At 39.9% G+C, this 231552-nt stretch overlaps 2 protein-coding genes across 8 annotated transcripts; both read left to right on the forward strand.

Moving 5' to 3' along the window:
* Positions 1–4799: 4799 nt before the first annotated feature.
* On the forward strand, positions 4800–124732 carry MYO3A (myosin IIIA). Of its 7 annotated transcripts, none has more exons than XM_051802273.1 (36): positions 4800–4835; positions 13302–13484; positions 18095–18229; positions 36841–36945; positions 37697–37796; positions 51812–51888; positions 53256–53401; positions 54996–55061; positions 55453–55608; positions 66131–66230; positions 68489–68605; positions 69337–69441; positions 69524–69607; positions 70382–70584; positions 73650–73748; positions 73849–73963; positions 77237–77363; positions 78305–78515; positions 80540–80687; positions 87806–87959; positions 89162–89250; positions 90975–91104; positions 91224–91394; positions 93490–93569; positions 94178–94255; positions 96912–97117; positions 99227–99338; positions 100849–101011; positions 101664–101750; positions 104701–104824; positions 105996–106914; positions 108486–108624; positions 117618–117727; positions 120261–120301; positions 122081–122184; positions 124059–124732. In XM_051802273.1, exons 2-36 carry the CDS (start codon positions 13317–13319, stop codon positions 124262–124264), a joined length of 5175 nt encoding a protein of 1724 aa, XP_051658233.1. In that variant the 5' UTR covers positions 4800–4835; positions 13302–13316; the 3' UTR covers positions 124265–124732. The 7 variants fall into 7 exon arrangements, with proteins under 7 accessions (XP_051658233.1, XP_051658232.1, XP_051658234.1 ...); XM_051802272.1 differs by lacking the exon at positions 4800–4835 and adding an exon at positions 5258–5413; XM_051802274.1 differs by lacking the exon at positions 4800–4835 and adding an exon at positions 5709–5739.
* Positions 124733–127135: 2403 nt separating this feature from the next.
* On the forward strand, positions 127136–168720 carry GAD2 (glutamate decarboxylase 2). The gene is made up of 16 exons (XM_051802437.1): positions 127136–127326; positions 127593–127652; positions 127774–127926; positions 129007–129240; positions 134089–134179; positions 134999–135111; positions 138930–139045; positions 150216–150295; positions 153390–153444; positions 154882–154998; positions 156108–156172; positions 160001–160079; positions 161774–161923; positions 163688–163795; positions 165410–165499; positions 166157–168720. The coding sequence occupies exons 1-16, from the start codon at positions 127251–127253 to the stop codon at positions 166328–166330; spliced, it is 1761 nt and encodes a 586-aa protein (XP_051658397.1). The 5' UTR covers positions 127136–127250; the 3' UTR covers positions 166331–168720.
* Positions 168721–231552: the final 62832 nt, after the last annotated feature.

A 231552-nucleotide genomic window follows, 5' to 3' on the forward strand; every position in this document is an offset into this window, starting at 1 on the left:
CAAAGAAGAACAGCACATATAATAAATACATGCACATATCAAACATAAATTTAACTGCTTCAATTATCAATACAGTGATGCTGCTTATACTTCACTATTTCACAGTCCTATTTATATAACACAGTACATCTGTGTTTAGTAGTGTCAGTAGTGATATTGGTTTAATGGGTATTTTGCTTAATGCCAGACTGCTGATTACCTAAACCTTCAGGGGCTATAAAGAAATACAACTGTAAAGAAATACACATAGCATAACATAACACTGGTGCTTCTACTCCAGGATGTGAGACATTCTGTACAACTGATTCAAAGATACATTGTGAAAAACTATAAAGTGCCAAATCTGAAATCTCTAAGCAGTTAGTTTGGGAACAGCTGTATTAACAAGATAACTATCAAGATGACCCAAATGACCCAACACCACCTGACTGGTGTTGTTTATTGCTTAGTTTAGTTTTGTAATCGCACAATTTTCAAGCCATGACTGAGGGATCTGTTGTGCACACTTGCAAATGGCAGTACTACAACCCCGATCTTTACCAGCACATTTTCAATACTGGCACTTTATGTTGCCCCCAGGTATGCAGAAAGCAGCAATCCTCAGATGTCCCAGCACCTTCTTACTAGTTGACATCACTGCACGTAAGCAAAATCCTTTAAGGTTATTTTAGTGATCAGTGTGTTCCAAGAAAAGGATAAGGGTACTCTCCAAGTAACTGCTGACACTAGAAGACATTTTGCAGCATAGATCTTCTCTGTAGTTATCACTTGGTCCCTGAACTTCTCTACTGCAATTTTTTTAGAACTGTGGAAGGTTTTCTATGCCAAATTTTCCAATACATCTTGTCCTAATATTAAAAAAAAATAAATTAAGAGCACTTTTGAAAAATTTAGTTTGAGACAACAGTTCAAACTGGGTCTGACTTTGAACTTTCTTACATGGAAAACAACACCTGCAAACCCCTAAAACTTTGGTACCTCAAACCCTGTGAAATAAAAACAGATGTGAAATTTCAACACAATACCTTGCACATGTTTGCTTTTGTAATTTTTTTCCCTACTGAGTATGAATCAATAAGCATGAGTTAGGCTATCACCATCTAAAGGCAATACTTTTGTGCTAGATCTGCAGCTCCTGGGTCTAATGACAGCATCTGATACAGGAACATCTTAGTGAAAAACTGTCAGTTTTCTAAATCACTCTACTTTCCCACAATTTCTGCTTTTTGATTACTAAATACTCACCTGTGCTTATGGGCTTGTTGAGACTGTGAAGTCGGTTTTGGAGAGGGAAATTTCAAAATTCTTTAGACTGCAGTTTTAATTGGATTTATTAATTACCACTGAGCTTTTTAATTTTTTTCCTGTTTTTCAAATGTTCTGTACTACACATGCAATTAAAAAAATCTGAAAACCACATTCTGTGAAGTTAAAGTAATACAAATATTTCTCTTTTAGGAACTGTGTTAGGTCATGAAGAAGCTGGTAAATAGTCACAGCTTTTCATCTGCAGTGATCTGGGTTGGATGTGAAAGGTTTTGTATCCTATTAACAATCTCCTGAGCTAACCAGTCCCTTAAATGTGATTACAAGGATCACGCCTCTAAGACCTTCCAAAGGGGTTATGGAGCTCTTTTGATCAACTGAAGAAAATATCTGGCAAAGCTCAGGGTTGCTCCAGAGAAACTTATGCATTCAATAAACAACTATGCTTTTGGACATCTTTGGTAATTCATTATGGTGGTTGGTATTTATGATCAAAAGAATACTAAGCTAGCTGTAGACAAATTCTGTGGTGATTTTCCTAGAGGATATTTACTCAGGTGTTGCAGGAAGTATTGCTTCTCTGTAATAAACACCAAAAGGGGAGGAGTTCCTTATATTTGCTACAGGCTGTGCTCAGTTAAGCAGCCAGAGAGGTCAAAAAGCAGTTCCCCAGAGAGGTAAGTTCTTTGATTCTTATAGTGGTGGTCTCTCTTCTGGTAGTTAAACATGCTTGTTTATTTTCTTGAGTTATCCTTTATATATCTGCTGATCTTTTTGTGCATCACTTGTTATTTGCATACATACGTAGTTAGACATCAGAACACCTCCTTATGGGTATAATACTATTAAAAGATCAATTACAAAGAAAATAAAATAGCTGAAAAGAGGAAACATGTGCCTTAGGTCCCACAAGCCCTCTGTGGCTCAGCTCTGCCCAGAATTTGGAGCCGAGCAGCCGAGGACCTCTTTTTGTAGGGGGTTCCATGGTATCTTGCACAGCTGGATCCTAAATTTGTTCAGATGTAGTATGGTTTTTCACAATATAGAAAGTACTTTATTAAGTAAATTATAGTCTTAATTTGGTGCCTTAATCACAAGAGCATCTTCCCCCTTTTTGTCATTAGAAGCTTCTAAGAATATAGAAGTCTGAATGTATCAATTCTGAAGTAAAAGAGGTCCATTCTACTGATGTATGTTTATGGTCCATTATATTTCAATGAAGAGTAAGATTTATTCTATAAGCAATTGTCTAGTGTGATCTAATACTGAAGATGCTTTGAAAGGGTATCTGTTCATACTGCTTTCATATTTCTCACACAGTAATTTAAAAATAGTTTTTGGACTTGCACCCACAATACTTATAATGAAGTTAAAAACTATGTTGAAAAGCAAGGAGAGAGTCTGAAACTAGTCTAATCACAGTCTGTTAAAAAGATAGCATAGTATAGATGCTGTCTTATGGCATTAAGGGCAATTTATCCTCATACCAGGTACAGCCGGAGATGATGACACTTCATGCATCTTTTAATACATATATGGATGTTGTCAATACATAATATTTGTCTTTAATTATTTCAGATTCATTTGGGGGGAGAGAAAGAATATACTAGTACTTACTCAGGAATTTTAAAATCTTATCTGAAAGGCTTCCTAGATAAAAGCAAAACAATAACTTTGGGGAAAATGAGGGGCAAAAGCCAAGACGTTGAGATGGAGAAAGGACATGAAGGAGAGAAAATAAACAGAAAAGAGGAGTGTGGCTAGGCTGCATGACACCAAATGTGACTTAATCATTTCATGCCTAACTTTTTCAGCACAATCAGTGTCTATTTGACATGAAAATTGTCATTCCCTAAGGACTGAAACTCTCTGATTGTTCAAACAGTGCCTACCTTCATAGGCCTTGGAGGCTGGTTGTGACTTCTACTTGTTTAAACTAGGACCCTTTCTGCAGCAACAGGCTGCCATTACTTACACATCATTCAGGATCATCTAATTGAAGTTTTTTTAAGTTTCACAGACCAGGTCACCTGAATAATTAATTAATATAAAAAACAAGTGTGTACAACACTCCAAATTGACTTAATTTGTTGAGTACTATCACAGGGTTTTGCCTTTGAGGCCCCTTTGATGGAAGAGGGAATGCTCACAGGGAATTTCAGGTTTTCAGAGCTAAGGGACAGTGACTTTGGCACACAGGTATTGAGATGTAGACAAGGTGGGCAGCAGTGGTTTTAAGACAGCACCGCTAGAAGTGGAAGGGGACATATCAACCAGCCACTTAAGTTATTGTCTTTTCTGGTTCCTATGACTGTGTCTAAGCACTTAGCTCCTTGCTCAGCGTCTCGGATGCATGCCAGTTCTGCCTGGGAGGAGAGGTATGAGTGCCCACCATCCCCTTTTTGTACCTGGGTTTCCACTGAGAGGCTTTCAGCCTTTTTTTGATCAAACTCGAGTCAAACTTCTGCATGATCAGAGAATTAGACTGTCGTGCTTCTGCATGTGATTTGCCATCCATCAGACATGCAGCCAGAAGACAGGGGGGTGCCAGGCACTCCTAAGCACAGGAAAAAGCAATAAGAATTTTCCTCATGGAGGGGGAAGCTTTGCAGAGTGTTGTTCAAGCCTAAAAGATATGGATATTTTTACAACTGAGGCCCTATTTTGCCAGTGCTTCCAACTCCAATTAGTAAAATGGGATTATAAAACTAGGAAGCTCATTTTGTATTTTTATAGGGTCTCCTGCAGGAGAGGAGGAACAGTTATTGAAAGGACAGAACACCAGCAACAAAAGGAGTTATTAAAGGCTATATGGGACCTTAAATTCTCCCTCATAAATGTCTATGTGCACAATGCAGCACACTGTCTAAAAATCTTTTCATACAATAAAGTAGTAGTGCTTTGATGAAGGAAATTAAAGAGGCTTCTTGTCCTTATATATATCTGGCTCCTGGCTGTTTAGCTTTGGGGTTTAAGAAGTTTCTATTGATGATTTTCCCACAGTGAGGAATTTTATAAGGTTTCTTGTCCATGTGAACTCTTTGATGTCTGGGATGGAATAAGCAGCCTTTCCTGTTACAGACACATTCACATGGAAAGGCCATCCATGAACTACCTACCTGGTGTCTACTCTGCTTTTGGGAAAGACATAGAACATAGATAGCTCTGAAACAGCTCCCCTAATGTCAGACCTGTCTGAAAACAAAACCAAGATTTAAATACTATTAGAAAAATAGAGAGACAAACAGTGCAATAGCAGAAGTCTCCAACGAAGGTACATGATCCCTGGTGCTGACTGAGTTTGGCTGCCCCTTTGCAGTGAATGTGCAAGGGATCTTCCAAAGAAAACTTAAGCAGCATAATTAAAGTCCTCTTGTACCACATAGGAGCTGCACTAATAGAATTCATCCAATTCCCAACTCTTGACTACTTTGTCTTGCAACTTCACCTTGCTATTATTACACCTATGTTGCGCTGCTGCTGTGTAGTCACCCCCCCCCCCCCCCCGAAACGGGTAATAACGTGAGCTCGGGGCATGCACCAGATCTGAATTATATTCCGCGGTCCAGGTAGGTCCATTAGGTTTCCTCAGGGCAGCGCAGCCATGGGCAGCCCCAGGGCCACGAGCCGCAGCTCTCCCGTGCCAGGACCGCGGCCCCTCCGGGCCGCCCGGTGCCGTGTAATCCCCGTGGGGCGGATCAGGGTGCGAGGGCTGTGACCTGGCTCCGAAGGCGGCCGACCCGGGATCCCCGGGGGCCGTGTCCCGGGATCCCCGGGGGCCGTGTCCCGGGATTCCCGGTGGCCGTGTCCCGGGATTCCCGGTGGCCGTGTCCCGGGATTCCCGGTGCCTGTGGCCCGGGGCGGCTCCGCAGCCGCCGCTCCCCCGCCGGGAGGGGAGCCCGGGCCGCCCCGGCGCCCCCACCGCGCCCTGCCCGGGGCGGGCCGAGCCCTCCCGGCTTTGCCGGCGCCTGCGGGGGATTAGCGGGGCAAAGCGCTCATCCGCCGCTGACCCCGAGGCAGGACCGCAGCCGGGCCGGGGCCTTCCGCAGGAGGAGGAGGGAGAACCCGAGGCACGGCCGCCGGCGGTGGCGCGGCCCCGGCCCCCTCTGCGGGGCTGGCTCTGCGGAGACCGGAGGTTTCGCTGCGGGTAATCCCCGGCCGGGGAGCGGCGGGCAGGGCAGGCGGGGTAGACCCGGGGCCGGCGGCTGAGCAGGGTCTCTCCATAGGGCCACGCCTCGCCGAGGATTCGGGACGGCCCGGCCCCCCCGGGATGGTGGCCCGGCCCCTGAGGGTGGTGCGGCCCCTGAGGGTGGTGCGGCCCCGGGACTGGCCGGTGCCTCCCGCCGCGGTGTCGGGACGGGACGGGACGGGACGGGACGGGACGGGACGGGCGGGTGGGGGCTCTTCGGAGCCGGGATGTCCCGGCACTGGGTATGTGAGGGTGCGGGTTGGCCCTTGCGCTCTTTCGTTCAGGTGAATCCTGCTTGTTTCTACTTTTTTTTCTTTCCTTTTTTTTTTTTTTCTTGTGAGTGAGTTTCTGGGTAAGGAACGCGTACGGAGTAGTCGGGAGCGATGCCTGGAGTGCGTCGTGCCCGCGGTGGGACCAGCCGGGCGCTCCCGGAGCAGGGCAAAGCCGTGCCCGCCGGGACTGCGGCGTGACCGTGGCCTCGGCAGGACACGCGTGAACTCTTACTATGCCCAGTGTACACCCACGCCCCGTAACTTCTTACTTGATAATGCTAAGGGGTAGCAAATTTTCTTGTTGTCTATAATGCCTTCCTTATCTTGCTATCAAATGACTATATCACGTTAATATCAAGCCCTGCCAAAACTCATTGGTACAGCTGCTAAATTAATTTTGAGTTGCCACTTCGCTACGGTTAGAAGTTCTGAAAAATAAGGAGTGAGTGAGGTCGCACATATTGATTTTTATGGCCTTATAAAGTTTTACTGTGTTAAAATAGGAAAATTGAGTGATGCTTTAGCTTTGAAAGCTAAGTTATTTGCTAATATATTGATCTAGTGTTTAGTCATTGAAAAATTATTCTCATCACTTGCATTGCCTCTCTTCTGGGAGCCACAAAATGAGCTGGATATTATTCAGTTCATGGATTACTAGTGTCAGTTCATTACTTCTGGTGGCACAAAGTCCAAATACAATTTGATAATGAACCATTCCCCCTTCTGTTATTAATCTTGTTTTCATGATTGTAATACCCCTGCATAAATATTATCTGTTGGATGACAATTGCCAAAAAAATCTTTAGCTCTCATTTGTTTTCAAAATATCAGAGCTTTTAGAATTGACTACAGTAATTAAATTTAGCATTTTGTTTCTATGTTCTTTTCATACCCTCTTCCTTTAACTAAAAGTTGTCTTAAGAAAAGCTGGTGTGCTGTACTGGTGTCACGTTTAAACTCTGAAGGATTGTCATCCAGTGGGTAGCCCCTATGCACAAGATTAGATTGAATGCTTACAGCCCTTGCTGATCATTTAACCTGTTTCTTAAAAAAACCCTCCTCAAATGGAGTTTCCTGAGAACTGTAAACCTCAGCATGCAGTGAGACTTTGACTGTTGTGGTGCATGGCAGGGAATGGAAGAAAACCAAGGTGGAACCTAACAATGAAGTAGATCTCTTGCATCCATGTCCCCTGAAAATGTTCAGAGAGAAGAGCTGGAGCCTCCCATGAGCAGGGCTGGCCAATTCAGTCTGCAGCAAGTCAAAATGTCATGATCAGCTGAATAATAATCAGCAGATGAAATGTCAGTGTGGACACCCAATATGCATTTATCAGTAGAAGGAGATCAGGTACCAATACCACACAGTACTGTTTCTTTACTGCATGTAGAAGTTTTAAAAAGGTCAAGGAGTCCAGAGGCATCAAGTGTCTCTGAAAGCTGTCTTGCCTTGTTGGGAAAGTTGTCTCTGGATGTCAGCAAAGGGAGAAAGTGTCTGCAGAAGAAGCAGTTACCCAGCCTTTCAGAGAGTAAACACTAAAAAGTGGCCTCAAAATTGGATCAGTTTCTTCCTTGCACAGTCCTAAGTTTGAAATATATACTTTGAATATGTTGTCTGATACTAGGTTAAATTTATCACCACTCCTTGCCACCAAATGCTTTAAGTAACCATTTATTTCTGCATTAACATTAATTTAGGGTTTTGTTGTTGAATTCAAAGTTTGCTTGGCAATGTCATTGCATGCTTCTTGCCTTTTCTGTGTATCATCAGAAAACATCCAAGTTACCTGACAGCTTTCAGGTCATAAGATGTGACTGGCTTGCCGTTTTCCCAACTGTAGCATAGGGCTGATATTCATTTTGTCAGTTGTCAAGCTATAACTCTCTGTTTCCAGCATTTAAGTAGGATAGAATTAATTTCATCGAACGTGTCTGCAACTGAAGATGTGTAACTGGATTCGTTTCATAGTCAATGGAAACTTAGCAAGTAGAATCAACAGAGTCTGAAGACCAAGTGTTTTATCCTAAGATAGATACTAAGCTGGTCAGGTGAATCATTTTGATTGCTTTGATTGACTAAATTGAAATCATAGCATTTAGCTTACGTTCCAGTATGTGTATTCTGCACACCAGTTTAGATGAAGCCCACCGAAGCTGATGTGACTTGTGTCTTTTTTACTCACGTAAGCACAAAACAGTGAAAGAAATGGACTGACTATTAGAAAAGCTTGTTGATTTTTACTGTTCATCTACCACAGCTGGGACTAAAGAGATTTTTTTCCCCCCATGGAAGGTTTCTTGCAGATGGGAAGGACAGTTGTTTAGTTCTGGGAACACACTGGGAAAGTAGTAAGCCAACTAATGTGCAGTCAAAGAGGATAATTCAGATAGACACATGTGTGAAATTATAATGCTAAGTGCATTGAGCTATTGACAAATTCAGTAAAAAACCCACCCTGTTGTGTTCCAAACACTTGTCTTTAACTAGTTGCCAAACTAGATAATCTGCTCACATTGAGCTTAGATTTGAGTATAGTTCCCATTCAGATATAGGTTGTATCATCATTGAAATCGGAGGCCAAATATCCCCCCAGAATTAATTGGGGGTGATATTGGAATTTTCAGGGCAAAACTTACTCTTTGAATGATGGATAAGATAATATACTGCGTAAATTACTCATTACAGCTGCATCTATACAAGCTGAGAATCTGAGCTGCAATCCGTGTTCTAAGTTGAATGATCAAATTATTTGGACATTTAGCCAGAAATTTCTAGGTGCTAGTATGATGAAGGGCATATTGTAGCCTCATGCTCTTGGCTTGTTTTGAGAATTCCATACCTTTAACTTTCTTATATTTGCCAGTGTGGCATAAACTCATGAAATAAGAAGAAATGTGGTTTTGGATTTTATTGTGCTGTTACATTAAGCATTTCAGGGTCTCACTTTGCTTCATGATCACTACCAGACCAAAGAACTTCTAAATTAGATATTGGATAAAGGTGATAAAGGTGGTGAAAAAGGGAGGTAAGGTTTTTTTTTTTTTAATTGGATATAACAAACCTTATGAGTGTTTTTTCTGTTTGTTTGTGTTTTGGGGTTTTTTTTTGTTTGTTTGGGGTTTTTTGTGTTAGGGTGATTATTTTTTCTGGCATCTGTTAGGCAAGAGACTTAAATTTCACAACCTGAGGGAGTGCAAGTGTCACATACAGAGAGGTAACAGACCTGACAGGCAATGTGAGCTAGTGTTCCTGGCACCTGACATCTACCAGTCATGGCACATGTGAAGATGTCTGGCAAATTACAGGGTAGGATATGTGCAGGAGCTATCTGTTTACACCCAAGTGATATTTGCAATGTGAAGGAGAGAGTGATGTGGACGAATAAAACAAAAGATGACCTCAGTAGGTCTGTTTTGAACTGGTTCCAGTTTTCAAAACTTTAAGATTGTGGTAGCCAGGAGACAAGATGCTGGATTCGTTGTAGTTATATATGAATATGTGTCTGCTTTGCTAATCATGTAGTCTCCCTTTGTGGAGAAAGATGAATAATATGAGGCAAGGTGCCTCTCTTGTTTCATTAGCTCCTTATGGAGGAAACGAATATCTTTTCATCCAAGTGGGATGAAGGGCCATTCAGAAACTGTTGGGAGGAAAGGTTTAGAGAGAAGTTGCACACTTAGGTGGTATGAAACAGTAGTAAAAATATTGGATTAACATGTAATATTCTATGTGAAATTCAGGCTCCATTGTGCTTTCAATGCAAACTTATGAGCTTATTCCCACTTGATGGTGTTGCCTGTAATGTTCTGTGGCCTTGACTGTAAAGCCTCCACAGGACAATTGGTTTGTGTCTGAAGCTTTAGGTGTGATAAATGTACTTAATTGAATTGCCTTTGCAGCAATCAGATAGTCCACAGGAGATATACTGCGTTCTTCATGAGCCTTCCCCTTCCCTTTCCAAACTCACTAGATACTGAAAATGATGGAGAATGCAGTGGTCTGCCAGCATGGATGCTGAACAGGGCATCTTGGGGTATCTCTAATACGTGGCTTGAGGTCTGCTGCATAGGGTGTGAAGCAAAAAATTATGTAGGACTGGCTCATAAGAATTCTCACCCAATTTCTTCTTATGACTGATACTAGATCCCCCTCTCAGAGAAAAAAAAATTCAAAACCAAAAATACCAACCAACCAACCAAACAAAAGAAAACAAAAAACAAAACAAAAAACCCCCCAACCACACTGAGTTATTGTCTTGGAACTCCAAATCTACTTTTTCCCTGCCCCAAATACCCTGAATTTGATCACTGTGTCACAGTCTGTTTGGCTCTCTCAAATTTACAGGACAGTGTACTCTCTGATTTAAACTTTATTTCATGAGAACTGTAACAAACACAACAAACAGGGCTCAATCCCCTTTTGAGCAGGTCAGTCTATCACGTGAATTAATTTATTCACCATTCAAGCCATAAGTATTCATAACTTATAACCCATAACTTAACTCATGAACTTATGAGCAAACACAAAAGAACAAAACCTAGCTGGGGGTAAGAAACTGCTTATCCCTGCTCCTCAGTCACAGTGCAGGTGTCTCCTGTGTCACACCAAGGAGCAGGAGAGCCTCAGCAGTCCAGCTGCTGTTGGATCGGCTTCAAAAGCTTTTGGGGTAAGCTGGTGTTTTATACCTTCCAGCTTGGACATGGTTTTTTACACCTCCGGCTTGGAGGCCCTATACATTTTTATAAGTTAGCAGATTCTGGGGAAACTGCAGTAGGAAAGCTAATAGTAGACAGATTTGCCAGTGATGATGGTGCATAATTGGTCTTGAGCATTTTCAGGCCACCTGTCAGTCTACTTGGTGCTCTTGCTTTGAAGTACTGACAGTGCTCCCAGCATGCATAAGGTCTTAGCAGGAGCCAGGTTAGCCAAAATCTGAGCAGAAGTGGAGTGAACTGTCACGCTGAGCACAACAGAAGTATTTCGAAGGGTTTTTCCTAGTGGTTCAAGGGTACATTCCCATCTTAGGGGTTTGGATCAAGTTGTAAGTTGTGGTGTTTTTTAAGTAAATTTTTAATGGTGAGGGGTATGATAAAATATCTAGGTGGTTGGGCATCCAGACATATTCCAGGGACAGTCCAATTTATTGTTGAAATATGAGGCTAAATCATTATCAGCTTTCTCAACTTCAGTGAGATGTAATAAAACGTTATTCATCACCCAGAACAGAACACTTTAAATCATTCTATTTAATATATTTTTAATAATAGAAGTGGAAGCTAAACAATTTATCTGCAGGGGCTTGTTCTTAAACTTGGTGAAAGTGAGGAAACACAGTGTTCAGTATAATTTATTCAAGTTATGATTTTGAAGCTGTTAAATCAAAAGCAAGAATTCACACTAATTCTTTCTGGAATAGTACTCTTAAATTATTGAACTAAGTATGACAGTTATTGAACGCATGTTTTGTGAGATATGTGGCGACTTTTCTTGAGACAAGATGATGTGCAACTGGTATGATTTTCAGAGGAAAATGCAAGCATATGGCAGTTTCTCTAGTACTTTTTTCTGATAGCCAAATAGCACCTGTAGGATCATATTTCCTCAGCCCTTTAACAGTTCTCATTGTACCAGTCTCTGCAGACAAATAAGCAATTGATACTGCAAGTCAATGGATTTCAGATGTGTACTGTCATAATATAGGGAGTTAATGAAGCCTGTCTGAAACTGTAGGTTTGGTACCTGTTTTTTCTTAGAATGTTCTGCTTGATATAAAACATCTGTGCAGAGAGGTGGACCTTTGTTTAGGGGTGTATTTGGAGACTGAAGGCATCAGAGTTTCCTGCTTGGCTCTGGCATAGGCTAAATATACGAAACTGTTCTTTGAGTTCCTGCATCCTAAATGCTCATCTTTGAAGAGGAGAAGATAAATCTTCCTTTCTTCAACTCTGCATATCTTCTACTGTAAACTGCGTCAGAAGCTCCTGTGTTTTCTCGTAATGAGAGACATAGCAGGCCCTAGATTTTGATGGAAAATTACATATTCTGTAGAAAATAGTGTGTATGCTGACAGGTTTCGATATGATATGGATGCCTCCATTCTTATGAAGGCACCTATTGATAGCTTTTTACTTTTTTTCTCTTGAAAAAATCACTAGTTACAGATTTCATATACAGTAAAACCTTAAACTAATAGCCTCAATTCTAAAAACTAAAGTTCAGATAGAGAAATTTTGGAATTCCATTAGTATTGAATCCCGTGAAGCAAGGGTTTGGGATTATGAATCCTAATCCCTTTATCATCCCCTTTATCAACCCAAATTTGGTTATTGTTTTGTGTATTCCCAAATATGAGCTAATTACAAAGCATTTATATATGAAGTGATTAAAAACCTCAACAAAATGATTGTATTTGAGCACTACTTTAAAGGCAAAAGAAATTAAAAAAAATGTTGTAACTCATTTCCATTTTTTGGGGGGGAAGAAATGGTTTTCCTGAAAGTGGTGAAGTTCCCAAGGCATGGATAAAGACTAGGCATGAGATGGAAAGGTAATGCCTTAGGAAGAGAGTGAAGTCGCTGTCCTGACTGAGTTGAGTCTATGTGAATCCCAGGGGAAGGGTTAGACAGAAGAAAGAAGCAAATTTTTAATCTGGAATGGGAAACCGAGGATTTAGTCGTTACAGCTATGTGTCTCTGGATCTTGATCCTCTGTCTTTGCTTTGACTTTAGCCTGGAGTAGAGTTGAGGGAGATTTCATTGTTGCAGGTAAAATTGGGTCATTTTGTTCCCACAGTACTTGAAATCAAGGTGGTGGGCCAGGACTGGGTGCAGTACCAAGTACACAACAAACTGTTCTAGGTTTCCTGGTGTAAGTGAATTGTATCCATCATCTACTAGGGCGTGGGTGTAACCTGGTCAGTGATGGATAAAATTCCATCATTGTAAAAGGTGTTTCCTTTACAGTACGTAAACCAGTTGCTGATGTATGTACATTGGTAAACATGTTTTCCATGGCTGTGAATCCTTGACTGTCAGAAGACCATGGAATTGTGAAGAGATCTGCCACTTTGATCTGCTTGGCCTTATGAGATGCATATAATAATTCAAATGCTAAGAGAAGGATTATAAAACTGATTATTTGCTGAAAAAGTTAGAATTAACCTAATGCTATTATTTAAGATGTTTTGTTTTGTGTGGGTTTTCTTCCCCTTCTTGCCCTTCTTGGTAATGGAGCTAAATTCTTCGGGATTTTATGAACTTGACTCTCATTCCTCTGCCCTCCCAAAATCCTAGAGTGACATTATATTTTCCTTGAAGTGTATGGGAGAACTTCCACTGGCTTTACTCAAGCCTGAAATTGGTTCAAATTTTCATTTGAATTTCCCTTCATTTAATAGTATCTTGACTGCATATACCTGTATTATGTTCTTGTTCATTATGCTTGCTGTGCATGCACACTATATGCAAAAACGTTTCTAGTGTTTGAGACTAGAATGTGTATTTCTCTTCACATTCATAGGAAACAAATTGCTATTAACCATTTGTTGAGTGAACATTGAGATCTCTTTTTCCTAGGAGCCATCATTTGAGATGCTTCCGTTGACTGGGAAAACAATAATATTTGATAGCTTTCCTGATCCTTCAGATACCTGGGAAATAATTGAGACTATTGGCAAAGGAACATATGGAAAAGTTTTCAAGGTGTTAAATAAGAAAAATGGCAGCAAAGCAGCAGTCAAAATTTTGGATCCTGTTCACGTAAGCTACTTAAATTATTTGGTTTGTGCTTATTTATTCGTGAGTTTATGTAGTCTTTTTTTTCTCTTTGTCTTTGTAGATCATTTGCATCAGAAGTGACAGTGAAATAAACTGCTTCAGCCTGCTAAGTATCAGGCTAGCTATCAATGCATTTTTCTTATCATAAGCGATCTTTGAAGTGGTTGCATTGGTAGAAGTCAGAAGTATACCTAAACTGTGTTACTTTTACTTTGGTTTATCCTTGTTTATCTCTTATTTTCAGAAGCAGAACTGATTATTTTCCTTCTAAGTACTAGAAGTCCTATCTTATTCTATTCTTACTGTTGTAAGAATGCAAAGGTAGTAGCTCCTACACACAAAGCACCAGGTGACTGGGAGGTGGAATTATTATGTTGTAGAATATGGTTTTTTTTCAGTAACTGACATTTGTTGGGTGGCAGATTAATGCCCAAAGGGTAAGGAAGAACATTAGTCTGGTTTGTAAAGGCATACATACCCCACTGACTTCAGTGGTGCTGCATGTGGCTTGGGATTTTTCTCAAGACTGGTAACCCACAAAACATGCACAAGCAGCTGTTCCTGTTTCAGTGGCCCATTTGAGTTCATCTTTTGCATTCCCAATATAGGATTGTGAGGCTTGTGCTTCAATTGCATGACCTCTGGGCAGAAAGGGAAGAGCATGTCATGCCATGTGGAACCCTGCAGTTCTGGAGTGGCACAGGGCTCTGTCTACCTCTGCATAACATGCGGAGTGTCCAATTATGTTCCCATGGCCTGAAAGACCATGAAATGTGTTGGTGAAAACATAGTGTCTTGCATTATCTTTGCTGTGTATTTTGTTGATGTCCTCTTTATTTCAGCATGCTTTCAAAGCAGCAAAAGGATGCTCCTCTCAATTCAATACCACCTATGTCTCCCAGAGTAAACATAATTTGTAGCCAAGCAAAAAGGATCTTGATGAATTCAGATGCATTGGAAACTATTTCTGACTCTGTTGCTTTCTGTAAACAAGGTCCTTGTGCTTACAATGAATAGGCAAGACTTTCTTGCCACTAGTGTTTGCTAAACGCCTGTTTAGCAGGAAATGCTTCTGCTTTCATGTGTTTCACAAGTGTTCAGGAATGATTCTTAAGTGACAGCTGGCTATGGCAGGAATTACTGAAGGAATCAGGGAAAATTTCAATGTTGTGTACACTTTTGAGGTTGTAGGAAAAGATTAAAGGATGATGATGGGAAGAAAGAAGAGGTAGTAAGGCTGATGCTAGAGGAAAGAAATAGATTAAGAAGGAAAAAAAGGAATAGAATGTAAAGAAAATGGAAGAAATAGAATGGATAAAGATGCAATAAGAAATTGAAGAAGGACAAAAGTAAAATTGATGAAAACAGATTCCTTATTTTAATGAAAAAATGGAAGTAATACAGTCAACGTCACACTCCCAAGACTTGACTCTTTTAACTGAATGTATTACTCTTTTTGTTCTAAGAATACTATTCTTTTCTCCCTTCTGTTCACAGGATGTCTGGAGTAGCTGCTGTACCTCCATTTTACTGCTAAAATGGCAATCCTATGTTAGAAATAGGGTGAAAGCAATAAACAGGTTATTTTTGTTTAAACTGAAAGTATTATTAACGGCTGCAGAGGGAGCCATTGCAATGAAGAAAAAGATACTTTATGTATTTTCTTTACATTTTACATTTTTTTTCTTTGAAGATGATTTCAGAATTGTGCCACTTGAGAGATGGACTGGAAACAAAGCAGAGGAAATGTGGTTTTATAGGACTTGGTTTAACTGATATTTCCAAATTAAACTGGGAACCTGCATTATCATGGGGGATATAAGACTAAAATTAGCATTTCATATTTAATCCTTTAGAGCTCAGATTCTTTTTGTTGAATAACAGCTCAGCTTTTTGAAACTGAAACAGGAAAGTGAAGGTGTTGAAATAAGAATATATGAAGATGGAACTGAGAAACTCTCAGTCTTGTCCTCAGGACTATAAGTAAATACCATTGTACTTTAGAACTCTTAGCCAGATTATCCTATAAATGGGATGAAAGTATTCACTCTACCATTTCTAATAGAGATACTTTAATGCAGGTAAATATATTAAATTCAACCAAACATTTCAAGTTTTCTTTCTTCAGAAAATACAGAGGAAGATTTTTATTTTTAGTTGGCATGGAATGAATATTCATGTAGTTTCTCCTTATAATTGTGAAAGTCTCATAAATTCTGAGTACCCCTCAGGAGACAGAAACCTCTATTAAATCAGAGTAGGACAGTGGGCTAATTTTCTTCCTATTTCCCCAAGGCAGTCAGAAATATTGTATGTTTTGTGTTTAGTGTCTTTGATTTTGACTGTATTTTTTTCCTTTTTTTCTTTCTTTTATTTTTGCCAGATGAGTTTTTTCTCTTCATCCCTGCTTCCACTCTTTCTCTTTCTGTCCTCTGCCATCTTCAGTACCTTGGTTCTTTCTTCCTTCCTTGTATTTCTTTTTCTGTGTTGTGCTTATGGAAAAGAATTAACTTAAAATGAGTACTTCCTTTTTTTGAAAGATGAAAATTTCTGCCGTTTTTCAGTTAATTCAATAACAAGATCGCTAAAACCCTTCCTTGTGAGAAAACTTATTCTTGTAGTCTCAGTATGAAAGCTTAATGGCCTGTTTCCTGAAGATACTGGTGAGTGACAAATTTCTTGGAGACCAGTCAAGCTGGTCTCAAGACAAAGGGCTTGTATGAGGAACTTGAGTTGGATGTTGAAGAGACACGTATAAGAAGCAAGTGAGCAAAGTCCTCTTGGGGCAGATGGGTTGAACAGAATGAGGAGCATCGTTCACTGGAAAAACAAAGCGTCCCCTTTCTCTGCCATGGTCATTTCTATTTGGCAATGGTGAGACAGTTTTTTGGCACTGAGTAGATGCTTTTCATCCATACAAAATCCACTCATATGGATGGTGGAATTCACAAGGTAACCCCCATCTAAATGGATTTTTCATTTCTTTTTGTGTAGTTGTAAATAGCAAATTGTATTAAAAATATTTTAAATCTGGAAACAAGTATATTAACATTTCTTGAGATCTAACCAGTAGGGAAAACAACTGCAGGTATTCTGCCTCCTGTGGTCAGGAGGGATTGAGTATTTTCTCAGCAGGACTGAAATACCATCTAATCATGTCCCTCAATGAGCAACTCCAGCACATAGTTGAAAAGGGTTTACCGGAGTCATCCAGTGCCTTCCATTGCTGGCATCCATATTTGATATGAAGCTTTTCACATGTGTTGGCAAAACTCATCCTCATCTCTCACCTCCAAATGGATTTCCCTCACTCTCTAGGAAACCTGAGGTCTGTAAGGAAAGAGTGACAAAAAGCCACAACTCTTATAGTTCTGTAGGAAACCTCGGAGAAATAATGGATGTCACCAGCTTCTATGACAGTAGAAAATGAAAAAAACTTGCAGATAATTCTAGAAAGTGGGATGGTAAATGAGTAAGATTTGTGACTGCAATTGTATTTCTTTGTGCACAGAGAGGTGGAAAGGTAATTCCAACTACACCATCTCTAGCTGGGGACACCCTTAAGACTAATGCAGTAACAAGTAACTTCCCAAGGCATCTGCATATCTACCTACTTAAGGATTCCACTGTCTTTGCCTTGAAATCACAGAATGGGTAAGGTTGGAAGGGACCAACTGTGGGTCATCTGGTCCAACCTCCCTGCCCAAGTAAGGTCATCCTAGAGCACATTGCACAGGATTGTGTCCAGATGGTTCTTGAATATCTTCAGTGAGGGAGACTCCAGAACCTCTCTGGGCGAATTGTTCCAGTTTTCAGTCACTTTGGCTCACCACAGTAGAGAAGTTCTTCCTCATGTTCAGGTGGAGCTTCCTGTGCATCAGTTTCTGCCTGTTACTCCTCATTCTATTGCTTGGCACCACCAAGAAGAACCTGTCTCCATCTTCTTGACACCCTCTCTTCAGATACTTATAGATATTGATGAGATCCCTTCTCAGTCATCTCTTCTCAAGGCTGAACAGGCCCAGCTCCCTCAGCCTTTCCTTGTAAGGGATGCTCCAGTCTCTTAATCGTCTTTGTCACCCTCTGCTGGACCCGCTTCAGGAGCTCCATGTCACTCTTGTACTGAGGAGCCCAGAACTGGACACAGCACTCCAGATGTGGCCTCACCAGGACTGAGTAGAGGGACAGGATCTCCTCCCTTGATCTGTTGGCAGTGCTCTTCCTAATGCACCCCAGGATGCCATTTGCCTTCTTGGTCACGAGGGCACACTGCTGGCTCCTGGACAGCTTGTTGTCCACATGACCCTTGCTCCTTCCCCATTCTCCTGAGAACTGCTCTGTCATACCCTTTATGGTTTTTAGTTGAAATTGGTAAAGACAAAATTAAAAAAAAAAGATGACTGTTTTGTACTGAGTAAACAGAACCAAGCTTTGTAGCCCTCTAAATGGTTCATTCATGTTCTGTTTGTTTTTTCCTTTGTATCATTTCAAGCTACATTTAATTGCCAGATAATGCTATGTGTTGGGGTTTTTTTAAATGGCTATCATTATTAATTTATTAACTGCTATGTATTTCTCATTTGTGACACTAGGATATTGATGAAGAAATTGAAGCTGAGTACAACATTTTGAAAGCTCTCTCTGATCATCCCAATGTAGTCAAATTCTACGGCATGTACTATAAGAAAGATGTGAAAAATGGAGACCAGCTTTGGCTAGTTCTTGAGGTAAATAATACAGAAAAATGAGAGTTTTATTCCGGTTGGCATTCCAATGTTGAGTATAAACCCAATGAATGAGATGCAAGTAATTTGTTTAGTGTTTTTTTCTAGAGTTGTTACTTGTAAAGTGATGTGCTGTTGTTTAGTCTTTTCAGTGTTCTCATTTTAAAGGTGTACTCTGAGTTCAGCATTCTTATTTTGATATTATACGGATAGTGCTGTGCCTTCAGAATTAAGATACAAATTCTAATGGGACTCATAGGATTTGCTACCTAAAATCTTTCTTTGGTGAAGGGCTTGCCATGGGAATCTTCTTCTGATAGCATTTCTTTAAGTATGACTAACACATAACAGTTAAAGAACACAGTATGGAGTTTTTTTTCCTAAATGAAAGCACAGAAATTATTTAACTGAATTCCTTTTTTTTTGGTGCAAGTAAATGCACAAATTGATAAATAAGCCAATAAAAGCAGGCTACTGCCTGCCCAAATGCTGTTGAAAATAGCAGGATTTCCTCAAATGAAGTCAGAGCAAGGTAAGGCCTGTAATTTGTGTGGTTTAGTCTTTGGTTTTGACTAACCTATGAGCAAAGAGCTTGATCATTATGGTTTTCATAGATTCACAGCCTGTTCTGCAAAAACTTCCTCTTGTACCCAGAGGAAAATGAAGAATATCTCTGACAGGAATAGTGAGCTTTTCACAACAATCAAAGCTTTTGCTGTCATTTGATCAGCGTTTGATAAAGTTGAGATTGAAGAATTGGTTGTATTTTATGATTTGTTAACTAATTAAATATAAATCTTCTGCCAAATAATCTCAATGATACAGTGGTATCTAATCCTGGAAGCAAGCTATCAATAATGCTTCAGTTCTAAAAAAAAATTATTCCAAAATCTTCTGAGTTCCCTTGGAAGATGTTTTTTAAAATAGCTTGCATTGGAAATCATAACAAATTATTAAGTTAGACTGACATCAAAAGATGTCAGCTCTTTGTGCAGTGACCATCTTGGAAAAACCAACTTCCATTGTATCTGCTGGGCATTTGAAACTCCCATCTGTGAAACTTCTGGCCTGTAAGGGAGGGATGCTGAACAGCCAGGATGGAACAGACTGTGAGGAAACAGTCAAGTGTTTACAGTTTAAATTCTATTTCACATGAAATTGTGTTCTTAGTGTGAAAAACACAAGCCTACATGTGGAATATGTTTTATATCTGCTCTTTTCCTGCCAAGCTGTACATATTAAAGTGCTAGTATAGAGTGTGTGGAACAGTCTTTGATACTTTCTGTCACTGCACATGTAGACCCATGAATGCAGTGGATTTCAGTTGGTGTGTGTATTTGTAGATATGCATAAGTAGAAAAATAAATTTCAATATTGACTTTGGTGAAGCTTTCCTTTTAATAATAGTATATGTGAAAGAAAACTGTCATGAAACAGATTTCTCTGTTGAAGTGGCACCTTCTTTTCAGCTTGCATTCAACTTTACAGGGCTGTTGTCTGTCTGCTTTTCACAGCAGCTGTTAAGGTGTCCTGCAGTTTATAAGAATGTATATCTTTTTATCATCACCTTTTCGTGTTCTGTGATGGGATCCATGGGCAGGAGATTTTGGAGAAAGTGTCACAAATTCCACTAGGAATGGATTCTGATACATGGCAAAACTCAGCATTTAGTAATGGATTTAGAACCACCACTGTAGTTTACCAACAAAGTTATTCTTTTGGGTGTTTAAATCCATATATTTAGGTGTTATCAATTTTTTTTCCTAGGGGAAAAAGTCCTCACCTCCTGTATCAATGGCAAACCAGCCTGGAAAGAAAGATTATTGCCAAGTTTCTTTTCTCCTAATTCCATCTTCAGCACTGGTTATATGAATTGCACTGTTCATTTCTTATGTCGTTCTCAGTATATACAGTGTGGTGATTTTTGACATATCTCGTAAAGTTGATAGCTCTTTTGTATTGCACTTGGTCATATTTGGATTTTAGGGAAAAGAGGCTAATCAGGTTTTAACTAGGCTAAAGTAAGTGACTGAGATACAGTTTGGAGGCCAAAAGGGACCAAGTAGCTAAAAAGACTACCCTATTATACTGTTAAGGGTTCTTGAGAGGTTTTAGTCCCAATATTGGAATTATTATTAAGTTGTCATACCTCTTAAGTTACTACCTATTCTGAATACTGGAAAAGACCTTGGATGGGTTTATAATGAAATTACTGCAGTCTTGGTGTGAAATATTCTACCCCACCTTCCATCTCTGTTCCCCAAAATTAATCTGTTCTTACATGATTTGGTACCTGTTGAACCTGTGGTCTCTGGGACGAGATAGTTGGACATTCCATTTTTAACTAAAATTTAATTAAATTTAACTAATTTTTTAACTAAAATTGTGCTTCTTGTTCTGAGGCATATGTCAGTGGATATTCACAGTCCAGGCTGAAGATATTGTCCTCTGACTAGAAATGATTAAAGCAGATGACTGCTTTAAGAAACTATTCAAGAAATAGTTACCTGAAACTAAATGGAATTTAGAGCTGACCTATTGGTGTGGGTCATCTGACAGTTATTACTATGTCTATAGAACCAAAACCAGTTGCTTCAGAATGATGGAAATTATCTTCTACAGAATAATCCTGGATAAACGTGACATTTCTTCTGAATCTCCTCAAGTAAATAATTGCCTAATAGCACATGCCTTCATAGAAAATATTTTTTTCCAATTTTAAGTGAAATTCCTCATTTTCTACTGAGCATTTGAATTTAATTTTGTTTGCTGTGTTTCTGTCTCTATTGTTATGTGCTTCTAACTGATCTTGTTAAGCATTTTGAAGTTGCTGTTCTGTGAGCTGGAAATATGCTTCTGAGAGAGTAGGAGCTGTTGTTCAGGTTTTTTTTTTTCTTTTAAAAGAAATGATTTTATATATATATATGCATATATATATATAAAATAAAGTATCAAGAGATAAGTAGCCAGCCTCATACTTTGATTTAGCTTTTCAGTGTAGCTCTACTTGGTTGAAAATGTGCATAATGATTACTGAGGAAAATAAACAACCTTTTTGCATAACACACTTCATGTTACATGCTAGAACAGTATTTGTAGGAGAATTGTAAAGTTACCATGTTGTCCTCATCTTAACACATGCAAGGACTTAAATCTGAGATTAGTATAGAATATGAGTTTTAACTACTACTTCAAAACTAGAGGAAATAATAGTGTGAGACCTTTTAGCGTCATTAGCATTGTTTTTGGTAATAAAGGAACCAAACTTTCTCAGTTCAATATTTTTAAGGAAAATACCTTTGGGAATGAAAGTGAAACAGGAATACATCTGTACAGAACAGTACTCTTGACTCTCAGTTCAGAAATGCCCTTATCTCTGTAGGCTGCACTCAGATAGACTTAACATCTGTTCCTCTTTGGGCTGTTCTAATCATGTTTGTAATAAAGAATACTGCTGGAGGGAGGATTCCCACCAGGTGCATTAAGCTTCATCACGTGCATCCAGAGATGCAGGCAGAAGAAACAGGCCCATTGAGACTGTGTTTAAAAGAAATCCCATGAGTATTATGCTTGAGATGAATCAGCTTAGCAGCTTCATGTCAGCAGACATCAGCATGATGACACAGCTAAGGCAGAGTGTGCTATAGCCCATTTCTTTCTGCTCTGGATGTTAGTTCAGAAGGGAAAATGTCTGAGAGCTGGAAATTAAATGATGGAAGATGGAGCAGAGAGGTAAATCATATCAGGCCCCACAGGTGAGCACGTAGGTCGAGGGCAAGTGGGGAGAACAAGTGGCACAGCTGTTGCCTGAGATTTGTTGCAAAGAACAACCTAGTCAAGAAAGAGTGAAGGCTGAAAATACCCCAGCAAGGTAAGTGGTAGGTGTTACACAGCTTTTACTTGCTACTGTAAGCCAGAAGCCAGAGTCATAATGCAACATATTTCCATAGTTTGTTTCCTACACAGATCAGGTAGAACTTTAAGAAGCATCTTGGTCCATTTTCAAGAGACACACAGTTATGCATGCCATATTTGAGATGAATTTGGGTTTATGAGTCACATAATTAAAGTAGTATATTTTATTGTTCTCGATATATTTTTATAAGAAATAGAGGAAACATGCATTATTTTTATAGCAGCTTTTTAAATTATTATTTAATTAGTTAAAAATTACCTTGGTAGGGAAAAAAATTTGTAGCATTTTTGTTGCTACAAAGCATTTTGTAGCAACCTCTCATTTCTGGAGAGGTAGAGGGAATTGCCAAGAAGTGTAACACAAATGAATTCCTTTCACTACTGAATGTCAAGAAGACTGACAAAATATTCTTTCCAGGTGTTTTTCTTCCTGTAGTGTGAACATTTCAAGAACATTTGCAATGCCCTGCTGAGTTAGACCAATGGTCCATGTAGCACAACGTTCTGTCTCCTGTGGTAGCACTAGAAGATGTTTAGTTGTCCAGTTTTTGCAGTCCATTTCCTTAATGCTTTCCAGCAACCATGAATGCTGTATTATGGATGTCCCAGACTATTCCATTTAGTATCCACATATGGACGCACTGAATGTGATGATGATACTGCCATGCTATACAGTCTCCTCTTAGAGCATGCAAGTTTAATTTTTGTATCTATAATATATTAATTTCTGTTTATATAATATTCCACATAATAGAATATAATGTTTTCAACATTATGTAAACATTTCCAAATCTAATTATTTTTCAGTGTGAAGAAATTTAGAATCCTGTTCATATGAGAAGGAGGAATATGTTACAGTTTCCAGTGGACTGCAGGCTCTATTTTCTGACCAGCTCTGTTGTTAGAAAGTACCTTCACAAATGTTTCAGTAGCTAGTGCAGTCTGCAGGTCCTGGTTATGCACAATTCAGATTGAGTCAACCTGATTCATCTTTGTTCTCGTGTAGAACCATTTCTTGATCTAGTGTAATCTTTGTCAGAGAAATCATGTGCAAGTGTAGAGTAGCTTATGCTTGGAACCTGCTTCTCTGAAGAGGTGCCATTTTAACCTTTCCTTTTCCCTCAACCTTTTAACATGGAAAAAATCGTTAAATAAATTGATAACTTAATAATTGTGCATTATTGCAGGCAAAGTGGTATACTTTGAGTTTCATCTTCTGGATGTTTCTTTGTGTTAACTGAACCTGCTAACCAGACACTGATAACTCAAAAGAATTACAGAAATATTATCATGATGAATTATTGTGATTCACTTGGCAGCTATGTTTACTAACTTAAAATTTGCCTGGAGTGATTCAAATTTGTTACTTACCTTTGATCTTTTAAATTTAACACTAAGAGAAGAAATTTTAAATGTACAAATATCTAAATTCTCTTTTAAGTCCTTGGGCTGCTTCTATTTGTGATACCTTTTTTCTTTTTCAGAAAGAAAAAGTCTTAAACCCAGTAAATAGAAGCTCTCAGGAGTTTGAATTAAACTAGAATACAGAAAACTGCAGTGCATCAGTTCACCTGCTACTCTTTCTGCATAGACAAAATACAAACCCATAGTTAATCAGAGTAAGGACATAGTAACTCCTATGGGTAATTGTAAAGGTAGCCCCATACGGAAAAAAAGGAAAAAAGTGCCAATATATCAAACTGCCAGCCTGTTATACCAGGGCAGTGTCGGTCCATTGCTACTAGTTTACTGCTAGTGGCTTGCCTGGCCTGGGGAAGCTTGTGCATCTAGGATGCCAAAATGCTTGTAATAGGGTAAAAACCAAGAGAGAACCTAACAGACTGTTGCTGTGTTACAGGCACAGAATAGCCCACCAGTGTAGTTCCTACTCAGTGGCCAATTACAAGGGCTGTTGCATTCATCTGGTGAGTCACTTAAATATAATGAGTGTGTAACAAGCTGAGATCCCCTGATAAAACTCCTTTCTGGGTTTGTGGAGATCCTTTAGAAGAACTACCATTCTTGAATTTGCTTCGAGATGGAGAGCCCAGCACAATGTGGAGAGTATCAATTACTCACTCCTTTCCAATGCTAAAAGTGACCCTTCATAACAGAGAGCTTTCATCAAAGGTTTAAGCAGTAGAGCAAATGGCTTTGGAAAAGGGGAACTAAAGGGGTAACAGAAGTCAGCTCTGATCTCAGGCAGCTGCTAGCATTTGTCAGCATTGTAGTACAGGAGTACTAAGGAGGAATTGAAGGAGGATAGTGCTACAATTTTCTGGGTTTTTTTGGCTGCTCCTTCAAAGCAGAGAGGAAAACATGTTTTGCCTACAGGTACAGTAATGGATGCCAGCCCTGTGAGCTGATCAGGATTAGAAGTAGGTCTCTTGCTGCATAAGAAATGGTATTAGGACTGCTGTGGGTCTTGAGAGTAAAAGCAACTAGCATATGTTTGATGTGATTGAGAAGGGGCAGCCAGTGTGTGGGTTCAAGGGAATAATGGCATGTTCAGAGATGGTTGGTTAGGGATAAGTACTCACCAAGGCCAAAAGAAGGTGTTGCATTAAATCCTGGGTAAAATTAAGAATGCTGAACAATACATGTGCACTGCTGCATCTGGCCTGGAGCGAATCTGCTGTGCTGTTGCACTGTTGTATCTGCTCTTTGGAGAGAGAAGTTTAGCAAATTAGATACTTCCAGATGTTTGCAAATCTAACTGTGGTCACAAGGAGAGCCTTAGAATTCATGAAATATGTATAAATTTTCCTCACAGATTCATAAATGAACAGTGACAGCACAATTTACATATGTGTCAGAGAATAATGAGTATAATTAATGCCCAAATCTTGTGTGGCTTAGTAGTCTTGGATCCTTCACTGACCTACTATATGCGGAAGAATTTCCGATGATGTTGCCTTTTCAACATTGTATGTAATTCTAATAAATGGTGAAACTCACTAAAGTGCATCCTTCTTTTTAAACAACAAAAGCAAAATCCTCTGCTTTGTTATATAATGTCCAATCTATGGAGTATATTTATCTAAACCAGTCTCAGCATGTCCAGTTGCCTTGAGGAAGGGAGATTTTTTTCTGCTGTGGAATTGAGATGCTAATAGTGCAATTCTAGGTTGCAGTGTGGTTTCTACAAAAAAGGAGCAACCACTGTCCAAAGATCCAGGTATTGTTATTTTCCTTTTGTTTTTGGAAAAAAAAAAAGGCTAAAATATTTTACTGCTGTTGTGTAGCTTAATTGAATGAGGCTTCAACTGTTTGAGAGCTGTGAGTCTGGGTGATGAAAAATATGAAGAGAGACAAGAAACTCCAGGAAAAACAAATACCACCCTGCTCCCTCCCCCCCCCCCCCCCAAAAAAAAACCCCAACCAAACAAAACAACCCAAACAAAACCCAAAAACCAAACAAAAAACCCCAAGCCTACCAAAGCAGACTGGGCACAAAAAAGCAAAGCTTAGAGCAAGATGGGTAGTTCTCCCCTTGTCTCTTGCTGAGATTTCCAGCACCATGTCTGAGTCCTGATGGCTGGCAGTAAAGCAGTTTTCTCTCCATTAGCTTGATCTCTTTCCTTTCTCATCTAATGGTGGTGTCACTCTTCATGACACCTCTCTGGGCGTGGAAGAGGGAGAGAGGAGCTGCAGTCAGTGTTTCAAGGCAGCTAATGCTTGTTCTTGAGCAAAGACGTTTGGCTGAAAATATCTGCAGCCTGCAAAGAAGGCACACAGCCTGAGGAGTTCCTGATCATGCAGACTAGTACATCTAAAATTTAGTGAACAAATTCATGTCATTGCAGCTGTTGGGACTTCAATTGTTGAATTCCATTTGACTGAAGATTTTGTATTAAAAAAAATAATACTGTTGTTGTACATCAAGAAGCATTTGGACAACATGCTCAGGCACACAGTGTGAGTCTTGGCGTTGTCCTTTGCAGGGCCAGGAGTTGGACTCAGTGATCCTAGTTAGGATATTCTATGATTCTGTAAGGAATGAGTAGAAGTATGAAAACTAGAGTTGTTCTTGTTGCTGTGATAGTTTTAGCAGGAGTGGAAAAATCCAAATTCCACTAACATAGTGGAAAATAACTAGTCTATTTGGGTTTTATGTCGGGGTGAGGGTGGGGGGAGGAAAGCTGTAATTTGCCTAAAAATTATTAGGTATTTCCAATTGACATATATAGAAGAAAAATTAAACAATTGAAAATTGCTTTTGCATATTTCTCAACATGGGTCATTTTTCAGTAATGTGTATGGTTATAATTGCTCCATTCAGACCAACACTGAATATTTTGATCCATTACGTGTCTGAATCAGTCTTGATTTCTCCATTTCTAAAGTATCCCTCTTTGCTTCCCAATTACAACAATTTTTCATACTTGAATCATATCCTATTTTCTCAAGACCAGAGATGTGTGACTACAACTATCATTTGATGATTCAAAGTTTTACTAAACACTCATAATTTCTCTGCATGAGGAGTATTTCATATTACATTGTGGTTTGCACAGTTCACATTTTTTAAACAACTGGTGAGCATATGTTATGGCCCACCTTGCTGGAGAATACTTACATACAAAAAGCTGGTTCTGAATAACCTCTAATGATTTTTGCCACCATGCGGTAAAGCAGAAGTCGAGAAGAAATATCCTGAGTTTTGCCATTCCGCTATGTAATTAAATAGCATGTGAATACTTTGCCTTTCACATTCTAATATTTAACATCATTTTGCTTTCTGTACGTTTTACTTTTTATCACGGTTTTACTAAAAAGTGAGGTTATTTAAAAACAAAATAAAACAAACCACCAAACCCCACATTTGCATAGGTTTGGGTTAAATCCGAGATAACCAAACGTCCTTTAGCTTTTGTGAGGAATAGCATCAGTCAACATAAGAGTGCGTGGGCTAAGACTTGTTGCTTTTTGCTTCAGACACTTGAGGATTAAACACTTTAATTCAAGTGTGATAGACAATATAGTTTTGCTGGATTTGCTCAGTTTACATGTTGGGTCTCTTTATAAAAGGGAGTGACTGAAGGCACTACAGCAGTAGGAAGAGGGATCTCATTCTCCATTGGGCAGAAGGGGCTGGAGGCTGCAGACTTTGGGAGATGAGTACTATAGTAAGGAACAAGGAGCTGGGATGTGCAGAAAGGAGACAGCCAGGTGTCAGTGGTGATGAAAAGTTTCCTGGGCTCCAGAAAGAATGTCGGCATTGGTTGCAGTTCAGAAAGGTGCTGACTTTGCTGATACCAAACCCTGGAAGTATAGAACTGCCTTGCACAGACACAGTGAGCAGAGAGAGATTTACAAAACACTTTAATTTCAATTCTATCTGATCTAGTCTCTCTGAGTTAATCATTCCAGTAGTTTATTAAAAGAAGGGGGAAAAAAGAAAAGAAAAAAAAAAAGAGGCTTTTGAGTTTAGCATCATTTTGGTTCTTATAAAATTATCTTTAAAAATGTCCTTCAGAATGTTCTTGCTCATTAGGGTCCCATGACAGAGTCTGTAGCTCCTTTTGTAGTCACCAGAGAAAAGCAGGCATGTCCTAGAGTTAAGCTAACTTGTCAGTTAGGCTGACAAGTCCTGCATGCTCCTGCAAGGAGAGGAACTGCCTTTTGGATGAGTGTGTTTCAGCTTCACTCCTTTTGTAAAACCAGCTTTTAGACAAGCCCCATTGTTTGGATTTGCACTTCCCCAGTCATGCTTTTAAACTCGATAGGGAAGATTTCTATTGCAGTAATTTAAATTACAGTGATTTATACTAAATTATTGTCTTCATGTAGAAACACACACATAAAATGAATTATGTGTATTGTGGACACGGTAGTACTTGGAATTACTGTCTGAACCCTGAATCACAGAGAAATGGTGCTACAAAAGAGGAAGGTGCTTTGAAATGTTTCTTAATTGGTGAAGACAGAACAAAAGCAATGAGGTTCTGAGCAGGCAAAAAAAGCTGTGAGGTGCTTGCTGTTACCACAGACTACCCTATTTACTTGAGATTCTGTGTTTTCTAGAGCTTCAGCTAAGTTTGCAGCAGTCAGTAGAAATACTTCTGTTGGTATTATTGATCCCAAACTTAGACCCTGGTTTTTCTCACTACCTGAGTGAATGTTTCTGATCTCTAAATGTTATGTTTACCACTGCTCCTTGTGTATAATAAAGCAATGAATTGCAACTAAGTTTTCCCTATCAAAATGTTCTGTCTTGGTAAGCTGCCTCTTGCATTTGCTCCAAGAGTCCTAGGCTCTTTACTGACCAGCACCTTAAAGTTTTGTATGTAGGTTAGCTTCGATTTTCCAAAAGGATCCTTCCATTTATTTGATTTTTAAAAAATTAAAGCTGTGTTCTGGTGTTGCCAGGCCATGAAGCTATAGTTGAAGCTCCTTTAGAATTTCTGTTTTAAATATGTCTAGATCTCAGTTGCTTTACAGAGCACTATTTGAAGTCATGGCTTGGTACCACTTCAGCTATATAACCTTTTGAGGAGGAGATGTGGGCAGGCGATACGTTAATTTCTTCATTAACAACTTCATGGGGAGGTAAATCTATTATAACATAAAGAACGTGAATTATGGGGTGGTGCAATATGAAGTTTACTTCAGGATGAGCTAGCAGGGGAATTCAGTTGTGCTATGCCCAGTAAACCTTTTTAACAGCACCGTCACCTACTTGCTTTTTTTCATTCTACTAGAGACAAAACAATATTACAAATGTTTTAGAACAGAAAAAATCTTTCTTTGAGGGATTAGTTCTCTTTGTTCTTGTGTATGTAAAGCCTTGGTAGCTTCATTCAGTTATACTGAGTTTGAAAAAAGAAATTTAGAAAAAGGCAATAATGGCAGAGTTGTGGCTTTTCCATTTTGGCCACGATGTGAGGTGGGGATATGTTTATTCTGACTGAGAAAGATAAGAGTCCGTGAAGGCTGGCATTGCATAAGATGAAACAGGCAAACTTTTCCTCTGGCTGTCTGTCTTGTCAGTGCTTGTGCGTGGCAAAGAAAATGGGAAGTTAAAAGCCAAACTGAAAGGGGAGAAGTCAGAAGCAACAAATAAACACCATGAGGCTCTGACTAACACAGCCCTGGAGGTGCTAGATGATACAAGAGAGCAAAATCATAAATACCACATGGTTTGTCATCACTGAAGCTAAATAACTCAGGAATGATATCTGTTTCAGTGATACATTTTGTTCACGCTGAACTGAAAGCAATCAACTTTACCTAAAAGCATGGAACATTGCTATGGTTTCTTATGGTTATGGATTGTCTTGTCCGGTTGTTAGGAAAAATAGAAGCCACAGTGCACATCTTTCTGCCATTTGAGATGAAATTAAAACCACACTGTGTGGACAGGAGCTGCATATTAAAGCATTTGGCCCATTGAAGAAAATAATTGAGTTCCCTGTAAGTCTTTACAAGGACCTTGAAGTATTTGTGGTAGGTCTTAGGTGCTCCCAATTGAATGTGCTCTCTGGCAGTAATAGTTGTGAAGATACATCACACTGTAGGCAGAGAATAGGAGTTAATATGGTCACAGCTGATCCTGAGAGATGGTCAGTCTATGGAGTTCTTTCTTGGAGACAGAAAGCAAAGAAAGTGACTCTGGAAATGGCTATATCAGGTAGATTCTGTTCTAACAGAGAAGATCTCTTTTGAAAAGTTGAAAATGGAAAGAAATTTGAGTGAAAAAGCCCCAGAATCATTGTGTTCCCTTTCCTGAGAATAGAAAGGATGATGGAGCAGCAGGGTAAGGATAATAGGTTAGGAGAGTATGCTTTACCTGGCTTGGGGTTCTGGTAGGTACCTGTATTTAGGAAAAATAATGTAAAAATGAAGGAAAAGTGCCAGGATAGCTGGCAGTTATTGAAAGACATTAAAAACACAATATCAAATTAGCTGATGCAGAGAAAAAAATAGAAGTGCAGTAAGAGGTGAGAATGCATCAGAGTCTACTTCTTTTAATATTTCAGAATGCCTTCAAAGAGGAGAAACAAAAATGCTCAGCTAAGGCATTTACGGATAACCTCTGAGGGGCTAATGTGGAGAGTGGTAAAGAAAAGGTTACTAGAGAAATGAGATACAAGAATATTTAGTGTATGTCTTTACAAAGTGAGGAAAAATAATGACCTAGGGAAATACAGACCAATCTGCTTGACTTTGATACTCACAACAATTTAATAGAAACCATTGTAGAAATACCCAGAACCCAGTAACATGATAAGTGGTTGATTTGGACTGGGTCAGAACAAATAGTATTAATAAAATCTCTTTGTTTAACAGGATAACTGCTGTAACAAGGGGAAAGCAATAGATGAGATGTGTCTTTTGTAAGGATTTTATATGGTCCCATGTGACATTCTTAGAGGAAAATGTGGAAATACAGAAATTTCACATAAACAATAAAGCGAATAACCTCTTTCTCATAAAACTGGACTTAGTTTACTTTTGGGCTGGGAGAATCTCAAGGTGGGCATTTGCTTTTGGTCTGTTTCCTTAGTAGTAACTTGAGTAATGGAAAAAGTCCACAAAAAAGTTGAAGTGGACACCTAGTTTAATTACAGGCACATTAGAGAATAGCATCAGATTCACAGTTGTGAATACCAGAGGAATTTTTTTGAATCACAGAAAGGTGATTCATACAAAGTACTGCTGTCTGTAGGAAGAATAAATGGGGCATACCTGACCATGCTGTGGTTATACAGAAAGAGATTCTCTGCAAAGTGGAGATTGTTCTGTTCAGCTTTCCCAGTGAGGACAAGACTTCCAAAGGAATTCTCTCTGGAATCTGGGGGCAAAACATGTCACAAATGTCAGTAGCAAATTGGAGGCAATCTAAATTGAGAAAACGTGGCTAATTTCAAAATATTACATCAACTAAGTTTGCACAGCCTAAAAAAAAGGAGGAAAAATGATTTATCGTGACAGTAGTCTGACAGAGATGATGTTAAAGAGAAAATTATGGTAATTTGTTATCAGATACTACTGGAGGGAAGGGCAAAAATAATGCAATTTTGTTGGAAGCAAAAATATTCAGGTTAGATAGTAGGAAAAATGCTCTATCAGGCTAATGAAACACAGAAACAGGCAACTTAGAAAGACTGGAATCTCCCTCAGTGGAAGACTTTTAGGAGTGAGTTAGACAAATATCTAACATGTCTGAAAGTACCAGGTCTCTATACATTACATATGCAGTGGACTAAGTAATTTCTTGAGGTCCCTTTTACTCCTCTGCTTCTGTAGTTTTATGATGATGAAACAGCAGCAAATAAGAATCTTCTGTTCTTACAGCAGTCAGTACTACAAGGAAGGTACAGTCAACTCAGAGATTGACAGTGCTGCTGCACTGCATGCTTAGGGGAACAGGTCAGATTATTGATCTATTCTAAGAACAAGAAAAAAATTAGAGATTAGTGTCTGACATGGTTTTAGCATTCTTATGTGTGATAACATTAAAGCAATGTTGAACTTTTTCATAAGTATGATTGATGCATGCCATAAGTTGTGCATATGTGATGTGTTGCCCAGTCATTTATGTCTGTGCAGCCTGTAAAGATAGGGAAGGAAGTAATTGTAATTGAGCCACTCTTTGCATTCAAGCTGCTGAAGATGAAAGTACCTTAACAACTGCAGGATGCAAGCAAACATTACCTGACAGCTTAGTACAGATGTATAAGTCCAGAGCAGCTGGATGATTAAAGGCTGTAATGGCCCCAACAAAAGCGCAATTGAGAGTTTTCTTGAAAGGGAAGCTCATACTGAATGGGCATCAGAATCAAGAAGAGCTGAAGAGGAGAAATGTATCAGCTGGGTCAGATGAAGAGTGACTAAGACCTAAAAAGAACACCAGCATGATTGTGATGTGATAGCAATTTTAACTGACATTTCATGTGTTAGGATAATTTTATTTTTTTTTCCTGAAGTTAGCATACTAATAGCTCAGTTAAAGTAGCACAGGGTTGTGGCAGATGGGTGGATGGAGGACTGCATGTCATCCCAGTATGAATCTTTGCCTTTTTGAGTGCCAGAAAATCATAAGGGAGGAGCCCTTTACTACTACTGTAGAAGAGTCATAATCACCTGTTTTGATACAGCTATGTATGGCCATCAGAGCTATAGCTCTCTAAGGGAGGTTTTTACATGGATCAAGCCTTCTGCAAAATTACTCTTTCCATTGGTTTAGGCATGCAATATTTCCTTAGTTCTTTGCCACTCTTTCTTCTATCTGAATATCCAAACTAGGAACTGAATATTTTAAAATTCAAGTATTCTGAATCATATAGAAGTACATCATGGAAGGGACCTTTGGAAGTTATTTGGTCCAGCCCCCTGCTCAAAGATTATTAATTGCAATGTTACAGATTTGCCTTTTCAATTCAAGTTTGAGTATCTCCAAGGCTGGACATTACACAGACTTACTGTGTGATCTGTTGCAGTGCTTAACTCAGTGGGAATTTTTTTCCTTTATGTCCAATAGGAATCTACTATCTTGCAGTTGGGAATTGTTGCGTCTCATCCTTTGCTGTCTTCCACTGGGAAGATGTCTCTGTCTTCTCCACCCCCTCTTAGGTAGCCTCAAGGGTTCAGTTTACCCTCCTTTTAGTTGCTTGTTGTTGCAGGTAATCTTTGCATTCTGTTAGTGCAGGCACAGAAAATACTGCTGGTAAAGAAAATACCTGTAAATCACAAGAGAACAATAGAAGAAGTGACATGTGATCATGTACAAAGTTAATCAAGATGACATTTCTAAATAGCTGCCTTGTGGGAGGATCACTGTTATCTTCCCTTCCTGTGTCTGATAGGCTGGACATCATAAGAATCTGTCCCATTAAATTAAGTATGTTCAAAACTTAAAAGAGGGTTTCTGTCTGATACAAGCCACAAGAAATGCATCTGTGTATGCAATAGAGAATGTGTGTGAATGTGTGAGGGTTTTTTAGTGTGGGAGAGAGAAATAGAATTATTACTCTCTCCTTCCAGAAGAGCCCCTGTCTCACGACAGGTGAAAGGTCATTTGACTTGGTGAGTTACTTTGATCTTTAGAGTAAGAAGCCGCCCTGTAGCAGAGCTCAGATAGACATGTAGCTTCTCCTGTATGTCTGTGTCCTGAGTTCTCTGTTCATTTGTTGGTCTCTGCTTATAGTGCCCTTTATCAAGGCATTCTGAGGAGACTTTACCAAATGATGCGGAGTAATGACACAGACTAATTAGTTATTTGGTCATGTGAGTTCACAATCCTTGCAACAAAATAATAGCTATCAGCATCTCCCTTCTCTAGATGCTCATTGAAAACTAGGAAGATCTTTTTTAAAAGTTATCTCTGCCTTCATGATTTCTTGGGATCCAAGCATTACAGGTAGCTTAACTCAAACACAGTAATTTTGGTAAGAGGCTACACAGTTTTTTTAACGTGGGCAGCATGCTACTAAGAAGCAGCAGAGATCGTAATTATAAGCTGCAATATTTAACAATACCCAAAGAAACTTTCAGTCTGACAGTACTGCTAAATAATGTTTATCCCATAATCTCTCATTAAAGGATTGTATAAGTTAAGGTAATGTGATTTTTTTAATTATTTAGGTTTTTTTATTCCTTTAAGTTTCTACGTCATGGGCTGGATCCTAGTCAACATTCCCAATAGCAATTTATCTCCCCCTCTATTCAGATTCCCAAGCAAGCGTGGTCCAGCACTGCAGTATTGTAACTTTCTGTAGCTTCTTCTTTTGAGAGGGAAGAGAAGAGCCTGACTCATTATGAGAGGGACTTTTTGAGGTGTTTGTGATACATTTCCATTGAATACACATGCAATTTGATACCCTGAGTCAGGAGAAAGAATCACCGTTTCAGCTTCAATTATGTGCATGGTTATAGGGACATGTGGCAGCTTCACCTGCAAAAAATAGACAGTAGAAGTAGGAAATTGGACCAGATACAACATTTTACCCATGAAGATAAAAATAGAACAAGGTTAATACTAGCCTGTGTCATCCTTGTCGTCATCGTTCCCCCCTCTCACCCACACAGCGTAGAGCACGCACATACAGTGTCTGCCATAATCTCCTTTTCTAATTGTGGTTGTATTCCAATAATCCCTTTTCCTCCTTATAGCTGCTTGCATTCTAATACCTAGCCTTTTTTTCTCTCTTCCTCGTATACTGGTGGTCTCAGAAAAGTACTAATTGTCTGATATAAGTAAAAGTACAACTCTTTAACACAGAAATAGGAAAAGTTGCCCTGTGTGTATGCAAGAAAGTATGTCTATGACATCTTCAGCTGAACTCTGTCTAAGCAGCCACTCTGCCTTGGGAATTGGTGGAGGATTTCCACAGTGATATGGCTGACTTCTGGGTTCTTTATTTCAAGACCTGTTTAGCTGACCTTTTACATACCAGCTTCAGTTTTGGTTTGGTTTAAAATAATCAGAGTTTTAGTATCTTACATTACCTGATATTTTAGATAACCGTTATCTCATAATGCAGATATTTATCTCATAATAGGGATTTATATATTATGAGAGTAGTAGAAAAATTAGTTAAAGCAACATGTTTAAGAACGTAAAAATTAACAATGCTGACCGAGGCAAATAAATTCAGTATTGGCTTTACTGCCTAAACATTAAAAAAGGTGGTTTCTGAGATACAGTTTCTCCCTTCATCTGCCTACAAAGAGAATATAGTTCTTTCTATGTTGTTTTTTTTACCTTGAACAGAAAGGCTAATAGGCATCCAGTTCTGTAAAGAAAAAAAGAGGATCCATCTGTAAGAAGCAAAACTTAAATATTAGATAATGAAGAAAAATTATTTGAAGAATATCATATGTGTAATTTAATTCACAGTTGATTTGTTACTAGTTAGACAGTTTCAGTGCCTTGAATTAAAGTGCATTAAATTAACCAAAATTGTTATAATCCATTTGGTTTGATTAAATATTTTGGCAATGTGGCAAAATTAAAGCAATAGAGACCCTGAAAAGATAATGTCATTGTAAAAAAATAACTAACTTGAAAAAGTCAGTGGAGAAGGCAGACCAGCATCGCTAATGACAGTAAATGAAATCCTGCTTGGGAATCTGATCCTTATCCAGCAAAGCCCTTAATCTCATCATTTAAGCATACGAGTTCTTCTCTCTCTAAGCATGCACATTGTCCCACTTAGGTAAGGGTGAGGTTAAATGAGTTCCAAGATTGTTGCCATAGAGCTCAGCATCTGTCAGACCAGAGCCCTGGCTGACCTGATGAGGGAACTCATCTTGCAGCAAGAGTTATGTATTGAATGGTATTTGTGTAGGCATTCATGTGGTGCCAGTTCAGTGCAACTCAGGGGTTCCAAAGGTAATCAGAGAATTATTGTTATGTTTGGGTACAAAGGGATATAAAATGCTTTATACTGTAAGGTGCGAGTCTTTTTGTAATTACAGAAAAAAATGTAGAGGCATAGAAGAACATATTAAAAATATACAAAAGATTCTGATGTCTGGAATTCTGCAGTTGAAAGGTTTTATGGATAAATTATGCCCCAATTTAAATATACTTCAAAAGCAGTGAAAAGGAATTACTGTTTTGTGCTGCATTTTTAAAGTGTCTTACATGGGTATTTAGTTTCATGTGAAAATCTACTGGATGATACAGTATAAAACTTACAATATGTTTTACTGTTTTATCAGAAACAGCTATGCCTTTACATAGGCAATGGCTCTTCAATCAATGAGTATTGTCAGGTGCATTATGGATAGTTTAAGGGCTTAAGTACCAATTCCATCTTTGCAGGCATGTAACAGCTATAGAGGTAGTCACTAAAGTTTCATTGTTGCTTCTTTCTGTGGAAAAATTTTAAATGATAAAAATGAACATACAAAGTACTGCAGGTCTAAACTAATCAGCTGGCAATGTGCACTCACTATCCTTTTCAGAGAGCAAGACCAGACCTGTTTTTCCCACATGTACAGGACAGGATGAGAGTTTGCAGGAGTCTAGGTGGACCTTAGACAGGAGAGAGGATTGTCCCGAGTAGTTTGTGGCTCTGCATCTGGAACAAGAAGCTGATAGGGTTGATGCTACAAGAGCTGTAGTCTTACACCAATGGCACACTTTGTTTCAGTGGGAGATGAGACCTTTCTTTCCACAGTGCTTCATCATCTTCTGTGATGCCCATCCCTTGTGTATCACATCTTTCTACACTAGGAGTTAAGTGCTGCTGGGCAAAAAGGGCATCTTTCCCCTTGGCAGGGACATTTCTCTGCTGCCTGCATTCTGATGCCTTAAATCCATTTTGTGTTGTATGTAGCTTTTGTACCTGAGAATTGATGCTGTAATAATCTGCATTACTGGTGAGATGCACATGATGAATATCAGAAGCAATTAGTGTGCCCCACAAAACATGCCTTCACAAAAAATTTATTGCACTGTAAGCTGTTTCTGTCTCAGTGAAAAGCAATCATGTATGCAGGAAAAAAAAGAGATAGACTGCTGCACTTGCGTTTGGACACGAAGAATTAAATATAGAAAGTAGCAAACAAGAATTGGCAAAAGTTGCTGTGTATGTTGTTTGTATAAATGGTAGACGTTAAGGACAAATTTGTGGATTGCCAGTTTACTAGGAGATCATTTGACTGCAGATACAAAAACTACTGAAAACCAGGTGGCTACTCCAACACTCTCTAATTCCTTTCTGTATTTCCTTGATGTTTTGTAGCTGTGCAATGGTGGATCCGTGACTGATCTTGTGAAAGGATTTCTGAAGAGAGGTGAAAGGATGAATGAACTTATAATTGCTTACATTTTACGTGAAGCTCTGATGGTAAGATAAGCTTTCAGTGAAAGTCAACATTCAGCTCATATTTTTTTCCTTAAATGGATGAAGATAGTCCCCCCTAATATAGATCACTGTCTTCTGTTATAGCAGTGTTTATTGAAATCAAGGTGATGTGTAATTCAGGTGGTTCTTTTTGAGCAGGCAAGGTAAAGAACAGTTAATCTGTTTTTTTCATTATTAAGAGAATGAACCATTTCTGACTATTGATCAGTTTTCTTAGTAAATACAGTTAAGCATCAAAATTGCTTTTCTTTTGAGAAGTAGCAGAAACATAATTAAAATACTGTCCAACTTCTTGTGTCTGGATCCAAAGTATTTTTGTAGTAAAATATCCACATATCTAGTGAATTCAAACACCACTGCAAGAATTTTTTTTGCTCATCAAGATCAAGTGTCTTTATTTATCATTTTCTTGTAACTGAAACTTTACTTTCTCCAATGAAATTTAGGCTTTAGCAGCTTTCTTTATCCTCTAAAGGTATAATGTAGGTTTATAGTGCTATTTTTTTGCTTTCATCTTAAAATTTCTATTTGACATAAAGTGGATCAATTAAAAAAATATCTATTCCCTGTGGTGTGCCGAATAGTTTTCCAGTAAGAATGACATCTCTGTGGTTTTGCATTAAAAAATGTTTTAATTTTTTTCATAGTTTTCTGCCACTTTATTGTTTCTGCAAATGTATTACAGAGGACAGAGCTGTTATTAAAAGGTTCATGTTTACATCTCACCATCCAGGGACTTCAGCATTTGCATGAAAACAAAACTATCCACCGTGATATTAAGGGAAATAATATCCTTTTGACCACTGAAGGAGGAGTCAAGCTTGTAGATTTTGGTATGTTATGTTTACTTATATATATAAACAATGTTTTACATCTGAAGTATGGAAAATAAAATAGAGTAAACAAACCAGAAAAGATTAACTATGTTAATTTTTTGTTGAGGTTTTGAGTTCTTCATTAAAAATCACTTGGATAACCAAAGTTCCTTTTTTTAACCTGATAGACATGTTAATAATTCTAGTAATGCTGTTTCAGTAGTATGGCTAACAAATAGAAATTATAATATGGTAGTGGTAAGTGCCCAGTGCTTTGGGGCTCACTGTAAGTGAGGTGGCAAAGTGAGTTAATAGGATTCCAAATGAGGTTGATGTTTAGTTCCTCCAGGACCATGCAATGGGACTCATTGAAATTAGGAGCTGATAGGAAAAAGCTTCATGTTGTATAAGAGAACACTTAGAACTTATTTAAATACATATACTCAGATGCATGTATTTCATTAGTTTGATTTCAAACAAAACAAGAGATAGCTGAAGGCAGTAGAGGGAGGAATATTATATAGGTAAGCCCCACTTTCCAAAGTCTGGGAAGACTAACAGATTTTGGCAAATCTAAATCTACGAATTGGCATTAAAAGGGTCTGTTCAAGTCTCTTAGGCCTAAAGTGATTCTTGAATGCTGTCACCTGGTGTCACCACCAAAAGGGAAAAGGAGACACAGGTAAGTGGATGGAACCTGTTATCAGCCATGCTACAGTGATTTGCCTTAAAAGTGTATTGACTTTCGTTTTATATGAGGGGTATAAAAATTTGCAATGCCTGTTGTTATGAACTATTATCTTCTGATAGCACACTGTCTTCTTATGTTTAAATTTATTTTATTGGTCACTATTTTACAGCACAGCAGACACAGTAAATATAATATTCCATTCAGCAGATGGAAAATCTTTATTTTTCCTTTGCCCTCCTATTTTTTTAATGAGATTGATTTAATTGATACATAGCAATTGTTTAAACTAATAATTTTAACTACCTTTAGTATAGTATCTTCCTGACAGTAGATAGTATTTATGCAACTCTCATTACTTCACACACAGAATCCCCACAGCTGTTAGGATTAGTAATTCTTCTGAAATGTCATGTATTTCTGTTGTATTTCTCAGATAAAATCTTTCATTGGAAAGTCTGGAAGTTTAATGTGAGGCAAAAATCAATATTTTTGCCCACAGGCTTTTAATGTGTTGTGGATACTAATTTTTTAAGGTGTTGAAGGCAATTAGAGCTGCATAGGATCAATGCTTCTGAAAACTAATTCACTTATGCAGATGTCAAAACATACAAGCTGTAGGGATGAGGACCTGAATTCTTTATTCCCCAGGTACTGCAATCTGCTGATAAGGCTGTAATTGAAAAATAATCTTAAATTCTTGTGGGAAAATTGCCATGCCAAAACACAGATTAGGTGGTGTACAAGAAACAAATATACTTACACACACATTTATGTGGGTTCAAAAGGGGCCTGCATTACCTGCAGCAGTCCTTTCTCTCAAAGGAATATGAAAATGGCACCTTAACTTAGGAATGGATTGACATTTTCCCTGGCTTTTTTTTTTTGTCTTTCTCAAAAAAACCCCACCCCAATCTTAACACAATAATTAGTAGTTTCAAGTGGAAAAAATTTATACAGTCTTCACAAAATCACCATGGAAGACATACCAGTCACCCTTCAAGCTGCTGTTTAAGGTATTCAGCTGGGATTTGGGAGATTTGTGTCTTCTACTTAAGAGGATTTAAACCCACATTAATCAGATTCTGAGATCATTTTTTAGCCAGGAATGTGAGTTGATCAAAATCTCTCATGTTGGCACTGCTACAGACTGTTGTACATAAACATTTATTGGATCAGGGATTGAAACTCATAGCCATCTTTTATTATACAAGCCTGTGAATTGGCTTCAGAATAAGATAGATGCACAGGCACAGTCTCCTTTTTACCCAGTAAATACGCAGAGGAAGAAAAATTCTTAGTTTAGAGTGAACAAATTATTACATGGGGCCAAACAAACAAAACCAACCCAAATAGTCACATCATCCTTTCTAGTGTGCACACAGGTTTTCTCTTGTGGAGAGGGGGGCAGAGGCAGTGAACCAAAGATTCCTTCAACCACCAAACACACATGACCAAGGAAGTGAACCCTTCCCAAGATAATTTTGTCTGTGCCATTCTCCTGCATACTGGATGCTGCTGAGATGTTCCTGAAGAAGCCTTTGCTGTTCTCCCCTGATTCTTTTTATCGTGGTTTTCTTCTGAATAGGAACATAAAACTTGTATCTGAAAATGGGCCTGTGAAGTGTCTTATGGAACACGAAACTAGGAAAGGACCTGTTCTCAGTCTGTGTGTGTTGTGCAATCATTTAACTTGAACTTGTGCCTTTGTCTTTTCTTTTAAGTATATTTAGGAAATTTTTAAGAGTCATAATTGAAAAAAAAACCACATTAATTAAATCACTTTTGAAAATGGCTTTTCTTTCCTTCCTTGTTTTTGTGCTCTTTGAACTTGGTATGTGGTGTACTGCCATTGTGAGACCTTCCTTGCACAGCAGTACCAAATTTTCAGAAGCTTTATTTTGTGTCACAGTTTATACACATTGCCTTACATTCATTGTACCATAAGTATTTATGTGTGCTAGGACCATATTTTTTGAACACTAAAGAGTCTGTAATGGATAACCTTCACAACACCTTTATGGAGAACTGAATTACTTTGATTCCCAGTTAACAGCTGGGGATCTGAAACTTCGAGAGACTGAGTTGCTTGAGGTGACACATCAGGTGTGTGGAAAAGCTCTCCCAAAGTCCAGGCTAACAGTCTGAACTATTCACATTTCTAGAGGTACTGATAGTTAAAGAAATGAGAAAGACTTTGAAAGAATACCATGGCTGTGCCTCACTCAGATTGTTTTGAAGAGTGAAATTTTTGCTTTCCTTAAAATTCTGCTGTATCATTACTTAATCACCCCAGTAATATTCTCGTGTCTAAGAAACACCCAATACCAGTATAGATTAATGATGAAATCAAGTCCAATACCTGGAGGGAGCCCACAAGAAAGTCAGAGAGAGACTATTTACAATAGCATATAGTGACAGGATAAGAGGGAATGGTGATGAGGCAGGAGCAGGTTGCCCAGAGAGCTGTGGGTGCCCCATCCCTGGAAGTATCCAAGGCCAGGTTGGATGGAGCTCTGAGGAACCTGCTCTAGTGAAAGGTGTCCCTGCTCATGGCAGAGCGTTTGGAACTAACGACCTTTAAGGTCCCTTCCAAACCAGGCCATTCTATGATTCTATAACATCTCCACATCAAAGCTTCTGCAGCTTAATTGCTTATCAAGGAGCTGCCAGATAAAGTTTTAGTTTAAACTGTCCAAGCCACAAGAATTTTGAATACTGTTACCAGTGATGCCTTCTCTCTCCTCACATCCATCCAGCAGAGAGAAACAAAATAAGTTTTATTTTCTACAGATTATGAGTAGCAGCCAGAGGGATCTGCTGTAAGTACATCCCCTGATCACAGATTCAGTCCCTAAATTCATTACACTTCTAAATGCATTAATAGTCCATATTTTCTTTGCAAGAGAAGAAGGCTGACTGAAAGCAGTCTCACTACCTGAACATTTGTGGGAATTAGCTGTTAAACTGTTCTGATAGAAAACCTTTGGGGTAGAATCTTATGCCTGCAAATCACAGCAATTATGCTCCAAGCAAGGAGCATCCTCTATCACATCATATACTAGCATTATATTCAAGTGTAGCTGCTATGTTTTCAGTACAAGATATGGATTTGATAGAAAAATATACATTTAAATTAAATTCCCTGCAGCAGTTTCAAGAGTGACTGCTATATAATCTATTGTATAAAAAGAACTGGAGGCAAGCAAGGTGTGAATTAAATTCCTTTTTGATAAATATTCTTAATTATATTCAGAGTTGCTTATTAGTGTTCTGGGAAGGAACTCTTTTACATCCATTTCACAGAACTCTGGTTGTATGCAGTGGATTGATGTTAAAGAGACAGGTTTCAAATGAAATTTTAGCCTCTAAAGGTGCAGAAAAGCACCTTATGAAATTTTAAAAAACTTTCAGCATGTAAATCGAAATAATTGCTGTATACCTTTTGAGAGTCGTGTGACGAATTTGCTGCCTAAATATCTGTCAGTGTCTGATCTTTTTCATCAGTTAAAAAGCTGGCCTGAAGTCACTTGCACACCTCATCTGTAATAAAAATTCATATATTCATCTGCATCTTAGAATGTGTAACCAATTTCATAGGAAGCTGAGGGTATAACATTTGCTTCTGCTGACAAATACTTGCTTCTTTGAATAGTCCCTCTCAATTCAGTTTCTTTTCTTAAAATCAGGATGGTGCACAGGGCCTTTCATGTATTAATGTTCGTGTAAGACACAGTTCTATAATGTACTGTTCTAAAATGGGAGAAAAGAAACTTAGCTGTATTATTATTGTTATTATTTTAACTTTGGTCTGAAAAATTCCAAGTGACATTTCATTTTGAAAGATTTGAAGTTATTTCTGAAATCCCCTGCCATTGCAGCAAGTCTGGGAGTTTGAAAATCAGAGCTTTTCGTGCTTATATGTTATTGAATGAAGAGAATCCTAGAGGACACAATTCCCTATCAGCAAACTGGACCAAGTAGTTGACGTGTCAGGAGTCATTGAAGAAAGAAACATTTTTCCACTAAAAGTTTTGAAACCCTACAGTCACATGGCAAGTGATTCTTTTAGCTACAATGAGGAGACTGTAAAACTGATGGAAAATTTGGTTTCAGCTATGTTTTTGAGGGTTGACCTTGTGGGCTGATCATCTTGACCAAGAGCACAGGTAGCTCATACTTCTTTGGATGAGCAGGATAAGCAGCTGTTGCCTTGGAAATGTCCAGAAAAAATAAAAGTGTAAATTAAACTCCACTACTTTGGAAATGCATAGTTTTCCAGAAGCACTTTCTTGCTGAAGGCCATGCCTTTCTATGCATCAAATAAAAGCATGTAGTTAGACTTCTGATGTTATTACTATGAAAGATCATTGGGAAAAAGAAGAAGTAAGACAGTTAGATGGATATTAGAAATATTCAAGTTCCCATAAGGAAAATAAAATGTGAGAGGACTCATTAAATCTTTAGAATTCAAGCCTTTTTCTAACTAACTATGTGAGATCCCATGATTCCCCATAGTTCGCCCAGTACTGTAACTGTGGGAAAGAGGATATTGAAAAGGATTGGCACTGTCCATTCTCAGTTGTTTCTCAAGCGTTTTCTTAGTGGTACCTAAAACTCTCCATCCCTAGAGGCTCTGGATAAACAGTGCATAAGAAACATCTTAGCTTTTAATAGGTAAAGCAGGTTCCAGTGAAAGACATGGAAAAAAGGTAACGCAATCTCACTGCTGCTGGCAGATGGTGGAAAATTACAAGCTGTGCTGTGTGCAGTTAATAGAATAGTGACTTCAAGGGTTCCTTTAGTACTGTGGATAAATAGATTGCATAATTAAAACATGTATTGTAATATTAATGAAATATATAGTGAAAGTAAGGTGATTTTTGTACTTCAAACATGCTTAGTTTCCATTTTTCTGCTTTTGATTCAGTGTTGGATTTAAAAGTTTTGTTTGAATATTGTCTTACCATTCCAAATGCAGTTTCAGGTATCCCACTTTGCATGCAACTAGCACAGTTTTATCATGGATAGTAGCCTGAGTCAATTAGAGATTTAACCTGAGTATTACTCATTGGGGAAAAAGTGGATTGGGGGAGAATACGGTATTGCTTTATTTAGACTCTGAAAACTGACATTACTTTGTTTAATACTTTAACTATTTCTTTTATCTAACTTGGAAACTGCAAGTAGGCAGACGTCAGCTTTTGTGTTTGGAGTGTAATTCAATTATTATTTTGCTGTGGAGAGAATGATTATTCTTTTTTTAAAGCTATTTGAAGTCTTCCAAAGTAAAGAGCCAAGGAAATCTTAATATTGGCCTTCTTCAGATGGCCTTATCTTTATTCAAAATTGCAATTTGGTGAAACCAGTCAATGGTCAATGGTAAGACACTTCTTTGGTAGTGTATTTTTATATTATCTCTATGTTCACTTTAAAATGCATACATAATTTTATTTGTGCAATACTAAATGAAAGTAATAATTTCATAATTCACTTGAGTTATTACAATAATAATTTTTTTTCCCCTAGAAAGAGTAATTCTGCCAGCATTCTATTGTTTCTCTGCAGTGGTGCACTACTTCTTCTTTACAAATTATGGACTGTTACTAGTGCTTTACCACTACTAGTGATCAGTAACAACTGATCAACATAAGTTAGAATACACAGGTGTTTTTGTTTTGTTGCCTGATGTTTATGCCTATTCTGATACAGAAATACAGGCCAAAATATTTAAAATTCTGTGACTGTACTAAACTTGTTGAGTTTTTGAAGTGTAGATGAGCCAGCAGCTTCTATAATGATAACGCAAGAGAAGTAAAATCGGTTACACTGTACAGCATGTCCCAAACAATGGGGTCAATCTCAATGTAATTAATGAGTCTGTGGTAAGACTCCTTCTTAATAGTTCCATCTGCTTAATTGTTCACCTTTCCTGGTTTTGTGATGCATGAGGGAGCTTTCTGCTGATCTTGTGGGGAAAAAAGTATCTGGAATCTTGGGTCAGAGATTGGTGGGGAACCACAGCACTGAGCTTCATCCTTTCCCTGTGACACCTCACCAGCCCTTGTGTTCTCTTGCTGTGACACAGTGCTGAGGCCTCTCCCTACCACAAATAGCCTTGATAGATGCAGTTTGTTGGCTGATCACAGATCAACCTGGTGAGTGTGGCATGTAGCATTGCAGAGGGAGGGAAGGCTCCCAGGACTGTGCAGAGAATGCACGTGGTACAGGTTGGGCTGCAATGGACAGGGAGTCTAGAGCCACCTTGTGCTCAATGAGTAGGCTGAGAAGTCAGTTGTGAGTGATCCAAGTTTCAGTGCTGGGGCATTTTAATCTCTGTCCCTTTTAATATACATCACGTCCAGCTGAGATTGAAGAAGAGCTTAGCATGACCTTGAGTAGTGTTTTTCCAGACTTTTGTAGATTACTTATTCTGGAGTAGTCAGAATATCCCATTTCATCCTTTTCTGCTTGCCCTGCATTAACTGTAAATGCTGTCAGAATCATTCTGCAAAAATGAAACGATTAATTAAAATAATTTAATTTGAAAGTATTCAAAAATAAAATAATTTTCTTTCTGCCCTGAGCTTACTTTAAGCAGTGAGTCATAGCAAGGCTTATATTTGCCTTAGTCATTCTAGCATGCATCCATAATAAAGCTGTCTGCTTCACTGATTCAGATCAGAACCAGACTGTTATTGTGTTGTCATTTCTGCATACCATATAGCATGGCATTCACATGTTGCTGCTAAAAAGCATTTACTAGGAGAGTATGGCAGAAGCCAATAAAAGTAGAAGACTTTGAAGAAAGCTTTCCTCATGAGCAGCTTGTCAAACTGCTTTGAACCCAATCAAAGTAATAATTCCAAATTTTTCAACCCAGGGTTAGCGGGGATAAGATGGATTGCATTGACTTGAGCTGTGGAGCCTTTTCATTGTTGAATGTTTAATGCTTTGTTGAGGGCTTAGTCCTTAAAAACTTATTTTGTGGGCCATGTTTGAATGAAAACCTTTGTGCTGCCCAGTACCAAAAAACAGAAATCATGTGGCCAAATGCTATATCCAGGATAAGCTGTTCGTTTGGTTTTTCAAATATTTTCTTCTATTAATTCACATAAAGATGTCACTGATGGCTTAAACATTAAAGAAGCTTGATGCTGAAAGCTGGTATCATATGCCAGAGACACATGAAGCGAGAAAATAACCCTTTCTGGCCACCAAAGGTTTCCTCTTGATTTTCTCATGGGTCACAAAATAGTAATCTCTTGAGGTTATTAGGAACCCTCTGATCTCATATGTGTATACTAAAGCCCATTCATTTTTTACCTGAAAGTTGTTCCCAATGACTCATTTGTACTGAAGTATTCCAGTCCTGAGGTTTTTAAATATTCTATTCTATTAGCATAGGTGTTGCCATTAGCATAGGTGTTGCCATTATCCCTGATTATCATAACAGGAAAACCATGTCATAGAATGATGAGAAAAATCTCCAGGGCTTTCCCAGTCATACAGGGAAAAAAAATCCTTTTGGGGTCTCAAAGTGGCAGTCAGTTTGAAATCTAATCTATAAGGAAGGCAGCATCTGAGGAGGAGGACTTTCCTCACTGTCATACTGCACTAGGCTGCATGTAGTTGTACAAATCCCTGAGGCTCTAGGGAAGACTAGTTCTCATATCTAAATGCATCTGGCCAACTGTGCATCAGGAGAACAAATGTTCCTGTGCATCCCTTTCAGGAAACCAGCTGAAGCCCCGAAGCATGAGATTTGATTAGAATCATTGGTGTTGTGACGCACTGAACTGTCAGGAGCATGTGGAGGGGAGTCTGTGGTCACCTGTTCTCCTGGAGGCCATGGAGAGAGGGCTCAATCAGAATCAAAGACTGAAGGGAAGCTGGAGTATGCTGCCTAACCATCCTGCCCAGTCTGTAATACAGTCTGGATGTCTTAAAGAAAGAAACTGTATTAAACCCTTTTGTTTTAAAAAGATTAAATATCTCAGAAATGTAGTGAACATCTTGCCTTTTTTTAGGTCACCTTTTGTCATTTTATTATCAGTATGTACCTAGTAATGATTCTGTATCTATTTAGGATTTTAATTTTTTTTCCCTGTATGTTTAAAAATGTCTTTTCTTTGTCTTTAATCTTTGTGGTGAGTTTAGTGTGAAAGATACTGGACTTTGATTTCTTTAGCTTCCATTTATATCCCCCTGTATTTGGTAGTACAGATTAACTTTTTTATCTCCCTTTTACTCCATACCTCTTGGTTTTGTAGTAAACACCATGGATTTTTCATCTCTCAGGCAGTTCATATACATGGTTTTCTTGGATACTAAGCTTTTGATCTTTCTAGAGTTGTAAAGGGCCATTTGGTTATCTTTTGGATATGCCTATTTCAGTTAAAAAATTGCATCTACAGTGTGTGTTTTCCAGAGGGCTTGAGAAACTCTGGTTTTCACCATTAAAACACTGTGTGCATTAAAATAAGACATAAAGACAGAGAATGTGGTGGCAAAGGACGTAGAAAAGACTGAGGCACTCAGTGTCTCCTTTGCCACAGTCTTTACTTGCAAGATTGGCCTTCAGGAATCCCAAATCCCTATAACCAGTGGGAAGGTCTGGAGCAAGACAAACTTATGCTCAGTAAAGGAGGATCAGTTTAGAGATCATTTAAAAGAACTGGACCTGCACAAGTCCATGGGATGCACCCAAGAGTGCTGAGGGAGTTGGCTGATGTCTTTGCAAGACCACTGCTGATAGTCTTTGAAAGGTCTTGGAGATTGGAGGAGGTTCCTGAAGCCTGGAAGAAAGCTATTATCACTCCTATCTTCAAAAAGGGCAAGAAGGAGGATTCAGAGAACTACAGGCTGGTCAGCCCCACTTTGATCCCTGGGAAGATAATGGAGCCAATAATCCTGGAAATCATTTCTAAACATATGAAGAACAAGAAGGTGACTGGGAGTAGGCAGCATGGATTTATGAAAAGCAAGTCATACTTTTTGACTGATTTGATCGATTTTTTTTGACTCGTCATTTCAACTTTATTTCCTGTTTCTTTATTTCCATCTTATTGGTCAGAACCTGGTTTTAGTTCAAGATTTAATTTGAGCACTTATTACTGAACAGAAGTTCTCAAGCATGCTTTTCTCACGACAGCTCACCCAAGGAAACAATATTGCCTCTGTGCTCTTTTCACTTAAAAGTTTACTTTTGAGGTCAGATGGTAGTCTATAAGGAATTCTGAGTATTGATGTTGCTTCATAAAGCCTCTGAAACATCTCTTGTAAAGTCATCAAACCAACCCCTCTTGTCCTTAAGGTCCATTAGTAACATTTTCTATTAAATATCTCTATGCTTTCTACCCATGCTAAGTAATGAAACCTGGGAGAAGCTCTCTGATCTTCTTTTACAGTCTTAGTGGGGGTGCCACTATTTGCAATACAGTTAAATGTGGTTACATGCCTGGTGTGTTGTGATGGTTGCCATTTGGACTATCAGAACTACTTTGTTTTAATCTTGTTCTTTCCCTATTGTCTTTTGTCATATGGAATATGAAGGAATTGCATTGGTTGAGGGGTTTTTTAGCATTTTTTCTGCATTTCAGCTGATCTATCTGAAATATTTTGTCTGGATATGTACCATTACTCCAATACAACCCGGAAGAACAAAACAAAGAAATGAGTGTCAAAGATAGCAGCAATTACAGAGGAATTGAGTTATAACTCCACCACTGTTGTGGGGGAAAGTAGCTATTTTCCTGTCTGCATCCTGACAAGAATGGTGGCTTCTTCTCATAGCGAAGCTTCAGGTGCTAAAGGAAAACCTGAAACCATTAGGACCTGTTACCTCCAGATCTAGTAAAAAGGTGGAGTTGAGTGATTTATTAGGGACTGCTTTCACACCTTTGGGCAAAGAGGCAAGGAAGGAGAGGCCACTTTTCGCATTGAACAACACGAAACAGGAATGGCAGGCTTAAGAGGAATGTAGTGTAAAATTCTGCTGCTGTTTTACATCTATTTCTCTAGGAGATTAAAGAAAGGTTGGGGAATAATTCAAAGCATTTTAGCCTGTTTAGATCTGCAAGGTTATCAGCGTGAGCAGTTTTTGGTCCAGAGACTAGCTTGAGGAGTGATGGAGTTACATGTTCTTAATCTAAAGAAGGTCACAAAGAGGGTGCTTTGGTAGTGAAGTTTACACTGAGGGCACAAGTAAAGAAGGGATAAGGAAGAGCTAGCCTAAGGAGTGTAAGGACCTTACCCTTTGGGGTAAGGTCATTATGTATAAATACAGTGGCTAACGTTGCAAATGTGTCTCCCTGCCATATGTGGAATGTGAATTTAGCACAATTTATTAGGGCTTGCCCTTCCCTTACTAGAATCAACCACTTAAATGTGAATACTTCTGTCACAGGACATAATCATAAAGTGATGTTGTACAGCCTCCCAATTTAGTGTCTGCTCAGACTGGGCACTATGAGACAAATCTTTCCCAATAATAAGGAGCTAATTTCTGCACTGTTTTTCTTTTATTGAGTGCTAAGGTCAGAAGTAGGTGGCTTTATTCGCAATGTTATTCCAATGTGCCAGTTTTTGCAATGAAAAGCTTGAATAATACTTATAGTAGAAGTGTCCTGCTTTCCAGTTTTTATGTCTGGAAAAATTATGTAAAATTATGTCTGAAAAAAAAAAGAAAAAATAAAAAGCAGCTATATATCCACAATATTTTCTTTTCAGTGTGCATTGGTACTATTAATGCATTTATAAAGCTCTTAACTTCCATAAGATTTATAATTTGCTTGTAATAAAACACCATTTTATGACATATTTTAGGTTTTCTTAGGACAATAATTTTTTGCAAAAAAGCAGTAGTAAACGGGAAGGGGAGGAGGAAGATGTTTTTGTTTGAAAATATATAAGTTTAAAAAAGCTGGCGAGCTATATGGTTGACTGGTTACTGAAATGCTGGAAGAAATGTTACTAAGTATGGAATTACGTCATCTTTCCTCTATACACAGAAAAAGCCCAAGGAAATATCATTTGTCATAAGACCTACACTGCATAATCTGAAATGCCACTTTAATGCTAAGAGCAGAAGGATTAAAAAACCCAACCAAACAAAAAGCACACAAAAACCCCAAGAGCTTACAGAAAGTAGTGGTGAGCAATTCAAATCAAATCAGGTTTTTACAGAAATAAAAGAAGGATGAGGAGGAAAAAATTCTTCAGTTTATTTAATAATTACAGTTCAAAGAGAAAAAAACAACAGTGCATAGACAGACAAGATTGAATACATGAATGTTCCTTATCTCTACAGAAAGTTATGATTATTTATAAAATCTGACACTGGAATCATAAAAATTCAGTTAGTGCCTTTCTTTGCCCACAGATCTGAATCCCATTTCCTTGTCCAAGACTGCAAAAAAGAGCTTTGCACAGGGAACTCCCACAACACATAGGAAGGGAGAGGGGAGAGTAGCCTCATCTCCCTCCAAACCTGGAGATCTCCTGTAATGATGTCTACTGGCATCACTGCAATGGTTTCAGACCTGTGGTGATGTGTGCTTACTAAAGGACATGTTTTTCTGAGGGCTCAGAACAGCCACAGACTCTGTGAGCCGGAAGCTGGACTTCAGACAACTCCTTGAGGTGGCAAAAACAAAGCCCCTGCTTAGCTGAGCTGAAGCAGGATTGATGGACTTTGTGCTAAGACTCACATTGTCCTGCTTTCCATGGTGCATAACACTGTGTATTGGACTTTCTGTAGAGAGAGAGAGAGAAAAAGATCCAACTTCCTCAAGGCTGGTGTAGACTAGAGGGAGGCAGCCATAGAAGCAGTGGTTGCACTTGTCTCAAAGGTACAGGCCAGGTCTTTCTTGCTGCCCTTATTTTCAGATGTTACATTCCTTTCTGTGATGGACAAATGCAGATATTTTATGAATCAGAGCTGAACACATAGCTTTAGAGTGAAAAAACAGATTAAACTCTCCGTGGTTTCCTGACTACACTGAAAAAACCCAAACCAATCAAATTCTACCTAGACAGAAGTTTCCTTAATATTTCCACTAGACAGTTAATGTGAATTGCTCCTGTTATGAACCATTGCAGGGTTTTCAGGAAGATAAGGTCAAGCATGTTTAAACCAGACAGAGTTGAAACTGGCTGCTGGTGGTGCTCACTGAAGCTTCATGTGTTTCAGAATAATGAAATGGCACTCACGGAGTGAAACGGAGTTGTCCCTTTTAAAGAGAAAGCAGATATATGTATGAAGACAAAATAAGTGAGCTTCAGTGTCAGGCGGATGGAGGTTGGAGCATGTATATGTAGAGCACAGGACCTTCCTGGCCATCCACAATATCAGCACGTTAGAATATGCCTCTGGTGGACCTCGGTGTTGGCTATTACTCAAATCCTTAATAGTTTAGGACTTGCTAGCTGAGGGGCTGTTTCTCTCCATGTGTGGACCTCACAGTTATTTGTGATTCATAAATCCATAATAGTTCAGGACATGCTTGCTGAGGGGCTGTTTTTCTCCATGTGTTGTACTCTTCCCTTTGCATGCAGTAGAGTGATTTCCAACTGAAATTGGTTTTGTAAGGAAGGAAATTGGTGGAAGGCTAGTCAGAAGTGTGCTGCAGCCCACTTGAATCCCTAGTATTTCAGTGTTTTTTAATTTAAAACTGCAAGGAATCTTTAAACTTCTGAGTTCACTTTCCAGCTCTTGGCCTGAAATAGTTAATCTATTAAACTACAGCTCATGTTGCAAAGCTGATTTGCAGGCTTATTGCTTTGAGAATGTGCTTTGAGCATGGAGAGACTCCTGCTTTTGTAAGAATTTTTGAGGTTTCACTGTTTTGTTGTTTCTTCTTTATGGCAGAGTAGTTAAGAGATGAGGATAAGTGTCTTTTGTAGTGTTAACCTGAAATGTAGATATAGATACAGATATAAAATGAAACAGGAGTTTAGTGTCAGTACTGAGCATTAAAAGCTGTGGAAGGTACCGTACTTTTCCACCCTCACTAAAGTGCTTTACTGCTCTCCTAATACATGAAAAACTCTAATTAACCAGTCAAAATATATGGAGTCAGATTACTAATCAAACACTCATTTAGGACCAAGTCCTGGTCCTACTGAAGTTACTGGAAACAACCTATGTGGAGAACATCAGCTGAAGAAGTTCTGTGTACCTCTGAGGAGTGGGCCTCTCTTTCCAGAAAACTGGAAAGATGTATTTGAAATTTGCCTGTGGAGGAAATTGTAGCATGGCAAGACAAGGACATCGCCATTCAGAAGGGCTGTCTTGGATGGAAATAGCCATTGCTCTGATTATAGCTTCCCTTCGTTCTTCTAGGTGTGTCTGCTCAGCTGACCAGCACTCGTCTCCGTCGGAACACCTCCGTGGGCACCCCGTTCTGGATGGCTCCAGAGGTTAGATTCATGTTTCAGAACATTTTGTCACTGGTATCTGAGCTGCTGTATTCTGCATTTCTGCTCTTTCTTTGTCTTTCTTCCTGACCACTGGTCTTTTCACCAAATGAAACAGCAATGCAATTTTTTTTTAAAAAAGTGTTTAAAAATGTTTTTCTTACGTGTTTGCAAGTTAAAATGGGATTTACTTTTGAAATTACAAGCTTAGAACCTGGGAGCAAGACACCGAATTGCTTACTAAAATGCTAAAGAGTATAGAGTACTACTATTGATACTTTCCAGCCTTCGAAGCACTGAAACTATGGTGTCTCATTTCCCCATGGATGGAAGGAGTGAGCCCACGGTGGTACTATGATGCTTCTATATTTTGACTTCTACACCTGGAAAGTTTTTAATACTGTATATCCATAGCTGACAGCAAGAAATGGAAGAGGTTATTATGAATGAAGTTTACTATGACACTGTGGAGATTTTTCCAGCCTGAAATTGAAGCGTATAAAGATATATTTTAAGCTGAGGCAGTGAAAATATTTCCTTATAAATAAACTTATCTACTTAAACTATTTGTGTCCACACAAGCACATGCAAGTACATCTGTTTATAGCACACGAAACTACTGTGTTTATACACGTGTTTTTATCAACACACTCTGTTTATACACATTGGTCTAGCCATGTAACTAATGGCATACATGTTGACTTAGATCTGCAGCTAATGGGATGAAAAAATGTAGATTCATCGAGCATTGTGGATGAGCTGAAATCTATATGAAGTGCTATGGTCTAGTAACCACAGCAGTGTTGGATCAAGGGTTGGACTTGATGATCTCAGAGGTCTTTTCCAACCCAGTTTATTGTATGATTCTGTGAAATACCTTTACTGTGATCTGATGGCATACGCTTTGTCCAGACCTACTTGATCTGGAAATTGGCTGATTTGGCTGAATAGGGAACCAATAAGAGATAGTGAATTCAGCTTCTGCTTTCCGGCTTGTTTCACTTCATAGAGAGAGCAGTATAGCTCCATTAATTACTTTGCAGGAATAATCCATTTAACAGAGTTGTAGGGTTGCTTAGTTTCCTTCTACTTCCTCAGCCATGGGATGCAGTTTAACACCTTTACCTGAAAGAGTCAAGAATTTGCAGCCTTTTGTCCAACCAAGGAACATCTGGCCAGAGAATCCGGTGTTCATGGACACTTGCTTTCTCTAGTTTAAACATTGCTTTTTTTCAGCTTTCTAAATGTGTGCATGTCTGTTTATTTCACTGAATATCTCCATCCTGTAAGAGATTCCCCCAGCTCTGGGAGTGCTCTTACATTCGGACATTTGACCATCCAATGACTGTCCCAATCTTTTACTCCAACAGGTGATTGCCTGTGAGCAGCAGCTAGATAGCTCCTATGATGCCAGATGTGATGCATGGTCACTGGGTATCACTGCAATAGAGTTGGGAGATGGAGATCCACCCCTTGCTGATTTGCACCCCATGAGGGCACTCTTCAAAATACCAAGGTAACATCTTCATCTGTTTATTTGTTGGCAGGTTAGACTGAACTTTTTTCTTAAGTGCTACTTTTCTTCAAACTTAGACTGTATAAGTTTGTGGACTTTCTTTGAATTATTTATACTAGGAGGAGGTTAGAAATACTTTTGAGAAATACATTTGAGAAAAAGCCGTGAGGCCTTCTCCTGAGGCCACATGAGTGCAGCACTTAGCCAAGTACAGTATATTCTTTTACAAAGAATGACTTATGATAGAAATAGTCTTAGTATGCTGCTCTGCTGAACAGGTCCCATACCTGTTTTTAGGAGTTATCTTCTGTCCTTTGAAGCAAAGGTTGTTCCAATACTCACATACATTTAGGCTTCAGCTTTTCATTAGCTTGTGCTGTTTCTGGTAGTTCCACCACTGCTGTCCTTGGGCAGTGCAAATAACAACTTCTTTTGTGTTTTCTTTGAAGCTGGAGATAAAAGTACCCAAAGTGCCACTTAACAGCATTTCAAAGAACATCAATCTCCAAGTCTGTATGGAATGATCATACTGTAGTTTGTGGATTTCACTCTAACAGCTGGAGCAGTACCACGACATCTGCTGACACCACATAGTATTCATAAGTGCTTTGAGTCCTTTTCAGCCAAGACACCCAAATTAGTTTAAATTAACTTTAGGTTTAAGAAATCTTGGCTGACTTGGCACTAAAGAAGAGTATGAATGCTCTTCTAACCCTTGCTTCCTATGAGAAAAGCAAACCACTGTGGTCAGTCATTGCAGCTAGGTCTTCAAAAATACTTCTGGCTTATACCCTTACAAGTACTAGGCACCTTTCTGCTCTGGAACAAATACAAGATCAATGTCCTTTCATTACATTAGGTAAAACCTGAAAGTGATAGACTGAACCTTAAGCAGCACTTAAAGAAAAGCAGTTATGACAATGGATTGAAAAGAGACAGCAAGTCACTTTGTCTATTGGTCGTTCATTTGTCTTCATGACCATACTCTTAAAATGCCACCTCTGAATGGAAGAAGACTGTCAAGACCGTTTCAACCAAATTACACCTAGAACAAACAGCTCCAACAATAGAAAAGAAAGAAGTCATATCTATTTACAATAGGTCTGTGTTTAGACCTTCATTTCTCATTATCTTCTGATGAATGAGAAATAATTAATAACAAGTCAGTTCCTTCAGACACTTCATTCAGCAAGTTGATTAACTCAATCTTTCTGGGGAAACTTAAAATAGAATTTCTTTTTAAAAATTCTCTTAAGAAAGTATATTGTTTCAGGCTTGAAAAAAGAAACTTGCCATTATAAGTGAATAGTGATTAATGGGTTGTTAGTTTAATTTCCGTTTATTGATTTGATTGAAAAAATTATAGTGGTTCTCAGCTACACTTGGTAGATCATCTCAGTGCTATTTCTCCTTATTAGTTACATAAAGTAGGAGAACCAGTGAGGCATTGCATCAGCTACCCATGCTCCTTTTACCAGTGGAAATCAATATCTTTTTTCGGTGGCCTTCTAAAACTCATTACTCAGCCTACCTTCACACATTGTTTTTGTGAAGTGAGTATTTTATTAACTTATCATCATACTGATCTTTGCAGGAATCCTCCTCCAACACTACAACAGCCTGAACTGTGGTCACCTGAATTCAATGACTTCATTAACAAGTGAGTAACAACTGAGACCACTCTGATTTAATATGAAACATGTGTAAATGTCATGTGTAAAATATCTCTGTATTCTTTGTGGAAATCTGTTGCAACAAGTACTCTTCCTTAAAAGCCTAATTTGTAAATCCAATTTGACTTCCAAGTGAGGCTCTAGATTTAAAACATGAAATAACATTTTAACACACTTGACGTTTCTTAATTTAAAGAATATTTAGTTTTAAAATGCAATAACTTACCTTCTTGGACTCATCAATTTTGTGAAATCTTATGAATTTTCAGTGCAGAGCTGTTTTGATTAAGATGGATGTATTTATTATGGAGGCATGAAAGAATTTCAAAACTTAACTTTGAACCCTCCGTGATCATATGTGTTTTTCTGCCAGCACAGGTGCTTGACTAAAGATTATGAGAAGCGTCCAACAGTATCTACTCTTTTGCAGCATGATTTTATTAAGCAAATTGAAGGAAAAGAAAACGTGCTACAAAGGCAACTCATGGAATTTATTGATGTTCATCAACAAATGGGAGTCACTGAAAAGGCAAGGTAAAAGTAGCTAAAAAGCGTTGATATTTTCACTGTTTCAGAATGGTTAGTGCTCAGAGAAATATTCAACTTTTATGGCTTTAGCTGGCCAAAAGGTAGAAAGCTTAATATTTGGGGTCCCAGTACAGCCAATGGAAAGACAGCAGCACCGTGATTTACATGTGGGATGAAACAATCTTTGCGACTCAAAATGCAGCCTTATCATCCCAGCTTTTAGAAAGCTAAGGTTAGGTGAAATTAATGTTTGGCATTTTCTTACATTTGCATGGTCAGCTAATGTTTAGTTCAAGCAAGTATGCTAAAAAATAGCTAGTCAGGTTCCTGCAGTAATTGGATTTTCCTGACTGAAAGAAATTATAGTGGTAGCAGACCTTGTTTTGCAAACTTCAAATCTTATGTCGTATTGAATAGACACTTTCTTTCTTCCACTAATATTTGGTAAATATCAGTTCTGAATGAATCACTTAGCACCTGATGGCTTTTATTTAAAATACTTGAAAATGGCTTGGCTCAATTTTACAATTGAAAAAATGCCACCCAGTGCATTGATGTATCAGATGTGAAATGTAGTAGATTAGTATTGATGTACTCCTGGTGTGACTGCTCCTGTGCTTCAAGGTAAAGCATGATGATTTTTCTTTTTTTTAAATAGAACATGAGTTTTAAAAGACATTTTGTCATTATCATCTGTATGGAAAAAGCTTATTAAAATCTGCCACACTTTTTTTCACACATTTATAGTAATAACATATACAGCAGTCTTCAGTTCTAATTCTGGAGAATTTTCTTTTATATATATATTATAATATTTCTATTCTCTATGTTTTGAGGATAATATTAAAAATCTTTTTCTAAATAATTTATTATATTCAAGTTTTCTTCAACTTTAAATGAATGTGGGATGAGTAGTACTTTCTCTTTTCTGATATTGCGGTAAAAAAATATGCAGTTGGCTTAAATTTGAGCCTCAGGCTGGGTTTGTATGCTCTCTGTATTGCAGACTTGACATTTGCTTAATCCAGAAAGATTCTTGAATAAACTTATCAGATGTCAGTGCTGAGCACTAAACCAGCAACATAATCCAAACTTGAAAAAGTAGTTATTTATAAAACACAGGAAAATGATATGTGGTAAAATAAGTCCAAACCACTAAATTATATGAATTAAAATCCTGATAACACTTGTGATATTGGTTATTTTAAAGCCTAAATAATTTTTAAAAGTCAAGCTTCTAAGTCAATTAGATACTCTGACCTTTTTTACCCATTTTATAGAACTCATGTTTGTTTTATATCATCATTTTTTTTAATCCTTTTTTTTATGTAAATGCTGCATAAAGCAAACTACATGAACTTCTTTTTCCTGTACAGTACAAACATAAAATGGCCCAATTTGCATGTACATAAAGAAGTCAAGTGGCACAAGAACAGGATGATCTACTGGTACTTTCTCTGTTCTGTTTAGTCTGTGTTTTATAAACTTATGGCTCTTCATGCAAACTAGAGTTTAAGGGAATGTATTAATATGTGATGGTTACCTATACTTTTACAGTTGTTCAAGTGTAACTTCTACATAAATTTTCCCAAAGGAAAACAGAATTTTCACTTTCAAAATAATAATAATTTCTTATCTGAAACCATGCCAAAAATTACTTATTTAGCTAAGTGTGTAATTCAGTTGACATGGTTAAACTGATAGCTTAGTCCATATTTCAGTTTAGCAGTTTAAAATACTAAAAAATAGTATTTCCAACCTAAATGATTCTGTGATTCTGTAATTTTGTGAAATATGCTGTAAGACTGACTACAGAATAGCATTTGGGGGGTTTTCTGCTGTGAAAGATAAAAGATTATACAAAGATCTTTGAATTCAGTAGCCGTACTTTTTAAAAAGACTTTAAATACTAATCATATGTATCTTCTGACCTTCAATCTGCACAGAGCAAAAAAGGTGTTAAAAGCAGCATCTGCACAGAAGTACCATGTAAATCTGATTTAGATTTAGACATGGGCTATGTAGTGACAAGTCACCTGGAAGAGCTGCATCTTAAAATCTCTTTGCTTTCTTTTCTTGCTTATGGTGTTCTGGGACTGTTTTTATACTGGTGCGTGAGGGTCCTACTGTGGAATTTCTGAACTTTCACCAGTTGCTGGCAATGTTCCTTGTAAACCTTCCTCCTGATCTCCAGGTCACGCTCTCTAAGTCCATAATTTGAAGGCATAACTCTCCTCTTTCTTGGCACTGGGAGGCAGGTAGTTTAAGGGATTAAAGATCTCTCTCCTCCACCAAGGGAAGAAATCCTGCTACCTATGTTGTGGTGTATAAATGGGCATGGCATATAAAGTCAAGAAATTCGGTAATGTTGAATTAAAGCTGAAAGTAAAGAATCCAGTTATTTTCTCAGTATGTGTTTACTCTCCTCGTCAAATTTGACTTTATTAATAAAAGTTTTGTATTTCAAAAGAAAAAAGAAAAATACTTGGAAATTAATAGCTGAGGTCCAGCCACTGGGTCTTCCTGTGTGCACTAGTCCTGTTTTCACTCAAAATCAAGTCACCTTCTTTGCACATTGTGCTGAGGTGTGATTTGGTTCTGACTGCCTTCTGCAGTGGTAGTCTGTTGATGTGCTTGTGATCTTATCTTGTTGTTTACAGAATGTTGTTGATACAGTTCAAAAAGAAGAGCTCATATTAAATTATGTCACATTCTCAGGGTTGTTTTTTTTTTTGCAGAAGGCCAAATCCTCTGGTCCAATCTTTGTGCTCAGAAAGTCACCTTACAGTCACTTCCATTAGCACCATTGTTCCTGAGGTATTTTCTAACACTGAGGAGTCACTGACTCGTTGGGGCCCAGTCAACTGCACCCTCAGAACCTTCCCAGTATTGTTATTCTAGTGAAGAGGACCCTAGATTTAGGTTCTGCATTGTACTCCAGGCTTTCAAGAGATGGGAATAAGAGAAACAACAAGAGGAAGAGAGCCCACCAACCTCCTGAGTAACTGAAGAAATCTCGATTTACGCTGATAAAACTTTAAATGGTAATATACCATAGTCCTGCTCCAGGGAAGATGATGGAAGATAGTACTGGTTTTTCAGTAGCCTTTGATAGCTTTGATAGCCTTTCAGTAGCAGTGTGATAGCACTAGCATATCTTCATAGAATCATAGAATCAGCTGGGTTGAAAGGGACCTCTGAGATCATCAAGTCCAACCCTTCGTCCACTACCACCGTGGTTACTAGACCATGGCACTAAGTGCCACATCCAGTCCCATCTTAAAAACCTCCAGGGACGGAGAATCCACCACTTCCCTGGGTAGCCCATTGCAATGCCTGATTACCCTCTCTGTAAAGAATTTCTTCCTAATATCTAACCTAAACCTCCCCTGGCAGAGCTTGAGACCATGCCCTCTTGTCCGACTGCTGGCTGCCTGAGAGAAGAGACCAACCTCCACCTGGCTACAACCTCCTTTCAGGGAGTTGTAGAGAGTGATGAGGTCTTCCCTGAGCCTCCTCTTCTCCAGGCTGAACAACCCCAGTACAGCTCCCTCAGCCTTTCTTCATAGGATTTGTGCTCAAGTCCCTTCACCAGCCTTGTTGCTCTTCTCTGGACCTGCTCCAGCATCTCAATATCCTTCCTGAACTGAGGGGCCCAGAACTGGACCCAGCACTCGAAGTGCAGGGGAAGAATCACTTCCCTGGTCCTGCTGGCCACACTGTTCCTGATAGAGGCCAGAATGCCATTGGCCTTCTTGGCCACCTGGGCACACTGCTGGCTCATGTTCAGCTTCCTGTCAATCTAAACTCCCAGGTCCCTTTCTGCCTGGCTGCTCTCCAGCCACTCTGTGCCCAGCCTGTAGCGCTGCAGGGGGTTGTTGTGACCAAAGTGCAGGATCCGGCATTGGCCTTGTTGAACCTCATCCTTTTGGAAGCAGCCCAGCTCTCCAGCCTGTCCAGGTCCCTCTGCAGAGCCCTCCTGCCTTCCAGCTGATCAGCACTCCCCCTCAACTTAGTGTCATCTGCAAATTTGCTGATGGTAGACTCAAACCCCTCATCTAAATCATTGATAAAGATATTAAACAGAACTGTAAAGGTATTAAACAGAACTGTAAAGATATTAAACAGAACTGCTTGTGCTACTTGAGGCTCAAAAAAGCATGAATGCTAGCAATGAGTTTCATTAGAAATTCCACTTTTTACTTTGAGCAAATGCAGTACATTTTGCTCTAAAATTGTCACTTCTTAGTGCTAAAAATACCTGTTTGCAACTTAACCTTTCCTAGCTCAGAACTCAGGCTGAAATGACAATGAGAATAGCATGAGAAAATACCCCTTGATACATTAACACTTTCCCATATCATCTTCACTGAAAAGTCTCCAAAATCTGCTGCTTGGAATGATGAAGTAAGCTATATGAGATAAATTCATGTTAGAGAAGAGGTGAAGCAGGCAAAGTTGCAGACTAAGTGCAATTCATTTGGGGGGGTGGTTTGTGAGGAGAGTCACTTACAGGACAGGGTCCTTGAACTTGACAAGGGTCTTCATGGTATAGCTGTTAAAATGTATAATTACTGATGAAAATAATTATTAAAAATGAGCACTGCAGCATATGCCCCAAAACCATTCTAAAAATACACTTCTTGCTAAGCCAAAAGAGGGGAAAAAACCCTGCATTGTAAAGAGTTTTACTTTGCAACAAAAATAGCTGTCTTTGAAATGACCTTCAGAACTGTCGCATCTACACCTGACAGTCAGGCTTGTAAGACTTTTATCTTGAGTTGTTTGGCTGTCTTATTCTTGACTGCTTTTACAATAATCTCTTCAGAAATATTCAATGATTAGTACAAAGTGTATTTCTTGGGATTTGTGACTCATTCCAGAATGAGCTCTATATGCAAGGGATATTCACTGCACCTAGATTTCAGGGAATGACTCTGGTCCCCAAATTAAGAGCATCATTTTTATATCCTCTCTTAATAATTATGGGAAAAAGACCCATTCTACTGCAAAGTGATGCAAAGTTTTGCATGAGCCGAATTATTTTTTCAAGAGTTTGTCCTGCTGTATTGTTCACGTAGGGATAGCACTTAGATCAGTAACAGGATGCTAAACAATTGCTCTGCTTAACTACTTGGAAAGGTCAGGGAACTAATTTCATAGAAATTCATGTACAACATGCACAAATGTTGATCTCAATTTATTGACCCCTATTAAAAGCAGGGAGTACCATATAGTTTCCTTTCATGACTTTCCCTGATTACACAGACTTGTGTCACTTATTTTCTGGGTGTTCACTCTCTCCCAGTCTCTCTGACTCATCCTGCCAGTGGAAAGCAGCTGACAGCAATCCTTGAAGCTCAGCTTTGCAGGGCAGGCTTTAGCAGAGGGTAGGTCACCGTGCTGGCTTGACAAAGATAGTATAAGGAACAGAATAAGGTAGTCTAGTGCTGTCTTGGTCAAGGTCTGCAGATGACATCTGGATTGCAGTAGTGGCTTAAATGAGAGATGTTGGAGTTCCAGTCTAATCTTTGAGTCCTTCAAACCACTTCTTCCTGTCCTGGAACTCAGTGTGGGCTTTGTTGTACCAAGAAGTATGTACTCCTGCACTGAGGACACTCCTGTCTAGGATGGCTATGCTGCAAACTTCTCTCAGGCTGTAGAAGCAATAGAGAGTTTCTGGCAACAAAGGCCTTAGAACAAGCAGATCTCTAGTCCATGTGCTTCTAGCTAATACACATCTCTGTGTCAGAATAATATTCTTCTGTACAATACAGTGGACAGCAGCACTACCTGGATGAAGAATAGTTTATCTTCTGAAGAAAACAGGAGGAAGAATTTCCTCCTGCATTCAGAACTCCCTGGGAGTAATGCTCTGGAAGTGGTGCTTCACTGTTGTGTCAGTCCACTTGCTCAGCAACTCATTTCTCCTGAAGGTGAGATACCTCAGCAGGCACTGCTTACTTTTGGAGCTTCTCCTTTATCTTCTCAGTACGGTTCTGACCATAATGCGTGGGCTTGACTCATGAGAGTAATAAGGAACTAGTCTCAAAGAGTCCTTTTAGAGATCTCCTATTTGCTCAGTTAAGAACACATTTTTTTCCCCTGATATTTGTTGGGGATACATCACCTTGAGGCTATTGTGAAGGACCACTCACCTCCTTTTTTTTTGCAGGTCATGGTAAAGCAGCACAAACTTTGTCAAACAGATTGTGCAGAGCAGGACATATCCCAAGTGACTGGACACAGGGCACCTCTGAGTCAAAAGCCCCATAGCTCTTCAGGGCAGCACTGTGCTCTCAGCAACACTGCATAAGCTGCAGCACAGCTCCCTGAGTCTGCAGCTGGGGCCATGAATCATTTAAATACGGAGGTTGGCTGCAAAGCATTGTGCAGATGCAGCTGGAGTCTTTTCAATGGAGTCTTACACTTTCTAAATTCAGGTACAGATTTTTCATAGATACCAGACAGTAGTTTTATTTAAGCATATTTCACGAGATTTATCTGTTGAAGACAAAATTTTGATTTTAAGTGTGAATTAATATTGCTCTCTATAGCCTCCAGAGAAACAGAATCACCAGCTATGACAGATCTTTTACAGGTTTCTCTGTGGTGCTTCTTCGTCACTTTTACTGCTCTTTGTAACTGCTGGGAGGTATACGGCTGTTCCCACCTTCACCTTACAAAAACTTCATTATTTTTAGTTTCTTCTTTACACCCAACCCTTTTCCTGTCACCTTTTAGTCTATAGATGATTCTCCAACCGGTTTAGGCAGAGAGTTCAACAGGGCGTTATGAGTCACACTTTCCTCTTCATGGTATTTTTGGAACTATCAGAAATCTTTTAAATACGTTCTGACAAATTGAAGAAGAAAAAGCTGCAGTTGCTTCATTTTGATTTAACTGAATCTTGAAAGATAAGCAGGGGGGATGTTGGTGTGAAGGAGAATGCACAGAAACAATGCTGCCTTGACTCATTTTCTTGTCCATACTGTGTTGATGTTTCTGGCCTTTAGCTGCCTGAATTGCTTGTCGAGCATGGCTCTAAGATCTAATGCCTCCAACAAATTTCTGAGCAGAACAGAGAAACATGGTTATTTCAGTTCACAATGTCTATGTGAATGATCTTAATGAAATTTCAGCACTGATGTCAACAGCACTGATGTGGGGTTTTTAAGTGGTTGGAGTTTTAGCAAGTGAAGCAGTATAACTGCCCTTGAGGGTTCTGTGCCCTTCGACAGCAAAGTGGAAAAATATTGTGTTCTGCAAATCTGCCACTCTTCTGTACTCTGGAAAACAGAGAATATAATCTGGTCCAACAAGCACTAGTGTTCTCATAATGTCAGCTGAAGAGGATTACAGGAGAATTGATTTTATGTAATTAAACTTCCCTGGCATAAATAGAGATTGTTTCATTAAAAGGAAAAAAAAATAGAAAAAGAGAAGTGTCCATGACTGGAGCATTCTCCTCCCTTCCTGCAAGGCAGTTACTAGCTTCCTACATTAAATTAAAAAATGGTAATTGAAACTAATGTTGGGAATTTAACATTTAAAAAAAATGTGTTCAATGTGTAACAATTCCACCAGAAATGGAAAGCAAAGCTTGACAGATGCCTTGTTTTGGGTCTTCCTGTGGCAATGGAAAAAATAGAACAGCACAGCTTGGCACAGTCCTGCAGTCCTGCATCTTTCCCTCATGTACGTATTGATAGGTCTTTCTCAAAGATATACTGATATTAGGTGCATCCTCTGGACACAAAATGACCTTCATAGAGGAATAAAGGAGAAATTGTTTCAACTGTCCAAATTGAAATTTTCAAATGAAACTCTTAAAAAGAGGTTTAAATAGGAGTGTTGTTTATAGAGGGATAGGTTTCTATTGAGGGGGTAGGATATTATCTGCACCTCTGACTTTGAATGCAGTAATGGCTTTTAGCTTGGAAAATGCAAATCAAAAAGCAGCAGATCATGCAAGGCTGAAGAGTTAATTTAAATCTTAATATTACCACATCCTCTTTAATACAACCTGGGGTACATAGTACCAAAAATTGTCTCACAGTGTTATTGCAAGGACAGTACTATCAGAACAGCTTTTGTGGTACAAATGGGTTCCAAAGGAAAGGGAGAAGAGGTCAAACCTAGGAAAGCTGCAGTTGCTTTACGCCAGACCCATCCCTTTTGATGCTGCCTGCTTCTGTCCCTGTGTGTGTTTTCTGCTTCAGCATATTTAAATACATACCAAATTACAGCCCAGTTATGGATTTATTGCAGCAAAAGCTGCCTTTCTTCCCACATAAAGACATACACTCGTTCTACGTGTCTTTTTATCTATTTACACTGCTAATGTTGGCATAGGCCTACGTGTTGCATATTCTGTGCAGCATGGTGATACATGGCATGGCTCTGGTACTGTGCTGTGTAGCATTCCCATTGCTTTTCACCTCCATAGTTCAGCCTCACCATCATCCTTAAAGTGGTATTTATGACAGTCTTTTTTGGCGGTAGTAAATACTGAAATGAAACCTTTGGAAGCAGGTTGCTTTCCCATGCAGCTCCAAGGTTCTAACAGTTTGAAAGTAGTTTTCAAAGCTGGGTGTAAAACTGGCAAGACTTGGTCCCTCTCCTCCATCAGGATAATGTAGATCCTCTTGACCCATATGGTTAATTATGTGTCCTGCTCACTTAGCCTCCTCACTGACTGTGAAACTCTGTTAGCACTTACAGCGAAGACTTGCATGTTTGTGTCTTGATATTAAGGTTGCAGAATTAGTCATCTATGGGAGTGAAAATGCTGCCTTTGCTCTGTGGACAGTTGAAAGATTCTAGTGGCAGCTGGCACCTATGTAAAGGAGTAAGAAACTGCCATTACTGGCACCAGGGTGAGGGCAAGCCAATCTGTCATCCTCAGGGAATGACTGTTAGAGACAAGAGAAACTGAAAGAAGTGCTAGATGAAGCGCACTCCTGTCAGCATTTCCATTATCTGGATCTTGATTGCACTCACAGTTTGGGAGGGCATCATTTGCCCAGTTCTTCCAGTCCCTCTTCAGTCCTGGCAGTCAGTTACTGATGCCAAGTCAGTGCCTGCTTGACTTTCTGCACCTACATCCCTCATCAGTGCACAGCCAGCATAACCTGAAGTAGCACTTATGAAGTAGGTGATATTCACAGAATGGGTACAGCCCATTTAACTCTGCAGTAAATCTTAATTTGGGTGTTCAGAAGTCTCTTAGCTTTCACCATCAGTGTGATGTTCACTCATTCTAGCTTTCCATCTTGGTGCAACTACCCTCTTTCTCCTGTCCTCTGTTCACTGTATATTAAAGTTCTTGCCCGGGCAGAAAACACCCGTCTGCTTTTACTCATGCCATACATTCAAATATCAAAATTAAATAAGAAGTTTCCCTGGTCTTGTCTGGAATTAAGGTAAAGAGTGAATGCTTCACATAACACAGGTTCCTGGCTGTTTGAGTGTACCAACGTATGTGTTCCTTGTGTTTGAGAGGTGCTTTCCTACCTAGAGCATCAAATGGAGTGAGGTCGTATCAGGAGATCAGATTTGCTTGATAGTTTTTCTGTGCTTGTGCATTACTGCACATCTGAGTTTGATTTAGTTTGTGAACTCTGCTGTTACTTATGCAGTTTCCCTTTCCCTGATTTTCCCTCATCTCATAAAGCAAGTATAACTAATGGGAATTGTAAACCTTCCATTTTCTGCTGCCTTTGCTCTGTTTAGCAATGCCTTTACTCTTGGATAAAAAATGATCCTAGTCTCTGGGAATTTTCTTGCTAATTAAAATAAGACTGCATAAAATTTTCTTTGGTTTGATTAAAAGACAAAAGAAATCTAACTTCAAGACAAACTTAATTGAAGTTTAACACAGATCAGAAAAATATTTGAAGTTTTGTTTCCTTCTCTTGTATGTATCTTTCCTGTAGAGCTCAAGAAAATTATTCTTTGTCAGGATGTATTTCACTTATCCCAGTGTTTCTGTAGCACTTTGCTCTACAGTGTGGTCATCTCAGCCAGGCTTTAGAGCATTGTCATTACTAAGCTAGGAAAGTTCCTATCCTGAGTACTTTGTCTGCATCATCCTTGCCATACTATTTCATCACACACCTCTGGCTTTGTCCTATCCATAATTGTTATCTGGATCATTTTTCTTTCTGCAGGTTGGTGCCAAAGTTTGGCTGTTATATGCTTTATAAATATGTTCCTTTTTTTTACCTGTATTGCATTGCTCCGGTGTTGCAGCTGATGTGGGGATGTAATCAAGCAGGGATCTGTACCGTGACAAAGTTCTTCATGGCAGCAGTTGTGGGATCAAATAATAGATTTTGAATTGTCAAGTACAAGTGTGCTGCACTAAGAAGTAAACTCCTGTCCTGTTATTCAGACATTTATGTGATTAAATTCAGAACAGTGGAAAGCTGGAATGTTTCAGCTGAATTGCCTTCAAGACAGTTACAGATGCAAGATCTACTCTGTGTTTCCTTACATCAGGAAATTGTATGTCTTTCTTTTCTAGATTTGAACGTATTCATACAAAGAAAGGGAACTACAGTAAGTCACTGGTTTCAAACCAAGAAGAAGTAGATGATTTAGCAACCTTGGAGGTACTGGATGAGGTGAGAACCTCCTTTTTCATGTTTTCCTGAAGAGGACTAATCACATATTAAAACAAAATGGTGTGCTGTTGATTTTCAAATTCAACTGTATTGTCACACTTCAACTGTGTAAATGTACAATGACATTTTACCTTTTTATACCAAATGTTTTAGATAAGATTTACTGTGTCAGAATGGTTCCAACTCAAAGCTAAAACAATCTGTGCATTTACAGTCATAGACTGAACAGTATTGTAACACCATTGGCATAACAGAATTTATATCACTGGATTTTCTTAGAGCTAAATATGCAGTTTGCAATGGTGTGTTAACCTGAAATTGGTCAAGGTCCAAGAACCAGCGCCTTCTTCCCTGTTGCTTAAACATCTTGAGTTGTCTTAAACTACCTTACCATTCTGCTCCCAGGCTGGGTTCTCCCTGTCTTATTTTGGTGTGGAGATGCATTGGAATCAATTTATGTCAGCTGAGCCTATGACCTGTCAATGCCTGCTGATGAAATTTTGATAAAATTATTGATACGAATCTCGCTGGTTTGTCAAAGTTCAAAAATGAATCTACTAGAAGCAGGGGAACATGCATAAGGGAAGGGGGAAGTCTGCTGTGTTTATGCTTTCAGTGTCAAAACCAGAGAGAAGAATCAGGCCACAGCACATTATCTGCAGGTCTTGGAGGCCATCAGTGGTTGTAAACAAACTGTCATTATTCCTCTACCAGGCTGTGCACAGAGTATAATTCACTTTCTCTTATCTGTAAAACTTCTCTGATATATTGTATCTTTGTTAGTTCAGAATATTGAGTGTGGCTCTTGAGCTGGTAAACTTGAGCTGGCCCACAGAACATCTTCTGTCTTCAAGAGCTTTGTTACAGTAGCTTGATGTTACATTAATACTAATTGAGCTAACCCAAACTTCATTCACTGCACAAAGTTCAGGTTTAAGCATTTTTTTAGTATTGGGAATAGCAATATGCTTTTTGTCTTTTACCATGAAACATATAAACAATCCATGCTAAAGGGATTTTTCACACAAAAAATAGACAAACCAGCATATATTCCATCTCCTCAGAGGTGGAGTATTCTCATGGAAGTCCCCAGGAAGCCTCTGTCTAAAGGCAACATTAGACTATGTGATATGTTACTAAATCAAATCCAATTTAAAATATTGTTCACATGTGAATAACAGCTTCTCAGAACCGTATTCTTCTTTCCACTCAAACTTTTCTTCCAGTTTAGATAGCCCCATCATCAGAGCAAGACAAGAGATCTTCTATCAGTGCAAAAAATAATTTCAGAAAGGGCAGAAGTTCCCCTAAAATAACTCTGTAATGTGAATCTGGTTATGGCCAAAAGCAAGGAGCATTCAAAACCAAAAAGGAATGGGTTTATCAAAAAGTTTATCAAGGTTTTCTCCTTATGTTTTCCTGTGAAGGAAATGTAACCTCTTCCGTTCTTGAGAATTCAACCTTTAAGTGCGTTAACCAGGACACAGTGTGCAACACTGAACAGATGGATGTGGAGGGAAAGCAATTCCTTCTGTAGGCTTCTGCTGCCAGTTGTTCTGTTCCAATGGGTATAGGGTCTAAATATTTTCACATGTGCCTCAGAATAGTCTCAAGGCTGGTTTGAATTTCTTCATCCAGCTCTGTGGCCTGTTTTGATTGGAAACCTAACCAGGCACTTTACATACCTGGCTCTGTATGCAGAAGAAGCTGAGGGAAATTACATCAAGGAATTTGAATGCCACTTGTTTTTTCTTGGTTCAAGGAGAACTGGCTCTGCAACAGAAAGAACCATCACAGCAGAGACTGGTTGTTAATACAGAAAGATGCCTGATTATTTACATTAATAGGATCCAAACAGTTGAACATCTGTGTCGTATCATAACTGAGAGTACTGTTACAGAAGGTGTAATGGCAGTTATGAATTCAATCATATGGCTCTTACTTGATAAGTTACATTAAACTGTAGTGTTAGAAATGTAGGCAGGACTGTCTCATGGAAACTTCCAATTAACTCATTTTTCTACAACCACTTGGAGATCTGTAAGTATATACTGTTCAAAGTGAGTTTGGACACAAGAAATTAGAAATACCAGTGCTTCTGAAAGTATTAGTTTTGATCACAATTACTTGTATTCCTGACTATTAATTTTTTCCCTCCCTGTTCTCACTCACTGTAACAATTTGAATATTTTATAAGTTTTCCTAATATTCTTTTTTTTCCCCCATATAATTCAATGTTCCTGTTCTTTCTCCATCAGAATACAGTAACAGAACAGTTGCAGAAGGGTTATGCCAAGGATCAGATCTACACATATGTTGGGGACATTCTCATCGCTGTCAATCCATTTCGGAACATAGATATTTATTCTTCACAGGTGTGAAAATCTAGGTTTGGTTATTTTAAGCTACCACCGATTTCCACTAAAATATAAATATTTGTGTTAAGTATACAGTAAGATCATTCTTGATGCTTACTTCAGTTCACTCTGAAAAACAGAATTACCAATAGAGTTGTTCCTTCAAGTGCATATTGACACACACCCTTAACATACTGAATTTCAGCACAGAAATGAGAAATAAAAAACCTCTAATTTCTGATATCTTTATGCACAAAACAACCCTATACAATGTTAACTTCTGTGAATTTGTCTTCCCATTATACAAAAGGGGACAGGTATGAAAGTCTAGTCATACAATAATTTGGCATTATTAATTATCAGGTACTACAAGTACGGAAAAGATTTAAAGTTTTGACATCAATATCATGCATAAATACTAGGAGGAAGTGAAGCACAAATAAAATGAAATTATCAGTTAGTCCTTGATGTCTGGCAATATTAAATTTTCTCCGAAATAATTAGTTTCACAGCATAATCAGGGCTCAAATTATAAAAAATTGCACTTCATTCTGTTGAGCAGTTCTTATAGTACTAAGTACATACAGATTCATGATATAGTGAGTGCAGTAGCAGCTCGCTCAGAAAACATCACTTCTGGTAACCTCAGCATGCTGTACACTAATCTAAAAATAAAACTAAACTCTTATTAAAAAAAAAAAAAAGTTGTTAAGGGACACCAGTAATGTTTTCATTTTTCTTACACTTAGCATTCCAAACTGTATATTGGAGCCAAACGGACTGCCAACCCTCCTCACATTTTTGCTGTTGCTGACATAGGCTATCAGTCCATGGTGACGTACAACTCCGATCAGGTATAGATGAGGTGTCTTAATTATATCTTTTGCTAGGCCAAGAGATGTGTAATGAGCTCAGTCTTGCTCTTGTTCTCTGCAGTGTATCGTTATTTCTGGAGAAAGTGGAGCTGGCAAAACACAAAGTGCCCATCTGCTGGTTCAGCAGCTCACTGTCCTGGGCAAGGTATGTCAGAGGGGATGCCTCTGTAAGGCTTTGCTGTCTTGCACCTAAACGACTAAACCTATGGACAGGGCATTGGTTTTGGGGCAAGACTGCTACACGTTTTCAGAAGAAAACTGGAACATGATGCTGATCCATCTACTCCCCCCTCCCTTCTGAACTAAGGTCGCTTGAAAATATGTTGGGTTTTCCACAAGGAAGTACCCACTGCAGTGCAGGCTGTGACTTAGTCAGTTCCCTTTTTGAGTGTCTTCAAGTCACCCAAACTGTACTAAGTAAATTCCTCTTCCAGCTTTTCACCTCCTTGTACAACCAGACCACTGTCAGTGGGACACAGTCATCCTGGGAAGTGGCCACCATAATTGTCTAAATAAGATGCCATTTTTTGCATGTCCCAGGTGAGATGCAAGCAAACTGATGGATCAGTAAGTATGGTGCACTGGAGCAGTGAGGAGATGCTAAGAAGGATCCTAAAAGCAGATCAGCCACCTCAGAGTGATGAACCACAGAAATTTATCAGTTCTGGTGGTGTTTTTGTCATTATGTGTGTTATCTCTTCCAACCAGCCATTACTTCTGAAGATTGCTATATTCTGATGGGTTTCACTGTATGCACATATATATATATGTGCCTTTCTTTCCATATAATTCCCATGGGAATGGCTGCCCCTATAATGTCACACTTCACAATACCAACAAGAAGAGTAAAGAAACACCTAAAAATGAATGTATTTGAATAATTACTGATAATTTGAAGCAATTTTTTTTTCATATCCAGGCTAATAACAGGACTCTACAGGAGAAGATTCTCCAGGTGAACAACCTCGTAGAAGCATTTGGGAATGCAGGCACTATCATCAATGATAACTCAAGCAGATTTGGAAAATATTTGGAAATGAAATTCACTTGTGGTGGCACTGTAGTAGGAGCTCAGATTTCAGAGTATCTCCTTGAAAAATCCAGGGTTGTCCACCAGGCAGTGTAAGTACAAAAATTGTATTTGACCTTATTTGAGGGTTACAGAGTAGACCTACAATGGAAGAAATCATCTTGGTTCAAAACACAAAGATGAATAAGGTACCTGTTTTTTTTTTCTTATAAATTATGTATTAATAGCTTCTAAATCTGTAAGCTAGCTGAAAAGTACTCCTGATTTCATTTTTTCTTCCTTTTTTTTCTTTTTTTTTTTTATTTCCTGGGTTATTTAATCAAATCTCATAAAAATGCACGTGATATATAAAATATATCAGAATGTGCAAAGAATTAAAAACTTTCTAATAGTTCAGTTATACATTCCTTTGTGGAATTTTGAAATATTGTGTTAAATATATCACTTGGATTTAATTCCACTACATTTCCTCTAGTACTGTAGCTTATTTCTTTGTTTGTTTGCTTGTTTTTCATTTTGGAATATCTAGTAGGGCTTGTTTATAAAGGGTTATGGGTCAAAAGTAGAACAGATCCATCTCTGTCATGTGTGTATCTCATAATATAAAATGATAGAAAAATTTAATTGATTTTCCAGTTAAATTTATTGATATGCATTTTATGTCCTAATATATAGCATGTCCAAATAACAAATATTTTGGCAACTCTATTTCTGCCATAATAACAATTGGAACAACAGAGTTTGAGACAAGGAGTGTTGTCACTGAGTTAAATTTTTCCCCTTGCTGATCTCTAATTCATTTTTCACTCTTTTTGTATTTCTGCATGACCTTGTTGTCTGTTGTAGGTTTGTGAAATGTAGAACATTAAAGTATCACTTGAATTGTTTCAATAAACAGTTTAAAGTTAGAGGCAATTTTATTAAATGTTGTTTATTTCCTTAGTTGAACATAAGCACAGAAACTGCTTTTTCAGAATAAAATCAACTTTTTCTTTAAAATACCACTTTTTTCATAGCTTTTAATGGGTTTGTTCTGAGGCTGCCAATTTATATTTATATTTAGTCACATACTGAGACAGGCAGTCGACAATGCATTTATATGCCTCAAATGTTATTTAGGTAGGTGTTTAGGTGTCTGCATTCACAAGAAAATGCAACCAAAGTGTTTGGCATGAGAGCCACTGTAGGAGGTTAAATTTTGAGGAATGAACTTCCAAGAACAGCTGAAGCTCTTTGTGTTAAGCGTGTTGTCTTCACTCAGGTCTCTGTGTGGCTGGTCCATACAGCTTGTCAGGGCAGAGAACTGGCATTTAGGGACCTGCACTGTGAGGAAATCTTGCTCTTCTGGGAGATCATGACTCCCAAACTCACATGAAGAGCTAGGAATGACTTTTCACAGAAAACCAGTCATTCATTACCTGGAAAATGGGAGACCCATGTTCCAGACCCACTTCAAGCCAAAAGATTTTGAAAATACAGTTTCCCCTCCCTTTCCAAGAAAATACACAAACCTTCAGGACACAGTGAGGTTTCAGAGAGTGTGCAAAGCAGTGCTATGCAATCTAAAGGTTAAGACACTGAGGGGAAAGATAAGAGTTCTAATCTGCTCCTACTCCTACTACTGACTGTCCACAGTAAAATATGCAAACTGAGTTGGCACTGGACTCTGACCTAGGTACCCTCTATGCAGAGAGGAGTGCACTGGGCTCTGATCTTGTTTCACAGAAGCTTGAGAATTGGGCCCATGGGAGTCTCATGAGGTTTAACAAGACCAAGTGCAAGGTGCTGCACCTAGGTACCAATACAGGCTGGGGGATGAACTGATCAGGAGCAGCTCTGCTGAGAATGACTTGGGAGTGCCGGCGGATGAGAGGCAGAACATGAGCCAGCAATATGCACATGCAGCCCAAAAAGCCAATCGTATCCTGGGCTCCATTAAAAGCAGTGTGGCCAGCAGGTCGGGGGAGGTTGATTCTGCCTCTCTACTCCACTCTGATGAGACCCCACCTGCAGTGCTGCATCCAGCCCTGGGGTCCCCAGCACAGGGAGGACACAGACCTGTTGTAAAAAGACAACAAGAGGGTCACCAAGATGGTTAGAGGGATGGAGCACCTCTCCTATAAGGAAAGGCTGAGAGAATAGCATTTGTTCAGCCTGGAAAAGAGAAGGCTTCGGGTGACCTAATTGCAGCCTTACAGTACCTAAAGAGAGTCTGCAAGAAAGATGGAGAGAGACTTTTTTGCAAGGACATATAATGGGGGCAATGGCTTTACACCAAGAGTAGGTTTAGATTAGATATTAGAAAGGAATTCTTTACTGTGAGGGTGGTGAGGTGCTAGAACAGGTTGTCCAGAGAAGCTGTGGATGCCCCATCCCTGAAGTGTTGAAGGCCAGATTGGATGGGGCTTTGAGCACCTGGTCATAGTGGAAGGTGTCCCTGCCCATGCCAGGGGGCTTGGAACTAAATCATCCTTAAGGTCCTTTTCCAAGCCACTCTATGATTTTATGATTCAAGGATGCTCCTGAGACACATAGCTCATGCAGAAAGCAGGGGTTTGAACACAATTCAGTAGTGACTGACTTGGGCATCTCAGGGCTCAGTGATGGCTGCAAAGTTTCACCTAAGCATCCCATTCTTCCTCATAAGGTGCACAGGAAGCTCGAATGTGCAATAAACCTCTGACCTGGGTTTGGGCACCTAGGGCCAAGTCATAAGGCCCTTTGCTGATTGTCTGCTTACGTGCTTTCTTAGTTCAGGCTAAAGGACACAGCAGACATACTGGAATCATTGAACAAGGAGTGTATAACTCTCCCATGGTCAGAAGATGTTTTACAGTAACTGGAGTTAAGCAGCCCATTTAATGCAGGAGGATGAGAAATCTGCAAGGTCTTACACAGCATCTACCGATTGCATCAAAGGCAGAGCAGCATTTAGCTGCTTGTAGCACCAAGCAGCCACCCTGGCAGTCAGGACAAACACACAATGGCACAGAAAGGGTGTTCACAGGAACTTCTGTAATAGCTTCTTTCAGACTCTTTTGTCAGTTTGCATGAGTCTTGCCTGTTATTAAAATAACATTTAATAGTTGTATGTATGTCATCAGCAAATGTAGCATCCTTATATTACTAAACCAGTTTGTTGTTTCTGTTGTTTCAGAGGAGAGAAAAATTTCCATATTTTTTATTATATTTATGCTGGTCTCGCAGAAAAGAAAAAACTGGCACATTATAAACTGCCAGAATATAGACCTCCCAGGTAATGCAGTTTATTTTTACATAAATTGATTACTAAGAAGTGCAGTGTTGAATTCTCAGCCTCATTCGTATTCTAACTCGGTATCCATCAACTCTTTCAGATATCTGCAAAATGATCATTTCAGAATAGTGCAAGATTTCATGAACAATAGCTTTTATAAGTCTCAGTTTGAATTAATTGAACAGTGCTTCAAAGTCATAGGTTTTACACTGGAGGTGAGTGCTGCTAACCCTTTTCTTTTGTGAACTTTACCAGCTACCTTAATCAGGAAAAACTTACATAAAGCATTCAAATAATCTGCCTTGTTATTTTCTTCCTTAAGCAGTACTGTGTTTATGTTTTAGGATGTTGCACAGTCAACTTACTTTTATATTATAAAATTTAATTTTTTAAGGTTTTGAGGCATTGATAAACCAATAAAATGGTATTAGTCAACAAGACTTTGAAATCAGTGAACACAGCACAGCCGAGTAATTGGGGAAAAAAAGATTTTTGCTAATTAAATGCATAGAAAATGATGTTATAACTGTTTATCAGCCAATAATTCTAGGCCTGTGAATGTGAGACTCATCTCTGTTTTAAGAGGAAGTCCGTGGTGGGAGTTCTAAAAATTCATTGCATTGATGTGAGTATTGATGAATTCAGTACATTTTCACAGCTTCAGAAATAAAGTTAAAGCTTTTACATCCCTTTGGAGTGAATCTCATCACTAAACATTAACTGAACCCATTTTTTTTTTATGATGTTGTATCATTGTTTTGCTGGCCATTAAACCCCTCTTCTCAGTCTGTCTTTGGTAGAATAAAGTAGAAAAGAACTCTCAATTTATAAATTAGCATGCAAGAGAAGGAAATCCCATCCTGTGCCTTAGTTCTGTATTAGGAGAAGTGGTGCATCACAGCTGTCATTTACTGTTGACTTAATTTATCATAAACAATAGTGAGGGGATGATCAATATAGTATCTGTGACATACAGCACTAGTGCTGCAGAATGGATGTATGTTTTAATTTATCTGACAAAACTGCGTGTGGTAAGGATCTTTTCACAGAAAATTACTCACTGAAGTGGACTATTTCTGGCTTTCCTCAATGTAAATATTAGAAATAGATAACAAAACAGATTTATTCACCTATTCTATTCCTCCATAATCATTTTGCATTAAGTCATAGTAGCAGTGGCATTCACAGTCTCTTTCTCCTCTACGTTATTCACAACTGCACTTAGTAATATCACACCTGTACTATCTCATCCTTTCACCTATGCTCTCACCTTTCCAGAAGCAGCCTAAAAGGGCATGCATGGTTCAGCACCAATAGCAGTTTTATCACAGCACCAGAGACCTTGATAAGTCCTAATTTAAACTATGAAAAGCAGCAAGTCTGTTTTTGTTACCAGTTCTTTTGTTCGCTTGGATGGATGGAAACAATAGTCTTGATCATCCAAAAGAAATCTTCCATACATATTGAAGATCCAGTTAGAAGTATGTCACTGGCTGCATTGTGCAGTTCTAGGATGGATCTTCGCTTGATTAACTCAGCAAACCACCATGAGCTGAAGCTGTAAAGGAATTATTTACCAGTAGAATCCCCGCAGTTTCAGAAGCAGGTTGAGTGCTGGAGGCAATCTGCTTGTGGCTACATATGAGCCCCATCCATGTTAGCCTGTCTCACATCTTCCACAGTGTGAATTAGCCTCTCTGAAGCTGTGTTTGCAAGAGTGAAGGAACAGTCTTCTTCCCCCACTGAGGTTCTGATATCAGATACATGTGCAAAGACAAATTTTTTTCAGCAAGAAAAAGATCCTACAAGACAATGAATTCCTTTCCTAAGGGCATTCATCCCAGTGCACAGAGAACTTTCATATAAGCATGTTCAAGATTTTATTAGCAGAAAGCCATGAACAGAAAAAATTCTCCATTCCAGTTAAAACTGAGACCTAAACAAGACTTCTTTTTCTTTGAAATTTGATTTTAACTTATTGGCAGGCTTTAATAGTAACTGCTGTCAGTACTTCCTGTCTTAAAATCAAACTGTTTTATTTCAGGCTGTATAGCAAAATTAATAGGAAAAAGGACTGCCTAGGGGAACAATAATCACGCTGTATGTGACAGATCAAGACAGATTTCAAACACACTGGAAAAGGGCAGAAAAATGTCAGCAGCTATACATACTGTACAGCATAATGGCAGAAGTTAAGCTATTCATTTCTTTGCATTTTAACTGTGTCCCTAAGCTTAAAATGAAAATGATTGCTTAATCCTAGGTAAACTGTGTGCCAATTATCCTCAGCGTAATTTTTTAGAGTGAGCTTATCTAGTTTGTCTTGCTGTCACTGGAATCATTAATTTATTAACTGCTAGATTAACTTCTGAAAGTGTTAAAAACAAGATCAAGTACTCTAGAGCAATTAGGGATTTTATCTGACTCAATGATGCCTGACATGGTACCAGAAAACTATTGAATATTATAGATAAAATGTTGTACAATTGTGAAAAGTTCATTGTTATAAAATACCAATCACATTTGCAAAACTGCTTCTTATAAAGCTACTATAAAAGTTTCCAACCTGCTATTTATAAAACATGCTATTACTGTATCCCTCAAAATATACAGTGTCAAAGATTCCTAGTCTGCTTTGCAGGAACACCTCAGCATTTCTGAATAAAAAATGCTCAGATCATCAGGTATACTGATAAACATTCAAAGTTCAGATGAAAATTTGCAGTTCAAATCTAAGTCAAACCTGCAATGAAAGCATTATTTCACTAATTCTAAATATAATTTTGTCATATATAAGTTCTTAAAATAATTTACTGTACATATGACTTCACTGTCCAGAGTAATAACAGCCATTTTCAAGGCAGAGTCCCTCTTCAAAACCTACTGAATAATTTGAAATTTAGATATGTGTCCATATTAAGGTGCTTTGGTGAGTTTGTAACTGACGTTTTGAAGGGTGTAGTGCTCTACTGAATCAGATATGTGAGATCTCTCTTCTCTCAGTGAAACTTCTTCTGATGATATTGGTGGGGATGATACAGGCCTATTATTTGGAGTACCTTTGTTTCCATGATCCAAGAAGCAGATGCAGATTTTTTTTTGTATCTTTGTTGATCTAGGTATTAAATTTTTAGACACAGTTGTGCCTGTAGACACAGTGAAGGATAGATATAAATAACCTCTGAATTCTGTGTAAGAGGATATGTACACAGTATTTTGTGCTGTCCCTACTCCATGTCAATCCTGTCCTGTAACAAGTATGGAAAAGAGATTAGGCTATAGTTTTTCTTGCCCTCTTTGGCTGTCTTACTCTTGAAAGACTTTGCTGAGTACAGAACAGGAATAATTGCTGAGAAAAGTATTCCTAAAAGTAGTGGGCATGTGGCAGACAACAAGAAACAGCACACATAGACATGCCCATCGCATAAACCACAGAGACAAATCTACCTGGCTATTAAGTATTGTGTCTTTTTAAATATATTTTTCAGGAACTTGGAAGTGTGTACAGTGTCCTGGCTGCCATTTTAAATGTGGGTAACATTGAATTTTCAGCAGTAGTATCTGAACATATGATTGACAAGAGCAACATTTCCAACCCAGTAGCCCTTGAGAATTGTGAGTGATTTTTTTTCTTGATTTAAGATTGTTTTTCTTACTGTTTAGTTAGGGAAGAGAGTTGTCAATGAACCTGTATTCATGTGGAAATTTTGCAAAAATAATTAAAAGCTGAAGGTCAATTAATCTAAGCCCACCTAAATTCAAATGCAGAAAAAGAAAAAGATTTCCATGTTATGCATCTTATTTGACTAACCAGTTCACTAGTATACAGGAAATATGACTAATACTGCAGATGCCTGAAAAGAAAATCTTTGGAATTTTTCCAAGGTTATTTGAGCATTTGATGGAGAACCTCATTAACACATTGAATGGTTTTTTCCCAGTTTCTTTCTCAGCTGCTCATTACTTGTTCCCCACATGTGCCTGTTGAAGTACAGCTCACTAATTCTTTGGAAGGGATGCCTTACATTATGGACTGCTGGGAGGTGGAGGAGGCAAAGGGACAAAGATTCTCAAGAAATTTGCTACATTTTCTCAGTAATTACAGTTGGGGAGATAATGAAGTATTCATGCTATCTTCTTACATGTTTTCCTGCCATAGAGAGAAAAATATTGTGGAACTGGGAAAGAAGCACCCCTTATTTGGAGCAAAAGGAGGACAGCAGTGGCTTGTATGAGTGGATTATAACTGAGAGGGGTATTCACACCTCACAATTTCAATACTTCTGACAGAGTCACCTAGATTCCCTAGCATTTCTCCATAGACTGTTTGGAGAAACAGTCTCCTTGATAAAAGAATTTAGAATCTATTCATTGACTGCAGTAGAAGCTAGGAAAGTTCGTTACTAAATTAGATACTGACAGTTGTTTGGTGTCATAGTTCAAGACTGACTTGACCCCTATTCATAATACATTGCACTTGCAGCTTTGGTTGCAAAAATGCCTATTTCACCTTCCAAAATTTGCCTCTGAGCTACGCTGGTGACCTTCCTTCCTAGGCGCATCCTTGCTGTGTATTCAGGCAGATGAACTGCAAGAGGCCCTCACCTCTCACTGTGTAGTGACTCGAGGAGAGACAATTATTCGTCCCAACACTGTGGAAAAAGCCACTGATGTCAGAGATGCCATGGCCAAAGCACTGTATGGACGCCTCTTTAGCTGGATAGTCAATCGAATCAACACTTTACTCAAACCTGACAAACATTTAAGGTAAAAGAAGTTTTTCCAAAATAAAGATAAATTTTTTTTCAGTGGGAATAATATTGTCTACACTAGGGCATTTAGTGTACTCATGTTCTTTTTCTCTGCTACCTTCTTGTTTATGACACCACCACCTCAAAAAATGTTTTGTCCTGTTCCTAGTATATAATGAAAATACAGTAGCTATGGAGAGCACAGGCATCTGCTGTTTTACTCTTTGACCTTTACACATTCAACCATTTGTAAATTACATACTAGCCACTTTTTCTTTTGTATTTTTCAGGATCAACTTTTGACATTTGTTTGTTGATTATATAGGTCAAATTCTGCTCTTACACTGATGCTGTTGCTTTTGTCACTGCGGTTATGAGCATGGTTTCATATGTGTGAGAATAGCTTTCACATTTATTGAAGTTAATGTCCACTCTACACTTATAAAGTGACATATTAAACACAGAGACAGGAAAGATATTGGGAATGAGGATGTGAGACATTTTGCAAATTAATCAAAGAAGAAATTATGTGGTTTGCATCGTAGATCCTATATGTCAGGGCTCTCTATGGTGGTAAAAAGGGGCAAACTTATAACTACCTTAAGACGAACAGCAATAACAAATAGCTTTGTTTTGCAAATCTGGATTTTCTGGATTTTTTTTTTTTTTTTAAACCTCAGAGGAGGTTTAAAAAGGTTGCAATCCTAAAATTTGTCTAAACTTTTAAGTATTTGGTTACAGAAGAACAACAATAAACAGAACTTTAATCAGTAAGTGAAGGGATAAAATTCATGATAGATAAGGCAGCACTGCCGGCCTGTGTGCCTCTCACTTGTCTGTTACAGAGCCCTTTTCAAACTGAATACTTATTATGCCGGTGAAGAGGAAGTAAAATTTGACCTGAAATGTTCACTATACAAAAAGAACCAACCAGAACTTTGCTTTGATTTTGTGGTAGTAAAATAATTTGCATTTGCTATTTTTATGTAATTAGCTCTGAGAACAAATGAGGCAGACAAATTTTAGCAGTGTATGCATAAAAAGCGTAATTTTGAGATAGATAATATAGTCACCGAATTCAGGTCAAAACCAACAAATACATTTGATCCCTCCCCAATGAAATGCTTCTCTTTTGAGATGGACTTCACAAAGAGGTTCAAGTGCTATTCATGAGTGTATGAAGGAGTGTATTGAGGCTGATTCTTAATTTCTGATTTCCTAAATCTTTATTAAAAAAAATTGGTTACAGATAGCCCCTCAAAGGGATTTTATAGATAGAATGTGCTTTATTTTTTACTTTCCTCAGAGAACACAGTAATATCAGCTTCAATTTTTTATAAAATTGTATCCTCTTAATTTTTTGCTTCAGCAAATAAACATTAGAGCTTTTTTCAAGTTGCAGAAATGATCACGTATCTTCATTATGCCTTAGCTAAAATATCAAACCAAAGTTTTTACTAGTAGTACTTCTCTGGAATTTAATTGGTAATTTAAATTCATACCACATTTCAGTACTTAAACTAGTTATTTAGATGCATAAAAAGTCTAGCTATTCGTTCTTTTGACTTTTATGTTAAAATAAGCAATGTTAATTGAGTAAATAATTTGAAGAAATTTTATTTCATGACAACAGTCTTTAATTTAATGCTATTGAGTAAAGCCTGTGTTATTACAAGAGAAACAAAAAGAACTGCATGTTCTTTCTATACTGTGGTCAGCTGTTTACAATACAATGATTACTAGCAAATATTAGTTTAACAATAAAATTGGAAGTGTCTTATTTGCTTACCAATAATGACTTGGTTATTATGTGATTCCATATGTCTAGTCTGCAAATACAGTAATCTTTGAATTGATCTGCATTTATTGTATTTCAAACAAAAAAATTATTGTTATTTTAAGAGATATCTGGTTTAGCAAAAATTACCCTGCGTAACTGGTGTACAGATTTGGCCCATGATTTTCCTTTGTGAAATAATAATTAAGCTAGTCAGTGTAAAATAAAGATACAACAATGGAAAGTTTATTTCATGGTTGCAGTGAAAATGATGATGGTTTGAACATTGGAATTCTTGATATCTTCGGCTTTGAGAATTTCAAAAAAAATTCTTTTGAACAACTCTGCATCAACATCGCCAATGAACAAATTCAGTTCTACTTCAATCAACATGTCTTTGCCTGGGAACAGGTATGTGTGGATTGTTTTGATAAAGCTTTAATATTGTTGAACCTATAAAACCTTGTCTCAAGAAACTACATTGTTCCTTCTCCATAATAGGCTGTAAATTGCAGATTATAACAAATATTTTTTGAGTATGTATTCTGTGAAGCAGTGCTTGCTATTTGCAAGTAAAATGCCTACAAAAAATGCATTAAACTTGAAATTTACAGTATCTAAGCAACATAACACAGTGATAATCTGTTTGATGCAAATGCAATGTTGTTTTCTTGAGAAATAATGAGTTGTAATGTAAGATTCTATAGTAAAAAAATAAATGAGTGGTAACAAAATTTTGAAAACGCAATGTTCATAATAGCTTACTAATTAGCTTAATGAACACTGAAATTCCATTATTAAAAACTGCAAATCTCACAATTATTTTGTTCTTATTCAGAAACTAGATTATTTCAAGTAAATAATGATGTATTTAATTGAAATAATTTAAAACAGAGAAAAGGAATAGCGTTGTAAATATAAAAGTTTATGAAACTGAAGAGGAGAGTGAAAAACCTTTAAAAATATCATCTCAGCTTTGTAAATAATTACATGGTAATTAAATTAACCATTTGTAAATAATTATCCACTATTGTTATTTGAAGAAATAACATTAAGAAAAAATATTAAACTCAGTGAAAATAGAAATATTCCAGAATTCTGTATGGCAGAACAGTCAAAATTCAAATTGTAGGTAAAATAATACTTTTGCTGTTTTACTGAAGTTATTGGGGTTTATGATACACAAATTAAAATCCTCCTGAATACTAATTATTAGTAGAAACAGAGTATTTTGTCAGTTTTAATCACTGATTCCTTTAAGGATAAAACAGATATGATTTTGGAATGTGTCTCTGTATGCAGGTGTGTACACTCATGTGTCAGTCTACAGCTGTACATATCTATGTGTAAAAGGGGAGGGGTTTTTTATATGGGTCAATGCTTTATCCTCTTTCCAATTATTTTAGGAAATGCTGTCTGGCAGTCTTAGACCTTGTAGTTGTTTTTATAGATTTATGTACGACATTCTCAGACACAAGTATTTTCTTCTTTTTAATACCATCTAAAATTCAGAGAAAATTTAACCTGAACTATTGTAATTACTTAGGTGCCTTCTTTCCAAAGTGCACAAATTCACACAAGAACGTCACTTGGCTACTGCTGTTTCTAACAGTTGGAAGATGGAAATAGCACAGACTGGAGCACCATTATTTATTCCTGTAAATTCAAGCACTGACCAGGTCTCTTGGACTTGCATATGTCCACTTGGCTCAAATGTTCCCTAGCTCGATCCTCACGCACTGAGGTCAAGTCTTCCTTGTTCCAGACTTTCCCTCTGGTCTCAGGGCTCTGGGATTATCGGTCAAGATCGATGCAAAGAAGGCATTGAATATCTCAGCTTTTTCCATATCAGCCACACTTGTTCAGCAGCAGGACCACATTCTCCCTAGCTGCCTTTTGCTGCTGACCGACCTGCCTTGGCTTTCCTATCCCTATCCCTGTACACCAAATGTTGTCTTAATATTTCTTCTCTTTTTTAATTAGAGTCAAGTCTTGTTCAGTGTAATCTGCCTTTACTTGTTTCTAAGTATTCTGGTGCAGAACTTTTTGGCCAGACCTATATTATTGCAGAGGTTTGTGGTGTCACCATCTAGTAGTAACAGTTTTCCCTCTTGCATGTGCCCCGCTGCAGTGAGGTCAAGGTGCTTATTTTGCTACTGAGCAAGGGATGATGAGATGAGGGAAAAATATTAACTTCTTATTTTAACAATACGTGTCTTACCCAGTTCTTCCTGTAGGAAATTAGTAGTACAGTTACTGACCCTATGGAAGGGGAAGATGGTCTTTATTTACAGAATCTCTAAGTACTTCAACTTTACCCATTTCCAGTCATTCTCTCATAGATGTCATTGACTCATGGCCACATAGAATGCACCACAATGTGTTCAAGTGGTGTGCCAAGGATAATTTGTGAGTGACTCATTGAATAAGGGACACCAGCTGGCAAGTCTTCATCGTGTCTTTTAGGTTCTTCTCACTGCAATAGTTTTTGGACAGATCTTTTACAGCCTTTAGCAATTGTCAGTTGTTACAGGGCAGTTCTTTGCCTCAGAACCTTATTTACTTCAGCCTCCATAATCTTCAGGCAAGGTCATTATCTAACTTTGCTTGTTTGAAGCATATACATGTTTATGCCTACAGTCCATTTCCTTGGTGGGCTAGTAGGAAAATCATATATGATGTGCTATAACCTTGCAGTCATCCTCCTGTGGTCAGATTTAAAGGATGTTCCGCTAGCTACCTGTCTGCAGTGTGTTTTTATGTAAGTAAGTGAAGGCCTTCTGTTCTTGATGTAAGCAACACTTTCCTCAGTTTTATTGCTATGAACAAACGTTCTGCATTCAAATCACAGGTTATTCTTCTAAGACTCTTTTTTCTGGTACTTATACACACATATTTCATTTATACCAGTTCTAATATTTCTATTACAAGTGTCCACATCCTACCTCTAATACCAAGCAAGTGCATGTCTACTTTAATTTATATCACACCGCTACAGATTATATCAAACTTCATTACATTACCTTGTAGCAGTCTCTGAAGATACTAGTACATCAGTGCAGAATGAGCTATATAGATTAGGTTTGTGCAAGTGTGGGTGTAAATCTCCCCCTTTCAGAGACAGGAAATGAGAAATTATTTTGTGTTACAACCCAGTGGCACAGATTGATTTGCAGTATGATTCATAGTCATTATAAGACATCACTTTTCACTTACTTATGACATGGTTTTTCCAGTTTTACATCACAAAAACAGCCTTCAAGAAAGCAGGTGGCTTCAGAATCTTTTCTGTTCACTGTAAGGACTCTCCTGTGTTAACACCAGTAATATACTTTAATTGTAAATACAAGCCCTCCCCTCCCTGCAGACAAATAAGAGAAAGCAATTCAAAAGAAAATATAATTGATAAATGTTCTATACATGGAAAAAAAGGAAATATTTTCAAAATCATATGACTGAATTTGTTCTTCTTAATGATACAAGATATCACTTATGTAAAAGCCAAACGTTAGGATGACCCCTGCCCTTTGCTGATGTATCTGCCTGACTTTACAAATGACTTGCATGCAAGGGTTTGTGTCTCCATCACTAAAAGACTCTAGTTAAGTTTATGGGAAGGCTGATGCCAGCAGTCACAAAGACCTTTGACTTTTCATTAGCCCAAGCTGATGGTTGTACTGATGGAACAATCCTGTCACTGGGGACCCAGGATGGTATCTCTTCACAGCCCTGTGCAATGCCAGACAGACATGTCAGATTGTTCTGTGCTGCCTCAGAAATCTGTAACATGACACTGCACTGCACCCTGTAGATCTACTCAAGGAAGACTGAAAAATTTAAATTATTTCACACTTCCCTCAAGAAAAGTAAAATGTATAGGTACACTGTTTCTTCCTTCTTTTCTCTGCTTTGCCCTTTTAAATTCCTTATCACATACAATTAGAGGAAATCTGACATATCTACTGGGAAGTCAAGGCCTAAATCAGTTAAATATAGTTTAGTTCATAGTTAACCCATGTCGACCTAATAAGTAGTGATTATGTCACTGGAGAAGGTGAAAAAGTTTGGACAATTTGAGCAATGAAGCCATAGGGTAAATGAACTCATAGGGTTGAACTTTACTTTCAATTTTGCAGGTGATATGGTTTTACAGTTGTTAGTGGTTTCTCTTCTGTATCTGAATCTGAAAAGTGTTCACAGTTTTGCTTTCCATGGAAGTGTGGCCTGAGAAAATATGGCCTCAGTAGTGACAGGAATAGTAGGAAGGAACAATGATACTATCACAACGTGAGGCTCAGGGTGTCTGCTAGTGCAGAGTGTCTGTGAAGTCAAAATTAAGGGAATTTATTCTTTATTGTTGACTTAATGTTTGCATTTAAGAATAAAGGCTTTTAGGTCTGATCGCAATCTTGCTGGCACAAGTTTTTTTTTTAGTTAATATTAAGTAAAGCAAAACTTTTGGACCTTCAGTGCCGTTTTTCAAGGTGTTTCCCTTACATATTAGGTACTAATGTAAGTAAATTTCTGTCAGTTCCATGATCTGCAGGTCACATTGTCCAGCAAGACGACCTTCCCATTTCTTTCTCGTTTGTGATTCCCCTATAAAAAGTAAAAGATGTAATAGCAGATAGCTAAAACATTTTGGAAAATGGCAAATTTGCTGTCAGTTGGAAGGATGATAGTTTTTGCATTAAATGTATGCAGTGTTTATGTTCTTATGACAATTTAATCTTCTGCCTTAAGCTGGAAATGGTTAATTCTGAGTAAGTCTCTGGTGTTCCCATTTAAACCAAAGTGTCATCATAACATGTTCTCAGCAAAATGCCGTTATATTATTAAACATTAAGACCATTTCCTAATGCATTTAATAATTCATTGTTATTAAGTGAAATCAGGTTGCACAAGCTAATGTTAACTAGTTTTGATCACAGAAAAAATACCATGCAATACTGAGATGAGATAGGAGCCCAATAGTGTAACTGTTATTCCATTTGACCTCCCATCCACAGGAATACTTTCCAATGGATTATACTTTAGAATTTCAATAAGCAGCTATTTTACAGAGCTTTCTTGTCACAAAACATCATGGGGTATTATAAAATCCTGTAACTGATTCATCTTATTAATTCAAATAAGATCTGTTTCATTACAGTTTTATGATGTGCATCGTTAAGGCTTTTATACTTGCTGCTTGTATCCTAATAACATGGTTGAAAACAGCATTGCATAAAAAAATGTAATACAGTATCGTTTCTGAGTCATCTGTCACACTAGTGCCTGGGAGACTGGGTTATCAGCCATCCTCCAGGAGCCCATGGGAAGTGATGGAGTGAACTCTTTCCATATCCTACTGGGGATATGGCAGCATTGCCAAAACAGTCAGCACTGCCTGACACTCATTCAGTTGTCGAGGTGCAGACACAAAAGGCTGAATGGTCACATATGCAGCAGGCGTGGAGGTCAGACCCTGCATGCTGGCCAGGCAGTGGTGGGAGCAGATGTTGCTGTTACAGCATAGTAGTACAGCTACTACAGAGCTCCTTTCTTTTTCATGAGAACACTTTTATCAGCTCTCTAAACCAGCCTCTCTCACAAGCATTTGAAGTTGGAAAAAGTTAATCATTAGATAAGTTGGTTGTGAGAGCTTGTTGGACAATATCCGAGTGTCACAGAAACACTCTTCTCTTCTAATAGATTCATCCTGAGCAATCTCTTTCCCTTGCCCAACTGATAAGTGTACTCTTGATAATTCTAAGCAGTAACAGTTGGCTCCATGAATGTAACATCTGTGTGTCAGTACAGCTGTAGCCCTTGGTTAAGCTGCCCCTACTCCAGTGTTATCTTTGGGAGATAACAGAGACTCATTCCCTTTCTGCCACCAGCTCCCACGGGTATATAATTAACTTTTTGCCTATATCAGTGATACATTTATTACTATCCTGTCGTGTCTTGCTACTCAGGTCGTTGATTAAAATAAAAAGCAAAACTCTACCTGTCCACTGCTTCAGGCCAGACATGAATGAAGTTAATGTTACGTGTCTCAGATGAGGAGCCCTCGTGGGGCTGTAGGAGAGATTCTTACTGATTACACCCTTGTACAGCATATAAACTGAGCCATAACCTATCCTTAGAGTGAAGAGTGTCCTGGGAAATTAGATCAATCTAGATACTGGAAGAGTTAAGGTATATATTTCATGTTATCTTTCAAATGGATCAGCAGATTTGTTTATTTGTGCCTGTATGTCCAGGACAGTGTTATTGATTTTATCCCTTTTGCTGTTTCTCTCTGGCTTAGAGATTTAGAGGTATGAAATCTAATAACGTGCTTTTCTGTTGTATATGGCAGTTAACTTCTTTTTCAAATGCTCAATGTATTGCCTTCTTCACTCATTCAGACTCAAGTGAATTGACACATAAGGAGAGGTCTTTCAGGGTTAGAGGTCTTTGAACTCATTAATATTAGCCATCATTCATGTTTATGACACTCTCCTCACAATGAATTCAAGCCTGTAATATTAACACCATACATGAACACAACATGAAGTCCTATCCTTTGGCAGAGGAATGATTTTTACAGTCAATGAAAAGGCTTAGCAGTGGATAACTGCTAGTTTTTATATGTAATGCAGGCAAGAATAATGGAGGCATGGCAATCCCTAGGGCATCCTTCTCTTGGTAAATCTATGCCTGTCCTCTGCCTTGCTAAATGATTAAGGAAGGTCATTCTTGTATTCTTCAGCTATAATCTAAATTATATTCAAGATAAAACCATCACAACACACTGTGGACACAACAGTTGTTATCCTTTTTTTTTTCAGTCTGGTGGGAATCCAAAGATATTTGCAGTCTTCAGGGGAAAACCAACCAGACCAAACCAAACAACCAAACAAAAAAACCCCACCCCGTCAGCCCTGTTTTTAAATCTTGGGCATTATCTTTCCCTAGTTTCTTAAAAGGAGTGAAAATGAGGTAGAGGCAAATGTGAGCCAATTTATTTAATTTTTAGAAAGTATGTATACAATTTTTTAATTATTAGAAAGTATGTGCACCTTTCTTCTTTTTTTTCCATTTTGAGGAGCGTGATCAAACAAGTAAGGCTGTTGTCATCTGTGATCACTTTTGTAAATCTTGGCCACTGTACATCACATAGATGTGAACAATGAATTGGGAATGTAAATCTAGCTCTAAATGGTTAAGAAATATTTTCTACATTGCAGACCAGGGAAGTAACTAGGCCTTGAGGTCTCCATCTGCATCACTATACTTTATCTTCTTCAACTCTGTTTCTTTAATTCTTGCTATTCCTGGAAAGTATCTTTCTTTACCAAATATGCCACAGGAATATTGAACTTATGTATTCAAAAGCAAATATCCCAACTGACATTTGTTTCTGCAAAACCTTGATGTCTTTAGTCCCGAGGCATACTTTTTCAATGTAGTTTTAATTTGCTACAATTAACAGTTTGTGAATTATGTCCTGAAGTGATTCTGTATACACAGACAAAACATGCCTTCTGTTGCTTCTACAGAATGAATACCTTTATGAAGGTGTTGATGCAAGAGTTATAGAATATGAGGACAACAGGCCCCTCTTAGATATGTTCCTGCAAAAACCAATGGGTTTATTGTCTCTGCTGGATGAGGAAAGTCGATTCCCACAAGCAACAGATCAGACACTTGTAGGTAAGTATATGGTTTATTTCACAGTCTTGCAGCATGTCTTCTGTTAGATTTCTGTTTGACATGTACAATTCAGACTACATGCTAGTTATGTTTTTAGTGAGCCCTCATACCAGTGTCACAGTATGTTTGAGGGAGACATGTATGTAGGGATGGTTGTGTCCTTGAAGTTCATAGAGAAACATCAAGATTACAAATGAACCTGATTTTGCTGATTGAGGTTTCAAATTCTCCTGCCTTCAGGAATTTTTAGCTGCAGGGTTTGAAAGGTAAAGATCAGACTGAGTTAAAACTCTAAGTTCATATGCCAAGAACACTGTTTGCAAATTGAGTCATGTTCAGCTCTGAGATTTTTGATAAGCCATACCTGAACAAGAAGTTTCATACTTTTTTAAGAGTAATGGCTGCAAACATGCTTCACTGCATTTCAGCCAATTATGCTTCCTGATTTTTCTTCTACTCGGAAATTAAAAATAAAACACCTAAATGTGTTGTAATTCAGATCCTGAATATTTTAGTGCTGCTGAGTAGTTGCATTTCCCATTGATTTAGTTTAGTCATATTTCTGTGCAGATAAATCCTTGTTTTGCTCATTTTTGAATGCGCAAAATGTTCTCTTAGAGTTTTACCCAACACCCAGTCACAAAACCTAATAACATCCAGTAACAATGCCCATGTTAAAGGAATTACATGAGCTTGTTGTCTTTCTATTCTCATACTTTTTAGTCTAGAGTACAGAGGCCCTCAATCAATCAGTAAGTGTTTTCTCACAATTGCTCAAGGAATTCTTAGGAAGGGTTACTACATCGTTTCATATATGAAGATCTAAACCTTGGAAAGGCAAGTCCTGGAAGTGTTCACCAAATGCGTGGATGTGTCACCTGGGGACATGGTTCAGTGGTGAACACAGTGGTGTTGGGTTAATGGTTGGACTCGATCTTAGAGGTCTTTTCCCACCTTAATGGTTCTATGATTTTCTGAGGTCACACAGAAAAAAATTGGTACAAAGTAAGTAACTTGTCCGAGAGCTTATTCTCTATCCAGTGCCTTTTATTACAAGACCATTATGTCCTTGAAAACATCAGTGTCTGTTTTATGCCTCTGCATTACCAGAGAAGTCAGGCAATATCCTTAGAGGGATACAGCTTTGGAAGAAAATTATTGTGCAGTAACTCCAGTAAGATGAGTTATGTGTTTCCTTTCAGAAAAATTTGAAGATAATTTGAAGTCAAAATATTTTTGGAGACCCAAAAGAGTAGATCTAACCTTTGGAATTTATCATTATGCAGGAAAGGTAAGAGACCTGATGATATTAGTTGGGGATTGTAGGAGTGGTAGGGCTGGAAGGAAATAGAAAAGGTCAGCTGGGTTGGTTCTCAGTTGTCATCTATTCAGGCCTGACATGGGAATGTTGGTGGTGCCTTACATATCAAAAGTAAATTGAAAAGTTATTATCCCTCATTAAAAAAAAAAAAGCAATAGCAGGAGTGTATTTTTCTTAAATGTCAACAGGTAAATAAACTGGTATAGAAGATCCAAAACACAACTGTTATGTAATGCAACTTGGCGCTCTTCCTCTTAGTTCCTGAAAGGCCTGTACCATACTTGTTGCCACTGCTTCTAATCAGAATCCCACTCCTTTCTTTCTACTTCCTCCAACACCCCATGAGCCTTACTTAGTTCTGTACTTCATCATCACCCAGATAGGTAATGCAGGCCCTGCTTTCTGCTTCATTTGATGAGCAGTGTCTTGCCTTCCTGTACAAGGTGACTTCCTGCACGTGCCTTTCAAACTCAGGAGGAGCTGCTGTCGCACTGTTGCATGATGGTACTGGTCACATGAACCTTGCCTTGTGAAAGCAGGAGTTCCTACCTCCTTTTGAGCTCTTTTAAAGGGTACAGAGCGAGCACTGGTGCCTCACCTAGGAAACCATGTTGGATCTGTGCAGTGCTGGAGCAGCTGGCCTGGGGAGAGGCAAATACTGCCCATCAGCTGATGCAAGATAATTTAAGCCTTATGTAAGACAGTCAGCTACAAAGAGCCTGCAGTAACTCCTCTGAACCTCATCTCCAGCTGAATTGCACTTCACCAGCGTGGCATATTTCACTGCTGAAGAGTGGAGAGTCAGGTCTCCCTGTACCATTCCTGTTTACCAGCCACTGAAGATGGGGATTACACCAGTGCCCCATCTGCCCTTTCCAGTGTTCAACAAGCTTTTTCATTGGGAAGTTTCTCCTAACTTATGTCTCCATTGCTGTAATGTAAGTTCTTTACTCCTAGTCCTGTTTGCTGTGGAACTGGAAAACTATTTATTTCCTCTTCCTTTACAAGCCTTTTTCCTAATTTAAGATTCTTACTGAGTTGTTTTGTGAGGGGTTTTCCTAAATTAAGCATGGCAGTATCTTCTACCCTTTGTGACAGGTCAGGTTTTCTTGTGGATCTTTTACAGCATCATTGAGATAGAGTCCTGGACTTACATTTTGGGTTAGGTATGCCACTACTGGAATTTTTAGAGAGATTTTAGTTGCCAATATGCAGTTTGTGATTTCGCAAATTTCCTCTACAATTAATTCAGAGATCCCTAAGAAGAGTGCTAAGTCCTGAGTCCAGTACAGCACAGTATGAATAGACAGAAAGATCATACAGTAATGTGGGTAATCCTGTGTGATATGATTGAAATCAAGTGCATTGTTAATTGTGCATTTACACATGTGTAAAGGAAGACTACTGAAAAATCCACACTGGCTAAGACTAGTGTTAACATATCTACATTAGGAAAAATAAATGTCTCAAGCTACTTTGGAATGATGGATTTGCCTTTAGTGATCTGCGTCATATCTCAGTATTGAAAAGTCAGAACTTTCAGTGATCAAAAGAAAGACTGCAGGCAAGAGTGAACCTGATAGCTGAAAAACTATTTGTGTATCTTCATATGTTAAAAGCCATATGCCAGAATGCTTAAATTTACAATTGCTTTTCAAAAACCAAGAAGATGCATAAATGCATTTTTTAAACAGGTTCTGTATAATGCAAGTGGATTCCTAGCCAAAAACAGAGATACTCTGCCAGCTGATATAGTACTGCTACTGCGATCATCTGAAAACAACCTGACACGACAGCTGGTAACCCATCCTCTTACAAAAACAGGTATTGTGTTGTGGTAATCTTCTTAGTCTTCTCTAGCCTTCATGATGAACACTGCTAGGTTTCATATGACTACTCACTGATGACATTACACACTTTGTGGCTTAACTTTCCAACCCTAGAATCTATGCAGAATGGAGCCCCAGCCATCTCAAGCTGCAGGGGAGGGATTGGTCTGGTCAAGTGCCAAGGAAGTGGTAGAGACTTCTTTCAGGGTCCTCTCTTCAGGGTAGGGGAGCAATACAGGGAGTGGAGTGCATCTCTTGAGTTAAGGACTGAACAGAAAAGATCAGGTAAGTTACTGGCCTTTTTTTGGGCATGGCATATATAAATTGCCTGTCTTGTCTCAGTGCAATTTGTCTCTAAAGTACTAGAGAATGAAGGTTGGGGCTCTTAACATCTGCTGCAAAAAGTGAGGAGACACTTCTCAATTTATTCAGTCTTTTAGTCCTTTACAGTAGGTGACTGATGGGGTCCAAGTAGTAAGCCCTTTCTCGAGGAGTTCATAAGTTGAGGTGGAGAAATAAGATTGGCTCTACACAAATTACTCCTAAGCTGCATTTAGTTGACTATGTCCTTGCACAGTGTCCTACCTGCCATTTTAGGGTGATGGGTAAGTCTCCTTACAACCAGTTTGTATTGTATTGTAGGACTTCCTGTGTAATGGCATTGATGCCACACAGTAAGTACTTTACAACTTTACTTCCTTGTACAATTACATGGGAGATGTATTTCTAGCAGATCAGAGAAGCTAAACTGGAAGAGTGTAATGGAAATTTCCCTAAAATGTTATCGTAGCTTACAGAAACTAAGGTTTTGGCAAGGCTTCTATTCTTCACAAAGGGAGCTTTGCTCATGGAATGCAAAATTTGGTCTTGAAGTTCTATTTTAAGTGAGTGTTCCTGGGAAAGCACAGAGCTCAATGTCCTTGCCTGAACTTTTTGATTTGTTGATATTTGCTAAGATACTAATAATTTCTGTAGAAGCAAAGTAAGGGTCCACATGATCCCAAGAACTGATCCCAAGTTATAATGCTTTGCAAGATAGTTCTGAAGGCTGTTTTGGTCTTCTTGTTAAATATTGTAAAACACTGTGTGTAGCCTTCTGAAACTGACCAAAACCATCCAGCTGTAGCCAACTAAAAGTTAGATTTCTGATCTGTTATTCATCTAGAAGCAGTGAAATTGTAGAGGTTTACCTAGAGTTCAGCCTATCTTGCCTATCTCAGGTGTTTCTCTTAGGACAGGAAAAAACTCCTCTGAATGTGCTGCTCCACACTGAATACAGCAGGGATCCTGTAGACACCTCACTTTCAGATAGCTAAAGTTAGGTGTGAGTAATCCTCTCTTTTTCCTTCCCACCCGGTGATATTCAGCTGAACCCAAGGGAAGTTTAGCTCTTGATATCATCACATAATACGTGATGCATTAGCTCACCATGCCATATATTTGCAGCTGTTATTCCAACTCTTACCCACCTTTTACAGATAGCAGCTGAGCACAGAGAGATATAAGCTCTCCCAGTGGAGAGTGAGATCCCAGAGGTGTTTTGTTATTAGCAGAAGCAGTGGCAGTGTGCAGCACTGGTTAAGGTTTATCAACACAGAGAGACATGATGGAAAGCTCAGCAGAATTTTCATTATTCGTTTAAAAGACAAATGTGTGTGTAAACCATGCCAGTGCACCTAGTCCTGCAAAGTCATAATGAAGGTATTGCTTAATTATTTCAAGGTCAGAGTCTTAAGACTATGTCTGTGCTAGTGAAACCAAACAGAGCTAGTGAACAGTAGCTGAAACACTCCCAAAGGACTGCCCATTCTGATGAATGGGACAGGTTTGGATCATCTCAGTTACTAGCCTCCCAGGAATACCTAGGCACACATCAAGAGAAAGTGCAAACCAGCAATGGTTTCCAGCAAGCTCTGTGGAAAGAGACATTATTTTTACCAGGGGGTTAAAAGAGTAGTGAAGTATAGAGTTTAGCTGTTTGAGTCCTGCTATGTCACTTGCCCTCAGGTCCAGAGAAGGGTGCTAGCACTTTATTTTTTAAACTAATATATATGTAGCATTGGAACTACAGTAGTACAATAACATTCTTAGAGTAAAACCACACGGATACTCTAAGAGGTGTCTTTCTTACCTTCTGCAGCAGTCTGGGGTTTTTTTGTGATGAAGGAGAAAAATCATCCCTTTTCATCTTCATGCAACTTCTTCAAAGCTTGTTCCATCCCAACAGTGAAAGGGGAAACAAGGACATACTCTGAAAAATTCAACAACCTTTCTAATCATATGGTTACACTGGGGACATGAATAAGGTGGTTCAGCATCAGTTTTAGTTTAGATGAGATGTAAACACTTTGCTAGGTTGCTTTTTTCCATCTTCCCATAGGTAATCTGGCACACACTAAAAGCAAAACTACAATCAGTTACCAAATGTGGACCTCCCAGAAAACAATAAGTCATACAAAGGTAAGAAAACTGATTTTGTGATTCTGCATTGAACATTAATTTAAACTAGAAAGGCAATACTAGTTTTGGTATTAAAACCTTAAAACCTTCCTTGGTTTTTCTCCCTCTCCTATTTTCTTTTCTGTTTAGCTGGATATCTTTGTGTTGTGCAATTCATATTCCTTCCGTGAGGTAAAAACCTAACATTTCCCTTCTTTCTGGCTATAGTTTTATAAAAACTTCAGGGGAAAAAAATATTATTTCCTAGCTGTATTGTAGCAAAAAGAGAAATTAAAATATCGCTGTGGAGTATAGCCATGTTCCATAGGGAACTACCAAAATAACAGTGATGATGGAATAACTAAAAGGACCTCAGACATTGTCAGGTTATTTGTGGCAGTTTTTAGATGCTCTGTTATCAAATTGTGCCCTCTGTGTGTGAACGTTTGTGTATTGTGTAGCAAAGTAATGTAACGTACTGGTGTAATTGATTTGTGCCGTGATCATGCTGTAACTTTTGCTGCTTAGAATATTTTTTTTAATTATTTATGTTCTCTGAGGGGTGCTTTCTTGTGGCATTGGAAGGGCACTACACTAAAAAGTGTTAATTTCTTTCTTCATCTCTGTAGAATGAAGCAGGAGATACTGGACATCATCCTAGAGAGACAACCAGCATGAAAACACAGACAGTCGCTTCTTATTTTAGAGTAAGATATCGAAACTTTTAAAATAGATTTCTAGAGTACAATAAATGCTTATTCTTCTTTATAGTCACTGCTCAGAGGCTGTTGCGAGTCAATTCTTGTGGCTCCTTCAGCACCTCTCTGGACCTTCCCAAGCACTGGCTGTAATGCTCGTCTTGCAATAGAAAGTAGCTGCGAAGACCATTCTTTCCTCCAAAGTGGTGCACGCAGTTGGTTCACTTGGGCTCAGCTCTGAATTTCCAACTCTTATTTAGTCATCTCTCTCAGTATTTCGCTGAGTCCTGCATCCAATTTGTCATGAACATCGCCTCAGTCACTTTATGGTTTACTAAGTTTGCCAGCGATGCTAAACTAGGAGCTGTCAACCCCTTCGAGGGCAGAGAGGCCCTGCAGAGAGACCTCAACAAATTAGAGAGATGGGCAATCACTAACAATACAAAGTTTAACAAGGGCAAGTGCCGGATTCTTCACCTTAAAGGGGCAACCCTGGTTGTGTGTATAGACTGGGGAACAAGAAGCTGGAGAGCTGTGCCACAGAAAGGGACCTGAGGGTTCTGGTCGATGGCAAGTTGAATATGAGTCAGCAGTGCCCTGGCAGCCAGGAGGGCCAACCGTGTCCTGGGGGGCATCAGTCAAAGCATCGCCAGCCGGGCAAGGGAGGGGATTGTCCCGCTCTGCTCTGCACTGGGGTGGCCTCACCTAGAATATTGTGTGCAGTTTTGGGCACTGTAATATCAAAAAGACTTTAAGCTATTAGTGTCCAAAGGAAGGCCACGAGGATGGTGAAGAGTCTGGTGGGGAAGCTGTATGAGTAGCAGCTGAGGTCACTTGGTCTGTTCAGCCTGGAGGAGACTGAGGGGATACCTCACTGTGGTCTTCAACATCCTCAAGAGGAGAAGAGGATGGACAGGTACTGATCTCTTCACTCTTGCGACCAGTGACAGGACTCGAGGAAATGGCCCAAAGCTGAGTCAGGAGAGGTTTAGGTTGGATATCAGGAAAAGGTTTTTCACCCAGAGGGTGGTTGGGCACTGGCACAGGCTCCCCAGCAAAGTGGTCACAGCACCATCTTTAACAGAGTTCAAGAAGGGTTTGGACAATACTCTCAGGCACAGGGTGTGATTCTTGAGGCATACTGGGCAGGGCCAGGAGTTGGACTTGATGATCCTTGTGGGTCCCTTCCAACTCAGCATATTCTATGATTCTATGGCTTATAAGAGTTCATTTACATCTATGACAGAACAGTAAGGAGCCATATATCTGTTCAGTAAATACAGTTGTCCAGCTTTGTAGACTGTGAAGGCTAATTTCAGCCTAGGTATCATGGCAGTCCAAAGCTACAAGGACTTCTAAAGTTCTAGATGGAAAAAATACTGAATCTCATTCAAACCTAATGTCTGTGATTCAGTGCACTATCAGCACATCGAGTATCATAGGCTGCAAATGAGTTAATTATATTTACACTTTTCTGGTACTATTTTCTGTAGCGAAAATCCTTGCTCAGATCGTGCTAGCTAATGCTCTTAAATGAAGATTCAGCTTCAGCCCCACTGGTTTACTCACACACAGAAACCTATGGGTGATTGAGAAAAGCATATGCCACCTCAGACTGCAAGGGAAAAAAATTATCCATTAGTGTGTCCTACTTGTTTGTGTTCAATTGGCACACTAGTGATGAAGCTAATTAAGCACTTTGCTGCATGATGCAGCTTCTGTCCAGAATGGAATTACACATTTTAATAGGAAACATATGGCTCTTGACGTCCTACACTAGTTTCATGTAGCCAACCCACTGCTGAACAGCATTACCTCCTGGCTACTTCTTTCTGTTGAGTCAGGTTGAATCTTGAGGAATGAGTCTATTCATTTGTGTTCTAATAAGATCCTCCCATGAAGCAATTTCGCACAACACCAGTCAAGGTTGTTTACAGCCAGATTCCCCTCAGTTGGCATGGAGAGCTACAAGCTGCATCTCCTCTGCTAGCCTGCTACCCTGGTGAGGTGGGAAAAATGCAATTTTGTGATTTGCAAAAAAAATGCAAAATTGTGATTTTGTGTACTTCTAGTTTTGCCCTCCTCAAAAGTTTCCTCTTAGCAGGGCAGCTATAGTATCAGTATCAGTCTATACAATGAACAAGGTGTGCCAAGATCAGAGCAGTTTAAGCAGCCCTTCTGGGGTGGCCTTCGTTTCCTCCAGTCTAATGAAGGGATTTAAATATTTACTGGCTTGCTGCTGTTCCACTTCCCATCCATAGATGGATGATTTACATCCTGGGTGAAGAAGGGTCCTCAAATAGGTGATAACAAGAAAAAGAAGAAATGGGCTGTAATTACCTAACAAAGCTCCAAGGTAAGCAAATAAGCATAAGGAGGGTTTCTGTCATATGTTGGACATTATGGAAGTTTGTGAGAATGTCCTGAGTGAAATGTGGTACATTTATTTGGAATCACTGTTTCTCTCAAGTAGAAACTTAGAGATCTTATCAAAGCTAGAATTGTTGTTGGGTAATTTACTTCATCTACTTTTTAAGTACCAGCTTAATGAAATATAAATGGACATGATTCTGATCCTATGAAATAAAATTTCAACTACACATGGACCTATATACAAATTTTATAAATATCCTGGTGGCAGATCTTTTGTTATTTTTTTTTTCAGTATTCTCTGATGGATTTGTTATCCAAAATGGTCGTCGGGCAGCCTCATTTTGTCAGGTGCATCAAGCCAAACAATGACCGGCAGGCAAACAAGTTTGACAAAGAAAAAGTGTTGGTTCAGCTGCGTTACACAGGAATTCTGGAGACAGCAAGAATTCGAAGACAGGGTTATTCACACCGTATACTATTTGCTAACTTCATAAAAAGGTAACATTGATGTGAAGAAGCTCTTTTCTCTCCTACCATTGCTGTCCAGTATTTTTTAAGCATCAGCAGTGTTTTTAGCATGATCTTTCAAGAAAAAATACAAAGACATTTCCTGTGACAAAGAAGATTATAGTCTGGATGACAAAGATTAGTTCAGGCACAAGATTAGTGACCTGTTTGGGATGTGTAGGGGAAGATGATGCATCTCAGCATGATTTTTCAGGCTCCCTGTGCATTTCTGTAAGATTTACTTGCTTATAATCTGCACATTTTTTTCAAAGACTTCAGGTTTACAAGTATTATACTTCAAAATAAAGCCAAGAATTTGAAGCCACAGCATCCAAAGAGCACCACAGTTTCTCTAGCTCCTGGCCTTTAGCACTGTGCAGCATCTGCTTGTGTAGGGTAGATGATAACTTGGTATTGCTAGTCTAGGGCTGAAAAGTTCATTAAGTGCATAGTTCTGTTTAAAATATAATTCCTAAGGGTTTTTTTTAATCACTTGTTAAAAAAAAGAGTAATGAACTCAGTATGATTTTATAATTTCTTTAACTCTCTCTTCCTCCACCCCAAAAATCTGCACTTCTCTATTACAAGTAAAGACCCTGAGAGATGTGTGAATGGAGGTCAAAACTGGGAAGAATCAAGCAATACCCATTCAGACAGAAGCACTTAAAAGTAACAGAGCACTAGAAGCAGAGAGCTAATAGCAGAGTGCTGCAGGTGCATGAGAAGAGAGGGGAACAACAAAGGGATGTTTTCATAGCACTGTTTCTGGAAAGAATAATCCTAGGACTTTTGCTGTTTTGGAAGAGTGCAGCATGGGAAAAGATAGTTATCACCACATCAAGATCTGCTATGGCTTTTGGTGACTGCTCTTTATAAAAAAAACCAAAACTTTACTGTTTAGGTAAAAGAGAGGAAAGCAGCAGACATAATGGGGTAGCTCTCCAGAGAGTGTGCCTTTGATTGCAGTGAGGCTGTGCAGGTCTCTGGCACTGAGGACATGGCCTTCAAACAAAAAGGGATTTTTATTAAGTATTTGTCTTCTTATTTTGGGTTTGGTTTTTTTAATAGTTGAGAGTTACAGGTAGATCTGAGATAGTGGTGACATTATTTTGTTAGAATAAGAATAAGCCAATTCATTGTGTTTTACAAAAAAAAAAAAAGGGAACTGTAGGTGATAATGGAGGGATCGACATTGTTTCCATTTTATTATTCCATGAGCAAACTGTTGCCATTATTTAAAGCTGATAAACCCAAGGTTTTCAGCCTTTATTTATAAAGGCTGAATAACAAGAAAAAAAAGCAGAATGTGCTGTGAGAATGCACGCATAATTCATGTAATTTTCTTGAATTAAAAAAAACAAGATAGATATGGTTAATTTTGTTATGGAGCATTTTGGAAAGTCTTGGAACAAACAAGAACTTTCCTACCCAGCAGCTGAACTGACGTATTACAGGTAATTTTTATGCATGAGCATCCTGACCTCTTTTCCTAATCAAAATTAATTCTGAGTAATGAGTCTGGCAGATTGAATGCTTACAGATAACAGCACTTTTGGACATAACATTTGTTATTTGGACATAACATATATGGAACATAACAGTTCCGAAAGGATCTGCAAAGCTGAATCCAAGGAGATAAAAAGAGCTGCGATGCATCTCACATCATGTTAGCTATCTCAAAGGTAGATGGTCTAGCACATGACGTAAGATATGAAATTTTCATTATATTTCTGAATATGAAATAATATAATTTAGGCAGAAAAGCTTTTAAAATATATTTATTTTGCCACTGAAGTCACCTTCACAGAATGCAGAGAGCAGGAAAGAACTGGTGCAGTACTGCACTTTGGTTGCACACTTTTTAAAACCTTCTGGTGTTGATATAGAATTAAACAACCCTCCAGGGCATGCAATATGTCACTCATCCACTTTGGATTGAGCTTCTCAGTACTGCATATAAATCACAGCAATTTCTCTCATATGTTTTTTCAGTTTTTTCGGTGCTATGTTTTCTTTCATGCAACTGTTTTTATTATTTAAATGTATTTCCATATATTGCTCTTTATTAGTCAAATAAAAAAATCATGCATTTGTCTTTAGGTATTACCTCATCTGTTATAAAACAAATGATGATCCTCCAGTCAGCCCGGAAACCTGTGCTGCCATCTTGGAAAAAGCCCGCCTTGACAACTGGGTTCTTGGAAAAACTAAAGTAATTTTTTAATATACTGTATCTGCATCATTGCAGTATGCCATTGTTAACTTATTAAGCTATTTGTTTTCTCACTCATTTGGTTGGAGTAGCTCTTGGTCTCTGTTATTTTTGAAAAACAAACTCCTCTTTTCTGGGTACAGTTCCCTGATACCTGGCTGATATCTTCAACCTGTAAAGGGTTAAAATTCTCATCAGCTTTTGTGAGGCCACAATGCAAAACAGTATGTGAAAACAACACTGCTTGCATTTCCTTTCAAAAAATGTTTTAGTATGGATCCCAGTAAGCTTAATCCAAGCTTCTTTTCTTAAGGAAAAGAAGTTATACTTCTTCCCTGTAGCAAACAGACTCACAAAGGGTAAGGAAAAGGTTTTGGCTTTCCAGTTTGAGGCTGCTGTGGCAGACTTTGCTGAGCACTACGAGAAGAGACAGCAGGATGATCCCATTTATGCCAAGTGGAAGGAAGACTTTATTTTGAGAGAAACACACATCTGTTCCCATACACTTGCTTTTGGTTCTAGCTCAGTGATCTTCCCAGTGTGCCAGAGAGGGACACCCACCCACTCCCAACTGATAAATCTCAGAGAAATAGAAGCATCAGACAAGTACTGCATCAAGTCTCTTTATTTGCTACTGTAACAGAAGTGCTAGGAAGGATATTAATAGGGAGATGGATCCTAAATGGTTTGAAATCACCTGAGCGAAAAAGAAAAACTGTTTTTCTGAGACATCTTCCTGGATACATGGGACAGAAGCCATGAAGTTGCCTCCCCCTCAGCCTTTATTTCCCTCTGCAGTCTTAGTGAGGTTAATGGACAACATGCAGTCAAAAGAATCATATCTTGGGATTTGAGATCTATAGCTTATGTTTACTTTAATTAGGGTTAACCTGTATCTGTACCAACAAATGGTCATGATTGGGGGAATTCTGCAAAATAAGCATAATTATTGTCTTAATTGAACAAGTATTTCTGCACATTTTATTTTATCCTAATATACACCAGGAATGTGTTGGTATCCCTTGTGCTAGACTAGTTTTTCAGGCCTTATATGAGTGTCATTCTTGATAAAAGCAATTTAGTAAACAAACAATGCTTTAGATTTAAAATTGGAAAGTGGAGAGATTGAAGGTTCCAGGTTTGGATCATATTTATGTAACATACATTAGATTTGTGAGGTTAGCAAAACTATCAGCCTCGTGGTTTTGAAAACAGATTTACAGTTAGTTACAGACTGAAGTTTTGCACTGGAACTCAAAAACATCTTCCCTTGAAAACATGATTAAGAAGGAACTGACTAGAGATGCTGAAAGGGAGAGTAAGGTAAACCAATATCCTGAACAATGAAAATGCTATCTCTAACAAGAATGATCCTTTAGGTACTACAGCTGAAGAGTCTGTTCATCATTTGAAACCAACTTGTAACTCTTGTTGATGTTAAAGGGATTGAGTGAATACAGGGCCTGGGAGAGTAACTAAAACTTTTGCTTGTTTACCTACTCTTTTTAAGGTATTCCTCAAATACTATCACGTGGAGCAGCTAAATTTAATGCGGAAGGAGACAGTTGACATGATTATTTTGATTCAAGCTTATGTCAGAGGGTGGCTGGGTTCAAGGAGATACAAAAAGATAAAGGAACAAAGGGAACAAAGTGCTATTAAAATACAGTCAGGTAACAGCTTTAAAACATTTAACATTTTGCTTAAAGCTAGTGCATGTGTACGGTTGATAGATGAATGTGTATGCTGGATGTGGATTTTGCTCTTTTCCTGCTGTTACATTTGACAAAGTATCTTGTATTTGGTGATATCTGTTCTTATGAAGAAAAATTTCTTTTAACCAGGTTATGACAATCGCTTTACTGAAATTACATTTCTCAATGTTACATTTAAAAGGCAATTTTAAGAATGGAAGGATGTGATTGCCCAGATGATACTGTTATTAATAATATTCTGGCATGCATTGACAAGGTTGTATAATATAATAATGAAAATAAAATGTATTAACTGTCCTAGATAATAAGGCCAATTACCCTGTTGATGGAGGCATCAACTGAATTTTTTAATACTTTCAAACATCATCTTATTTTACATTCTGATTCTCCTGTGTTTTGTATTCATCTAATTCATAATAACTTTACTCACCAGAAATGTAGTTTTTATGTAGATTTACTATTCATGCTCATTTGCCATGTTTATTGAAAGATAAATGCTGCAAAATATTTATGAATATTTTAATAGAGGTCTGTAATTCCAGACTTTTTTCAATTCTTAGAGGCTTTTTAGTACCTAATGAATTATTTAACTTTTGACATCTCTTTTCAGCTTACAGGGGGTTTGTTGCTCGTAAAGAATACAAAAATGCAAAACATAATAAAAAAGTGGAAGAATACATTACTAGATTTCAAGCAAGTAAGAATTGTTTGCTTTCGTAGCTTATATTGTTGTATACATACACAATATGTTGATCCAGATTCTAACTACACTGACTATGCTCATTTACATGTTCTGAGTATAATTTATCTATTATCTGTCTATATACAGTGGTTGAAATGGATGACTGTATTCTGTTATCTGTACCTCAAAGTGGTTTAGAGGCACTTTCCACAGCTGTGAAGTGGGATGCTCAAATGCCACAGCAAGCCTTTTCACTGCTAGTCTAAGATGTTCAAGTATTACATCTGGTATTGTTGAAACCCATATGACACCGTCTGTATAATATGTGTATTCATGCTGTTCAATTAGGACTAGGTTTTGCTATGTATCAGTAACAGCTATATTTGAGAAGACTGCAATCTGTAATTTCACTCATGTCTCTTATTCTTTTTTGCCCATCACTTTGTTTCTCTTTTGCAGTGATAATGACCTTGGGCCCAGATGTATGCTATGGGACATCCCTTTTTCCTTCCTGTACTTTGGTCTCCTCTGTCCCTGCAGAGATGTCCCCAAGCCAGATATAGCCTAGGCAGCTCTGAAATCAGGAGCTGTACAGCTAGAGAGACACAGGTTTGAAGGCCAGGTTGGATAAGGCCTGGGGAGATCTGGTCTAGTGGAAGGTGTTCCTGCCCATGGCAGGGGGTTGGAACTAGATGATTTTTTAAGGTCCCTTCCAACCCAAAGCATTGTATGATTTTATGATTCTATAAAAACCACTGGCACAAATCTGCACAGTTTTTTCAATAATTACAAAGGTGACAACCCAAATATGAGCTAGTGCTGCAAGTACTCAGGTTATCTAGATTTGAACTACCTCAGATATGCCTTCATGAGTATATACCACCACCAGTGTTGGTTTTAATCATTGTTAGATGCATCTGTTAATTGCACTGAGCCAGTGCTAGTGTGTACTGAAGATCACTTCACTGCAGTTGGTAGAACTTCATCAGTGTAGAAAACAATCTAAAACCTGCATAAAATCCAGTAAAGCACCAAGAATAATTTGACATCTGAAAGTTGTCAATTATATTACAATATTTAGCAAATGCAAAAGTATGAATTTACCATTTTACTCTGTTGATATCCCCAATGTTTCTTCTTGCCCACCTTCTTTGTCCTGTCTGCAGTTTCATTTCAACTTTTTTTCAGTGCATGAGAAGCCAGGACAAAATGGAAGTCCATTTTTACTTAGCTCTCTCAGTTCTTCCCCCCCCATTTATTTCTAAAGCAATGCAAAACTCCTCTTTCAGTTTGAAAACAAAGCTTAGACAGCTACTATCTCATAGCAAAGTTCTCAGAAAACTTCAAAGATGAACCAGAATAAGTCTATAAAGACCAGACATAGCTTATATTGGCATGTCCATTGACAATATAACTTGATTTGTTTCAAAATAACTCCTGTTGAGTTGGTTTCGTATGAAAATGGGATAAGACTTGGCTCATAAGTTCAACAAACTCTAAAAGTATTCCAAGCGCTTTACAATTTGCACTTCCCTAAGGCCCTGTCACCAAGTTATATGAATGTGTTAAAATAGACTCCTTATGCTCCATTGTCAAGTGAGCTTGACCTTTCCTGTGATGCAAAAGACTCTCAGCACAGTTGGAGTAAGAGCTCCCATATCTACCATGTCTGCAGGATATCTAAAGCACCATTAAGTACTCTATCCCCATACTCTTGGTACTGCATTTGGAATTAGAGTTCAAAAGAAATACTTTGACAAAACACTATGTCCTTTTTATTTTGCCAGGGATTAGTGGATTTGTGCTGAATTCCTGGAATTGCAGACTTGCCCAAATCACAGCACTGTGGAGACTGTGCCAGCTCCCATTAGGAAATTATTTGCAAGTTCAGAGATTTTTGAAGCAACATTCTGAATGCAATTCAGTTTCTGACTAAGACACTTCAGTGTAGATGTCTAAATGTGACCTAGGTGTCTAAAATGCTCTTAGAGTCAGTAGAGCCTAGAGTTTGATTCATTTTGTTCAAAACCACCAAATGTTCAGCTCATTTGCCCCCATATTGATATCAAGTGTCATTTGAGGTGCCCTGGTTATCCTGCCTGGCCTCCAGCTTTATTTCACATTGTTCACCCAACTTTCCCTCTCCAGAAAGTCCCATCTGTCTTGTTCTTTCCGCCAGCTCCATGTAGATGCCTTGGCTATCCTGGAGCACTTCAGATGGCACTAGATACCAGTGTGCCAGCAACTGCATCAAGGCCCTAGTGACTAGTTAGCACCTACCTGTCTCAGGGAAGGGCCATGTCTGAGTTCTTTGTGGTTCAGACCAGAGACTTTAACCTGTGCCTCCCACAAAGCACAAGTAGTGAGTTCCTATGCTACAGTGCACCTGGTTACTGTGGAGCTTAGCACATCTTTCATGGTGAGCTTTTTCATTTTGAATAATGAGTCTTTGCAGAAGGTGCATGAGCTAAGTCTTCTGTAACTACTGGGCTATAAAATTTTCAATTTTTCTCTGATCTGTTGAATGTTCATCTAATTCCAAGCCTCTGCCAGTTGACAGCGTGGTAATCTCTGTAGGCTGATAATCAGGCATTTCCTAGGGAAATAAAAGACAGAGTCAAATCAATTGCCTGAATCAGGCAAAGCAGGTACAAGAAGCTCAGAGTACTGTGTTCTAGAGGCACTTCTATAGCACTATGCTTCTGCTTCATTCTGCATCTTCCTGTATTTTCTCTAGCACCATAAAATATGAGGAAAGAGCTTGTTTTTATCCTTGTGTAGAATGGGTACAGCTTTCTAAAATCTCAGAATTTGTGGGACATAATAATTTCAGATGAAACATAATCATAATGGGCACTCTGGTCTGTATTTCCTTATTGTCTTTTGTTTAATGCTGTTATCATTTGACTGTCTGAAATGTGTGTGACACCCATTGCTTGTTGTTTTGCATTACAATTTGTATCAGTTGCCAGAGGATACTTACTCAGGAAGAAGAGAAAAGAACTAACCGAGACAAGAAACAAATCAGCAATAATAATTCAGTCTCACTACAGAGGATATAAGGAGAGGAAGATCTTCAAAAGCAGAAGGTAATATTATTTTCTCTTATGTCACTCAAATGTGTCCCTTTCCAGTAATTACACTGCTGAATAACAACATTGTAAGCTAAGAGTGAAACAAACTAGGGTTATTCTAGATATGTAGGCAGAGGTAATGTACATTTATGTGGAGGTTTTTAATGTCAGTAACCATTTTTATCATCTTTTTAAGCCCAGGGAATAAAGGCATATTTAGGGAAAAGGTCAACAATATTGTGCTTACCTGTAATATTAATGGAATCCGTCGATGAGTCTCTTTTTGGAACTAGCTCATCATAAAAATTTTCAGACAAGAGTGAGATGGATGTCTGCAAGGAACTGTTCCTCATCTTAAGCAACTGTTTGAGATCAGCATAGGTGATGACAGAGGTGAACCCCGTTGTCTTGCTCAGATCAAACAGCTGCAAATTAGGTGAAGTGAATCACAATCTAAATATCTCTGCAATGTCTGAATCTCTGAAATGGAGCTGGTAGCACTTTGCTTATCTCCATCGTTTTTTCAGTGATAGGATTTAAATAGGTCAAAACTAGTCCATAGAAGTGGAAAACAGCTGTGAAGGACCTCAGAGTCTTCAGCAGGAAGGAACAGGGTGACAGATTTCATCTGGCACTGAAGTTTTACTGATAGTAATGAAGACAGTTTAAGGAATATGTCTTTTAAATATGACCTGGACCTACGCCCAGGATCGCTCTTCTTGCATTCCTAGTGTGACTTGAGACAGTCAAGAATGAATACGTTTAGGATTGTGTGTATTTATATATTCTTGAGATGCTAAAAAGTTTATACCTTATGTTTTTCTTAACATTTAAATTAATTCTTTACTGCTTTATCAGCCCTCACACAGCCTAGATTGTCTCCCTAGCAATTTTCTGTGAAATTTAACAGGGATGTCCCTTTTCACTTTAAGAGATAATAATGATAATAGTGATGATGATGATAACAAGAATAATAATAATAAAAATATAATGTCCCTTTTCACTTTAGCAGATAATAATAACAACAACAATCTTTAATTCCAGCTATATGCACTAAATCTTTCCCATGTTGCAATGTATCAAATTGCCATTTAGTACACAAAGACCACCAAAGGTAGTTGTAAAGTTATCGCTATTCTTCATCTCCTTCAGCTATAATTTTTACCCAAAACTCTGTTCCATTCAGGGAATCACTTAGAAAGCAACAAACTGAAAATGCAGCATCCATTAGCAAGAAGGAAAATGATGAAGAACTTCAAGATAATGAGGAAAGTCCAACAGGGATGAAGAGTGCCCTTCCTAAAACAGAAGAAGAAGCAGCTATCATAGCAGAGGATGAATTATCTGCTGTGGAATTCCTTGAAGCACAACTGCAGCCAGCTCAAAATGATGCACTGGAAGAAGCGGCAACCGAGGAGACTCAAGATAAAACTGATGCAGTCACTGACAGCCAGTGCTCTGAGTACAGTGTCACAAGGAATATACAGGAGCAACAGAAAACATCTACTGAAGAAGAGGCAGCTTCTGTGAAGCAGAACCCTGCAGAAGAACATAGTAGTGAGGGTGAAGAACAGGACTCTTTGGAAGAGTTACCCATCAAATCTTCTTTCAAAATCACAGCCAAACCTAGTCCCCAGCAAGATCAAGATAATCAAGACACACTCAGTGCAGATCAGAAAAATCAAGAATCTGCTGTGGTCCAGCCCAGGACCAACAGGGATGTGGAAGGAAACAACCTGAAGCATGAAGCAGTGATGCCTACAGGATGTAAAGGAATTATAAGAAAAGAGTCACTAAGAAGAGGCTCAGGAAAGCAAGCTGAGGCAGAAAAACAAGGTTCAGAAGACAAAGAGAAGGCAGCAGTGGTTATTCAGAGCAGTTACCGGGGTTACAGAAGGAGGGGACAACTCAGAAAAGAAGGGAAACTACCCTGCAAAAGTCAAGAGAAAACTACAAAGAATCCAACAGAAGCAGTATGCATTCAAAATAACAACCCCCAAAAAATAAAACATAGGGAAAGCACCAGTAGAGAGGCTGAAGACTCTAAGACACTGAAGGGAGACTCAGAGAAAGAGGCTTGTGATTTGGCAGCCTTTTCACGACAGGTAAGAAGCTTGTAAGCAAGGTATGTTGAGCAAAATACTCTGGTGATGACAGAACAGCAAAGGTATTTTACTGACTTCAGTGGCACCTAGGTTTTACTCTATAAGACAGAGATTTTGTCATTTGTGTTCTATAAGAATGCATATTTTGGTCTGCAAGAGAAAATAGCCTTGTCAGGAAGGAGGAAAAGACAAAGAGCACTGGCAAAAATAATGTTTTTAAGTTAAATGTTTTTAAGTTAAAGTTAACTTAATGTTTTAAGTTAAAGTTTTTAAGTTAAAGCTTTGCCTTTGTTGAAATGTTTGTTTACCCATCTCAGTCCTTAATTTAGTAAACTTGTGAAATGTCTATGCAAATGAAACTAAAAGTTACTGTGTCGATGTCAGGAACTCACACATGCAGAGAAGTGTGCCTATAGCTGTAGAAGCAATCTTGGATCAGCAAGGCACAATCTGCTCACAGGTGTGAACCAATAAGAAGTAGCTGCAGGACTGGTGTGGAGTTTCTATGTGTCTTTTTTTTTTGTTCCTTTTCTTTGGCTGAAGACCCTCAGCGGGTCTTCTCACTTTATTAGAACATGTTATTCACAGCTGGCAACTGCTAGCACCTGTAAAGGGCTCACTCTAACTGTTTCTGGAATAGCATTCTTTATTAATACAAATAGTAACAGGTTAATAAGGTTTGAAGATTGCCAAGGATAGTATCTGGCTGCAAAAACGTATTTAAAGCAATATACTATACTATAAGGCAAGCTCTAATCCTAATAACAATATTCAGCAAGCATTGAGTATTGTTCTTACCCCGTAGGCATCCCTATAGGGGGAGAAGGCAGGGGCAGCCTGTTGACTGATCCCAGCACTTTCAGTGGAGTCTTCCCCTTTTCTTCCTTCTTTTCTTCCCCTTTTCTTCTCAACTGACTTTTATGCTATTTCTTTATGTTTAGGTGGAGCTTGAGTGATTTTAGTCATAAATACCTTTGTTTCTGATTGGTGTTAAATTCTCTTGCTTCACTTTGAAAGATGCAGTCAAAAGAATACAGGGTGCATGCTCAGTGGGGGGTGGTCACACAGAGGTGGGTAATTTTGGGATGGAGGTGTGCTTTAATGTTACTACTAGGCTTTAATGAACCAAGTTCATCTGAGGAGAGGGATTTTGACATAGTTGTTGGCTCAACAGGAGGACATCATCTATCTCCCTTGGTTAACAGGTGCTATGCAGTCTTGGAAACTACAAAGTACCACCATGTCCCCCTCCCTGCAGGGATTTCTATGGAGGGAGGCCACAGTGTGTCCAGTCCACTCCACTCTCTGTTCCATCCCCCGTAGCAGGTCCTTATGGTATGGGGAGTCCTTGTGGAGCATGTTGACTGCATTCCATCCAGCAAGTATCAGCTGCATTTTACCCTGTAATTCTTAATCTCCTCTAACTCTACCCTCAGCCATCTTCCTACACTGCAGCAGGTGGAGCAATACCTTTTAAATTAATTCTCTAGTCTACTGTTTTACCTTTGATTACCTAGGAACATTTATACTTATTTTTACAATAATGTAAAAACCTGTGGTGTATTTTTCAGATATCAAAATTATCCGAAGACTACTTAGCATTGCAGCAAAAACTGAATGAAATGATATTGTCCCATCAGCTGAGACCTGTGATGCTGTCCAAAGATAAGCAAGCTAATGGCCGTCTGCCTTCTCATGTTTGTCAGCCAGGTAATGTTTAACCTTTCTGTTAGCAGAATTTTCATTTGTGAAGAGGACTGTGAAGAAGTAACTCCTAGTCATGTTTTTAAAGGCCAGGGAACTAGCAATGAGTTAATTCCAGCTTTTCATATAACTCAGGCAGTATATTTTTGTATTAAGCCCCATATCAGTACACATCTGGAACCCAGTTTCCAGAGAAATATCCAAGTCTGGTTGGAATTTATGTATTTACAACTTTTCTTGGCATTTTGTTTCAGTGCTGCTTAAGGTTGGTGGATGAATCCTTGTGAGACCTAGACATAGAATCTCTGGGAATACTTTCATTTGGTAAAAATTCCGTATTGGCTCTTTTTAACTCATGTTGCTCAACTGTATTTGCTATTGGTAGGATATGGGACTATGCTTAAAAACAAAACAGTTTTTTAGGTAATTTGTCAAACAATTAACTGAAGTTTGTTACATATATGCTGAATAAATGTTTAGCTATCCACAAATGCAACTGAGGTTATTCAAAACTTGTAACTCCTACCCATGTTGGTGGGTATGTTTTTAGAACTGCAAGTAAAGTTTTATTAATATTCAGCATTCATTTAACTCACACACTTAAGAGACCATGACCTTTGGAAATACACTTGAAAGTTATTTATATTCCAGTTAACACAGGCAGTGAAGATTCCCAAAATGCAAGCATGCTTGGAGCAGCTTAGGTGGCACTGGGGAGGAGTACTGGGAGAATAAAGGTGGAAGACATTGGACTCTGAGCATGCAGATCATTAAGACCTGTGCCCCACTGAAGCTGCTCAAGCCTCTTCAGTTGGAATAGACACTACAGGGAATTTCCTCAGCCCATGTCTTGGACCACAGATGTGGAGGAAGATGAAGGCAGATGTGGCAGATAACTGGGTGGGTCTCCATTTCTGCAGCAGGGCTTGTGCTAGCCCACTGCACTGCCTCTGGGGAAGATCTCTGCTCACCTCTGCATAGCTGGAACAAGTAAGATCCAGGACTGTGTCTTACTGCCCGGACCTAATTGTGCTATTTTTATTATACCATTGTGGATTCAGTTGTCATGTGTGATGAAACTTCTTTCTGTTCCCATGAATACATTGAAAAGATCCTAAAAGTACTTCAATCCCACTTTGGAGTCCTCTCTGCTAAAATAGGGGCTTGATGTTTACAAATGTTAAACCTCTCAGTGTAAACCAGCTGCTGGTAGATAATCTATGTAGTTCAGCCAGTTTCCAAGACCAAAGTCTGCAAAAGAAAAGAAAGGGGAAATGGAAAACTAAGTGCCATGAGCTTTCATTAAGGACAGAGCAATGTTTGTGATTGTCATTAATGGGTTTGTACTGAGTTCTCTATTAAATATTGATGACTTTTGAGAAGATACACCTGAGGAATTAAAAATGCATGCTTGGGAAAAGAACTCTTGGTTCTAACACATTTTCCTGCAGAAGTTAGAGAAAAGAGCTAGATAGAAGGAAAAGGAATACACAAATCCCTGTTTTATCAGTTAAAGATCTCATCACTTGCACAAGTGAACCAGGTGAAAATGTAACAGTATGTTAATGCCATGTGCAAAATGCAGCAAAGTCTATGCTTCACACTGCTAATAATTTAAGTAGCTCTATAGGAGACAAAAGCACACCAGGGTTTGTCACCTGTGTCTCCAACCCTGTCTAAAGGGGTGATCAGTCACCCACTTCCCTTTATCTCTGAAAAAGGTGTGCTGCTGTAAACCTCTGTGGTGTCACAATGCAGACGTTTTCCAGCAGTAAAATGTGGTAACCACTCCATTGAAAAACCCTTCTTGATGTGGAATGTGAACTTTCTTTTTCTACATTTGAATATAATTCATGTGACAGGAAAACTTTCCTTTCCAGCTATGACCAATGCACAAGATAATAAAGTAAGAGGATACACCACAGTAATTCCCCAGCTTGCCTTCAAGCCAGTTGGAGCCCAAGCATCAGAGAGCTCTATCACAAAGCTGCCTTGTCTTAAGTAGATGTTTATTATAACAAACATGATCTACCTAGATGTAGAGAATATTTAAGTAACAATATGCCTGTGTTCAGTTCATTTAGATTGTACTGTCTAAAACACAGGACTTACCAACATTCTGGGTCATACTTCCTTCCTGAATGCAATATAGTAAAATAACCCCAAAAAACCCCAAATATTTGGGGTAATATACTGCAGACAGTCATGCTAAAGTGAAGCAGATAGAAGTGGTCCCTCCCTGCCTATTAAACAGGGAGGGACCTTCCTATTGTCTTGCCTGCATTATGTGTTCCAGTAGGATTTACACACACACAATTACAGAAGGATATACTTTTATTGGAGCTTTCCCTCAATGGCTACATTTGCTGTCCTACCTTTATGAAGGTAGGGATTGTTGAGCTTTAGGTGTTCTTTAAATCATGTGGTATTTACCTGTTTGTTATTACTTTGGTCATTTACATTTATATACACTGCTTCATCAGCTTCACTGGTTTTATATGTTGTTCTGCAGCCATAACATGTGAATGCAGCCATAACATGTGAATTGTATTTTATAGCTGTGTGCTAGATAGGAATGCTTGGCTGCCTTCGTCTGTGGGTAGGTGGCTATTGCACAATTTGAGAACTTAACACTTCCTCTGATAAAATATTTTATTACATTGCTACCCACAGAAGAGGAGGAACTGAGGGACAGCTGAATGGTGTACTGGGACAAATGTTCAGATTTTTGACACTGTTTTGGTTGGGGGTTTTTTAATGAAAATGACAAACTTGCAGTTCAAAGAGCATATGAGCAAAAGGTTAAATGAATCTTAAATCCACAAGGTTAAGTTGTTCTTAAGTGAATTTATTTGTATTTATAAAATGCATAAAGCAAGCTGCACAAGGTTCCTGGAATAAACAATATTCCCTGTGGCTAGAATCTCTGAGTAGGTTATATTTACTTGCTTAAATGCTTTAAGCTAAATGTAGTGGCTGCATCCCAGAACTGCACCTTTGGACTGCTAGTGAGCCTTGGGTTACTGTGGTGTCAGAATGGAGGCACAAATAGCTGCTGTCGAGTTTTTTGAGGTCAAAGCCTGAAGTGAGGGGAATTAAATCATTATGGGAGCAAATTTTTTTTCTTTTTTCTCCAGATGAGTAATAATGCCCATCTTTCTAATTATTAAATGACAGTTTAAAGATAAAATCTTGGGAAGAGAATTTTCTGTACTTAGAATGAAATTTACATGGTATAAGGAACTCCGGTGCAGCTGAGGACCATTCCAGCTAGACAAAGCAGCAAGACAGGCAGGGTTTTCATCCAGGATTCCTCCTGCTGTAGGCTGTCAAAGCAATATTTATGGGAGTTTAATGGGCAGACTTTGCAAGGAAGAGGGTGTCTGTATAAAACTGTGTGAGCAGAGCAGTATTCACTGGCCAGACTTTCTTCTTTGCAAGTGAGTGATCGGGCAAGAGCACTGAGTATGGAAGGAGCACTGGGACTGGAGAAAAACAGGGTAATCAAGCACTTCTACCATTTGGTTGTTCTCAGCTACTGGAGTGGCCCTTTGGGCACCATACAGCCAGGACATAAAAGATATATGTTGGGAGTTGGTCTGATCCATGGCAGAGCATAAGATTTAGGAGGTCATGGAAGCAGAGTACAGCCATTTTCCTTAAATATCCTCTCTTAAAAAGTAGTAATCTCAAGTCACCAGGCTCTCAGAAATGAGAGCAAGTCCAGAGAAGGGCAATGAAGCTGATGAAGGGTCTACAGGGTAAGCCCTGTGAGGAGCAGCTGAAGGACCTGGGGTTGTTTAATCTGGAAGAAAAGGAGGCTCAGGTGTGACCTTATCACTCTCTACAACCACCTGAAAGGAGGTGGTACCAGGTGGGAGCTAGTCTCTTCTCCCAGGTAACCAGCAACAGGATGAGAGGACATAGTCTTAACCTGTGCCAGGGGAGGTTTGGGTTTGGCATCAGGAGGAATTTCTTCATGGAAAGGGTTGTTAATCATAGGAATGGACTGCCCAGGCAGTGGCAGAGTCACCATCCTTGGAGGTGTTCAAGAAATGACCAGACATGGTGCTTAGTGCCATGTTCTAGTTGACAAGGTGATCAGTCAAAAGCTGGACTAGATGATCTTGGAGGTCTTTTCCAATGTATATGATTGTGTGATTCTGTATTAGTGTCAGCCAGAGACTGAAACTTCCCTCAGTGGAGCTGCAGGACTTAGGTATGAGAGATCAAACACTTTCAACTTCTATATGCAATCAGAAAGTTCTCAGTTTCTTGCAATTTCTCCTTCTAGGTTGTGACAGAATAATCCCTCTGTTTTTTCCAGATCACTGTGAATTTGCAGCCATCAACCATAATTTCCAATTCTGGCTCTGTTAAACATTCCATGAATAAACAATACTTAAAAATTACTAACCAGAATGCTAAACAGCAGTGCATATTCCAACCTTGAGTAATTACATCCTCATACTGTGTACAGTTAGAACAGTAAAAAGGTATGCACATAGATGTTGTAAACAGTAATACCTGTTAGCTTCTCATTATCAAGTCCTGGAATTCCAGTTACTATATTTGCATTTTTTTCTGATTACTTCCAAGTCCCTCTACAAATCCTATACAATTATTGCTTTTACTCTTGTTTTATTTCCTGCTTTATTCTGAGGCTGGCTTTATAGTTCTGTCCCCATAAGTTGTGGAATGGCTCTAAATCAAACATGTAATATTTCACTTAAATGACCTGAAGATGGGTTTATCTGTTTCTCCAGGTGGCCTAATAAATAAAGACCTTTCATCACATAGATGCTTATCACAGCTGTAACCATGCTATTTCTCCAGTCTTCAGTATAAAATCTGTTGTAAGTCATAGTTAATTTACATTAACATCCATGGATGTTGATTCCTCAAGATTGCTGTCTTCCAAGCTTATTATTGTATGTACAAATGTGCAGACACAGTTCAACCTAAAGGGCTGTTGATACTGACTCATCTTTATTCAAACATTTCTTGCTCATCCTTGAACATTTCAAACACATGCAGCTCTCCACAGTTCCTGTAGTTTGCAGGGCTGTTCAGGATACACATGCATATAGTATGCATTTCAGCATATTTGGAGTTTTCAGTGAGGGCTGAGAGTGAAAGTATTAATATTTGTAGAATTGACTGTGTATGTAACTTAGGAATCTTTGAGGTAGTGCTAAATGAGCTAGCGGAGATACTGATAGGAATAAGGAATTTTCCTTAGATTTGCTAAAGCTTCTTTAATGTTATCTGGCAGCCACATTGTTCACATGCCTTTGCTGACCCTTAACTCTGTATTTCGTTCATTCTCATGGAGAATGACTTTAACTTTTATTAAATTTTCCATCATCACTGGATTAAATGTATGCTTTGACTTTCTGCTTCAGGTTTGGGCAGGAGAGAGATTTAACTTCCTGGGGATGTGTTAGGGCATGGCTGACATTGGCTGTCAAAAGCAAAGCATCCAGGTCAGGAGAGCAAAACCTCCTTTTTTTTTTTTTTTTTTTTTTTTTTTTTGACTAATCAAGTACTGACTGGATGCACTTGGGCAGTTTGAGGAGGAAAATCCCCCCCCCTTTCAATCTGTTGTTCAGCCTGTCTTCCTCCTTGTAAAACCTTTAAAAAGGAATGTCTGTGTTGCATCAACTGTTGTTGTTTCCAGTTTCTCCTATGCACTGCTTCTAGACCACACGTCGCAACACTGACAGCACCTGTTCAGGTACTAAAACAGCAAGGTGTGGGCTGGCTGCAGGGACAGGAGTCTCAGCACAGTCCTTCAGTCCAGGTCCTTAGCTCTGCTAATGAGTAACTGGGATATAAGGTTAAGCAAGTCTCTGTATGCATCTGATTTACCCTGCTTGTAGATAGGGATGATAGTGCCAACCTGACACTTCCAAAGTGCTTGAATAGCTACTGTGTGAATGGTTTTTGTATCAATGTTGCAAAGTACCTATTTAAATGATTGTTAGAGGAAAGCATCAGTTTTTCTTTTACATATAAAGCTCACAGCCATATTTTACTAGAGATATTTGAAGTCTTAAGGAAAATAGGCTACAAGATATTTTACTATGGAGAGACTGGACTTCAATAAAAATATTTTCTTTGTAATGGTCTCTAGAAACAACATACTTGTCCTGTTCATAAATTAATTATTTCACCCCTCCTTTCTGCTTCATTGCCTACTACAGAAAGGTATAGGCCATCTGGAAAACAAGAACATCAAATTCACCATTTATAAGGCTTGGGTATTTCATTTGCCTTCCACCTTCAATTCTACTATGTAAATGATTTCTGACATCCTCAGCAACGAATAAAAAAGCAAAATTTACTTTGTATTATCCAATACAAGGAACTACACATCTGCTGAATTTCAGTAGCAATGATCACGCAAATCTAAGTGCAGAAGGAAATCACAGCTTTGCTTGCTGGTGAAACAAAGAAAGTTTAACCTTACTGTGTAATTTGGAGGCAAAATTCAGAATTGCATTTTCAGCTCTATATTTAATTTTAGAAAGGAACAATGGAGGTCCAAACTTAGAAGGCTGCCTGGCCCAACATGGTGTTTCTGTCCCCTCAACTCTTTTGCATAGCTCATACATATGTACAACACAAGAGCCGAGATGAAAACCCCTTTTTTAACATTGTCAAAATAGTATTTTTTGAATGTAAAAACTAGTCTTCTTTGGAGAGCACATACACAAAAAGTATACAAGTCATTTCAGTTGGAATAATTGTAATCTAGAATACAATAATGCTTTATCTGTTTGACAGTGATGAATTAAATAACATAACAGCATACACAGTGATGAATTCTTAGGGGACAGTAAAAAATCTTAAGGTATTATGAGAGCCTTTTCATTGCAATTTTCCTAAAGCCCCTAATTTGGCTTCATTTCTTTTTTTAGATTTTCATGCAGTCATCATCTTTGACACAATTTTTGAAAATGTCCTACAGACAGGGTGTTAGGTGTTTCTATTCAACTGCACTGAATTTTAAAGGATTTCTTTTAAGGTAGCGTTTCCAGTTTGGACTTCTGTTGTGTTTAAAAATAAAATAGGGAAGATATGCCTCTACTCTTTCACAAATGGTAAGTCAGATAACTCAAGGTGGCCCATTTGAAATGCAGCAAGGTAACAACAGCCCACATGAAGAGCACAGTCAGGCCTGCTATACTTATTGAAATCAAGGAATGTCATTTATATTTATTACAGCTTACTGGAATGAATTTATTGCATCTAAAATTCATTGTTTAACATGAGTTATCTGTAACCTGGCTTAGAAAAGCACCATTGTTCTCTTAAGTGCAAAATATTAAAAAAAAAAACTTGTTTGTTTATTACACGAGAAGCGGTCTGCATTTCAGATAAGAAACTAAAACAATAAATGCAATTATCCAACTACGATTTAAATTAACATTATTCATTCTGGCTGCTCTGTATATCCATGACCTTTACAAGCCTTTATTTATCACAAATAACAAAATACTTAAACAGCTAATTTTGCAGGAGTCAACACTGATGTATTACTGATCATTTCTCATTTTAAATGATTGTGCTATCTCCTTAATTAAAAAGATCTCTGCTGTACATGGGAGAGTTTTTATCATGTAAAAGGGTTTCTGATGGTCATTAGGGATCAAAATACATTTTTCCTCTAAGACTCAATCACATTTAGTTAGCACATCTGGGTTATAAAGTCATTTCACGTGAAAGAGGATAATATCACCAGAACACACTTGAGCAATTTATTGGGATCCAGATCCCCATTCTACCCTCACACTATATTCATTTATGAGTAAGATGGTTTTTTCTCATGGATTGTCCTGAGTATTTCTGTGATGGGACAAGATAAAACCTCACTGGATAATGCAATATACCTTAGACACACAGTTCACTGTGCCTAAACCTTGTGCTGTGACTTCATCCATCACCCTGTATGTGTCCCTATGATCCATCTCTATCATTGTTCTGCTGCCATGCAACCACCTTCTCCTTCATCATGAAGGAATTGCTGTCACTCTCTGTCAACTTTTCCTATAGCTGAAGTGAATGGAAGGTGACCATGCTCACTGTGCTGTACATTTCTGGTCCCTCAGCCCACAGACCCAGTTCTGTGGTCTCCGAGAACAGGCACAAGGAACTCTGCACTCTATGTTTGCTCTGTGACAAACAGCCTATGAACCCTTAGTAGCCCTTTATCCTAGCACTGTCAAAACAGATTTTTAACAAGCAAACACCCAAGACATTTTTACAGTTCCCTGTGTGCCAGCCAATGTAATCCACAAGTCAGTGTCTAACTCTGAACTGGGAGACTGCCAGAGGACGCTAGTTCCATTTTGTGTTAAAATCTTGATTTTGTTTCCATTAGAGTGAAAGCATTTTTTGCATGTTTGCAGAAAGTTTTTGTAGAAATAGAAACCAGAATTTGAGTACACTAAACTAGACTACACTGGATGTGATGGACATGGTCATGCTCTGTTGCCCAGTGGTACGTGATTTGGCTTGAAATTAAAAGACTCAGCAGGAAAATCAACACCATGATAATATAGAGGATCAACCTCTGAAACTGAGGCCTAATGCTAGTTCCCTCCTTAAAGATTGACTTGAATCTGAAAGAAACATCATCCCTACCACCTGTCCCCCTTACAAGACAGGGGTCTCCCAGTAGCCATTACCCTTCAGAGCCCTTTTCTGAATGTGGAGCATCAGCCCATTCAGAAGGAGAGGTCTGTGCCAGGCAGACTGCTGGGCTGTTCCAGCCTGGCATGTGTTCGTGTGGGCAGTCAGGACCCAAATGGATAAACCCATTCTCTGCTCATGGAAATGCCCAAATCATTTGCTTTCTTGAGTTATTGCAAGCAGTAAAAGTGGCTATGTGGATTTTTTTTTCTCTCTCTCTGTTGAAATTTTCTCCTGTTTTTTTTCAAAAACCTCCCAATTCTGTGAAGAAATAAGCATTTCTATCTTCTGATTTTTTACAGTTGTGGCCAAAGTAGAAGACTCTCGCCCAATGCAGAGACCCCCAAGAAGGCCACGGAAACCCAAGACATTAAATAATCCAGAAGACTCCACCTACTACACTCTAATACATGTGAGTTTAAGAAGCTTTTGTAGGTTAAAACTGCCAGATATTTCCCGCCTAAACCATCTTTCTAATTGTCCAATTCCCTATATTCTTTTCTAATGCAGCATAAAAGCTGTGTCCTGCTGAGAAGAGGCAGGCCACGAACTTCACATTTCAAACGAGGCTTGAAATTGAAGTTCAGAGTTACTCTGACTGAGGACCCTTGTCAGACCAATATCTACTTTTGTACCTAAACATACATACTTTCATTATATGCATAAGCAGCATTTGCATTTTCAATATCCAAATCCAGTGCCCTGTCTCCATAGTTTCTTTGTAAGTCACAGGAGAGAAACAGGAGAGTCACAGGTTCATTGGGAGAGCTATTTTGAGCATCTAAATTAGTGCTTGATCTTGCAGAGAAAGCAAATACTAAAATAAGCTGTATTAGTATGCACACTGTAACTTCCTTTACAAATGTGTCAGATTGTGATTATGAAGGAATTGGCAAATACCAACAGCTCAGGAGACTAATGGATTTGAGTGTGTCTATATATAGCCTTTGGTCCAAGTTCAGATACCAAGTGCTGCATTCTACTCTTGACTTTAGTGCCCTTAAATATATCAAAAAAAGGCAAGAAAGTAAGCAGAAAGAGAGAAAATGTAAAAGCAGCTCAGAAAGCATTTCCAACAAAAAAGCAATTAAACTGATTTGCTCCAGGTGCCCGTATCTTAGTGACCTATTTTAGCAGCCAGTGAGAACCCAGCTAATAAACTAACCGTAGCAATTGCTTCTCCTTTCAACAGAAGGTGTCACCAGGGCCTTCAGGGACAGTTGTGTCTGGCATACAAAAAAAGACAAATATGGTTATGTTTTATTCTGGAGGCTTTGAAATAACACAGCTTTCCAACAGTGATATTTTAAAAAGAAATTGCATTCTTAAAAATAAATTCGCATGTAAGAATAAAATTTGTTTTGTTAAAGCAAGATTGGTAAGATAAAGGAATGAAATGAAAGGCATGACAGAGAATTCTATACCAGGAAATTTCTGAGGAAAAGGGTAATTCTGAAGTAAATGCCTGTTTAGAAAGCCGAGACCATAGAACCAGGAACATAGTATTTTCTGAAAGGTAATTTGTTACATGGCCAGCTCATATCAGAAAACAGCCATCACATCAGTGCAAAAAAACCCTGCAGTAATGCCAGGAAATTTTTTATCATTTTTTTAGCAGCAGTTTTTCAAGATATTAATCAATATTCCCTTCAATTAGTTGTATTTTCAAGAGGATGTGAAAAAGAGAAACCTGTCTTTCTGGCATTAAGTTCACTGGTCAGGGAAAGGTTCAACATAAATATCTATACACTGAAGATTAGAAAGGAGACCTACCAGTTCTTAAAATTCTTAGATCTTAGGTAAGTCATTGAGCTCTAGATGGTGGTCAGCTTTAGGGGTAGTCAGTTTTCCCAGCTATCATGGATTTTCTACCTTATTAAAAATCTCTGTCACCTACAGGTATTCACAGATTATTATCAAGCCCAGATCACCTGAAAGTGAAAGCAAACAATACGAGTACATTTTTAGAAAAATTTTCTCTCTCTTCTGCAAAACCAGATATTTCTCAGATCATGTTACAGATATTAATTAGACACCTCCCATTCTCACTCATGTCCTTGCATATCAAATGAACTAAAGGGGTGCACAGGTATAAATGAAGCCTGACAATAGCCCATTGTTCATATAAGGCACTACAAGTTTATTTTGGGATATATTTTTTTCAATCACCCTATTATTTTGAAATTATATGTCATGTTCATTTGCTTGCATACTGAAGTCCATCAGGATTTCTGATTCTCAGTGACTTTATAGTCACTAATTCTAATGAGTTTTCACTCATTTGCAAAAAAACACAATTAAGAGCACTTGCATTAAAAATACTGCCTTTCAAGTGTGATGAGTTAAGTGCTGCAACATACTGTCATTTTGGGTGTAGGGACAGAAATGTATTAGAGAAAAGACATTATTCACATTCCCTATAAATCTTCTCTCCTCTATATTTCTAGATATCTTGTGTCCTAAGGGTACTTTTGCCACCTAGTATACTATTTTTTAATTGGGCCTTTGTCTACTAAAACCTGTGACAAGACTACATTGGCATTAATGAGAATAGGATTATGTCTACTCCCACTGTGTTGCCTCTATTCATGGAAATTCTCTTGGCATCACAGTAAATTTGCCTCAGGAAGATTGTGTTGTCAACTTCATTAAAACATCTATAGCTATTTGAAAGTTTTAGATCTCCTTTTTCTGTTCTGATCATGATTAATTTAGCTTTTTTTTTCACAGTATGGCAACTGAACTTTGGGAGAAACAAAGCTAATCCCATTCTCAGTCTCAAACGTTCTGAAAAGAGATTTTTCTGGGACACTTACTCAGCATATTAGATTCTCTATATTTTCTTTTAATCAAAAATATACAACACTCTCCTACCTAATGCTGATGAATTGTATCTTTGCATAAGCTTTCCTTTTAGTATTTTTAATTACTTTTTATTTTCTTAGAAATCAATACAAGATGAAAAACGGAAACCAAGAAAAGAAAGGTAATTTTTTTCATTATCTTACTATTGTCCTTTAATACCCTAGGATAGTTTTTAGCTGTATTTCAACCAGGAGAACAAGGCATTGAAAAAAGAAAAGTAATTTGGTGATTCACAGGAAGAACATTGTATACAAAGCTAAAATACACAATTTTCAACTATTAAAATCCATTATAGAATTCAGTCCTTCAGTTTTAGTAAAACATGGACCTTTACCATGGCAACACAAGCATTCTAATAAGTTAAGGTCCACATCAAAGATAGTTCTGACACAGAAAATAATTGAAGGTGCTTAAAATTGCAGTCAAAGCAAATGAGCAATCAGTTTTTTTATGTTAGCAAAAATACAAAGACTGTTAAAATTCTCTCCTAAAAATATATGACTGTTTGGAAATAATAATAAAATTAAAACAAGAATTATTAATAATGGGTAAAGAAGAGTAGCCCTTGAAACTTCAAACATAGGTGTTTTCTTCGCAGTGTAACTAACCTATTTCCATGGATCTCTGCAGAAAAAAGGAAGCGATTGGTATATTCTGCCCTTCTGTATCTTGGATCCTTATGTGTCCTGTAGACGTGGTTCACAGCTCCTGACATACATCATAGCTTTATTTTATTTCTGTTTCTGTACTTAAGCTTTTTTGGTGCCCCCTGAGTGACACTGCTGTGGCACCACAGCGTGCATGGGATGGCAGCCTGCTCAAAGATGCAAGATGAAAGGGCTCTTTGCGCTGTCCTTGGCTGAGGTTGCAGAATACAAACACCATAGCTAAAATCTGTGTCTTAAAGGATGTTACCTGACATTAAATGCATATAAAATGTGCTCAGGGCATCTAGCTTTAATTTAAACCACAGTTTAAATTGCACTTGACCATGCCACAGTTTAAGGGATTGACCTTATGTCCATGTCCCCCATGTCTGGTCTCTTTCAGCTTCTTTTCTGATGTCATTTGGAGCCTGAAAAAATTTCACATCTATTGACTCCAGTTTAGCAAAAAAAAAAACCAAAAAAACACAAACAAACAAAACCAAAACAAAACAAAATTAAAATGCACCAAAATCTAGTGTTTTCTCTCTTTGGCCTCAGTTAGGTTTCACTCATCTTAAATCTAGTTAACCACTTTCCTGACAGCATCTTCCTTCATATGCTGACTCTGTATCATTGCAATTGAAGAACATAGCAATTGAAATCAATGAATTATTTCTGGTTTCTACCAATTTGAGAATTGAATTCTGGACTTCTTTTTTCAGATTGCTTTTAGGATATTATTTTTTTTCCCTAGCCATTCTAAACTAGATGTCAGGATTGATTTTTTTCCTGTATATATAATAAGCTGGATAGCATTCACCTAACAAAATAAGAGACATTTGCATTATTGACATTTATACCTGAACTAGTTGCTTTAGACTCTCTTCTTGTAGTTAGAGAAAAAATAATAATCTTTAGGAAAATGATTCATCTCTTGCTCAAAGAGATATCTAAAATAGGTCAGATGAATTACACCATAAAAATGCTTTTCCACTGAGTATAATGGCAAATCCAAACAATTTCAGTCCTATATGTCTCCTTTAAAAAGTATTTAGCATTTCAAAAATCTCAGTATCTGCATTTTATACAGCAGTCACGCTTCAGAAACTGATTTTTTGTGCCTATATATATTTTTCCTTAGATCCTCAACACAGAAATAGAACTGATAATTGTATTTGGTTACCTTGTTTTTGAATGTTGAGTGTAAAATTGAAAAGTGAAACTGTTAACTTTGTGTTCTTATTTACTGACAGTCTGAGCAAAGTGCTAGATTTAGATATCTACTACCAAGAAATTTCATCTACTGACTCCACCTCAAAGGACAGCAGTTCTACCACAAGAAGGAAGAGACACCCATGTGAGCGCAGGACTTCAATTTTAAGAACTACTGAGCGGTAATTCATACAAAATAGTAATAGGAAAAAATAAATGTTGTATACCCTTGCTGAGATATTCAAAATATTAATAAAAAGAAAAAAAGATACACTTTAAATTAGACATAAATCTATTCTTTTAGTCATGGAATCTTGCCAAATTAACTTGTAAAGTGTATAGCTGAAAATTTCCCATCTTCATACAGGAGAGATAAATGCCAGTGTGATTGGTGATCAGCCTACTTGCTAGTTTTTTGTGTCCCAAGGGCCAGATGAGATGGACAGACATTATGCTGATCTAAAGTCAAATTAAACTGAAGCAGAACCTAAAAAATTTATTTCTGATCAGTTAGGTTTTAAATAGGGTGGTCGTGCTCCAAACATTCTGCACATTTTCTGCAGGTAAGACTCCAACATGACTACCTCCTTTTCCTGCTCTCCTGTAAGCATGTGTGTCTATAGCCTGTGGTGCACCTCATCAAAGTGGACAGTCAGGAGAAAAACCCTAAAGGGAGGGTTCACTCAACCTCCTCTCTTCCCACGTAGACTTCATAGAGGGTGACCACTTCTGAGTGGAAGGAAATTCTCACTCTTGCCAATGCACTGACACACATTACACATACAAACACATATTTATATATCTTAATATATTTGTATATTCTTGTGTCTTTGTAAAGTTAAGAAAAACTTGGAAAATTATCTAGGTCAAAGGTTTAAGGGAAACACTAAGCATGGGATGATTGCTGATTTGAAAATGTATCTATATAATAGAGAAAATGTTTGTAGAACATTTAGAATGTAGAATGTTCATTTTGTGCCCCTTACATATTTTATTTCTGGCCTTTTTTTAGGTAGGATCTAAATTAATTTTAGGAAGGTGTTGTGAAGGCATGGAATTAAAAATAATAACATCAGGGAATTACCGTAATGTTTACATTCCTTGGAACATGTTGCATTTCTAAGGTGGTTAATTACACCAAATCTGTCACCCTGAGGTCTAGTTTAGGTGAATGAGAGTTTTTTTAGTGAGCTTAGTAAAAGGAATTTACCTTTTACTGTGTGCTTCTCTGATTGCATCCTAATTAGCCATAGTGAAACAAAACCTATGTAACTTTTAAATTTAAACTGTTGTCTCAGAGGGCATATGAATGCAATTAAAACATTTCTAGACTTCAGTATCTCTGGAATGGGGTCATCTGGATCTAAAAACTACAGCCATTTCAATCTAGAGAAGTGAAGTCTTATTTGGCAGTTTATCTTTGGCGCTGGTATAGGACCAGTGATGGAATGCATCTTTAGTGTAGAACACTACAATTTTTTGTAATTATTTCATTTTTTAAATAACTGAGTTTTATTTTTAATCTTGCTCCATTGTAACAGCTGGTGCCAGGTCACCATTCCAGCCTGTCAGAGGGACTTCCAAAATGCATCTTGCCATGTGAAAAAAAAAAAAAAAAGAAAAAAAAAATAGATGGACACTTACACTGAGCTCCACTGGCAGGTTAAGAACAGAGCAAACAAATTTATGCCAACCGAAAATCTGCTTCAGTAACCATCAGGCAGACACTACTGCGAAGGATCCCCATGTTCTCAATGTTTTTATGCCCTTTTATTATGTCCCCTTCATAGAAGAACATGTTGTTCTTCAGTGTTCATCTGCTTTTAGCATATATTGTGTTTGTTCCTAGGTGCCTGCTCTGTGCAGCACAGGAAGAGGCCTAGCAAAGTCAGTTGATTTCTTTCTTTCTCCTTTTATTTTTCTCCCACGAGGCTGGAGGTTAAGCAGTCGATTAGGAGTGTTTGCCAATGTAAATGTTTTGACTTTAATTTCTAAAACACTTCTGTGCTTAATCCCTAGGTCGAGGATTGCAGAAAGACCCCTGGAAGAGAGTAAAGCTGAAGATAATCCCTATGACTACAGACGACTGCTGCGGAAGACCTCACAGCGCCGGCGCCTTATCCAGCAGTTCTAGCTGCTGCTGCTGTTCCTGCTGCCATTTGGCTTTTATTAGCATAATTTTTTTTATCATTTTATACCATGTGCTTCCTTGGTTTTTTTTTTAAATCTTCAATGTTTCAAGTTTACAGTGTGTGTGTTCACGTGAATTTGAATTACTGTGGTTTACAGCCCAACACCATTGCAAAGGGACACTGTCAGTCACATATAATATTCTTAAAAAAAACCCTAATATAAAAATCAGCTTTCTTTTGGGTACCATTGCTACATCCTAAAATTATTAGACATTAAGTATCTTAAATCTAGTTTACTTTTGTCAGTGCATTTTTCTTTTTTTCATTTCATCACTCATCCAATTAAAATAATCATTTACTTCATAGTTCCCTAGATAAGCTTTAAAATTCCCATAAGCACCTTCAGAAAACATTAGTTATTGTTTCTAATAAATTGTTTTACATGAAAAAAAAATTACAAGAGCAACATAGGGGAATTTCTGCTCATTTTAGTTTACAATGCCTAAATTTTGGGATTACTTGTTTGTGGCAAGTGTCCCTCAAAAAAAAAATGAACACAAATGATTAATTGGATAGGATGCTATGGCAGTTTATTTCATTATTGACTTTGCTGTAAAACTAGTAGCCAGTTTTAAAGGTCAATATAGTGTGTATAATCTTTATGTTGGAGATGTCCATTTATGGGAAGTATATTCAGCCCTCTCCTCTGCCTCAGCTTTGTGACTAAGTGATGAACTTTAAATCGTGTTTGCTTTGTTCTCATTTGCATTAGATTTTTAGGAATCTTAATCTCTGGGGTGCCAAGAAAGGAATAGAATTACACTCTCTGGTTGATTGCTGCTGAAATGTAATGATCATTCTTAATCAGTTCCACTAGAAGTTTAGTGGAAATAATAGCAATAGCCACCGTGTTCAAATTCCCCCTGATTCTCTATTCAGAAGACCTTCTTTCACAGAAACCACACAGATAATTGCAGCACTTCCTTTCAGGATTCGTAATTGCATGTTCCCAGCTGCAAAGCAAGAGAAGGCAAATTTCATGATGCCAGCATAAAGGCTTGATCCTGCTCCCTTCCTTAGCTCTCCTAAACATGACAATTGGCAGCAGCCAGCCACAGGGAGGGGCTGGGTTTTGTCTGAATGGACACACACATTTGGCTCTTTTCCCAGAGACAGGTACCTATTGCTTCCTGATCTACAAATAGTTATAAGGCTGTGCACCAGATTAAAATTTACTGCAATGTAAAATTTTGCTATAAATTGTTAAATTTTGAAATCTGTTTAAAGTTGCTTTCTCATGTATTATTAAAACAGTAAAGTAAATAAAAATACACAAAGCAGTGATACAGTTGGCTGTGTCTGAATTACACCCAGAACTGATGAAATACTCTGGAGTGGGGCACGAGCAAGGCAGGGAAGGGCTCACAGCAGCCTCTGGCCGTGGAAAGCTGAGTTATTGTCTATGTAAAAGGCAATGTGATGCGGCAACTGAAGCAGACCTGTAATTTCACATGAAGAGGTGCCTAGACTGGTTCTCCTTTAGTTTCCCACCATGGCAGTGTTTTGAAAAACCAAGACATTTCTGTGAGGTCTCACGGGGGGACAGTCCTTGTAATCATGTGGGTGCATGCAGAAAGTGGAGAGATTCCCTCCCAGAACACAGCGTGGGAGCCCCAGGGCCTGGCTGCGAGGAGCGTGGGGTCCCTGCGTGACCAGGGCTCTCCGGCAGAGCCAGATCCTGGCCTGGCGTGTTCCCGTCTGCCTCCCTCCAAGGTTAGGGCTTGAAATCCGTCCTGTGTCGGAGGAGAGGCAGCAGCGGTAGGGAAGGGCTCCCGCGGAGACCCGGCTGGGTGGAGAGGGAGATCTGCTTGGCTTCAGAAACGACGTCGTGGAAGGAAAGGCTAAGGCTGTTTTCCTGCTCTTCCAGTCTGGCCTCAGAGACCTGCAGCCTCCACGGGACTGGAGCGAGAAGAGCGGCTCCACCAGGGTCTCCATCCCGGGAGGTTGCGAGGATACCCCGAGAGTGGCCCGGGGACGCGGCAGCAGATGGGGGAGCCAAAGGCCGCCCCCAGGCAGCCGCGGCGTCGGGGAAGAATCCTCCTGCACCTCCGTTGGAACCAGGACCCCTCTGCCAGCCCGGGAGCAGGGCGGGCAGCGGGAGCTGCCCATCCCCGCACGGGCCCTTCCACCAGCACCTTCTCCGCGGCGGCCCGATGGGGCGGCGTGGGCTCCGGAGGGTTGTCTTTTCCCCGCCCCGGGACTGCCCCGCTGCTCGGCGCCGGCGGCAGGGGCTGTCCCGGCCTCGCCCCTGCCCGGGAGTGCCCTGCTGGACGTGCGGGGGTGCCCCGGTACAGGGTGAGGGGCGGGGTGGCGGGGTGGGTGAGTGGGTGGGTGTGTATTTCCCGTCACTTTGCACCTCACAGGACTGAGGACGCTTCACCGTAGACCCAGCCCTCCCACTCGGGGCACAAGGCTGGCCCATCGCGGCCTCCCGCGCCAGGACGTGTAAAACTATCCTTCCGTCCCGCTTAGCGCTCGGCGGCGCCGGAGAGTTCGGTCCCCTGCTCCCACCCCGTCGGGCTACCGCCGCAGAGGTCGTGGGGGCGTCGGTGGGGTGAAGACAACACAGGCCACCTCGCTCGCCTTATCCCCCCGAGGCAGCTGCAGCGCCAGCGCAGGGTGACCCTGCAGCTCGGGTCTGTCCCCAGCGCTATCACACCCCCACTGCCGCCCCTCGATCCTCCGGTGCGGGGCGCGGACTCCCCTGACAGCAGCCGCCTCCGCCGCCGCCCGCCTTGGCGGGCACCTCCCCCGGCCCCCGCGGCGCCGCCCGCCCCGTCCCGGGCAGCGGTGCCTGCGGGGCGCGGCCGCGGCATCTCGGCGGAGCGCGCCCCGAGGGTGCCCACGGGAGACGCTCCCACCCACGCGTGCCCGGGGCGCTCCCGCCCCTTCGCTGCCGCCGCCTGGCGCAGCCGCGCGCACTTACACACCCGCACACTCACACTCACGCACACTCGCTCAGGCCGCCTGGGCTGCAGCTCTCGCCGCAACTCGCCCGTCCCGCCGGTTCGCCTCCGCCATGGCAAGCCCTGGCTCCGGCTTCTGGCCCTTCGGGACCGAGGAGGGCTCCGCGGCCGCCGAGAGCCCCGGCACAGGTAGGGGGACGTCGGGCGGCCGGGCGTGACCGGCCCGGCGGTTCCGCCGTGACAGCACTGCCCGGTCGGCGGAGCCCCCTTTGTGGCAGCTCGAGCGGCGGGACGAAGCGGTGCGGGCGGCGGGGACCGACGGCGGCGCCAGCCCGGGCCAGCGCTGCTGAGCTCGGCGGGGCAGGGGGTTTCTGGGGAGCGGTGCCCGGTGTCGGACTAGATGCCCCCGGTCCGCGCCCGCCCCCAAGGATCCTCCGCTCCATTTTCTCTTGCAGCCAGAGCCTGGTGTCAGGTTGCCCAGAAGTTCACGGGAGGGATCGGAAACAAACTCTGCGGTAAGGGCAGGGAGGCGACGGCAGCTCCCTGGGAGCGCCGCGGGAACTACCCCGGGGCGGGGGGCAAGGGGACGGGGTTGATGCCGCGGTGCTGAGGCCGTGTGTCCGTGTCGCTGTCAAGCCCTGCTCTACGGAGATGCCGAGAAGCCCGTGGAAACCGGCGCCAGGGCAGCATCCCCCGGGGTAGCGGAGCCGCGACTGGCCTGTACCTGCGACAAAAAACCCTGCGCCTGCCAAAAAGCGGAGGTGAATTACGCCTTTCTGCACTCAACAGGTAACGGCGCTCCCGGGCCACGCTGCTTCTCTAAAACTAACGAAAAAACCCGGGGATTCGGTCAGGAAATCGTCTCCGCACGCGTTGCGCGGAGGCGGGGGAGCCCGGCGGTGCGCGGTGGAGCTCCGCGCCCTCTGCCTCGGCCCCCTCCGGCGCCGGGCGTTTCGCAGATCTGCCAAAAAGCAGCCAAATAACAAAAAATCCCGAAAAAAACCCCAAAGCAGTATAATCCCGCGTGCTGGAACCTACAGCTTTCTCTAAGGAGAACTGACAGTAGCGACCTTCCCTTTGAAGATCTTGCGATGTAATTAAGATTTGACGGGAGGAGGGAGAAAGAGCGCTCTCTCATTTGTTTCAATTCGAGGTATTTTTGTACTTCATCTTTTCTGACCTTGGAGGTAGCGTCTCCGCTACTGAGTAGATTCCAGCTCCCCGCAGACGTGCGCTAGCCAGGAACTCTTTCGTTTGCTCGGCAGCCCGGGACACGCTCTGTTCGCCTGGCCCCGCCGGGGAGGGCTGCTGGTGCTGCTGTTTGCCTGACCGCCCCCGGGGCACCCCAAATTAGGGGCTTCCACTACAGTCCTGCTCTGAGTGAGCCATGGCGCTTAAACAAAAGCTTTGTGTACACCGAGAGACTGTGCGGCATTGCCTCAGAAAAAGGCATTAAATTATCAACAAGTTACTTACATAGGAGAGTCTCCACAAAGGTATTTTATTGCAAGGCAAACGGCAGTTTTTAGGGTGCTTCTTCTAGCGTTTGTTGCTCAATCTTTATTTTTCCTGAGGTTCGTTTTCCGTTTTTTCTTGTTTATCTGCTCTCTCTCATTGTCTTAAAAATTGGTCCGAAATACACTGTGGCCAAAATTTGTTATTTTAAATAAAATATTAAATCCTAAGTGTTATCTTTCAGAACATTCCTTAAAATACAGCCTTAGCAATTTATTTATTAAATGAAAACAAAACCTATTTGTATTCAACACAGTGAAAAGATTTTCTAAACGTAAATAGGAGAAACCTTTGTCCAAAATCTGCGTATGTGGTTGTAAAACGAAGTTAACTTTTAAATTTCTCCATTCCCAGATCTTCTGCCGACATGCAACGGAGAAATAACAACTATGTCTTTCCTACAAGACGTTGTGGACATTTTACTTCAGTATGTGGTGAAAAGTTTTGATAGATCGACAAAAGTTATTGATTTTCATTACCCAAATGAGCTGCTCCAGGAATATAACTGGGAACTGGCAGACCAGCCACAGACCTTGGAAGAAATTTTATTGAACTGCAGAACAACACTGAAATATGCAATTAAAACAGGTAATAGCCATGCTCATTTTCTACCCTGTATGGTCTCATCCATTGATTAAAGGCGCCATTTTATTTTAGCTTGAAATGTTAAAGACTGAAGCAGCAACTGTATTTTGTCAGTTCCAGGCAATTTCTGGCGGCGACAGAAATCGTTTTCCAAAATGATAAAACACTCCAGCAGCTCTGTAGCTGTCAGTGCAGCCTCGCACACCCTTTCCGATTTAAGATTAATGTGTCTGTGCGTCGGAGTTGCCGAGTGTGCCGCTGAGCGGCCTTTGCACCACCCTCGCCACTTTCCGCTGTTCCTTCTCATCCATTTCACGTGTGATGCCCCGGGAGTCGCCTCTCCTTCCCCTGCAGACCCGGGGTGCGGCGGCCGCAGAGCTCGGCGCAGCCGGGAGTAGGGCGAGGAGGGGTCGTCCCTGCGTGGGGGGCAACAGGGACCAGCCCATTTAACAGCTAAAATCGCAATAAATATGCTGTCAGTGGGAGCTCTGAGCAGCCATTTGCTGTGTCTCCCTTTACCTGCAGGACATAAAAATAAGAGAATTTAACAGAATATTGAGGGATTTGTCCCAACTTTAGGCTCAAGCAATAAAACCGAGGCCGGAATTGTTTTAATAGCCATTTGTTGTTGTTTTCCACTGGGGAGAGCAGGGATAGGTTGACTTCTGCCTGCCTAGGACCCCACGTTAGTGGTTAGTCGTGCCCCCCCTGCGGGCTTCGTGGCGGGGAGGCGGCGTGGGGCGACCCCAGGCATGGGCAAGCGCCCGGCTCTGCTTAGGGGCCACCTTAAATAAACGGCGGCGGAGAGGGCAGAAAGCGGAGCCGCAATTACGGCTGTCATTGGGAAATAATGTGGAGTCCGGGGAGCTCTTAGTGGGAATTTGAATTACTGAGAAATTGCTTAAAAATAAATTTGTAGCAGTTACTGAAAGAGACAAAAGGCTTATTTGAGACTAGAGGTTGAGGGGAAGACAAAAAACGGGTTTTGTCACCTTTTGAGAACAGAACAGACCGACCCAGGTAAAGATTATGAGGGATCTGTGTAATCCTCGTTTAGAGGTGGAAATGACTAGCTGCATGTTTTGATGCATGGGTGGGGAGCTGTCAAAACGCCTGTAAAATGTTGGAATAAACAGATAGATGATGTCCACAGGAACAAAGTCGATCAGTCCAGTGATCCATGTTATGTATCTGGGTAGGTCATAGGAAACATGTTTGCACAGAATGGTGTAAAACGTGGGATCTGTGATTCTGGGAAATAAAATATAGGGTTTCTTAGGCGATTTTCGTTAATTGTTTTTTGTTATAGCCTGTTTTCACGTAACAGACCTATTTAATTTTGTGCATCTAAAAAATACCTTTTAAAACAATGTTACCATTTCTCTTCCTCACCCTAAATAGCTGAGGCTTTCCCTGCTTGGCATTTTAATTTTTTTTTTAACGAAGATAATGCTTTTGAGGTCTGAAAATGGGTGCTGGGGGGGGGGGTTGTGTGAAATGCAGCGGCGTAATGGGGTTCAGCCAAGGGGTGCAGAGCCACCTCATTTGGCTGCTGCTGCTCATCAGCATCCTGGGGTGTTAGCCCCAACCGGGGGGGCCTCATGAAATGCATGGGATTTACACCTGGAGCCCTTCGGCATGTGCTTCAGAGTAAAACACTGGAATTACCCTCAGAGGAAGGATAGTGTGGTGAGGTTTTTGGCAGTGGGGTCTGTCTCCATTCCTGTCGCAGGAGCCCTTTGGACACGGCCCCTCCTGGGCTGTGTTTGGCTTCAGGGGCCCAGGATGCTGATTGTAAAATAAACTGTATTGCTTAGATTAGCCTCACAGCTGGATCCCCAGGTCCAGGGATTCGAGGAGGCAGATGGCTGATTTTTCATCTAAGGGGCAGGTGTCGGTTGCTCCAGGTGTTGTCTGCATGCCACTGTTTGCTGGGGTGCTCAGGGGAACCACACTTTCTGCCCCTTTGCTAGCAGAGACAGAATTCTTGCTGAGAGAATACAAAAGTGACTGCGAAAGCAAGGAAAGATGGATGCAGAATTCAGTTACTGTGCAGTGCAATTGAAATTGAATGGAGTAATTGAAATACAAGCGTTTAAAAATGGCTTGGAAACCCCAGGAAGGGTGCAAGAAGCTGGTGCTGGCCCAGCTTTGCTCCCTGGCAGGCCCTGATGCTGGCCATGCATGCAGTGAGGCTGTGAGCAAGGCCAGGCTCAGTGCTGCCAGCCGTGCCTTTATCTGTGCTGTCTAGCCATGCCTGGCCCTTCTCATCCTTCCTCGTGGAGGCTGTGTGTTCATGCTGGGCATGCCCATGCCTCAGACAAAGTGCAGGCCAGGTGTATGTTTGAGAGGGTGCACAGGGCAAAGGCACACCCTCAGTAGGGAAAGACCGGCCCTGGGGTGTCCCTGTGCCTTGGCCCTGGTTCTTGGCAATCATGTCCCGATTTACTCAGGGATATCTGTGAACACATTGTATACTGCTAAACCAAGCAGCAAGCACTAATCTCCTACTTTCACCTCTCTCCCTCGCACCCTGTCAGTCTCTTTCCCAGTCACCTCTTTGTTCAGTGACAACCGCAACAAAAGATGTGCATTTCAGGCAGACAGCACCTGGGTAGTGATTTTTGAGCATCTCTCACAGAGTGTTCTTACCTTGCCAGTGGAGTCTGTATTTTAAGCAAAGCCACAATTTTCCATGCCCATCTAGCCAAGGGAAGAGAGCTCACTCACATATACGGGTGTCACATGGACAGACAAACCATTGCAGCTGGGGCTGGGGGCAATTGGGGCAGTGCCCATTCTGTGCCCTTATGTATTACAGTCGTGCTGCAGAAGGGAAGGGCATCGTCGAGCGGAGGGAGCTGTGTCACAAGTGTGGGTGCTGGGGGCTTGCCCAGCAGCAGCAGCAGCTCCTGCTCTCTCTGTACTGACGTCTCGACACAGCGCTGCTCCCCCCAGCTCGCTCCCTCCAGGGCACCGCTGCCCGGCCTCCGCGTGCAGCCGGCCCTGTCCCTGCGGCGGTTCCCAAAGCAGGTGGGTTGCTGTGAGGTTCGCTTGAAGAAACAGGCAGTGACAACAGGGCTGTCGCCTGGGGGTGGGTATGGGGCTGACAGAGAGCCGCTGAGACACTGCAGATGCAGATACGAATTCTGCTATTCCCCAGCTTTTCAGTGTGGATTTATTTCCAAAGCAGGAGTTTTTGTAGCCTTTTTGAGCCTTCCTGTAGCCCAGATCCGGTAAAGGCTTTTAGCTCCTAAGTTTTTGTTGCTTTCTGGTGAAATTTGGGAACCAGCTTGGAGCCAGCTGTGACACTGAACTTGAGTTATAAATACAGAAATCTCCAAAAATCCCATCATCAGGGGAGATACAGTTCTCTGCAGGCCAAACCGTCACGGGATCACCGAGGCTGTGGTGGCATTGGTGGGGTGCATGGGTGCCTTAGGTCCATCAACCCCACTTAAGAGCAAGGGCCAGATCCTGTGCATTCTGCTGGATCTCAGCATCATTCCTCGGTGCCTCAGGGACTTTGGCTGCCTGTTGTTGGCAGCACAGACCAGGGGAAGGTGGTAGTTCCTATCTCTGGTGGGGAGAGCTCAGTGCAAAACATGATCAGGCTTGAATGGCTGTGGCAAAGGGCTGGTCTCAGGTTAAGGGCACAGTGGAATTTGCATGTGTGTGTGTCCCCTGCCCCATATCCTCAGCTCTGGTCTGCCCACTCAGCTCAGCCTGATTACTCTGCCTTTGTGTGCTGCAGGGTGGGAGCTGGGGAGCAATCCCCTGTGCTGTTCTGCCAGCCATGTGTCCCTGCCTGATAAGGGGCCACAGGAGACTGAAGATAAGTTTTCTCTCAGTGCTGGGTCTGCATTTCCTCAATCATCTTGCTCTATCTTTTGTTTTCTCTGATGGCAATAACAGTTCATCATCTAGGGGTCAGGACAGGTGTTTTCCAAGCAGAGGCTGCCGTCTTTTGAGTCAGATGGCATTTAAGTAATTGTGAACCATCTATAATTTGTACCGGTAATTATGCCACTTATCAGGGGCTTGTGGGAAGTGACCAGTAAAAATGGAGTTTTAATGGTTTCTGGGTTTAATGGCTCTGGGCACATTTTTAAGAAAAATCTCTAGCAGGACTTTAGAAAAAAAATCAGGAACCAATTAGATTAACTAGGTATGTGGACTATCAGTTCATTGAATATATTCTTGTGCATCAGTCTGCTGGGGCAGCAGTGCTGGTTTTCATGGGGTTTATTTAAAATCACAATAGCAGGTAGCCAGGCTATTTGTAATAGCACTCTGACAGGGAAAAAATGACAAGGACCACCACCTTCCCTGCCATCTTCATACAATCATCAGCCATTGAGTCATGTGCAAAGCAGTCACCAAAATACTCCATTTTCTCATTTCGCCCTGTCTATTACAATCATTAGCCATTCATCACTGATGTTATATGTACTGGCAAGCTCTTCAGATGGTGTCTCGTGCGTGCCTTTCAAACCTAGTCAGGCAAAACCATATCCAGTGACAACATGTGACACACTAACGGGAGCAAACAGCTATTTTTGTGAGGCAGCAATGTGCTAATTTTCAAGGCATATTGAAAGGATAATAGGGAATGTTGGAATTCATTATTCTGTGTTCAGTGTAATTACTCTGATTTTACTGAGTTTGGAATGAGAAAGAAGAGAAATCATCCTTCCTTTTCCAAGAAATGTATTTACTGCTGTTTGCTTTGTTTCATACCTTGAAAGTGCTTCCTTCTCTATAGAAATCCAGAGGTAAATACAATGTTCAGCACTGAATAGTTTCATTCAGAGTCATCAGCCTTTTGATAACATTTTCCATCTTGTGCAGGGCACCCTAGATATTTTAATCAACTTTCAACTGGATTGGACATGGTTGGATTGGCAGCAGACTGGCTGACATCAGCAGCAAATACTAATATGTAAGTAGCATATTTTTTTTCCATAATATTTAATATAATTTTACGGTTAAACTCTAAAATATTAATTGCTGTATCTGAATGAAAGAATAATTTTATGTTAAGACTGCTGGGAAAAACTTAATTTGCTTTTTAAATGGTTGCTACAGTTATTTACACAAAGACTTTCAACTTTGTCTTGTAGGCTGTCTTCTATAAAATTTCATCATACTAATACGATGTTGGTTTTGCTACCCCCAAAAATACGCAAAAGATACATATAGATTAGCATTTTGCATGCATAAATATGTAAAATGAAAGGTGTGCTAAGTGAACAGTTGCATTCATGTAGAGGGGTTATGTACAATCCATACTTGGGGCATGTAGAGTTTTCTGTAAGAAAGAGATGCAGAATTTAAAGTGTGGAGTTTTCACTTTGGGACTAGGAAGCATTTTTGTGTACTTGGTTAGCTTCATACACTGTCTTGTCATTATGAATAGGACTGAGGACGTGTGCTTTAGATGTGCACATGGGTTTATGCAAGGCGAAGGGCTGGCTCTGCCCAGCATCTCTTGAATTTAGGGCAAAGCCTTGAGCCTGGAAGAGGTGGGCAAGATTTTTTTCACTGAAGCGGGTGGAAATGGATTCTCAAGCACTCTCTGCATTTCTCCTTCTAGACATTTGATGTCCAATCCGAAGGAAGATTGTGGAAAGTATTGTCAAACAGAACTCTACCCAGTGCCAAATAGAGTATATTGTGGCTACAGTGTAATGTAATATTGCAAAAAGATGTACTAGTGTTGTAGATGAAAGCATTAAATATGGACATTACTACATTTCAGGTTCACCTATGAAATTGCTCCAGTGTTTGTACTTTTGGAATATGTCACACTAAGGAAAATGAGAGAGATGGTTGGCTGGCCAGGGGGCTGTGGCGATGGGATATTTTCACCTGGTACATAACATTTCAAGCTTTCTTTATTTTTCAGACTACGGTATATGACATCCCCTATAGCTAAAGAGTAAATATAATTAAATATGCATGTTTGAGAGGACACTTGCTAGTGACCAACAGTGGCCTCTTTGAGATAAAGTATTGCATGTTTATGAATTTCAGGGATGTGATTATGAGGGTCTGTTTGAGCAAATTGCACTGCATGATGAGCAGCTGTAATGGCACATGGGAAACATAATCAGAAGAGACATTTGCCTTGCAGTTTCGCTTTGCCCCCACTTCTTATGGATTACATGAAATAGAAAGACTATTGTATTAATAATGGAGGGAAGAAACACAACAAAGCTCTCCATCATCACAGGGGAAATTGAAGGAAACAGGGAAAGACGTAGCATCCCTTCCAGTAATTTTAGTGGAGTCAGTAGGACCCTGCCAACGGTAGAGTATGCTGTTAGCTTTCCATGTAAAGCCTGTTTTGCACACTGGGGTATTTGGGTGGCTTGTTAATCTGAGTGCTTAAAGGCTTAGAAACCTGGTTCTTTCAGGGCAAGTCAATAAGGCAAAAAAATTAGTGTTGAGTAATCATTGACTCAGACAAACACTACATTGTTAAGACTTTTTTATTTTTTAATCATTCCATTTAATCTTTTGATTTATACTCTTCATCACCTCCTCTCTTACTCTGGAATATCATGGCAAAAAACTTTGGCCTATCTGCCTCACAAAATTGCAAAATATTGAAAGAATTTACATTGGGCATAATGTCTTGGCTTGTCAAAAGAGAACAGACTGATAGCTGTTGTGGAAGGAGCCTTTCTGAAAAGAAAGTCCATTGACCTAATGAAGAGGGAAAGAGCACACTACTGAGCAAAGAAAAAGCCTCACTGATAACAGCGTAGGACATTCAGCTCTCCGAGGCCATCAAGGTCAGGCAAGGTTCATCTTCAGCTTCTCACATCTGAGTGCACCTGTGGGAAGTGCTGTGGGATTTTTGTTCTTGCTGTTTCCACAGATGAGAAGAACTGACATTGCTTTTTGATGAGTTCTTATTTAAAGAGTGCTGAGAGCAAAAGCTCTGGCAGCTTTTACTGTAGTGCTTAGAGGTCCCCCCGAAAACCTTGGCCCCCATCACATCAGGCATCTAAACTTGTGTCACGAGCCCAGGACCTAAGTCAAAGCTTTTGGAAACTGAACAGTGGTTGGTTACTGAACAGTCCCTAACCTGACTTGATACAGCTGGTTTTAGTTCTTTACCTTGCAGGCTTGAGATGCAATAACCCCCACAGGGCTGGTCAGGGACCTGAGAGAGAAGAGCAATAGCAACACTGCCCAGCCAGACCTCATGGGCACAGGCTGGGCATGGCAGCAGAGGTGAAAGGCTCAGTGCATGTCCCAGATCTACCTGCGTCTGGCAAACTCAGCTAGAGATAATGTGAGTCAGGAAAGGTGTCCAGGGCCTCAGGAGGAACTGCTGGCCCTGCTGGGACTGTGATAGATCCCTGCCTGACCTGGGGCCAGGGTGTTGCTGGTGTGTCAGGTGCCAGAGCTCGCTTCCTTGTGCTGACAGTGGCATAGGGACGAGCTCTTTGCAGGCGTGTACCTGCACTGGCCGTTTGCAGGGCTGCCCCCTCTCATCCTTTCTTCCTCTTCCATTTCTGTTTTGTGCAAAGTGCATCTTTCTAATTCACTCTCTTAAGGCAGCAGTACTCAGTGTGCAGGTTCTGCTTTTTCAGGCAATAATAGAAATCATCTCCATGCTGTCTTCTCACTTCAAGCTGTCATGGCTTCAGCTGAAGACCTTACTGTTGCAAAGAAAAGGTTCTTGCTCTCTGCATTCTCTGGAATGAAATAAACAGTATCAATACATGCAAAGCATAAAGGCCTGATTATTTTCTTCAAATTCCGTAGGTGTGTTTTGTTGCCTGCACTTAACTCTGGATGTAAACACAGCTCCAAAATTAAAGGCAGAATGCAGGCTTATTAATAAGCTTAAGGTTAAACAACAAAGTAATAATAATAGGAAAGCCTGGTAGTGAAGAAATTTAACATTTCAGTCTTGATTCTTTTGACACCGAGCCAATGACTTTTGACAAGACAGGCCAAATTACTTCGACTTGGACACATTAGTTCAGTCACGTAACTCATCAACATGACATCTGCATTTTTTAGAGACATACCTGAGCAGTTCCTCCTAATCTCTCCATTTCTCGTTTTGTCATTTCTGAAAAGAAGGGTAGAAATACGTTCATATCTCTCAAGATAGTTGAAAAGGGAGGAAAACCTCCAATTTATACTGACCCCTCTGCCAGCGATGCCGTCTTTTGGTGGCATTTTCCCTTGGATTCACAGGAAGGCCAGTGAGGTCAGGGAAAGCCCAGAGCAGGGGCAGCCTCACTGCAAGAGCAGAGCAAGGATACTGATTAGAAATGAAGGGCACAGTTTCTGTGGGCTGTGGAACAGTGTATGTATCTCCAGTAAGATAAAAACAAATCTTACAAAAGTCAAAACAATGTTAAATTTGCCAGCACAGATAGTCGGCAGTGCTTCCTTCATCTGCTTAAAGGGTGGATTTTAGCTTTTCTTGATTTGGCTGTCCAAGAATTGGGTGTCTACCATGGGCTAGTTAAAGCAGCTCCCACATATTCAAGGGAGAGGGGTGGATGTGTCTGCAGAGCAAGTCATCCCGCCTGCTGCAATACAGTTACCAGAGGATGAGCTGAACCATCCTCTGGAGGTATACATCTTATGCTCTTCACTCCATTTTTAGATGGATTAATGTTGCATTAATTGAACTCTATCTTAGCAGCATTTCGACCCGTTCATTTCAAATCTTTGCTTTATATAAATATATATGCATAAACATCAATATGTAATCAATCTCTGTATATACATATATATACAGGATAAACCTGATGGATTTCATGTATACATGTCTCTGTGTGTGTGTGCTTGTGTGCATACATACGTAAAACTATTCAGCCTCTGCCTCAGGTACTGCATTATATTCCCATAGTGCTCATGCAGCATTAATGTAAAACCAAACATTGTTCCACTGTAGACACAGAAAGTCAGTTAGTAAAAATCTCAAAAAAAGGAAAAATTAAGTGCTTGTTTTTAATTTATGCATTGACAATTGAAATATGGGAACAGACCACTGCAGAATACCGTTTTGAAGTGGGTAAAATATCCATCTTGAAATGGGTATTTTTAAGTCAGTGTATGCCAGTGATTTTAAGGCAAGCGTTAGGGACATTCGACCTTTTCCCCTTGCTCCCATCTGAGGACATATAAAATGAAAAATAAGTGTTAGAATTACCCTTTTTCCTTCCTTCCCCTAACTCCTGTTATCCAGAAGATGGTGTCTGTTGGGACTCACTGGGTGGGTTTGTTCAAAGCTGGGGCATTAAACACCACCCTGATTTGGGAGGGGAGAGCACATATCAGGTTGCACTTGTTGGGTCATGTTGCCTTGTGGGGCATCTGCCTGGGAGGTGGAATAGAGTGGGGTTATGTGTTGATGGGGTATGGAAAGCTAAGACTGGGAACTAAAGGAGAGATTGTAGCAAGAATGAGGACGAATGGAAGCCCCAGTCATTTTTTGCCATAGTACTTTTTGTATAATTTGTTATTTGGGTGTAGTAGATCCTATTATTACACAGCCCAGCTATGAAGAGCATCAGGAATAAGAATCCATGGTTCTGCCATGAGGCAGAAACATTAGCATTAGAGTTAGATAAACTGTAGCAAGACTTGTCATTTTTTCTGAAATGATATTACAATGCATAGAAAAAGTAACAGTATATTACTGTGGACTCCAGGTGGTGCCATATCTAACATGTATGCTATGTTGATTGCACGTTTCAAGATGTTCCCAGAAGTTAAAGAAAAAGGAATGGCAGCTATTCCCAGACTGGTTGCCTTCACATCAGAACATGTATGTGTTTCTGTTTTTTCCTGTCTGTTACATCTGCTTGTATGAATTTATGATGAAGAAAATAGATGAACAGGAATTTGTAGCCAACTGTCTTCATTTCTGTTATTCTTTCACTGGGATTAAAACAGTGGGAAGGGGACAGCTTTTTGATTTATAGAGGGATGATCTGTGCACTTATCTGTGGCTGAAATCCAGGGAGAGCAGGCTCTACAAGCCACTGCCATTTTTTTGCTCTCATTTGTGTCCATATAAATGTTGATGAGAGTGGCAAGAACCACATCAAATGATGAGAACTCATTACCGGGCTTCAGCACTTTCTGCCATGAATACATATTATTAGGTCACTATGGGGCAACAGAAAGTCTCTTTGAGTCAAAATGTTTCCAGCTGAAACCACTCCTGCTGGTATTTAATGGGAGGGTGATAACATACATGAAGACATTACTATGGTAATGCTGTGTGTGTACAGCAGAGCAGCTGCGGTATTTGGTGGGCAGTTGGGCTTTGCTGCAGGTTTCTGCCTGTGGGCAAACACTTCAGCACACGTGAATTCATTCACAGGCATCACCACAATTTGGCAGTGCCAGAGGTGAGGGGAGGTGGGCACACGAGAAACCAGAGTGGTCCTAGTGGGAGAAACACAGAGCTCCTTTGAACAACCACACAAAAGACTCTTTTGGAGTGGGGGTGAATATTTTGGCTCTGTGAGCATGTAAAACTCCTTGCAGCTTAAAGTGGAGAACGCAGGTGCGGGAGGAAGGGGAAGAGGAAAGGTTATCCCCAAGAGGGACTATAAGCTGTTTTCAAACTTTGTGGTCCCCTTCTAAATTTCTCTCCAGCTGTGTGGGCTCATCCAGAACTCATTCGTGGCTGAGGCTCTGCAGGTTTTTTGACTTACCATACAACGTGTTTCATTCTATGCAAGTGTGAAGAGCAAGATATCCTAAAAATTGATCAGAAAAGTTCAGCAATAGGATGGGATGAAATGTGATACACAACTGTGGGCTCCACATTGCAGAATAATTGTCCCCATAGCAGTTAAAGAGAAGGGTAGTCAAAAAATGAGTAGCAACTTTCCAAAACTGGCTGTCCCACTAGAGATACATTATTCATGTGGAAGTTACAAGCCTAATAAGTCTTGCAAATAAGGTTCAGCATGATTATTTAAAGTAACAAATCCTATTAATCATTAGAGAATTTCATTGTATTCATAGCGATGGAATGTTAAACAAGGACCCAAATTGTGATATCAGTCTCAAAATAATGAAGTGCGGTTTAATAATTGTGTTTTCATGCCAGGGAAGAAGCAGTTCCCTTAGCAAATTAAACATTTAAAAATCAAATATACTAAAGGATCCATAGGACAGCATCCGTTACATTTTAGAAGTATCTTGAAATTTCAGGTTTTGTCAAGTTTTTTATGAAGTATGTAATGGCACATCTTCTAGAGAAGTGAAGAAACCATACTGTGTGAACACAGGAGCCTTTAACACTTAATTTCCCAGAGGATATGGGATCATGGTTTAACCCTCACAACAGCCAAAGCTGTTACAGGAATTCCAGAGGCCTGGAAGTACAATCCTTTTTAAGATAGGAAGGACCTGAGCAGATACTAAGATATGCAGATGTCATCTGTCTCATTTATCACATCATGTTGACCTTCTACTCACTTTTAGACTCCTCGGCCTATTTGTGGTTTCTCTCTGCCACAGTTGGGTGCTCTTGTAAGAAAATGGCCATGGAACAAGCAGACTATAGAATTAAAGAATCATGGAATATGCTGAGTTAGAAGGGACCCATCAGGATCATCAAGTCCGACTGCTGGCCCTGTGCAGGACACCCCAAGAATCACATCAGATGCTTGAGAGCATTGTCCAAACCCTTCTTGAACTCAAGACAGGCCTGGTGCTGTGACCACTTCCCTGGGGAGCTTGTTCCAGTGCCCAGCCATCCTCCAGGTGAAAAACCTTTTCCTGATATCCAACCTAAACCTCCCCTGACTCAGCTTCAGGCCATTTCCTTGAGTCCTGTCACTGGTCACCACAGGGATCAGTGCCTGCCTCTCCTCTTCCCCTCATGAGGGAACAAGGTGATGTAGAGGACTTCTGTCCCTCATGTAGACTGCAACAAGGTCTCCCCTCAGTCTCCTCTTCTCCGGGCTGAACAGACTGAGTGGCCTCAGCCGCTCCTTGTATGGCTTCCTGTCAAGGTCCTTTACCATCTTTGTTACCTTCCTTTGGATAGTCTCTGATAGCCTAGTGTCTTTTTTATATTGTTGTGCCCAAAACTACACACAATATTCAAGGTGAGGCTGCACCAGTGCAGAGCAGAGTGGGACAATCCCCTCCCTCGCCCGGCTGGCGATGCTTTGCCTGATGCCCCCCCGGACATGGTTGGCCCTTCTGGCTACCAGGGCACTGCTGACTCATGTTCAACTTGCCATCAACCAGGACCCCCAGGTCCCTTTCTGTGGCACTGCTTTCCAGCCTCTCTTTCCCCAGTCTGTTTACATAACCAGGATTGCCCTGTCTCACATGTAGAATCCAATACTTGTCCTTGTTAAAATTCATATGATTGGTGTTTGTCCACCTCTCTCATTTGTCGAGGTCTCTCTGAAGGGCCTCTCTGCCCTCAAGGGAGTCAACAGCTCCTCCCAATTTAGTGTCATCAACAAACTTACTTGGTATTCCTTCGAGTTCTGTATCCAAGCCGTTAATGAAGACATTGAAGAGAACTAGGCTGAGGGTGGAGCCCTGCAGAACCCCACTAGAGACTGGACACCATCCTGATGTTACCCCATTCACTATAGCTCTTTGTGTCCAGCCTGTGAGCCAGTTGCTCACCCATCACAGAACATGGTTATCCAGTTGTGTGCTGGAGATTTTGTCCAGAAGAATCTTGTGAAAGACAGTATCATAAGCTTTGCTGCAGTCCAGAAATGTTGTATCTTCTGGCTCCCCTTGATCAGCTAGGTGGGTTTGATAAGCATGACTTTCCCCTCATGAAGCTGTGTTGGCTGTGACCAATGACTGTGTTCTCCTCCAAGCGTTTTTCTATACTTCCCAGAATAATCGTTTCCATGATTTTAATGGACACTGAAGTGAGACTGACAGGCCTGTAGTTTCCAGTGTCCTCCTTCTTGCCCTTCTTGAAAATTGGGACATTTGACGGCTTCCAGTCAGCTGGGACCTCTCTGGATTCCCAAGACCACTCAAAAATCATCAAGGGAGGCTTTGCAATGATATCAGCTAGCTCTTTGAGGATTTTGGGATGAATCCCGTCAGGGCCCACAGATTTGTAGGGATCCAGCTGGAGCAGCAGATCCATACTGATCCATAGTTTCCCCATGCTCTGCAACTGTGACATGATAGTAAACACGTCTTAAAGGTGTTGTATATGTTTAGAAACTTGGGAATTTTCATCTTGAATTCTTCAGTCAGGGCCAAAGGTTTCAATGTCAGAAATTTTCAGCCAGGAATTCCAGCATCCCAGACAAGACTCTATTTTCATTACTACCAGTCTAGAGCTTCCATTACTATAAATGAATGAAACCATGTCACATTTGCCACCAATACTACTGTAACCAGAATCTGGCCTCAATCTGATGCCATGATATGTTCAGCTGCCAGTGGGGGAAAAGGGAAGGGAGAAGTAATTTGCAGTTCTTAAGTAATTGCCTTACTAATTTAAGAGTGCATCATGTTCCTAAATCAGGAGCCTCACTCTCTGCACAACCAGTGAAGAGAAGCACCTCTGGAGAGAAACTCAGAGCATCCAAATTAGGAACCTAAATATTCCTTAATTTAGATGTTCTAAATTACGTTTGGGAGGGATTCACCTACTTCTGTGCACCGACCATAAAGAGCCTCCTGACATACACAGCCTACATTCGAGGCCTAGAATAGGTTACGTGACTATTCCAACTGTGCTTGTTCCCAGTTAGCAGATCTTCCCCAAGCTGTGACTTGCCTCTCACTCCAGTTCTGTTTGTTTCTGTTTCACCAGTGATGGTGAAGTACACTGCAACTACTTGGGTCGGTCTTGCACAAGTTTAATTTCACTGCGATGCACTTGCGCTCAGGATTTAATTCAGTGCTCTACATTCATTAGGGCATCATCAGTCTTCCTTCATCTGCACTGGGGCAGGAGCAGTGATGTCCTTCAGGGCAGCTGCTCTGGACTGCACATGACGCAAGAGACCTTGACTCAGAGGGGAAAAAGTGATGGATGCCAGTTGTAAAAACCTATTTCAGTCCATCGTTTCAAACACAATGAAAAATCTAAAATGAAAGTGTCCTCCTGTGTCCCAGCATATCAACTCTAGGCTACTCTAATTGTTCAGAGGAGCAGATGCCTTTTTCAGCATGGAAAAGGGGCTGAAAGGGAGAGCTGCCTTCTCGGAATATTTTAGTTGTCCATTTGTCTAAAAGGCAAGGCCTGTTGAATTTTAACCCATTACCTGTTGTGATTTTGATCTGTCCAACCAGCACTGTCTTACACAGTATCCAACAGTAGCTGGGAACAGTATGGAGCAGGGATTACACCTAATAGGCAAAAGGACAGAATCACCCTACCCTGAGGAGGAAAAGGGTGCAGAGGGGGAAAGTTTAGCTGTAGAGAACTAAGTGGGTTCAGGTTACAAAACAGCCTTTGGCCTTTTTAATTGATAGGAGGAAAATAGCTTAAAGAGACTTGTAGCATTTCTGTGAACTTGATGATTAATTAGGGGCTGTATGGGCTCAATCCACAGTTCAGAGAATGAAAAAAAGGCTGGGCATAATTGGAAAGATATGGAAATTTTTTTGTCTCCTCTGTTCTGCAACCTAGCAAGACTGTGCCCGTGTAGTTCACATCAACTTTCTTCCTTTCCCACTCCTCTAGGAATTCCCTAAGTAGGAACATCTTATCAGGTGCTCGGGAAATAGTAACATAATTCCTATTATAGGTTTGGAAAAGAAAATGCAGAGTAAGAACTGGCAGGTAATTGAGTCTCATCTGACAATAAGGAGTCTCTTCACCGAGTTAGAGACCCAAGAGGATACAGAAGAGGCTCTCCTTGCCTCTGGCATTTCCCCGTCTGCACTGCTCTTGTCATCTAGCTACTGCTGGAGGCTTCACTAGGAGTGCAGCTCTGGCATCTACCAACTGAAGGGATGGTCTGTTGGCTGTTCAGGTATCAGTGTCATAGAGAGCTGGACACACTCGGAGAGACCTCATCCTCTGGGAGAGGTGACTTGTCTGTGGAGGTAGGGGAGCACCCTCCTGGGAATAGTGCACTGAGTATCCGCACAGCAACTAGATCGCAGGAGGCAGTTCGCAATAAATAACCTCTTCAGCTTCTTGCATGCTGATTTCCCCTTGTGGATAAGCCCTGTTAGTTGCAGGGAATGCATCAAACTACACCACCATCTGTGGGAGAAGAGTGGCTTTGGCAAAGGTTTTACCTTAACAGTTTTATGAAAGCTATTATGGAGCTTCTTTGTGCTGATGCAGAAGGAAATTAAAAAGTGACTTCTGTCCCTAAAGATACAGCTTAATAGACCTCCATTTTACACAGGCTATGGAAGATTTTGGTTTGGTTTCTGTGTAGAAGAAACAAAAATCTGATCTCTAATCCTACCACTTCCATGGTACATAGTGTTACCCTCTGGCCAGACAACTTAGGAGACAGTTTGCAGAACTGCCACCTGCCAGAAGCAGTCCAAGGGGTGTTGTGCGTGGTGTGGCTTCCAGAAAAAGATCTGAGGAGCCTGGAGATCGTGTTTTCTTTTTGGCAGATGGATTATGAAGCTGTAAATTATACTTATGAGTATACAGAGTAAATAGGAATTAGTTTTGTTTCCACCTAAGGACACTAAAAATCAAACTGAAAGATCCACATGTTTTTTTCTTTGCGTTACATATTGCATAATAACTAGAAAAGTATTTTTGATGGTATTTGAAGCCAAGGGTAAACAGTGAAAATTTGTTCTTATTTGAGAAACAGCTTAATTCAAGTAGCACCATTCAAATAAAAGTAAAACCATTTTCCGGAAAAGTAGTGCTCTAGGACAGTCTATCCCAAAGGGGAAATTCGTCATTTGGGTCTAATCCTTCTTCTGGTCAATATCTCATGGCTTTTACACTGCCACAGGATCATCTTGAACTCAGTGCAACATTTCTTACTACACATAATGCTGCAAAACTATCCACACTGGAAAAAAAACAAGTGAGTCTTGCTGGATTAGAAAAGCAGTTTGAAGTTATATATTTCAAAAATGCCAAAGATGTAAATACTAGTATGTTCAAAAGCATTATTATCCTCATTTCTCTCCTGATACTAACAAATAACTTTAAAAACTGAATAGCAGTAGCTAAAGGAAACAATAGCGAATATATATCTCACTACAGTGTATTTACAATTGGGATAAGACACAGTATACTCTTTTTGTAGGTAATGGAAGGAGAAGCTGTAGCTTAAAATTAGATAATAAAGATAGAATTCATGTCACTTAATGTTAATCACCCGAAGTGTAAACATTTAATCTGAGTTAGTCTATACACTTTTTATAGCCAATAAAAAAAGAGCAAGATCTGCAGAAGACAAATCATCTAAGTCTAAAATGGGTGCTAGAGCCTCCAAAGTGCAGTGCCTTCTGGAGGGACATTTTCTTCCCCACTCTTGAGGGAGCTTGGACCAGCCACACATTTTTAGATTATTGAAGTTAAGAGAGAAGTATCCCAGCCTACACATCCAGGGATTCCACGATGTTGAAAGCCCAGGAGAGGTGAAGAGGAAAGTGTATTCACCTCCTTTGCTGGTGAATAGATGATGGGATCAGGCTGGGGGTCCAGGTCTTCTGGGCACCAGCCTGCCAGCAGACAAGCCTGCAGACTTTGGAGGGGATTCAGCTGCGGGATGGCTCATCTTGCTCAGCATTTGGGAACTCGTTACTGATAAGCTACCTCCACAAAGCTCATACCACTCAGGATTTATGTAAACAAGGAGTAAGACCAATCTGAAAAACCAGCTGTGCCCTTTGGGGCTCATGGCATTAGGATGGTTCTTCCTGACAGCTTCAACCATGCCAGATGATGAGAAGGTAATTTTGCAAGGTATAAAACCAGAAGCATCATTGAAATACTGTTCACTTAAGATAACAGTGCCATACTTTTCAGCATCGTAATATTTTTAATTATTCTGATTCCTCCTTTTTCCAAAAGGCCTATTCATTCTTGCACCTGTAATACATTTACACTCTATTTTTACCCTACACAGCTAACTACGAAAAAACGGCTATCAGGCAAACAAGCCTATACCTAAGAGTATTTGCAATTTTAGACAAAGGGAAAATTACCCTGGCTCAGAATCACCAGGGGTTTTTTTCTGTTGAATAATATGCTTTTGTCACTAATATTGGCTAATATTCTATATCTGCTCCTTCACCACTGAATTTCAGCCACATTTCTTTTCAGAAAGAAGTTAGGCTCCTCTCTTCTGGGGACATATTTGTAGTCTTCCATGCACCCTTTTGCAGTGCATGAGGGGAGGGAGGGAGGAAGCCAGGAAACCAAAGTGACAGCGTGTTTCCACCTGCATGTCCTCCTCTCTCTGGCAGGCACAGGACAGTGCTGAAACTGGACCTGCCAGCTTCTCCAAGCCTGGTTTTTCCTTCAAGACTGGTGTCAGGCCATATGCCCCTGTCTGCCCTTTGTTACCCTGGTTCTCCCACTGTAAGACTTCAGACCTGTGTAACTCTCATACAGCTCTGTTGTGAAAGATGGTGTTCAAGCTCGCTTCCTTGCACGGATGAAAAGTCTGTAGTCCCTGTATCCTCAAAGGGGTCACATTTAATGTCCTTCCTTGTTAGCCCAGTTGAATCATCTCTCAGTAGTTCTGCCTAATCAGGTTTATTTTGGCAAACCTTTTCTTCTCTTTGACCTTTATCTTTTTCTGTGTTTACCATTATAATTACACAGGCAACAAAATTTTCAGCATCATGTTTATGGTTAGGAAAGTTTTCTTTGCTCTTACAACTATATTTTTTCTATTTTACCTTCATCCTGGCTCTTTCAGAGCATTTAAAGCAATTGGAGTAATTCCTCTGGTGTTATTCTAAGACACGAAAACATAACAGCAGTCATATATCTTTGACTGTATACACAGACAATTTCGTATTCAGAGTTTGTTTAGAAATTGTAATTGCATTTGCCCTTCTGTGCACAGACTTCTGTATTTCTTCCCAATTTATCCCTAAACCAATTTGGTTCCTGACCACTGAATTCCCTTTAGTCTGTAAAAAGCCTTCAGGCAACTGAGCTATCAACACTACATTCTTTTTTTTGTCTCTCGTGCTGTTTTAGCAGTGCCATGAGACTTTCTCAGAGAGGCAGCTGAGCTTGGCCATATTCCAGTGGATGCCTTTGAGCGCATGGGCTTAATTTTCTTCCTCATAGTAAACCATTCAAATCTGTATTTTCTTTTTAAGGCACTTTGAATAGTTCTGTTTTCTAATAGAAAAAAATTGCATTAGTAAATCTTTTTTCACTAGTGTGGAATAAGGAGCAAAATTAGTTAATGTAATGTCATTGAATCAAAACCCAGTGAAATATATCTGTGACTCTTCACTCCTAAATCTGTGCCTGCATTTTTGTATTACACTAACCAGTATGTGCACATCAGTTTGTGTAATACGTAAATTAAAAACAGATTAAATTTTTTAAAGTGTATAAATTCAATTGTCACTTCATATAGCACATCTATGAACTGTCATTATACTGGCAATATTCTAGCTCTGTTTCTATTTCTGCAAAGTTCAAAGATACCTTCCTAAAATTGGGAATTTTTCATGAGCCTTCTCCTGCCAGTAGCCTTCTCATGGCCTGTCCTCCTCCCTGCTCTCACAAAGTTGCACTGCTGCTCCATAGGGCTCAGGGTGGCCCCAAGGCTGGGAAGAGCCTTCAACATTTAGAGGTTTGTGAATTGATCGCAATCCAAGCCTTCATCTACAGTGCATTTGTACTGGGAAAAAGTCCACTACATTTAGTGAAGGTGATGAAGCTCATGGAAATATGTTTGTTCAGAAATTCAATTTTATGAAATAAATAATGTCCCATGAAAAATACCAGTGTGATGGCTGAGCTGTGATATTCAATGCATAAATAATTCCTAGCATCTTGTGACTCACAACTAGAAAAACAGCAGGGCAAAGTCCTTCTCTAATATGAACGTATCACTGACCAGTGGTCTTAATAGGCTGGACAATGCCATAGTGTTAAAATCAAACGTGTAGTGTCGAGAGTGCTGGTGGCTGCAGATGCTGTACACTTCTTACTCTCACAGACAGCAGATAGCACAGGACTTGGTCCATAGGGAAAGGGTAGAAACCTCTTCACCTGTTGTCATTCAGCACCCACTCCAAACCAACCACCCTTATGCTGGATAAATCCTCACCTGGAGGTGCCTGTTTCCCCCAGAATGCAGAGGAAGCCTACTTGATGATGTAAACTTGGTTAGGATAGCTGCAATGAACCCAGTCTAATACAGCAAAACACTTAAGCACAAGCCTAAATCCCCTGTAGCTCATCTAAGTGATGAGTATGCATTTCACTCGATCATCAGTTTAGGCAGAAGTCAGTCCAAACTGTGGATGTTACATTTCAGAATGTGCTTAGTTCAGGGACTGGGGTGGTTTGCTGTACTAGGGCCTTAAAGCTGATTTTACATCTAGGCAACACATTTAATGGCTGCTCAATACACATTGTTGGTTAAACTGCAGCCATGTCCCATGTACCAACCCTCTGCATTTAAAAAATGAATGTAGTATGAAAAATATTTACCTGAGAAAGTATTTTCAAATTGTCCGTGCATCATCAGTGAATCTTGGCTCAAGAGAAATCTGAAAAAAGGAATTTGGAGTGGACACTCTTATGCAACCTTAACCATAGCAGTCAAGACTCAATCAAAATTGCTCCTTGAGCAATTTTTTAAACATAGAGGATTTTCCTTATTAAGTTGAACGTGCATGTTGCGGTTCTACTCTTCTTCTTCTTTCATTAAGTTGGCTTAGAATTTATTTTCATTCTCAAAGTGTTCATTATGTATGGAGCCCTTTAGTATGCAGTGAAATCCCTCTGACTACAAGACCTTTAAGGTGGAGCACGCATGTGTAACCATTGTATTAATCTCTTTCCCTTCAGCTCTGCCATTTGCATTACTGTTGAAACCAAATACTCCGTTGACAAAGCATTAGTGATTACTTCTCTGCTTTGTAGTCTTCTGCAAACTAGGTCTTCCTTTCTTCTTTAACATTGTGGACACTTAAAAAGCCTTGTTACATTTTTATGTTCTTGATCTTTTTTATAGTGTTACGTCCTAAGCTAATGGTACTGTAGTATACATGAAGAATTTCCATTTTTTAAAGTTTAATAATCTGTAGTTAAAATTACTTTGGACAGTATCGTTAACAGCTGGGTTGGAGTTAATACAAAATCAGATTCTTGGGAGTATAATTTGATGTAAAACTATTTCATTATCATTTAAATTAGAATTATAAACCAACATTGGCTCAGGAGTTAAGTCCTGTGATTGAGAGAAAATTAGGTAAACTTGCACTCTGGTGTGTAACTTCCACATCGTATTCTGTACATACAGATTAACTAATAGTCTTACTAATAGACTGTTCTGATTTTAAACTGAAGTAGCTCTGTTTATTAGTAGGAGTTATTACTAGCTTTCGCTGGCATGAGATCACAATTAGGCCTACTATCTTAATTTCTCTCAGTATATTGTTTGACATAAAGTTACATAATAACACATCACTCTGGACATCACAAACTGAGTTCCCTGGGGAAGAATATTTTGTATCAGTAAATCAAGCTCACAGCTGAATCCGTACAAGCAGTAGAAGCTGCAGTTATGCATCAAGGACAGAATTTGAGTCCATCATCAGCCACAACTGTGTATTTAATGTTCCAGGAGTAAATTCAGATTAGAGTGATTGCTGTTTCTCAGTTGACAGTAGTGAGCTGACACAAAGCCTCAGATTAAAGTGATCAGTTTCCAAAAAGGCTATGAATGGAATTATTGCCTGTGTGGGACTTCTTGCTGAACGGTTTGCAAGAGGGTCATGGTTTATATTAAATTAGATAAATAATAATCAAATTAATAAATAATAAATGTATTTTTCAGAGCCACTTTTCTGTGAAGAAAGGAGCTGCAGCCTTGGGTATTGGTACAGATAGTGTGATTTTGATTAGATGTGATGAAAGGTAAGTGAAGATGTCAAATACAGCTCTTCTTGTCAGTACATAGAAGAAGATCATCAGGTGCTCAGCTCAGAGAGAGCATGTAGGATGTGCTCAGCAGTTGGTATAATTTTTTATAACTCTGTCCTCTTCAGCAGCCTCACACTAATTTCTCCCGCTGGAGGAACTGGCTCTGTCAGTAACTTCTTCATGAATCAGTTTTTGGAGTTCATCAAAAATGTTACAAGTGCCCTTCCTCAGGGCTTTCTGATACTCCTTTTTATTTCATCCTGAAGTGAAACAATATCAAGCTAACATCCTTCTTTACATATTGTGCTAAGATACCAGGAGGAAGCTTGTTTTGGTCAAAACAGGGCATTTAGAGACATGAGGAGAAGTGGGCCTTTTTTATGAGTATATTATTTAGGAGGATTTACCAATGCTTCATTTCTATTGCTTCATGCCCCCCCCCCCCCCCCATTTTTCGTAGCTGGACTGCATTTCCCTCAGTGCCCTTGATGGGGACACTCTTGCAATGAGATGTGAAGAGAAGGGTCTTGGCAGCCTTGTGGGCAGCATAAGCCAAGGAGGATGATGGACCCTGGAAAGGAGTAGCACAGCAGGAAACTAATCTACAAGTGTCACATAGGCTCCCAAAAAACAGGGGTAGATAACTTCTTTCTTAACACACCCAAAAAAAATGTTTCAATTCTCTATGAAAACCCACTTTACAAAATCAACATCTTCTGATGATGATTTTCAGTTTTAAGGAAAAAACTTTCTATGAGACAAAAATTAATAGAACAATCCTTATTGATTCTCCTGAGAGTCTTTTCAATAGAAAATGCTATTTGAGTCTGTCATTGTTATAAGGTACTGAATTGCTTATGTCTCTAGCATAAGGTTTTGCTGCTATCAAAATTCTCTGCTCCCACATTAAAAAAAAAAAGCACCAACTAAGCAATTCATAGTGCTAATCGAGGCGCCTGCATATTGACTTGTGGACTTGTTATCTCTGTTAACAAAAGACTGAGCACACCTTGAAGGGGATTTAGTGACAACGTCAAAACAACCAACACACATCAAAATAAACCTCCACTTATTTCTATTCACTAAAGACAAACGTGGATCAATGAAGTCGTGTCTTCCTTTTCTTGTGCAAATTCAACATGAAGGTTTTCTGTGAAAACCACAATGCTTACCCTGCCCACACTGAAGTAAACAGTAGGATTACTGCGTGTGTCACCAAATCCCAGCAGACACCACAGGGACAGAGCAGATTGTTTGCACAGGATGTGGGCTGGGGTGGTTGAGATGACCCTCTGTGAAGATGTGTACCTGTGGACGGGTGAAGGAGCACCATGAGATGTTTTTGATGTTTCCAGCATGAACAAGCATACTTCCTGGTGGCTCTTTCCCATCCTGACCCACACCTGCCAAGTTTGCCTGGTTTACTGGTAAAGCTTGACATTGCTTGGGCATTGCACTGTCTTGTCCATAAATTCCTGCATGTACTCAGTGAGACCAGGGGCTGGATAATCACTTGTCTTGGTAAAAAAATTTTGGGTAATGAAAGCAACTGCCAAGTTCTGTGTGTGTTTCTATGCACAAGCTTACTAAATTAGAAACTATTAAAGACCAACAACATCTGAATTATATTTTGAGGAGGAACTCATTGCCTTCCTTTGGCATAGTTTTATTTTCTTTATTCCACTAATGATCTCAAAAACAGTTTTTGAGCACCAGACAACTACTGCTTTTCTCTGAACATGTACACGTCTGGGGGGAACTCACAATGAGTTGAGTACTCTTTAGACCTTTCTTTGAATTTCTGCAAGAAAAATCAGGGCTAATTTTTAGATTTGTAGAGCTTTTTATTTTCAGTTATTCTTTCAGCATTGTAGTGCTTTGAATAAGCAGGAGAGATTTTGCAAAAAAGTCGGCAGTACAAACCTATTTCTACTTAAATATCATCTTATTGTAGGCTGTGTAAGGCTGAAAACTTAGAAAACCAACAGCATCTTATCAAAATAAATTAATAATTACAAAGAATTTACATGCGTCCAAATATAATGAAAACAGTTCAGGGTTTTTGTGGAAAATCAAACTAAAAGTAATTGTTTTATTAGTTTCCTTGTAACTACTGTTTTGAGCTTTAGTAAAGGCTGTTCCTTTTTTATAGCAAAAGGAAATCAGGGCTTAATGAAAGAAAAAATCTGAAGAAGTCTTTAAAAATTGATATTAATCTAAATGTACAAGACTCAAAGCCAGTGAAGACTGTTTCTGTACTGTGGAAAGCTATCATGTTTGTATTGCTGTTATTCATACTGTCTCTTCTTTGATAGTCTTTCTTGTGTCTAAAGCAAAGAAAACTTTAACCTCAGTATCAGTATCAGCACTGGTTTGTCTTATACCTAATTCATTTGAAGGATTTCCTAAATTAACCTTCAAGCTTTATACCGCTGAGTCTGAATCTGAGGTAGATGGATCATACTAGAGGTGTTACAAATACAGACAATGCAAAGAGCCTGACAGTGCATTTAATGAGTCTAGACTGGTAGTTTCTCTCACACCTTGCTTCAGGCAAATGCAAACATGTAATGCACTAAAGCGTAGTATGGTCACCCTGAAACAAGTTCACCCCTGGGATGGAAACACAGAGACAACTGTTTACAGCACAGCTGAGCTGTACTGCTCATGGCCATGCAGCTCAGCTGGCATTTTCTGTGCCTGCTGAGAGGGGACTGTGGTCTTTGGCACCCAGCAGATTCTTGGGATGCTGGGCTGAGCCTCTCCCTGGGAGCCTGGAGCTTATTCCCAGGACTGTAACATCAGACAGGAACAGGAGGCTCCATGGAGCAGCATCAGTCTTTAATGGCAGTGGCCATGAGATAATTTCTCTCAGTTACCATCACCATATTTATGCAAATATATTGACTAAATAATTAGGATAAAAACTAAGACTAGTGGACAGAGCCTTTCTGTGCTCTTCATTGCTACATAACCCTTGGGCAAAAAAGTCACTTTGCTCCTTCTTTGGGTTTCCTGTTAAGTGAAGAAGTAACAGCAGAAGCTGATTTCAAGATCGAATTACTGATACAACTCTCTCTTGCTCCAGAGGGAAAATGATCCCATCAGACCTTGAAAGAAGAATTGTTGAAGCCAAACAAAAAGTAAGTTTACCTGCTTTTCTTCTTCCAAAGAAGAAAAAAAGCCAAGAATGGTACAGCTAGTTGTTTTGCTTTCCTTTGTAAAACAACACAGGCTTGCCCACTAAGTTTTTATTTATTTCTCAGAAATGTAGCCTTCCAGTTAATGAGGCAAGAGTTGCTGAGAAAATAGGTTTAGAACTACTTCATAATGTCCATTTCGCTTTCTTTTTATATGTCGTTCTGCTTAACATCCTCCTTTTTTATATCGTCAGCCTATGATGTAGTTTCTCAGATGAATATTGTCAAAAACAGATTAATCATTTCGGGGAATTTATTATATTGTAATGCATTGAAAATACTCCTCATGGACTCACCAAATGAATTGAAAATAAACTAAAATCCACACATCTCTAAATATGCACTACTTTTGTATGTGTTTGTTAACAGAAACTAGAATTAAAACATCAGATTAAAGTATGCAATGAACTCAGCCCTATGCTTTCAACATTTATGTAAATACTCGTTAGGCACACAGCAGTAAAAGTTCATGAATAACACAGGTCTTCATTAAAAGCTCACTTTTTCCAAGAAAGGCAATACAGTAGATTAAAAAATAAGGAAAAATGACAATGGAGGTGCAGCCAAACCTATGGACTATTGTAGAAGGAAGATTAGACCTTTCAGATGGTTTATGCTCCAGTTATGCAAAAAAAAAAGGTAACCACTCTTGACCTCTGAGTACTCCGTATGAAATCAACAGAACTACAGATGAAATTAAAATGAAACACTGGTATAAATTTTGGCAGACCCCAGACCTCATAGTGCAAACGTGATAGATGGTAAGTGCTCTGCTGTGAGGCACAGCATGTAGCAGAGGGAATCCAAGAGATGATCCCTGGCCTCGGTGGAGGCTGCTATCTTTTCCTTCCTCATGCTGTCTCCCTGCTCTGCAGGAGGGATGGGGCTGGAAGTGAGCCCCACAACTCCCCTGTCCGCTGCCCCAGGAGACACCCACATGCACAGTGTTCCCACTGACAAAACTGGGACACCATATGTCCAGGCACTTGCTGGGATAATTCCAGTGCAGCCCAGGGCACAGTCCACTAAAAATGTTTCTCTCACTGTGGTGCCTGGGTGAGGTTTTTCTGTGTCCTGTGGCACAGACTTTTTTGTTTCAAGCAGGTGGTGTGGAGCAGAATTGTTCTGTTGAGCCCTTTCCCGTCTCATGCATCCTACTAAATGGAGGATGCTGGTTTGGAAGTTTGCTGCCACCTTAAGGTAGAAACTAAAATATCGCTGACATCTGAACTTGGAGAAAACCAGTCCTAACATAGCAAGGATGCCCTCCGGGAGACTCTCGTGGGCTCACTGTGAGGGCAGCACAAGGGGAGCTGGGACTGCTGCAGGCTGAGGGGGCTGCAGCACTCCGACCATGCAAACCTCTCTGCTTTCTTGCAGGGATTTGTTCCTTTTCTGGTGAGTGCGACGGCTGGGACAACAGTGTACGGGGCATTCGATCCTCTCATAGCTATTGCAGACATCTGCAAGAAATACAAAATTTGGATGCATGTGGATGTAAGTACCATCTTTCATGGAGGGCTGGATTACAAGGTGTATTAGCATTAATTTTGAACAGTGTCATCTTGTACAAAATCCATTGTGTTTGGGTCCTGTAATTAAGTCTAACATCCAAGCACTGACTTCCCACTCTTCTGAAAGACTCAGGTCAGAGGGATGTTCTAGGAGCTGTGACTGTAGTTGTACTTCTAGCAACTGGGACATTTAAAGATGACCTAGTTCGAGTGCTTTTAGCTTTCAGCTTTATCTCTAAATGCCATTAGTAAAGAAATACATAAGAACCATACTGAGCACTGGCTCAGCTTCTGCAGCAGCTGCAAAATAAATACATAAGGAAAAGTCTACGTTTGTCTGGAATAAAGTACTGCAAATTGCTGATCAGGTTAATGCAAATGCTAGGGAATTTTATCAGATTGGCTACTTAGCTTTATCTGGGTTCTTGCCAAGAAATCTTTCTGAAGGATCATCTTTCAGCCCTAGAATGGTTTTTGTGTCATTTTTGCAAATCTTTTCTCCAAAGAGGCTTGGTAATTGACTTTGCATAGGGCTGAATATCTTGCTTTTGGATTACTGTGTCAGCCAAAATCAGTCCAATTCAAAGGAAGAATTTGTATTTACCTTAAATACTTCTCAGTTGCATGAAACGCCTGCTTGTCCCAAATTTCCATGAAGAAAGCAAATGAGTATAGGGCAAGCAATAGTGGGTCCAAAATATGATGAAAACTCCCCAGAGCAGCTGAGATCTCCGCCTGGTTTGTTAGCACCAAGAGAAAATGCAGCTTACCCAGGAGCAGCTCTGCAAGTCGTTAATTACAGCATGGGGCAACTCGATGTGCCGTGTCAGAGGAGGTCAGAGGAGGGGCGAGTGAGGGGTTAGCAGATGATAAGAGTGGATGCCTGGTTTATGGCCTATTAACTGCTGCTTCCAAGCTACTGGAAGAAAATTGTTAGCACAGCTAATGCCTCAGGCCCCATCTGCCTGGTCATTTTGGAATGTGCCACATCAGCAAGAAAAAAGAAAGGGTCCCAAACACAGATGTGAACACACAGATGTCATCATGGGGAAAAGCAGAGTTCTCATTAAGATAATGTGTCTTGCCTTCCAGGGAGCATGGGGTGGTGGGCTTCTGATGTCAAGAAAACACAAATGGAAGTTAAACGGCATTGAAAGGTATGATTTATTAGTATTAATAAAAGTCATTTATTAAATGCATTTTAACACACTTGTGATTACCATAGCAATGCCTATGAATGAAATTAAAGATCCATGTTATCTCCTAGATACAGTAGGAAGAAATCATGCAAACTGTCCTTCCAGTTGAAGTAACATTGCTAAGTGTCTTTCCTTTGTTCAGTGCTACAGTGACGTGGCACGTTGTTTTGTACTACATCCAGCAGACATTTTATATTTGTTTTTTTGTTCTTCCACCATGCATTCTCAGGTCCAGAGTTGTTTCTGCAGCATTCTCTGGTTCCGTGTCTGGCATGATTTAGCCATTGTATTTTTCTAAGAAATTAATCTTGGAGGTTTTGTGTACGGAAATCTTAAGTATAAAAGGTGGATGCACCTGCAGTTTGGGCAGATGTCCTTCTCTGTCACTTCTGGAGAGAATAGCCCTCTCCAGGCTGTGTTAGTGATGTCTTCTCAGTATATCTGAGCCTGGATATATACACATAGTCATAGTCATGAGCTTGTGAACATTGCAGATACATACAGATGAACATAAGTGATGCTAGTCCAGCCTGAAAAGACTGAGCTTAAAAACAACTGCTTACTCAGAACCTTTTAGTTAAACTGTGGAAATCCTTTCCCTAGGATGTTAAGATTTACCTGCATTCAAGGAAAGAAAAATAAAAAGCATTTGGGATTTCCATGAGCCACAACTGAATGGGAGCTCAGAGGGTATTTAGAGAAAGTTCATATGTGTTTGCCCCATTTTGAATTCTTCCAGTCACCTGTTTAGTCCACTTTCTAGAGACAGTATACTGGGCTAGATGGAGTCACTCTTCCATTAGTATATTTCCTGAAGCTCATGGTATTTGAGAGCAAATTGTTACTCCCTTCTACCTTCTGTGTCAATAAATCACATTGCTGTTCCTTGTCAATTAAAATTACAAACAACTTTCTCATCCTGTTCCTGGAGATTAGGAGGATACTTTGATGATTCAGTTCCTTTCTCATACATCTCACATGCAAAATTTGGAAAACGGCCAATGGTTCTATGAATTTGATTTAGTTAAGACTGCCTGCAACACTCCAAAATTACATATCATGCATTAAAAGGACATATATCCAAATATCCAGCAAGTTAGAAAAATCCACCTGGTTGCCTATGTACGTCGAGTATGAAACAAAGGATTTGCCTCCCAAATGGCTGTCCAAATTATACTGGAATGAAAAGTTCAGGTTAAATCTATTTTGGAGAATTTTCCAAACAATATGCTTTAGATCCAGAACTCCACTGGATTTTATTTAGTTCTTTAATAAGCACCATCTCCATATGTTTGGCAGTAAATTAAGGAAGCTTGTTTTTTCCAGTGCTGTTCCTCTGCTTGGTGGACACAGCAGCTCATTTCAGTTTGTCCAGATCTCAGATGTGGGAACATTTTGAGCAGACTGAACTTTTATGGACACTCCTGTTTCATGGTAGATAATTGAGTTGTTACAGGTCTGAATAGAAGAGAACTAAAGCTTGTACTCATGTTTGATAGGGAAGAAAGGTACAAGGAGGGAGCATTAACTGGAGCACACTGTGCTCTGAGTATTCACATCCGTCTGGTAACAGGCAGTCCAGCAGAAATATCCATCACAGACGGCAGGAGTTGTAGGACTATCCTTACTGTGCCCTCCAGTCCCCACAGGGCAGATTTCAAGCTGCTTGAAGGCACCCTGGAGGAAGCATGTGCCCCGGTCTCTGGAGCAGATAGGTCTGGCCACCATCAGGAGTTTCAGCCTGGTATCCCTTTTCCAAAGTCTCAGGAAGTGACAGCTACATAAGAAAAACATGTTTGCAGTGTATGAGTGCTCCCATATAGGGTCTGGACATCCTTTCCAGGGCTGTGGCTGGTCAGTGAATGCACCTCAGTCTGTATTTAATGATGGCTGAGGACCAAATTCTGACAGTTGTGAATCTCTCCTGTCATCAATTCAAAATCTCCAAAGGAAATTTTTTTTTGTATCTTTGACCCACAGCAAAAAAACCCCACAGATACTTGGTGCTCCGTTATTTGGGCAAACATGAGATGCTTTTAGAAAATATCTGCAGATTCATGTAGCTTTTTTTACTTCACTGTTTGTCTCAGCCAGCAATTTCTACAAGCACATGCTGATGGCCAAAGCCCAAAATAACTGATAACAAATGAAAAATGGTGGATTTTTACTTTACATAATTAATTTTTTTCTGTGTGCAATTGGTATGTCATTGGGTAAATAAATGACCTTAGGGTAAATTAAATGTTTTAGACAGATAATTTACATCTGGCTATTGTCAGTGAATAATCCTTTTCCTTGAGAAAACCCATACCACTATTATTACCTAGAGATCTCTTAAAGAATTTCTGCTTGATTTTGCATAGGCACAAATAAAAATTAAAAAGTATCATATCAAAGGAAATTCATAGACCTGAATGCATGTTCAGAATCACTAGCTTTGATGTTGTAATCAGATGACTGACTGAGCTGATTAAAAGCTGCCAAATACTCAAAAAGCCAAGCCAAGTGGCCAGATGTTGCCTGTGGAAGACTGTTCCCTACAGATTTTGCATCAGGCACTTGCACAGTTCCATTTAAATAGCAAAGAAGAAAGCACAGAACTACTGCCTAATGTCCATGTGAATTTTGAAGTTGCTTGCTTTGAAGGAGTGGAAGCAATTTGGCAGGACATGCATAAACCTGTCTCCAGGTCCCACAAAGGAGAACACTGCCAGATTCTAACATACTCACCTCTGTTCACGTTAATGTTACCTGCAAATGTGTCTGTGTCCTTTAAGTTTTCATATGTCTTCAGTTGACTGATTTATGCCAATTTATACCATGAAAATGCAAATCAGTGCACTAGGTGAAATACTGTGCACTGTGTATCATTGATAGCCTGCCAAATAGGATACAAATATATACATTTATCAGCTAATCATAATATGTAATAATAGTAATCAAAAAAATAGCCAGTCAAACATAACACAAAATTAAAGTAATAAACAACTGGACAATCTTCCATTCAGCCCTCAACACAGTCCCAAATGCCTCTTCTGCATACAATACAATAGGCTGTATTGTATCAGCACCCTGTTTATTCACAAAGTTTAGACTGACAGTAATTTTTCCAGCAAATGTGTCCTGAAGGGAGATGGGATCAGACTCTTTTGTGGCAAGATGGATCAATCCTGTGCTTATTACTGTGGTCATGTGAATTGCCATAGCCAAGCTAAAATTGAGGAGCTATGAAAATTTGCCATCATCGCAGCAACAGGAAAAATTACTTTGGGCCAGGTTTTCCGAGTTACTTAGTGATACCCAGAAGCATTTAAAGGAATTTTTAAAAAATGCCTTTGTAAGCTCCTTACTAAAATCTTGCTGAAACTGGAGTCAGAGGGAGGGAATCTGCAAGTTTGCCAGCTTCCTATCTGCATCTTTAATCAGCTATGCAATTTTAGAAAGTTCATCAATCAAGTGGGTGTTTTTAGGAAGTTTTCCCTATGTTTATAAAGTATAGATGACTCCCCAGAAAGTTTAATACTGATTAAGTTTAGTGGATAGAGCAATTATCCTGTGGTATGTTGCCAGGATTGTCATCCAAAAACCAACTAGCATAGATTAGTCCCCTGTGAAGGCATTGCTTTCCTCATATTGCTTTCCTGATTTTTTACAGCTCTGCTTGCTCAGAAACAGAAAAAGGTGCACATTGCTACATGTTCGTTATTATTCTAATTATTTCTAAATGCTTCTGTGATTTCATCACATAGTACAATGTCTTGAGTTTCACGTGGTTTGCTGTCCTAGGGCTAACTCAGTGACCTGGAACCCTCACAAGATGATGGGTGTCCCTCTGCAGTGTTCGGCCCTCCTAGTAAGAGAAGAGGTATGTCACAGTGTATGTGCTTCTCTGCTCCTTTCTGGCATTTTGCTTCTGAAAATCCTGGATACTGTCTTCATAAATGTGTCATAGCTAATATTTGCTAATGTGATGAGGATTCTAAAAAAAAACCTGAGAAATAGACCTCTAGTTACATGCTCAGGCTGTGACTGCAAAAAGAATTAAAGCAGCTGTCTAGAAGAAATGATAGAGCCCGTCAATGGCAATATCTTTACAGAGTTTTTTGATTTTCCATTTAAAATGTCCATAGTTAAGTTGTGGGTGCATAGCTGTGTAACCCCATAAATTGCTGTGTAGCATAAGATGTAACTCTAGGTAAACTTTCATTCTCTTGGGATGAATGACATTGTATACATGCAGCACAACATTGGTCCAGAATCGAGGCATCTTTAAACTTTCTAGACTTTTGTGATATTCCTACCCAGCTGTGATCTATATATCCACTTTGGGGCACCTGGAAGTAAAAATGGTGCACTAAGTTCACTTGTATTAAAAAGCAGACATTTCATTTAGCAGTAGAATTAGAATTACCCTTCAAGCCTGTAATTTTCATATAACCATCAGTTACTGGGACAGCTGCTATACAACCACCACTTAATAGACCAGCTATCAAAAAGCTGGTTGCTGTTTTGCTAGCAGCTGTACAACAGATTGTAATACAAAGTGATTGCACTTAGGAAAAGAGAAACTGGCTTTTATTTGCCCTCTGGGTCAGTTCTATGAGACAAATCCTGCCTGGCTGAAGTCAGTACCATCCTTGACCTCTAGTGAGAACAGATGGCTCAGATTAGGAGAAAGTCAAGAGTTTGTCCCCCTCTCATTTTGCTATCTCAGTTTTGAGTTATACATAAAGATTAGACTTGATGATAAACAACCAAGTTTTTATTCTTCTTGGACTGGAAATTGCTGTTTTAGGCAACAGCCCTAAGGTATACCATAAACTTTGTTGAGGTCTTAACTGGAGCCAGAACATGGCTCTCTGCATTTTACTTTAAAAGCTAAAAAGGAAACCTCATGCTTTCATGAGCCAGGTTTCCTCACCTTGTTGGCTTCTGTCCCTCCCACAAAGCTGCCTCTCAGAATGGGATGTTGCAACCCAGAAATAGCTCTAGCTGGCTTTTTAAAGGCCATATGCTCTTCTGTCTGTTCAAAGCTTTCTGTACCACTTAAGCATCCAATCTGCAGCTGAGGACTTTGCAGAAAATAACTGTTTCTACAAAGAAAAAAAAAAACAATAAAAATCAGAATTTTAGCGACCAAACAATTGAAAAGTTCTGTGATATTAGATTAGTCACCAACTCAACCAGAAAAGATGCCTTCCAAGGAAAGGAGAAAAAGGAACCAGAACAAAGAATAGAAAGCAAGATCCAAAAATGAACTTAAGCATAATGATGCTAAGAAACACAATGTCCAGCTTTTTTTAAAAAATACCTTAGATCTAGGAGTATATTACACATTGCTGCGTCAGGTACCAAGGTGTCTTGGGCACTGAAAGGGATGTGAAAAACTTAGTCTATGGAGAACTGAGTCTAATTTTGTCCTTTTTTTTGATCTTCCTTTTGCGCTTGGACACATATTCCACTGATTTGGGTGTTTGTAATTTCTCACCCAAAGCAACCCTCAAAGCAGTAGTCATATCTGTGCCAACATCACTTTGCTTGTGTCTGTATTCCTATAAGGGATTGATGCAGAGTTGCAATCAAATGCATGCTTCCTACCTCTTTCAACAAGACAAGCACTACGACCTGTCTTACGACACGGGAGACAAGGCTTTGCAATGTGGACGGCATGTGGATGTCTTCAAGCTGTGGCTGATGTGGAGGGCAAAGGTAGGACTGCCTGCTATAGATTTGTTTGCCTTAAAGTAATGCACACCAGATACAGTTGGCTTTTTTTTATTGTAATCATCATTTTAGAAAGTATCTGACCTGAATTTCACATATATAACATGAAAGGAAGAACACCATTATTTTCTGTGGTTTTTATACTTTTAACAATTGAGCTTCTGAGCAGCACAAATGATTTTGAACCTTGAACTCTATGGCTTTGCATAGCATTTGCTTTGTGTAACTATAGGAGTCTAATAGCATAAATCATATACCTAGGAATGTTGTTACAAAGATTTCTGGAAATAAAAGGATGTTTAAATGACATTCAGAAATTAAACCTGGCAAATCAAGACTGGAATACCTAGTTTCGTTGCATGCAGTAGATATGATCTACTCCAAAGATACTCCATCTTTTGAAGGAGTAGAGGAAAACTCATCAAAAGATCTTCATTGGGAAATCTGTAAAACACTAGCTCTAATGACTAATTCATCTGTATTTGTAGAATATTGTTAAATAAGTTCTTGGGTTTATTTATCCAATCTTTTATGTCAGTTTGCCTCAGGTTTGTTCAGAGGATATGACATCACTGTTTTCATTTCCAGAAAACCTTAAAGATCCTCATGTGCTTCATTAAAACTCTGAGTTGTGGGAGTCTGTAAGGGAGGATGGACGTTTCTGTGGTTGCAATAGCTGTTACGCTAACTGGGGACTGCAGAGTGATAGGAGATTTTAGCCACATGTCTCTCTTTTACTCCAAGCCTTTCTCCCAGGGCTGTGCTAGCTCTATCCTGTTTTGAAATCTCTATACACAGAGGGATAATGACATGGGCTTTTAAGTCAGTTCTGCACTGCCAGAACCATCCTTTACTCAGAAACATTTCTTCTAAAGCCCGTTTTTTCAATATGCCTTGTACTGCTTTTTCTCTTCTCACACCCTGCTTGTAATATTAACATTACAAAATAGGATGTGTGTTTCTTAGAGAGTTTATCTATTCCAGCTGTTTATTCCCCTTCCTTCCTCTTGAAGCTGAATCCTTTGTTTGAGGCATCACAGTTGGTGATTGCAGGAACAATTATGATGTCACAGAGAGGATTATGACTTCTGCCAGAGAAGAAAAAGCAGGTTTTTCTGCAGCTTTTAAAAACACATCTTCTGGGTTTATATAGTATCTGTTAGAAAAGAAACAGTAAAGAGGCAGGGCAGTATCTAAAGAGAGTGTGCATTTTCACAGGCATCAGACCAGGCTCTAAAAGTGTATCTGCCCATTCTGAGCTTAACTGAAAAAGAAAAAGAAAATTATTGGAAAATCCCCAAGCATATCACACCTGGAAGATTAAAAATTCTTTATTCTGAAAATGGGAGACTCACCATGTCTGGAACTCAACACCTTCTAAGGACCCTCCTCTGTGCCAGTCCAAGCTGTCCAAAACCATCCTCAGCCTCTCTGGAAAATCTGCCAAGGGTACCCTTTGTCAGAGGTGTTATTCAGGTTCTCAGCAAAATGTTCTTGGGAACCAACAAGTACCTGATGCTTATTTTGCAGAAGTGGCTACAGGAGAGTCAGTGGCAAGAGCTAGAGACAAATGAGCTCTGCTTCACAAAGTGCCCTTCATCACGTAGAATCAGGTCCCTAATTGGTCTCACAGACACTTCTGAGAGGGGAACTGTGCTGATGTGTTGGCAAGTGCTGTGTGGTCCTTCTGTTATTTTGATTCACGGAACAGATATTTAAGTAACTTCTTTTCTTCATCTCTCTGTAAAGGGAACCACAGGATTTGAAGCACAAATTGATAAGTGCTTGGAACTAGCAGAATACCTATACAATAAAATAAAGAACAGAGAAGGGTATGAAATGGTGTTTGATGGAAAGGTATGTATTGCAGCTTCTTTTCTCAGTTGGTCAACGCTGTTTGCCTTGGTTACCTATTGGGATGCTACCAACAGGTCAAATCAAACAGCATGAGACAGAAAGCAGGGACCCTTGTAACAAAACATGTTGTTCTGCCAGTACCTCTCTTCCTTATGGGATCCAGGGACAAGGAAGTTGAGGCAGCTGTGCATGAGTGTTCAGTCTGCTCAGTTTAACCCTGCTGAAACTAAACACTGGTATCTCATCCTAACACAGCATACACACACACAATTAGAACCAGCTCCTATGTAATAAAAACAAGTTGCAGTTTCCTAATAGCAGGGTCTCTTAGGAGTGGGGGTTACAGTGCCCCACACAGCTCCAGAAGTACAGTTGTGCAAAGTGGTTTTATCAGCATCCTCAGGTGGGCAGTTGCAGGGGACCTGGGATAACGTGGGGTGATCTGCACTGTGATCCCTGCTGTGATGTGGTGTGGCACAGCAGGGCGGGGTCTAGTGTTGTTTGGGAGCCCAGCTGGCTCATGGGGCAGAAGTTGCACCTGTGTAGAGTGCAAATGTCTCTGTTTCTGTGGAGGGAGTCCAGCTGAGATTGGACCCCTGGATGCCAGGTGTTCAGCTGGAGCACAGCGCCCAGGGCAAGGCAGTGCAGCCTGGGTTGGGTGGCCATACCTCTGAACAGCACCAGACTGTCTGGTGTTTGACCATCGCATTGTGGACGACCCTCTCCAGCTGTGATGGCAGGGGACAGGCCTGGTAGAGACCCCTGTTATAAAGTTAAGTGGTGTTTTGCCTTAAAGAGAACAAGGTTAAACATCACTATGTTTCTTCAGAGATTACAAGCTCATACCCAAGCATGCCACTATGGAATTTATTTTCCCCACCTCACGCATCATCACTGAATTTGGTCCACTGGGTCTGATGATGAGTAAAGGAACTGGCAGCAGTAGGAGTTGCTCACCCATTCAGCATCCAGCAAAGATGAACATAGTAAAGCAGGCAACTATTGGGATATTGCAGAAATACACAAAATGTCAACTAGTTCTTACTTTATACCTTTCTCCTTTCTCTCATAGTCATTAAATGAGATAAGACACTGTGGTGCATGCATATTAATATAGCAGCTAGCTGAATCAAATTGAGAAGTAATAAATTTCATTAAATGTAAGAAAATCTTAAACTGTCTTATGCACCACCTGTGGCTCCTGTTTACGGAATCAGATTCTATATTATTCTGTCATCTAATAAAAGTAAATGACACGGTCTTCACCTCTAAATTATCTGTAATAGACTCTTGCTTTAGCTACATGAGCCCTCCAGTCCCTGGAGGGGACAGGATCTGCAAAATCTAGATGCTTCTCAGAAAGGCATAAATATATTTGCCCAGCTGGATGATGTGTTTCTGCGTCAGATGCGATCTGACACCCTGAGAATAAATTGCTTAAAATTATCTTTTCTGCATTAATAATGATGATGACTCTCAGTGGACCACAATAATGAAAATCATTGACTGCTGTCACAGTATGATGTATGAGTGGGAAGGAAGGCATGAACTTAATTGCAATTGAGATATTACGAGCATTTCTTACGGTGTAAACCATTATTATTCTGTGTTTAGCCTCAGCACACAAATGTCTGCTTCTGGTACTTACCTCCCAGCTTGCGTGGTATGGAAGACAGTGAAGAAAGAACGAGCCGCCTGATGAAGGTAAGCAGTGTCCTCCGGGATATCACTCAGGGAACAGTGAAACCCTGTCAGGCAGGCAATCCCCAAAACGATCTCCAGGGCATGGTCACCTCATGATGTTCTGGCAAATGACACCTCCATGATTATTTTACTGCAGGTTAGTGTGGCACCACCTTGCTCTGGTCTCCAAGTTTGTATTCCTTAGGTTTGCCTAATCTCTAGAGCAATTATTTCCTCCATGTGTATTTACTGAAATTACTGTGAACTGCAATCACTAAACCCAGCAAGTGCAGGAGAAGTTCAATAATACTACATCACTTTGGCATATGAAAAGAAGATGGTAAATGACTGTAACCATGTTTTGAACACTACAAAAAACAGCAATATTGAGAAAGTTAGCAGAGGGAAATTTCCCCAGTAATTTTATGAGCAGGACAAAGAAACAGGATAAACCCAGTGTCTTTTCAATGAGATATTTGTTCCTTAGTGGGGGTTAATGTTTTTATCGATATTGAATGTGATTTCATTTCAACTGTTTCTTGTAGCTCTTTGTATTTTTTAAAAAAAGAAAACATACTCTGTTTTAGTAATAATGAGAATGAGGATGATAATGAAAATAATTATAATAATTACAATAATAATAATCATCATCGCCCTCTGCTTTTTGTTACTCTGCAGGTGGCACCAGTGATAAAAGCCAGGATGATGGAGTACGGCACAACCATGGTGAGTTATCAGCCCCTGGGAGACAAAGCAAACTTCTTCCGGATGGTCATCTCAAACCCTGCGGCAACTCACCAAGACATTGATTTCCTGATTGATGAAATAGAACGCCTGGGACAAGATTTATAATAACTGGGTGTGAAAGTCTGTTCCTGGACCTCTAAGTAGACAATTAAGTTGTCACAAACTGTGCGAATGTATCTGTAGTTTGTTCCAAAGTAAATCTATTTCTATATTGTGGCGTTGGAGTAGAGTACAGTTTAAAATCAAGAAACATGGCTCCTTTAAAGTCCTTTCCTGAGTTTTAGAATGCCTCCTTAATAATTAGCTGCACAAAAAGCTGCATTGATACAAATAAGAAAGAACAGAAGATACTTAAATATTATCCCAAGTTTTAACACAGTGATTTCTTTAAATTAAAAAGCAATTGGACTGAATGATGCCAAAGTTGCCCAAAATTATGACAAAATCAAATTGGGAGAAGCAGGCGGCAGGGGTGGTGAGATGCAGAATATACATACTGTATGTTTGAAAGTGAAAGGATTTTGCCTTTTTCGTAGTATTAGAACAGAATTTCTAATTTACCTATAGCAACATTTCAAATGTATTTAAATAGGTATAGTTTTACAAAAGGAAATATATATATATATATAAAAAATCCTATTTTGTAAACTATATATTTTTATTTTATATGGGTTATAAAACTGCAAGGACAGAAGCTGAAAATTCACTAGGATTCTTTTTCTTTTAATGGAGGTGCCTCAAATATTTATTAGTGCTTATTTTAAAATATAAACCCACATAATAAATTCTTTCTCCATGTCATATGGATTGTACATCTCCAGGATTGATTACTGAAAAACCTCAAGAGTACTGCAGCTCTTACAACCACTTAATAAGATCAATTATAGTACAACAATAGGATGCTGTTATTCCTAATTATGTTTCCCACTTGGCCTAAGCAGACGCACAATCTGTATACAGTGCTAACCAAGACTGAAATAAGGTTGTATTTAGATGGTTTCTGTTTCTGTGTTTAAAAAGCCTATTAAAAAAAAAGTCACATGTCTAAATAAATGCTTATCTCAAAAGTATTTTTGCTATGCACAGTCCAAAAACTACATGGAAAATTTTAATTTTCTGAAATTCTTACTAAAAAAATAGCATACAACCTCACAGCTACATTAAGAAGGTAAAGACTTCTTACAGATGTACAGGTCTGTAAGACAAGGCCTAAATTAAATATGACTGTAATCTGAGTGACAGGGATGAGATCTAAGTAACAAACTATTTTGTCAAAGGATTTTCACAGTGCTGGACTCCATCCTTGTATACAGCAGCTTTTGAAGTTGCACAAAAAATTGAGATAAGGCTATATCTGCCAAAAAACAGCCACACAGATCCTCACAACCTTTTTAGAAGCATAACTCTTGTAGAATTCATTTGCTGCATCATTCCTTAACACTAGAGGTGTCTCTGGCATGGAAACTGAAATTTATCCTTTTTCCCCCCAATGTCTGGAAGTGTTGGTAAGAGTTCTGCGACTTAGGCCTGTCTACTTATAACCCTACTAAAGTTTTGGTTTTAACTTTGCCTAAACAGCCAACTTGTGTTTGTAAAGCAATATTGTTTTGCTGTCTCTAAAATACTTGAAACAAAAAAAGAAGTGCAATGTGGTTTTAACTTCATCTAAAATAGATAAATGGAGTATTGATTCAATGTAATATGATGAGGACATAAAGAGGAAATAAATTGTGTCTGTAATTGTGTTGCCTTTATTATATTGATAGTACTGTTTTGTCACCTCAGATTGAGGCTGTGCACTTTAGATTTAACTGTACAATGTTGCAAATCAACATGTGTTGCTGTATAAGCTTGTACAATATATTATTGATATGTTATTATTTGTGTAGTAGTAGTATTGACTCTTGATATTGTAAGAACTGCATTCACACCCGTCCCTCTACTATATCTTTGCTTGGTGTTAACCTCTCCTTGTTAGCTTTTGGGCAGGCCTTTCACCTCACTTTAGTGGACTTCCATTGCTACCTGCGATGCATAATGTTGCAAGTCAAGCTATAGAGGAGATACCAATTCTATCAGGAAGGCCTTCAATGTGACCTTTGCTAAACGTGTCAAAATCAGCAGACCAATCACTGAAATACTGGGTAGAGCAGCAAATTATATTCTTTTTTCTTGCTGGGAAAAAGGCAAGCAAAGAACTTGTGAAGTAAAAATAGAACAGGGACAATGATGAAGGTGATCAGTAGCCTGGTTACATCTTGCATGTGCAATTCCGTTTTAAAGTGCTAAGTGCAAACAATGTATTTATTACATGTATGTGCCAATCCAAGATTTACATTTGGTGTTCCAGGAGAACCAGCATTTATTTTTTTTTTTTACACATTACTGTACTTATTGCAGCCAGGAAAGAGCGGCGTAGCAATCTGTTCTTGTGTTTGACCAAAGTATCTTATTTGTGGTGTTGATCTAAATCCAAATAAAAGTGTAAAATGTGACTCTGGGTCTTTTCATTAGCAGCACTGATGGGCACTCTGAGAGTTTATCACTTGTGCCATTACAGAGCAAGGCCCCAATAAAGGGAATGCTTAATTGGAACTTTCTGTGTCTCCTGCTGGATTTTTTCGTTATGAGATGTGTTCTGTTAACTACTGTAACATAAAAATACAAATTCCATCACCAGACCCTTTCTGAGGCAATACTCAGCACCACCATAGCAGGGTAAATCTGCCATCTGGTATTCCTTAACTTATCTTTACAAGACAGATTTAGTTGCTTTTTTCTCCTCAGGGTCAATTTTTTAATGTTTTGTTTTGTCTTTTCATTACACAAGTACTTATCCCTAAATTAACCATGAACTCAAATCAGCCTTCAGCACAGCAGGGAAAGCAGTCAGGGCACTTGCCAGGACAGCCCAGACTATACAATGGCAACAATTTAAAAGGGCCATGAAGTGAAAAAGACAACCAATACAAAAACTAGGATTTTAATAGTGATGTCTCCCTTGGCCCAGGGCCTTCTTCCTTCAAAATCTGTCACCTGTCTGCTGTATTTTCCTTCCACCCTCTGAAGTGTTGCCCAGCAGAGAAAGAAAACCAAACTATGCTGTCAAAGCAGCAGCAGTCAGAAAGCTTTTGCCTGAAATGGGATTTTTTTTTTTTGGTATCATTTCTTTATAGGAGAATTTGAGATTAACCCCTGTGCTGAGTACCTGCACAAAGTCCAGCTGGGAGATCTGTATGGAAATACAGAGAGGGAGAACATGTGGGAATGTTACTGTCCTTACCTCGATGAAGCTCTTCATTTGGCACTGGTAGAGGGAGCCTTTTGGAGCACTTTGCTCACAGGAGTGTGTGAGCTTGGGCTTTGCTCTAAACCCATTCCCCCCAAGAGCCACATGGAGCCTCCCTGAGAGAAAGTGTGCTGGAAAAGATTTGTCCAACTCTGTTTAGCAGAGAATCCTGTCTGCACTTAAGACAGGCAGAGAGAGAGGTGTGAACATTGGCACGTGATTCTGAAGTCCATACCTGTAAAGAACAGCAAGACTATCTGTAGAAGTGATTGATTTGCTTGACACTGAGTAGTTAACAGCTGGTGCAGGGTTAATATAGAAAAAAGAGTGTAGGTGGGCTCTCCTGCAGCTTCTGCAAATCCTCAGCCCAGGATCCATGTTGATCAGAGCATGAGAGGGGCTGAAGAGGAGATAAGAAGCTGAAGTTCTCAGCCCAGTTGGTCTGACAAAACAAGATGGACCACACAAAGACATGGCTGACATGGTGATTGGGTCTCAATGATTTTAGCACCTCATGAATGCTGCTTGCTCTTCTGCCAGTGTCCTCTAGGAGGGACCCAGAGAGAATCCCTGGTCTATCCTGAAGACCACAGCTCCAAGTAAGGCAGGTTTAAGTATTAAGCTAGTTGTAATGAACATGTTCCAGCATGGTTAAGGAAGGAACAAAGCAAGACAGAGCTCAAGAAAACCTGTATCTTTTATCTGACTCAGCCAGGCTAACTGCCAAGTAGAAAATCATTCTAGATAGAAAGTGAGCTCCACAGAAAGCCACAGAACACTGTCTTTAATGTGTTAATGTCTTAGACTTACAGTGACTGAACCATCGACTTTATACATGACCAACCTAACTAAAGGGAGTAATTCAGCCATTAAGGGAAAGCCAAGTGCTGCAGCTGGAAGAATTACAGCCCTGACTTTGCTCTTCACTGACAAGACAGAATGTCTGCAGTTGTGGCACTGTTCGTTATGGCACTATAGGATGCAGGTGTATAGATTTTACACTGTACTTTGGAGTAAGACATTGGGTCTGAGATTAGACTCAGAAGAAAAGGAATACTCTTTTTTATTAGAATAAAAGCCTTGCTGCTGAAATTCTTGCTTCACAAGGAAAGATGAAAAAAAATCAGCTCTGTAAGTTCATATTGCATGAACAGAGCAAAGGCACAGAAAAGTCACAAGCCAAGCAAGGATGGAAACTTCCAGTTCTGCCACTACTCTGCAACAGCTGCCCCTGTGCATGTTCTCACTCCAGCTGATGCCTGATGCTGAGAATCCCAAAGGCATTCAGAGACTTAACTTCCATGATGTGAACCCACATTGCTTAATCCCAGTCCTTTAGTAACTTTCAGCCTGTGACCTCTAATCCCCTATGGATAATTTCACAGAGGTCTTTGGCCAATAATCAGGAATGGCAACTTCAGTGTACTGCTCTGCAGTATGTGAAATTTCTAAAGGAGTCCTCATATTCCATAGAAAGATTTTAGATGCTCATGACTCAAAAGTCTTGAAAACCACACAACTAGGCAACCTTTCTTTCCAAAACACTTCATTTGGCATTACAAGTAACAGGGTCTAGCATACGACTGGCATCTACTACTGCCTGCACTGGGCACTACAATCATGTAAGATTTATTTTAACTATTTAGCTGCAGAAAGATATGTTCTGCACAACAAGCATTAAATTAACATGCAGGACAGGGAACGTAAGAGTACCTATACTTAATTTGCCCCATTACCCTAGAAACTTTTATCATTTTATATAATCCTGTGTCAGTAAATTTCCATTTCTCCCACTTCTACACTCTCTGCATGACGGACTTCTGTTTTCCTACCCATCCTCCTCTGTCCTGGTAATGAAAGCAGTTCTGGAAGAAAGAACAGATGTTTGGGACTTGATGTAAACGTATTTTTGTTACTCTGAGGAACTAAAAAGAAATGGCTTATGATAAAATAGTTAGCTGCAGACTGCAGCCTTTTAAAGACAGTCTATAAAGAGTGATCAGGCAGTGTGGTTGGTGACTGCACACACACTGGGACTGCACAGCAGAGCTTCCCAGGTGCTCCTTTGCTGAGAGGCAATACCCACCATGGGAAGTGACTCTACAATAGCCCTTGCCAAACAGCTACACCAGCTAATTTCCCGGTTCAGATGAACCACTGCTGTGTGTATTGCATTGGCAGCCCGTGAAAGCCCAAACCTGGTAGCAGTAAAAGCTGTAATACTGTCAGCTCTAGATCTAAAAGCATTGAAGAGACTTGGTGCACAGGACTTCAACTCATATGGGGATTTTTTTCTTTCACCAGTGTTTCCTTCTGATCAGAAGAGACTGTGGAAATAAAATATGAAGCTTCCAGGCAATTCTCTGTTTGGATTCAGCTTTCAACGAACTTGACTTTGGAACATAGGGAGTTCAGAGCTGCTCTGTTTCCTTTCGTGAATTCCCAGATGCATGACTTCCACCAGATAAAACCTCCTGGCTGCAGAAAGCTCAAAGAAACAAGGACAACAGCTCTGCACAGTGCCTGCAGAGAAGATTCCTGGAGACTGGACCAATAAAGCTGTCCTTCCTCGGGGAGGTGGGATAGTGCACTTTCCTTCCGCAGCAAACACCAGGTCCCATCTAGGAGAACACATCTTGATGAGTTATGAATCTGCATCCCTTATCCTATGGTTATTTGCTCTTGCACCAGCAGTTTGGGCTGCGACTCCAGATAAGCCTGTCTATATTAAATTTGGGAAATTGAGAATTAAGCTGTATTAATAGTGATACTAATGAGAGTTGGCAAGCAGGATATTAATAAAATGCAGAGTTCCTTAGGTAAGCCCCTACTACTCAGTGAAATTCGTGACAGTTCTGAATGAAATTTTTAGACTGCAAGATTATCAGTGTTATTTTCTGTAATAACTTTGGATAAAAATAGAATTGTTTCCTGTTTTAAGTCTACAGACTCAATAAGCTACCTCAGGAATTCATATCCAACAGGCAAATGATAAATAGTAGGGTTATGATATAGTATAAGTGCCTCTATATCTCACTCTGTCCTTTTACCTTCAACACAAATGAGCTGTGATACTGCTTACTACAAAAGTGTTTTCCCCTCTTAAACAAACCGAGATCTGTCTATTTACATCTCACATTTAGTAAAATTTCAATGGGTGTCAGTAGTTGAAAGAAATAATCACATTAAAGTGAAATACAAAATACAAATGATTAATGGTTGTGCTCAAAATTGTCAGTTGATATGCTCACTTTACTTAGGGCCTTGTTTGTGCATATTACAGTTCATTTTACATTGATTCATTTCTCCCTTTGCCATTTCTTTTAATTCACAGTGTCATGTTTTTATGAGCTGGTGTTGTAGAAAAATCTACAAGCACATCATGTGTTGTTGACATGACACTGGCAACCCAAGAGGTATGCACAGATCACCTCACCACTTTGCCATTGGTTCTGAAACAGCCCACTTTTTATTTACTGCTATGATAGACTTTGTCTTCCATAGATGACAATTGGCAATCATTTTTGTCCTTTTCTTCAGCTAGTTCAGCTACAGTCATTATGAAAAAAGAGATAAAAATAATCGAACTCAAAAAACCTTCCAGTGATTGGAGCTGATTGTAGATGCCTCAATTGCAATGCAGCTGAAATTACTCATGTATTACAGTGCTTGAAAGCAATTTTCTTGCAGTAACTCTTAAATAAATTGTAGCTATTGATCACTAGCCTTCATATTTTCTGCACAGAAAGCCTCCTCTTTGTTTACATTGTAGGCAGCCCCGCTTGCTCCCAGGCTTGTTTTTAGAGTGAACCAACTAAACCACTTCTAGGGGAAACTGGACACATTTGACAGGATAGGTCGCCACAGAGTCTGATCCAAGCAGACAGCACAGATACAGACTGCACCAAGGTTGACTTCTGCATCACACAGGACGTTGCAATTTAGAAAATACTCTTGCTCTCTCTCAGGTACACAAAAAAATACGCTGGTGTCATGCACAGAGACATTATTTTGCAGACTGCAGTAGAGTCTCTCGGAACTCATAGAATCACACAATCGCTTTGGTTGAAAAAGACCCTGAAGATCACTTAGTCCTACTGTTAACCTAACACTGCCCAGGCCACCACTAAACCACGACCCTAAGTGCCATATTGACACCACTGTTGACTGTGTTGTCCATCATCCTTTGCTGTATTACTACACAGTCATTGAACATGAACTAACTCAAAGCTGACTCTCATGAAGGATTGCCACAGGAAGAGTAACAAACAGCAGACAAAATAGGCTGAAGATCAAGAAAGGCTCTCCTCTCTCGTTCAGTGTTTTGTCGTTGAGACGTTAAAAAATGACACTGTGAGGTCTCAGGTCCAAACTCTGATTTTGTCTAATGAGATCTGAATCCACACCACCACACTGCAATAAAGTGACTGTTGGTGTGTATAGGGGCAAGAAATGCTCTCAAATCCCTTCTGTGGACATGTAGTCTGGGTGAAGCTGTGACAGGGTTGGTACAAAAGTGGTTAATAAATGTGCCCAGAGAGTTTTTTGTAGGTGGCACAGAGAATGGCTCTGCATAAGTCTGTCCCAGACTTGATTTTGTTCAACTTCTCACTAATGACTCAGACAGTGAAATACAGACTATGCCTATCAAGTGCCTAGATGGTGCAGTGCAAGAATGGGCAGAAGTCTGGGAAGAACAGGGGAAGGGCAACAGCTGAATTCAAATCAATCTTGACAACCTGGAAAAATAGCCTGAAAAAATAGGTTAAAGTTCAGTAAACGCAAGTGAAGGGCATTACTTCAAGCAGGACTGTGGTGGGTAGACCTAGGCTGGACACTAGGTGCCCACCTATCACTGCCCTCCTCAGCAGTGCAGGGATAAGAAAATATAACAAAAGGCTCATGGGTTTAGATAAAGATGGGGAGAGATCACTCACCAGTTACCTTCATAGGCAAAACAGACTCACCTTGGGGAAATTATCTTAATTTATTACCAATCAAATCAGAGTTGGATAATGACAAAATAAATCCAAATCTTAATACACCTTCTCTCACCCCTCCCTTCTTCCTGGGCTTAACTTCACTCCAGATTTTCTCTACCTACACCCCTGCAGCAGCACAGGAGGATGGGGAACTTTGGTCAGTTCATCACACATTGTCTCTGGCATTCCTTCCTCCTCAGGGGGTTAACTTCTCACACTCTTCCACTGCTCCAGTATGGGGTTGCACCCACAGGAGACAGTTGTCCATGAACTTCTCCAACATGAGTCCTTCCCACACACTACATTTCTTCATTAACTGCTCCGGTGTGGGTCCCTTCCATGAGGTGCAGTCCTTCAGGAATAGACTGCTCCAGCATGGGTGTCCCACAGTCGCAGGTCCTGCCAGGAGCCTGATCCAGTGTGGGCTTCCCATAGGGTCAGAGCCTCCTTTGGTTGCATCCTCCTGCTCTGGAATGGAGTTCTTCAGGGGCTGCAGATGGATCTCTGCTCCACTGTGGACCTCCATGGGCTGCAAAGGCACAGCCTTCTTCACCGTGGTCTTCATCGTGGGCTGCAGGGAAATCTCTATCTGGCGCCTGGAGTTCCTCTCCCACCTCCTTCTTCACTGACTTCGGTATTGGCAGAGTTCTTGCTCTCACATATTCTCATTCCTCTCTCCACTGCTGTTTTTCCCCTTCATAAATATGTTATGGGAAAATGGCTTACACTACAGACTGAGTCATCCCTCAGATCTAGTCATCGGAGACGATTGGTGCAGCCTCCATGAGGACATAATACTCAGTTTTAGGCATCACACTTCCAGGAAGACATGAAGAAGACAGCAATAATTATTAGCAATCTAAAAACATACAATCTTCAAGGAAATACTAAAAGTTGAACTGTCTGTGTAAAAACATGTAAAAAATTATGATCAAAGTCCACTAATATCTAGAATTTTGCTATAGAGAGAGAGATTTTTTTTCCTGTGGTCATGAAGGCTCAGACAAGAAATAATGTCTTCAAACTCCAGCAGAAAAGATTCAATTCAATATTACAAATAGCTTCCAGTGATAAAGGTAATAAAGCCTCAAAATAGATTACCTTGGAAGACCCTGGGATGCTGGAAATCTTCAGAACAGAATGGATGAATGTTAAGCAAGAAACAGCTGATCCCACTTTGAGCAGAGGGATGGACCAGGGACCCTCCCTAAGTCCCTCTTGCTGTATTTTTCTGTGCCTCAAGGCAACACCCCTGGGTTAATCTCTGACTACCTGTAACTGCTTTCAGTGACTCCTTTCAAGAGCGTGTCAGTGCTGTGGATCAGCATGAAGTTAATTTCTAGGAAATCCTGTGTAGTAAGAAAGCTGTAGAGATCTCAGGCAATCAGTGTCATAACAGATGTAATAAACTGTACTGATTTCCCTCCTTCAGCAAAGGCCTTCTGACCTGCCAGCTCCCCAGACTGCTGCTACCCTGACTTAACCATGCAGTTGGTTGTCTCCTAAATCATTAACTATTCCAAAATGCAGATGAAAATTCCTAAAAAAAAAAAAAATCTTAAATCTAAATACCACGAGATAGGTCAGAACCAGAAATCTGGATTACACTTGTGACTGAGTTTTGAAGGTTACAAGGAAGAGAGAGAGAAGAGGGTGACTTTGGTGGAGGAGCAGCCCAAGTGCTCATCTTGACTCCATGAAACAAGGACTAGGGAAACAAACTCAGTCTTCTGCATTCCTTTCAAATTTACCCTTTTTTTTTGCCTGTATATTCTCACCACATTATGCACTGGCTCATTAATCATTTTTTTATACAGATGTTACAAGATTTTAAGTAGATAAAACAGGTCATAGAGCTGACACTCTTCCTATGCTGGCTGTGCCTTCAGGGCATGGGGAGGGAGAAGGGAAGAATGGGTGCAGGACCAAGGTAGCTGGACAGCTGGTTACTATTTCCCTTGGGTTGGGAGAAAGGGGACAGGTACTGGTGCTGCATCACGGGACAGTCCTGGTCTAGTCTTGGATGAAATACAGAAGCCAGGTCGGGCTTTGGTGGCTCTTACTTTAAGTCATCTTTCCAGCTGGGTGATTTTGGATTATCTCTCACCCTGACTTGCCTTGAAAATTAACCCCACACAGTGGTGCATAAGTGATAAAATATCCCTGTAGCCTTAGTTACTGACAGATTGGTGTTGAAGGAAGGTGCCCGTAAATCTTGCTCCTCTACACCCACACAAGTTGAGTTTGATCAAGCCCTGCTCGAGTCTGTGGTAAAATTCCCACAGATTGCAAATGGACTTGAACTGAGTTTATGAGTGACATAATTTAAAGGATGTCCTGGCTGCCTGAACTAATGTCCATCTGTTTCAATGCCATTTCAACACCTAAAAAGTCAGCTGATACTGTGGGCTAGGCACAGACTGACAGGCAAATGCCAGATGGAAACCTGGGTTGTCACTGCTGCTGCAAAGCAGCTCTTCAAATGTGGCCATTTCTCAGGGACCCTTCCCCAGAGCAGTGCTCATGCATCCACTCTTCACCTTCCAGTCAAGTGGTTTCCCAAGCAGAGGGGTCTCTTTAGGGTCAGCTGGAGTGGGTGGAAGCAGCTGATTGCCCATCCTCATGTCATCCTGCCGGGTCCTCATGCCCCGTGGCAGGCAGTGGACAGTGTGTTTTTCTCCTTTCTAGACAGAGAAGGTGCTGCCAAGACGTTGCAAATGTCTACAGGACTGAAAAAAAAGGTTCCTGACCTGCATATATTTTTTGAGGTAAATATCCAATTTGTATACATGAGGGAATTAAAAGATGCACCATAAACTGAGTAACGGCTACTATATTCTGACAGTCTAAATAAGAAAGTCTATTTACCTTAAAAATGAGGAGGAAAAAATTAAGAAATAAAAATGAAGTGACTTGGAATACGAATAATGCTTTTTCAGTTCAAGAGACAGGTAAGAGAAAGCTTTTCTAAAAATCTATTCAAGTTGTACTGAAATGAATTTGTATTGAGGAAACAAAAACTATGTATGTGTCGCTCCACAATTTAATGTCTGGTCAACCAAATTATGTCAAAACTAATGTTATGCTTTCTTTGGGAATTATTTAGTCTATTAAACTTGATTTTTTTTTAATACAGGTAAGGTTTTCAAAAGAAACTGTAGTTCCAAAATTAATGTCACATCTTCAGCTTAGCAATGCAGAAATTACATATCTCAAACATGCCTAGACTGTAACCACACTTCTGTCCAGCATAGCCAGGAGATCGATCAAAGCTCATTTGACCCAAGTTACAATTGGAGCCCACATGTCCCATTTCTTCTCCCATACCTCGCTTCATTTCTAGCAGAGTTCTTTTTTCCCCACATATTTGCCTCCCTGGCCATGGGGAGGGATCCTGCAGTCCAGCTGCTAGATGAAACCCCAGCCTTGCAGCAGTCAGCAGTAAAACTCTCATCTACCAGATCACAGGATTTCACTGATGCCCTTGCAGTGTTCTGAACTTGATGGGTTTTTCTACGTGAAAAGGAAGAGGTTTCTGGACCAGGTAGTGGGTGTTTTCTACATCACACAGAAGGTCTTCTTCTCACAAGAAGACCTCCAGCAAGTGGCAGGTTTGACTGCTTAATAGAAACCAGAATTTGACAGGGGAAGGGACAGAAAGCTGCTACAAGCATCAGACATCAACAACACAGAGCTCCACTGTCCTAGAAGACCTGAAGGATTTACCTAACACATTGGTACCCATGCAGGAGGGGCACTAAATATGCCATCATTTAGAAGATGGATTTCTTTGTTAGTCTTTCCTGTATTTCAGTCATGTTTGGAAGACCTTACAGTTTTTGTGCTGGTGACTCATTTAGCAATATGAAATGTTTTGTTTTATTCTCATCTTCAATATCATCATTTTTAAAAGAGAGAAGTTGATGCAGGACTGTGCAATTAAATTGTTACATTTGTAAACAGACTAATAATACATTGGTAGCAGTTGGGATATGCTCTACCCTTCATTGCTAGCTATCTGGAGAAAGCTGTTGATAAAATTAAACACCATTTTATATATGATTACAGTGATTCCTATTTTTTCCTAGTCATATACTCTCATCTAAGCATTTTAATGACCAACATTTATAAATTCATTAAATAAAACTGTTCCTTTCATCTTGTTTTCTTGTTTCTAATGCATAAATACGTCTCTCCTCAGTACCTCATTTTCTTGTATTTTTTCCTCTGATGTTTATACTTATATCATGCTTTGTCTTCATCCAAATTTTACTGCCATATGTCTATAAAGATAATGTTTTTATCAATGATGCACACAACAGAGGTGAATAACAATGTGGAATTAAACCTACTAAGCTGTTAATATAAGACACTTTAGTTGCACTTTCTGCCTAGAAATATTTACTTTTCTGTAGAGAGTATTTTACATAATGTAGCTTAAAAAAGAAAAGCTCAAAGCATAGGTACATGGACTGGTTTGGGGAAAAGTGAGTCAGAGAGATTATGGTAGGGCATGAAGTCAAGCTTTCACATTTTAGGAATTAATTGGCTGCTAAGAAGGAGTGGCTGAAGCGTAGGAGGAAAGCTAATTTTAGTGGGCACCAACAAAGAGCAGAGGGATTCCTGATGCTTTTATTTCTCAATCCCGCTCCAGTAAAAATTAAGTCTGTGAAAAGGCTTTTTAGAAGTCAAGGCAAGCTGATGTGAGGATGCTGTGCTGAAAAGATGATGTCTGCTTTCAGGCTCACCACCTCCAGCCGAGATTTCTGCTGCAAGTAGCACATGAAGTGAAGTGGGGCTGGGCTGTAGTCCATCTGAGCATCCTGGCACACCAGAGAGCTGGCTGTTGGGGTAATTCTTTCCCTAGATCAAGCAAGTGTATGTCAGAAGATGATGTTAAAATAAAAAGTTGCAAGTGTTGGAGATGCTTCAAAGCTAACTCCAGTTCCTACAACTTGTCTAATGCAGTTGGTGGCTGAAATCCTGACCATGCCAAAGTCAGAGATAGAAGTGCTGTGAACTCCAGAAGTCCCCACATCCCAGTGGCCATCTCTGCTGCTTGCTGCCACCAAAGCTGATTGGGTTTGGTGGTGGGTTTTTGCATCCTGACAAGCCGCAGAGACAGAGGGGGCTGCATTTTGGCAGTGGGTAAGACAGTATCCTCCACAGATCAGGGACTTCTCAAGAGGACAGGCTTGACACAGGTTGACAATTAGGTCTCTTTAGAACTAAACCATAAAGCCACCCTGACCACACACAGAGGAGAGAAATCATCCGAGGCTGTAAAATTAGCTGCTTCCTACCTGCTGCTCCAAGGCAGAGTGATGGGCAGAAACTTGCAGGAATGAACAGATTGGAGGTCCATCCCCTAGGGCTAGGGGTAAGAGAGGACTGCCAGTCGCCCTACAAAAAGATGGATGCTGATTTACTCCACAAGGAAGGCAGAGAGAAAGAAATTAAACTGTGTAAGTTTGTCCAGCTCCTGGACAGCACAGCAAGCCATTGCCCCTTATTCTGGGTGGACTGTAGTGTGGCAAAATAATTCTTCACCAAAAATTAAACAAAGAGCTTGTGTTTCTGAATATGAGCAGAATTAATTAAATGGCTTTAAAATACTTATAAAATGATGACTATATTATGTTTTAAAAAGCATTTGGAAAACTTATTAAATAGAGTATACAGAAGCACTGCACTACTATATAAATAAATAGAAACTGGAGCATTCAAAGGAGAGTATGGGGTCCTGCCTGTATTTTTTTAAGCATTCTACAGGCCCCTGTAACAGGGATTACATTCTCTGTTAATTCTGCAGGGAAATTAAGTAATTAATTCCTGCAAAATTCCATAACGCAAGGATAACAAAAGTGCTTTGAAAATATATCATGAATAGGTAACGGCTCTGCTCAGAGTCTAAGATATACATGCACAACAAATATATGGAATCAAGTATTTGTCGAAAGTAAATGAAAGTAAAGTAACTCTAGCAGGGTCAAGAGACATTGTCTTTCATTCACTATCCTAAGCTGATGTTTTCTTTTAGAAGAGATTTAGGCGGAATGTGCCTGAGATGTTTTAAGCAGAAGGACAGGGATCAAGATAAGATTATCTAGGGATCAAGATAAGATTATCTAGGATGATGAAAACCTTGAAGTATACATTAGTCCATGTGCCTTTTTGTATAGAAAAAAGTGGATTATTCATGTAGGACCTATTGTTCAACAGGCATTAATGATTGTTAGCATTCACACAAACTCCATTAAGTCAGTTGCATTTCATGGCTAGTGACTGATCTGCTACTTTTCTATGTCTTTATAGAAATAACTTGAAAAATACTTAAAAGTATCCTATAGATTTCTTCCTCTTTATGAGCTGCTAAGACTACGAAGAAATCACTACATTTTCTAAGCGTGAATTAAAAGAGAACAAGGATTTTTTGTCTAATGAAAGAGTTTTATATGTTTGTCTAGCTGCTACTGTGAGAGTTGTAGTTTAAAAACAGAAATAAACACAGCTGTCTTCAGTCATAATGTTTAGTAAGCAAGTGGTATTACTACAAAGAGATGAAAAGGGGGAGGAAAAACGCCAAGACCTGTAGTTTTAACAACCTCTCAATTCTAAAATTCTGGAAAAAAAGATCAAAAACATCTGGTTTAGTTTTTAAACAGTGGTTTTAAACTCATAGTTTTTTGTAAACCCAGTGAAGACAAGGATATTTGTGGAGTGATTATGAGTTAGTTTGCAGAATTCTTTGAAAATTACAAGGATTTGGCTGCATATGTAGTTGTAAATGGAAACTATTTTGTTAGTCTGATTCTAGTATGGGAAATTACTTTCTCAGACATATGCTTGTTATTTTTTAATAGATTTCAGTTTGTTTAATCTGCTTTGTAAACTAAACTATTGTGAAATGGTGCAAGAGAAATATTTATTTTCAGATTCATGCCCTATTTTACAACATCCTCTACTGTATTTTTCTTCCTCCATCTTATTTGGATAAAGTGCCAGAGGCAAAATCTGCTTGCTAAACTCAACACATGAGTAATCATGTGGCCATCAGAGTATTCAGATGGACACTTATTAACCACAATTATCTAATGAGAATAAATACTTTGTGCATGTAATGGAAACCCACAGAAAATATGGTGGTGCATTATGTATAGCAATTTGCTGGATAATGCTTAGTGTGTTAGGAGCACTCACCAATCCTCATTTTCTATCTGGTGCTTCATAATCTTTAATATTCTTTTACAAATGGGAAGCAGTCTGCTTTCCTCACAGTACAAGTGGCTGTTTAAATGACATCAGTAACATACCCCAACTTACAGCAAAACACTGTTGATGCTTTTCCCAACTTTTCTTTGCCAAGCCCTAAAATGACAACACATTGAACATTAAACGTGGCATGAAATTGTCCAGCATTAACTCAGCTCACTAATTACTTCTGAGTATCCTGGAGCTTATTCTGAGTACTGCAGTATCTGTGGATGCTCTAGAAGACGTTGTGGTCCAGGCTCAGGTGTGCATTTCCTCTCTCAGCGGGCACCACCACCAGCACTGTTGCCCATTTCAGGATACCACTCAGAGAAGCTATTTCTCCTCCCAAGAACAGGCTTTCCTGTTGAAACAAATGTTGATAATTTCAAAGCTATTAGGCAGCTACTGAAATCTGCCTGAAAAATGCCACATCAACTAAAACACAGTGCAGTGACAGATGTGAAGCTCAAAACACCACTTTGACAACTTTCTGAAAAGTCAGGCCCCACTCAGAGATGTATTGGAGGTTCAGTCCCTGGAGGTCTGGGCAAAGACGTGGGTCAGTGAGCAAGAAAAGCAATATGTGAGAACAGCCAAAAGCTGGACCAAGGCCAGGTTGGACCATCTCACTCCTCCCTGGAATACAACCCTGCTGAGGCTGAAGTGCTGCGGGGTTTGAGCAAACCTGTTGTCCCTGCCATGATGCAGCAGGGTATCGCCTTGTTTTATCCTCTGTGCTGAAGGTTTGGGTCCCTATTTCCTGAGGATCGCCTTGTGGAGGGATGAACTGCTACTGTGCACTTAAGAGGCCACAAGAGATTCAGCACAAAGTGAGACAGTTCTACTGTCCATCACTTGTACCCATGGCAGGCTATAAGGTATGTTTCCATCATATGTGCAATATAAAACCATGGGCACTCTGCCCCTGGCTCCTGAGTTACTATATTACTTCATTACAAATATTTTCCTAAGGGGCTTATCTTCTGTTTCTGCCTCTGAAATACCCCCTTTCATTACACATCCCTCTCAAGCGCTGTCTGACCCCTCCTTGCAGTTTTACCCCTACTGTGATTCTCACTCACGTATCTTTCCTGCAAATCAATGTGACAAATTGCTCTGACTGGACATCAGCTTTTTTCCACTGAAAAAATTTACGCTTTTTTAGTTTCAATATTTTATAATTCTGTTTTAAACAATGGTCAAACCTCTACTTTCTACTCAAACCATGCAACATTTGTTTCTTGTGTTTCTTTTTTCCCTTGTATAGATCCTTAAAAGTGCTGGAGCTTGAATCCCATAGTAGTACATTTTCAGATTTTCAGTCTCTTTCCAGAAAGGTGTGATTAAAAATCCACAAAGGAATTGCTTTGCAGACTTCAGCATCTTCAGGCTATTTTCTCCCACTAATTGCTGAAGCTGACCACTAAAGCCAGGTTTACTGTCTGATGGGCCATTTCAGTGTTTGAAAAAAAGACACTTAGAAAAATGCAGTGGCCGGCTTTACCGAATCATTCTGTCAGACCTATATAAAGTCACCCTAGCAATAAATTTAATGAGAATGGACTCAATATCTTTCTACTGATGTAAAAGGCTTGTATTCCCAGACAGAGAAAGAGACTTTGTTATAACACACTACTGGCAAGTGTCTGCTATTGTCTGTCATTTTCCTTCTCCAGACTCTGATTTTATTATCATATTGTTGTAATGAAAAGCACAAATCATCTGGACAGCAATGGCAAGCAGCTGTATCTCACTGCTGTGATGTCACCAAATGACTAGATTTCAAGGTTTTGTCATTAAATAATTTTTGTGAAAAATACAGACTAGTTTGAAGGCTAGCATGCAAATAAACAGGAGCTGGCTACACGGGGTTCCTCTGAGTCATGTCACACAGATATTTCAGCCCTGTCTTTGCCTGTGCCCTTCAACCCTGACTGGCTGCAGCAGCTCCCTGTGCAGCAGCTCCCTATGCAGCCTTCTGTGATCCTCCATGAGGACCAGGGCCCATTGGGGATTTCCCCAAGGGAAAAATCAAACATTACAGCACAGCAGGGAAGGTTCTGTTTTCCCCGTAGTTTCACACGCTGTGAACAAGTGTTTCTTTGCAATTGCTCTATTCGTAATTCAATTACTTTGTGCATTAATCTCTCACCTGCGAGCAGGAAAATATGCTCTCTGAATTGCACTTGTATGCAAAATTTATTGTAACTTGTATGCAAAATTTCCACGGCAAAAATAGCCCTGTGATATTGTAGGTTTTTTTCAGGTTCAATACCCTCTTCTTGAAATTAAGAAGACACTGGACTGGAGCACTAATTCGGCATTGTTTCCACTTTCTGTTGATATTCAAATTGCCTCCCAACAAACTAAGCCCACTCATGTGCTAAGAAACAGCTGTGAGAAAATCTTTTTGGGTCTTTGTGTAAAATGTCACAGGATGGAGACTGAATCTGGAGAAACTGAGTGACCTAGCTTTAAAAGGCAGCCAAACTTATTAATGTCTTCAGATGAAACATTCTAGAAAGAGCTAGTGATTGAGCTATGTAACGTCATATCTGGAAAACTGACCCCAATTTCTGGTTACTGACCCTCATCTTACCTGCTACTGCTGCAGAAAGCTCAAGTAGCTGTGCAAAGGCAAGTGTGAACACACAGACTCTGCCAAAGGTAATGATACATTTCTACCAACAAAAAGAATTACGTGAGAAAAAACTGATGGGCTTTGTTTTGGAAAATTTTGCAAGTAATTGTTTCATTAAAAAAAATCAATCCAAAGCTATACAAAAAAGTCAAGGTGATTATTCATTGTGAATCCTTCCAAATTACACTATTATGAAAATGTTTAGGATGAGATTTTTCCTCTTCTACGTTGTTATTGGTGCCTGTAAGAAGGACATTACTGCTTGTGTTCCTGTGCTACCTCAACAGCAAGATGGAGTCAGAGGGACACCAAGAAATGCTTTCCAGTGAAAAGAATGTAGGGCAAGAAATAATAACAAAGGGCAATATAAAACACTCTACTTTCTCACTAGAAGGTGTATTAAGCTTATTTCAGGGTCTCTGTGTGTCCACAAGGTAGGTACAAGCCTGCCAGCAACAGCTGCTTGAACTATGCTTTCCTTCAAGGAGGTATCTTGGGTAATCATTGCAAAACTATATTGTTCTTATGGTTTATAATGCAAAAACCTCTCATAACCAGATACTTATGACATGGTAGGAAGTCTAAGTGGTGTTTTTTGTGAAAAAGTGACAGTTGTATTTGCACATTTAATGGCTGTAAAACAACTAACAATTGAAATCTGTGTATCTCAGAACTCCGGTATGACTCTCAATGTGTCAATAGGTAAACAGAAATACTACTGTGGCCAGTGCAGCATTGCAAGCTAGGGGCTTGTTTTGGACTGAAGCAACTAGATCTAATCACCAATAAAGCCGCAAAATCTGCAACCCCACCTTGAAATGTCAGAGATTTTGAGGTACATGTCCTCACTATGCCCAGTCTATAGGAGCCTACTAGGTGATGTTCTGGGCATGTCTTCAAAGACCCACATATTGGTTTTGCTAATCAGGTGAGTCTTTAGCTCAGTGTAGTCTTTTCTGGACAACAAACTGTATTTCTTACTGTCTCATTCCATAGAGTCCTCCCACAGATTTCCTTTACATACAAAAGTCAGACAGGATTCAGCACATACTCATGGAAACACTGCTCTGTCTTCTATTCAGGTATTCACAGTCAGAGTTGGGGCAATGACATTTCATTCTCTCCTCTGCTTCAATGGATTTAACCTCATACCTCAAGGGAAAACACCTTGCACTATAATATTTTTAGGTGCTTGTTGTTGGACCCTGCTTCTTTTATTTTTTTTCCCTGAAAAAAATACGGGGGGGTTGAGTGAAAGGTGGTTAGTGGAGCTCACTCCAGAAAAGTATGTTTATCCTAGGAGGAGATATGCTTTCTTCTAGCTCAGAGTGACTGCTATGACTGTGCATATTTCCTAAAAATAATTAGCAAATACTTATAAAACTAAGGCTTTGTCTTTTCATTCACATGTTATTTTAATGTATATGTATATACACACATACACCACTTGTTACATATGTACAGCTTGCACTGTATTGAATATATACATGTACTGACAGCCTCCTCACATTTGCATACCCATGTACCCATGTCACCTTTGGAGTACAACAAATACAAATAGTAGCAGTATTGATTATAGAGCAGTACTACACACTTGATTCTAACCAATATAAACATGTACATGTGAACAGTGTTACCTGAGAGGCAGCTGCTACACCACGCTATCAGCAGCGTTCCTGCCAAGTTCCAAAGCTGTTCCAGGGTTGGTGAGCTCCAAGGGGAGGCATTAAATTAAAAAAATTTTAAAAATAATTTAAAAAAAAAAAAGTTTTGCATTAAATACTGATCATTAATGTTTAAAATTTCATTGAATATTTAAGTCATTATTTAAAAAAAACTTTGAGAAAATGCAATTAAATCTGATTCCATTTTGAGCAGAGCAAATGACATGTAATTTTTTCTTGTTGGTTCTTATCTAAGTACAAAGAGTATTGAGTTTCTGAGTTCCTGAATGTTGTACAGCTATTTTAGTGGCTATTTGTGCATCCATCATATTCACTGCAAAACTTCTTGCCTTTAGAAGGCAGAAGATCAAGTATCCAATGCTAGATTCTACCCCAGTTGGGTTAGTGGGAACTTTGCCATTGGTTTAGTTGGAAGTAGAATTAAACTTTTATGTGTTGTTCTACCTTGTTCGTTAATGACTAATTATCGATTTGCTTTAGCAACTCTTTCAAAGCTTATTGAAGATAATTAAAATCTTTTTTAATGAAAACAAATCTTTCATCACGATATTTTAAAAGTCTATGAAACTATCACCATCCTGAATATCACCAGTACTTTATAAAGATCCCCTGAGAAAGCTTTGGGAAGCAGAAAATGCAAGTGTGAAGAGAATGGCAGGCAAACACAGCTGTGTCTCTGAGATGTGTGTATCTCCTGAAGGTTTGACTGAAAAGGATCAGTTGGAAGCAAAGACAGATGGAAACACAAGACTAGTCCACAATACAAGTCTTCAGACTCAAAGACTTCAATAGTTCATTTATGTATCATCTGTGCCCTAAAGCAGTTGCTTTTTAGGCGAGTGAAGACTGTTGTCGCTATCTGAATTCAAGAAGAATTAGATTACAGAGCATAAGCACAAATCCATAAAACAAACAAACAAAAAAGTAACTTCTGTGATTGATTAATAAATAAACAAGTAAATAAAAAGTTACAATAGTATTCTGTTTTCTGTGTATTCCTGTAATACCACAGAATCTGAACATCTTCCAATGGTACACTGAGTGATACAGCTAATATTTGTTGTGCATGTTTTGCTTTCTCCCCTGTTACCACTCAAGGGCTCTGTGTGTTTACCTGTGAAATGTTGTGTCCTGTATTGGCAGGGACTCTACCTGACTCCTTACCACTCTATGCCAAATTTAGACAAATTAATTGAAGAAATACCCTAACTGAAATTCTTCATAACTGTATATTTTTAGACTTGTCCACAGGAAAGCTCAGTCTTGAGCTTTAAAGTAAGAAATGAAGATTTATGCCCCTCCCCATTGAGTTTTTACGATACTCCTTCAGAGACAGTTTCAAACAGTGCAAATACTATGAATATTTTTGGGGTTTGGCTCCGGTGAAGCATAAAGCATCATTTACGTGTTAAACACATACAGACACTGCAATTCTGCCCAAGAAAGTTCCTGTTACACTTAGTTTGTTTCAAACAAAATTTTAGTGTCCTCTCTGATGCCTGATGGTCTCAGCTCAAAAAACTAAAGTGTCTGTTTTTAATATCTTTAAAGGCAGAAAAGAACTGTCCTTTAGTGAAAGCAGATGAGAAAGCCTGAGATTCCAGGCAATTACACACACATAGTGATCCAGTGATAGAGCAGTTGATGATTTTAAGCTCTTTCAGCCTGCTGGAATGGATGAATCCTCTTTAAGGATAGACTCAGAGGAGTAATATTTTTCAAATTGATGGACTATAACCCTTGACAGTCACTTAAAAAGAATACAAACTTCTGGAAAACAGTATGAAGGCAATACCTCATGGTACATCATTAATTTTCCATTCACAATGTGCCTGTGATGACCCAACATTGTAATTGGGTACACTCACAGAGTACAGACCCAAACAGCCCATATCTTGCCTCCATCACACCCACTGAAATCTCTTTGAGACATGATGTGATTTGCAGCCCCACCAGCAGCAAATGACTTGTGTTACCGTTGCATGATTGTGTCTATTAAAAGTAATTATAATCATTAACCACCAAGCACAGCAGGCAAGAAAGGGGAAAATACTGTGAAGCACAATAGATGTGAGATCCAAGTCTCCTTTGCAGCCTTCTAACACAAAGTTGTCATGGACTGTATAGTTTGTTTAGCTTACAGCAGACCAAGAGTCCTCTGAGGTGTAGAGTGCTGTGGACTGCTCGTGAGCAGCACAGAGTTCCTGTGTTCTTCATATCAAGCAACCCATTCTGGTCCAAGGTAATGTCCATACACAGAGATCCAACCTCATGTCTTATGGCATATACCCACTGGGGTTGTACTAAGTGACTTTTGTTTTGAAGGAGGATAGAGATATTTTACTTTTGTGCTCCAGATCTGCTTGTATGGGAAGAAACTCAAGTGAGAGTGTTCCAAAGCTGATTTCAGTGTACATTTCTAGGAGCTTGGCAGAGTTGCCTGCAAAATCAGAGGTCTAGGCACTATGACTACATTCCTTAATTCTACAGAAGCATTTGAGGGCTGCCAACAAAAAGGTTGCTATTTTAGACTATTATTCAGAAGATGTTGAAATCATAGGTCAGAAGTATAAGTCAATGTATCAAAGATCCCTGTTGGATTTGCAAGAAGGGTGTTTCCTGAAAGAAGATTTTAGATCTGTTTTTATGCCCCTCCTTCTCCAAACAGTTGCCAAAGTCTATCAGCAACAGGGTGAGGATGAGCTGGGATGAAATGAAACGCCTTTTAAGATGTAAGGGCACTTTAAGGTTTCTGGTTCTTCTTAATTTTAAATAAATTGAAAGAAGCCAATTTAATAAAAAGTAATCATTTCATTCAGGAATAGCCAGGAAAGAATATCCTGAGGATAAATCACATAATGGTTTTTCCCACTAACAGCTCTAAAAGTCAAGATGAAATTCTGAAACAACAGCAGGTTGTTAGCAAATCTGTAGCTGACAGCAACGTGGTGTGAACAGATGTGCTGTATATATCTAAACCTAAATCTAAGATCTGAATGTTGCTCCATTTCCTCTTTGCAGCTGTGGTCAGTAGCTGTTTACCATATAGCTGGAAGGCAAGGGTAGACTGCGTTCTTTGTTCTTGAGTCTTCATTCTTCCTGTTCTTTCATGGATTTCCATGTTTCCATGGACTTGCACTCAGCTATGACATTTACTGTGCACTTATGCAGTGGTGACAAAGCTGTTTTCAGAAGTATCTGCCATAGAGCCCCTGGTGACTATTTTAAACGTATCAGTGACCTGGTTTACAGAACGGCCTCAAAGCCAGCCATAACTTCACAACTTGGAGATGATAAACTTTAGCATTGCAACTCTTGTTCATTGCAACTCTGTTATGAAGAAAGGAACTCCTTAAACTGGCTTTCCCACTGAAGCCAGCACATAGGCTTGACTTGATTCCCTACAGAAATGCAGTCCGTTAGGCACTGTACAATGGAGAGTCCTGGGCTTTGTATTGATTGGAAGCAATCTAGAAGTCCAGTCAATGTGAAATGTGGTGCACAGCTACAGCAAACCATAATATGAAAGAGTGTGCTTCTTTGCTTCTCACAGTTTTGCTATGACCTAAATATAACGGAGTAACTGCTTTGTACTCTGTGTAGGGCTCTGTTTCTTGTTAGAGGCAAGTCTGCATTTGCTTTGTTAATCCCTTGCAGAAGTGCCTACTGAATCCAGAAGTTTATTTTCACTGAGGTCTCCGTCACACTTTAGTCTTTTCCCAGTACAGGGAATAGCTGTGTTTCCCCATATGGCTTCCATATTTCTGGAGTATATTTTTGTCTGTAGATATATAAATATATATGTTCTCTTACCCTGCCCCTCATAAAGTAAACATGTGTACCATAAATTCTCTTTGTCACATAGCCAAAGCTTTCTCTGTACCTATGTCAAATGCAAAGAACATTCTGCTGTTCTCTGAACACTTCCTATAGTGCAGCTCTGCTGCTGTGTCCACACTCAGCTGTTTAAAATACCTGCTGGGAAAATGTTCATGTCCCTTAATAATTTTCAGAGAAATTGAACATCCTAACAAAAGTCAGTACACCTGATTGCATGAAACAGTCATTAAGAAGCAAAGAGAAGTTCCATTTCTTCCAGGAGTTTTAAGTCCAACGTGAAAGCTACAGAAAGTGACTATTGTGCTATAATTAGACATCTGTGTCAGTGCTTTCTCACAAACACACATAAGACTTCTCCTTTTTCCCAACAGCTTACTTAGAATGTTTTAGAAGATTTGGTTTCAGAGGGGTTCTAAACCTAAGGGGAATTTCAACCCACATCTGGCCAAAAAAGCTAAATCCCCATTTTTACCCCTTCTTCATGTGTAAATACTATAGGGGAGGTGTGGGGGATGTTTATGTTTATGTAAAAACCAAGGCACTTAATTAATTAACTTGCACAAAATACACAGGGGGAAGATCTCATTAGAATCAAGCAAATGATGTTTTGTGAGGTATTGGCAGCCTGTAAATTTGGAACTGATTTATGTTAACATTAAAGTAAGTACATTTAATTAGCATTGATTTTAAAATGGAAAATGGTCTCCCAGGATACTGCAGAGCAATTCTTTATGTCTTAATTTGTAACAGATATTTCTCCAAGAAACAGATTTTAGAAGGGACCATCCTATTTCAGGCAAAAGGAGATGTATAAACATGAAAGAGGTAGAACATATCCTATAAGGAGGAACTGTTAGGATAATCTTCTTTGATCTCACAGAGAAGTCTCTTTGACCTGCCTGCTTGCTGAAAATAAGCAAGGCTCTCCTTTCTTTTATATCTATTCACATTCCAGCTTTTAGATAATAGATGAAGGTCTCACTCACACTAAAGATATAATTGTGGTAATATCATGCTCGGATAAGCACTGAACGACTGGGTAGATATACAGAACAGACTATGTGGCCCACATTCCATGCTTCATTTTCCTTTTAATCTTAAAACATTTCTTAACCCAGAAATTGATTTTCATGTTCAGTTTTGCAACACCTTAACCCTTCTGTTTGGCACTTTTTTCTGGGACATCACCCAGTGGAAACGCACAGAGCTGCAAACCTCATGAACAGAGGTGTAAGAAGTGAAGTAGTGCTCAGTACAACACCAGAGAAATCAAGCTGAAGAGACACAGGTGCTGGGAATAAGGAGAGCATCAGCATTTGAACTTAGGTGCATTTACAACACATTTTTTTTGCCTGTATTTCTCTTATATTTTTAAATGGTTATTGGGCTAGACTGACAATGAGAACTAACCTCTCGAAAACCAAAGTTTTTATTTTGAATTGGTGACAACTATTTAAACAAGACATATTTACTTTCTCCATATGTAGGATTGATCTTTGGCAACCACCAATCCTCTTAATACATGGGAGTTCAAAGGAGGGCACAGGCACTGGCTGCATTAGGAAGACAAGGTTGCACAAAGTTTCCAGGCTGTGGTGAGCAGTTTGTCACATGAGCAGTCCTTGGGGTTCCATGGGATATAAACTTGTTGGTCTAGAAACAGCGACCACATATGGCTCAGAGCTGGAGATCTCTGATATTTGTTTTATGTAAAAGCACTCATACAACCATGACACATGTCAGGATAAAGCTGTTAGATAGCATCACATATCTCTATATTGCTAAAAGGAAAAGATTTTATGGATAACAGAAGTGAAATACACACAGCTCTTTCCAAGGAAGTAAACACAAGGTTATCACATGCATCTGCTGACAGTAACAGATGGCAGCACTAATTGTTGTTCAGAAAGTTCACGTTGTTTTGATTTCCTCAAGGGCAGTGCATGGGCATGGACATGATGTGTTTCTATATTACCACATTTGTGCGCTGCTTAGGGAAGTGTTGCTGCTTCCCACCAAAGGCGGAGTGACCTCGAGGCTTCTGCTGTAAGGGAGAAGAGGGCTAAGCTGAGAAAAAGGGGGACTGCACCTCTGGGGAGACAGGGAGGAAGAGAGAGGAACAGTCCTGCACCATTCAGAGTAGTACACTGTCAGTGTAACAAAGAGAATTCTTTTAATAGCAGAATATGAATGGAGCAAAATGTGAGCAAGATTCAGTAATGATGCTTGATGGTGGAGAGCAGCTACAATGGTACAGATGCAAAGGGGTTGTCAAGGAAACAGACGTGTTTTGCTTCAGATGCGCAGTGAAGCACATACTCCAGACATCCGTATAGCCTCATTACCACTGCATCTGAATACCTCACAGTCATTAGTAATGAATTTTACCTTCATAACACCCCTGTAGTGTAGTGGCCCTTTATAGACTGAGCCACCTGCCCAGTCATACCAGCACTCCATGGTCAGACCCTGAAATCTAAACAAGAACACAGCATCTGTACCCATCGTCCAGCCAGTGCCGTGACTTTGATATGGGTCAACAATAAACTACTAGGGAGTCATGTAAATATAACAAAACTCCAGCTTCTGATACTGGCCACCAGACCATTGCCAGGGAATGGTTCCAAGTTCATTTCCAAGGATGTGAGACACTTTCTTCCCTGAATGTAGCACAGAAACATTGATGTAGTCTGGGACTCTGTACTTCAGAACTGAATAAAGGTACAGTAAATATCTCTTTTCATAAACTGGTAATTTTATTAAAAATTCAGTGGAAAGCTGGACATAAGAAAATGAGCAGACATTACCCATAAAAATCCAACATTTTATCAAACTCTGTTCATTTCTGCCTTCAAACCAGCACAGGTCCTTGTAAGCTTGGAAGGGAAGAAAGGGGGATAGTCTTCTCAGTTTAGAAAAGATGAAGGAATGGCTCAATTATAGGGAAACAGGCCATCTGATATGTCACCCACTGCTCAGGCGGTATTTTCCTTGCTCTGTATTTCAATTTTCTTTTCTAGTCTATCACATAATCAGCAAACTTTGTTCTCTTTAGAACAAAGAAAGAATTAGAACAATCATTAATTCTCATTACTCTTATAGTAGAAATTGCTATGCTGAGACATGAATTTTTAGATTCCTAGTGAAGAGGAAAGAGCACAGGGCTCTCACGGTAGTCTGTGGATGACAGGAAATGCACTGAAAACACATGCCATGGTAATAGGCTTTCAGTCCTTTTTAAGAAATCTGGAAATAAGTAGAAAGAGCACCAGAAAAAGCTAAATAATCATCCACAGTGGATAGAGTAGTCCACAGTGGTTTCAGGCTGTACAATGGCTTGTTCTGATCTCTGAGTGTCAGAGCCTGTTCTGAAAACCTGCTCCAAAAGCTTGGTAACAGCCTTCCTTCAAAACAGGGTCATTCTCTAAGCTGTGGCTTAATTGCACAAGGTGAGCTGTGGCAAGGAGGAATGGTGTGTCCTGTCCTGCTGGTCTGTAGCTGGCCTATGCAAGGTTCTGCTTCCTTTTAGACTGTCTGATCTGGGAAAATAGGTAACTGAGCATTGATTCACCTAGATGGTTGAAGATGACACTTCTGTCATTATTAATATAGACCTGGCTTCAATAGTCCTCAAAAAGGGAAATTCTGAAGATCTCTACTGCCTGCTTTTGTGTAAGGAACTTCTTTATATGCTCATGAGAAATATTTTTCTCATTTTTTTCTCAAATTTAAAATACAAACAAGCTGCAAAAAGACAAATCAAAATAAGTAAGTGTCAAGAGTACAGAATCCTATCCAATTTGCCTTAAGAAACACTCTTAAATATTTCTGCCAATAAAGCCGAAGCCCAAAAACATTTTCGAGGTCTATGATGTAGGAATTCCCAGATTTCTTCCCACACACACTTTTTCTTTCTAATGAAGCAACCAGCACATCCCGTTGTATCAAATAAAATTGAGGGTTTAGCTGGAATCTGCAGAAAATGAGGGAAGGGAGTGACTGTGACCTTCTCTGTTTTTGTTCTTACATCCTCTGCTCTGAGTATTTTCTTCTGTCAGACTAATTCAGCCTTTGAAGACTTCAGTGTTGACCTCAGGGCACATAAGGCATATCAACATGGATGAAATAGACTCAAGCCCCCAAAAAATGCACTTGAAACATAACACTCATGTTTACAATGATTTGCTCATTCAGAAATATGACAGGAGAAATACAAAAAATCTGTGTTGCTCAAAACATTGTACAAGGCAAGTTGCAGACTGTGTATTTCTCTCCCTTTGAAAAGCAGTGTATGGGGGTTTAACATTCAGTTACCACTTATCTAAATCTGTACAGAAATTTCTAACAAAAAGTTACAGTGAATATCAACTGATACCTATTGTGATACACTTTAGGAAATAGAAATGACAAAAATTTGTAAAAGTAAGGACTGAAATGAAAATCTATCATTAACTGATTGCAAATCAGAAGCCCATGTAACTTGTAACAAAACAATTTGTGGCTAAGATTTGTCACAAACACAGCTGTTTAATGCATAGCACCAAAATCAAAAGACATCCTTTTCTTTGTGCCCAAAGAGCTCACTCAGCCCTCTCTCCCTGTTTTTTTTCAAAGAAAAATGAGTTAACTATGAAGGCAAAAGATGACAACAGTAGATAAAGAGATTGTTTTACCTACCTCAACTACGCCTACAGTAATTTCTCTCATTTACCTGTGGCATGACCTGCATACAACTGATGAGCCCATCTATCTCCAAGCCAACAATGCCTCCAATCTGGGGAGAAGTCATTTGTCAAAACTTTCCCCAGGGCTGGAGACCTGCCTTTTTCCTGCCCTTATCAACTACCTATTATTGCCACTTTTATGACTGCTCAGCCGAGGCAGTGATAAATAAGACCTTGCCCTGCTCAGAGTTTTTCCCAGAAAAAAAAAAAAAGCCCTCTCTAGCAGATAAACCTGCTACTGGAAGCCTTGATGGGCACAGAAACACCTCTGCAGTAACATGAACACAGTCAGCATTTAGTGGCCCTGAAAACAGAAAAGTTTTTTCCTGGCTCTATTTCTCAACAGGCTGCTGCAGCCCCACATCCGCAGCCTTCCCTGACTATAGGGAACCCCACTGCCTGGCCACACGCTGTGTCAAGTGCCTGGCTTGGCTTTTCTCTCCCCTGGCAGGATGCAAGGATGAGAAGTCTGGGGGAGATGTTCCTGCACGTGAGCTGGGGCTGCTGAGGCAGAGGAAACATCTGTGTCAGGTGAGAGTTTCTCCCTTCAAATGGGAGCACCAGGTGTTTCAGTGCAGGGATTGAGGGAGAGTTAATTTTTGTGGGATTCCACACCCATCCTCCTGATGTAGAGACAGTCACTGCCACTGCCCAACTCGGAAGACACTGCTGCTTGCAGGGCTAAAGTGCTGCTTTGTTGATGTGTAAGAGTATCTTAGTTTTGAAGACTGGACTGAGAGCTTGAATACAGATTGAGTATCTGGCCTTTGAAGCAAGGATCCAGACCTCAGTGATGTGGCTTGTCAATAACAATAGCACTACTGCGGTAAGGAGTTTCAATTTACCAAAAATATTGTAATTCAAATACAAATATTATGTACTGGTTTCAAAGTGGTTATTTATTAGAAGAGAGCAGACCCATGTGGATCTTTTAGATAGCTGGAAAGAATGACTGCAGAAGAAGTTTCACATTTCACTCCATAAATCTAAGTGCATGTGACTAAGAGCCCTCAACACTTTGCCATCAGTGTCAAGTCCAGTGAATTTGTATCTGCTGGTTTCTTGAGAGGCACTGTGGTATGCAGCACATGCTACAGATGAGGTGAACTACAGCACAGACAAAATGAAGTCTTCTTTGACTTATGTCAGTGTTACAACCTGCCCCTCAAGGCAGAAGTAACTTTTGTTTTTTTGCTAATAAATCCTTTGGGATGAATTAAAGCAAATCAAAACTTAGATGATCAGTGTTTACAGATATACACATATAGGGTTTATTTTAGAACAATTTGGTTGCAAAGGAAAACAGGTATGTAGCAGTTTGGGTGTTATTATCTATAGTAATATGCAGAGATATCACCCAAAAAAATGTGTAAGAGAAAAGAGAGAAAGAAAGAAAAGAATAAGAGTTAAAATGTGTAAGGAAAAAGAAAGAAAGAAAGAGAGAGAAAAAGTAAGAGTTTATAGTCACCACCCAGAGGTCTCTGACGTGCTTGGTTGCCGTCACTGTCGTTGCTGGTGTCTTGGTCCATTGGAGAGTGGTGGGGAAAAGAAGCCCATGAAACATGAAGTCCAGTGGGTTTATATACCTTCAGAAACCCTCCTGGTGCTTCCCCCGTGTGTGGGGGGAGGTGCTGTTTTTGCACAGTCATCCTGTTTTTCAGAGGCTGGAGGTGATGTCTTTTGTATAGACATTTAGGCTTGGAGAGGGGAGTGCTTCGGAGGCACCCCTGCTACAAGTGAGGCCTTCTCGGGGTAGTAGTGAGTGTGTGCAGAGAGGGCCTCTTTTAACATATCCTGGCTCATAGGAGATAAGCATCACACACTCAGAGAGTTGCCACTGTTCTCCTTTAGATTAGCATCACGCACATAGAGACTCACCCCCAGGCCTCCACAAAGTTCACAGTTGTAGGCTATGGCCTCCTCCCCTTAGCCTGTATCTTCACTCTCCTGGCTTCCTTGCACAGTTCGCTATAGTAGCAATGTTTTAAGGCAATTAGAAAAGTTCAGTTCCTCACAATAGGAAACAGTTTTTATTTATCAGCCGAGGACTACACACAAGAATACCTCCATCCCTAATACAGACCTTAGCCTGGATGCTTACGTTGGCTTTAGCATGCCACCTTGAAAACACCAGAGTGGTGTTTTTACAGTCAAAAATTAAGGGTATGTGTAACAGTTCCAGCCTATGTCTCTCTGCTGTCAAATGACATGTCCTGTGCCCCTACTGACTTGCGAAAACTCATCCCACTTCAGGAAAATCTCCGTGCTACAGAATCTGCAATTTCTAGGCATTTTGTTCAGATATGCAAACTAGTTTGGGCTCCTGAAGCAAATTTCCCTTAAATTGCTGTTAGATACAGCACTGAATACAGGCAAACTTCCAAGCAAAGCATTACTCACCCTTAGGAGTACAGCAATGAGCAAAAAAAGTCTGCAACAGCAAAATAGCCTCAACACACACCAGCCATTCCTAAAGCTAAGCATGTCCTGGGGACGGGTCAGATCCCACAAACTCCTGCTTCTGCAAGGGCCAGGCTGCAGCAGGACTGTCAGTCATGTCAACTCCTGAGCTCCAGCAAGGGTCCCTCTCACAGGGCCAGCCTGGCCTGTTCCATCAGTGTTCCCACGTGCTCTCTAATCTGTTTCTTATCAAAGAACATTGTGCCCAGCTTGGACAGAAACAAAACTCCAAAGACTTTGATACCTGCATTGTGATTTAAATATGCCTGCACTGCTGGCCAAATTCAGAGATTATCAATTCTGAAATATATTTTATTAGTAGCACACCAATAATACTGTAGGTATCTATTATCTTATATGCAGGGTAGGAAACACATGGTTTTGTGTTCTGGCCCCTGGAAACTGAGTGCCAGGAAGACTGGATGAAAACAGATCTTCCCTGTATTTTTCAATTGACTTCAGTCTTCCCCATTTTTCAATTGACTTTGGGAACAATTGAAAAATTAAGAAAAGAGAGGTATTCTCTCTTCTCCCAGGAAATAAGTGAATTCCCAAGTACATGTGCATACACACAATCTGAAAGAAGTTTTCAAGAACATCAGCATTTCAAGAGCAAGGGGTGGTACCAAGAGGTGTGAAACGCTGCAGGAGCACTGTCATGGAAACAGGTCACCTTTAGGTATGAAAATGCCGCTATCCTGGTCTCCTAAGGCTGTAGGCAAATCCAAAAAGGACAAATCACCTTTGGTTATGCACATATCTAAGCTTTCAGAGGTATGTGATGTTTATGTTGTGCTTCACAGATGAGTATGAGGGGGAAGCTTACCGCCAGCAAACCAACAACTGAAACCCCAATCACATCCATGAGAGAGCAGAAGTAAAGGTGCACATCAAGGGTGGAGATGTGGGAACAGTGGATTTTTGGCCTCATGCCTAACCATGAAAGGAGGGTGAAAGGCAGAATGGCCAAAATCAGAAGAAATAAAACATTCATGGCTGATTAAAAGCAAGTATTTGCAGTTTCCCAGCCAAGACAGCTGTCACTGCACACCTTTAGCAAGGCCAAAAGGTAGAGGAAAGCTTGACCACCCTGGGACAAGGGCTTCAGGAGGCCGAAGCAGCTGAGGATAACAACTGCTGCCTCAGACAAAATCACAGGGCTCTCACCTCTTGGGTGTCTTATGGACACTATTTTCCAAGGATTGATCAAATGTGTTTGAAATGTATTATGTTTGTCTGGCATACGGTGGGAAAATCATCCCCAAAGGTTTTAGCACGAATGAAGCCTGTGTTAAAGTTACTGATACGGCAGTAGTTTGAAACAAAGATTTAAACAAATCTAGGTAGATGTTCAAGAAGAAATGAAATACAGAGCATTTCCAGGCATTAAGGTATCTTAGGCAATTTTTCTTATTTACTTGGTATAAAGCACACTTTTTCATTCTCCTCTCCTAATAAAACCAACAAATGTACTTCTCCTTCAACAAACAGTGTATTTTACAGTGTATACTAAATCTCTTTTACATTTTTGACCTTCTGAGTAAAGTATGAGGCTTTTATTTGAGTTTGGTGCAAAGCATCTCCAGCTCTTTACTTGAGACACCTGCATTTAATCTATGAATATTCTCAGAAGTTTTTTATACTCTGCAAGAGAAGGCCGTAATCATGCAACTCAGATGTGATTACCAGTCTAAATCATTTACCAGGTCAAACTTGCTTTGAAAGCCCGTATCTATCATATGGACTCCTGAACTGAATTCAACTTCTGATTTAAGACAGTGAAGCAAATCAGGAGAAAGACAACCTTGACCAGAACACTCTGTTGACATTCCATATGCACAGAGGTCCCAAAGACACTTAGTACTTGTCTACATTATTGACTGCAATATAACAGAAAAATACTCAAAGGAGAATTAAAGGTACCATTAGCAGTCAAGTGATGATAACATGGAGCTCAGAAAAGGCTCATTTATCTAATGAGAAGCAGTTCCCAATATAAACATAGTTAAGAGGTAATGATGAAAACTAAGGTTTGCATGCCAAAACCCACAAGTATATCCAGAGGTTTCCCAGTATAAGTTGGCATTTAATTAACCCAATTACCTAACTTAATGTTCCAGCTGAGCAAAATACTTAAGGATATTTTGGATACTCTAATGTTACTGAAGTTTACAAAAGCTGGTGGATGTAAAGTGCTTTAATGAAGAGACAGAAATGAAGCCAAATGTGATCAACATAATTTTCAGTTGAACAAATTTCCAGTTACAACTGGTTGAAAAACCCAGGAATTGCTTTCACAAAGTTCTGATGAAAACTAGTTTAAATTCTTATACATGAAATTACCTAAAGACTGGAGATTGCTTTTTCCTTCTCCCACTTTTCTCCCCTTCTCTCCATTCCCTCTACCTTCACTCTCTTATTTCCCTTTCTTTCTTCTACCTTTCCAGTGGAAAAATGCAAAGGGGAAAGTTGGAGACATTGATTTTATGAAAAGATGCAGGAACTTCTTTAAATCCTTTTTCTATAGTTCTTTTTTTAGAGAAAATGCTATTTAGCCAAGGAGATTATACACACACACAGATATATATATATATATATAAACATGACAGGCTTTTACTTCAAGGTTCTGCTAAGAACAGGCATTAACACCCTTCTAGCGAGGAAATTACATCCAGCCTTTTGAGGCTACTTTCAAGAGATGCCATTTAACTGGATTGCACTAGACTGTCTGGAGAGCAGTTAGTTTCCCTTTGAAGAGCCTATGAACAAAAGATGCAATCCTGCAGGTCACAATGTGCCTGCAGAGCTCCAAGGAAGGACTGAAGGAAGCTACACAAACTGCAGCTGGCCAAGAAACTCTGGTTTAGTAATAACAATTCAATTATTTAACACAAACAAGAGTTTCTTGGATCCCTCTTTTGCAGTCATTTGACTTTTATATGTCCAGAAGTGAAAGACATGAAGATACAGAGATGATGAAGTCCAGCATATGGGAACTCAGATATTTTGAGGCCCACTCACTACCTATTTCTGTCACGCAGCACAGGCACTGCCACTAATACAGTTAACATCTTCTGAGCCTTCTTATTTTAAGGTAAACCCTCCAAGCAGAGGAAGTGGCACCAGGCTTGGTCGCACAGTGTACTTTTAGACATGTGCATAAGGATGTTTGTCCTGGGTTAAAAAGGGTTTGGAGTTGGAAAGTGGTTAACTCCAGGGGGGTGGTGTTTCTTGGTGTTGACCCAATCAGTGCCCCTGCAAAATTAAAACATATCACACCAGACTGGAAAAGAAGAAGATGAAGTAGTTGGAAGAGAAGTAGCCACGTTGTGAAGCCAGGAGGAGCTGAGGGGCCAGAGAGCCCTGCTGGGGGTTAGGCCCCCCCAGCCCCTGGCTGCGGCTGCGGAAGCCCGGAACCGTGTTAAAACTGGATTGAGTGCCATAGTCAAAGGCTGGGGGAGTTTCTCCACTGTGAGTGGGCAGCAGAAGACACTGAAAGCGGCAGCGGAGCAGCACCAAACAGAGAACTGTGGTCAAGAGCCAAAAGAGATAACAAGCAGCAGAGATGGCACGTAGCCAGCTGAGAGACACAGAGATGTCCTGCAGGAGGGAGAGCTGGCAACAGAGCAGAGAAAACTCAGCAGAGACTGTTTTTTAGGGTAAGACTGAATTACTTTCCCAAAAACCCTTGGAGACCCGTCTTAAAAGGAGGGGGTGGCCTTCCATTTGAAGGGCGTCCTGAAATGCAGCAGCACCAGAGAGAGGAGCTGAGAAGCTCAGAGCCGTCCTGGAAGCTGGACGGGGATGGCCGGACGGACGGAATGCGGGGCAAGTGGCCTTGCCCCTCCACCTGCTGCCACACTGGCAGTTTGAGACAGAGCAAAGGAGCTCTGGTAGGACGCTTGGGGCAAAGACTGAACTGAGAGCTGCCCTAAACGTTCTGACTCGAGGGAACTCGACCCCTCGAGGAAGGGACTTCCATGGGATGTCTTGCATTCTGTGATATGACCGTGGTTAAGTGAGTTTTGTCCCTGCTAGCAGTCCACGGGTGAGTGTGAAGGAGCAAGATTCATGATGGCAACAGTTCCAGGTGTGGAGAAAAACATATAGCAATTGACAGGACTTTATTATATGGACTTTATTGTTATTATGTGGTTTCATTGTATTCACACTACACAGCGCACAGTCCGGACATGCCTGGGCTTGCCAGGAGTTTACCTGCTCCCTGCTTCCCCCGCTCCCCTCTCTGATGGCTGAAAAAGCTGCAGAGAGGAGACATTTACCATTTGCCCTTTCCTTCCCCGGTTCCTCCCCCTTTTCACCTGCGCCCCTATCCTGATTTGCTCCCCCATTTGTCTGTCTCATGCCCCATCCCATGTTCTGGCCCTTTCCCCACCTGAGCTGATAAAGAACCCCGTGCACGCTTCAATAAAGCATTCTACCTGCACCCTACCTTGGCTCCCCAACCCGTGCTGTGCCACGGCCACATCCCCCCTTCGGACCGCGGCAGGCGAGACCTTCGGTTGGAGCCGAAGGGCCGAGAGGGGTGAGAGGAGACCCCCTGGTGTGTAATAGAGAGAGATTCCAGCTACAACTCCAGCTATGACTGCTGCTTTGAAGAGGAGAGACACTGCTGCCCTGAAAGTGGAAAGGATCTTTCCTTCTTCCCTTCTGAACTTTTATTGAAGGGAAAGGAGGGACTTGATCTAATGTAAGTATTGCTTTACCATAGGAGAGATAGTTAGAATTGTGTATATAATGTATTGTAGTATTTATTTGTGTAATAATTGTAATATAATTCCCTTCCCCCCATATTGAGTCTTGTGTTATGTCTGGAAAACCCCTCTCACACTGAAGTGAATTCTGGGAGGTGGGCTTGGACTTGGAAATTGGATTTTTGGGGGTCTCAAACCACTACAATGTTGTACAAGTGAATGTTGTGCCTCTGAAGAGAAACGTAAGGTGCATCCAGAGAGCCATTGGGCAGAGTGGACAAACATGGTTTGGGCTGTTAGGGAAAGGGCATAAACAGTTTTGGCTGCTGAAGGCCAGAAGAGAAGGGGCAGTTTTTGATCCAGCCTGGAGGAAGGTGGTTCTATTTTCAACACCATTTCACAAATACATCTTTTCTCCTTCCTCTTAATTTTATCCTTGGCTAATTTAGGCTATGTTAGCAATGTCTGTAATCTCCTAGTTATAGCAATTATTCCTTTCAGTCCTTCAAATCAGTACAAATGCAATTGGTGAAATGATCACATAAAATATCTCACTTTTTGCTTTTTTAATGGAAAAGGCTGAAATAAATTTTTGGTGAAGTATCTTTCAAAATTATTTCTAAACGAAAGTCATTTGACAGCACCTCTCTTTCATTCATATCTAATAAACAATACCATCTCCAAAAAGAAGAAACAGATGTACAATTTAAAGAAATTGTAAAGTTTCTGCTGAGAACACGTGAGCTTTAACTTGCCCAGACCCTGACAGAAGCATAGCTGTGCTACTGCAACACTCTGATCTGGACCCCCCACAACACATATGACAGAGAGCCTATGAAGCACCCAGGCAGGACAAATTTCTTTCTTCTCTGTATTACCAGGGTGTTAGCCATGACCAGGATAAACTGTACTGCTCTTTTGACAGTATTTATCTCCTCAGATCTACAGTTACAGTTACAACCATGGGAACACAAGGCAGGCAGACAAGATGATCTCTACTACTACTATTCCTGTTTAGTGTCACTTCAGGAAGCACTTCAGGTGACTAATTCAGATAACATCTGTGAAATACTTACCCCAAAACAGTCACTGGTAAAAAATCATGATAGCTGCAATTAATCTTCCTCAGAACAGAACAAAACCACTCATGAAGCCTTATCATTTTATTTATTTCAGTAAAGTTCTCTTAAAACATATTACAATATAGTATTAACTGAGGCAAGTATCTAAACAGTATTTTTAAAACAAGGCAATATTTCAAAGTAGAAAATTTCATAAAAAGCACCATTTGAAACTAGTATAGTTTTCACAGTGTACTGCAATCTGCAGAGAACAGAGGAACACCCAAAATACTGAAATAGACATAACATATTCTGCCCAGTTTTGACTTCACAGAAAGAATAAAAAAATTGTATAGGTAATAAAATATATTCAGGTAAAATCTTGGAACTTGCAAAATGTTTCACAATACAAAACAAATCAGGTTTTTGTAAGCCAAATCCTTTTTCCTCTTGAATGAGCAGCACTATACAACCTAAATTATTTTCCTCCCGTAACGGTCAAGTTTCCTATAACAATAGGTTGCCCATTATCTGCATAATGCAGTGAAATAACCACCTGCCTTCCTGGATGTATTAACTTAAACTGCTTCTGTACAGCTAGATTCTACCAGCCTCATACTTACTCTGTTACTTTATGAATACTTCCTCTGGAAACACTCTCTAGCAGAAAGGATTGGAGAGACTGTCTGCAGCTATTTTAACCTTATTTATGAATGTGGTTGGTATCAAAAGATTCAAAAGAAAAGTTTTTAAATGTATTCTGTACTTCACAGTACTATATTGTGCTATTAACAGAAAGAAACCATATGGGAAAAATTAATTAAAAAGTTCAAAAGTTGTAAATATAATTAGTAAGATATACTTGTCAATAAGACATGCAATTTATTACAGCAAATGAGATAAGTGCCATAAAAGGAGCATTCATTGTGCATTGATTCCTCTTGAACTTTATCTTATTCAGGATCATAGTGCACCACTTAACCTTGCACGGTATGAGGCAATATATATCATTTTCATAGATGCAATGGCTATATACTATGCTGTTAACTAGGCTATCCTAAATCCACACTGATTCCAACACATTCACTTCAAATTTCTGTTGCTGTAACCAAGGTCAGTGAGTGGCCTGAACTTCAGATTCGGGCATTTCTCTTTTTTTGAAAGGGAGAGTGCAAAAGAGGCCTTTTCTTGCTTGAAATAAGGCTAAGCAAATTGCTTGAAATAAGGCTAAGCAAATAAGGCAAATTGCAAATAATAATACATACTGGATAGGGCCTTTTTTCTGTCATTTGAAGGCCTTATCACAGATAACATGAGTAAAACATTATCAGACGCATTATCACTACCAGATGGATACAAAATACTGTGTTTCTGCCACTGTGCATCTAAAAACCTACTCTGAATTTAAGGGCAATTCTGGGTGCTGCCAACAGAATCCTCCAAGAAGATTTACTACATTGAAGAATTCATACTCTGGAATCTTTCTTAGCTGTAATAATGTTCACTTGTACCTTCCTCATAGTTTCTGCATTCTTTAATAATGGTGCATTTAAATGTAAGTACCACCACATGCATAATACAGGATTGGAGCATTGTTCTCTTCCCTGTTCAAGCAATTCCACTGATCTCACAATCTCACTCAAATAAAGCACGCTCATACAAATCATGCCATTAGATTTGCTATATGCTATATATAGGCAAATGTTTATTATATTCAAGTAACATCTGCACTTTGCTAAAGATGTACCAGATTATGTATAGCACCAGATTCTAATTTGTGCTACACAGGTTTAAATCCAGAATGACTCTTAGGTTGTCATACTGGGGAGTTACAGCCTTCAACACAACTATGTAGCACAAAACAGCAAAGGAAAATAAGGGGTTATGTTTGTAAGAAAGTGACTTTCTTAACTTCCTCTGAAACAAAAACATAAGCACATAATTTCTAGGTTTCCCTAACACTGTCTTCCCCGAACTCTTATCTTAGAAATATCCAGGTCTGCTCTCTGCAGAGCTCCTCTTACATCATGTACACCCTTCTACAGAAGCATATGGGTATGTCAGAAAACTAACTCCTGTGCCATTTCATCTTTGTTTAGTCTCAGTAGGCTTCCAGAGTGAAGTACCCAGAAAAAACTGCTCTGTTCCTAGGTAATGCAGCAATTCTGCACCAAACAGATACATGTTTTCATTCCTAAAGTCTGTCTCTATCATTACAAAATATCCTCTATAACAGTATTTTGCAAATGTTGAACACTTTTAATAGTAGTTTTAATTCATCCTTCCTTATGACCTTGTGAGAACAAATGAGATCCTGGCTACACAGGCACTGAGATCTCTGTCACAGACAGACTTTGGGGACAACAGGATGACTGGTTTGTGTACTTGTGCTGGCTGCAACACAATGCCCAGTGAGGTGTCTTGTGATGGACTGCTTAGACTTGGCAGCTGAAAACAAGAAAAACCACTGTTCTTTATTTGGAGCAGGAAAGCAATTTGTCCAAAGCTTGCATCCTTGAGTATACTCTTGAATAATAAAAAAAAAAAAAGATGACAGAAAAATAAATTCAGGTGTTAAGGACACAGTTATAACATTACAAGTAAAAACAACCGCCAGAAAGAGGTCTTGCAATTAGGTTCATTCTTTCATAGAAAACTATAGGAGGAAACTATAACAGCAAAAATAGTGTGACAGGCTCAAAAACAAATGAAGAGCACAGCAATGTATATATATTTTAGAAATACGTTCAGGCAGACACAAAGTTATATCGTGCATAATATTCCTTTTCAGTAAGGTTGATTTAAGCAGCCTGCAAGTGCATTTTTAATGTCCTTCTTCTATAATTACGTCTGTAACACAAATATCTATCCTTTTGTAGGAATGCTGAAAGAAAGCTGGAAAAAAATGTGGCAAGGCATGCCATTTACTCCTAACAAAAGGAAAGAGAAAGAAGAGTGAAGCAGCATTTGTGGAGGAGAAAGGAGAAAATGGGACAAAAGACTCTACACAGATTAGGAAAAAATAAGAATAATTTGATGGAAAAGTTGGAAGAAGATAAAAATTAGTGTAAATGAATACACATTTTCTTTGAATTAACTGAGTGATTTAACAAAAAAACCCCACCTTTTTAAATTCAGCACCTGTTCAGCAAAATAAATAGGCTTTGTGAACAGTGTTCCTTTTTGGTCAGAAAAATATTTTGTTATTTATAATAAATTGAATAAAAATTTGCCTAATTTTCAAAAGTCTTATTTTCAAGACATTCCTTTAGTACTTGTTTATTTTTGCCTATCCACTCTTACTTTTTAGGATAGACTTCCTTCTCTTCCTACAACTTTTCATGGACAAAAGTAAAAATGGGGAAAAGCCTTCCCAATAATTTAAATGCAGATTATTTCCAAATTAAATTAGAACAGTCACTAGTTCCACTGTTTTTGTTATAAAAACAATATTCTATTTTCAACCCAGTCCATTTCTACAATACTAAGAATGTACACTCCAGTGTTGCCATATCATCATCTCTGGTTTGAGGCATGTTCTCTCCATTTATAGAAAGCACATTTTGTAAAATGTAGAGAAATTAGACTCAAAGTGCATTTAGTCTTATTATTAGCCTGTTGAGAGAAGAAACTGAAAGCAGGTTTCCATTTGCTGTGCTGCTTTTGGTTACAGTACTAAAATGTATTTACCCTCACCTGCAATTTTTTGTGGTCCAGAAATAACCAATTTTAAGGGACCGCTTTATTAAAAATAAGAGAGTTTGATCTGAATTCAAGGTTCCCCTGCCTGAAGATGTTAACAGAATTAAAATCTTGGAACACTGAAAGCTTTTATTTTCTTTAAACACTAACAATTCAATTCAGATGATATTTAAATATTCCTAAAATTGAGAGTATTTTGGCGGGATGATCTGCTCATGTCAACACAGCGTCAAATAGATATAGAATCAAAGTACAATACAAATACAATTTAAACCCCAATTCTGTGCTAACTTCACTGCACAGAAATTAAGATGAAATCCATAAAATAGATATACTGGTTCCGTGTTCATGAGTGATCTGATTGATCCTTCCACGCACACAGTCAAGGGAAACTGATATCAGTGTTCCATTATGTACTCCAAAAGATGCACGGAGGGACACACTGGTCCATATGCTTCCCTCTGGCATCTGACCTCCAATCTGCTGAGCAATTGCTGTGGGTTGCATGTGATCCATGGTTAACTGATTGAGAGTCATTTTAAGCACATTGCATGAGTGGATTAGCTTTAAGTTAAATGCAAGGCTGGCAACTCCCTTTTCAGTAAAAATGAAATACTTCTGAGCAAGCTGTCCAGAAGAAACCAGCTGTATCTGTTTCTCATTGGATGAGACCTGGGTGAAATCCAGTAATTTGTTTCTCACAGCTCCCGTAGGCAGACCTGTAACAGAAACTGTGGCTGATATGGCACTAGAAACTGCTGAAGGGATCCAGATGAGGCTAAACATACTAATTCCAGAACTATCTCCAAAGTACCGAACATTACATTGTGCAGGAGAAAGTATCTCAAAGCTAATCAGATCTCCAGCACCAACTTTGGTGGCCCCAGACGCAGATATTGACGTGTCTCTGTAATTTACCCCAGATTTAAATACATTCATTAGTTCTCTGTTCGTACCATTCCTATTGATATAAGAAATTAAGGAGAAGCCCTCCCGGACACATGTGTGCCCCATGGAATACAATGCTTGGTGAAAAACAAATTTGACAACACCAGTTTCAGTGAACTTTATAGCTCTGCCATCATGAGATAAACTTAGCATGTAAGGGTCAGAAACAGAAATTATTTTAAAGGTAGGTCGATAATTTGTTTGGTAATGCATTGCTGTTGACATCTGCGCACTGAGTGCTACAGCACCTGTGTCGTGGGACAACCAAAACAAACTGAGTGGGGTAATAAGATCATAAATATTTAAGTCTTTGCTTTGATTGCAGAATTGATTTGGGCTTCTCAAATACACAGAAAGAGTTTGGCTGGGCTCCACTTCAGCAGCGCTGCTTAAACTAGTGCTCTGGAAATACTTTCCTTCTGGCTGTTCAATCCGAACACCACTCAGTTCATAGCCTTCCTCACTGCCGTTAAGTTTTAGGGAAAGTTGCAAAAAATTCCTGCAGCTGTGCTTTACTGCAAAATTTAGGTCAGTCCACAACAGACCATGTTGCCTGAATACCAGGCTGCTATCTTCAACAGATAGGATTTCACAGGGAAGCTTTCCCTTTATCTTCAAGTTCAAGCCAGAGTAGACCTGAGAGATGCCAGACTTCACAGAGGGTAGAATAATATTTGCAGCCCAAGACTCTGAGAGCTTGTTTTCACTGGTTGCTGAACAAACCGTATCACTGACAGTGGAACAAGGCACGGCCACCATTCCATCTTCACATTTTAAACACGCTTGGCATTCCTGCATTTCCTTATTAAAGAAATATTCTTTGCCACACATTCCCAAAGCTGCATCTTTCTCAGCAATTCCAAGGCATCGGAAACCACCTGTTCACAGGAAACAGACAATTTTTATTGTCATACCTTTAAAATAATAAAAATAAGAACTCTATAACTCTGCATATCAAGTATCTTTGATAATATATCTAATCATAAGGGAGAAAACAGCAGACAGTTATGATGTTAGATCACTTTGTGCTATTAAAGGAAATTTGATAGCTAACAGAGAGGAAATATTAGGCATAACTCAGCTTGTCCAAGCCAAGCACAATGGTTCAGAGTGAAAGAAGGGCTACAGAGGGGCAATTCTAACCAAAACCTGTAATGTATCAGATGCAATGACAATGCTCCAAAGACACTTCCTTCCCTGAAGTAAAAGGCGTGGTGACTAACTGGTGCACTGAGCAGCTCAGATACTTTCAACTAACGCAGAGTTCCCCTATGCATGGAGAAATGTGCACTGCCTTCCCAGCCACATCACAGGGTATCTCTGTGGTCACTGTGATTACTAAAGCAGTGCTTTGCAACCCAAGGAACAAGGAATCCCAGCATTCGCTCTGTGCATAGTTTTTAAAGAACCTGCAAGAGACAAACGGGAAAACCAAAACTGCAAACAGCATGCATTTAAAAAGTGGAAAACCACTCTCCCAAGACACAGGATGCCAATGGTTGTGATAAAGCTAAAATAGAAAACTGCTGCAAACAGTAAAGAGAATATCTAGACACGCTGCTTGAAATTACTTTATTTGACATAAAGCAATTTTGTGCTTTATGACCTAAGTGGATGAAAGAATGCACACCAAAGAGTAGGTTTTAAAAACAGACTGTAATTTTCTATGGCAATTTTCCAAGAGCACTGCCAGCTGCCAGTGCTTCCAGCTGGAGCAACCAGAATCCAAAACATTTATGTATGGAGCTTTCAGGATCTAAATCAACAGACAAAATCTGAGGCACCCTAAAGAATAACCACATGCAGTTTGTGCCTCAAAATGTAATCACTAATGCACCCGCTTATGCTTTTTGCTACCATAATTAAAACTCAGTAATCAGCTTTCTTATAGCTGTTCTTAAATATCCTTTTACTATCTAAATCCTGTATCATAAATTTGCTTTATTCCTCAGATGGAAAGTTCCTGTATCTGGGCTGGTGTTTCCTCTAAGACTGGGACTACAAGCATTTGATATGGATCCCAACAAGCCATATCTAAGAAGGAAATGATGCACTGGACTCCATTTTCATTGACTACATATCTCCAACTATTATTGAAACTTGATGACTAGCATTTAATCAAATAACCTAACAACTCTCAGCCCAGATAAAAGTGAGAAAAAGCAGCAGGGGAAGAAGATATGATGTAAAGGAAAGTGGAAGGGTGAAGAAGGGGGGGCTCCTAGTTGCACTTCTCTTTATTGTTATTTGCTCTGTCTCCCCTCACACTGTACAGTGAAGATGAGTTGCTACAGATGCAACGACCTTTGCGTGCAGCTCAAGAAACCACATTCAACATCTGGAACTCATATGTCAGATCACATCTCTATCTTCCCTACATTACCCAAGACAGACATTCAGTTTCAGCCTGCCTTTTAACATGTTAATCACACTTGTAGAAGATAATGAGCTACCATGGTCAGACAGGCTGAAAGTAGCAGTTGTCTCTAATAAAAAATAAAAAGAACACTCTCTCTTGCATGACAGATGGAAACAACATTGACAGGACATTGATTCCTGTTCAGGTGATGGGAAATAGTTTGCTTTCACATAGTTACAAGCCACCATTAAAACTGGGAGAAGATGAATCAAGGGAAGTGTCCTTCCCTTTCAAATACATTGCTACTGCCTTTCTGTAGTCTGACGCACCATCATTACTCATCTGTTTCTTGGCAGTATTTTGCCCTCACTTTCCTCCAGCGGTTGTACAGACCCTCTTGGTCCAGTTCCCCCCCTCCACAGAACCCACTGAATAAATTACTTACAGCCTTCCCTCTTCCAAGCCACAGACAAGAGCAACACCCAATGACTACCACATTGGTGGCTCTCCTTTCTTAGGACTGAGCCCTTGTGGGCTTCCATCCAAAAACCCACCAATTCAACCAAACCCAATGCCTTACTTAAGGAGACAAAGCTTTATACCTTTCCAATGCTCTGACTCAAATATTGGGCCCTAAGCTGTCTTCCCTCTAACTGTTCATCATTAAGACCGTCTAAAAGAGTCTTGCCTCTTCTTTTGTAAGACTGATGGTAAGTCCTCTACAGCATTTACCACATAAGGCAACACTAAGTGCTCTCTTGCTGTAGTCCATTTCCAGTTTCCTGTGGTGTTTTGTATGGACACAACCCAAAACAACACAGTTCCTGCCCAGAGGAAGTAAGTCCAATATAAGAGAACCCATGCTCTCTTTTCACCCTTTCCTAGAACCAATTCCCTCCCACATTTTACCTCCACCAGTGGCTGGGTAGGAAAGGTACAAAATCAGTCATAATCAGCTGAAAACAGCCTTTGCCCCTCAGAGAGGCCACACTCTTTTTACAAGTTAGAAGTCTAGAGGAGGAAAACCATAAAACCTAATGAAGCCCTCCTTTGGTTATTTGACTGTGAGACTTCAGGTACAGGTCACAACTGGTGAAATGCTCAGTTTGATCACAGACTTCCTTTCAAGCTCTTTTGGCTGAGATAAACTTAGACAAATAGAAACTTAGTACCTGGATATAATTTGATCAGTATGTCTATTAATTTTGCTGGTTTTTTGTCTGACTGTCATGAGAATATAATGAAGTAATGTAGGCAAAGTCTGCAGTGCAAAACACCAGACAGATCTGTTCTTAAATGTCTGAAAAATTCCCCCAAGCCCATGCAAATGATGGAAACTGTTCATTGTTCCTCAGTATTTGACAATATTGTTGCTAAAGGAGAATATGATTGATGGAAGGAGGCTTTATTAGAGCCTTCATGAGATCAAATCAGGTATCTACCCCAGCGCAGCAGAAGGAAAATGACAACTATTTTTCTCCATTAGGAATGATATCTTTGATTTTGACTCCATTTGCACCAGCATAAACAAGAAGAAAGTCAGGTCATAAGTGAAAATTAAAACAAAGCACATAAAACCCATGAAAACAAGGCAAAAGGGACCATCCAATGCTTCCTGTGGATATTAATGTCCTAAATAGCCCATTGTCCACAAAAACTGCTACCAGCTTACAGATGAGTGTTTTTCAACCCCTTTGATTCCAGCAAGCTGCACGTCACTACTCACTAATATACAAACCTGAGTCCTTATCTATTTCTTTGACCAGTTCCTGAAGATCTAATTATCTTTATCAGAGAATATAACTTACCTGGAGTATTCAGGCATTTTATCCTCTCACCACAAATGCTTGGAGATTCAGTGCATTCATCTCTGTCCTGTAAATCACAAGAATCATATTGAAACACTATAACATGACAAATTTGAAACAGGATTTCTTCAGGCTCTATCACACCTGTCTGCCAGTAAGAGGCATAGGCAGGGATGGAGAACAGGGTGATCCCATAAGCATGTTGGAGCAAGAAAATTTTGATTTGGATATGTCAGCTGTTCTAAAAAGGTACACAAAAAGACTGTGCGGTATCCACAGAAAGCTAGCAGTGAGCAGAATGGAGTGGTTGCACAAGTAAAGCTTGTTACAAGGCACATCCTCCAGAGGGATGCATCACTCAATTGATCTTAAAGACATTGTAACAATTGAGACAGTGTTAGGAAAGACTTAAGGACATTTAGTCTGGGAGGAAGGTGCTAACCAAAAAACACACATGAAAAGTAAATGAGAAAGTATTATTTCCTGTCAACAAGCCCTCCTTTTACCCTACAGCAGGCAGAGAGGAAAGAATAACAGGCTACGTTTGTATTTAAATGTTAGCACTAAAGAAAACTGAGACTAGCACTGGACAGACACTTTCAGGTTCTTTTCTCAGTATCTTGGGAGTAGGTCACTGGCTGGTCAGGTCATGTTAAGCTAAGAATTAGGGCCAATACTTGGCAAACAAGATACTGCTTTAAATATCAAGTTCCCTGTATATATTAGGACTTCTAAATGACAGAAAATGAACAAAGAACCATCTTATTTTGCTAATTTGTTAGTTTTGTGTTGTATAATAAAATGTATTTTACAATAAAATGTGTTTAACAATAGAAGCATCCATGTTCTATATTTGTATATGTTTGCATGTTATGTTTAAGCAGGAACTAGTTCTTACATTTGTTTTATCTGACAACTTTTGTTTCCAAACTTATAAATAAATGTTTGACTTATAGTTTTGCTTAGTAAAGCTTTCCTTTGCTTTCCAGAGGTGTCTAAAAGTTTCTGTAGAGTGGAGTGGGATTAAACAAACAAATTTAGCATGCAAAAGTATAAATGTTTTAGCATGTCTTTTCCCACCATGATGAAAATAATCAAAGTTCTGCCAGCTGTCAGGTTTGGGAAAGTGTCACACCAAACAGACACAAACTAGTGCCTCATTTAGAGCAGTAAAAGCTAAAGAGAAAGCTCTGGAAAAAAAAACTTCTGGCAGACTTCGAAGTGCCATAGACCAATTCAGTAAAACACATGCTCCAAACTGGATCTCTGTAGCTCTCCAAGTAGTTATTTCCAAAATGTTGTCCCAGTACGTCAAACACAAAACTTCATAAGCAATAACTGAAAGATACAGAATTATGTTTCACCTGGCAAATCCGATCAGAGTTTGCAGAACACTCGGACATTTGGAAAAAACCAGCAGGGCACAACGTGCATTTCTCACATTGTGAAGGTGTCTTTTGGAAATTGCAAAATTCATCACTTTCACAAAGGCCACAGTCCAGCAAAGACTCCCCAGCATTAATCACTTTTGCATCCACTTCCACTTTATGCACAGAGTATGACTTCTGGAGATGACTTCTGACCTGGTTCTGAAGCCCTTGAAGATGACTTTCAAAATAATTTTGAATATCTTCTTGCAAACTCTGAAATGACATTTGTTTCACCGTATCAAAAAGCATGCCATACTGGACTTTGATCAGATCCATTTGCTCATACATTTTTCTCTGCTGTTCAAGAATCTCCTGTTGCTGGCTAACCAATACATGCTGCTGTTCAGCAAGTTTTTGCTGCAAATCAACAATGATCTGCTGTTGGCTTTTTAGCATTTCAATAAATTTCTCATGCCCTTTTGCAAGGTGCAGTTGTAGTACTAGGGCATCTTCAGATGGAACTTCATTTTCTCCTGAAATAAAAATGATTGATTATTGTCCAAGCTTGCTGTATTATCTCTTCAAAAGCATTCCAGTTTTAGTACATTAATGAAAAGTTGCACTAAATTCAAGTCATGATTACAAGGCCATTTCCTTTACTATCTTTGTAGCCACTTCATGGCTACAAAGACCACCACAAGGTCTTCCATTTCATAAGCAACAACATTTGCCCCTGCTTCAGGGAATAAATTAGTCATCACCATTCCTATATACATGTTCAAATACAGTAAAGAGTAAATGGCCAATTTTCACTGTAGAGGTCATAAAATGTGGTGATAAAACTTGCTGCAAATACTAAGCCATTAAGGGCAGTAAAAGTAAGGGTCAATTGCAAAAAGCTGCAAAAGCAGTCTACAACACTGAGCAGCCACAATAAAATGGCAAAAAAGAAACATGAAGGAGATAAAGGTGGAATGAGGTGCCCACTGAAAAAAAAATTCTACGTTTTTTATATCAAATGTTGTACTCATAGATTATTATTACCCCTTGGAAACGATCTTGAAGTAACATATCCAGATATAGATGCTGGGCTACAGAGCCAGGTAATCAGCAGTTCAGTGCCCAACAGAGGTCAGAAAGGCAAATAAAATGCTAGGATTTATTAGAAAAAGAATACATAACAGAATATATCATTACGACATTACATTAATCAATAGAGTATCTTTAATACACGATGCAGTCCTGTTCCCCAACTCAAAAAGGAGCAAAAAAGAACTCAAAACATTCACAAAAAGGGCAGCAAGGAAAATCTAACGTATGAGATTGCTACAATATGAAAAAGTAGGTAAGACTTTCCAATTTAAGCTAAAATAAAAAGAAACCAAACAACTGTGCTTTATTACTGGTAGTGTGTAAGCAAGCAAGTGGATATGGAAAGACTCTTCACTTTTCCTTCCAGAACAAGAATTAAGGGACATTACATGAAGGCAGTAGCTTCCATACATGCTAAAACTTCAATCAGTTCCAGACAGCTGTTGGTCCACTACATAAGATAAAAGCAATCTGGAGCTAAAAGATACACTTTTAGATTCAGGAAATGTAAACAACAAACTGTTGGAGCTGGGAAAATGATCGAGGAAAATATCATGCCATACATTCCACAGTATCTGCTGCTCGACACCACCTGAGAGACCACTCTGAATCCATCTACTCATTCATCTGTTCTTAGGCAGCACTGATTTATCTTCTTATAAGTGCAGAATATCAAGGATGAGACAATGAAAAAAGACCATAACCAGTTCCTGTTTACAGTTCCTAAATTATTTTGCTGTTTTGTTGTTTTTATTCACAGCATAAGGCACACAATTTCTACTTCTCAGTATGAACTTAAACATTAAGGTAGTTTGCAGAGTTGAGAAAGCAAAGACCAGGATCCAGAAAGGCCACATTTCCCATCCAAGTTGGAAATTTTAAAATATCTGGTAAATTATACCCCCGTATCTCTTTCTGTCTAAAATGAACAAGTAGTTCTGTGAAAAGCAGAACCACTGTCATCTGATTCTCTGTGAATTTGTGTCTTCCATTTGACCGCTAAATAAGTAGCACTACCTTTGCTACCTTTCTTCTTCAGAATATGGAGCAACAACCAAGTCACTTTTGTCCTATTGACTAAAAGGATTAACAGCTAGAGGCAAACTTTCAAATGCTCATATTCCACTCTCTCTTTAATCACCTCTTACAAAGTTTATACAACCTTGCCTACTTTTAATCCCTCTACTGTTGTCAAATTTGTCTGAAATCAGCCTACAGGTTTGACAGATACTGAGCAGCAGGACAGTTACAAGGACATTGTGACTGCCTATCAAGACTTCTCATCAACCTACATGGGTTCCTTCTGTGCCTGAGGCTGGAAGGACATTAACAAATGCCTATTGACAAAACTTTTGCACTCAGAAATCTGGCCTGCAACTAAGAATACAGGCAGAAGAGCAGAGGTCTTTGCCAAATATTTTGGCTCTACAAGTGACAACACACTGCAAAAGGACTATACCATGTATCAGTAAAAGCTAAGTCTCTTCAAAGCAGACAGAAGTCTTCAAGGAAAAAGATGTCCCTTACCTAGACAAATAAAACATATGTACCTATTAAAATAGCTGATGAAAGTTGGCATATTGAGGCTTTAACTAAAATGCTGACTGCTGTTACATGTTTCTTCATAGATCTCCCTGTAATTTTTCTAAGAGGGACTTCATCCTCTTGTCCTGCATTAATATTTCTTACATGTTGGAATCACACGCAAGAACAGGGCTCCATGCTATTCCTGAAATACAGTTATTGCTAAATATAATATAAACATAGAAAATAATGAGCATCATATTCTTTTAATACCAGAAGGCCTAAAATCTAAATGCACTCCTCTAGGAGACTGTTCCATAGCTCTAACAGCCATCTCATTCACTGTCAAATAAGCTGCATACATGACTGCCTCTATCAATAACTTCAGAAAGATACGATCTTTAAACTTGAAATTTTAACAAATCCAGGTTTGTAAGGAACAAATAGTAGTGAAAGTAACAACATAAACTCACCATTTCTAGGCTTTTTGACCCTCTATCTCAAAGAGATAAGGAAAAGTCCACCTGGACCACTTAAATGTCAGTCCAGGGACATGCCTCTGGGAAACTGCAAGAGGGAGTGAATCCTGTACTCAAGGATATATTACCAAACCACTTTTTCCAAGACTACTTTTCCTCCAGTTCTCAGTGGCTCAGTGGGATCAGTAACAATAGAATTATGAATGATTAAGCCATCACAAATTTATCCACAGGGAGAAGAGAGGCAGGGTTATTGGGCTCTTCTCATTCTGGCAGTCTGGGCTTTTCTCACACACACAAGCAAAGCTATTAAAGCAACTAAAGGTTAACTAAAGCTTTGATTCAGTAAGAAACATAAAGTAGAGCTTTATTTTTAAGCACATACTTAAGGAGTGTTGTCTTCAGCCAGTAACTGTCTGACTTAATGGCATTAAGGAAAGCTATAATTTTAAGTACTGACTGCAGTGAAGCTTACTTGATGGACCAGCTTTCTATTATCTCTGCCCTAAATGGCCTTCCACAACTTTGTAACAATGGACACATTCCAGTCAGTCAATTTAGCTTTACCCCTTTTGGCTGTCTAAAGCTCAGCTGGAGAGAATATGAGGCCTAAAAAATGCTTTGTGACTGGTTTTTTTCTCTCATTTTTATCCATTTTGCAGTATTATGACTAAACTTATACTCACCAGTACAAGAGGCCCTTCACTGCACAATACAGCTGGTGCTACTGGCAGTTCACAATGCCAGACCAACAAAGAGCATAATAAAACTCTTGCACAAAAGGGAAGGCTTTACTGAAAATAAACTATGTTCAATTAAGCAGAAGGTTTACCTTGTTTGCCAAAATAATTCTGAAGTAGAAATCTAAAATAACTCAGATGCTGAGTGCCCTATTTTTCCTTATTAAGTATATAAAGTTAAGACATGCTGAACATGTCAGATGGGGCTGTCCCTATTGCAGATGTCTAAAATTATGAGAAGAATTCCACTGCAAGTGATAGCAGATTCCAGTAATCCCATCTTTCCACATTTCCCCAACAAGCATCAAACAGGTATACCCACTAGCAACACGCAGATGTTCCCAAGACCACAGATACAGTATTATTTTCCTTGCCCACACACCACACAGCCATGGCAAGGCCTGTTTTGCAGACATTTGCTCCATGCTTTCAAGATTAATCCATGCTGCAAACACAATATCGCATCTGAACCTCTGCTACATTTCCCTAGTTATGTCTGGAAAGGACAGAACATCCTGAGGGTGTGTTGTATGGACAAGGTAGCCCTCAGACACAATCTGCCACTGCACAAGGGGTAGAGGTTAAAAGTACTGTGAGAAAGGGAAGGTGAGATTTTGGTTGGCACTCAAGAGCAGAGACATCTGACCTTGACAGTCACTCCTGGAAACCACAGGAGATGAGAGCAGTGGGCTGCAGGCACTGCTCAGTGCACAGACAGCAACAGCATGAGAACCTACAACCTTGTTCAGCCATGTTTGGCAGGTATGAGATATCATGGCTGCACATTATTTTGCCCAAATGTAGGGGTTTGCACCTGCAGAGAAGTCTGCACAAAAGAAAACAACAGAAAGATGGGTCTGATAGGAAAAAACGAAGGATTTAATGACAATTATTGAGTGAGGAGGAATACAAAACAGTAAGACAACAAAAAACAGTTCCTGCGCATTCCTTCTTTCGGGATGCCCGTCTTTCATTTGAAGTAAAGTGTACTCACGGTGCTGTTGAGAAAAAGCAGGGACAATCTTGCAGAGGAATGGGCTTGTCTGATTTGAAATGGGAGTATGAGTCTGCACTCCAGCATCTTCACTTGGCCAAGGGAAGTGGTAGTTCAGCTGCAGTTGGCAGGAGTGTTCCAGATAGTAGCTGTGGTGCTGGTGATACTGGCTGAAAAGATGATGATGATGTCTGTGTGACCCCCACAGATGGGCTCTGCTGGCTCTGTCAGGCAGCTGGTGGAGGGTAACAGTCACCTGCCTCCTGCAGATGAGCCTGCAAACACAGACACCACGCTGGGAATCAGTTTGAGCCCTGATACCGGCCTGTATCTTGGAGGTCTTCAGCAAGCATTCGAGTAGACTACACCTCGTATGAGTGGGGCTATGTAACAGGTTGAACAACAGACCATTCAGTTCACCAAAACAGTTTTCCGCAGCAGGATAACTAGAGCAAGGATATTTTAACTACTAAAGAATCAGTGCAAATCTACTCATGAACTGTCACACAGCTGGCAGTCATAGGCTGGGGTGGGCCTCCAGGTCTCCAGCTGTGGATGGGGAACTAACGCAGGTTGAAAAATGGCCTTAGAGTCACCTAGGCAGCATATTCCAGCTCCCCTCATGTCTGAGGAGAGGTCAGTGGTAAAGAAACACCCTTTTCAGCTGGTCTTAGTCATGTGCTGAAATAGTAACTTGACTGAAATGTTCCCCTAAAAACAGAGAAAGACAGCAAGAGTCACTAACCTGTCTCTCCCTGAATCATTGAATCATAGAATGGTTTGGGATGGAAAGGAACACACAGTTCATCTTATTCCAACCACCCAGCCATGGGCAGGGACACTCAGGCTCTGACCAGGTTGCTCAGAGCCCCATCCAACCTGGCCTTGAACACTGCTAGGAATGGGGCATCCACAACTTCTCTGGACAACCTGTTCAGTGCCTCACCACTCTCACAGTAAAGAATTTCTTCCTTACATCTTATTAAACCCTACTCTGTTTCAGTTGGGAGCCATTCCCCCTTGTCATGAACATTACATGCTGTTTGGGTCACAGCTCTCCCCAGACAACTGTAAATGGATTGCCCCTAATTAAAGATCTGATTATCACCTTTTTTTTTTCTTTTTGTTTTAGTAGAAGTAGCTGGAATTGCTATACAAACCATGCTCATTTCCAAGACCTATGATTCCAGCTGCAAATGGGGATTGAACAAGGAATTCTTTACACTGCTGCAGGAAACCCAGTGACACGTGTTCAAAGTAAGATCCCAGGCAAATGCAGAGAATGTTAGAGGTTGCTAGCAGAGCAGAATACTGGATGTTTGCCTGTACACTGGCTTGAAGGAAACCAAAGACTGTCAACATAGCTTATTTTTTTGTTCCTGCTGCCAAATACATGGAATTTCTGCTAGATGTTGATGAATCCAGTATGCTGTTCTTCCACTTCTGGGAGAGAAAGCTGCCTTGTGAAGGTCTCGGTCCAGTCTTTGGAATGGGCAAAACAAGGCTCTACATCCTTTGTCCAGTCTGGACAGAAGTACAGCAAGACTCATCCACACCAACTGCAGCAGGTGGCAACACAAGGTAACAACAGTGAGAGTGGAGAACTTGTGAGGGTGCAGCTGTCCTCATCTGAAAACTCACACATAGAAGCTCGTGTGTTACCACAGGTTTGCTCACTGAGTGCTTCCATGCCAACAGTGCCTTCCATGGGATTATGTGGTTCAGTGGGCAGCACTGTACACTGCTTTCTCTCCAGTATCTAGGATGCTTCTCTCTGCCAAAAGAAGATGAATGCACAAATCTATGACTGCTACTGGCCATAATCCATTCTTGAAGTATTCAAGGACTTTTGTTAAGGGAAACTTCTAAGCACACTTTTGTTCCTCCAAGACTTCACTCAGCAACAGGCCTACAAAAAATACAAAATGGAAAAAGTATAGTGAACTCCTTGCCAAGTCTCCAAAATCCCGAACATCTTCACATTCTGGCCCTTCAGCTTTAATATCCTCTGATCCACATCAGAAGGGACAGATGATCTAACCCTAAGACCTAGGGGATGAGAGGGTGCATGCAACTCACCATGTTAGCTGGAAGTGCTGGTGGTACTGGAGACTGGGAAGCACAGACTGATCCAAGTCTTCCAAAGACAGTCAAAGAATAAGAGGATGTTCGGAGAAAAAGGTCACGCTGAGCTGGGTGTTCTTTGTGAGACTTTCATGGAGATACAGCATGTCTGCTTTCAGCACCATCCAAAAGTATTACTCTTTTCTGTCTATTCAGAATCCCCCTATTATTTGCCAAGGCTTGTATTATATAGAAAAGGATTTTGGTATGGACAAAGAAAATGCAAATATCCTGGATCCCGGGTCCATCTGCAAAATGGAGGCATGGCATTTATGATGATAGTACAAAGAGTATGCACAGAAGCAGAGAAAACGGAGGCTAACCATACTGACTTTTCTGGTTTTTGTCCACCTTTGGGCATGGAGCATACAGAGGTTCTGTAAGACATCGGAGAATAATATCAGGCAAGATGAAGGTAGACAGTGTCCCTGCACTAGGCATGGGGGGGCTTAAATGTCAGCCTTGGGACTGGAATCAGCAAGCACAGGAGTTTCCTTTGGAGGAGATGTCCCTTCACTAAGCAGACCTTGGTAACTTGTAGAGGCTTGGCATATGTTCTGGTGTCAGAAGCAGCCTCAGCCCTCAGATTTGCCACACGGATGTGACAAGGCGTAAATGACCTTCTCCATGCTTTCCATTAGCTTTTAACATCAATGGGAAATAAATCACTCTTCCTCATATATTTTATACCTTTCAGACACAACATTGCACCAGAACCTGAACTGCTTTGAGGTTATGTAACACCTGCTGGTGCTCTTCTTGTGGGTAAATCCAAATATCTCAGGCAATTAGATACATCTTCCACTGATCTATTAATGTAACCATGGACATACTTGGCTTCCTACAAAGATACCAAATTCACCAAAACTGTGCTCATCAACAGACAGGTAAGCGTTCTGAATGATGCGCTGTAAGAGAGGCTCTGTATTTTTTAACCCCTGGCTATTGCAGCGAGACAGTTTGGCAGCAGCAAGTTTCTTAGCAATGGCAACAGTCCGTTCACCCTGGGTTTGGAACGTACACACCCCCCACTGAATGCTTTCACAATATTATATTGCTATAAACTAAAAAACCCAGGAATACCAGACTGTGAAGAGAGAGACAGTTAGGTCTTACACGTTTAAAAACAACACTAAAAAAAAGTTTTGCCATCAGCTCTAGGTCTACATGCACCTGTTCATGGAGGGGAGATGAAGGGGAGCGGAGAGGGGAGCCAGGGCAGCAATTCCCTCACACGTTGTGAAGACCAGTGCCAGATTTGCCTCCTAACTCTCCAAAAACAAGGAGGTTTGCTGCAGCCGCTCAGGCACCCCTCTGTCCGGGCTCCCAGAGGTGCTGTAGCCCCGCGGCTCAGCAGACACCTGCCCGGATCGAGGAGACCCAGCACCCAAGATCGCGGCTCTCGGCGACCACGCTGAGCCGCCGCGGGCTGCAGGAACCCTCCGTCCCAAAAGAAGGGGGTGTCGGTGGTGTGGGGGCTGTGTCCTCCCGCCCCCAGGCCCCCTCACACCGCCCAGCACCTGGCTTGATGTCGCAGGTGAGTTGCACCCCCAGGGCGCCGCCGCCCCGCTCGGGGGCAGCGTGGGCAAAGTCGTCCCCCGCGAACTGTGCGGCTCTGTCGGCGGCGCGCAGCAGGGCGGGCTCGGGGCAGCCCTCGGCGGGGGCGGCGCAGCCCGGGCCGCGGGGCCGCGGTCGCAGGCGGGGTGGCAGCAGGCGGCACTCCAGGCCCGGGCAGTCGCGGCGGGTGGCGTTGGCGGCGCAGTCCCCGCCGGGGCAGGCGGGCGGCGGGGCGGCGGGCGGTGCCTTGCCGTGCTGCGGCCGCAGCGGCGCGGCGGTGTGCAGGAAGGAGCGCGGCGGGCGGGCGGCCCGTCCTCCGCAGCGAGGTCCGCGGCACGGCGGCGGCGGTGCCTCGCCGCCCTCGCAGGACGGTCCGCGACAGGGCTCGGCCGTGCCGCCCCCCGCGCCCAGCAGCGACAGGCAGACGCCGAGCCAGCAGCGCGCCCACCACAGCCGTCTCCCCGGCATCTCCAGCCGCGCCTGAAAGAGAAGAGAGGCCGCGGCTGGTCAGGGCAGCTGCCCCTCTCTGCGGGGGCGGCCCGAGCCCGCTGCTCCCTCCGCCCTAGCCCGGGGCTCACAGAGCCGGGGACCCCCTATCCCTCTCCCCCCTCGTTCTGCAGGTACCGGCACAGCATCCCAAATCCAGGAAAAACTTTTCACAACTACCGATCTCCGTCCCGTCCCGTCCCTCCCCGGCGTGTCCCGGCGTAACCTGCGGGAAGGTGCGGGGCCGCTCCCGGAGCAAGTGCGGCCTCGGGGCTGGGCTCCTCAGAGCGTGCGCCCGCAGCTGGGACTGACCTCCTCCGAAAGCTGGAGGGGAATGGAAATGTGCAACATTCCTGGAGCTTCGTTAGCATCAGATTTCCAAAGCACCTCCCTTTAACTCCTTCGCTCCTCCAGCCCCTGCCGGCTGCCGGGGACGGCGGTGGGACGGAGGCGGAGGCTGCCCCGCGGCTCCGGACGGCTCCAGCCCTCCCTACGGCTTTTCTTGGCAGTGCCATCCTAAGGCGCCCGGACAGGGATATGTACACGTCTTAAAGGGTTACCTTTTATTCCGAGTGTTTTTATTGCACCTGAAAAATCCAAAACCAGCCAACCAACCAAAAACCCCAAACCGACAGGAGTAAAGTACACGCGCGACGCGGTTTTCAGTAAATAAAATTTCAGGCGGCTGAAAAAGTTATGGGTAGTTTGGATTTCTTAGTTTCCACTTCTATCGTCAGGAACTTACACCCAAGCCAACCATGATCGCAGCTGCCTTCTTCTCTGAGGCTACCGACGGCCGCAGCAGAACCTAAGCGAAGGACCGATTTTGGAGCGGTCAGCCATGCGGCTGTGGCAGGGTGTATTGCCTTCTGATAAGGAAGCTTTACCAGACCCTTTCTGGCAGCGCTCACACCGAGGTGTTAGAATCAGCATACCTTTCGAGAGTTCCGAGGCGTGAATAACTCCCCGCAGCAGAAGCCACCTCGCTTATCTAATCTCTTCCATACGGTACTGGGGGAAAGCGACACCAAGTAGGTGTCCACTTCAACACTGCGATGCCGCATTTTGCCCTTGGGAAGTTGGCCAGCACCGATACAATGGCTGTAGGCAGTGGATAAAAGAACAATTACAGAAAATACTATTTATTGATTCATTAGCTTCAGCTTCCTTTTATCCACGGGTTCACACACATGTAAAACTCCCTCAGAGCATCTTTGCAATGCTTTCATACAGTCTCTTTGCTATCACTTACACAGAAAGGAGAAACAGTGCATTGTTTTGTTGGTTGGGTTTGGGGAGTTTTGTTTGTTCATTTGTTTGTCTGGTTTGTTTTGGTTTTAATTCAGATTGGTTCATTTACTGTTTCCCTTGCTACTGAAAAAGCATACCAAATACATCACTTGCAACTGGCTTGCCGTTTTTTGCCTAAGCATTACTTCTTTTGAAAATACCAGCTTATTGAAACTAAAATGGTATGAAGCAGCAGCAGCGGCTTCAGACACACAGGGGTTGTACCCTCTGCTGAATTCTGCAGGGCTGGAGACCTGCCAGGTTGTAGAGCTCCTTCCTGCCTGGGATAGGAGTACCTGTAAGTTCTGCCAGACCAAATCCTACATGAAATGCCCAACAGTTCCTAGATTGTCTGCCCTGACCTTCAACTAAAGTAGAACTCCAGGGTCAACTAGTCCTGAGAGATCCTAAGTTTCCCTATGGTTTTCAATATCTCTACAAAAAGGCATAAATGGAGATAAACCTCCAGGATCTGTCCCTGCAGGGAATCCACAGTGCAGCTGTGGTAGTATGGAGTTCTTCATGAGCTAATTTTTTTGCTGCTGGATTAATAATTCTGTATTTTCTCAAGTTTCTTGATAGGTTTTGCAGCCAATACAATGCTACCACAGCTGTATTATTTTGGGGATCCATGCCAGTGCATATAAAGCTACTTAAGATGCAAACTCATTTTCGGATCATCTTCAGAAATGACATAAAAAAAGCTATAGAGTCAGGGATGATTCCCAGAATAGCTACACCTGCAGGCTAATAATTAATGAAATTACATGAGACATGATGTTCTCAGACACCACACAAATCAAAAGCAAGTTTACTGTATTTGAGTTGATGGGAAAAATAAGAACAGAATTTACCTTCAAACCTGGATCTTAACAACAATGTTTTTGCAGGAAAAAAAAAAAAAAGCCTTTGTTTAGGCAAATATCATAGCAGTGATAGTGCAAACAAGAGTACAGATTCACATATTTGATTTTGGAAATGTCTATAGCACAGAATGCAGCAGTGATAAATGCTGCTATCAGTTTGACAGGTAACATAAATATGTATATGCTGTCCCTTATGACTGAGAAACTGTGCATCAATTAAATGAATGTTCTGCTGATGTTTAGTATATCTATAAAAAAGAATGCTCTGCTGATATCTAGTATATGGCATATCAGCTATATGACACTATTTGTAGGTACCACAGAGTGACCCAGCAAACCTGCTGAAGATCCAAACTGAAGTCAGTGGCTTGTATGTCAATACATATGAAGCGGTACCTGTTGTACTCTTGCTTTCCTTCCCTGTACAGACATTTTGTAAGCAGGGAGAGTCCCTACTTCTTGTGTTTGCAAGATGGTTTGGTGTAACACTTTTCTTTTTCCTCTTCATGGCATTTTTCAGATTGGCTGTGCACAACAGGAGCAGCTGAGATCAAAGAAGTAAGGAGGCTCCTACATCTATGCTATGTGCAGTTTGGGGAGGGTTCTTCAGACCTCTCAATTATTAAAATTCATACAGAACTGGTCTGTACACCTACCTCCCCTGTCAGGTGCTGGTGCCTGCTTGGTGTCTGTCCAGAAAAGAGCTTATCCTGTTGGATTCCTCCAGAAGGGACCCTCTCTGCCAGCGCCACAACTGAATGCGATAGGTGATAAAGACTGGAACAACAGCTGCTAAACTGCCCTGCTGTTCTGAGCCAGCACACAAACCCAGAGAGAGCCCCAAATCGACTTGCTTAGCCCCATCTTCAAGTAGAGGTAGCAGCGCTAGTGCTCCCCGTGCAGCGGGAGGTGGGCTTTGCCTGTCTCGAAATCCATCTCACCGAGGCCAAGTGAGACCCTTTACGGAGACTCAGCATCTCCTCGAGGCCTGCGGGAGTCCTTCGGGGGCTGAGGGGCCCTTGGCCCTCCCGGGGCGGGGCGGCCGCCAGCAGAGGGCGGCAGGGCCCCGTCCTCCTACTGTCCTGTCCCATCCCGTCCTCCTACTGTCCTGTCCCATCCCGTCCTCCTACTGTCCTGTCCCATCCCGTCCTCCTACTGTCCTGTCCCATCCCGTCCTCCTACTGTCCTGTCCCATCCCGTCCCCCTACTGTCCTGTCCCATCCCGTCCTCCTACTGTCCTGTCCCATCCCGTCCTCCTACTGTCCTGTCCCATCCCGTCCCCCTCCCCTCTCACTTCCCTCTCCCCCGCCTTTCCTCTCCGGTTCTGCTCCCCGTGGCCGGTGGTTTGTGGTCTCTCGAGGCGGCACCGGCCGCGGAGGGGAGACCCAGGGAGGACGCACCGCATCCTTAAAGGCCATTTGACCAAACCTCAGCGGCGCATTTTTTCCTGCTTATTTCCTTGTTTCTAACCAGTTGAGGCAGCTGGATGAAGTAAAATATCTTTCTTGTGTGCTCTCTGCATGACACAGTAGGTTTCGGAAGTCTGGGCAAACCTGTATTAGACATTTTTGAATAATATTTGGAGTTGGATGATATTTTGCAATATGGATAACAAAAACCAACCAAAGCAGTCATATATACACTATTGCTCAATATGATTTATTTTTCTTAAATTTCTAGTTTAACCTGTTTCCCCACCTTTCACAATCTTCTACAATAGCAATGTATAACAATTATTTGATCCTGCAGGCTTTGCAGACATGCTTAACTTAGCAATCTGAATTACTGTTACATCCAGTAGCACTGCTCACAGTGCATACCTTTCAAGATACACATTTTTCTTTAACCAAAACCCAAACCAGAACAAAATAAATATTTTTGTCCGGTTGGTTTCAATTATTTATTTTCTACAAGACTTGCTTTTTCAGGCTAAAATTCCACATATTAATGTCATTTTTAGTGAATGATGGTTTCCAAACCATTGATGGTTAAATAAATAATTATGAACCAGATGAAAACCATGGGAGTTGTTTTGAGTTTTTCCATTAAAGCTATTGGAACTTTTGCATGATCATTAGCTATGAAAGAAATAAAAAGAAACTAAGGAGAAACAAATCCTGCTAGAATGTATCTAAACTCACTATCATACAGCATTTGAAACTCACTAATTTTGCTCAATGCTTTGTATCCTTCATTTCTTTTCAAAACATTACCAAATTTAAATCTCAATATGTTTTCAGTGTTTTCAAAACCGCTAAGTTTCCTGTTTAGAAATTCTTTTTTATGTGCACTAACCTTCAGCCTTTATTTCTTGACTGGCTTTCAAGAAATTAATTCTATACATTGTAAAAGGATCCCTAATCAAAGTATAGATGAACTGACAATAGTACACGGCAAGGGATTGACAAATCTTACCTAAAACATCCATTACCAACAGTTGCTGACGCAGGATGGATAGACTTCAAATTTTTATTCCTTCTTTCTTTGAATGATTTTGTGTCATGCAAAATGGCATGCAATGATATCTGTGATGACTAATTTGCCTGTAACCATACCTTAGAGGACTGAAGAACTAGATAAACAGAGGAGAGAGCTGTGTCACTGAAGCAGTACTTCTCTCTGCTATGTCCTCCATAAAGAACTAGGATCAAATCTCACAAGATAGTCAGCCTCCCTTAGATACCTAGACTGTCAGCCTTTACAGGTAACAGTTTACCACCTAACTGGCATGGGAAAAGAATTGTAAACTCACACCTGTCCAAAAGAGGAAGATGTGGAAACCCCATTGAATAATGACAATAATAAAACAATAGCCCACCCAGAGATCCTAAGTTTTCATGAAAACAATGAAAAAGGGAAACACTGTAGTTCAAAGGATATACTTTACTGTTGTTAAGTTACACACAAGAAGTTGTTACCTTGTCATATAGGTACTGAGATTTGGAAAAAACAAGAGTTATTCTCTGTAAGAAAATTAGTGCCATAGATCTCAGATGACCCATACTGCCAGTCCTCACCTGCACAGAAGCAATAGCAACAATTCTGCAGTGTAACTAGAAACAAAAGAGGAATCTCCTTTTCTAAGTAAGTTTGGGAATAGCCTGACTATCCAAACAATTTTAAGGAATTAACTGAAATAACTTTTGTGTAAATTGATAAAAAAAGCAGGTCAAATTAGGGTGGTAGTACAAATTTAGTTTTTGTGAGTTATACTTCTATGGTAAAAATAGTACAAAGATAGGATATACAAATATTTTTTTCCAGTTGCTGAGCAAAAACTAGATACTTTTCACAATGTAGTTCTTAACTGTACTATAGCTGAGCAGGAGAACGCATATACCACAGCTTCAAACTGTTTCTGCAACCTAGTGTAGTTTCTCTGCAAAAGAGTCTGCTGCCTCATACCAGTGTGCTAATGTGCTCTGCAGGGCTGCACACAGCTCTGCAGACATGCTCTGTGTTGCAACTGCTTCCTCCAAGTGAGCTGTATCTGCCCTGTGGATAAGCCTTCAGGCTCTCAGACTTCACATAATCTAGGATTTTACAGCTGGAGCATACTACGAATACTTAGAATTGGTCAGGGCTCAGAGTTTGCATTTTCTGAGAAATCTTACCGGCTTGAAATCTTAATTTGTTCCAATTTAGAACGAAAACTGTTGAAGCATTTCCTAGGAAATAGACATTCCACTAACAACGTTGTTTGAGAAACAAAGATCCACAGCATTTCCAAAAGGCAATGATTTCTTCTAAGAGCAGTGGAGCCCTGAGTACCAGGAGGTCCTTGTGTACCTGGGTCCCTGAGACAAGGAAGAGGCCATCACACAGGAGTAGATCTGACTGAATGGAAAACTGGCAGCTGACCTGCCTTGCAATGAACTATCAGAAGTTATCTGTATTCCATTATGAGGCTCACTGAGATAAGCTTTCATGAAATGTTTCACTCTCAATGAACCAGCAACTTTTGACAGAAAGCATGCCAGCAGAATGGCGTTTCCAAGAGATGCATTCATAGCTGGATGACACAATGATAAAAATATCTCAGTCTTGGCTACACTAGCTGGTCAGCATTAGTTCAGTGCTACAAGTCTCAGCCTCCTGAAGTAATAATCTTTTGAGTCACCTTCTGTTCTCCTAATTGCTGACTGCACTCCTGCAGTAATGCCACATAAGCATTAGAAGCGCAGCACAGAATCCTTGTTAATGTATTCATACTTGGATAGAGAGAATCTCTTGGACAGACATTTTTGCACGCTATTTTGTAGGTTTATAGTTAAATACAGATCACCAGGTTGCCCAGAAATTCTCCTGAACAAATGACCTTAACAAGGAGCTTGTCTTGTTCCTCAGGGTCCTTATATCATGGTAGTGGGAACAGCATGCATATGATGAGGGAAGATTTCTCTTGAGCAGCTCCAAAGCTAAGTTTTGGAAGACCCTTTCACATTCAGAAGCCTTCATACAGGTCTTCTACTAAGAGAAGAAGGTGTGCTTGAGGTACATCACACATATGTAATTTCAGGCTACCAAGAGCTGTGGAGCAGGGTCCCCTGCTGGACGTATAATGTGTTTTAAATAAATGTCTTCTAGTACAAGAGATATCTAACTGCTGTATTTCCTTCATTATATTGTTTCTAATGTCAGAGGACAACCTCAAATCTAACCTGTTGTCTCTCTTTTTCATTACAGGAGTAGCAGAAACTATCATTTACTAGTAAAACTGTCTCAGATTTTCCCATTATAAAATATGATTTGAGTTTTTTTATACTTCTGCCAGCTTTTAACTTTTTGGATTAATACATACTCAGAGAGGTGTTAGCCTCTGGCAGTGCTAAACAGAAAAAAGCATAGATGCCATATAAAAAGCCATATACTGCATGCAGAGAATGTGGCTGAAATTAATTTACATCAGCAGCCTTAATTCTGGCATTTCCTGAGTCATGAAAGTTTTATTTTACAGCCTTAATAAAAGCTTTGAGTTTGTATATACTTACGTGTTAAATATTTGGTATAAAATAAATCACTGGCAGGTTACTACCTATCAAAACTCCATGGCCCCTGCAAAAGTAAACATATGTAAGTATAGTATATGTTGGACTAAAATGTATCAACTACTCTCAGAACATCAAAGAACCCTAAAGGGAAAAGAGATGGTGGTTAAAGAAAATATTTTTAAAAGCTAATATGAGTGAAAAATGAGGAAAAGGTCCTGGATTCACTAGAGTCAATGGTAAAGTGCCTGCAGCTAAAAATGGTGTCAGGATTTCATGCAGGAAACCAAAGCAGAAAAAAAACCCAAACCCTAGAAAATCTGGAGCTGTCTGGGTGCAAGACTGGACTCATTATCTTTGAAATTCTTCAAATCAGAAAACAATGTTTCTCTAAAACAAAAAATATTTGGCTTAGTACAGACTGTATATGTAGAGGCTTTTGAATTATGTTATAAAAAAGAACAGACTAAGAGATCTAACATTCACTTCCAAAACTTCCGAACCAGGACTTGTCAATATGGAAGTAGAACTAGATGGTCCAGTTTATTTTTTGCTTTAGTTGATGGATTCTAACAAAATTAGTCTTCTTGAAACTTAAACAAACAAACCAACCAAAAGAAATCCCAACTGTGTTTGAAATTATATACCTAACATTTTGAAAACATTTTGGCAATGGTCCTTCTTATAAATTTGTGTCTAACAGTTAGAAACAATTACTATGTCAAGCACTGGCCAACAGTGAAGAAATGAAAACTATCCAAGGTAAGTATATCCATGAAATCTTCCAGTGGGCATTCCAGACCAGAGACACATCAGGTCGGAATCTCATAATGTTTCTACTTTTGTTTTAGATGAACATATAATGACTGTTAAAAATGAGGACTTGAATCTGGAATTCAAAATGACAAAATCTTCAGTGTCATCTATAATTAACTAATGTTGAAAAATATTACCATTCAGTCTTGAAGCTGCCAAAGAGAACAAGTAAGAAGACAGCTAGATAATCTTTATGTACACAACTTACAGCAGTGTCATTTCAAAAAAAGCAAGGTTGCAGAGCTACGAGAAAGATGGAAATGTATCTTGGTGCCTTTTGCCTTCAGGACAAAAATTGGAAGAAACCTTCAGCTGTAATAATTGCTAAGGCTGTTTTTTTCCTTTCTTTTATTTCATGATAATTTCTAGTTTTCCAGATTAACAAGGGGAGAAGCAGCACAGTAGTGGTACCATGGAGCATTTATAGGTTTCCAGTTCCTTATCTTCATCTTCATTCATCCAAGAGCAACTAAGGTTTTTCATATAGAGGAAAAGGTTTTTCAGAAATACCCAAGAAAATGGCACAGCTGTGAATGGCTTCTGCAAAGATAGGCAGCATCGTAGCAACTGCCAATTTTGACCTGTGCATTTCCATTTGCAAGCTTAGAATTTTAAGAAAAGGGGAGTTATGCTTGGGAAAATGACTAAATTAAGACTGTTTAATCTACTAAATACTCTAGACTTGATCCTCATTTACCTCACGTGAAGGAGCTTTACTACAGATGTAAATCAGGTGCTCTCTGTGTTTTCCAAGCTATTATAAAACTTCTTGCAACAAATATCCCATATTAGCTTCTCTTTGTGCCTTTCTATATAACTGAATCTAATAAAGATAAAGTTTTCTCCTTGAGAAAGGAACCACACTCTTTCCGTATAAGACCGAAGCAAATTAACTTTCTTGGTTCCTAGTGCAGAAATCTGCACAGTAACTAACAAAGTTCTTCTCAATAATGCTCCAGTGTCTGGTGGTCTCTCAAATACCCTTTGTAAACATTTTACATTGATCTTTGCTCCAAGCTGTGAGATGTTTAGGGATCTTTTTTCACTGTGGCTATTTGCCCACCATCAAGACTCTATTTTGGTAATCCTAAAAATAGGTTAGGATCAATTACAAAGACTTTTCCTCAACAATGTAGTTCTAAAATAAATTTAAAGCCTAAGATTTTGGCAAAAAATCACATTAACAGTCAAACTGGAAATGTTTCAAACACTGATTGATCGAGACCCAGTTGAGTTTATTCTACTCAAGATAGATTTTCATTAGATAGTCCAAGAAGAGTGTTTGTTTTGGCCTCCGTTTCTAGAAATAATATTAACCTGGCAAAAATGTTGTTTCTGTAAAGAAAAAGGCTGTTGAGCAGGCTAAATATGTGTGTCTTTCTTCTCATGTACTACACTAGTTTCACTTACATCCTGTGTTTGTATTTTCAGGAGCTGCATTAGAGTTTCTGTGCTGTGGTTAAGTTAAATCACCTGTCCAGCTCTCTGAGGTACTTACCTGGCCAGAGATTGTGAGAAGGTCACAGTCTAATG

This window comes from Manacus candei, unplaced genomic scaffold, assembly GCF_025592945.1.
Source record: "Manacus candei isolate 608988 ecotype Guabito, Panama unplaced genomic scaffold, ASM2559294v1 h1tg000056l, whole genome shotgun sequence".
NCBI lineage: Eukaryota > Metazoa > Chordata > Aves > Passeriformes > Pipridae > Manacus > Manacus candei.

What these genes read in the sequence shown, in the direction of transcription:
- MYO3A (XM_051802269.1), top strand. Translation starts at nt 7,030, where the DNA reads ATGTCAGTGTGGACACCCAATATGCATTTATCAGTAGAAGGAGATCAG. An exon ending in CCAGAATATAGACCTCCCAG is followed by an intron (nt 73,749 to 73,848) that starts GTAATGCAGTTT and finishes CAACTCTTTCAG; the next exon opens with ATATCTGCAAAATGATCATT. An exon ending in AACAGATCAGACACTTGTAG is followed by an intron (nt 87,960 to 89,161) that starts GTAAGTATATGG and finishes GTTTCCTTTCAG; the next exon opens with AAAAATTTGAAGATAATTTG.
- GAD2 (XM_051802437.1), top strand. Translation starts at nt 127,251, where the DNA reads ATGGCAAGCCCTGGCTCCGGCTTCTGGCCCTTCGGGACCGAGGAGGGC. An exon ending in TTGATTAGATGTGATGAAAG is followed by an intron (nt 150,296 to 153,389) that starts GTAAGTGAAGAT and finishes CTCTTGCTCCAG; the next exon opens with AGGGAAAATGATCCCATCAG. An exon ending in AAGTTAAACGGCATTGAAAG is followed by an intron (nt 156,173 to 160,000) that starts GTATGATTTATT and finishes TTGCTGTCCTAG; the next exon opens with GGCTAACTCAGTGACCTGGA.